Below are 256078 nucleotides of genomic sequence, written 5' to 3' on the forward strand. Positions count from 1 at the left end.
ATATAAGGGGTTGAACTACGAAACTTACATCCTCCAAAAAGTGGAGGGGTCGGAAATCCCCCTCATATGAGGTTAGGAATCTGTAAAGCCCTTGTGAAATTATCCAAAAGGACTCCTCAGTCTTTTTGAAAAACGTTGAATTTTCCATATAACGAATATTCATATCAATTAGATTATTCATATATTTCAAAAACAAACTCGGTAGTCGTGTGTAACAACTTCATTATAGAAACTGTTCGTGTTGTACCCGTGTTAACGTTACAGTGCTAATGGTATATTAGGTTAATTCAAACAGAACTTTTTATGATGGTATCTCATTATGTTAATTAGACTCACGCAAGACTTTGATTGATATCGCCAAGATGTGTGCGATTTCATAAATATGGGGAATTATCAGCCGTTCCTGTCTTTTAGAGATGATAATGATGAAGGTCTACAGATACCTACTCTCGATGGCAAAAACGACTAGAATACACTTGCAGGATTGAGAAATATAATTCGAAACATGCACCAATGTGTAATAGGTGAATGCGTCTCAGAAACAGCTATTTCTCTGACCAATACCGCGACTGACAGTGGACTGTATTCGATAGACACAAATCCACTTACAGAAAATATTCTTTCAAAGCTTTTCTTTCAGTCAGCAGCAAAATCTCACTGGAATCAGTCACAGACCGGTTTTGAAGAATCACCACTCGTCAGTACAATACAGATTCACCAAAGACATCCGTGTGTCTAGAACTCATTTGATTTCATCGTAGCCAGATGATACGTTCGTCTGAGAATCTGGTTCAACTGGTGCAATTCTAAATATTCATGAATGCTTGAAGAAGGAAAACTGTCACACTTCACAGAATACTATTGTGAATAGAATATGCGAGTTAACGACAGTTCTTCGAGACATTAAAATAGGGGATGTCATTGACCATGCAATGAAATCAAAACAGAGGAAATAAAATTTGCAAACGTTGATGGTGCTACAAAAGATGTGATTCGGCGAACAATGTATGGTATATACCAAAAAAATTAAGTACCAACCTTGGAAATGATTTGGTATAAATTACTCGACTATCCCGATTACAATTACAAATATTTAGAAACTCTACGAGGTGTCCTATTGTCTTGTGATTTCAAATATAAACAATGTAACAATCAGATGGTCGTAATGGAATCGACACGCATTGTTCAACCCCAACAAGAATATGTGAGGCGAATGAAAAGCTATCGAGAATCCAGCAGACATATAATCTACCTCGACGAAACTTGGTTTGACACCCATGATGTTGTCAAATATGGCTGGGTAGACGAAACCAAGTATTGTGCTTTGAACACACCTTCTTCAAGGGGAAAAAGTGTTATAATTTTGCATGCCGGGAATGAAAGTGGTTTCATACTTAACGCTTTGCTTCTGTCGGCCAAAAATATGAGAGATTCGTCTGCTGATTACCACGAAGATATGACCGCGGCTTTATTCGAAACCTGGTTCAGTGAGCAACTTCACCCAAATATTCCTCTAAACTAGGTTATTGTTATAGATAACGCTTCGTATCATTCACGGTTATTGACTACAATACCAAACAACACAAAAAAAGCAGATATTGTTAATTTCATGCGAAATCATGACATGGAAATACCCGAAAAGATTCCAACGAAAAAGGTATTACTGGCGACCATGAAACAACGTAATTTCAAAAAAGAATATATTATTGATTCGATGTGTGAAACACGTGATCACATTCTCTTGCGATAGCCTCCATACTATTGTGTGTTCAATCCAATTGAAATGGTTTGGCCCACAATGAACGAAAGCTTGCGGAAATGTAATCAGTCACCGACTTTGAATGCTTGACAATATAAGGCGAGTGGTGAATGAAGTAGGTAATAGTGATGTGTGGAAGTAGTGTGTGGCCCACATTATGAAAAAAGGAACAAATATTGCAAAGTACCATAAATCTGTTCGTTATTCAACCCGATAATGATTCCACCTCATTCGAATATAGCGAAGAAAAATTTTGATTTTTCTAGCAATTTTGTTGGCCTCTATTATTTTGTAAATATATGTTTGTCGAGAATTCGGTATGAGTATTTGTGTTTTCATTGTATTTTAAGAGTTTTCGACTCGGAAATCATCTACCTTAAATTTCAAAGTTTTTCATAATTACCCATGGTGATAAAATTCAGTTTAGATAACTTTTTCATGGGGTGATCAATTGCTATGATTGTAAGAACAAGTAACTGAAAAACTACCACTGAAAAATAATATGCCGACGCCTATGTCGCGGCGGGAATTCCTTCTCTGTTCTGTTCCAATTGGTATTGGAAATACTATAACAGTTTTTCACACTGACAAAGACAAAGTTGCTGATAATCAATGGAGCATGTTTCAATAAATGGGTTATTTCTCATTGAAAACTTTTCAACAGTAAAAATTTATTTTAGTTACCTATTTATGTTATGTTGTGTAGTTACAAGGCTGTCCTGGGTGAGTTGCAAAAATGCAAACAGTGTATACTTCTGACATTCATGCGTACAAAATTCAAAAATATGAAAAACATTTCTGCCACATGTTATCATTTCTCTAGTTCTTTTTCAATGTACTGAAAGCTCGTGTATGTTTATCATTCAGCCAAGAAAATGAACACATCATCAATTATACCTAAAAAACTAACCCGTATGACAGTACCTGATTAGAGTTGATTAGAGTTTTGCGTTTAGTGGCAAAACGATTGATGTTTCTGTTATGTAATTTGTCAGGGAGAGAGCCCGAGACATTCATTCTTTGGAGCAGATGCCGCGATTCGTTCCGGACATTAACAGAGTAAAAGGAATAGAGCTAAATAACGAATGAACGACGTTTTTACGAATAATAGGAGCGGGATATTAAAACTGAATAGTGGACTAGTACTCATAGGTATTAAAATAATTGAAATGCCACATGACTTTGTTTCCTTGTGAGATTGATTCTCATTTGTCGCATTGAGACAAAAATCGCAGTTTATTTAAATGTTATAAAAATGAGAAGCGTTTACTGTCATGTGTCAGCTTCAAATTAAACATCTATTTACACAAACAAGTCTTCATTGATGAAAGAATGATCTGAATATTGGTATTCACATTGACAATAAGCTCAAATTTATTGAACATATCAAACAACTTGAAAGTAAAATTTGTTCTGGATGTTATGCAGTGAGAGTAACTTCAATAAATTTGAGAATCAAGACTGCCAGAACGGTGTATTACTGTTTTGGGGAGTGGGCAATTCATCAGCACTTCTGTCTGTATTAGTACTGCAGAAACGGGCTATCAGGTATATGTGTGAGATTGAACCTCGTGATTCGTGCAGACACAAATTCGTTGAGCAAAAGATTTTAACAGTGATTGCTTTGTTCAATTTGGAATCGGTTTGGTTCATTTACAAAAATATCTCCCTGTTTGAGACTTCATGTCGTTCTTATAGCACCTGTTCCACCGCGTTGAAATCCTCAATTCCTTCAACAAATTTGGTCTATGGTAGTTTATCTTCAGTTACTGGATCAGTTGAATTTTGTATGGATGCAGACCTGAGTCACGATGTAAAATTTGCCAAGTTGTGGTTTACGAAGGGCCTAGTTCTTGTGAGCGACGCAAAATACACTGCCTTGCAATTCTCCATTCAAAAAACAAGGTGCCTGGAGCAGTAGCCATATCTTTTCGTTTTCATTAGTTTGTGACTCGTATTGAATGCACAAATTGTTAATCAACAAACATGCAGGTTTATTCTTTCGTCGACCCAACTGTAGACGTATCCATGAGAACGTTTAATTTTTCACGAGCCACCATTGTTTTTTATCGTAACAAAACAAGTTAAAAGCTTAAGGTGGTTCAACTTTTGACTACCATATAATTGCTAGTGACTGTTGGGCTGTACTATTATTTAATTGCCTTGTCACGAGGCTTTTATAATCCATAGACAGATACCCAATGTGGGAAAATATTTTAACTCGTTCGGTGGTAACGTTTATCGAACGAAATCGTTCCGTGGCCGATGAAAATTATTTGTGAAAAGTTTTTGGCACATCATTTTTACTTCGGTCAATTTTTCAATGTGTATGTAAAACCAGAACACACTCAATAACAAAAAATATATATCTAAACAGAAGAGACAAAGTGAATATTACCTAAGTTCAGTCATACAAAATATGTATCAGAACTGAGAAAGACCGACTGTGTCTCACACGAAGCTCTCTTGCAAACACTTGAATACTATGGAATGCGAGGTATTGCATTTCCAATATACGAATCATATCTTACAAACAGAAATCAGGTGGTTTACTGAATTACACAAATAATTAGATTTTGATCTGACGCAAACTCGCGGCCATTATTATAATGTCCAAAAAAAATCGCCATTTTGAAATACTCAAGCGCGTCAGATTAAGATATATATGGTTCCTCTTCATGTTTTAGACGTGCTGTCTCATAATCTGACGTTTATCTAGATCAGGGGCCTCCAAACTACGGCTCGCGGTCCAAATCCGGCCTGCCAGTGTCATCAATCTGGCCCGCGACAGCCAATGATAACCTGATTGTTGTTACTATTGCTGTGATAAGTTGAAGAAGAAAACACAGAATGATAATTACTCGGCTTTATTTACTTGCAAGGTAAAACTTAACGACAGAAATGATGACAAAGAATACTTAACTTAAGTATCTAAGTTTAAGAATTTTAATAACTAACAGATAATTGAAATTAATCACAGTAAAACAAAAACACTAATGAGATTTATGTAATTGTGATTTTCCACCGACAATACTTTGTAGTTGTGGATCAATTTTACTTGTACCAATTATCAAAAGAGATTTAAGATGCTCATCGGTTAATTGAGATCTGTAAACATTATTTGTGTACTTCATCTTGGAAAACGTTTTCTCACACAAGTGAGTAGTACCAAAAACAGAAAACAACCCACGAGCAAATTTATGCAAATTATCAAATTGTTTCAGTGGAAGACTCATAAAATTCCAACAGAGATGAATTTTGATATTTGTTCTTAAGCATATCACTGCACCGTAAATCAATAATTTACATTTAGACTTCCGAAGCCAGGGTTTCAATGCCAGAATCAAAAGGATTTTGAAAAAGCTCAATTTCATTCGCAATGACATCAAAATCTGAAAAACGAGTATCAAAATTTATCTTCAAAGCACTCAAAATTTCGATTGCAAAATTGACGGGAAATTCAGTCTCTGTAGTGTGGCTGAATATTTCACATGTTTCAAAATGTGTGAAACATTTTTTACGTAATTGCGATTGAAATAGTATTTTTTTCTGCCTGAAGGATTTGATATTGGTGTATAAATCAGGGAGAAGCTGATTTTCCTCCTTGCAATCTCAAATTCAGTTCGTTCATATGATTTGTCAAATCGACATAGAAGGCTAACTTTCACATCCCTTCATTATTTTCTAAATCGCAAAAAGGGCGCTGCTTCTCATTTAAAAAAATTCGATCTCTGCTCGAAGTTCAAAAAAGCGCTTAAGGACTTTTCCGCAACTAAGCCAGCGTACGGCAGTATGATATGGTAAATGATTTTCTCCAATCTGTTGAATAAACTCGCGGAATTGTCGGTGATTCAGCCCAGTGGATCTGATGAAGTTAACAAGTGATATGACTGGTTTTAGAACTTCAGACATATCCAATCATTTTCCGCACAAGGACTGTTGATGAATGATACAATGTAAGACTAATGGTTTTGAACCACCATCATTTTCTACAGCCTTTGACACAAGTGCAACCACTTCTTTATTTTTACCATACATATGTTTGCCTCCATCAGTTGTTATAGATTTCAAATTTCTCAATCGAAGGTTCTTTTTATTGATGGCAATTTCAACTCCCTTAAAAATATCTACCCCAGTTGTCGTGCCGTGAATACTATCATTATCAAAAAGTTCTTCATACACTTTATAGCTTTTATCTACTCCGCGAATGAAAATCAACACCTGAGCAGTATCTGACACATCCGTTGACTCATCCAATTGTAGAGAAAACCACTCATGATGTCCATTTTTGTCAGACAGTTGAGATGATTTACTTTCTGCGATGTCTTGCACCCTCCGAGCCACGATGTTTGCTGACAGACTGACACTTTTAAATAAATCTACCTTTTCGGGGCATATTTCTTCGGCTACTGCAATCAAGCATTCTTTTAACATTTCTCCATCGGTGGATGGTTTGCCACGTTTTCCGATCTCAAGAGCCACACCAAAGCTGGCGCGAGTTGCAGACTCTTGTTCAGTATTCACTTTGGTAAACAAAAATTGCTGTGATTTGAGTCCGCGTTTCAAAGCTTCAAATTGTTCCTTTCGTAAACTTCCTGTATACTTGGAATAACTTTCAAGATGTTTCGATTCATAGTGTCGTTTAAAGTTATAGTCTTTGAGAATATCTATGGTTTTATTACAAATTAAACATAGCGCCTTATTATTAGACTCAATCACAAAATACTGAAAGTTCCATTTTTCTTGGAACGTTTTGCATTCACTATCTATTTTTCGCTTCTTTTCCATACCATCAAATCACACATAAAGACAATAAGTCAAACAAAGTATTTGTAACAAACGTAACTGCAGTTCCGTCTTATTTCATTTTCAAACGAATACAATGAACTGCAGTTTATTCTATTTGTTTCAAAATGTCCTCATAGGACGAAACTTCAGTAACGATAGCTACAAATATAAGTGGTATAAAACATAGGAAGTTTTATTAATTTATTTATGCAACGGCAAAGCCAATTTACAAAAACATATTTAACAAAAGATGAGAACTAAGTACAAAGAATTTTTGAATGCTCCATTTAGCAAATTATGAAATACAAATTATCCATGAATCCTTTTGTCAGTGACTATGTTAATAAAAGACGAAACAATTCTGGTACTTACAAGGAAAAAGATTTAACAAATCTGGTACCTACTTACAAAGAAAATGGTAAGGTAAAGAAAAGCTTTGAAATCGCTATAGCCTTTTCAATTGATTTTAAAAGACCTGAAATGATACTTTGAACAGATCTAAGTCTTACGAAAATAATATAAAATCTTCTTTGTTCTCATTGGAAATCAGTAGAAATTCCCAACACAAAACCCAGCATTTTGAGACTTTTTGCCACAATTTCTGACACTAGAAGAATAAAATTAATTTCGCTATCAAATTTAACTCCCAGATCGCGAATAAATGTTTCTCTTTCAAGAGTTATATTATTCAATGAATATTCAAAGAATCTTGGACTGCTAATTTTAGTGAACGTAATGATTTGACACTTATCGATGTTTACCTCTAACAAATCATTTCTACACCACATGGAAAAGGTTTCGAGATCTAATTGAGCATCTTTCCGGCAAGTAATTGCTCGATAAAGTTTGAGATAATCCGCAAACATAAGGAATTTTGAATATTTGAAAACAAACTCTATCTCCGATACAAACAAGTTGAACAGCAGTGGACCCATATGGGATATTTCTCAATTTTCATGAGGATTTTCTACCACGTAGTAAGAACTACATCCATCAATTTATACTCATATAGGTAAATTTTATCAAACTTCTAGTTCCTCATCATGTATAGTTTTAGATAATTTTTATATGTACCAATTTTATGATACTCTTATTATGTTTGTGTTATTATCAACCGTATTCAACTCTGTAAATTTTCATGCGACTTGCTATAAATGTTTTCAATAAAACCTCAAATGGAGTATATATCAATAGTTTTTCCCAATTTTGTAGAACTGTCTATAAGGCAGTCAAATCGATCAACTCTAATTACATTTGATAAATTCTGGAGTCCAAGTGACCAAGTTTGTAAATAACAATTTGGAAACCATTTAGTATGTCAACTTCAACACTTGGTGAGAGAAAAAAATCCAATAATTGCAAGTAATAACTACGTACCATTCAACCAGCATTAGAATCATCAGAGATTGTTAGTGTTTTGATGAAGCTCCTTTCATCACCGTGTGTGAATGCACATTATAATGAGCTTAAATCTTCCGCTAAGTCTACCATTAAATCGCTACCGGATACCACTGAATTCTTCCCAACAAATATAAGAGATATAAATATCTCATCAGGATTAAGGTTTTGTTATTGAAGCTGTCTTCGATGCGTTGAAAAAATATTATATCTTCTACAGTTACCAAGTAGAAAATAGTACTGGGGCATAGTGTAATGATTGGTGATTAACGATGACCATCATTGATTACAATTGGAATGGATGTGGGGTCAAAGATCATTCTATGACCTTCACAGAGGTCATAGAAGAATCAAACGAACACCAAACGAATAAATTAGTTAGAGTCGTGTTCCCAAACTTTTTGAAAATCATATTCTTCTATACCTACAGTAGCAGTACAGACTTATCCTATGAATGTTTTCATTATCTCAATGGGAAAGTCATCCACACTTGCTTTCGGATGCGTATGTCCTTAAGTTATTCATTCATTTGGGTCATGGTGAATGAGAATAAGTTATAATTCAAAAACTATGTTTAATAATAAATAATTCATTGAACAAACAATTTTCTGAATATGTTCTTGTTTGTTCCTGATATTTTCTTGCCGGTTCTTTTAGACTTTTCTAGATGGTTGCCCAAAAAGTTCCTGAATTTTAGGCAACGATGGGTTTTTCATACACTTGATCAATGAATGATGCCATAAAAATTTATTTTACTCAACGTGTTTAGTGAGTCTTTCGTTATCAACATGGCACCACCTCTATTATCCGTTCTATAGATGACATTTCCAAAGAAACTGATGAAAAAAAAAATACGATCTTTTATTTGATGCACAGTATGGTTTTCGTGATCAAAAATCGACTCAAGATGCAATACATGTCTTGACAAGTACGATATATGAATGCTTGGATAAAGGTATCCCATCATTAGGTGTCTTTCTCGACTTGTCCAAAGCTTTCGATACCGTCGACCACAACATCCTCTTGAATACTCTTCATGAAATTGGCATCAGAGGTACAACATTCAATCTTTTCAGAAGCTATCTGACGAATAGAAAACAAAAAGTAAAACTCAATGATATATCTAGTACCGAAGAAATAATAACATGTGGAGTACCTCAGGGGACAGTTCTGGGACCCGTGCTATTTACAATTTATATGAATAACCTCTCCATGCAAGAAAAAGATGGTCAAATAATAAGCTTTGCAGACGACACCGTGATAATTTACAAAGCTGAAAACTGGTATGACCTAAAAGTAAAAGCAGAAAACGACTTGAACAACTTGAAAGATTGGTTCGATAGTAGGCTTTTATCAATTAACTTCAATAAAACCCATTACCTGCCTTTTAGTAGCCAAGAAACTTCTCTTCCCAACTATAACTTGATGATCCAAGATAATCTGATGTTAAAACCTGTGAACAAAATAAAATACTTAGGTATATTTTCAGATCCCCACCTGAAATGGAAGGAACATATTATATATCTAACAAAAAAACTAAGATGTATATTATACAGATTCAAATAACTCATCACCTACCTTAATTACAAACAAAAACAAATTGTTTACAAAAGTCTCGTTGAAACTCACCTTAACTATGGCATTATAGCATGGGGAGGGGTATCACGAACGTGATACCGTGCAGTCTACGATAGCTTTGCTATCGTAGACTGTAGGTTTTATGTAACAAATCAACAAACTCATTAACATTGTGGGTTCAAACCCGGATGGAAATAGTGACACTGAATATGTATAAGCTCCGAATTTCCAAAAATCCCTTGAAAACAAAATCGATCAAATACGTCAATTTTCACTCTCGAATCCGTTTATCACTTCTTCAATTCAAATGAACCATCAGCGCCCTTACTATTTTATGATAAATGAATTTATATAAATTGAACAGAGACAGGAATGTTTTTTCATGAGAAGGACCATAATAGCCGAACAATAGTTCGAGTCCGACTGACTGGCTACTGACTAAGTAGCAGGTTGAAACCATTTGCTGACATGACCAGCAGTTTTATAATGACACCTCTGCAGTCGTATCATAACCCATCAAAACCCTTCTTAGCTTCCCCGTACAACGGCCGTCATTCTATTTAATTTTCGTATTCTCAATTCAACGACCACTGCCTGCCATATAAGAACGGTGTTTTTTGTTACTAGGAGTGTAAACAACTAATCACTTGCTATGTACTGATTGGGAATTAATTCGTCAGATAGCGATGTGGTCGTTAGCGTTCATTTGTGATGCCGGGTCCAGGCCAAGCAGTCAAAAAGTAAACACGATTTTGAGACAAAAACAGGACAAAATTGCAACAAAATATTAGGTATTCAGACAAGACAAAATTGAGACAAACTGTCCACACCACAACGACAAATGTGCAACCAAATTTAGTTGATGGGAATTCGTTGTTTAAACATGTGGCGTTTCCACCAGGAGGAAAATTCAAAAAATGAAGATTTATTGCTAGCCGCCAGTTGTTATATCCTTCTTTCCTCTTCATCCAATGTTGGAATAATGAAACGCAAACGTTTTTGGATGAGACCAAGCTTAAAAAAGCGAGGAAGTTATTCCATTAATGAATTGTTAGTTCAGTTACGTGAGGATGATATTGGAACAAGTGGTGAGATTCGTTCAAGCTTCAAGGATTTTCTAAGAATGTCCACCGAGGATTTCGAGAATCTGATATGCCTTCTTGGTCCTGCAGTTGCCAAAAGACATACTAAATACAGAAATGCTATAAGTTTAACAGAAAGTTTAGCAATAACTTTAAGATCTCTATCAACAGCGATTTCTACCACAGCGTCATGTATCTTTCAAAAGTATCAAAGCAGACCATATCTTTTGTCAGCGCGCATCGTCCACACTGAGCCGACAACTTGTCGTAAAATATGCAGACAAAACAGGTTCCCTTTGATCTTTACCGACTGGCGACGGGACTTGCAACAGTCTCAGAATTTGGAAACAAAACCCAAATAAGACAAAAATGTTGCAGAAATGTTCTTGTCTTGTCGTTGTTTTGTCTGCTTGGTCTGGACCCGGCATGAGAAGTATTCCTGGAATGCTTTCTTACTTTTGTTTTTCAGGTTGGCGAATGATGATGATCCACAATCATCCTAACCTAACCTAACACAACCAGTCTGTACACCATTCTGAAAAAACTGTTTACTAACTGTAGCAAACCGATATCAAGAATGTTAACTCAAGAGTTAACAAGCAGATAATGTTCAAAATTCTATGTGAGAATAGGTATGTGTATTTATACACATACATATACCTATTTTCCATACGAATGCGCCATCTATGGGATCGAAACATAAGCGGGGTTCCCCAACGCGGTCAGTTGCAGAGTCAGCTTCATAAATTTTGACTTTCAGAATTACGCAACTCAAATTAGTTTTTTGTCAAAACAGCTTCGAATTTCGAGTATATTTTGATGAACCCGAAAACTTAATGAAATGCTATGATTCTATATTTCATTATATTCGTTTATAATAATCAAGTATTTTAAAATTGCCGTTTCAGGTTCAGTAAACAGATAAATGATTTGTGCCTTATAAGGATGAAGGCTTCTGGCTTTGGCGAACTCCATCATAAACATCTAAGTATCATCTCAAGAAAATCCTCATACTTGATATTAATATGCCCGGAGTAGTTCAAATCTCGACTCTTGAACTCATCCGTAAACTTCTGTATCTGGATGCAGGTAACTATATACTGATCCAGCGACATCTTTTTCGCTTTCGGGTTACTTCTTGTTATCAGAAACTTGATGAACTCCGGACTGAAATGGATATCCATATTTTTCAAAGCATAATCAAGCTCGGTTTCGTCTAAAAACCCAGACTTATCCCTGTCATAAGAATTGAAAGCGTTGACCCAGAGTTTTATATGGTAGTACAACGTTTCGAACTCTTTGATGTCCAATCCACCATTTCGGTCAAGGTCAAAGAGTCTCACCACGAATTTACAGGCAGAGTCTGAGAAGTGTCTTCCTTGAAAAGTTTCGAACGCCTGTTGAAGCTCCTTGGACGATATTTTTCCCTCGTTCTTGGTGTCCATTGCTCTGAACCATTTTTCAACTGCCGGATGCACTGTTTGTGTGGGTCGGAGGAATTGAGAAACTACAAAGGATGGATTATCGGGCATGTAGCCGTATAACTTTTTTCTCGTACCTAGAAATAAAAAAAAATCAGAACATATTTGTTCAATATTTTGTATAGAACGCCGTTTTACTTTAAATTGTCACAAATATTCATTCCTCAATTCAATCAACTAACAATTTATTTGTTTGAACTTAATTGATTCATGCATTTGTTCGACACATTAAAGACGATTGTTCACAAAATTTGTTCTATTTCAAATGACACTTGATTTAAAATGATACATGAATTAATTTGTTTGCGAACAGTTATAGAGTAAGATCCCAGAGCGATCAGACATAACTTATTTTCACACAGATGAAACCTTAGAGTCTCAGTAGCGTCTCGTGTGTTTTGAATACCTGCGTGTTTATGAAACTTGCTGAGTGACACCTGGGCAGGTACCAGATGAGAAAGGTAACTGAAAATAAGAGCTAGTTAACTTAAATTTGTATAACTGATTTTTATACATATTTTGTAAAATATTATTTCGAAATACAAGTGTCAGACACTTGTCATGGACCAGAACTTTTGTCAGACGCTTTAAAGCTCCACTAAAATTAAATGAACTTTACTTACTTTTACATGTCTGATTTTTAAATATGTTATTAATGTGACTATAATAAAGTTATAATCAATCAGTCAGACAAATTAGAATGACCAAACATCCCTCAAACACAAAAATTAGTTAACCATAATTTTGGTTGATCACTGGTTTTCGGAAATCTATTCAATTCAACTATACAGTGTCATCCCATATAGAAAACGCACCATATAGGAAACTTATTTATTAAGAGTTTTTCGACAAAAAGTTATTCTTGATAAAAGTTTGTGCATCCCCTAAAACTAAACATGCACCAACAAAATACAGTAAAACACACTTAATATATGAGGAACCTTCAAATGATTTTATGACAAGAGACTTTACTCGCGTATTTTGAAAAATTTCAAGAAATATTATTCAAAAAAGTTATTCAGCATTGAAAAATACATTTAAATTTGGAGTCATGGCCATCCAAGTTAAGTTTTGTTTTTTTCCTAATTTTTTTTTACGGGGACTACGAAAAAAAATTGCTAAAACGATAAATACACAGCATCCTGTATACGACAGTTTATTCTGAAAGCCTGTTATATTACAAATTATACAACTACGGTGTTAACCACGGTCAATTATTTTGAAAAGTAAAATAATTTTCAGTTTTTGGTGCGAAGTTATTTTTATTTTTGTTAACACCGAAGATTACTCAAAATTATAATAATTGACCATGGAAAACACCATAGATGTGTAATTTGTGATACTACAGGCTTTTGAAATAAACCGTCGTATACAGAATGCTGTAAATTTATCGTTTTAGCAATTTTTTTCGTAGTCCCATTAAAAAAATGGGTGAAAAAATAAAACTACACTCAGATAACCATTCCTCCAAATCTGGATGTATTTTTTTGATGCTGAACAACTTTTTTGAATAACCCTTCACGATATTTTTCAAAATAAGAGTACTTTACTCTTGTCTCAAAATCAAATATCTGAAGGCTCCTCGTATATTAAGTGTTTTTACTGTATTTTGTTGGTGTATGTTTAGTTTTAGGGGAAGCACGAACTTTTATCAACTTTTTGTTGAAAAATCATCAATAAATAAGTCCCATATGGTGCATATTTGAAATAACAAAGTAAATCCAATATTTTTATTATTAGCTTCACTTGAAGTTCAACTTTAGTATTGATTACTATTTTTATTGATTTCAAATCTACCTAATCAAAAAATAAAAGTTTTATTTTTACAAACGAAGTTCAAAAGGCAAATTATTTGAATTGAAGGGGTTATATTTCAAGTTTTCTCAGTTTGTATTGCAAACATTCGTTATGGAATGATATCTCAATTTCCATAACGAATGTTTGGAATACAAACTGAGTAGAGAAAAGTATCTTTTGTATAATTCAGTGTTCATGTAAAAGTATTTGTTTCTGAATAATTTTTTTTCTTGCGTGTAATTCAATATTTATATAAAAGTAGCTGTTACAGGAGGGCTTTCTTCCAGTATGTGTCTGAAAGTTACTTCTTTGCATGATCTACACATCCATGTATAGAGTTACTTATTTTCAAATTGATGACTTCTTTCCTTTCTTTGGAAGATTCCCTCATCATTTTTTTTGTATCAAGATGGAGTAGTAGAAAGCCAAAAACTTTCTTTCCCGGAAATTATTTCTCAAAACACCGAAAAAAAAAATAATTTTTTTCCAAAATACAATTTTAAGCTCATATTTAAGGATAGTTCAAGATACATAAGATAATTTCGATAGTGTGTCATTTTTCTTCAAATTGAAATAAGCCCATCAAAATTTGGTCACATATGATGCACAGCCTAATACAATTTCATTAATATATGTGATGACTGTCTATCATCATTTACGAAATGATTCCTCGATGGTCACAGGAGCTTTAGAGCAAATCGCTCGGTGTGAAATGAGAGGCTTGCGTAGCTATCTCCGATGGCATCCTTCCATATCTGAAAAGAGAGGTTGCAACTGAAGCATACCAGAAGTTGTCTCAAACGCAATACATGGACAGTCAGTTACAAGTGACTTTCGAGACCATGGAGTTCCAAAAGCAGAAAGTTATTGGTTCACACCTCCAGATCCAGGAGTGGTTGTGAGCAGTTGCAAACCCAAAGACATTTATTTTAATCTGTATAGAGTCCTAGGTGTCTGTACTTCTAACACATTGATTTATGTGACAAGAACCGAAAAAAACCAATCCCACACATGAAATAATAAAATAACTCTCAGATAGAGCAGCGTCTCTGGAAGTAACGTGTGGCGTCAAATTGGTATCGAATGGCCAGAAAAATCAACTGATTGACTTTGCTCTAGATTTCTTGCCCCTCTGAAAATTGTAGCCTTTGTATTACAAGAGGCAAATATTCCATACCTACACTTGGAAATCGGGTAGGGTTGAATACTTAATGCCTTATTAAGCGTTTCTTCAGTATACATAATTCTGATTAACGATTCTGGTTGGAAACCATCATCAATTTCCACACCAAGAAGAATACCTCGCACATCATATTTGAAGCTTTATACCCTTCGGAAACTATTTGTATGTATTCTGAAGTATTTACCAGATGAATCAGCAGCAGCAAATATATCTCAACCCACTTTATAATTTTCCATCAAGTCCATGTCTAATAAATAGCTACCGGGTTTTCATCAATGCTTGCTGAAGAGGACTTCCAACTACTAACCACAAACTGCATGAAAGCTGTTTGAAATTCACCAACAGCACACAAGAAACCTTTCACACCCTTTCTTCATTGTCGGTCTATCTACACTCTCTAACATCGAAATTACGGAGTAATTTCAATTTTGTGTACAAGGTAAAGTTGATTATATAAACACTTACTTTTATCTTCTTCAGAAGTATTGTTTTCAGTCATTTCTTCAAGTTCGTTGATGAATGTTTTCAGTGAATGATTTCACGAAGAATTTTGAGTGACAACACTATGAATAATGACAGATACATATAATTTGTCATTTAGATAAAGTACGCATTAAGGTGGATTTCACAACAGTCGTAAGTCGCAAATTCTCTCGTCTCGTTGGGAAAAACTAGCTGAAAACCAAAACATCCAAATTCTCACGAGTCACAATTTGATACTTATACTTTTTAAAACTTCTTTCACGATTCATTCGTGGTAATGAGTTATTGGTGAACAAACTCACTAGGTTTATTCTGATTAACTGCCTTGTGTTACTCAATTGAGTATCAGGTCTTCTTATCTGTTCTGATTAACCAATTTTTTGTCAAATCATAGTAGGTCAGTAGTATAGCTGCGAGAGTTATGGCTTATTCCTTATGGAAAAACACGTGCAAATTTGTGTAGGTCTATTCTGGACATTTTTGGACCTCAGGCCCAGTTCACACGGAAGGGGCGAAGGTTCGCGCCTCGTCTCTGCCAGACGTCCATTCTGTGTGAATTGGGCTTTAGACTTTCAGAGCCCACTCCTCCACTTTTGCCGTTATCCAATATCTTTTCTGTCGCTTGAATCGATTTTCAATTATAGGAGCGGGCACATTTGCAGATCGTTTCGGGCTATTTGATTTCTCGTCAGTGCAAGGTAGTAGCCATCATCAACCCAGAATTGAAGTATGCCCACTGAATATAAGTGAAGATTTCTTTCCTTATACGAAAATTGGACGAATTTTGGATATGCGGTTGGTTAGTACCTTCTTTACCAGATGGAGCGATGACAAATTTGTTGTTTGTCGTTCGTACTAACTTGGTTGGAGGAATCATATTCTGGAGGGAACTCGATTTTCAATTGTTCATGTTGATGATGGCCACTACATTGCACTGACGAGAGGCCAAATAGGCCGAAACCGGTCTGCAAGTGTGCCCGTTCCTATAATTGAAAATCGATTCCAGTAGTTGTGTCGCCAACAGCATATGCCAGGGTCTCCAAACTACGGCCCGCGACAGCCAATGATTTACTGTTATCAATCTAGCCCGCGACAGCCAATGATTACCTAATTGTTGTTACGATTGCTGTGATAAGTTGAAAAAGAAAACACAGAATGATAATTACTCGGTTTTATTTACTTGCCAGGTAAAACTTAACGACAGAAATGATAACAAAGTAAACTTAACTTAGGTATCTAAGTTTAAGCATATTAATAACTAATAATTGAAATGAATCACAGTAAAACAAAAACACTAATGGGATTTATGTAATTGTGATTTTCCACCGACAATACTTTGTAGTTGTGGATCAATTTACTTGTACCAATTATCAAAAGAGATTTAAGATGCTAATTGGTTAATTGAGATCTGTAAACATTTTTTGTGTACTTCATCTTGGAAAACGTTTTCTCACACAAGTAAGTAGTACCAAAAACAGAAAACAACCCACGAGCAAAATTATGCAAATTATCAAATTGTTCCAGTGGAAGACTCTTATAAAATTCCAACAAAGATGAATTTTGATATTTGTTCTTAAGCATCTATAAGCGACTGGTTCTCAGCAGTCAGCTATCATACACCAAATGCAAACAATGTTTTTCCGTTCAACATTGACTTGCACTATTCTGACGACTATTATGAAACTGTCACAACAAATGATTATCGTTATTTTGAAACTTGGGGACTGGAACTTTCGACATACAATGATGGAGAACAATAAATGGTTAATTGACCACCGTGTGAACAGTTACCTAGGATTGTGGAAATTATTATATAGGACTACAAAATGGATTCGGCAGCTAATCATATCAATGATTATTCTTTGTGAAAGGTCTCTAGTTTTCACAGGCAAAACAAACTGTTGTTTTCAATGTAGATCAGGTTCTCAAGAGCAGCAGCGAATATATATTCATCGTTTAAGAATAAAATTCTTGTTACAAACAAAATGTCATAAATAAATATTAATATAAACTATACTTACATATATATGCATGACAAGGAGGAAAACGAATAAAAATGTTTTTCACACACAGTACAATCGTAATTTCCACATCGTCAAAATATTCTTGTAGGTCGTAATAGGCTTCATCACTTAATAGTTTTGTAAATTTTTTTCTGAATATGATGAAAGGGGTCTCTTTGATTTCATTGGGAAGTTTATTGTATACCCCGATTCCATTATATATCAACGAGTTTTGAACCAAACATGTTTTTGGGAATTGGTAGATTCAGTTCATTTGACCGCCTTGTGTGGTATGTGGCTGTAGCTGTCGATTCATAGTTCTTTCTATTTTCATGTATAGTTTCTAATATAAATATTGAAATAACCGTAAGGATTCTGTGTTCTCGACAAAGGGTTTACAAGAATCCCGCCATTTCGCTTTACATTAGTACTTGATAGCCTTTTTCTGCAAGACAAAAACAAGACAAGTTGTTTACTGCAAACACCACAAAAGGGTCGTCCATTTTATGCATTTGGAAACTTGCGTTTCTAACAAACCATGCCACACAGTCCCCTACGGCTCTGAGGAATGATTGGACAAAACACAAACATTACAGGCAAATCTGATATGTACCGCTCTTGGTGGAATCAAATTTGCCAAGTCACTTGAACACCTCCCGTAAAAGCATCTATAAAAGAGAGACAAACTTACAACCTTTCATCGATGTTCCAGACTATCAAGGTTGCAAGTGATGTTCATGTCTCCAATTAGGCGGATGGAATCCAGCAGCTTCGGGGCATGTTTAGGAGGAAAGCTCCATACATGAGAAGATCTGCTATGAATTTTATAAAGCTTCAAAAGTTGCTAAGGTCTACAGTTTTCTGATTCGGAACAGTATTCCAAGCTTTTGAGAAGCAGCCTTCACAATTATAGCGACATGATTGTGCCAAGACATACTGGTGTCCATTTTTTAACCCCAAAACAAACTCATTGAAACAAAAAGCGAATTTGTCTGTCCTGACATTAATATATCCGGTTCGACGACATTTATCTTTTTGGAGAAATCCGTTGCCCGGGTTTCCTGGCATTGAATTGAGCTTGGTTATTCTCACCCCAATTCGAAATCACCCCATTAAAATATGCAACCTACTGCTGCCAGTGAAGATGTGCATCCGCAGCTGATATCCTGAAATCCAAATGGAGTGACGAGACTAGTGAGCTATCGTCATCAAAGCAATACAGTGTGTAACAACGAGAACTTAACAGAGCCGTTTTTGAATATAAAAAGTAAGATTTTCAAGAAAAGCTCGGACTCGTCGATATCTAATTAAAGGGGGACACCTTTCAGACTAATCAGATTTTTTGTAGTACGCACCCCCTCGTAGGGTGCGTCCGACGACCCTTATTTAGATAGGGAAAGTAGGTCGAGTGGCACCTTGTTTTAAAGGTTTTCGAATACCTTTACAACTCTGTTAAAAGAAAATTTTTGTAACGATTAGTTTTCGAGATATTGAAGGTATTTTTATTGAGTGAGTTCAACTCTTTTTAAATAAATCAAATTGTTTTTAAGGTACAATTTACGTTCAGAACTTTCATAAAAAAAAATTAAATTTTTGATTTTAAAAAAGGGATTTTATTTAACAAAAAACTGATAAGAAGAATTGCTCGAAAAATTTTTTTCAGGCATACAAGTTACCGAGTGGTCTGTCTAATGTATTATTAACATGGCAATTTTAACTTCAAATTATCTCGAAAACTAATCGTTACAAAAATTTTCTTTTAACTGAGTTGTAAAGGTATTCGAAAAACCTTTAAAACAAGGTGCCACTCGATCTACTTTCCCTATCTGAATAAGGGTCGTCGGACGCACCCCTCCGAGGGGCGTACTACAAAAAATCTGTATCGCTCTTGACGTCATTTAACAATTTCTGAGCCATGCCCATGCGACGGTTTGTTCAAAATTCAGCAATTTTAGAACGAACTTTGCTGCCACACACAACTTCTCTTATAGCATTTCACCTAATTTTTTGAACAGACCAAATTTCAATAAGAAAGGTTACTGACAAATATAATTTATAGGTAGATTTTTGATTTGAGCTCATTTTATTCATGTTTAAAGGTTTTTGCACTTTGGGAAATGAATCGTTTAAGTGTAGTTTGTGAAAAAATGAATAGAGAGTTATTGATATATTCATTGTTCAAAACAACAGAGGACTAATCGCAAATTCGAAGGACGAAACAAATGGATGAAAAACAAAATGAAAACCCAAGAGATACGTTCAAATCCCAGATAAAATATCTGAGTGTAACAGAAGCGTTGAGAGAACAGCAGGTGTGGTAAAGCAGAGTTAATACAAAACCACAACATCATACGCGAAGTTTACTTTTATAATCTGATTTGGAAGGATTATTTGAATATTTATATACATAAAATGTGAATAGAGTGCCGCCTGGTGCATTAGCAACTTTTTGAACTGACTTCGTAATGGAAGTGTGCATAAAACTCGTACCTAACATTTGGAAAATCTGTTTAGCGCCATGTTTCTGAAATCTGTATTGATCAGTGCATCACAAAAAGGGAGATAAAAGTCATTTTATTATGAAAATGAAAAATAGTTTGGAAAACTAAAAAACACGCTTTGAAACCAACACAAACTGAAGAACAAAAAATAATTCTGAACTAATTTAAGATTGTGTTCAACATCGATAATATAATCCAGTCATTTAAGCTCAAATTAGGTAAGAATCTCGGAATTCGAGATACCCAGCTGTAAGTCTGTAAATACTTGTATATTGACACCCTAAAAGTTGTCTCAAAACCTACATATGGTAGGGTGTAAGCAACTATTAAATTTCAAGGTCAAAGGTCACAAAAATCGTTTTTTTTGCGCTTTTTTGGGAATATCTCATTTCCTATGGGTTTTTTGCTATTTGTATTCATCTTCAATATTGTAGAATACAAAATTCTCTACAAATTTTTTTTGAAAAAATTTTTTATACGGTGAATCGTTTTCGACATAGAGGGCGGAGAGCACGCGGTCACAGCATCACTTCAGGTCAACCGGTGCCTCCGGTCGAAAACACGCCATATATAGTTGATGAACTATAGATAAATCAATGATTATAAATATTTGTCAATTTTTATTAACTATTATATTATATTTTATCATTTTCTTCATGCATTAAATCTATATCTATTCAATAAATACTGATAACCGTTTACTAAAATTAAAAAATAATTAAGAGAAAAACTTAAATCATAATATAATTACATTCCCATTTACACTAATGACATTTTAAATAGAAAATAATTTAGTGCCTCTTTAAAATCTGTAAATTTTAAATTCTTCCACTACGTCGAAAATTATACCTGGGAATTATACGGGCCCCTATTATACACTAAAAATCCTCATTCTAAAAAACATATTTTATTTCTGCACGCATTAAGTGGCTGTGACACAACTTCTGCTCTTTTTAAAAAGGTAAAAAAATCATTTTTAAAAGTTTTTGAGAAACTGACAAATTTGGATGAACTAGCTACGTCAAGTCTACAAAACTTAAAAAACCTGTGCAGCTTTCAAATATTCCACCAACAAGTGCAACTGCTCATCAACATTTCAACCGTGTATATTATCAAGTTAAAACCTGGTTAGGACATGATTTGGAACCTCAGGTATGGGGTTGGGCAATGCGAAACGATTCTCTGGAGCCTATCATGACAATTTTACCACCTGCTCCAGAAGATTTGCTAAATACAATTTTCTGCAACTGCAAGAGTGGTTGTGGTTCGCGATGCGGATGCAGGAAAGCGGGCTTGCAATGCTCTTTAGCTTGTGGCCAATATAATGGGCAAGCTTGTCTCAATGCTCTACCATATCAGAGCGACATTAACGAAGATGGAACCTTTGACCCCGAAATCATGGAAGAACTTGAGACAAATGTCGTTGAAGACGATAATGAAGACCAGTTTGAAATTTACTAGCAGCCAGAAGACGACGATGAAGAGGAAGAAGATGATTAAAATTATAAGTTGTAGTTTTTGTACCCTTTATTCCATTTCTTTACTTTCAATAAAAATAAATGTATTCAATGATATTTTTTAATAAAAAGATTAATTCATAATTTATTTGTTTTTTTTTTCATCATGTAAGAAGTTATAAATATTAATTAGGTTAAAAATCAAATATAATTCCTATATTTTCATTAACAATTCTGCAATTACATGGGCAGGTAAGTGTTGTTAAATAAATTAATACTGAATGAAAAGTGGATAAGTTAGGAAAAAAATGATAAAATATAATATAATAGTTAATAAAAATTGACAAATATTATAAACATCGATTTATCGATAGTTTCATCAACTATATATGGCGCGTTTTCGACCGGAGGCACCGGTTGACCTGAAGTGATGCTGTGACTGCGTGCTCTCCGCCCTCTATCTCGAAAACGGTTCTCCGTATAAAAAATTTTTTTAAACATAATTTGTAGAGAATTTTGTATTCTACAATATTGATAATAAATATAAATAGCAAAAAACCCATAGGAAATGAGATATTTCAAAAAAACGCAAAAAAACTATTTTGGTGACCTTTGACCTTGAAATTTAATAGTTGCTTACACCTACCATATGTAGGTTTTGAGACAACTTTTAGGGTGTCAATATACAAGTATTTACAGACTTACAGCTGGGTATCTCGAATTCCGAGGTGAACTTACTTAATGACTGGACTAATAAGTCCAATGGCTTGTGTAACTAATGACTTTCAAAAGTCTGGAATCAGAATAAATCTATTTTACAACACAGGTATCATCTGAATACCTGTTTCCCTATTATAAGTACTTCATAAACACAAAATTCACGGTTTTTATAATGGTGAGCAAATACAGTATTTACAATCAAACAAATGGTCGTGTAGAAACTTATACACTTTTTCCAATCGGAGACTGCAGATTCGAATACTTCTACTTGAACAAATACAGTTGGTTACACGTATGTTTGCGCTTATCGAACGCAAACACTGAAGATGGTGAAGGCAGTAATTAAAGTATATGTAGGTTACTTTATTGGGTATGGGAAACTTACGACGAGAGGTATTTCAGGAGGTATTGTATTCAGTGGAAGTGTTGAATTAGAAATATCAAGTTTCTTGAACATTCGCTTTGTTGTGATTATGATTCATTATCCGAATATTGCTGATTGAAAAAAAATGAGCAATTCAAATATGAACATACTATCTATACTGATATAAATGTGAAAGTTTGTGAGCATGTATGTTTGTTTGCTGCTCTTTCACGCTCAGACGAATGAACGAATCATATAAAGTTCTTTGTTTGAAAATATCTTTCAACTGTGCAAGACCCCAGTCTTGTAAAATCTGTTTCATTATGGTAGATACAAAATATTCGGAAAGAAATTGTACTGCCTACAGACACATAAAACACTTCCTCCTCAAAATCGCAACACACCAACATCACTTTCCAACACATACTGGCGCATACGCGATGCTTACAATGGAATTCCCCGCTCCCCTCTCACTTAAGAGGGTCATAGAAAGACCAGAGCACCACAGTTTTTTTCAAACTGAAATTAATGAAATACTTCTTTGAAAGAAACCCTGTTCATTCTATACAAAATTCCTGTTATTTTGATTTCTTTTTTTAAAGAAGTGTGATGCTCTTGTGGAACATGGCGCTGTTGGCATGAAGTAATAGTTTCTCCAATGGAGATAAAAAACTCAAATTAACCTATGATCTTCTTCAAAAGAAATACTTTTTACTGGGTACAACCTTTCATCGATGTTCCAGACTATCAAGGTTGCAAGTGATGTTCGTGTCTCCAATTAGGCGGATGGAATCCAGCAGCTTCGGGTCATGTTTAGGAGGAAAGCTCCATACATGAGAACCAAAACTCCAAAGAAGATCTGCTCTGAATTTTATAAAGCTTCAAAAGTTGCTAAGGTCTACAGTTTTCTGATTCGAAACAGTATCCCAAGCATTTAAGGAGCAGCCTTCACAATTCTAGCGACATGATTGTGCCAAGACATACTGGTGGTATGTTTGTTTGCTGCTCTTTCACGCCCAGACGAATGAAGGAATCATATAAAGTTCTTTGTTTGATTCTGGTAATCAATAAATTTTGATCTTGAACAAAACTTGTGTGTCTGTAATGTATTTTTGGATTGAAGTAAAGCCTGTGACTCTAACACTGTGACTCATTTCATCCTACTCCAAAATATCTTTCACCATGGTGACTCTCGAGCTCATGAATTATATTTGAGTGGCAGAATGAAACATTTTTTATCAAGATGAATGATGAGTTATTTCGAATATTGCAGATCTTGAAAAAGAGATGTACCACGAAAATGTGTACTGAATCCGTTACTTTTTCTCATATATGTGAATTGTTCAGGTTGGGTCCAAAGTGAGTGGGTCTATTCGACCCTCCACCGCAACCCATAAGGGTTTATCGTGGCCCACACCTATTCACACTCGGCCAAATAAACCCAGCTTCTTAACGAAGTCGATTAGTTTGTTTGGTGAGTGGTCTTTCAGGGAGTACGGCTCTGCCGAACTCTAAAAACCTGATTCGGTCCCCAGCGGGGCTGGCACTAAGTATGTGCTCTGCTGTTTCATCAATTTCCAAACACAGGCGACACACATTGTCTTCCGACAGTCCAAGTCTCTGCATATGATGATTCAAATGACAGTGACCTGTAAGAAGGCCTGTTAGACATCGTAGTTCATCCGTACTATAGTTCAACAACTGTTCAGTATAAACGCCTTGGAGTGAGCCAACCAAGTGTTCAATTTTTGTTTGGCAAAACCTGAAGCGATGCCAATGACAGGTTCTGGTCCGATGAAGCTGCTTGCAGCACCCTTCTTTGCAAGGGAGTCAGCAGCTTCATTACCTTCCAGGCTAGTATGGCTAGGAATCCAGACCAGAGACAATCTGTTAAGTCTTCCTATTGAGGATAGTCGTTTTCGGCAATTTGGTATAGTCTATCCATTCCCAATTGGAACGGCAATAAAAATAAGAGTACAGTCATAAACATTTCTTGCCTGTGGCCCTTAGTCGCCCAGATAGTTAGTGAACGTGCTATCAAATGTAGTTGCGGAATAAAGGCTCAGCTAGCTGGACTGGCTGAGTACTAATTTTTTGTCGTTTCACAATATTTCTTTATCAGTGCCGTGTGTTCGTGGGGTTAGGTGAGGTAGTGAGTGGTTTTGCAAACCGATTTTTGAATACTTTTTCTAGAGATCAATTACCCTAACACCAAACTGATATTTTTGCACTCGACGCGCGTTTCGCTAACAAGGTTAGCATCTTCAGGAGAAACAAATTGATACTGAATCTAAAGACAAGGGTTAGCTGTTTATATACCTAAAGTTTTTTGGTCCGATGTGAACTTTGTTTGTTGAATGATGATTATCCTAATTGATTTTTCGGTAATTAACTAGTGGAACCACTACCTGCAAATTAATTTGTCAACAATAGATCAAAAAGCGGACAAATTAATTTTTAGCAAACGTTGATGGTGCTACAAAAGATGTGATTCGGCGAACAATGTATGGTATATACCAAAAAAATGAAGTACCAACCTTGGAAATGATTTGGTATAAATTACTCGATTATTCCGATTACAATTACAAATCTTTAGAAACTCTACGAGGTGTCTTATTGTCTTGTGGTTTCAAATATAAAAAATTGAACAATCGGATGGTCATAATGGAATCGATTTTTTCTTTCGTGAAATTTAATGTTTATATGAATGTTTTATATTCAGGAAGACTTTCTTTCAGTTTGTGTCTGAAAGTTACGTCTTTGCATGATCTACACATCCATGTATAGAGTTACTTATTTTCAAATTAATTACTTCCCTCCTTTCTTTGGAAGATTCCCTCATTTTTTTGTATCGAGATAGAGTAGTAGAAAGCCAAAAACTTTCTTTTCCCACAAATTAACCACTCCTAAAAATATAACTCCTTCAATTCAACATAATGGTCTATTTGATCGAAGGCTTTTTGAAAGTCTGAATAAACAACATTGATGAAGAGAGCATTTCAATGATATGCGATAATAAAATACGAAAATGATAGGTAAAAATCAAAATAAAGGAATTAACATAAAAATTCAAGCAGATAGATGTTCTGAATGCCTGCCCGATAAAAGAGTTATGAAAAGTAGATTTTGTAATAAAAAATTTATGATACAAAATAAAAATAAATAAAGGAATCCAATGTTTTTAACGAAATAGTTGTAGAAAAAACGGTACATTTGTAAATTGTCTTGAATTTGGAAAGTCTATAATGTCAAACTCTCCAACATTTACTGGTATTTCATTCAAAATAAATGTGTCGAAAAAAAATCTGTTGAAAACTGTTTTTCCGTTTACAAGCTGTCGCCCCTATACGAACGATAACTCTCAAAAGTCAAAGAAAAGAACTAACGAGGTCTTACCTTCTAACGCGTGATTCCTAACACGGGTTGGACGATAGGAAGTGAAAATCGATCGTCCGGGCTTGCGGTTTGAACCACCGGTTCACACAGCGGCCGATTGAGAGAGTGAAGCAAACCACCCACGTCAACCCATTAGGCCACCGTCCCACCATGTAACTGTCATTCAGAAATATTTACAACTAACACTCGATTGAATCTATTCACTCTCAATTTATTTTTATTACGTTATAATTCGGTTCGTAATTCCAATGAAATATATTCGATATCGCTGAGGACCCCCATACCAATTAACCTAGACGCTTTGTTATGATGTGACTGCTCAAATTTCATTGGATATAATAATTTACCCGCACGTTGTGAAAACAAACAAAGCCAGTCAGCGGGCTGAGCTCGCATTTTGTTCAATCACGATGCTCATTTGCTTCAATCATAACTGCGCCGGAAATTGTCTTTCCAATGTTATGATGTCTGTCATACTCGTTCATTTACAGTCGGGAGTTTTTATTGTATTCGTGTGCCTATCATACTGATTCGTCCACTACAGCGTCCAGGCTAATTTAATCAGGGTTAAAAATAGAAGGTTCACATCCTCATTTCAACAGTATATTTCATGAATTTACTTGCGTACCTTTTGGCTCTTGACAAAAAAATTACATACATTTTCAGGAAAGAAAGGTTTGGCTTTCTCCTTCTCCATCTTTACACAAAAAAGTGGGAATTTTCCAAAGAAACGAAGAAAGCAATCAATTTCAGAATGAACTCTGTACAAAGATGTGTAGATCATGGAAAGGAGTAATTTTCTGACAGAAATTGGAAGAAAGAGACCTTTCGCAACCCGCCCCAGCTCCGCAAGCAGGGGAAATTTGAAGGCATGGAGCGAACAGCGATGGAAATTACTGGAGTTTCTTTCCAACACCAAATCGTTATTTTTAACACTTCGACACGTGTTTCAATCACCAAGTGATCATCTTCAAAGAGGGAAATTAAACTGGAAACTAACGCGAAGCTAACGCTATTTTTGCTATATAGATATCTCATACAGGTAAATCATCCAGGTGTACCACCCATACAGGTATACCAACCTAAATTAATTTTACAATTTTGCCTTGTCTATTATTTTACAATATATGTTCAACTGTTATAGCTGTATATAAAACAATTTTCAGCTATATAAAAATTAAATTCACAATATTGCCTATCTAAATTTATTTTACTTATTTCTACACTCTCATAGGCATCTAGTTGCCTGTTGTTGTTAACTTGTCTAACTAATCTTAATGAACTGAAGTCTATGGAATGGTTTTGTTGCAAAATATGATGGACGACTGCTGGTTTTTCAGGTCTTCCATATTTTAAGTGTGCTATGTATTCCTTATATCTTACTTTAATAGATCTTTTTGTCTGTCCATAATATTTTGCATTGCAGTCCTTACATTCAATTTCGTAAATTCCAGACGTTTCCGAATTCACAATATTGCCTTTTGGACTTCCCAAAAGGCTCTGTAGTGTATGACTTATTTTAAAAACCACCTTCATACCTAGTTCCTTGAAAATATTTCCAAAGTTTTTCGTATATTGGTGGTATGGAACTGAGATGTATTTATCTTGGTTTTTATCCTTTCTGAAAGTCGAGGAATCTCAAACACTGATATGTAAAATATTTATACAATACACCACTCATTCACCTCAAACTTTTGATAGAAGCTTGATGTAATAAACTTCGTCTAGCTGAGGTGATTGAATGAGAAAATGGAGGGGTCGTCGCCGATTTCTCGACTGAATGGACTACTGAATGGAAGGCAGCTGCAAATCTCTGCGGATGACGTCATTCCGTATGAACCACGGAGCAGTCACTATCATCCGTATTAGCTTATTTTGCAATCTATCCAAAATAGGGAAATTCGTCGGAGTCTCTTATCCCACGTAGTGATAGGCTTGAACATCGTGTTAAGACGCTTCCACACAAAGAGTTCCACATCTCCTCTTCCTATACGGGAGCGTTTATCACTCCTACCTACCCCTCATTCACACTGGAAGCCCTTTTCAGTTCCTGGATCCTTGAACTCAGTCGTAGAATGGATGGCATGCGAGCTATTGCCAAATATCTTTTCTCTTCAAAATTCGGCAACAGGAACGCCAACGATCAAGAATGTTTTGGATACAAAAAAACGGGAATGTTGCGAAATCTACGTTGAGCACTTTACAGACTTCGACCCAACTTTTTATGACTTAATTTCGGTCCTTATACATGTCGAGACTTTTATCCCAATCCACATCGTAATCTGCCATGATGACTCGTCTGAAGCGTCAACTAGAGGGAGCCGTTTTCACTCCTCGTGTGGAAGCCCCCACTCATCCTTTTTCATTTTCAGAAGGAGACGTGGCTCCTCTTTTAGAGGTGATGGAGATGGGAGTGGTTTCCGCTCTCCATCCGAAAGCTCCATTAGACTCGTTACATTTCAGTGCTAAGAGCCTTCCTTTCTTTCGGCAGCGGGGGATATGAAGCTCCCCGTGTGAAATAACGCTTATAGATCGCGAATTTGTTTTCGATGCTAAGTCTGGATTTTCTGTTAATCAGACGGTACAGACTTTTGACTCGTCTCTCGATCTTTGCCTTCACGCTTTCGAAGTGGTGGGTCCAAGTTTATTAGAAGACCGAAATACTTCACCCGCGCTTCCCAGTCGATCTTTCTTTCAAAGACCTACACTTTCATGGCCGGAGGAGATATCGTTCTTTCCATGGTCATTGAGTCTTGTTCGGGTCTGTTAAATCATCTTCGACAGCCATCTTCGGTTCATTCAGGTTGGAGCTTGTAGCTGATTTTTGTCAGAAGGACAAATGGGTTTATGACTAAGAGGTGGTGGCGGTAGAAAAGTCCTCAGACATCAGTACCACCCCTCACGGTGTACCCCTACCTGGCTGGGGTGGAATGGATGAAAAATGTGTTCATCCGTTAACGGGGGACATGAGGGCCTAATTCAACAGAGTGTCGGGGCCTTCTATATCGGGAGGGGTCGTCTAGAGTATAATCAATAGCTTCCCTAACTAACGGATTTTCGTGAGTTTCTGCAGTAGATCACCAACACCGATTCTGTGTCACATGACCAGTTTGCTCGGTTGGTTACAGTTAGATTAGGTTAGGTTAGGTTAGGTTAGGTTTTTTTTCCTTAGCCGCCTCCTGTGCTAGTCCCTGGTACCGTCGTTAGACATTGCTTCAGGGATAGCTGGCATATGGCTCGGAAGGGAAACCTTAATAGCGCCGTGCGAAGTTCCTCCCTCGCACGACAGTCCGGGGACTCCAGGCTGGTGTGTGCAAGTCCTGTATACCCCGGTAAAACCCCTCCTTCTTCTTTGGCCCTCAATGAAGTATATTAGTTTTTTTCCCTTCTATGCTCTATTTGGTCTTTCTTCCTTTTCTTTGTTCTCGATTATGTGACGGATAGTTTGAGATGCATGTTTTCACCCTTTTTCGCTTGATACTAAATTTGTCATCATGTTACTGGCAATGAAAGGTCTTCCTGTTTTCATTTGAAATATGTCCCGTGAACTTTGCCATCTTGAGCATACAAAAAGTGTATGCTCTGCATCATCTTGAAGGCCGCAATAGGTGCATCGGTCTGATTCTACCCTTCCCCAGTCATAAAAATACTTCCTGAAACACCCATGTCCAGATAGGGCTTGGGTTAAGTAGTACTCTACATCCCCGTACGGACTATCAATCCATACCTGTATATTTCAGGAATCAAAGAGTGGGTCCATCTTCCATATCTGCCATTGTTCCAGATGGTCTGCCATCTGTCAATGAGAAGGGTTTTTGTGGTTTGTTCGTCTACTCCATTATATTTGTCCAGTCGTTCATAAATAAGAAGATTTATTGGGGGAACGCCAGATATCACCCCAGCCCCTTCTGCGGAAATTGTTCTACAGGCGGAACATATTCTGATCGACATTTTGCGTTGGACACTCTGCAATTTTAAGACCAGTTTTAGGTTTTCCGCCACTGTGTACCACGCTGGTGTGCCATAAAGTAATTGCGAGAGAGCCACACTCATTATTAGTTTTCTTTTCGACGCTATAGGTCCTTGCACATTTGGCATAATCCTCGTTAGGGCGGCTACGGTCTTTTTTACTTTCTGGCATGCTTTTTTTACATGCTCAGCGAACGTTAGTTTCGTGTCCAACCAGACCCCACTGCTTTTTTTGGAAGCACTTTGATGTCTTGCACATCGAATTGTTTAGGCTTTATTTTCTCTTCTAGTCGTGAGAAGTGCTGCTTCAGTTTTTTCTGGTGCCAGTTTGAGCCTATTAAGGTGGAGCCAATTTATTATGCGCTGAATCGCAGTATTGGCTGAATTCATCAGTATTTGCTCGTTCTGAGCAGCTACTACCACGGCTATGTCGTCGGCAAAACCAATCAGTGTGACATCTTTTAGCATTTCAAGTCTTAGCAAACCATCGTACATGACATTCCACAAGGTTGGACCAAGGACGGATCCTTGAGGCACTCCGCTGTTGATCCATCTCACTTTGGACTCATTTTCAGCCTCTATTATTATTTCTCTATTGGAGAGGTAGGATGCGATGATATTGATCAAGCTCTCGTCTATATTTCTCCTCAAGTCATTTATAATTAAGGTTAGCTAAGGTTAGGTTAGGATAGGTTAGGTGACAACGCAGTTTTGGTTAGGTTAGGTTAGATTAGCCGATAGCGTAACCAACCGAACAAACTGGTCATGTGACAAATTGCTACGCTCTCTTTGGCTGGTGTCACAGAATCGGTGTTGGTGATCTACTTTCTGCACAATCAACAACTCGCCGATTCCTCGACTGAATGGCCTGCTTGATGGAAGGCAGCTGCAAATTTCTGCGGATGGCTTCATTCCGCACGAACCACGGAGCATTCACAATCATCCGTATTAGACTTGAACATGGTTTTATAGATCGTAATTTTGTTTTTTAGGCTCAATTTGGTTCGTCTATTGATCAGAAGGTACAGACTTTTGATCCGACCCTCGATCTTTGCCTTCATGGTTGTGATACGTGCGGGTTCCAGGTGAGCCTGCGGTCTATTAGAAGCTGTTAGATCATGATTGCTCTCACCCATTTTATAGCATTTTGAGAAACTCTCAACTGACAGTTCACGCATCAGAACCGACAGTTGACGCATCAAGTCGACGTTTTCTGTCAGTTAGTTTTGATAGGTCACTTTTGAAGGTGCGACTTACGTGCAACTCTTCCAAAAATTACAATTTTCTGTCGAATGTTTTTTTTTCGACAAGATTCTGTTCATCGAGCAGGAACAACACTGGGTCTTTCGCCCTCGTCTGGTTATCGTATTAAAATATGTATGCCAGCCGCACGTAATCAGCTCATCATAATTTGGAGTAAACAGTGGTAAATAGTGGCTGACTTAATGAAGAGAGAATGTAGAAGCGGATGAGTTTACGTGGTGTGATTGCAGTTCATTTGCGATGCTAAACGCGAAAGGGTTGCAAACTCCATTGATTGCACGCCCAATTACCCCCCCGATATCATGTTTACATAAGTAATCAGCGGGTACGACACAGTTGACACAGCACCGCGTTCACGGTGGTGGAATTAAATGATCCGGGGACCAGTGGCGTACGCTGAGGAGCGAATATGATTCCACTGTCACATATTCATCTTTGGAAAGTCCTCTATAATCTCGATATAATTTTTCTAGGTCTGAGTTGCAAGATCCTTCTTTGGAACTGCTGTCCAAGGGCACCAAAAATTGTAATCCTGGGCTCATTCGATTTGGAATAATCTTTGGCATCTTTTTGAAAAATTTCAAGGGAGACTCAAAAAAATTGCAAAAGTTATAAAAACTCAGTAAAAAAATTGGTTTTGATTTTTTGCAGATGTGTCTGAAAATGTCAAAGATATCTGAAATTTAGAAAAAGATCCAATATTAATAATTTTAATTCAGAGGCGATAATAGCGCTAAAATAGCGCTAAAATAGCGCTAGAAAATTCAATTGAAGCAATACAATTTTTTTATTCAAATTTATTCGTATTCTTATTATTTGGAGTTACATAACAATGATTTTTTCATAATTTTTCGCTACATTTGTTTTCAAAATTGTTCTAAACAAATGTATTGTTTATAAGACATTTGAAATTGTTTGGGGGAATTTTCATCAGTGATGAATATGATTTTCAGAAACAAAATCGTATTCTTAAGAAAAACTTTGATTGCTTGTGATGCATTTGTTGCTTTACAATTTTTTGCTACTAAATATGAATAGTAAGGAACGATTTGTTTAGTTTTTGAAAATTATAATTTGTATTTCTCTTTGATATTCTTAAAAACAACTTTTTTAATTTATATTCTCTTTATTTACAATTTGTTTCAAACAATTTGATTTTTACGATATATTTTTTCAATACTACTAAAACCATAAAAACAAAAATTAATTTGTTCGAAACAAATTGTTTATTAAATAAATAAAGAGAATATAAATTAAAAAAAGTGATTTTTCAGAATATCAAAGAGAAATAGAAATTATGATTAAAAAAAATTCTCCCTAATATTTAGTAGCGACAAAGTCGTTGTTTCTAAAAATCATAATATTCATCACTGATGAAAATTTCCCCAAAAATATTCAAATATCCTATTAACAATATATCTATTTATAACAATTTTTCAAACAAATATTGTTGAAAATTATGAAAAATTATTTTTATGTAACTTTAAATGATAATAAGAATACAAATGAATTCGAATATAAAAAAAATCATTGCCATAAATGAATTTTTCACTTTTTAACGTCTTTGATTATTAATAACAAAGTGGAAAATCAAAAAGTTATTCCAACGGGAATCTTTTTTGTAGAATTTCAAGAAAAACTCATGTGATTGTAAAGAAAATGTAAATTTAAAACTTGTAAAAAAATTATTTAATTAACTAAAGTGTAATGAAATAATCATGGGAATTTTTTTTCCATGGATTTCAGGTAATAAAGTGTCTAGAAGGCATATAAATGTTTTTCCCAATAATGATATTTAATGGGTTGAAATAATTTTTATTTTTCAAAGGTCCGTATTGGTCAGCGCGTGCGGGACCCGCATCGCCCGCTTTTAGCGCTATTTTCGCCTCTGAATTAAAGTTATAAATATTGGTGATAGAGTTCTGTAAGTGGAACTTTTTTGAAACAATTTTTCTTCATTAGGGATCCTTCTTAAGTTTCGGAAAACTTTAATATTTTCCGAGATATTTGTTAAAAACCAAATCCCCCTTTTTTTACAAAATTATTTATAACTTTTGCAATTATTTCGAGGCCCCCTTGAAATGTTTCAAGAAGTTGCTAGATAGAGGTCATTCCGCATCGAATGAGCCTTGGATCATAATTTTCGGAGCCCTTGGGCAGAAGTTCCAAAAAAGGATGTTGTGACCCAGACTACTTATGGATTATTCAATTGGTTCCTATTTTCTCCACGAACCGTAACGAACACGCATTCTGCATGGCAACAGCACTGTTATGACCAACAACAATGGTTTTAGGCTGAACCACGACTGCAATGCTGCAATACATGAAATAAATTTAATTGAAGTTGATTCCATGCAACGAAATAATAAAAAAATATCGTGACAATATTGTATCTTATGCCCGCTTTTGTTGCTTCTTCAACCTCATTATAACCAACTGAGTGCAACGAATGTAAAATAACGATTCTGATCTCATATCGAACTAAAACATCGTCCATGAAATGAAACATTTCATTCAATGCAAACAACTCTAAAGGCTTCCTAAACCAGAATTTGTTTTAGCTTGTTTAGTTCACGATGTTCCTGTGCAATCTTGACTTGAGTAGGAAACGATTCAGCAGACGTTTTGCATAGGACGCTTCATGAATATTAAGACAGGCCCGTTTTGTCTGCCAGCAAGCATGGGCGTACATTTGTCTGAGTCGTCAGGTTTACGAAACTGAAACATTGCATCCATCACCATTGGATTGAAACATTTAATGAACAATCTATACTTATAGGATACTCACGTATATCTGAAATAACAACGTTTAAATTCCCAATGAAATGCGTTCAACAGCAAAAAACTAGTAAAATTTCATTTCGTAAGTTGCTCAGCTGATAGTAAAATTTCAGACGATTCGAAACAAACTCAAAAACTGTCAGTCTTTGTTTTCTTTTCAGAATAAATCTTTTTTTTATAAGACCTGCGTATATTCAATATGCCTAGAGCATTATCGAAAGTCTTAACAAAAAGTAGTGTCTTTAATAGACTACTTTGAAAGAGAACGTGAGAATGGAGGTCCTTTACAAAACATAAAATTATATTGGGATAGAAATGTTGGGTTTGACAGGGAAGATTTTCAGCCTCTCATAATAAATTTCGATTCCGATGATGATTACGACGATGGTGATGACGAGTTGTGATTAAAAAATATTTACAATTGAAGAAATCTAAATAAAATATTTTATTTTTCATTACTACAGTAGAATTTCAACTGAGTAAGTTAATAATAGGTAAGGGTAATAGCAATAAAACAAATCAACAGTACAAAAATATTTGAAAGTTTGAAATAGTGTACATGTTGGCAACGACGTAACTTGTCACTTAACACTTATTCATGTTTGTGTCTCCGTACTGGTGAGTCCTAGGAAGTTGAAATTGGGTATATAGGTGCTTTCTAGGCCTTAGATCCGCACTGAGGAAGGATTTTTGAATATTCCAACTGGGGCACCCCACGTGTGGGTGAAAGGGAAGCATATTCACATATTTCCTTAAATATAATGTCATGGTAGCGGTAGAAATTTTAATAAAATATTTGTTGCTCAAAAACGCCCTATAAGCCTGATTTTTATATGGATTATCATGATAGTTGCAAACCTACTCTTGTAACGGAAAATATACAATGATTTGCAGGAAAAATTAAAGAACAGGTCAACAATTATACAGGAGGCCGCATTTTGAAATATTCGTTCTAGAGACAAATATTGAAGCAATAAATCAGGAAAAGAAATTTTTTATTAATTCTTGAATCAAAATCTGATGACTGGACAAAGAGAAGAAAGAAATGTTCTATAGTAAATGTTCAAAAACGTTTCCACCAACTTCCATACAAGGGTACAAACGAGCTTCCATTGCTGCTCTCACATGGTTGAGAATCTCGAGAGTTATTTCTATTTAATGCCTTATGATATTCTCTCTCAAATCTTCTGAGGTTGTTGAATCTATCTCATACACTTTTGACTTCAAATGACCCCCATAGAGATAAATCTACAGAAGTGAGATCCGGAAACCTTGGTGGCCATTCTGTAAGACATCTTCTGCCAATCCAGCGACCAGGAAAATGATCATCCAAAAATTGTCGCACGGGAGCTGCATGATGAGGAAGTGCACAATCCTCCTCCACAATATCCAAATATTAAGCACTAATCAAATTATCATCGATAATTCCAAGATTTCCAACTCATTAAAAATGTGTTGGAAATCTTGAAAAACAAACAGCAGACTCTGGGGTTATTTTTTGATTAAAGCAAAGCTTTTGACCTCGTTGACCATGACATACTGCTACATAAATTGCAGTTTTATGGTATACGTGGCCCTGCATTGAATTGGGTTAGATCTTACCTGACTGGCCGTAGTCAGCTGGTCAGGATGAATGGAATTTACTCTGTAAGTAATTGTATAGTAAGAGGGGTACCTCAAGGCTCTGTTTTAGGGCCTCTTTTATTTTTGGTTTAATGATTTTCCGAAATTTTGTTCGAAAGCTTCCATGCTATAATTTTTGCGGATGACACTAACATCTTGGTATCTGCGGAAACTATGTCCGAAGAAAATGATCAAATGAAGTAACTGATCAAATTGAGGAGTGGTGTTCTACAAATGGCCCGCTGCTAAATTCTGCCAAATCTCAAATGCTCAACTTTGTTACTAAAAATATAACTATTGATAAAAGCTATTTGGTAAGATTAAATAATGAAACTTTACATCAAGTTAATTGTACTAAATTCTTGGGTGTTGATATTGATAATAAACTTACCTGTAGGTTCCATGTTGATGTTCCATGTGTCTAACTGAAGCTCAGTAAACATATATGTTTACTTCGTAGGTTGAAACAAACAGTCTTTTTTGATGTTCTCATGCTTTTATACCACAGTTTAATTCAGTCACTGATTTCCTATGGTCTTGAACAGTGGGGCTTATCAGCTAAAGCTGATGAAGTGTTTGTTATTCAGAAAAAGGTAATCAGAATTCTGGCTGGGTCATCTTCAAGTGCAAACTGCAGGCCATTATTCATTCGTTATAGTGTATTAACAATGCCTAGTTTGTATATCTACCAAACTCTGATATATATAAGAAACAATATTTCAATTATTCCTAGAAATGAGCAAATCCATGAACATTTCACCAGAAATAACCCTCAACTTTATCAGCCTTGTAGTAGATTGACAGTGTGGAAGAATACTGTGGGATTAAACTATATAATAAGCTTAGTGATGACATCAAGTCCTCAAACGTCAATGTTTTTAAAAGGCAGCTCAAGGTTTTTCTATTGCAGAAAGCATACTACTCTGTGGATGAGTTTCTTTGAAACATAATTTGATTGTAGCTTAGTAATTTTATTTTTATTTAAGTTATGCTTTGTATTTGATTTTTTATAATAGTTTGACTTGTTGTATCAGACAGTATTTCATGATGATGTTTGCCTAATATGATTGTAAATGAAAACTGATTCAATAAATGTTTGATTGATTGATTGATGTGGTCACCAAAAATTCCTGCCCAAACATTCAGTTTTTGAGGTCGTTGTGTATGAACTTGACAGTATAAACGAGGATTCGTATCACTTGCTCAAAGATCTGACAAGACATGGAGAATACCCACAACAAGAAGTGGGGAAAGTTGATGAGGAAACAATGCCCAAATGCAGAACGAAATCAGGACAACTTTGAAGCTGCCAACGTCATCAACATTAGATCTCGCCCGCTCACGGACAAAGAGGAATCCTTATTGGTAAAAGGTCTAAACTTCGCCATTGCACCAACATCTGTGCCCACTTTGGAAATAATAACTGCAGTGGAATCCACCAGTTTCCTTATAGCTCAGATCGAGACAGAAGAATTCTGATGGAAAATCAGAGAACAGCTAGATCGAGAACCAGTTCCAACTTCTAGCACCAGCAATGAAGAACAAAGAGCCCTGAACAGGCTACGTAGAGACATCAAGATCTTACCTGCATACAATGGAAACGCTACTGTTGTGATGGATACTGATCTCTACGAACAGCAGATCGAAGAAGTGCTTCAGAAAGGAAAATGAACGAAGATCGTAAGGGACCCTATTGAATCAATCGAAAGGAGGTTGTACCAGACTTCGAAAAAACACCAAGTCTATTTTTCGGAAAAAGAGAGATCACTGCACCACAGTAAGCCCCTCACTTGTATGGAATACCCAAAATCCACAAAAATTATGTTCCGCTCAGACCGATCATCAGCTCCAGAGAGTCCGCCACTCAAAACTTTTCCAGATTTTTACCACCAATAATCAAACCACTGCAAGGTTGAACTACTAAGGAAAATCGAAATCAAAGAGCAGGATCAACTGATCAGTTTCGACGTGGAAAGCCTCTACATCAACGCTCCTGTCGGAGAAGCACTTCAAATCATACAAAAGAAGCTATCCGAAGATGGGGACCTAAAAGATAGAACAAATTATGCCAATTTTGAACAAAAACAAAACGCGTTTTCTTTCTTAGGTCCGGGACTTTTCAGCCCAGGTCAAGTCCGTCTATTACAAAGGCAAAATTTCAACAGCGGCTTGAACTAATAATTGAATTTCTCTTATCAAACGTCTCGTCATCAAAAACGACTCGGGGGATAGATTAAAAACCAGCAAAAGGAATGATCGAACAAAATGCTAATTAAAGACAATATGCACCGGACATAAATATGTATGGAGCCGCATAGCGCAGATCAATCCATCATTGAGGTGAGTTAGCGTCAAAAGTCACGAAGGAGGCGGTGAAATGACTAGCGATCAGTCCATGAGATGTTTTCATTATGGGCTCCATGACTTGTCAAATAGTACCTGGCCAGGCCCGGACTGGCTGTTGCGCGAACGCCTACGGACCCATGGGCCAGTGGAGGCCCAAAACAGGAGAAAAATTTGTGATTCTGTGGTGAAAAATGATTCCGTATATCTTCGCTTGAGGGAATTTTTACTCATCAAGAAGCAGCGTAAAATTAAAACACGAAATAACTTTTGATCCATTGTTTTGAAAATAACCAAAATAGTGTCAGACTCAGCACAATAACTCACAAACTCATGAGTAGAATATCATGAAATTTCAACAGCTTTCTTTTGAAGGTTAATACTGACTGAAAAAGCTGTTAATGCAGGCAGTATAATAGTTTGGCAGACCTGAACTTGAATATGGGCCTGTAGTCTAGCATTCTTCTCATGTTGTTCACATTAATAGATCAGAAAGTATGAAGTATACCCGGACTTTAATACAGTTAGATCAGTAGCGCTAAGAAATGAATTCAAAAACCCAGACTTGAAAATGAAAGATGGACAGATATTGTTGTTACAAAATAAATAACAATGAATTATAATTGACCCAATCTCAAATCTTCACTCAAAGGGATAATTTCCACAAGAACCTATCAACAAATACCTGTTCACCCATCAATACAATGAACAAAACAACTCCCTGTTATTCTCAAATATCAACTTTCTTCTTCCTCCCAAACAAGTTTATTATGGTCTAAAAATATACTTTTCAAGCTTAGAATAGTTCTGTATCTGTACAGTAGGGAGGATGAGTGTAGGCCTACAGCACTTAGGCCCCATGTGACCCATTGTACATCCTCCCGAAGAGTTGTCCTCCTAGGTCATCGTCCATCCTGTCCTTTCCAGGAAGATGGACAGGTCTCTGGGAGACATCTCCTTTATATCGGCAGATATAGACTAAGACTCGCCGAACAGACACTCTCTTATTGACGATAACTCCGGACACACGCATAGGACATGTCTGACAGTTTCATCTTCCTGTTCATAGGTACATCCTGCATAGAGGTGTGTCCACTAACCCCATATTGTGGAAGTGTTTTCTTAGTTGACAGCGGCTAGTCAGAAATCCTACTGTTAGGCGTAGATTTTTCCTGGTTATCGCCAGATATTTCTCCGGCGCCAGCTTCCCAGGGTCACCCTTGGTGATCCTGGCAAAATTGCATCCTTTGATTCCATTCCATCTCTTTAGGGATTGAGCATGAGTGTGACGTTTGGCTAGTTCCGCAATTTCGGAAGTCACTATGCCGTAGGTTCCACTGGGTCCTAAAAGTTCTTAGTCTAGCCGCTTCCTTGGCTAAAGAGTCGGCAATGCGATTACCTTTTCTCCTGTTGTATCCTTTAACCCACCCCAGGATAATGTTATTATCTACCGAGGCTTTTGCTGAATCTTGGTGGCACTCTAGTACTAGCCCTGAGGTTACACATTGTCTGGGCTTGTCTGCTATCAGTGCACATTGTTTTTGCCAGAAATTTCTGTCCTGGTTATTTCTTTTGTGGCGATTGAGATACCAGTCAGTTCTGTTTGAACCACGTTGGTATTTTTTCCCATTCCCCACTTAATTCTCAGGACTAGTGATCTGGAGTAAATTCCTGCGCCTTCTTTGGTTTTTGAGCCGTCTGTATATATGCGTATTGCATTTGTAGCATCTGACTCAGTGTTCTGTTTCATTTGTAGTTTGTAGGGTTTATTGAACACAAACCTGGGTTCAAATCATGAAATTCTACTAAACAAATTATATTCGTACGGCATTAGAGGAAAGGTACATGATCTCTTAAAGAGTTATTTGACTGATCGACAGCAACAGGTATGCGTAAATGGAGTCATCAGTGAGGTGAGAACTGTCACGTGTGGAGTTCCACAAGGAACTGTGTTAGGACCAATATTATTCACTTTGTATATGAACAGTTTATTGTCTATGAATATAAGGGGAACAATTCTCAGCTTTGCTGATGACACAACGATAGTATATGCAGCGCGTTGCTGGGAAGATGTGAAAGTCACGACCGAAACCGATTTTCAATTAATCAAAAAATGGTTTCAGTTCAATAAATTGACGCTTAATATAGATAAAACCCGTTATCTTCCATTCACATCCTACATTAACAATTTACCTCAACTGGGAAATCTGTATGTTGATAAAAGTACAACAATACCAGAAGCAGAATCTGTCAAGTATCTCGGAATCATAATAGATAGGCACTTACGCTGGGACAAACATACTAATTATATTACAAAAAATATTAGAGGTCTTATTGGTAGATTCAGATGCTTAACACAGTTTTTGGATGTACATCACTTGAAAACCGTATATTACTCATTAATCCAATCCCAATTGACATATAGAATAATGGGCTGGGGTGGAGTACTTGATTGTCATCTGGAAAAGGTGAATGTATTGCAAAAATGGATTCTGAGAATTATTCACAAAAAAAAAGTAACCTTTCCCTCTAACGAACTCTTTCTTTTGAGTGGAACACTAGATATAAGACAATTATACTGCCAAAACGTTATTATCAACATACACAAATCTAAAATTGAACTGAAAGCCATCGATCATAGTTATCCTACTCGAAAAAGAAATACAACTGTGCAAATTCCCAAATGTGAAAAAAATATTGGACAACGATGTACAAACTTCTTAGGTCATAAATTGTACAATCATTTTCCTCCAGAACTTAAACTGATCAATAACATTAACTCATTCAAACATAAATTGAAAATTTGGATGCAAACCACCGGAAGACTGTTTTTTAGTGATATAGTCAACAACAAAATTTGATAAAAACATAACTTTTGTAAATTATATTTTATTCCATACTCTAATCTGAATATGATGAAATTTATGATTACGACAAAATGCCTCGATTGTGATAAAATTTTCTCGAATATGACAATCTCACTTTTAGTGTATTCAATACTCAAATTGAATAGTGAAGTTTCCGCTTTTGATAAAATACCCCGATTCTGACGCAAATTTCTCGAATATGACCCCTCATTATTATCGTAAAAGTGTTATCGTTATTTCGCTTTTACTGTATATATTTTAATTATAAGTGTTGTCAATATATTCAACTATTTTACCGTTTACGTATATTTCTATATCATGCTTACTGAATATCAACTTACTTTTTCTCACTCACGCACAAGCAACCCCTTGCTTCTGTGAGCATATATGTTTATTATTCTATATTTATTAATTGTATTAATTTTTCTATTTGAAATAAACATTATTATTATTATTATTATTATTATTATTAATTGCATCACTGGTTGCCTGCAGCAGAGGTTGTGGAGTAAGCGCTTCTCACCATAAACTCAGCCTCAATTGACCCATTCCTACTTTGACTAGCTAGGTACAATGTTACTGTTTTCACGTATAGATATTAAAACTCTCATTTATGATTTACTCTTAGACTAAATTAGCAATTTTCATGGATAAAAATATTATTTTCATGTAATGAGATTTTTACCTGGTTGAAAATAAATCAATATATAAGTAAATAGGATTTCCAAACACATAACTCACAAAAAATTTAAAACAGAACTTCGTGGGATGTCTATCGGCCACCCTTCCGGTACAAATCCAAGACATCAGTCCGGGCCTGTACTCAGTCTTCATAAATCATTGTTTCTCCTGCTTGCCTTCAAACCTTGGATTGAAACAACTCACTTATTTAATATCATCTCATCTACGGAGAGATCTTTCACATATCATGGTGGTTATTTATTTAGCCTAATAGGAAACGCTCGCAATGATATTATAAAATTGATCGGACGGTTCGTCCGATGCGACGGGTTGAAGCACGATTTATCCGTCAAATTTGATCGATCCGTTCAAGATAGATATTTTGAAAATTCAATTGTTGATATGAACCAATTAGAATAGTATTACGATATGGTCATGGTTCAAACTGGTAGGCCATGATATTGTGAAAAAAAATGTTATTATCTGCTATCATACGGAACCACTTTCTCTCAAAATGAATTTTTACTCATACAAAATAGCGTCAAATCGATATTATTTGTATGTTCCGTGAATAAATCACTCATTCAACGGTAAATAACGAAATATTTTCTCCATTTCGAAGGTTCAGAAGTATATGTTTTTCTTTTAAGACTACTGGTGTAGTTGAATATTTTAATACCATACCCACACTACTGGCCAGCAATGTTGAAGAATCATCAGAAGAACCCACACTTAGATACTTCAATCCTTATACTTTTTCATTTAAACCAACAACAGAACCAGAAATAAATGATATCATCAAAAACCTAAAATCCTCTCAATCTACTGGTAATGATGAAATAAGTCCTAATCTTTTAAAAAAGTGTTCGTCATTTATTGCAGGCCCACTAACTTTTGCCATCAACTGCTCGTTGGAAGAAGGTATTTACCCAGATAGCTTAAAAATTGGAAAAATAAAACCTATACATAAAAATGGAAATAAAACTCAAGTTGAAAATTACAGGCCCATTACTGTCCCCAGTGCTTTTGCAAAGGTTTATGAAAAATGGGTGTCAAATTCAGTCGTTTCATTCTTTGATCTCAAAAGCTATTCAATGAAAATCAATTTGGTTTTAGAAAGGGACGTTCAACAACACAAGCTATAATAAAACTACTAAAAGAGCTATCTAATAGTCTAGATATGGGTAATCGAACTCTGGGTATTTTCTTAGATCTAAGTAAGGCATTTGATCTTGTAGACCACAGAATTCTACTAGACAAATTGGAAAAGTATGGTTTTAGGGGAAACTCACGTAGATGGTTTGAAAGTTATCTCCAAGATCGAACACAATACGTTGAAATAGATCAGTATCAATCTAAACGTTTAAAGTATACTATTGGAGTACCACAAGGCTCTATTTTGGGACCTCTACTTTATATAATTTATGTCAATGACTTTGAAGGAAATTTTGTAATGTATGCGGATGACACAACACTACTGGTTAGTGGTAAGAATGTTACATCCACAGTAGACTTGGCTCACAGGGAAATTTTAAAAGCCCAAGACTGGTTTTCTAGCAATAAATTAATCTGCAATGATAAAAAATCATCCTTCCTAAGATTTAGTTATGCCCCAAATGGTCATGATCACAGTTTACTGTTAAAATCACAGCACGGTTTAATGAAACAGGTGAATTCAATAAAATTTCTAGGACTTACTCTCACTGAAGATTGTAAATGGAATCAACATATTAATGAAATATGTAAAAAAATAACGCCTATGTGTTACTGTATCTATCAACTCAGTAAAATTATAGATAAGTCGGTGGTACTCATGTACTATCATGCCCAATTACACTCAACAATCTCATATAGTATAGTAGCTTGGGGCCTATCACGTGAGGCACAAAGGGTATTTATTTTACAGAAGAGAGCTGTCAGAAACATTCAGAGTGTAAATAGACGTACTAGCTGCAGAGATCTATTCAAAGTTTTAAGAATATTAACTCTCCCATGCATTTATATGTACCAGCTGTTAATTTTTGTAAAATCGGATCAGCGACCTTTTACCTTCTTAAACAAAAATAATTACGACACAAGAAATTCAACATTGTTAGAAATACCAAATCATAGACTGGCTAGATCAGAATCAAGTCCAATTTTCATGGGTGTCAGGCTATTTAACAAATTGCCAAATCATGTTAGAAAAATGTCACTAAGAAAATTTAAAACGTTCCTAAAAAACTTTCTGATTGATAAAGCCTACTACTCCATTGAAGAGTTTATAAATGACTTATCAATATAACTGAAGAATTGAGATTGTCATCTAGGGTTGTTAATATATTATAATTTTACCTAGTTATAAGTTTTAATATATAATTTTACATAACTGTTCATATCCTATATGTACATAATTTTTTCTTTTTTATAAGTTTATTTATATCATATTACACTGACTTGTTCTATATCATTGAGTTATGATTCAGAAGAACCAATAAAATATTATTATTATTATTATTATTAATATGAAGCTATAAAAGCATTTTTTTTATTGAACAATAATATGGATTTTTCAATTAGTAGAATGACAAATGACATGGCTTCGTTTTGGAGCTTTTCAATGATGTGTGTCAGATCTTTGCTAGGTACGTTCTCTCTTCCTTTCTGCTGAAGTTCTCTTGGTGTTTGTGTATGTCTATGGCTTCTAAATACATTCTTGTTGAATGAATATTCGACGTTGCTAGCCTCTCGGAGACATGAATAATGCCATTGGCTTCTGTGTCCTAGACCGTATGTCTTACTTCAGGCTTCTTCCCTCTATCTAACGTCACCACTGCCAAGGGAACCCATACTCCTTCGAACCCCCCACCCCCCGTACCACCGGCGCATGGTGTCGGCCATAAGAAGAGATGAATCAGCGAGGTAGAAGACCCAATTCATTTATTTCCCAATATTTACAAGACTATCCTTACATCATAAACAACAAAAATTTACAATTCTACGTAACATACTCTCCCTCTACATTTAATATTCCCAGCCCATGTATACCAATTGATGTATACAAGAACCCAGTTCCGTTTCTTGCAATGACTGGGGAGACCATAACCCCTCCCCATAGTTAACGTGCACTTTCTACGCCTGTAAGTCAGCAGGTCACCAACTATCCTTCCTTTCCTTCCCTCACCACGTTGTTCGCCCAATCATCCACGAATCGTATTCATTCATACTTTTTCCCAGTCGCACCTCTCTCCCATTTCCTTTGCCATTCTCTCCTGATAATCTCTTTTATTTTTCTCTTCTATTACACTATGTGCTTTTCTCACGTTCCATGTGACCTTTGCTCTGTCCATGCCCTTGGTAGCATCCTCGTAAGCCTTCGCGTTTCCTAAGTTACTACCCTCAGAGCCCCTCTAAATCATTGCTGATTCCTCCATCCTCCATCCCCTCCAGCAACGCCCCTTGCATCCACGGGAATATCCTATCTACCCCTTTCACTCTGTCCTCAGTTTTCCTTGTCTCATTCACTCTCCATTCTTGATATCTGTTACAGGGCATGTTACAGTGTCATAACTGTAATGACGCCATTCCAGTGATGACACTGAGCGCAGCAGTTGGCGTCATCCTGTATGCCCCCACACGAGGCCAACAGGAAGGGCCTCTGTGCTGAACTCAGCTGCCTCTTCACGCTACTATCATGCACCCTAATCCCTCACACCTGCACTCCATACAAAACCGCAGGTTTGACCACCCTTTCATATATCACTCTTACACATTTTCTCTTCAGTCCAATGTTCCTCTCGGTCCACCTCCTCATTTTTCCTGCCAGCTCACTCAGTTTTTTCCTCACTTCCTTGTGGTGGTCTATGAACAGAAGTCCTGAGTTTACCACCATTTCGAGGTACCTAACGCACGTTCTCATTTCAATACATCTCTCATCCATACCTAGCACCAGGAGTCTTTCATTCTTCCTAGTTGGTATGTACATGCACTCCGTCTTCCTTTTGTTGTAACTCAGCCACATCTTTTCCCCCCATGCTTTAAATACCAACCAACTTCCATCTATCCTCTATGCTATCTACAGAGTTACCCTCTTCCTATCTGTTGAAGGCTTGGTGTTTATGTATTTCTATGGCTTCTGAATGAATATTCGTCGTTGCTAGCCTCTCAGAGTCGAATCATTTTTCAACAAGAAAGTATTTAGAAGCCATAGAAATACACAAATACCAAGGAAACTTCAACAGACAGAAAGAGAGAATATATCTACCAAAGATTTGGCACACAGCATTGAAAAGCGCCAAAACGAAGCCAAGTCAACCAACCAGCTATTACAGAAAGTGCGCAAAAAATCAGTACTATAAGTGTCACGGCAGAAAAGAGAGCTTCAGTTTCAGTTGACACGTCAAGAAGAGTACTTCGACCACTAAAGATGACTGCCGCATTTGTAGTCGAAAAGTTTGGAGATTATAACCAAAGAATACCACTGCAAAACCCGGAAAGCAACCAAAAAGTTGACGCTAGCCGTGATAGCCTACATTTCTATAAAATTTAGAGCCTTCTCAATTGTCTCAACAGCCAATTTACGACTGTGATGTCACAGGCAGTTCTTTGTTAATTTTTGGTCCCTAAATGCGAAAATGATGGTATACATTTCCTAACACGTAAAATTTTTGAGTTATGATTTTTTTCACAAAAATTTAATGAACACGACATTCCAAATTTGCTTTTCCCGTAAATTGAGGAAATTGTTTAATCTGGCAACACAGTGGCTCTGCCCAGTATTCGAATCTGCTTCCGCTGTATATGAGACTTGTAACGCCGCTTCTCGAACTTCCGATACTCGAAGTTTCCAGACAATACCAGAAATACGGAACCGCTATAAAAGCAGCAGGTTGCCAATCGGATTCAAATGGTGTGATAGAAAAATTAGGATTCGCATATAACCCGGACGAATGGCGTTTATTTACAGATTCGTCTAAAACAAGTTTGAAAGCCGTTCTGCTCCATAATGGTAACAAAAGACCCTCTATTCCTCTTACACATGCAGTTGCCATGAAGGAAACACACGAAAGTATGTCATTTATTCTAAATGCAATAAGTTATAATACGTATAAGTGGCAAATATGTGGTGACCTAAAAGTTATAGGACTATTACTAGGTGTTCAGGGCGGATTTACGAAATTTTGCTTGTTTTCTTTGCCTTTGGAACAGTAGGGCAACACAAAGCCATTATCAAGTAAAAGAATGGCCTCCGAGAGATAAATATATTCCAGGTCAAGCTAACGTGATGAATATACCTCTTGTTGATCCCAAAAACGTTTTGTTGCAATTAGACAAAGAAGGTGATGCGTTTAAATATCTCAAACACGTTTTTCCAGAATTAAGTGATGCAAAGCTCAAGGAAGGTATATTTGTTGTACCACAAATTAGAAAACTACTAAGTGATCAACAGTTTGATCTAAAATTAGGTAATAGCTGCGTGTAGTTCTTTGAAAAGAATTGTTTTTAGGGAATAACAAAGTAGAAAATTACGAAACACTTGTAGAAGAACTACTTGAAACTTGAGAATAGGAGGTAGTACGCCTCTCAAAATCCATTTCTTGCACTCCTATTTGAATTTTTTCCCAGAAAATTTGGATGCTGTCAGTGACGAACAAAGGAAAAGGTTCCACCAAGACATACTGACAATAGAGCAACCTTATCAAGACAGAGAGGATGCATCAATGATGGGGGATGAGTGAAAACGATAAAACATATAAATGAAAGTCAACATTTGCAAAAAGGTTATGCACAAAAGACTTTATTTGAATATTTTTTCATGTGTATTGTAAATAAAGTCTGTTATCCTCCAAATATATTGTATTTTTCTTGTTTTGATTCTATATTTCCCTACAATATTTGAAAATTTTGTATAAAAAATAAAAATAACTATAACTCAAAATCTTTACGTGTTGGAAAATGTTTGATGTTGAAGCTGCAGTCAGGATGCTTTGAACTCTCATGTATAGCCATTATAATATCAGTCGCAATTTTTCTTTCTTATATGTTGGCTAGTGTAATCAATAAAATTGGATTCTTCTGCTTGTTTTTTGTTAACCAATGATCGTAGCATAATAATATAATAAGTACGGCCTATAAGTTTCCTTGAAATCTAATTTATAAATCAAGCACAACAGACTCTCTTTTGGCCAACGAAAATTTTGTTTATACATGTGGAGCAGTCTCTTACAGCAATATTGTAAGATATGTAAGAATAAATCACAGAATAGTGCATATTCAAAAACTGATCAGTATTGAAGGTAATCTAATAATGCGTTGCCCTCAGATCTGACGTCAAAACCTCAAGAGAAGCTGGTAACTAGTGAAAGGCCGAGTTGAATCGAATTCATTCACACTTATACTCAATTCAAGGGTATAATTAAACCAGATCCTTTGTTATTATATCTACCATCTGCGAATGTGATTATCTCTTACAAGAATAACGACAGTAGCCTACTTCAACTCTGCGATAATCATGTAATATTCGTTAAAATCAACACTTGAAGAAGATACGCGTTTCATAGAAACCAGTTTCCGCCACTGAGGATGCTGGACCATGCAACTCTTTCTCTCAGCTTGATTTTATTTTTTCAGGTGATCATTCCACAAACACGAGTAACAGTAGGTGAGTATGAATTTATGATGGATAATATTACGAGAAAGTGGACAGCTGCTAGGCATCGTTTTCCGATTATGTTTGATTAAGAGGTAAATCTGATATCAACTCAGTTTCATAGGGGTACAGTGTTGCAGCAGGTGGGGAACTAGTAGAGGATGACGACTGATATACAGTGTGAAAAACTTAACTTGAGTAAAATATAGAAATACTAGTTGTTGTCCACGGCTTCGCCAGCGAAGAATTTGGTTTGTCACATTGAGTTTCGTGACAAACCATTTTAAACAAATAGTCTTAATGTTTTTATCAACCCCAAAACTTCAGGTTTCCAATTTAAAATCTGACGAAATTCAATACATTCTTTGTATTTTTCCCTTTGAGGTGGATATTCCTGATTCTTTATCTTGATGCTTCTTTATGCTATACAAAGAACCTACCTGCATATTTCAAGATTCTAGGTAAAGTAGCTTCGACTGTACGTTAACATAAGGGTATCAGTCAATCAATAGGTACCCACTTAGATAATATTGAATAGCAGAAGCAAATAAAACTGAAAGGGTTAGAATTGGAAACCTTGGTAATCCTACTAGTCCTACTCCTGCTAATATTATATATTCATTAAGTTTGTGAGGATGGATGAATGCAATGTATGTATTCACATTTTATACTTTCTCACGCCTAAACAGCTCAACGGATTCAAAGGTAAGTTGGTGTATAGATAGACAAGGTTTTTGATGTGTCGGTCGGAGACAAGACAAAATAATGTTGACGGGATTAATGTTGCTAGTATCCGCGAAAGAACCTACGAAATTTCCATGACATCGTCATTGTTTGTCTAGTGAACCTATGCCAAGCCATGGTCAAGAGCCTTCGAAATATCTACTGTAGCAGCTCAAAATTCTTTGCGTTTCTCGATTCCATTGTTCCGAAGACGTAAAACATATGAAAGAAATTCGTGTCTCAATCTCCGCTCCAGAAAAACATCGATGATCGATCGAGTTACTGAAGCATTTCAAATACTCGAGAATATGTCTCAGAAACTCAAGAATCCACCATGTGAGTTGCTCTATCCCACAAAAATATCTTATGAAATTATGTAAATAAAGATGTACTTATTATTTCAAAACAACATCGAAACTAGAACCTAGAAATGACATATTGCCATTGTAGTATAATAATAGAAGTAATGAAAAAAAGCACTGCTCTTCTTTCCAACCATGTTCAACAAGTATCAAGTTGGACCAGATGGAAAACATCATTAGACATTCACTGTTACGTCGCTTCCCGTCCATGACTTAATTAGCAGATAAATCCATAACCTGCGTTTAGGTTTATTATCGTTTCACACGGTCCCATCGATGACTGTGGCTGTTTGACGGGAAAGTGTCCAGTCCAGTTAGCTTTCGAGTGGCCTAATAGAACTAACTCATTATCGGACTTGACGGTTACGAATGTCCCCTGTAAAAACATTCAATAAAGGGTATATAATAATATAGACGGGTTAGGGGAATTGTGATGGTTCACTTAGCGCTTTAAGTGATTCTAAATGCGCTTTTATCGTCCGCTGAAGGAAATCAGAAATATAGGAAAAACACTCAACAAATTGTAACAATATCACGATATCATTAACAAAAATTATATTTTAGGAGTAATGGAAAACCAGCTGTTGATTTGTTCCAGTTACAAAAAATGACTTGAAAGTTTTCAAAATCGCGACACGTGTCTCGCTATATCAGAGGTTTTCAAACTTATTTTGTCTACCGCACACTTCGAGAATAAATTATTTGCTAGCGCCCCCCAATTGGAATTAAGAATCACAATTGCAGTCATTATTTTAATAATTAAATTATGTGTGTTATGTGAAAATAATACTTTCTAATGAGGATAAAACACCATTTTGTAATATTAGGAAAACTTTTATTCATGTCATTAAAACAAACATTTCAATTTGAATTCTGAAACTAATCTAATGTGATTATTTTTAACAATTTTCCTAATATCAGGCTCGAATTTACTCAGAAACAGCCGTAAGTCACCGCGTTCGGTAATCTGCAACCGATTTCTCTTTTTGGTTAGCAACGTTGCCACAATACCAAATCCACTTTCACACAAATTCGATGATGGGAATGCTATCAAAAATCGTTGAACGATGGACCACAATCCAGGGTACAATTGCGGGATTGGCTTTTGTAGCCAAAACTCTTAGTATCCATATTTGAATTTTATTTTTATTTCCTCGCTCGTTTTCAAATCTATGAGTTCTTCCAGCTAGGTTGATCCTGCTGTGTTGAAACTCACATCTGCCGATATTATTTTTGTATAAGAGCAATTTGGCTACAAAAGCAGCAATGCCATTTTTTCTTTTAATCAAATTCAAGTCGTCACCTTGAAGTGGGAGATTTACATCATTAAATAATGTATACAGGTCTGTCAAAAACGCAATATCATTCTTTGAAGTGATGAGGTTGTCGTGCAATTCTTTGTCTTTGTTTTCCAAGAACTCTATTACAGAGTCAAATAGATTGTAATATCGAGTCAGACAGTTACCTCTCAATAATCAACGCATTTCTGTGTGAAATAGCAATCGGTTGAAATCTTCATCATTAGCAACACAAAGCTGATTATATAATCTGTCATTTAGAGAGCTGTTACGGATTTTATTGACTGATTTGATTGAGAGAGGCATTCACTCAAATTTTTCGCAACCAAATATTGCCTATGAATGACGTAATGTACAGCGAGCACATCTGGAATGTGCTATGAAGCCTTTGTGACGTCCTGAGCGCCATCCATATATTGCTGAAGTTTGGAGTCCGTCGTCGTCTTGCTTAGAAGCCGTTGAAAAAAGTTTTGACACAGTTGGTTGAGCTGAGTGTTTTTATTACCAGTTATTGAAAGTAGGTCAAACTCTTGTCTTTTTTATCTGAATGCATTTTATTCAAATGATTTTGTAGTCTTGAGGGTTTCATCACTTCATTCGAAAATGTTTTTGACAAGGAAGGCACAAAGGCGAAGATGGATTTGTGGGATTTTCAATGAATATATATTTTATATATTCCGCGCTTTACTGCCGTTTCTTATTCTTTTTCGCTCCCGACATAATTTTGTCGTCAAAAATGCCGAAGTAAGGAATCGAGTATTAAAAACTTACTAATGGCACCACTCACAGTATTCACCACCGCACTTTACTTAGCTACTCTCTAACTTAATCCACTTGTTTCCGTAATATCGTCGAATGACATTACTGTCTGGATGGCGCGCGCGCTTTTATATGAGGCAGCGGGCGGACCTAGTACTTTCGGGAATGGAGACTAGAAACTTACCGCCATCTATTATACAGTTTGACAACTATCGGACAGGAAATAGTTAATGTCTAGTCCCCTAGATGGCGAATATGATATCGTGTCGCGGCTTTGTTACGTTAAGGTAAAAATCTCACATTGAAATGTGTTTTTTGAATACTTCATAATAGATTTCCATCAAGTTTAGCTCAGTTTTATCATATTCAAGGAAAATTTTGTGACACAAAAATAACACGTCGAATTTCGCAACGCCCTTGTAGTTCGATAAATCGAAATGGGGAATCAGTAGGCCTGAAATGAAGCAATATCGGCAAGTCACATCCTGTAATCAGTGCACAGGAAGCCGGAGACTATCATGGAATAGACATTTCACCCATAAGCGGAGAACTTGCCCCGAGCTGCACCACACAATATTAAATTCCTAATTAACAACTAGTCCGATATAATTGATACATGTTCATTGACTCCGTTTTGATGCCTAATGATCCCGGGTAATGTGGGAAATGACGTGATGGCAACGGAATTTCTCAGATACCGAACGCTTTTGTGTTGAAAACAAATTTTCACATATAGTCAACATAAATGTTGATGTTATATATGATATACATGATATACATACATGATGTACATAAATGTTGCTGTTATACATGATATACATGTTGATGATATACACTACCTTGCACTGACGAGTGGCCAAACAGCCCGAAACCGGTCTGCAAGTGTGTTCCAATAATTGAAAATCTATTGCGGCAGTTGTATCGCCAACAGCATATGCAGGAATAACTTCTGTGGAGAATCCTGCACTGACACCTGTCGGATATAATCCAACGCCCTGCGTGGTGTTAGCCAGGGGAGTAGTTGTTTTCTGAGAGGTGTCAGTCCATTAACCTACTGTGTAGGGAGTTGAGACTGGCCTGAACGAATTGTTCTTAGATGATTTGAAAACAAATTCTTCTACAAACAGTGCATTTCTTTAATGCCCCCCCCCCACTTTCATTTTTTGAAAGGGACAACTCAAAAAATTGAAATTTGGGATGATGAATTTGATGCAATACTTTATTTTGAAGTGAAATTGACAGATGAATCTATCAAGATGGCGACTGAAGACAAACACATTAATATTGTTATTTCTAGAATTATTCCTTTTTATCTGTCATATGACAATTCCAACAACCCGATAAGGATTTGTTTGATAAGTTATTTTTTGTTTATAAAAACGTCAAAAATGTCAGTACGACAGTAAACATCATTATTCACTTAGAATATTATAGTTTTCGGTTTTACTAGTAGAGAGATACCACGTCAACAATCTCTAAAATGGTCAATTCTCGGTCATAAGCAGTCAGCAGTAAATAAACATGTGAAAAAACCACTATAGGCGGGGCCTGTGTGTGGATGAAATGGGGTTTTTATATATATATATATATATATATATATATATATATATATATATATATATATATATATATATAAAATCTAGAAAGGTTAATGCAGTCAAGCTGCTGGAAAATAATTCCATGAAAATCAAAAAATAAATAGATAAGTACTCTTTGATCATTCCCATATTGATTTCAATTTAAGAGCCACCGGTATACAGCTGTTTCAGCCTACATTTCAAGTACTTTCTTGGTTTTTTCTCATTTTGTCTTCAATCGAGGACCGCCTGCCCGGTACTGACGATGCCCAATAGGCTGAAACAGCTGTATACCGGTGGCTCTTAAATTGAAATCAATATGGGAATGATCAAAGAGTACTTATCTATTTATTTATATATATATATATATATATATATATATATATTATATATATATATATAATATAATATATATATATATATATATATATATATATATATAAAATCTAAAAAGATTAATGCAGTCAAGCTGCTGGAAAATAATTCCATGAAAATCATAAAATAAATAGATAAGTACTTTTTGATCATTCCCATATTGATTCAAGAGCCACCGGTAGACAGCTGTTTCAGCCTATTGGGCATCGTCAGTACCGGGCAGGCAGTCCTCGATTGGAGACAAAATGAGAAAAACCAAGAAAGTACTTGATAAAAATAGCTGCGTAAACGGCTATGTTTCGCTTGCGTTTACGCAGCTGATATATATATATATATATATATATATATATATATATATATATATATATATATATATATATATATATATATATAATATATATAGTTATTTGGGATAGCAGCGAAGCGCAAGTGTACTCTTATAACATTATATTTCCAATATTTCGACAATGGTTATTGTCATCATCAGGGAGCTAAGATGATAGATTTTGAATTAATACAGAACTTAAGTTAATAGATGAATACTTACAATGTTAGTGAGATTGGTCGCAATTGAGTTGAGTTAAAATTAAAATATGAACGTTGTAATCATGATAAAAACAAGTAACAACTGTACAATTACAAGACATATGAATTAAGTGAAAGCTACAATATATATACGTTAAATGAGGAGTAATCATAATTTTTTTTTATTCGAGAATGAACGTGGTGATCTTAGGTTGGAAACACATCACTTGTCAATTTATTAAAATTTTCAAGAAGAAGTAGACTTGGCATTTGCCGCTGGTGCAATTAATCAAAGAGTTACAGTTGCTTTCAGAAGAAAGAGTTTTGTTATATAATTTTTGTTGATAAGTAGATAAATGAATTCAAGTAATGTCAAATGAGTTGTCTTTGAAGGAATTCCAATTTTTGTCAATAAAAAGTAAATAGGAATATATTTCACTTAAATGTTGTAAGTCTGTTTTTTTATTTAGACAATTTCGTGAATGCGAAATGTGAGTCATTTCAAGGAATAATCTTTTAGAAACATCCCTCTCTTTAGTCAAAATTTTTACTGAGTTAAAATCCATTACATGTCCATTATTATAAACATGTTCACTAAGGGCACACCTTTCTGGATGAAGTCTACAATCACTTTTGTGTGCAGATATTCTGTCTCTTAATAATCTGGCAGTCTGACCAATGTATTCAGCACTGCAACTTATTCAAGGGATACTATAAACCACTTGAGATTGAATTTTTTTTGGAATTTTATCTTTTAAGCCAATCTCAAATGGTTTATAGTATCCCTTGTATAAGTTGCAGTGCTGAATACATTGGTCAGACTGCCAGATTATTAAAAGACAGAATATCTGCACACAAAAGTGATTGTAGACTTCATCCAGAAAGGTGTGCCCTTATTTTCATGATTTTTTCCAGTATTTTAGCAATAGCGTTTATTAATGAGATTGGTCTGTAGTTTATGACATCCTCCCTATTACCTGTTTTGAAAATTGGTTTGATCACTGACTTTTTGAAGATGCTTGCTTCTGTTACTTTATATTCATTCAAGGCTCAGTTGGAAATATTTATTACATCACGTACTCTATGAATTTTCGGAATTTTTTTAATTTTTATGTTTTACATCATCGAATTGTTTTGTTGGTTCGAGCTTTTATGTGTTCTGTATACATTGTGTTATATCATGTTACATTGTGATATGTTAAATATTTTATTACCTAACCACTCGAATAATCGTTTTTGTGCCCTAGTATAATTGTAATATGGAACTAACTATTCTGAATACTCCTGATTTGTTCTGTGTTATGGGACAATATTCTTAGGAACACATTTCTATTTCTAGCTTTTTAGCTTCTTATATTTGTATATTATTTGAACGTATTTTATTGTTAGAAGAATTTTTATACTATTTTAATATTTTTTATATACCATTTTTACCTTTGTGGATTCGTATTTATATTAGGATTTCCTATTTTCAAATAAATAAATGAAAAAAATACAAAATTAAAAACCAATCAACTGAATCTGAAGAAATGAAACTTTAAACATTCAAGCCAGTCTCAGATATACCGACACGGTAGGTTGAATGGACTGACGCCTATCAGAAAATAACTACTCCCCTGGCTAATACCACGAAGAGCGTTGGATTATATCCGACAGGCGTCAGTGCAGGAATGTTCACAGAAAATTTCCTGCATATGCAATTGGCAATACAACTTAAAGAGTCGACTTTCAATTCTGGAACGGGCACACTTGCAGACCGGTTTTGGGCTCATTAGCCACTCATCAGTGCAAGATAGTGGCCATCATCGACCTAAAGTCAACTTAGGAAGAGGAATTAAATACTCTGAAAGAATTCCGATTTCCAATTATGGAATATCATTGACTTTATGTCGATGATGGCCGCTATCTTGCACTGATGCGTGGCTAATGAGCCCGAAACCGATCTGCAAGTGTGCTTGTTCCAAAATTGATAGTCGACTCTTTCAGTTGTATTGCCAATTGCATATGCAGAACATTTTCTGTGGAGATTCCTGCACTGACGCCTGTCGGATATAATCCAACGCCTTTCGTGATTATAGCCAGGGAAGTAGTTGTTTTCTGGTAGGCGTCAGTCCATTCAACCTACTGTGTAAGTATATCTGAGACTGGCTTGAACGTTTACGTTTAAAGTTCATTTCTTTAGATTTGTTTACTGCCAGTCCTCAAGCATAGCCCACAGCCTAATAAGAAAACAATTAACTGAAGATGACCATGTTCGAAGAACAAAATTCTGCGAAATTATGACGGAAACCATTGAAAACCACAATATTTGTTTTAGTGACGAATGTACATTTTTATCAAACGGGAATGTTCACAGACAAAATGGCCGTTATTGGAGTGACAACAACCCTCACGTTTTCCGGGAAACACATACCCAATATTCAGAAAAAATTAACGTTTGGGCAGGAATATTGGGAAACCATATTGTAGGACTTCTATTGATTGATCAAAATTCAACAGGGGAACTGTATTTGAATATGCTGAAAACTACTGTTGACCCTCTCATCACTGAAATCGTCGAAGCGAATCCTAATGAATTCGATATGGATATTGTAAGAAACTATTTGGATTGGCTGTCGAGATCTTACAGAATAGCCAGCTCGCTCGCCAGATTTGACACCTTTGAACTTTTTTATGTGGCTATTTGAAGCAGAAGTTGTACGAAACTGAACCTGCTTCAAATTCTGGGGTATTCCATCGCCCCCTTATACAGACGGAAGAGAAGAATATGTTGAATATTACAGTTTTACTTTCAAATTCTGTTTGCCTCTATAGTAGGCTGAGAATTTTTCAATACATCCCCGTATAGAACACTTTTGTTTATCCACATCATCCAGTGCGGTCACGTTCATTGAATCAAAGGATTACTCTGGCCGAGTGAGACATCAGCATCGGAGCCGTCTTGACACGTAACGATGTAACATTTATTGTAACATTCGCCTCGACGTGTAGCTGTCCGATGACTGGCGAAAAGCGAACGCAAATCGATTATTCAGGATATCGGATCGTGTATCAGAACCGTGAGATGGTTTATATTATAGGGCTGTCTAAACACCGCTGGATTTTAGAAAATCAATTAGAGAGTTACTCGACAAAATACGTCTACCGCTTGTTATGAATAAATTAGTTGGGGTATACCTGCTTCGTATCATGGCTCTTAGGAGAATATTTTGGGAGTTATGGGAATGAATGTGGTTCCTGTTGTGGATCCTGGTACCAAATTTCTCGAACCAACCTCGAAAAGTGCATTCATTTTAACACTATCATTGACAAATGCTTGTTTGATTTTTCGAGCTTTTTCGACAGCGCTTTGGTTCGATTTGAATTCATGATGAAAAAGTGGCCAACGTGGACGTGGAAAGCCTCTACACCAACGTTGCTGCAGAAGAAGCACTTCAAATCATACAAAATGAAAAAAACCAAGAAAGTACTTGATAAAATAGCTGCGTGAACGCAAGCGAAACATAAGTGTCTTCATGTCGCGTCTTCGAATACTTAAAAAATAATAAAAATGAAAACAAAAGTGGACTGTATGAATTGTGGCATAAAGCGAACTCACCGAATTCCTAGCACAAATCCCTGCTTCTGAAAGGGCCCTTTCTTGAAGTGTTCTTTCTTCAGCTTCACTGGATTGTACAACAAAACGGGAAGTTAAAATGAGTTACCAAACAGTCGAAGATGACACAGAGTCTAGAGCAAACACGGTGAAATAAGTAATTAGCAAAAATAATAGCGATTCACGTAGCGTACTTAGCATGAGATCGTAGGTAGGTCTCTATTCATATGGTTTAGATAGATAAGCATACTTCAATTGAGTTTTGAGCATGCGCCCTTAGAAGTCGCTCCAACAATAATAATAGTAATAAAAAACAGAAAATTAGAAATAAAGACGCAACATTTCAATTGAGGACCGCCTGCCCGGTACTGACGATGCCCAATAGGCTGAAACAGCTGTCTACCGGTGGCTCTTAAATTGAAATCAATATGGGTATGATCAAAAAGTACTTATCTATCCATTTTTTGATTTTCATGGAATTATTTTCCAGCAGCTTGACTACATTAACCATTCTAATCCCAAATTTCTGCTACCGCAGTTGTCGGTTGATTGGTCAAACCACCAACACTGACATAAAAACTTGGCAAGTTGACTTGGGTGTCACACCAATAGATGGTTCCACTTATGTTTCGCTTGCGTTTACGCAGCTATTTTTATCAAGTACTTTTTTGGTTTTTTCTCATTTTGTCTTCAATCGAGGACCGCCTGCCCGGTACTGACGATGCCCAATAGGCTGAAACAGCTGTCTACCGGTGGCTCTTAAATTGAAATCAATATGGGAATGATCAAAAAGTACTTATCTTTCTATTTTTATATATATATATATTGTTATGATAAGTTTTTTATAAGATTATTCTGTTTTCAAAGTTAAAGATTTTCATATTTTAATTAGTTAAATGTTAAAAGTTTGCATTTATTTTAGTAGTTAAAAGTTAAAAGTTTGTATTTATTTTGATAGTTCGATGTTAAAAGTTTTTCATGTTATTATTAATTTGATGTTCAAAGTTCACATATTTTGTTAGTTCAGTGTTGAAAGTTTGTGAAAATCAAAGTTATTCTTAGATGTTTAATTTTATTAGAAAGCCAGATACTTTACCTTTATTCAAATTCTTATCTGTATAATTTGGAGTAATGTTCATGCCCAGATCAGGCAAAGTTGTGACTTATCAGTATTAGAGTATTTCAGATCATTTCCAAACAGCACAACTAACCAGAAACCATCAATCATCGGGATAAATACACTGAAAACAGTAAAGACATTAATACAACATAATGACATACAATAAAACAGATTTACACTACAAATTAATAACAAAAATTCAAGTAACACTGACATTAGGAATTTTATCTGAAAAATGGTAAGGACACTCAGTACATGATTTGGATGCAACTAAAGAGTAGCCAATCAGATTGATAAATTGAAAAGGAGATGTTAACTTCTGAAAAATTATGAATTTTGGATTCAAAATTAGAAAAATTCAAAACTAAATGTGATGAAATGTAATCAAAATTAATCATTATTAGTATTAGTGAAAATGGGGTAACAGAAATCATAGATATAATATGTGTGAACAGTGAAAAGTGTCAAAATTGAAGAAATTTCAAAATTATTGTCATGAAGAGTAGCAGGCAGGAAAATTTTGTCTGGTTGCCAGGAGTGAATCAATAGAGACGGGAGATAGAAGCTTTTGAATTGTCCAGACGCGAATTTTTTTTGAAGAGCTGTTTGAAATAAAAAGGGAAAAGAAAGAGAAAAGGCCGTTTTGCATGTTCTTATCAATATAAAACCATCAATAGGAGCCAGAGTATAAATAATAATAACAAGAAAGGATACTTACTGGAGATTTTAGAGTGTCTGGAAGAATTCAAAATTCCAATCAGGGGAAAGCCAATCCAGGGAAGCTGTACCAGTTTTGAGGTATTACAATATCATTTATAATTCCCAATCCATAAGAACACATTTTGGAAAATCTTGAACAATTCATAACTTCCAAATCGAATCAAAAGTTTTCCAGTCACAAGGAACTTCCAGTGTGAAAATCACAACTTCTGAACTTTTATTTATCAACGAACTTCATCATTTTATTTACAAGAACTATTATTGGATTTAATATTAGGAAAATTTGAAAAATTCACTGACATTTAGCACAGATATTTTTAGAATCGTTTCCCACGCACGAACCACAGACATCTTAAGTTTTCAAGTAACTAATTTGCCGTTACACGTAAATTTAACTGTACGGAACACAATTCTAAGAATATTTTTGTTTCAAATGTAACATTCACTGGAACATTTCTCAGCATAAGGTATTTTGGCGCAGTTTTAGGGTAATTTAAGTTTGGTTTGACAAAACATTTACAAAATTTTACATTCATTATATTTTTTTTTTTTACTTTGAGACAAAGTTTCATTTTCAAAAACACAGACATACAAAATTTTATTCATAACACCTTTCCAAGAATTCTACTTTGAGAAAGAGAGCTGCATGAGTTTCGATTAAGCTGAGCAACCTTAAAGAATAGAGGTAAGATTTAGAGGTAAGGACAGGTATCTGCCGGAGCACTAAGAATTTTGATATCACAGAAAATTTTCAAATTATTTGAACTATCAGGATAACAATCAAGAATCAAATTAATCAAATTATAAATACTCATCTAATTTTATTTTTTGATAACAATATATATATATATATATATATATATATATATATATATATATATATATATATATATATATAGAGAGAGAGAGAGAGAGAGAGAGAGAGAGAGAAGGAAATGGAGAAGGAAATCCACAACGAATTGCCATTCTTAGACGTATTTGTGAAGAGGACTGACACCAAGTGGAAAACATCTGTATATCGAAAACCCACTGACAAGAGACAGTATCTGAATCTCAACCAGGAATCCAACCACCATCAATCGACTGAGAGAGGAATCATCAAGATTCTACTAGGCCGTGCTTTCGGGCTCTGCAATACAAAGTAAGGTCTCGAAAAGGAACTAGGCATCATCAAAAATGACCTTCAACGGAATGGTTACTCCAAAGTGGTGGTGAAACAGGCTTCAGCTAGAAGGCTCAGGCTGAAATCATCCACAAGGAGGAACACTGGTTTGGAGAAAATTCAAAGAAGTAGCATATATATTGTCCATCAAAGCATTTAGCCAAGCTAGCGTATAGATACGTACCATATGGAAACCTCTAATCAAGCGGAATACGACCAACTCCCGCCAAACAGTAGTTCAAACTAGGTTTATATTGAACATAGAGAATTTCTCATTTTCTTGCAGGCACATTAAATCTTATCCGTGTAAGGAGCTCAGGAGAGTTGACTTCGTGATTCGGTATTTTGAATTCAAATATTAATACCTATATCTTGGTTTCTTTTATCGTCCAGAGGCAATATTCTGAATGCATTTCTCAATTGTGTTATTCTAACTACCCTGTAGTCAGGATAGATACGATATTTTTTGTGGTACAAAATTTGTTTTTAATTTCTTCTACTTCGAAAAGTGTAGTTTGATATTCTCCTAACAACCAAATTTCTGATCCGAATTCAAGTTTCGATCTGACTAGTGTGTAGTACAGAATCTTTATAGTTTCTATATTGGAAAAATATGATGTTTGTCTTACTATGAAGCCTAACATTCAATTATATTTTTTACATGTTTTTTAAAGGATAGTCTATCATCATATGTAATACATTGACCACGTCGAACAAAACGATAAATCTCACTTCAATATCAGGAATCCATCGAAAATTACATATCTATCTGTCAATGGACGAGCAATCCGAACGTAATCAATCTCTTCGGAATCAAAGTTCCCGGATGAAGAATGGGATTCATTTCTGAGATTGTCGGCATCCCGCGGCGGATGACAATGTCGAGGTCAGACCGTGTAATAGAGTTGTCCTAATGAGCGATGAAGACGCATCGGGGGGCATCAAAACCTGTCACTGACCACGCAAGAGATGCACGATTTTTGACAGAAACAGTCTGAGGTAATGTTGGAAGATGATCGATACCTCCGATTTTTCGGTGGAACGTAATGAGTACGGAAGAATGCCGTTGGCCAACGAGACTCAACTACAGGGTCATTCATTAGGCGCTTCCTATCTTTAAATTTAAATGAAACAAAGTATGTGTGAGATATCAACGAAATTTTTCATTCGTGAGCTCTTAGGCGTTACGGATCCATTGTGTATCCTCCCGAGGAGTTGTCCTTCTACGTCATCGTCCATCCTGTCTTTTCCAGGAAGGTGGACAAGTTACTTAGAGACATGTCCTTTATATCGGCAGGTGTAGGCAAGACTCGCCGAACACACACTCTCTTATTAACGATAACTCCGGACACTCACATAGGACATGCCTGACAGTTTCATCTTCCTGTCCACACATCCTGCATAGAGGTGTGTCTACTATACTATAACAGTTTTTAATTGAAAGTGATTCATTAGCAACGTCGCACTTGAAGTGACCAGGATAATCCTCTTACCAACCCTGCAGAGGCGTACCAAAATAATATTTTCATTTATTTAAACACAACGGTAATCACGTAAAAATTGTTACAGTAGGTGGCGCTACCTGGTGTCAATGGTAAAACTGATTACCTACATCTTCTTATTACGCCTACAGTACTTAAAAAAAAACAGAAAAATTCACAAAATAATCATTATGTCCCTTTTATATAGGAAGAGAACTACAAAGCAAAGAAATAATTGCCTGTTATGCTTATGAAGTTTCAGAATCCATTGACTCGTCCGAAGAGGAATCTCCAGTCACACTTAAATCTATTATTATTTGGTCAAAAACAGTGTCTACCATTCCGTCCAATCTCCACATTTTCTCTTCTTTCTTGATCACATGGGCTACAGCATTAGCCCAATCTTCTTTCCGTATCCGTTCCATTACGAGTTCTAATAAACGTTGGACATCAGAAATTTTATATGTCACGTTTTCACGAGCTACGTAACCCTTAATTTGAGCCCAGATTGATGAACCTTTCTCCTGAAATCACTCACTAGCAGCGCTAGTAGTTCGGGAGGGACAAACACTGTCTAATCCTCATATAAAAATATGGTAAAGTACTATTGAAAAAGAATGTTTTTAACAGAAGAAAATAATTCTGGAGCAAAACTAAATTTGCAACTGTAAAGGAGAACAATGTTGTAACATTAAAACATTGGCTTGCATCCGTAATTTAAAAGTAACTGGAAAAAAGTGAATTGATATACAGGTTAATATACAGACTCTAGTAAAATAGTAGCGGTAGATTCAAACTGTAGTAAAAGAAATTTAAAATAATTATGAATTTCAGATTTTTTTCCGAATGAAATATGAATCAAATTTAGATGGTAATGGAATAAATTCAATTAAATATAATAAATGAATATAATTCAATAAACGGTTGATAAACCGTCCACAAATGCTTGACGATAACTAGTTAGAGTAGTATCTTGCCAGATCTTAGAACACTGGGCTACAGCTTCCACTATACGGAGTGTATTTTTTAAATTTTCTTACAATATACAGACAATCTGTTTTTCTTCTAACGATATAAACTTCCATTTTCTTTGTACATTACTTGGATCTGCTACGGCATCCATCTTGCATCCATTTGCCTGTGAACGAGGTAAACAAAATTATATCCGAATTTCCCCAATTCCTCACAAATTGAGTGGACAAACTTGAAGACTGGCTGTAAATCAAATTATCTAAAAGAACAATTCGTTCAAGCTAGTCTTAAATCACCTACACTGTAGGTTGATGAACGTTTTTATCGCCAACAGCACATGCAGGAGTTGGCTCTTGATCCCTTTCGAACAGTCAAGCAGAGTTGAAAGCTCTTGGCTCCTACCAAGCAATGTCCAAATTGGTAGCAAATTGCCAAAACCGACTCTCCTCGATAGGAAGACTTAACAGATTATCTCTGGTCTGGATTCCTGGCCATACTGGCTTGAAAGGAAATGAGAAAATGAGGGTGCTGCAAGCAGCTTCATCTGACCTGAATCTGGCATCGGTATCGCTTTAGGCTTTGCCAAACAGATATTGAACACCTGGAAGATTTATGGACTTCTGGCAGAATCTTCCAGGATTGGCCTACTCCAAGACGTTTATTCACCCTTCGAAGCTTGATAAAAAACAGTTGTTGGACTACAGCACGGATGAACTACGATATCTAACAGGCCCTCATATAGGTCACTGGTCGAGTGTGAATAGGTGTAAGCCACAATAAATCCTTGCTTGTTGCGGTGGAGGGTCGAATAGACCCAGTCACTTTGGACCCAAGCTAACCTGACCTATATGCAGGAGTAACTTAAGTGAAAAATCTTGCACTGACACCTGTCCAATATAGTCCAACACCCTTCGTGGTATAGATAGATCTTTATTTAAATAGGATATCCTAATAATATACAAATCAACTAGAATGGTAGAAATAAAAAAAGGTATGTGTTACATCTAGAAATGACTTAAATGTATGACAAACATAAGTTCAAAAAATATTTTTAAAGACATTACTGCAAAAACAGCAACATTATACATTCGAAAAATTTCAATGCAACATGTAGAAAGATAAATTACATAATTATTTGAAATATATAACGAACATTAGATGAATGGAATTATACAAATTACAGCTATAGGTAACAAAAACATAATACATATCATATTTGTTCATTTAAAACAAATTTCTTCAGTTCATTTTTGAACATGTTCAGAGATGGGCTATTTTTAATGGCATTAGGTAATTTGTTGAACCGATCAAAACCCTTTAAAAACAATGAGTTCATAGTATTTTTGTTTTTTGTTCTGTTAATATATAAGTTAATATTATTTCGAGTGAAGTGGTGGTGAATATCGTGATGAAAGACAATATACTGATTAAAATAAGATGGTCCTAAATTGTTCAATATTTTGTATACGAAGATCATTGTATAGCAGTCTTTGGGAAATGGATTGCCAATTTAAAACATTGAGCATAATAGTGATAGGAGTATCTCTACGGCACTTCAAAATGATTCTCATACCACGATTCTGAAGTTCTTGGAGTTGAGACAATTTATTCTGATTGAATAGATATAGGATAGAGCAACAAAAGTCGAAGTGTGGCTGAACAATTGACTTGTAAACTGTGATACTTGACTCCGTTGAAAGATTATTGGCAATTCTAGAAAAAAAGAATAATTTCTTTGAAATTTTTTTATAAATATACTGAAAATGTACATCAAACGATAGAGTGTTATCTATCTGGAATCCCAGATATTTAGTTGAATTCATTATTTCAATTTTGTCATCATCAATGTTGAGATTAATGGTTTTAGAGTCTATTTGGCTGTATTTAAACTTGGTGGTGATTATCATCGCTTTAGTTTTCATCACATTCAGCTTGAGTTTATTAATTTTTAAATACTTGGTGACACTTGCTAGAGTATTATTCATTTTTTGTATAGCCATCGTAAGGTTCACATCGCTACATGCAAATAGAGTATCATCAGCAAAAAAGTTCATGAATTCACAGTCGACAAACAATGGCATGTCGTTTAAATATAGTATGAATAGAAGGGGTCCCTGAACACTACCCTGAAGAACTCCAACGTAATTGTCAATTTCACAAGAGAACATGTCTTTAACTCTTACCCGTTGTTTTCTGTTGGTCAAGTAATTAGATAACCAATTATACACTTTGCCCTCAATTCCATATATATTCAATTTGGCTAGTAGTAAAGACCTATCAATGGTCTCAAATGCTCTTTTGAGGTCAAGGAACACGACTACAACAAACTTATTATTATCCAGCTCAGATTTAAATTTGTTTAGAGATAGTTGCACTGATGAGTCACACGAATGCAATTTGCGAAATCCCGATTGATTGTTGATTAAAATGTCGTTTTTTTCCACATATTCTATTAGTTGGTTATATACTGCTGTTTCAAGTACCTTCTCAATCGGAGGTAAAGTGTTGATTGGCCTGGATTCTTTACATTTAATAGTATGAGGAATTTTGGGTATAGGAACAATAGTACTACTTTTCAATCTTTCTGGTATTTCGCCAGTTTGAAGAGAGGTGTTGATAAGGTGCAATATAACGTGACCGATAGTCTCAAAAACTTGTTTCAATATTTTGAAGTTGAGGATTTCATGTATACTGCACTTATTATCCAAGGAAATTATAATTTTACGTAGGTCATTTAACGAAAGCAATCTGAATTCTGAGAAAGTTTTGTATAAATTGAAGTTTTTATTGCACCATGACTCTGAATAGTCAATGCTCGCCACAATTTCATTTATGCTTTCAACAAAATAACTGTTGAAGTTATCTGATATTTAGCCAGGGGAGTAGTTGTTCTCTTTTAGAGTCAGTCCATCGTCAGCGAATTGTTCTTTTGGATAATTTGATTCACAGTCAGTCTCCGTATGCCCACTCAATGTGTGAAATATCCATGAATGAAAGGAGTTGAATAAATCAGTATTATCCAATGTGTGATGTTATAAAGAAACGAGGCCGTTCAAGATCAATCTGTCAGAATTAGAAATCCAGCGGATCCGAGTCACACCTGCCCGGATCCTAAATATAACATAAAAACCCCTTTAAATACAGCACAATGCAATCGCTAACGAGTATTGCAATAAAAGAGTAACGAAGTTCGGTTTAATTTGGATTTAATGTCTTCTCACGGAACGCAGAACAGAGAGCTGCATTTTCATATTCTCCTATGATTACTCGGAAGGGAGTAATATTTCATACGTCACTATGAAAGGCTTCAGAATTTCACACCCGCCATTAGAGACTTTCCAAATGAGCCGTGAGTTTCAGATGAATAAAACACCTGAGATGTATAAAGAACGAACAACTTTGTATTCCGACGCTTGGATTTAATGAGTCTTCGTGAATGTAAAGGTCTTAATGTCTCGTTTTCTTTTCATTCAGACTCCCGTATAATATGTAGTTTAGATATCACTAATAGTCCAGTAATTCTTTCGTCAACTGAATACAACAGAGCCCTGAAGAAATACAAGAGAAACTCATAGAGGTGGCAATGCGAAAAAATCGAACACAGTAACATTTGAACCAGCACCTGATCATCAGCCCCTGATCATCAAGACGTTAGTGGAGAGAGATCTAGACGTTACAAGTTGAGTAGGATATTAGATTAGATTTTCGAGGTCTATTTCGAGATCTATTGTTATGCTATTTGGTTATTAGAGCTCATTGTCTAGCTTGATCTCTTTGATGAGACTCCATAGCCTTGACACTGACCTTGACACTTGGTGATATTCACCAAAATGACTTAGTTTGAAGGTCTAGGAGCTCTATAATTCCGTGGTGGAAATACAACTGTGAAGAGAAGTATATTTGAGTGTAATATTGGTTGAAAAAGAATGCCTAAGTAGCACTGATGCTGGCCAAACATATTTCAGGGAACACATGGTGGCAGAAACCAGATATGATGTATTGACTAAATTCAGTGAAGGTCAAACTCATGGTGACGTATGCTTTTGTAACTAGGTGACTAAAATTGAATCAGAGAGCAATGAAGATCGACTCACAACAGCACTGGATTAACTCTTTCGAATTTTATATTACATGTACGCGCTGGGACAATATACATCCATATTTCGAGCAAAAGTGTAGTCAATCTCACAGTGCACAAAGCAAAGAGATCTAAGGTCTCAACGGACGAATCAATATCCTCACAGATAACATGGCTGTACTCAAATTATTGATGAACATAATTGTGACATTCAGATCATTCTGTGAATATCATTGACTGGAGAAACTGATGAATTGGGAACTGGAAATCCAAGAATCACAGTCAATGAAGAGTGTCGAGTGTGCTAGACACGGATCATCAACTTCATATCGAGTGGTCCAACGAAAAGTATGCACCTTGCTTTCCTCCTTTTTTTTTAACTTAACGCAAAAATGTTCGGACAGGTCAATTTTGCTTTTGAGGGGGACACATTTTAGATGTATTTTTCCACCTGTGCCTTCAACCCCCTAGCGAGGGTGAGTAACAACCCTGAAATTTTAAATGGAAAGTGGGGTCGAGTGATATATCATTTGAAAGGGTACAAAATTCTCTCTCCAATGATACCAAATTTGTTGTATTTACTTGAATAGTTATAAAAAAAGCAAGAACATTAACTCGATATTTTTGGTGTTAATGAAAATGCGGAAAAAAAACGGCATTTTATAACTTCTACATTCCCCAATTTCTCTCGTGCGTTTTTTGGTTCAAATAACAACAGCGGATAAGTGTACAAAAATAATTTAGGCAAACGTTCATTGATTCAGTTCGGTTGCTTTTGAAATTATTTCAACTTTACTGTAAAAATGGTTTATTCCATTCCTGAACGAGTTGAAATTGTTAAACTTTATCAGTCACATAATAGTTGTGCTAGACTTACTGCTCGCCTCTTTAATAACAGTCATCCCGGGAAAAATGTGAATGATTCGTACGTTGCCAAGTTAGTCCAAAAGTTTGTCGATACCGGATCTGTCTGTAATGTGGAACACCAGCCACGGAAACCGATCAGAAATGAAGCAGTGGAAGTCGCTGTTTTGGGACATGTTGAATTGGATCATAGTCTAAGTACCCGTCAGCTTGCTGCAACCTCAGGTGTCTCCCGTTCGTCCATAATACGGATGTTAAAAGCCTATAAATTTCATCCGTACAAAATTAAATTAGTACAGGAACTCAATGAAGATGATCCTGATAGAAGGCTGTAATTTTGTGAACAACTAAGCCATCTACTGATTGATGATCCGCACCTATCATTCAACACGTGCTTTTCCGATGACTGTACATTTTTTTTGAATGGAGCTGTGATTAGGCATAATTGCCGTTACTGGGATGACAGTAACCCACACTCATTCCGAGATGTCCATACCCAGTACCCTCAATGTCTGGTGTGGCATATTAGGTCATATCGTAGGGCCACTTTTTATTCCTGGGAATTTAACTGGTGAGGTCTACCTGAACATGCTTGAAGATACAATTGATCGTCTCATAACAGAAATAATTGAAAATGACCAAAATCATAATGATGATCGGCTTCATTTCCAGCAAGATGGAGCACCTCCTCACTATGTTGCTCCGGTAAGAGAGTTTTTAGATGACCGGTTTCCTGGACGGTGGATTGGAAGGAGAGGCACCATCGAATGGCCTGCCAGGTCACCTGATTTATCGCCTTTAGACTTTTTCTTTTGGGGACACTTGAAAAATGAATGTTTTGCTACGCAGCCCGAGTCCATAGAAGATCTTCGCCAACGAATTACAGCAGAGTGCAGAAGTATAACACCTGATAGGCTACAGAATGTTAGGAATAGATTTGAACAAAATTTGTATTATTGTATGGAAACAAATGGGTCACATTTTCAGCACTTGCAAGTAGGATAATACTAAGTCAATTACACATTTCAAAGTACTGGGTTGTAGTTGTTTTTCTTCATAATACCTACATGTTTGAGTGAAATACAACAAATTAGGTATCATTGGAAAGGAGAAAGGAAGGAGAAAAGCAAGGTGCATACTTTTCGTTGGGCCACTCTGTATATTGGCACTGAACAGATCAGCATCAAGAACATGAAGGTTAGGTTAGGTTAGGTCTGAAACGAGTGTGTCTATTCGACCCTCCACCGCAACCCGCAAGGGTTTATTGTGGCTCACACCTATCCACACTCAACCAAATAAACCCAGCTTCCTAACGATGCCGATTAGTTTGTATGGTGAGTGATTTTTCAGGTCAAATGGTAAGAGTACGGCTCTGCCGAACTCTACAAACCTGATTCAGTCCCCAGCGGGGCAGGCACAAAGTATGTTATCTGCTGTTTCATAATTTTCCAAATAGAGGCGACACACACTGTCTTCCGACAGTCCGAGTCTCTACATATGCTGAGGGTGCTTGCAGCACCCTCCTATGCAAGGGAGTCAGCAGCCTCATTGCCTTTCGGGCCAGTATGGCCAGGAATCCAGGGCAGAGACAATCTGTTGAGTCTGAGAAGAATCGTTTTTGACAACTTGCTACCAATTTAGATGTAAATTTCCGCTTGAAATACAGTCGCAAAGGTTCCTAGCCAGGTTAATATCTCTAGGAACCAGAGGCTACTATCCGTGACTTTTCCAGGGCAGTCGGATGTCCGACACTCAGTCCCAGAAGTGTAGACCAGCACTTCGGCCGTTACTGCATCGCCTTTGAAAATGTCTAATGCAGTAGCGGACGAAACGGCAGATAAAACCTGCAAACCAGGGCTAATAAACCTGAAGACACCGGCCGTGAAAGCCTAATCATAATATTCTGTTTTTGATCATTTCCTTCAATTTTATCGTTATTCAATTCCTTACTTTCTCCTAAAATACTGTTACAATTAAGTTTTCTAGTGTATCAGTTCTTCGTTTGATATCCAGCCGCCATCTGTTGAAATTGAATCCGAGACAAGAAGCTAATGGATATCAAGAGCGAATCAATTAAATGAAATACAAAGTCAATTTGGATTAACGACTGTTGGTTAATGGACCTACAGGTGGTAATTCTGCAACCACATGCCAAATTTCGCCAGACGGTGCGAAGAAGGCATTTTTCGCATCAATCAAACGTGTCACCTCGTAGCGTGGGTCTTTCATTATTTCGTTCCGCACGCGACTGTAGATTTTTTCTAGACAAGTGCGTAAAGAGCTACTTTCAAGGACGGGGGTTCGTATAAACTAGTCAACAGATCTGAAGTTTTTTGGGGATTTCGACTGCAGATTTTAAAAGATTGAAGAATGAGAACTCATCATTAGTGTATGGAAAAAAATTCAATATTTTTTTTCTGATTGATGTCAAACATTCTAGCACTGAAATTTGAAAAAATAAAAACATATACTGAAATCAATTTCTGTTTGTTTGTATATTTACTGCACAATCACAAAAATACGATAAATATGTGTAGTTCTATTTGCCTAAATAAGAAATTATGATGCACTGTTTGGAACCTTCGGTGTAGTAATGAATATTACTGGAGTTTTTTCCCAATACCAATTCGTTATTTTTAACATCTCGACACGTGTTTCGATCACCAAGTGATCATCTTTAAAGAGGTAGATTAAAACTAGAAACTAATGCGAGCTAATCCTATCTATGCTATATAGGTATCCCATACAGGTAAACCATACAGGTATACCAACCTAAATTAATTTTACAATTCTGCCTTATCTATTATTTTACAATTTATGTTTATTTAAAACAATTTTCAGCTATACAAAAATTAATTTCACAATATTGCCTATCCAAATTTACTTTTGCAATGTGTCCTTATGTAATAATCAGTAAACCCAGCAACATTATTTTATTTTAACAAGCTATATAGTATGCTCTTTGGTATAGGTCCGTCATCGTTATTCATAATATTATTGTGTTTACTTATTTCTACACTCTCATAGGCATCTAGTTGCCTGTTGTTGTTAACTTGTCTAAGTAATCTTGAAGAACTGAAGTCTATGGAATGTTTTTGTTGCAAAATATAATGGGCGACTGCTGATTTTTCAGGTCTTCCATATTTTAAGTGTGCTATGTGTTCCTTATATCTTACTTTAATATATCTTTTTGTCTGTCCATAATATTTCGCATCGCAGTCCTTACATTCAATTTCGTAAATTCCAGACTTTTTCGAATTCTCGACCTTGTCTTTTGGACTTCCCAAAAGGCTCTGTAGTGTATGACTTGTTTTAAAAACCACCTTCATACCTAGTTCCTTGAAAATCTTTCCAAAGTTCCTCGTATATTGGTGGTATGGAACTGAGATGTATTTATCTTGGTTTTTGTCCTTTCTGAAAGTCGAGATTTCGTTCATTCCTAACCTACACTTCTTATTCCTTATTATGTTATCTAAAATACCCCTCGAGAAACCGTTAGTGGCTGCTATTTTCTGTATTGTACGTCTTTTTTTTGTGAACCTATCATGTGTGAGAGGGAAAGTCAAAAGACGATGCACTAAAAAATTCAACCCAGCACGTTTGTGCTGTCCACAGTGATGTGAACTGTCAGGAATATACCTGTACGTGCTTGTTTCTTTTCTAAATATATCGTATTCTAACCCTCCATATTAGCTCCTTATCACCAAAACGTCAAGAAATGGCAGTTGTCCCTTATTTTCTAACTCATACGTTAATTTTATTGATGGACATCTATTATTTAAAATAGAAACAAAGTCGTCAGTATACGATTTTTTGGTATCGAATATCGCGAAAATATCATCCACATACCTTTGCCAAATCCTAGGAAAATATTTCGACTTTTCTTTGGTTTCCACTGTTTGGTATGTATTTTGGGCTGGTGGCGTCCTCTGTTCATGCTTCTCTGAGGTCAACGTTGGCCAGACGGTCTCTGTCAACGGCGAGCACTATAGGTCAATAATTACCAACTTATTGCCCTGAATTTGATGATCTGGACATCAACGACAGCTCAAGCCACATTGGATATTCTGCACCAGTGATTTGAGGGCATGGCCACGTGACAACGTGGAGGTGATGTAAACTGGCCAGAGAGATCGTACGACTTGGGGTTTCTTGAGTCGCAGGTGTATGGGAATAAGCTACAAACCACAAAGGTCCTCAAAGGCAACATAACCCATGGCGTCTTCGCCAAAAAAAGCAGATTACCACCGCTGCTTGACTTTTCACGAATAACGTCATAATAATAATAATAATAATTTTTATTAGTCTCAAGAAACACACAGTTTTTAGACACGTCAATACAATTTCAAAAAAAAAGTTTTGACAGGGTAAGATTTGTCAATATAGTTTTTAAAAAATGCTTGTAGATAAATTAGATTTACAAAAAAAAAAAAAACAAGTTAACAAGATAAAATTCCAAACTTATAAGACTTGTAAAGCCATAAGCTTTTACTAATTATAAAGGATGTTTGTTTAATATTTTCTTCAATAAGTTTTTGAATCTTCTAAATGGCAAGTTACGAAATTCGGCAGATGAAGCATTGTATAGCTTGATTCCTATATTATCTGTTCTTTTCAACCTATTAGCTGTAGGAACAAGGTTTGATTTATTTCTTGCATCATGTTGGTGTATATCCCTGTGAGCAACTTCATTCAACAAGTTTTGTTGAACAAAAAGCAGATTTTCATAGACAAGCCCTATTCTCTTCACTTGCAAACATCCTTCACTTTCTGCAAATCAATCATTCCAATGCTGAAATTTCCATATTCGGTGACTTCAATGTCAAATTTTCAAATATCAACGACGAACAACGTGGCAAAGCTGAGGCTTTTGCAATAAGCATCGGACTTCTCAGATTATAAATAAGCCAACCATGCTTCCTGATCCTGATGGAGAATATGCTAGTCTAATGTTATTGCTGACTAGTTTATCTCACGAAAATGTACCCAATATCTATGCGGAGGGCATTTTATTAATTAGTCGATTTATTAAAAAAGCAACTCATTGTGTAGAAACGGCCGGTCTGTGGTATTATTAATGTATTTAACTCATGTCTGGCACAAAAAACATATTAGTTACTGCCACGGGTTGATATTGCCCGCCTTAGTGGAAAATAATTTAAAATGTTTTATTTCCATGATTATGATCTCTCCATTACCTAGACCGATTTCATTGTGACAGATTCAATTAACGCATCATTTTCTTTTTTCTCTTTGTGTTAACTTGATGATTTTCTCCAAAAGGTATGGATTCTATGTATTGAACTCTGTACAGTAGTATGGTAAATGAAAAATTCAACTGCAAAAATTGAGGAATAAAACTCATGTGCGAAATATTTTTGGATTTTGTGATCCTTTGGATCTTTCTCAGAAATTCACATCTTGCTTGTTTGCCTTATATAAGATGGTTATTCTTGCGTCAACTTAGGCGAGAAATTGCCCTTTTGATAATACCATCAGCAAAATCTACTTCAGTATCAACACTAACAAGAAAAACAATTAGATATAAGGTAATACCTATACCTCAACAAATCTCTCCAAAAATGAGGTCATGTTACCTGAAAACCCAATGATGTGCTTTAAAACCAAATCTTCAAAAAATTGGCGAAAGAAAAAGACCAAAATAAATTCTACCTACGACAGCCTGGTGGGTTGCCTTGGTTGGTCAGCTCCACCTAGTCAATCCGATTGCTGTGCGAACCGGTGGTTCGAACCAAAAGGCCGGACGATCGATTTGCACTTCCTAGTTTGTCTATGACATTTTGTAGTACTTACAACGAGTGTTATGTGCTGCATTTCATTTCCGATTCAAAATTTCATGCCATAGATATTGTTAAGTATGCTGGGGTAGACTTCAGATTCTGAATAACTCATTTGAAATATGTCTAATGGGTTCAGATCATGTTATCTGGTGGGTCAATCTACAGCTCCTATTCATTTTATCCCATCTTCATATCCACAATATAGTTGAATTTCATTAATGCGGACTTCCATTGTCTGATATTATATAAAATGATTTGAACTCCCTGAAAGAACTGATAATGATTCCTCCGAGGGATGACACTTCATGGTACTTTCACTCATCTCCTTTTTTTTTTCCGCTTCACCGGTTTAGTGGGAGGTGACCGTTTGGGGGATTTAGACATTTTTCGCTTGATTATGGGTTTCCATATGTTACGTATCTCTACGCTAGCTTGGCTAAATACATTGTTGGACAACATGTATGCGGTTTCTTTGAATTTCCTCCTAAACCAATGTTCCTCTCTGTGTATGATCTCAGCTTGGGACAACTCGATGTTAGGTTAATGGGTTCAAACATGCTCTGCTATTCTTGATTTGCTAGTTTACCCTCGCTGTGTGTGTTTCTTGTGCTCGGAAATGCGAGCATTCAATGGCCTCTTAGTTTCACCGATATAGAATTTTCCACACTCACAGGGTATCCGGTAAATTCAATTCTTGGAATCGCAGTCCGCGTTTGGTGGCCTGGTTTTCGTGAGGTTGCTGTCGACAGGGTTTCCGGATCTGAAGTAGGTTCTGATGTTATACTTAGACCCAATGCTCTCTATCCTTTCCGATAATCCTCTGATGTAGGGAAGTGCAAGCACTGCTTGTCACGACTTCTCTTCCTTGCGAGGTTCCTGCTGTCTTTCAGCCAAAGTCTGTTCCACTATCGCTTTGGAGCAGCCAATCCGTTGACGATCATTTTTTATGATGTCTAGTTCCTTCTCGAGACCTTCCTTCGTATTACAGATACGTCTTCACCTCTTCACCAATACGTCTAAGAATGGCAATTCTTTGAAATGGAAGTAATGGAAGTAATGGAAGGTCTTACACTGTTGATGTGTTTCAGGAAGGCATCTAGTTCAGTATTCCATGGTTCCATATAATAAAGGTGTCTTCATCGTATCTCAACCAGACACGAGGTTTCTTGTGGGCCTCTTCAATGGCCAGAGTTTCAAACCACTCCATATATATGTTGGCTATGACTGGTGAAAGTGGCGATCCCATTGGCAGTCCCTCATCTTGTGTAGAGAATTCGTCCTTCAGTTGGAAATAACAGTTTCGTTTACAGCATCCTACTGATGAAGTTATAGAAATAGCAAACCAAAACTTTTTTCTCAAAAATTATCACCTCCTAAAAATATACTCCCTTTAATTTAAACAAAAATTATATTCTCGCTGCAACAAAACAACACGTAAACAAATATACCACATCGAACATATCATACAGGATGAACCAATCATGCGATTTGAATTAGCGGGGGCGAAACAAAGAAACAAATTAACTGTCCGTTAAAGGCCCACAAATGACGTGTTCCTATTTCGGATCCATTGATGGATTTAAATGAACCCACACGGTGATTAGATAATGAAAAAATTAATTTCTGTAATGGGGACTACACAGTAGCGGTTGATATTAATTGGAATGAATTGGAATTACGATATAATACATCAGATAGGGTTTCTTTGTTATCATTTAATCGAGTTTGTCGGTAATGAGTTTCAAATATCGTTTCATTCAGTGACGATCCTTTATCTGATGGAATAGTCCAAAATGGGAAAATTTGGTGAAATAATCTGAACTGTAAGCGCTGGATTTCTCCAACACCAATTATTATAGATGTTATCTGTTGATTTCAGTTTCACCAACTCTTCCAATTAAAATGTTCAGTTTGTGGTGAATGAGAAGATAAACTTCATTTGCATTATTACTTGTATTTCATTCGTGTTCGTTTGTTTGTAAATTATATACAGTGCTTCGTTTGGGAGATTACATTCTTTTCACTCTTTTAGAATTTACAGAGATCGTGAAAGTACCACGGAGTGAGGCACATTGATGATTAGTGTCATTCCCAGGGTTCAATTTTGGACCCACTACTCTTCATTCTCTATACACATGAATTCCTCAAGCACCTCCAGTTCAGCAAGCGTGACTTTCATGCAGTTGGCACATAGATTTACTTGTCTTTCCCTGAAACTGATCTAAAGGCAGCTGATGCGCATTTGAATGCTGATTTGAAGTCAATTATATCTATTTCTGATGAGTTCTGTCTTTTCATCAATCCTACTGAGCCTGTGGCAATACTCTTTGGTAGGAAAGATGCCCGAACTCGCTCTTGGCATAACCTGGTCATTATAATTGAAGGTACCTCCTTGTCTTGTGTCTAATCGATAATGAAAACAGCTTGGGAATCATACTTGATTCATCTTTGAATGTCACTTCTCAAGCCACTGCACAAATAAAACAATGTTGCATATCTCTATGCTAGCTTGACTGAAAACGTGTTGGACAACATGTGTGCAGCTTTGTAGGATTTGCCGCACTCACAGGGTATCTGGTAAATGCAATTCTTGGAATCGCAGTCCGCGTTTGGTGGCCTGGTTTTCGTGAGGCTGCTACGGATAGTGTTCCCAGATCTGAAGCACGTTCTGATGTTATACTTAGACCCAATTCTTCTTATCCTTTCCAACAATCCTCTGATGTAGGGAAGTGCAAGCACTGGTTGTGACGGCTTCTCTTCCTTTCGAGGCTCTTGCTGTCTTTCAGCCAAAGTCTGTTGTTTTTTGATGATGCCTAGTTTCTTCTCGAGACCTTTCTTCGTATTACAGAGCCTGAAAGCACGGCCCACTAGATTCTTGATGATTCCTCTTTTGGTGTATTGCTGGTGGGCTGGTGGTTGTATTCGTGATTCAGATACTGTCCCGTATGAGTGTATTTTCGGTATACAGATGTTTCCCTCTTAGTGTCAGTCCTCTTCACCAATACGTCTGAAAATGGCAATTCGTTGTGGACTTCCTTCTTCATTGTGGAGGTGATGGGAGGTTTTACGCTGCTGGTGTGCTTCAGCAAGATGCCTAGTTCTGTATTCCCGCGGTTTCATACAATGAAGGTGTCGTCAACGTATCTCAACCAGACTCGGGGCTTCTTGTGGGGTTCTTCAATGTCAGAGTTTCAAACCTCTCCATATATATATATGTTGGCTATAACTGGTGAAAGTGGCGATCTCATTGGCAGGCGCTGCGTAAAGAATTCATCCTTCAGTTGGAAATACCAGTTCCGTACAGAGCATCCTAGTAATTCTATGATTACTTCTATAGGCAAGTTTGTTCTATTCTCCAAATTCTCGTCTTCGGGTAGCTTCCTCGTATGATTTGAAGTGCTTCTTCAACATGGACGTTGGTGTAAAGGCTTCCCACGTCGAAACTGATCAATTGATTTTGCTCTGCAACCTCGATTGTCATTTCAGAGATTCCTAATGATAATAATAATAAAAATTGGTTTCATTAATAAGTACAAACATAGGTAACCAGTACATACATAGCTCTTATCAAATTGTAGAAAGAATTTTTTTCGTCCATGTTCAAAACATGAACAAAAGTTGCTCTACCATTCATTCTTATTCCTATTTATGATTTCAAGAATTATAATTTTGCATAAATACAAATGAAGGTTATGATTATCGAGTGAAAATAAATAAATAATAACGATTTATAACTGCCTGGTATATAAGATGTGATATATTGAAATGCTTACTTGACAGGTCTCAAAATATAGTGGAATTACCCAGTAAAATATCCCTCTTATCATATCATATAATATCAGACAATGGAAGTCCGAACTAATGGCATGAGAGGGACTGCGCACAAGTTAATTAAATCATATCTGCAAGGCAGAATTCAACGAGTTATTGTTGACGTCACTGTGAGTGAGCCACGGAAAATAGAGCAAGGTGTCCCTCAAGGATCTATACTCGGACCACTTTTCTTCATCATTTTTGCGAATGACTTGTTTCACTATTTTCAACAACTTTCATCAGTACACTTGGTAACATATGCGGATGATACAAATTTCCTTTTAACAGAGAAAGACTCGGCAACTCTATGAGATATTACTAGAAAGGTATACCAGCAAATTATAACATGGGCAAGTAAAAATCACCTGAAACTCAATATAACTAAAACTGTGCTGATGAAATTTACTATGGTAACAAATGAGTCCGTGATTTTCAGTATACATGGGGATGATGATTTTCATGTAGAATCCTCTGAAAAAACTAAATTATTAGGCATCACAGTTGATTACAGACTCACCTGGACACCACATATTGACTCACTTTGTGAAAAACTACGTAAAAATTGTTATGCGTTAAGATTCTTGTCTAACTACTGTAATGCTGAAATCTTGTTGAGTCTGTACTATGCCACTATTCATTGTCATTTGCGATACGGAATTTTGAACTGGGGTACGAGATCGTCCATGGAAAGGATGTTCATATTACAAAAGTCGGCAGTTCGAATAATTGTTAAACTTGGATGGAGAGAGTCATGCAGGAGCTCTTTCAAAAACCTGAAACTTCTTACGGTTGTTGGGATATATGTTTATGAATTATGTATTTTTGTTTATAATAACAAATCAAGTTTTTTATCGAACAAGCAAATTCATGATTATCCAAGTTGATTATCCAACTTGCAAAATTTTCAACAAATTAGACGTAAATATAAAGGCATCCCCTAAAATATAAATATTTTTAAATCAAGATTGGATTTTTTTTCAATTGAGAAAAATTGCTACTCCTTGGAGGAATTTCATCGATGATTTATCCCTCTCCATGTTATTTGTGTTTTTTGTTCATTTGGCAAATCATTTGTGAATACCTATAATTTTTTTCTTTTTTTCAAGCTGACGTTTTCCTTGTTATTGTATATTGGAAGATATGTTTTTTCATATTTTTTTTCATTGTACCTTTCAACAAGTGAAATATTTGATAAAAATAAATAAATAAATGAAATTTACCATGAAATATTGCCAGACACTTTAAAACAAAGGTATCGAACTTACTCAACTTCGCTGGTATAGAGCTGCAAGGACATTATTTGGAAAAATAAATAATCACAACACAACAAAAAAATATTTTTTGAATGTTTCCTACACTAAATTAGTCAATTTCTACTAATTTTGGGGTAATAAAAACGAAAATAACAATGAAAAATTTTATTAGCTCTGGTTTTTGAGATACACAGTACTTAATCTTAAAGAGTAGTTATACTATACGTGAAAAGTGAAAGTACATAAAACAATATTGTTATGTTTCTTTTAGAATATTTTAAGTACAAAATTAATAAAAAAAACATTATTCTTAGTGTTTTGACAAATAAAAGAAGTTTGTACCACCAAATTTCAATTAAGTCCATCCGATTCATTGTAAGATCGCTGTCGTTTAGCTTGTCTTTTATAAAACACTTCTGGAGCATCCCTACACACAGACCAGCAGTAGTCTGCAAGCATTGCTTCATTCCAACGGCCCTGATATCTCTGTTCCATTAAGGCAATGTCTTGATGGAATCTTTCTCCATGTTCGTCACTCACAGCTCCACAGTTTTGTGGGAAGAAATTAAGATGAGAGTGAAGAAAATGAATTTTTAAGGACATGTTGCATCCAAGTTGGTGGTAAGCTTGAAGAAGCTCTTTAACCAATGCTGTGAAGTTATCATCTCTTTTGTTACCTAAAAACCCATGTACAACCCCCTTAAAGGCTTCCCAGGCTCTTTTTCATTTCCTGTTAAAATCATGTCAAAAGCAGGATCATTTACGATTTCACGGATTTGAGGCCCAATAAAGATGCCTTCCTTGACTTTAGCATCACTCAACCTGGGAAACTTTGCTCTCAAGTACTTAAAAGCTTGTCCTTCCTGGTCCATGGCCTTCACAAAGTTTTTCATTAGTCCCAACTTAATATGTAATGGGGGAAGGAGAACATCCTTAGGATCTACAAGAGGCTCGTAAACTACATTTTTCTCATTAGGGTTTAGGTCTCGTGTAGGCCAGTTCATTTTTTTATAGTGAGATTTTCTATCCCGACTGTCCCACAGACACAAAAAACAACAGTACTTGGTGAACCCTAATTGCATTCCTAGGAGTATAGCAATTACTTTCAGATCACCACAGATGTGCCACTTGTGTTGTTCATATATGATTGATTGGAGAAGTGTTTTCATATTTATATACGTTTCCTTCATGTGAACTGCATGACCTATAGGAATAGAGGGTAGCTGATTTCCATTATGCAGAAGTACAGCTTTGAAGCTTAGTTTTGAAGAGTCTATAAACAGTCTCCATCAAACCATTAACATCAGAACAAACTACGAGGTTTTCTTTTTTCTCAAAAAAAGGAAGCAAATCTTTTTGACGCTGTCTGTACTGAGATATTTTCACATCATGTTTTAGAAGATTCCACTGTTGTAGTCTTGACCCTAACAGCTCAGCCTTTTCCTTAGACAAGCGAAGATTTCTTATAAGGTCACTCAACTCTGCTTGACTAATTCTGTGCGGATCACTAGACCTATCGCTTACCTCAAAATCAGGGTCATAGGATGTAGAAGGATGGGTTGCTCCTTCTAAACAGTCTTCATCACCTTCCTCTAAAATTTCATAGTTTGGGGGTGGAGAAGGGACTGGCAAATTGTCTGAGTGTGGTACAGGCCGAAGAGCAGATGGGAGATTAGGGTATTCAACCGTTCCTCTTTTCTTCATAGATAAACCTTGCTCAATGGGAGGAGTTAAGCAGAAATAACAGTCGTCTGTATGATTGGTAGGCTCACGCCAAACCATAGGTACTGCAAAAGCCATTGCCCGGTTTTTATTTTTCAGCCACTCTCGCAATATGACGGAACAAGAATTACAACATATATGAGGAGCCCATGATTTATCTTGGTCCCCAACTTTCACACCAAAATAATGTTCATAGGCTGTCTTAACGGTAGGTGTCATTTTACGTTTCTGAGCCTTAAATGTTATTTCACCACATATATAGCAAAAGCTATCGACAGAATTCACACACTTTCGAGGCATTTCAGATCAGCACTTAAATTAATTTAAAAATCAACTTCACACGATAATTTCAATAGCAACCACGTGCGTACAATGTGTACCAACTGTTGGTGATGAAATATTTCATTTGTTGAAAACTCAATATACATATATATAATATAATGATACTATATCTTGAAAACAAGAGCTAATATATAATTTTTATGGTCACTTCCGGTTTATAACGTGGAAATACATTAAAATCATCTAATTTCAACCCCGAAACAAAAACTTTGTTGTGTTGTGTAATTTTTTTTCGAAATTTTTGTGTTTTCTTTGTTTGGTCGGATACCCCTGGACCACCCTCGTACAAACAAAGATAATCCTAAGTGGTAGATAAAAATACGAACACCCAAAATCACCAAATTTTCCCAGTACGCCAGTGAGCAAACCCATAAGGTCAATACAGTTCCCGGCATAAGCAAATCGGCAGAATCGCATTAAAAACCTCTATTGTGACGGATGTGATGTAAATCCACTACCGTTTATTTACCTTTCATATTGTGGTAAATTGGGTGGAATGATTCGAATTTGGGGGGTAACGTTGCTGCCGTGAGCTGCATATAAATATCGGAGAACGCTTATAATAATACAGTCTGGGCGTGCCTCAGCCGGATTGGTTGCAGTGACCGGATCCCCGGATCGATATCACCCGCGCCCGGACTCTCCCGGATATCACGACTTACCACAACAAAATATAAAGCGCGGCTGCTCAGGAACTGATGAAACTCCGGATTATTCCTGGAGATTCGGAGATAGTCGCGCCACTGTTCTGAACTCGCTTCCCATTTCGATTGTCGCTGCGGATTATGTCGATGTGTTTCAGGGGAAATTTTCACTTTTGCAACTCCAATATAACTTGGATATTTTTCTCTGCTCAAATCTGTCTTTTCCCATTCCGCATGAAACAGTTTGCAGGACTAGAGAGATCATTCTTCTGATGTATATATTATTCAGGAACTAATGATGGAATACATCTAACCAATGATAAGGAAATTGCTGAATATTTTTTATCACACTACTCAAGCATTGGAGGAAAGTTGGCCGGATCCATCAGTCAGCAAGAAACCAAAATTGTAGAGAAAACAATATCCAACTCATTCTTCTTGATAACATCAGGTCTGAAACTCTTATAGAATTCGTCGATTACCTAGCTAAACCAATTACCCGTATTATAAATAGAGCCATGAACACCGGTAGTTTTCCAGAAGCCTTTGAAACTTCGATAATCAAACCAATATTTAAATCCGAAAATAAAAATGAGGTACTTACCGTACCATACAATATGGAGTCCCCCAAGGAACGGTATTGGGGCCTCTCCTATTTAATATCTACTTGAATGATTTGTTTCGGGTCAATTCAGAATGGTACCTTCTTAGTTTCGCTGATGACACAGCCGTACTATATCGCGCTGAAACTTGGAATGAATTGAAGGACAAGGTTGAGGGAGATTTTATAAAAATTGTCAGTTGGTTTAAGAGCAGGTTGCTGACAATTAACACAAAAAAAACTCACTTTGTACCTTTCTCTTATTTCAACAACAACTTGCCAAATTATACCTCGTTGGAAATCGATAATGACAATGACACAATGACTATAAATATGAAAGAACATATTAAATATCTTGGCATAATAATAGATAAAAATGTAAGATGGAGTAAGCACGCAGAATATGTTGCGAATAAAATAAGGTTTCTACTGAACAAATTTAAGTTTTTCAAAAAGATTTTTGACATAGCACAGCTACGAACATTATATTTCAGTCTAGTACAGTCCCATATCAACTATGGAATAATTGTGTGGGGAGGTATTACTGATAATCATCTCAGGGTTATAAATGTCACTACAAAATTCCTCATTAAAATTATTTTCAATAGAGATTATACCTATCCGTCTGAAATACTTTTCGCAGAATCTAAATTTTTTACATGTAGACATCTATATTTTCAAAATCTCGCTATGTATCATAGGAAATATGAAACAAAATTATTGTCTGTGGATCACTTGCACGATACCAGATTCAAGCACAAAACCTCAAGAATTCCTAAAGATTTCTCACATACTTGTGCCCTATTGACTATGCAGAAGTTCCATTCAAAATTAAGTCTATTACAAGTGATAACAGATTTAAAAAAGAACTGAAATTATGGCTAACGAATATAACAATAGGTAAGATAAATGAAATATTGGAACGAAACAAAATGAAGTAGTGATACAGAAAGAAAAATCACATGTTCTCATAAAAAATAATGTAAATATTTAAAGTATAAATGGAAATAATTTTACAATTCATGATATACACCAGCTTCATACTTATATTTGAACTTTTATTCATATGTTCTGATCCTCATCTGTCATTATTGTTCACCATATTCTGTACTGTCGCAATCTTTCTGAACAAGGACTTACCTTATAGAATAGACAGCGACTCTACAGAAATGTAGTGAACAAGGACCATATTAAGAACAGAACAGTGAATGAAATATAAGATATATGACTTTCATTTGCTATACGTATATGGTGTATGAATGATGAATGTTATGACCGATAGTTTAGTTTGTAATGTTTGTTCACTAATTCATGCTCATGATATCTTTATTTATTTTTCCCTTTCAATTGACATCACATACAAAACGTGTCAACTTAATTTATTGTTTCATTTCAATTTCTTCATTTTTTTTTGTCATACACAAGCTCTATGAGCTTCAGTGGCTTGCCATGTTTATTTCTGCATTTTTTTTTGTTTATATGTAAATGTATTCAATCTTATGAAATAAACATTATTATTATTATTATAGCATTTGCAACACAGGGACTTCGGAACTTTGATAGTTGATAACGGCCATCTTGTTCAAGCTGCATTTGTCAAATTAGTTGCCATTCAGTCAGCATGAATCACCATATTATCATGGCCGGTTATAGCATTCAACAACACGTGCAACTGATAAAATTGTTTCATAAAAATGGGTGATTTGTTCGAGCAACGTACCGCGCGCTTCGTCCATTTTACGGTCGCCATAATCGTCCTACACCCGTACGTCGACGAAACGCAAGATTTGTCACAAACATCGCACAGAGCGGTAAAATCACCTAAAACCTGGCTATAAATGAAATTTGTCAACTTCAACTGTCACAGGTAATAATGGACATTTGAATGGGTCATCCTTTGTGACCATCGTTACCTGTGTAATTTGATACATTACCTGTGTAATTTGTGTAATTTGAAACCCTTAAATATCATTAGTTGGCTTGTTTATTAATTTTTATTTGTGTTATATTGGTGAAAAAAATTGCTCTGGATATTGTTGGTCAAGGTATGTACTACATTTTAAGATACATAAGTTTTATTTGATAGGCTTCATTTTCGAATATTGACTGTAAAATCATTTGTATAAAAAAACTTGTATTTTTCGTCATTCTTCAGCAATCGTGCTGTGCAAACATGTGCAACTAATTGCAACAAAATAATACTTACGTTTTATGGCACTAAAAAAGTTTCTAGTCTTAGTCAAATTTATCCCAAAGTTGTATCATACTGTATTGTAAGTAGCATAATTTTATCCATATTGCCTAAGATTTTATCTATTTGTACATTAATATTTTATTCTTATAGAACGTGTAATATTTGTCTAAGGTTTTTTAAATCATGTGCCCTGACCAAGCGCAGTGAGCCAAGAATGACAGCCTTCTGCAGACCTAGATAGAGTCTGCGGAGTTCGAAGAGAAAATCTCGATATTTTATCCGTTTTTCCTTCTCTTTTCTGACGATATTCGTCTCGCCAGGAGCTGAAAACTCCACGACAAATATCGTTTTGGTCTGGTGGTCGAGAAGGACTACATCAGGCTTATTAGCTTGTATGAGCCTGAGCGTGGGGAACGAATAGTTCCAATATATTCGGCACTTCTCGTTCCCCACAACGGATTCAATATCCCCCGGAGCGTAGGGCAACACCGGTGTCGCGTCAATACCGTAAGAGTGTCGTAGATGGTAATATAGCACTCTCAGGGCCGCGTTATGTCGATGGATATAGGCCGAGACCGCATATGCTGGACATGCTGATAGCAAGTGCATTAGGGTCTCGGGCGCCTCGCGGTGCCAGGAACATCTATACCCATCACGCGACTGCGGTAGACTAAGGTGTTGAAGACACCATCCTGGCAAGCCATGATGAACCCCTCAGTTTCCGTCTTCAGCCCACTCGACCTGAGAAAAGCGAACGTCAGGCGCTTTCATAAGCCAATGTCTCCAATGTTATTGAAGAACACCTCATGAATTGGCTTATCCTCGTGTTTCCGCAGAAGTAAGGTGATCTCTGCGGCTTTTATCTGAGCGTTTTGCTGAACGGGTTCCAACTCGGTGACAGAGTTGTAGTCACCTCGTTCAGAGTCGAAAACTATACCGAGTTCATCAGCTGCTCGGGCAGCTGCCCTAAGGAGAAAAGCTCCAATTCCTGCTCTCTCATGGTCACGGACCATGCAGAGAAGGGGATCCGAACTCCTGACGACTTTACAGGCTGTATCCAGTACCATTCTGCCATATAGACACTCCAAACTCGAAAATCCACGGCCTCCCTGTTGTCGGGGAAGTACAACCGTGGAACGGACGATTTGGGATACAACAGTGAGATGCAACATTTTTTGGGTCTTTACGTCGAGTTGATACAGCTCCTCCCGTGTCCACTTCACTACTCCAAACGAGTAGAGTAGGTTTGGAACGGCAAACATACTTGCAAGCATATTATTATTATTATTATTATCATTTTTCAATTTTTTTTTCACCGTAGTGTGCGCTGGTCAGGCCCTATCCCCCGAAGCCCCGATACATTATTCGGGAGGGCGCGCCAGCATAATCAACCAATGACCACTTATTATTATTATTATTATTATATGATTGGCTACGTTCGAAAGTCTGCACAGTTGCACAGTTGTCATGCCATCAGGAATAGGTCAGTGTTTACTTTTTTTGATGACGTTTGGGTCGTGAAAAACTGGTATTTTGTGTAGATCTAAATGTCATATTTAATATTTCTGGAGAGGGAACTAGAGCCAAATCTGGGCTGCTTGTATGAAATAAGACATGTTCAGATTCTTGTTTTTGTTTAGGGTCACTAGGAACTTGCTAGTCTTGTTCTAACGAGGGAGTTGAACTTTCTGCCGAGCTTCTGAGGGATATTGATTTGGAACTCATATTCATTGACTCTGGCATGTTATCTTCTCCATCCGAATCACTCCACATTCAGAATCAATAGCCACATTCGCTTTTCTAACTACTCATCTGACAATGTTTTTTTTCCACAATTCATATATTGACGGGCAGTCAATATATGAATTTTCTTCTTTCTCAGTAATAATTCAACAGATAAAACTTAATAATATAAAGTGTACAAATTGTAACCTCGAATTCTTTTTCCATCATTCTATTTAAAACAAATACACTATATAATTTCAAGGTATTAGATAGTTATGTAACTCACTTACATTTTTTTGGTAATATTTCCTTTTAAAATTCATAAAACACAACACGAACGAAAACATGGACAAAAAAACTTTCAGAAAATTTATGCTTTTTGATGAACTATAGAGATAATAATTTCCCACCTAATAGTTCTGTGCTAGAACGACGCTTCCTGTATTGGCGAATAGATGGCAGCACATGCATTCTTATGTACACTTATATCTTGTGAAGATATTTTCCCCGTAAAACATTAGCTGCCTGCCTTAGATACGGTGGGAAAATATTATACCAGTAAACCTTAAAGGGTTTGAGTACATTTCCATAAATTATGATGTAACGAATTTTTCATCAAATGTGTATTTTATTGAATCGAGTGTAAAAGTGCATAATAAAACTAATTGCAATTATTGAAATTTCACACTTTTTTCACTGTGGGATTTTCTCCCAACTATTGATTCAAGACATTTACACCCCATCCTGTACACTCCGTACCGTCTTTTGTCATTTGTTCATTGTTGATGCTCGAAAACAGATATCGATTGCGATAAGTCCCTTCCTAAAAGGTCACATCAGGCATTCACAGAATATTTACTGTGTGCGTTAGACAGAGCGTGAACTGGTTGGTTAACCACAAAGAGATTTGTCGCTCTGGAGATGTTTTTAATGCTTTCTGAATTCACCAGTGCCGCTCCAAAAGCTCCCTTATTGTGTACTAGCAGCTCGGCTTTTTACCTCCGGATGCTTCATTGATTCCGATAGAGTTTATTCTAGGAAAATAGGAAGGTGTGAACAATGGAAACAGTTTTTGCACGTTCGCATAAACCAGAGGGAACATCTATGATATTGAATCAGGATAGGAAACAGTTCGAGTTATAAAGACCTCAAGAGAAAGTAACTTACATTCGTGATTGGGGCACAGTTTAGCTGTCAAAAATGGGAAAAAAGCTAGACATTGTTTGATTATGACTATTCAACAATGGCCAATCACTCGAAACTCACAAGTAAACTAAATCACTCACATAAATAACAGCTGCATTTCTTCACTATCATCGAACAATTCAGTTGGCATAATTTGTGGAATAGCTGAGCATTATTAAGAACGAACTTATCGTTAGTAAACTTTATATGTATGTTTCTCAATTTGTTCTCTGTTTTATATATGTATATAGTGGCAAACCATAGACACGTGTTTCGGGCTTTAGGCCCATCATCAGTATGGTACAGCTAAGTGTAAGGATAAGAAACACTGGTGATGGATCGAAAGCTCCGAAATAAGTTTCCATAGTTCGCCACATTTTTCAGTGCTATGTCTGAGTATGGTCTTCTGTATCTTACTTACTTCTTTGTTTGCAGTTTCTCACCTCTATTTTTATCTTTCTAGCTCAGCTCAACCAATTTTTGAAATCTTTGCAATGTTTCACTAAGATAAATAAACAAAGAGGATTCATACTCAAGTTGTTATTTTTATGATTATCAACTCAGAAAATACGAAAAACGTTTTGGTGCTCAGGCAAAACTTTACCTTCTACCCTATTCTGTAGCTATCTACCTTATTTCTATCAGATATCAATATTTTCACTCGTACGAATGGATCGAATACCACAAACTCTCCTTCAGTGAGTTACTGTCACGTTGATGACATAATATGCACGGTAAAAAATGTAAATTTAACGGATTCGTTTGAATAGACAGCTCCTGGGATATTCTAACCTTCAAATTGTTATATTTTCAGTGATAACTTATCGTTTTAAAAATAATAATATAGTCGTTGAGAGGTGAAATTATGCTATATAGGAAGTTCATAGTGATTCACAGAGTGTTGAAAGTTCAACTGTATTTTTTTTAAGGCACTAAATGTTTGTGGTGGAATATTCTTTTTTTTGGAAGAAACCGCGTAGAAAAGTGCTTGGATGTGATTAAGAAACTAGTATGCAGAAAATAAGTTCAATTCAGGATATTCATGGCTCGTTAATACTTTGGAAATTGTTCTTTCTCTGTGTTGGTTCCTTCGAGATGGTTTGACGGATTTTCCTAAGACCAACCTTGTTTCAAAGGTGAGTTTTGCTATACCTATTGTATCCTTTCTTGATCTCCACTTACTTCTTAATTTGTTTTTTTCTTATAAACTCAAATACATAGATATTCTGGGAAATAAAAGGTTTTAATTTTCCACTCGTCCATATTCATACAAAAAAATGTAGAAATCTTCAAAGGAAGGAAGAAAGCAACAAATTTCAAAATAAACTCTATATACAAAGATGTATAGATCATGTATGGAAGTAACAAACAGGAAGAAAAACCCTCTCAAAACAACTATTTCCATACAAACTGACGTACACCATCTTAAATTGAGATTCAGGACACATTTAACAATACCACAACATAAAACTTCTCTATTTCACGGATTTTTCACACCATATTGCCTACTCATATAATCGCATACCCATTGAATATGAACCTCTGCCATTAGGAAGCCTCAAACGAAATATAAAAAAATATCTTCTTACAATAAATAGATCCAACTAATCAAATTATGTCGAAATCAATCAACCTTTCTCCAAGCTCAAAGAAATTATATATTTCGTATTTCAATTTGGCTGTGTATACTGTTGCACTGTTCTTGATGGCATACTGTTTTTTTTCTTTCTTTTTTGTTCTCATGGTTGGATGGAAGAGCAATCTCAGCGATGATTTATCATACGCAGTTTCTTAATCCTGCCATTTGATTGATTGTAATTGTATGGAACCATCAATAAAAGGCATTATTCTTTTTTTACCCGTAGTTTGCGCTGGTCAAGCCCTATCACCCGAAGCCCCGATACATTCGGGAGGGCGCGCCAGCATTATCAAACAACGACCACTCCCCACACCGTGAGGTAAGTGATCATTGGGTCCAAGAATCAAGTGCCCTTAGCAAGCGCAGTGAGCCATGAATGACAGCCGTCTGCATCTGTCCGGCTAAGAGTTTTGCCTAAGTGCGGCAACCGGTATGAGATTAAGATTCGGGAGTAGAGAGGGCATTATTCGACCAAGGACTCCTGTAATCAGAACAACCATCTTGACATATATGCATAACTATATATTGTATATTAGGATTCCTAAAATAAAGTCTACTATTACTACTACTACTACAGAGTGGTCTGGATAGAGTTTGCGGACTTCGAAGAGAAAATCTCCATATGTTATCCCTTTTTCCTCCTCTTTTCGGACGACAAATATCCTTGATCTGGTGGTGTAGAAGGGCTATATCATGCTTATTAGCTTGTATGAGCCTGACGGTAGGGAACGAAGGTTTCAATATATCCCGGAGCGTAGGGCAACACTGGTGTCTCGTCAATACCGGAAGAGTGCCATAGATAGTAATATAGCACTCTAAGGGCCGTGTTATGTCGATGGATATCGGCCGAGACCGAATATGCTGGACATGCTGATAGCAAGTGCACTAGGGTCTCGGGCGCCTCGCGGCAGGTCATGCACCTTGTGCCAGGAACCTCTATACCCATCACGCGACTGCGTTAGACTAAGTAGTTGAAGACACCATCATGGCAAACCATGATGAACCCCTCAGTTTCCGACTTCAGCCCACTCGACCTGAGGAAAGCAAAAGTCAGGCGCTTTGATAAGCCAAGGTCTCCAATGTTATTGAAGAAGACCCCATGCATTGGCTCATCCTTGTATTTCTGCAGAAGTGAAGTGATCTCTGCGGCTTTTATCTGAGCTTTTTGCTGAACGGGTTCCATACCTAGGTGACAGAGTTGTGGTCACCTCGTTCAGTGTCGAAAACTAAACCGAGTTCATCAGCTGTTCGGGCAGCTGCCCCAAAGAGAAATGTTCCAATTCCTGCTCTCTTATGGTCCTGGACCATGCAGAGAATGGGATCCGAACTCCTGAAGACTTTACAGGCTGTATCCGGTACCATTCTGTCATGTAGACACTCCAAACTCAAAAGTCCACGGCCTCCCTGTTGTCGGGTGAAGTACATCCGTGGAACAGACGATTTGAGATGCAAACTCCTATAGAGATGCATTTTCGGTGAAAATTGGGGTTAGTGACCAACTGCTCCAGAGCTCTTTCAACAAAAATACGTCGTTGTGGTCGTTAACCTTCAGTTCTTGGGTCAGTTACATTTTGTACGGGTGCAGACCCAAGTCACGACGCAAAAGTCGCCAAGTTGCGGTCTGCAACAGACCGAATTCTGGTGAGCGTCGCAAAATCAACTGCATCGGATTCTCCTGCACACTCTCACAGACAGCGGTGATGTTTTCGGTATATCTTGCGTTTCGTCGACGTACGGGTGTTGGTCGATCGTTTACTGAACCAGTGGACTTGAATTTATCTACCACATTGCAAGAGTCCTCTCACTTCATTTGAATAAAAGAGTTATCACTGAACATCTCAATTTTCATTTATCTATAGTGAATAATTTATCTCAAATGCGCACCCCTCAATCAGTGATTTTTGACATTTTTGCGATGTGACATCGAGAAAGCGTGAAACGTGAATTTCAAATTCTATCATAGTTTATTATACCCACTCAAGACTTCTGCCACTCTGATAGAAACCACACCAGCCATTCTTTCATTAGGAGTGTCCCTGTTTGCAAGTGCTGACAATATAATCTTGCGTCGGCCAACGGAGGTATCAGTTTCATTGGGCGCCAATCCGACGAAGCTATTGGCTCACTAGATCCACATGTCACGCCCCTGTTATCATCATTCGCGTCTCGAGTTAACTTTGTTATTGTGTCAATAAGTTCTTTATTTTGTGGGCCCACGCGAACCCACATTATCTGGGCTTGCCTTGATGATGCTAAAATGGAGAAAAAGTTACTTGCGAAACCGCAACTGCAGTAGATAATACTGAAAATATACGAGGTCTGTTCAGAAATTAATGAGAATTTTTTAATTCCACTGGTTTGGAAAGTCAGATTTTTTTTCACTATGTTGGTATGCATTCTCCTGAAGGATGATAAGATTTTTAGCTTCATTCATTTCAATACCTTGTTTTTCAAAACAAATGAATCAGAAATTATTATTAAATTTTTCGTAAATAATGAAAGAGTAACAAAGGCCTATGGTGAGTCTGTCAATCAAGAGTTTATGAATGGAATAAGTGTTTCCAAGATGGTTGTTGTTTTAAGATGACGAACGCCCTGGTACCCTAGTACCAAGGTACAAACGATGAAAACATGGAAGAATTCATCATGAATTGTTGACACGAGGTCAAACGGCCAATAATGAATAGTATCTACAAGTTCCACGCCGGTTTTAAAAGTCACTTCATGACTTTTGCATCAGGAAATTGCACCTGCTCACGGCCCATTGCTTTTTCATAAATTTTTGGAATTCTGTATCTGTAAAGATACAGTCATCGTCCATCATTTCCTTTCCAGGAAGGTAGACAGGTCATCACTAGGAGACATCTCCTTTATATTGGCAGGGGCAGGCCAAGACTCGCCGAACACACGCCCTCTTTGGCAACCTTGATATGTCTCACGGTGGCCTCCGCGAAGGTTTTGTAAGGTACAACGACATTACTGTCGTTGCGCGGCTTCTTCAACCTTCTTGGGGTTCCCTCCGTGGAAGTGCACAAACGAGGGAGATTTTCTGCAGGGGCAGCCAATTCCTTACCTTTATTCAAGGCAGAGATCTCGGCACCCGCCGCAGGAAGTGTCCTTACTGTTGAAGGTGGAATGTGGGAGGAGGAAGGTGCATTTATAGTTGTTGTCACTCCTGCCTCTGTCGCTCTCTTTCTCCTTCTGGCCTAAGCGCCGCAAATGCGCCTACGTCTTGGCCTTTGTCCAGCCTCATTCTAAGTGGTAGATTGGGGTGACATTTCTGTTCATTCCCAGCCACCGCCTTAGATTGGGGTGAGCACTTCTGTCCAGCCTCGGGATTGGTTTTTGTTTTTGTTGTTTCTGATTTTGTGTTTGTTTCATTCATTTGTGTTCCCACGAGTAGCAAGGGAAGAGTTGGTCACCTCTGGCAGAGCCCCGCATTACCAGAGGTAGGCTGATTACAACGAGGTTTCGCTCAATTCCCCAAGGGGATCTTTCGTAACCGCATATCACCCTGCGGCTATTCAGCTGTCGGCACAATTCCTTACACCTCAGCTTGGGTAGGCTGGTCCACAGTGGCATGTTTTGCAAAGGCTTTTGGGTAGTTTTAGTTCCCCTCACCCTACTATTTTCTGCCACTAACCAGGAGTTCGGCGACCCCGTTCGTAAGTCCACATTGGCTTCCCAGACAGGGCCTTCAGTCCCCTGGCCGTTCCCCTATCCGCTACCTGGGGACGCGCCCGATAGGTAGCCCAACCCAGGGGAAATGTTTGGACAAAAACAATACTGTAACGATGCCCCAGCCTCCATATTCACCAGACATGGCTCCCTGTAACTTTTCCTATTTCTAAAAATAAAGGAGACTTTGAAGAGTTTTTCATTCGGTTCGTTATTTTTTCAAAATCTTCGTAATAGATGTCGAAGGAGTTTGATGCAACAATTTGCTTTTGTGAAAAATAATCTGGTTTTTGTGGTAACTTGACGGGGTGAACTAAAATAGAAGGCCATGACTTTGAGTTCATGATAACATTCTGTTGTATGAAATGAGAAAGTTTCATTCTGTAACGAATTCAATATTCTTTGGCCTTCTCCATTGAAGCCATCTTAAGTGCATCTAATATGGTTCGATATTCAAATTTTTACTATGCAATTATTAAAAAAACTCGTTTGTTGCAAACTTAATCGAGGACAATACAGGGTGTTGCTTAACTACGGTATGAAACTTCAGTAATTCGTAAGCTCGTTTTAAGAAAAAAAGTTCTTATGTACATATGTTTTTTATTTTTCTTCAGATTGTTCAACTGAAAATACAACTTTCTGTCGCTTGTGTTTTCTTCATATCTAGCTTCGCTTTCGATAAAAAAAATTGAAGCCACTTTGCATATCATGAACACCTGCTTTGGAGATCTTCTGACAGTGAGAGTGTTGTCATATCAGTGAAAGTCAGAGTTGTCAATTTGCAGTGATTCCATCATGAATAATTTTAATAACGCTGAAATGGCTGACTTGCACTATTTATGGATTAGCAAATGGAAATGCGGAAGAAGCACGGATAATTTACCAGGGCTGATATCCTAGCAGAATAATTTCAAGTGCTCAATCTTTTAGAACGGTACTGAGAGTTTTAGTGAAAATGCGGATGATAGAAGACCAGAAACTATAATAACGCCTGAACTAGGAGAAGCTATACGTGATGCGATAGAAGAAGATCCTTTAAATGGTACTAAAAAGAGTGCACTGCAGCTGAAAGTCAGCCCAAAAACCGTATGGACAGTTCTGAAAGGAAACCTTTCACACCCATATCACATAACAGCGGGTCCAAGCTCTACTGCTTAGAGATTTGTTACCAAGCTCTACCGCTTAGAGATTTTCACCCAAGATTAATGTTTTGCAAGTGGTTGAAAATGCAGGTGGTAGAAGACCAGAAACTACAATAACGCCTAAACTAGAAGAAGCTATACGTGATGCGATAGAAGAAGATCCTTCAAATGGTACCAGAAAGATTGCACTGCAGCTGAAAGTCAGCCCAAAAACCGTATGAATAGTTCTGAAAAGAAACCTTCTATTCCCATATTAACATACAGCGGGTCCAAGCTCTACTGTCTCGCAATTTTCACTCAAGATTAATGTTTTGCAGGTTGTTGATTCATACAATGGCACAACATGATAAAATTGTTTACACGATGACCATTTTTGGCCCGACGAAATTTGCCACGTTATTAGAGAAAGTCATTTTCAGCTATAATTTTCGTTGAACGTTTGAGTAGGAATGATTGGTTACTACCTAATTGGACCATTTTTTCTACCAACAATTTTAACAGGTGAATCCTACACGGACATTTTGCGAGATCATTTTCCCATTTTGATAGAAGTGCCAGTACTTTATGCACGACGGGGCTCCGGTTATTTTAGTGTTCTTGCTCGTCAGTATCTTGACATCACCTACCCCAATCGCTGGATTAGACGTGCAGGACCTCCAAATTGGCCAGCTCGTAGACCTGATAAGAAACCTCTAGATTTCTATTTATGGAGTCATCTGGAGGCTCTTGTTTATAAAACTCCTGTACTAGATGTGAATAACTTGAGAAATCGAATAATTGACTATTGCAATATCATTAGGAATACTTTAGGTATTTTTGAACGTGTCAGACAATCGATTGCAGTCGTGTATTTTATGAGAAGGTGGACATTTTAATCATTCACTTCAAGGTTGAGATTGTACATTATTTACTTTTGGTTTTTATTTTATGTTGTCCATGGATAGTTTCCAGAAGTGATTATTTTTTCCAGAAAACGGAGCTTGATATGAAAAAAAATCGACAAAAAAGTTGTAATTTCAGTTGCTCAATCTAAAAAAATTTAAAATTACAAAAAAGTCAGTGGCGTTCTTTTTTTCTCAATATTGTTGGCTGTGTTGCCCACTGACACGCCACTGGATCTTATAATTTCAATCTAGTTAGGGCTAAATAAACGCCTTATTACTTCAAATAATTGTAGCAAATTTCAACCAAATCGGTGATCGGTGTAAGGATATTTATGATATTTTATAAATAGCGTTTTTTTCAAACTTCAACGCCCTGTATCTCAGAAACGAACCAACTCCGGACATATGTTCATTGGAACTCTCTGAAGTTTCGTACCGTATTCAGAAAACATTCTGTATGACACTTGACGTGGAATTTTCAAATCAATGTTTCGGTCTTTCACCATACCCGATGAACACCCTGTAAAACTCACCCAAAATCTCGGAACCACTTCCCAACAGTAAAATCTCGAAGAGCATTTGAATCTGCCAGCTGATACTGGTGTTAAATAAAGGCCAGCCTTATCACCTAGCCAGTTTATCGACATATCGAAGGCTTAGGTAAACACTGTTTGTGTGCGAGTAATGTACTGTGTCTAATCCTCCTAATACCATTGCCAAGAGGGATAAGGGCCACATTTCACACCTCGAAACTCGCTGAATGAGTCCGAAAATAATGCTGTCGGCAACAAAGGAAACCGGAAGAGATTTTGTTCTGGTAATAGTATTGTGAACGCTGCAAATTATTCTGTTATTTTTTATTTACGGTGTGTATGGCATATTTCCACAATATAAAACATATGTTTCGACACCTAACTGTTGAGAAGACCATTATGTTGTTTATTTTGTATTGCAAAAATATAGAAATAGTAAAAGTGACCAAAAATAGTTGTAGTGACCATAAACGAACCTCAATAATTCACATAACAAGTCCGGAAAATACATGTTTTTTAAAGGAGTAGACACTCTCGCTGCCGCTTTACATTGTTTATTGGGATAATTGCAAACGAAAACCATACAAAATTCCAAAAATCAAAATGTCAACTAAGATTTTCATGTTTACAATGACAACAATTATGTGATCTTTCTAGCCTAGTCTGGGATATACGAGTACGTAAAATGTGTCCGGGAAGTGGGTGCTTTGAAAAGTTGATGATCGTCAACAATGGATATCTCCAAAATGATATTCAAATATACAAAACAGCAATTATGATGAACTTGAAATGCCACCACATTGAATCCGAACATTTATAACAACAAATGGGCTATGCTTTTCGTAGAAGCTCATTAAGTCTAATTGATCTCAACAATAATACAGTTAATTGGACAAACTTCAATTTGAGAATACAATGAGACTGGCAATCATTCAATCAACCACATTCCCAAAACATATCTTTGTCTAGCAATTTTCGTTTTGATTATAAATTATGTTTGTTTCATTTTCACAAAAGTCTGCATGAAATCCGCAATGGCTGTTAGTTGCATTAAATACTCTTGCGGATATTCCAAAATACAATAATACCCTAAAAATTAGTCAAAATGTAATTTATTCAAGAAACATTTTCTTGTGAGACTTTCACTAAACTGTTTCATAAAGACGCAACACTTGTTATCATCCCTAAACACATTTCAGCCTGTTTCACTCGAAGTTTCATTTACAATTCCATCATTCTTTATAATGCTCTACCTTGTGAATTTAAGCATTACTCTCTGTATAATTTTAAGAAAAAAATCAATATATATATATATATATATATATATATATATATATATATATATATATATATATATTTGTATATATGTCTGTATGTATATATGTGTATATATGTATATATGTGTTTATGGTTATGTGTATGTTTGTTGGATTTGCTTATTATTTGATGGTTAGTTGTTAATATTATTTGCTATTTCATAGGTTTTTTTTAATTTCATAAATACCTAGGTTGAGTTGAAAAACAGCATAAGCTGAACTTCGCCTTTCATCGATTGTTTCACTGTGTTTAATTTGTAATTATTCGATGAATAAAGCCGATTATTATTATTATTATTGTTTCGCTATTCAATAGCTTATCCAGGCGTGTTTTCACTAACAATAATCTCACAATAAAGTATCGGCCGATTCCATCTGATACAGCTACTCCGATTTCATCGAAAATTCGATGTCCAAACGTGTTTCTAAACTCAAAAAACTGGCGAAAGACTACGTGGTCGAACATATGAGTTCTTCTTCAAGATCTTTTGAAATAACAAAATTCGCACAAAAGAATGAAACACAATATTGGGATGTATATTAAAATTTCAACTGACAGAGCATATTCTGACCAGAGATGATGTACAGGGTCAGTTCAATCTTGGGAACAGGGAAAAGTCTCAGGGCGCCAGATCTGCTGAATACGGTGGCTGAGGCGTGATTATGGTGTTGTTTTTGGCCAAAAAAATTACGAACAAGGGGATGCAGGCCTTTGCTATCCTGTGATCTTCTATTGGAACGAGTGGACTTTGGTTTCGATGTCATAACCATATAAATACCTATGTTTCGTCACCAATTTTGAGCTTTACAGAAAATCTGGATCGCCAGTGGCATTTAATCACCGTATGTCACTATCAACATTTCAAGTATTTTTTTTACACGAAATTTGATGCAAATGTTTTGATCCAATTTTTTTTTTGATAACAGAAAGTCACCGGACACAAAACACTTCTAACTTTTATGAAACTGAAATGCTAAACTTCTGAAAATGTGAAAATATGTTTGAGAAGAGTGTACCAACATAAAAAAATTAAAAAATCGCTAATCCAATACACGTAGCTTGCGAAGTTTGAATATTTTCCAGACAGACCTCATACATATCCAGTTCAGAATCCAACAAAACGAAAATGAAACTAATAAACGGTTTTGATAATATTGAATGAAAATGAGTCATCCACAAAAATATAAGGTTTTCAATTGTTTTCTCATTAGAAATTTTGGCTTTCCGGAACTATACGTTCATTCTGAATTTGAAATTTCTGATCCTAGGAAACAACTGAATGGCGACACGTACAAGGATTTCGTTGTCCCCCGGTTTTTCCTTTGAATGACACTTTGAGGATTATACCTGTGTTCTTTCTCAAACCCCCAAAGAAGTTCCTGAAATTTGAACTCGATTGTATAGGGCCGGTTCAGTGTCTTTTGATATTTATGAGTTATCCCAAAATTGTTACTTATGGTGTTCCGCAAGGAACGGTTCTAGGACCAATCCTGTTTACAATATATTTGAATGAACTATTGGTAAAATTTTGAGCTTTGCTAACGATACGGCTGTCTTGTATACCGACTCTTCATGGAACCAATTGAAAATGTCTGCAGAAAAAGATTTCATTGAGATCGAAAAATGGTTCAGTCACAATAAACTTACGATCAATTTCGAAAAAACCAAATATTTGCCTTTCACATCATACTGCAGTACATTACCCAATATGGGACTCCTAAATATAGGAAACAATAATCACATACCTGAAGGCGAGTCAATAAAATATCTAGGTATACATTTAGATAGATATTTCCGATGGCACCTACATGTGAAAGAAATAATCAGAAAGTTAAGAGGTACACTTTCTAAATTCAATAACTTGAAAAACTTTCTTGACATTCAACATTTGAAAACGTTGTGCTTCGCACTTGTCCAATCCCAACTATCCTATGGTATAATAGGTCGGGGAGGAGTGATTGATTGTTATCTTAGGAATCTAAATGTCATACAAAAATGGTTACTGAAGATTATATTCAATAGGAAAAAAACTCATCCAACTGCTGCCTCATTTAAAGAAGCGAATGTATATGATATTCGACAACTTTTTCGTATGAGCATACTCAGTAATGTAAAAAAAGGAAACATCAAAATAAAACCAATAATCCACTTCTACAACACTAAGAAAAAGGAAAACTCTGCACCACGATGTGATAAAACCATAGGACAAAGAAATGTAACATATCTCGGACCACGCTTATACCAAATATTACCAGAAAAAATCAAAAATATCAACAGTTCTCACATCTTTAAGATAGGAGTAAAGAAATTCATTCTGAATACCGAAAGAGCTTTCTTTTCTGATTTTGTTAATCAAACTTTTTCAAACAGCAATTTAACTTAAGCATTTGTTGAGCAGACGAAAATAACTGTGTATTCTGTCTGAAACTACTGTCTCTTTAATAAGGTTATTGATTAATTCATCATTCATTATCTTTCAATGTTAGATTAAGTATTTATACAGTTAATTACAATGTATCCTTATCACGAACAAGCTATAGATTTCTATGGCTTCTGTGATTATCTTGTTTATTTTCGATAGCACTCTATGTAATGTATATCAGTATATGCGATAATAAACATATTATTATTATATTATTGAATCAAAATTTTATATACTCAGTATACTGGATTTTGAAAATTTCACTTGATGTGAAATATTTCCAGTTCAGGTAGGTAGGTAGCTCTGAAGTGAGTGGGACTATTCGACCCTCCACCGCAACCCGTAAGGGTTTATTGTGGCTCACACATATTCACACTCGGCCAAATAAACCCAGCTTCTTAACGAAGCCGATTAGTTTGTATGGTGAGTGGTCTTTCAGGTCAAATGGTAAGAGTACGGCTCTGCCGAACTCTAAAAACTTGATTCGGTGCCCAGCGGGGCAGGCACAAAGTATATGCTCTGCTGTTTCATCATTTTCTAGACAGAGGCGTCACACACTGTCTTCTGACAGTCCAAGTCTCTGCATATTATGATTCAAATGACCTGTAAGAAGACCTGTTAGACATCGTAGTTCATTCCTACTGTAGTCCAACAACTGTTTGGAATCAAGCTTCGAAGGGTGAATAAACGCCTTGGAGTGAACCAATCCTGGAAGATTCTGCCAGAATCCCATAAATCTTCTTGCCATCCAGGTGTTCAATGTTTGTTTGGCAAAGCCCAAAGCGATGCCAATGACAGGTTCTGGTCCAATGAAGCCGCTTGTGGCACCCTCCTTTGCAAGAGAGTCAGCAGCCCAGTATGGCCAGGAATCCAGACCAGAGACAATTTGTTAAGTCTCCCTATCGAAGAGCGTAAATTTCCGCTTGAAATACAGTCGCATAGGTTCCCAGGCAGGTTGATATCTCTGTCCTGGGTCTGCGACTGAAAATACCTGCACCAGAACCGGAAGGTGTTTTTGATCCATCTGTGAACCAACAACTATCTGGAGGATCCAGTCATCTCTACTTTGGAATAGTACTTAATAAGCCAGTTCGTAGTTGACAGTTGGAGGCATAAAGTCAGAGGTGCACCAGCCTGTATGCAGTCCATCTAGCCTCTCTTTCCAGAAAAATGTGGAGGGGAGGTAGATCTAGAAGGATATCCATGGCCGCTGACGGTGTGGTACTGAAGGCACCACTGATAGCCAGACAAGCCTGTCTCTGTAAGCCAGAGAGCTTCGCTTGGGCTGTTTTCTGTGAAGCCTTCGGCCACCAAGCAATTGCACCATAAGTGATTATTGGTCTGACAATCATCACATAAATCCAATAGCTTTGTTTGGGACCTAAACCCTAAGTTTTACCACAAATCCTTCGACATGTCCATAGAGACAGTCTGGCTTTGTGTAAAACTTTATTCGAGTCAGCGTTCCAGGTGACACTTTTATCAAGGACAATGCCAAGATATTTCACCTCCGTTCCAAATGGAATGACCACACCATTGCGGGAAAGTGGCTTTGGATCGTCCAATTTTCTTCTCTTGGTGAAGGGGATTAACACAGTTTTGCTGTTGACAGACATCTGCTCCCTCAGGCACCAACTGTGAACAACGTCCAGGAATTACAAGCTACCCTTCTCGACGTGGACCTTGCCAGGATGACAAGGTCATCTGCATACGCTGCAGATCAACCAGTCCAGGTACTCACCTCAGGATAAATAGATATGTTTGATTGAAATCGATTAATTTTTTGACGTGTCAAAAGAATTGAAGCTATATTCACAATTGAGGAGACAGTTTGGAAGTTGCAGCTTTCATAAATGAAACGTCGACCACTGAAGAAAGCTGAGTGTAAAGATGTTGGTTGGATGGACACTTTTCAAATTGACACTGTGTCTGCTTTTTATGCCACTTCTATGTAGTTTGTATGAAGATCTCACAGAGGTTATGGTTATGCAAACACCCAATGATAATATTGTTGTTTCTGTATAAAGTGATCACTAAATAATTATTAATAATAGCCATCCATCATGACTACTTAGAATGCATGTAATCATAAGAATATTGAGTTGTCGACTATCGTTGACAGCCTGACACGTGATAATTATGCAATCATACCGTACAAGAAAATCTGAATTTTTTCAGATGAAGGTGCAAAACACTAATCATCCTGAAAGGTGTGTTTATCTTATTACGATAAATGCTTCAACCATATCACGCAATCGCTTTCGATTTGTAAGAGATTCATCACGAAATGCAAACACAGTAAGTTGCCTTAAAGTATGCATCATTACTCGGGTAAAAACAAACAACGTTTGTTTTTATATATAATTATATAATTATATATATTATATAATTATATATATAATTATATATAATTAATTATATATAATTAAGTGATATAAGTCTGGCGAACTGACCAGAAGGTCAGTTTTTCATGGTTTCTCTGCTGGAATATTTGGTTTCCAAACAAACAATAACGACTTCATAATTTGAAAAGAGTCCTCGTGATAAAATTAGGTTTGTGATGAAGTGGTACTATCTCAATACTTGTAACGTGGAAGGAAAAATTCCTTCAAGACCCTAATTGTGTAACCACACCACAAAATTGTTTGTGAAGCATCAGTCTTCAAATTTACGTATTATAAACTTAAATTTCAAAACTTCAGCGGTTTTTCCGAAATAAGTATGTGTTTATGTGTTTGAAATATAAATATTCAATTATCTCTGTCTCTCACACACTGAAGAAATTTTCAGAAATCAATTCAATCAGTCTTCAATAATCTGGTGAAGGAAGACCATCCATTTGGCGAAGTTTGTTTCAAAATTGATATATTGAGCAAATTGTCTCAAATAATTGCAAATTGAACACCTTCAACAAATCTTCATCATTATTATATCTTCAGTTTTCATATTTTAATATCTCTGTATTTCTCTCTTCAATTTTCATTCTTATACTTCAGGTCCATCACTACGTACTCCCACCTTCCCACTATCTTGGTCTCGGTTTTCCACGACTTCTCAGTTGGGTTTGTGTCCATCCCACTATTTTTTTATTCACCTTTCTTGATGACCCTCTCTATTTTAAACTTTGCAATTTGATCAGTTTCACTAATTTTTCATACCTCTCTTCTTTATCTATTTCTTTATTATATCTTCATCTTTTTTCACCTTCTGGGTGATTTCAGATCCTAGAATTGTATTTTTAGTCCTCTCAAACGTTATTTATTTTTTTATTCATCACAGTTGTGACGCGAGCTGATGACTGGCCCTATCAATATTTTGTATATCTTTATTTTTGTGCTTTCGTGAGGTTTGCTGTTTTGCTGCTTAAAGCTTCATTCCCTACAGTGATTGTTTCTTGTATTTCTTCTTTGGTCACTCTAAATTCATTGATAGTTTCAACCATTGAAGTTGTCAGTTTTCAGCGTCTCTTTGTTGTCATATTTTTCTTACCTCCACATATTTTATATATGATTTCCGTGTTTCTTTGTTTCAGTTTCTAGTTCGTTTATTACTATGTTCTGTTATTTCTCGTTCAAATTTCATGTTTGCTTTCATTTATTTCGTTGTGATTATTGACAGTTTTCATTATTTTTGAAATCAATAAATACTAAGTGGACCTATTTGATGGAACTGGCCGATAATTGACAAAATCCATGTCCACCAGGCCTGTTCAATACTAACACTCAATATTGAACACTATAGAATAACTTCGTGAACTGATCTCTTGTACACGTGTCATATGGGTTGTTCAGTCTGACCAATGTACTCTTTGTCGCAACAAAGACAAAAATTTGTATTGTAAAAACTCTGAAATTCATAAATTGAGCTGTGAGATTTAAAACAGAGAGTTTGTTGGATAGACTTAACTGACTGTCAACACACGTTTCAAGGAACACTTGGCTTTCATTCGGAGGCCAGGAAAATCCAGAGTCATTCAACAGGCTTCGGAGATTGCACATGAAATGAATGAATATCACAGGCATGCAGACTGTAGTGAAACAGTCCATCTTTTGTGAACAACTTAATATTATCAAAACTTTTTGAAGAAATCTGCTGCTAATTTGTACTCAATAAATCATTGAATGATTATCAATAATATAGTTGCGGTGCACCTTTCAAATATGAGTAATCAAAATTCAGTGCTTGATATACTTTGTCCATACAAGCAACAGAGTGCTCCAAAACATTATCCCGCATAGTGCACGTGATCGCCCAAGCAAGGCTACTTGTACAGAGTCGCACTAAGGAACGACCCATTGTTTTTTAATGATATGCGGCTGGGTCTAAGAAATTTTTTAAGTGGAGTGTAGGTACACAAATTAGCAGTTTCATCAGTCGTATCAGTACTTGATATTTCGACAATTTCAAACTTTAAATACCGTATTTGCACACACCACAGGCGTTTATACGTAACTTACCACTCCGACCCTGTAGCGATATATCTGAATGAATTCCGCCAGCCAATTGCAGTTGAATCTGATTGGCCAGCGTAAGGAGGCTTTGTGTGTTTTACCCAATAGATTCAAATGTGCGTGGTGATCACGCATCTAACATTGTTTGGGTTACTTTGTTTGTTGGATGGACAGAATTTAGACAGTTCATTTCCTGATGACACCAAACTGATTGATGAAAGGCAGTAGTTCTAGTGAAAGATGGCAGTGTTTACGTGGGATTTCGATACTTTATCGAGGAGAGAATAAACTTTGGTTTAACCATTGTATGACTGGATATAGAAAATAAAACAAATTATTCGTAATATCATTGTGTAATATGTTTTTCATATGTACATTCGACAATCAATATAAATATATAATATAATCATTTATATAATAAAACGATAACGTATTATGAATTTCATCTACAAACCAAATACGCAAACATCTATATACTCAATAAAATAATGTACGTCAACCATAGTTTCAATCATATTACAAATCGTGATATAATATTCCACCATTGGTAATACACTGAGACTACAATTGAACGAAAACTATGTGCATTTTCAAATTTGACTAAAATGCTTTTCTATTCGAATAAGCCAATCGTGTGTTCGATATAGCGGAACTATAATTTTTTGCATGCAAGTCGGAGAAATATTTTTCCACAGATCCAATATTCTTTCAAATGTGCAAAGATCACTCTCATATGAGTGGGCTTTTCAGAGGATTATACGTTAATGTGTAATTTAATTCCGTGATACTTATATCTCTAAAGTTCAAGCGGACTATTTATATGTTGAAGCTATTGACCACAGAATTTAGATAACTTGAAAGGTTACTGGTTTGAATATTCAATTAAATAACACAGTCTCGTCAAGGATGATAAGTTACATTCAGACATTCAAAGATGGATGTTGCTGGATATATTTGATGATTTCCAACATGTGTTGGGAATCGCACGTAAAGAAGGGAGACCTCGTTAATCTTCAACTCGCACAGGATTCGACTTGTGAGGATTGTCGTCCATAGGGAGGCCACAGAACTTTATTCAAATATTGTCGAAGTACCAATTGTTTCGGTGGTAACGCTTGTATTAGTGGAAAATAAAAATCATTTATTACATATTTCAGCGGTACTATAGTCAAAAAAAGGTGATTTTGACATAGAAATAAAGTAATTCTGGGGTTGTTAGGAACTTGATTTCTCAAAATCGTTTTTCATATGGAAGTTTTCAAATGTCAAATCTGAGTTTGAAAACAAATTCCATTCGATTGCACTCATAATATTCCAAAATAAATTTCGCATTACCTCCGCCAATCGAAACTATTTGTTTCTTGATCTGGTAGAAATATTAGTTCATTAACTGAGATAGAGGAAAGGATTCATTTATTGCTGATTTATGGAAAGTCATACGTGAAAATGTGTCTTAAAGAATATTTCCATTCGAAGTATCAAAATTTCAGCCTAATCAAAGTGACCTGAATACACTCAAAGTATTTTTTCTGGAAATTGAAAACTCCCAAAACGCGAAAGATGAGGAGATGTATCAATATCGCTTTGGAAAGTGATCATCTTCACTGATTTTGCCAAGCTAGTGGTATTGTTGATAGTGTAATGCTTAATATCTTTATCATATTTCAATATATATCAGCAGAATAACAACAACTTGAGGTATATTGCAGTTGTGAACTTACTTTTCCATAAATAAATTCATAAGTGCGGAATCACTAACAAAAAAAAAATTACGTATCGTTCGTTGAACCACCTTTGCCATTGTCATATTCTTGAGTTAGTTAGATAGCAACTAATGACAAACTGAAGACATCTTTCCTATTGAAATTGAACAAGATCTGTTATGAGTTAACAACAGCATTCAGAAAACGGAAAGTAGTTGTTTTATGTACCAGGAGCTGTCAGCCATAATATGTGGTCGATACATTCAATATATACAAAAGGATTCAGGCAGTAAAAGTAGTTGATGCAGTGGCTTGAATCATGATTTTATCAGAAATTAATAACACTACTTCAACTCCTCCTAATTTGAGTTCCATGATACGAACAGAGATTAAGTAAAACATTGAACAAACTATGCTGAATGCAGATGAAGTTGAAGAAGAAGCAGAAAAATCAACTTGAGTAGTTTATGGGAAGAAGTTATCTTATTGTTTGCCTGAAATCTCATTATTCACAATAGTTTTTTGGTTAGCATACTGATAATCATCGCCACTCATCCTTGTGAACGACTATGGATATACTCAGTTTCAGTAGGGATGAGGCTCTAGGGTTTCCCTATTCTTTATTAAATTTTTGTTATATTTTTTCTGCTAGAATGTTCAAATTAACATCCAAATAAATGTTTTTGAAGTATGCAGTTTACTAGGATGAAATATCAAAAGAAAAAGTTACAATTTTCAACAGAATCTGTTATTATTGTAATAACGTTTTTACTGACTAGTACACATATTTTATTTCGTTTGGCAAAAAATTGTAGTTCCCAATATAAACCAAAATATTCGACACCGTTGTCGACAATAACATTGCCACTGAACATTTACAGCAAGTTCATCAGCCCGCCCTAATTTATCTTTGTACAATTATCCATTTCGGATAAGTTTCGTTTGGAGTACATGTATTTTTCTCTGGGTTGGCTACTCTGGACAGCTGTCATCAATATTTTTTGTCATATGTACTATCCAATTTGGCATTCTATTGCTCTTTGGAAGTTGTTTCCAGAGAATTCATCTTCCATTTAGTTTTCCTGATTTCTAATTTAATTACCATGACAACTGACACTAATGACAAATACACAGATTAGCCAACTTAGAAACAATACAGGTGCTACAAATGAATTTTCAATCAGATACGGTCCATATACATGAAAGCGAATAAATATACATAACATTGCATCAAATCTACTATTCACAAAGACTCCTCGCACCCGTAAGGCGAATATCACGTCAATCTCGGGGGGGAGAACGGCCGATGCAAGACACCGGCGTTTGGGCTTGGAGGGGCAATCCGCACGATCCCCCCGTGCGTGTACATCCCGTGAAGATTAGTATGCGGGGGCGGTCGACTGGGAGCGGTAACCTGAATCCTCAAGGGGGTGCTAATCGGGTTTAATTGGTGCCCCAACCTCAGTGGCAACGGGGTTTCAATTTTCGCGTTTTCCATCCGCAAATTATCCGCTATTCTCAAGTTCATGGGCGGCGAGTGCTGCAGAGATGTCTGGGGTGGAGAGTCCATCTTCAGGGGGCTCTTTTCCGTGGAGTCCACATCGATGGGGCTCTCGGTGAGTCTCAGATTGACCGCTGCGTAGTTAGAGGTCGCACTGTCCACGTTGATGGGTGACTCGGAGTTTCTGCCCTTCCCGCGGTCGATCCTGAAGTTGGGGGAGAAGTTTGGTGGGGTGTGGGTGCCGCCGAAGCGGAATTGCGCCGGCATGGGACCCGGGGAGTGGGCCCCGAAGCGGAAGGAGGTTATCGGGTTGGGGGAGGTGCGCCCAAAATGCAGAGGACCGGGGAGCTGATCGGGGGGGAATGGGCTCCTAGAGATATGTCAGAGTCGCTGTCGGAGGGCGTGGGGCTCAAAGGTGGCTGTCGACCAGATCCTCCGTGGTGGGCGAGCTGGGCGGCCAGTTGTTGTTGCTGCATCCTGGAACAAGGATTGTAATTAGAAACATCATCAAAGCGGTTTGAGGATATGGAATATTATTTGTTCGAATACTGCAAGAACTGTTTAATGTAGATGTAAAATGTGAGAGAAGGCGAATTGCTGTTTTTCTGGCTCATTGGCATTCATCAAAGCGGATGTGCAGCCGACTCCGTGCGCATTGAATTTTTTGTTTTTCGCAACGAGATGTTGCCAGATCTTGCACTTGGCTATACCGCGTTGATGGAGATAAATAAGTCAGAAAGAACGTCTACGATTTGAATTATTCTTTTGAGTGTTATGTTTGCGAATTCACTGCTTTTTGGATTACATGAAAGAGACTCTTGTCAACATCATTCAGTATTATATGTGAGGAAAACAAGCCGATGATGATCCCCGCCGGAGTGAGAAAGTGTGAGAGAATATTCAACTTTTCCTACAAAAAAACAATGAGGAAAGTCAAAATGAATAGATAAGGTATAGTATATTCCAAAAAAAATCGATATCTAATATTTGCTGATGAGCTGGCAATTGTATCCAGGAGCGAAGTATAATTGATAATAATTGTTGGAAGATTAGAAGAAAAATTAAAAGCAATTAACTATTTACGTCAGAATGACAAAAAAACAAGCTATGTGAAAGTATTCGACAAAATAGACCATTTTGAATCATGAGAATTATTATTGTTATTCAGAGCATCCACCTAATGTCAATTGAAATAGGAATATGGTGCAATTCATCAGTGCACCACAAATCATTGTCAACCACCTTGAAACAAAATAGAAATATACCCCGTCAGCCAAAATAAAAAAGTAATACGGTCAATAGTGTAGTTTACATCTGAGACATGGGTTTTGACAAAAAATTCAACTACTGATTTATAGAAAATACGTTCGAAAAATAAATCAGATACTGTTTTCATTCCTTTAACTCTTTCCAAAAAATCCAGTATCTAGTATTCAAATCCGAGGTTCATTTACCAAAATTCAAAATGGACAATCGAGTTAGAGTTGAATGAATATAAAAAATGTGATTTAATGAAACGTAATTTGTTATCAACAGTTATGTTATTCTTATTGACCTTCTACTTCTCCATCTTTATAAAAAATGTGTGAAACGCTTCCAAAAAAGAGAAAGAAGCAAGTAAATCAAAAATGAACTTTTCACAAAAAAAAATATAAAAATAATTTGAAGAATCAAGAAATTTAAAAAGAGGTTAAAAACCAAGTTACTTCACGACATTTGGTTGTAAGTATCCCCAATCGTCTCCGAAGACGAAATCTTTATTTTTTTAATTTGCTGCTTATTTGTATTTTCTATTTTTTCATTATTTTTCACTCTGAGGTCATTTTCATCTTTTATCTTGATTTTATTGTATTTTCATTTTACGTTTTGTTGCTTACATATAATTGATATTTTCTATAATTAATATTTGTTCTTTCAATAGATTTCGACTCATTAGAATTACTATATTAGACAATGGGAGTCCGACCTAGTAAAACTCAAAAAGAGTGTTCGTATATTCAATGTTTGTATGAAAATAGTTATTTTGAAAGTTTATTTTTTCGTGTAATCCAATGTGTATATGAAAGTAGATGTTTCGAGGGAGTTTCATCTTCCAGTTTGTGTCTGAAACTAACTTCTTTGCATGATCTACACATCTTTTTGAAGTGTTTATTTTAAAATTTATTGTTTTCTCTCTTTCTTCAAAAGACTCCCACATTTTTTTGTATAAAGATAGAGAAGTAGAAGACCAAAACCTTTCTTTATCTGAATTATTCATATTATAAACAATTCTATCATCAATACTGAATATTTCACAGATATATTTTTCCGGCCTGATCCTATGTTCATACGAGTATTATTCGTTCTAAATATTCTAATAAGAGCTAATTTCACAGAAATTCTCTAGGTAATTTTATTTATTGAACAATAGGAAAATTAGTACCGGAAAGCCAACTACGCAAAAATCACTTTCATCTGTCACACTCAATACGAATTTGTGATTTCATTGTCATAACCGCTAAATCCCAAGTCATCATCTCTGACGTGACAAGCAAGCTGTCAAGAAGAAGGGATCGCTAAGCCCGGCCTACGACTTTCTTTAAAACACTGTTGTAGGGCATTATTGAGAATTCCCGTCGGTCTAAAGTAGCCGGCTTATTACCGGGGTGTTTAGGCAATATCCCGCTGAGAGGGGTGGTCTGTTTGTGCTCCCTAGCTAGCCAGCAAATTACCCCTAAATACCATTGTAAAGGTTAAGACATCAACTCCTAACGGAACATAATCTCTTGATGATAATGTAAACGTCGAAAATCTCGGACGACGTTGAGATGTGTCGGAATGCAGACTCTCTTGACTTGAATATCTAACAAAATTCCTTCTTTTCAAACTATACTCTGTTTCCTAATAGTAATAAATGCTCGAACAAGCACAGCTTGTATAGGCCGGTTACATTTCAAGTTTTTCAAGTTTTATTCGAGAATTGCATGTACAAAAAAAAAATATTACAATTTTTTTTTACAAAATGGGGTTAGATTTGCTCTCTGAGTAAAACATACCTAGGCATAAATGCCTGTGTGTGTGTTTTAACCAGGGCTTTTCTAAACAAAAACTATTAGTATTGTACATACATCTATCTTAAAATTATTTAAAATATTGGCGGGCAAAGATTTACAAGATAAAAAAATATAAATAAGGAAGGTAATTAACTCTTATGTAAAGCATAACTTCAAAACACCTGTATATTTAATGTGTGCACGTATTTTTACCAAAATTCTGAAAGATATTCGACGATTTGTAGAGGACAGGGATAGCAGCAAATGCTGCAGCAGCAGTATATTCACTTTCGTTGTGTTTTATAGAAAGTTTCCCTGTTTTTCAGGATATGGTTCTTTATTTCAGTTTTAAAATTTCTTAGTTTGTCAATTTTTTTTAAATGTACTGGTATTTCATTGTAAAATTTTGGACCGAAAAATAGAAACGTTCTCTGGCTTATAGCATTTCTAAATGTATGTATTGCTAATTCTTCATTACTAGTTTGTCTGGTTGGTTGGACAGATCTGCTTCGAAGTGATTATTTAGTTGTGTGAACTCGAATTATACATTGATGAACATACAAAAGACTGATTGGTAAGATTTTTGTCTCTTCATATAGTAATTTTGTGGAATACTGTTTCTTTTTTCTGGATATGATTTTTATGATGGAATTTTGTATGACATGTAGAGGACGTAAGTTGTTAACGAAGGCTCCTCCCCATATTATAATACTGTATCTTAGAACGGATTCTACTAGGGAAGTATAAAGCATTAGTATTTTTTTTAATTTAAACAAGAACCGCATCAACCACAGAGGGTTATTAGCGGGGTACATTACAAGTTATAATATACACACATATATAGATATATACACACATATATACGAACTTCATATTTGATTGTACACATCAATTTTTTTTATGAATTGTATGATTTTCTCCACATTGTTATTCAAAGTAAGTTTTATGTTCTCGCTGTCTCGCTGATGTTCATTAGTTTTCGTTCTTCATTGTAGTAGGGGCAGAGACAAACGATGTGTTCCACTGTCAACGGTGTATTGTAAAATTCACATAATTTGGGAGTTTGTTTCTTGAACAAATGTTCATGTGTTATTCTGGTGTGACCAATCCTCAAACGAGTAGTTGTGATTTGATCTCTTCTGGTTAAGTATGAGTAGTTCTGTTTGATCAATTCCGGATTCACTTTGAATAATTTATTTGCGGTTTGCTTAGCATTAGTAGGTTTTTGCGTGAGATGCTATCTCTTAAAGTGTAAGTGCAGTAATGCTGGGCAGGAACATGTATTTGTGTCCGTGCAAGTTGTTTTGTGAAGGTTTATAAAATAATCTGTAGTGGGTTGTGTATTAATCGTAGGTGTAAAAAGTATGAATTTAGTTTTATCAGGTTCACCTTGTTTTTGTATCTCAAACAGGGCAGAAATGAAGATTTTATGATCGTATCTGCTTTCAAATATAAAATATCAGTATCTTTCAATCATTCGATAATCTTATTTTCTGTCTTTTTCTAATCGAAATCAATGATATGTGTCTGAAAATGTAGATACCTTGTTAGAAATTAATTGACGCCAGTTTAAGAGTTAGGAGTCTATATCTCACACACAGTTTGTTTTATTTAAATTTAAAGAATGGAAGCGCTTTATAAAATACCCTATAGTTACTTGTAATGCAATGTTTGGAACCTTTGGTGTAGTAAAAGAAGGAGTAGTAAAAGCAGTAGGAAAAGAATGAACGAAATCTCGACTTCTAGAAACGATGAAAACCAAGGTTAATATATCTCAGTTCCATACGACTCTTTCTTCAAATTTTTCCATGCAGAAATTCGCCATTATTGGGCTACGTGAACTCCATTAACTTGTTCATAAAAGGTTTTTTTCCATTCTAAAGAAGAAGAAAATTAACATCGTTTTCAAACCAACTGAGAAAATATCTGAGATCAGCAAGAGACAGCAGAAATTCACTCAAATCGGCTTGAGTTTACAGGATTCCATGTAACTGTGGTAAAGTCTATATTGATCACACGAAAAGAATCATTTGTATCGTCGAAGTAACTGGTATTGTGCATACTCAAAGTGTCGGCGCCCTCAAAAGCCAAAAAAAACCAATACAAAGAGATAAAGCCGCTGCGAACTAGTCCACGTGGACCTAAGAATTGGCGGTTCGTACTGGATGTTTTTTACTAACCGAGTTTTATGATTGGCTAAAGTTAAATTTTGAAGTCATGTTACGGTGACGAATAGAATGCGAGTCGTCGTGTTGTCAATGTTCAGTTCAGGAACTGATCGCGAATTCAGTGTTGAAATTCGATATTGGTGCAGTTATAATTACTTAAAATTTTTGGTTATCTGTTTGAAATGTGGCGTCCTTGGACAAGTACTAATAGTAATAACGAGTGTGATAACAACGCAGACTTTTTCCAGTGTAGTGATTCCAATAGCGATGGTGAACAATGCGAAAAAGAGATACCAGTGAATAAGATTCGGATACATTTGAATATTGAAACACAGAGAAAAACTGTATATAAGAATCTACGTCTCAAGTTTGGTTTCGAAGGAAAGAAACTGTTACAAGCAACATCAGATTTGATCGAAATTCCTTTTCCAACTGTACGTAAAATTGTCAAAAACAAACCTTATGAACGCAAGACGCGATGTGATACTGGATCATCAAAACCTTTAGATGTTCATCTAATAAAGTCATTGAAAAAAACAATAAAACAATATACGACTGTTACAAAAGCAATGAGATTCCTACAACTGAATTCATAAGGAAGAAATTGAATACTTTCGGCCATAACGTGAACTAAATATAGACAAGAACAACGGCAAATTTTCTATTCGGACGAATCTTGGTAGGATACTCACGACACAGTTACGAAAGGGTGGACTTATGGTTCGAGAATGTGTACGCCTAACATACCTGCAAACAAAGGCTCGTGCATTGCGGGGAATGTAAAGGATGGGTTCCGTATTCTTTGAAATTATGTGGAAAAAACTTGAGGACTGCAAATGTTGACAATCATAAGAACATGGAAGCTAATATTTTTGAGGAATCGTTTGAAAACACATCGATCCCAAATTTGGATGCGAATAGTGTAATAGTTCTTGACAACGCTTCCTATCATTCGCGACAGCTCATCAGAGTACCTATAGCCTATAGTTAGTTACCATTTCTTCATTACTTGAAACTTCAACCTTGGTAAATGTTCAGTGAAGACGACCCCGTATACGGAAACGAATCTCAATCGTTGAGGTTTCCCTTAACTTCGTAGAACTCATTTTCTACCGCATCTTTCTGTAAGCGTGTCTCTATCAAAACCCATACACCCGAATTGAGTTGATTAGATATTGAAATGAACGCCTGGGGGTGTGAAACGAGACCTGGCTAATGCTAATTGAGTTTGTTTACAGAATAGACTGTTAACATCGACTGCTGCGCCATCAAAGACCGTCCGTTATACCGAAGGTATATTGCAATTATTCCGCTTCGACGAGACAATGCTCGTTCTTGATATACAGTTCTGGTTTCGGCTATATTACGCAACACATGACTTGTTTCTAATGGGCTCATTATTTTCTCCTTTTTGGCTTATATTGTCTTCGCAACTTGATACAGCAGACGTTATTGTATAATGGATCCGGCGAAATTGAGTTCGACTTCGATACTTAATCAATGTGGGATGAGACGACCATTCAAGTAAATCCTGCTGATCTATTGTTTTGCATATATTCTTAATTAGCCACTAGTAGATTCGACAAACAACTTCGAATAGCTTGTTCGCTTGACGACCTGTGGAAATTCATATTAAATATACAGTGTGACCCATTTTTAATGGAAACACCCCCATAAAATTTGAAGTTGTAAATCGATTTTAATATATTTTTTTTATGTCAAGTACTAAAAGGTCTACCTTGGGACAAAATTTGTAATGTTTATAAAAGTTTCAGGGCATACTACGATATTTTTTCTTAGTCGAAAATCGGGATTTTTTATTACCAATTTTTTTATTGAAAAAAATCACTACGCCACTGGATTCAGAGTGCCTCTAAATAGGTGTGACCAAAATTTCATGAAAAAATATTCATACCCAACAAAATTTTACAAGAAGTTAGAGACGACCCGGATTTGCCTCATGTCGGACGAACCAAATTGTGGCAAGTTTTAAAAGAATTAAATTTCCGGTGGGAGAAATCAGACCGAAAATCACTTTTGATTGACCGGGAAGAGATAATATGTTGGAGAAGAAGGTATCTAAGATCTATACGAAAATTTCGGGCTGAAGGAAGGCCAATTTACTATCAGGACGAAACGAGGGTAAACGCAGGTCATACTCTCACAAAAATTTGGACAGATAAAAATATATCAAGCTCCAGGCAAGCCTTTATGGAAGGTTGGTCTACTGGTATTTCCCCACCCTCTGGTAAAGGCAGTAGATTAATAGTTTCTCACATTGGCAGTGAAAAAGGATTTGCTAAGCATGGTTTGTTGGAATTTGAATCCAAAAGCACAAAAGACTATCACGAGGAGATGACAGCTGATGTTTTCGAAGAGTATTTTGAGCAGATGATTGAACATATACCACCAAACTCAATTATAGTATTAGATAATACACCTTATCATTCACGACTAGTTGAAAAACTTCCAACGACTGCGTGGAAGAAACAGGATATCATTGATTGGCTGCGGAATACCCTGCCTTACGAAGATGGAATGGTTAAAGCAGAACTTTTAAAAATTGCCCGGCAACACAAATCTGAGTTCAAGAAATACGTAGTTGACAAAATGGCGGAAAGACGAAACATCACAGTCCTTAGACTTCCACCCTACCACTGCGAATTAAATCCAATTGAACTCATTTGGGCACAAATGAAAAGCTATGTGGCTAGAAAAAATACGTCATATAAAAGACAAGCTGTACGTGAATTGTTATATGAGTCTTCACAACATATTACAGAACAAAATTGGCGAGATGCAGTAAGACATGCAATAGAAGAAGAACAAAAAATGTGGGATCTTGACAATATAATTGATGCGACTGTAGAGACACAACCGCTAATTATTAACCTGCAAGACGACTCGGATTCCGAAGATGATCCTATTTATTTTGAATTTGAATAGTTTTGTAAGTAATCGTAGTTTATATCATTTAAAAATAGGTATTAATTAAATAAATGTATCTTTTACAAATTGCAAGTAACTTATTATTTTTGAATAAAATAAAGAATTTTTTTTTAAATAAAAATACAGTTTACAGTACCTACAGTTTAAGAATATTAATATATTTATTTATTTAAAGTAACTAATGTTTTAATCATATACTCTACGACACTGGTCACTCATTTCCACTCAAAATACCTACATAATCGGATTAAAAGTTTTATAGCTGCATTGTATTTCTTCAGATACAAGGTGGGTTAATCGAAAACATCTTAAACTGCCAATTTTAGTTTGGTTTTTGTTATTATATCATATAAGCTGTCCTCTCTGTATTTCAGTTCTCTAATGAGGGTCAAACTTGCAGTGAGCTATCAACAAATTATGAACGGACTATAAGTGAATGAAAATTTTTTTCCAATATGAAAATGTCTTCAATTGTTTTTTAAACTTTCTGTGATTGGGAATATCTTGAATTTTTCCTGGAAGGTGGTTGAAAGCCATTATCCCGGCATATCTTGGCAATTTTTTGTATTTCGTAAGATTACATTTTCTAACATGCATTTCATGGTTTTGTTCAGTGGGGTATTCGTGTATTTCGTGAGATCCAGTGAAATATGACAAATTTGAGTGGATATAAGGCAGTAATTTATAAAGATAGATACCAAATACCATCAGAATTTTATTTTAAAAAAAATACTTCTCTACATGATTCGTTGTGTTTTAGATCGAAGATTAATCTCACAAATCTTTTTTGGATAACAAAAACTCTTACTTCTTCCACTGATTTTCCCCAAACCGTTATGTTCATACACAGAGTTGAATATACGAGAGAGTAATACAAATCTAGCAAATACCCTTTATTGAAATTATTTTTCAAAGTTGCAAATGCAAAGAACGTTTTACTGAGTTGTTTATAGAGGAATTCTATGTGTTTTTTGAAGTTAAGTTTGCTGTCTAGTTGTATTCTTAAAAAGTGTAAGAGGTGAGGTTGAGATATGCCGACATCCCCAGCAACTTCCCTATTAGTGAGTCGCCAATTCTCCATAAAAATTTCCTTCAATTTCTCAGCATTTTCATTGGTTGTTGATGTGCTGGGGCTTTCAGTGGGAGCGCCGTCATTGACATCCTTTCGACTTTCTGTGAAAAGCTTGTACCACTTGTAGACATTTTTGTGAATCAGAGTACAATCACCGTATACCACTGTCAACTCTTCAAGTGGTTTTGAACACTCAATTCTATTTTTCACACGAAAATATGTTTGAGAAGAGTATACCAACATAAAAAACCACTAATCGAGCCTGGCCAGCCTGTTAAATTTGAACATTCACCTCATATTTTGAACAGACCTCGTAATCTCTGGAGAAAGAAATTAGAAATCGGCAATTTCAGAAGTTGGGCCGTGTCAAAAAAAAATCGGACAATAAAAATTTGAATATTTCATCACGCTCGGCCAGAGAAATAGAGAAATGGCATAATCAACTATCCAGCAATACATTAAGTCATACCACCGGGCTAGCCCGTAGGTACATTTAGTATTCAAATTAAGAGATGGTATCAGATGACTGGAGTCCCGCCCTAATTGCTCTCCATCGATGCGATACCCTTTGTACAGCGGTATGGGATATGGAAACAAACGCAACACATCCATTATGGAATATGGCAGCTTTTGTTCGCGTTTTCCATCTACCCCGCCCTTTGAAATGATACTGGCCCCAGATAATAGTGCTGGTACTACTCCGTATAATAATACCTAGTGAGGTGTATCTTGGACCCATATCGCGCAATTCTAAAGAGGAGGCCGTGATGCTGATACGGAATTGAAATACATACCATCTGATTAGGGCCGATTTCGCTTGATGAAAAAGAGCTGATTACTGTCATTTCAGAATTTAGTTCCACTTTTTCTATGGGCTTTCGATAAGATTGTTATTGTGTTCTGTTGTCGTTGCAATTGGTGTAGTTTTCGAGGGGTGAAATAAATCATTGAAATTAGTTCATCAAGTCGTTCAAACAAGTCGACAAAACAAACAGAACAATTGCAAATTATTTAATGTCATACCAGATTCATTTATTTATAAATATACACGGGCAAGCCCAATTTAAATAAAAGTATTACAGTACTATACGTATATTAGTGGATGTAATGTAATGGGTTGAATGTCAATAATGAGATTTATAGTTTCAAAATAGTAAGATAACATCCCAACTAGCAATTTCGTATTTTATAATAGCTGCGGAAACGTATCGGAGAAACAAATTATAAAACTATAGTTCTCCCAGAAATGTTTTCAATGTGTTTATAAAACTGCTATAAATAGGAAATTGGCACCGTTTTATAAAACATTATAGTTATTATCAATATTTTGTAAGGCCTTTTAAAAACACTAGAAAATAGTTTCATAAACATTTTGGCAGTTACTACAAAATTTGTCTAACACTCTTAAAAAGTAGTTTTGTAAAGACTTTCCTTACTGCACTTTTGCAACATATTTAAGCGGTACTTATAAAATAATCAGAAGACAGTTTTATAAGAGTATCTTAGTAATTCCAAGTAGGCGTTATAAAATATAATACAGCCGAAAACGATAACAATGAAATAAAAAAGTGTTAAAAATGTTTTTTTGAAGACGCAAGAAGTAATTTTGTATTGGACACTAGGAAAATATAATTGATATGTCACCAGCTGAAAACTAACAAACAGAAAGGTTGAAGCATTTTGAAATTTCACTTTTGCACTCGTAAAACTGCTAAAGACATTGTTTGTGTTTCGAAGATTGATATTTTTACTGCAAATGAAATTTTATTGACAAATATATAGCCTATTATTAGCAAAATTTATGCGCGCCACTCATTTATAAATCTTTTCGGTAAAATTATTGATTATACAAAAATTCACTCTGTCGACGTATTAATTTTCTAGTCACAAACTCAACTCACTAATATAATGTTATAATATTTATGTACTTTTCAGCTGTAGATATCACTAGATGTGCGGTATTTCATATTTTGAACTCATCTAATTTCAGTAGTCCCGATTGCTATCATTTAAAATGGCGTCGTTCTATAAAACAAATTGGTATCAGTAGCAAGCATTTCAACGTATTTTAGCTACTATGTCGCCCCTATAAAACTGTTAAGAAACACTTAGTTCTGGGAGTGATGGTATTGCGGCAGAGTCGGACTACTTTTAAAGCTGTAGGTTACTACAAAAGTGCTTATATGAATAAAGGATTTCTCACATACAGTTTGGATAAATATTATCTGTCGGGATGTTTTGGCTAAAGAGTTTCTTTCATCGATTATAAAGGCTAATCGACGGGTTTTAACCACTATAATAACCTTTTCCTGTTTTTCGCAAAAAAAAATTTAAGCACTAGGTTAGGTGGGATAGTGGGATAGTTTCAAGTGTTTTTTTTAGTATTTCCAATGTACAGGACGACTCGAAGCTTCCAGAAAGTTTTTTTATGGAACACCAAGTCATTTCTTCGTCTATTTGAAGCACTTCGAACTGAATCTAAAACTATTATATACCCCCAAATAAATGTTCAAAAGGGCCGCCATTGAGTTATTATTTATTTTTATTTATATATTCGAGATACAAACAGAAAAATCCACTACAGTATCCACACAATGGAATTATTATCAAATTGAAAGTATAACATATATATATATATATATATATATATATATATATATATATATATATATATATATATATATATATATATTATATACACACACATAACTAAACTTTTGAAGAATTTTTCAAAGTTGTGATTAGGAATCGATGTCAGCTGGTTGTTCTTAAATGCTGCATTTTATTCTTGGTGGCAGCAAATATATATTAGCAAAAGTAATTTGATTTTGTAACAGTTATATTAGTTTTTTTGAATTGTAGTTAATATACCATACTATAAAATAGTTGGGAAATTATCATTGAAGTAACAATATGGTAATGGAATTAAAATAGTATCTGAAAGCATTCCAATAAAATAATTTCACTAAAGCTACAGGAAACAGTTGTAAAATAAGCTTGAAATAGTTTTATAATTATCATAAAAATCTTGCAGAAAAGTGTTACAAAACTGCTACATAACAATTTACTTTTTTAGGAAAATAAGTTTTTTAAGTTAGTTGCAAAAACGTTTCTGTGATAATTTCCTGACTATTTTATAATGGTTTTCTAATTTTATTTCAAAAACGTTTCTATGACAGATTTGTAAAACACTTTTATTGCCTACAACTGTATTGTGTTCACCAATCATCTAATATAATCAATTATCATTTTGGAAGTAATTATAAAATACTAATAAAATAAAACTGTTGCAACACCATGGAATTTTAAAACAACTTTGCTTGTTGGGATATATATCTATCAGGAAAAATGCACAACGACGATGGTATGAGAATAAAATGATCAACCCTGACACTCTTCAAGAAATTATCTAGGAATAGTTGAAAGTTGAAAAAGAAATAGTTGAAAAGTTCAAAATTATAACATCTGAGATTTCAAAATGATTGAAGTGAATTGAAACTCTTTAAAACTCCGATGAGTGAATTGAATAGAAGTCGTTTGAACTGTAAGAAATGATATTGACAAAGACAATGTCTTTGGAGATCCTTTTGAAGCACATTATCAGAGTAGTGTCTTTTGGTGTTATAACTATGAGAAGTCAGGAAATATATATATGTTTTTGAAAACATAACTCATTTATAAATAGAGATAGTACATTTCATCTATAAATGTCCCTACATGAATGTCTGAAATTAATATTCAGGATTATGCGCATAGCAGGTCGCTAGTATAAATATAAAATGCGTTCACAAATAAAATGCATATATATTCGTTTTCCACTTGATAAAAATGCAGATTCAGTAATTTTTTGGGTTATATAATTGTAATCGGGTTATATAATTGCAATTTTCCTATAGGAATCTTCAATTTTATCTGAAAGATCTTACGAATTGATTTGAACACCCATATATTTGAAGAAATTTCCATATTTCAGTATATTACTACCCAACGAAACCATGTCAAGGCATGGGGAAGTACGTGAATAACACAGTTAGTGAAGCTACCACGAAATTGAATTGTCTAAAACTGAGGCCTAGTTTACATACGAGATTCCTCCCCTCTGGCATGTTCTAACAACATTAAAACTCTATCAAGATAATCATTTCCTCGATTCACAGTTTGCTCCAATATGTATTAAAACGTGTATTTGCATATTAGGCCAGTCAACTATGAATTATCGTACTTCAAGTATGCATTTCGGTTGAAAGAGGTGTATTTCTAGGAGAGATTGATTTTTGGAAAGGAAGGATTTGGTTTCCTACTTCTAAGGAAGTAACTTTCATATGAACATTGAATTACACGAGAAAAAAAAATCAGAATAATCAGTTTTGTATGTACACGTAAGTGTACTAATAAATTGATGGATGTAGCCGTGGTAGATCGTCATGAAAAATTAGAACTAAACCTTTCAATGGTTTACACCACTTGTATTTGTATTTAACGATACTGCAATTTCGTCCTAAAGCGACATTTTCAAAGGAATACAATAAACTGAAATAATCAACAATGTACACCCCATATACACCACTGTATGTAATAATTGACTGTCCTTAATTACTTTAATACCTGAATGTTGTTTACCTGTGACAATGTGGGTACGTAAATCTGAAAACCGGCAAGTAGACCAGGTCAATTTGTTCATTTATAGGTTACATTCGCAATGCTTATGTTTATGGGTTTCCAAGGATTCCAAATAATTGAGTTTCAAACCCTTGCTTGCATAGTGTAAAATTTCCGTTTCGTTTAGATTTGGGAACTTGCAGTTGCTTTCCAAGGAATAGTTTGAGAACGTCGAATTATTTTTACCAACGACAGCATGTCGTTTCGAAAAAGTTCGGCCACATTAACCTATATAAACCCTCCGGATACTTAAGATTATAAACTACAGATTTCTCCATCTTGCCCACTTCATCTTCCTCTGGAAAATCCCGCAATTGTCTTTGTTCTCTCACCAAAATATGACAAAGTACAAATTTCTTGATTTCTGATAGTTTGATCTGGGGGTACATTAATCTGTGTGTAAATTTGAAGCTTCGTTTTTTGACTAACTTCTGGATTGTGCCTGCGTTGAATTCAATGCTTTTGTAGACAACAATTGAAAAAAATGAAACTGGGGATGTATGTTTTATAATGGTATTCGAAATTCGACGATGTAGACGTTTGTAGCAGCGCCAAATATCTGCAGATACGATTAGGGAAAAAAAGATATATGCTTTCCTTGTAGACTATATACAGTGTGTCAATTTTAAAACCTACAATGGGCTATATCTCACGAACAAAAGCTGATATCAAAAAATGCTTGAAACCGGTTCTAGGATAGTAAGGGGGAACTAAAGTGACATGAACCCCCTAGGCCCCACCCATCAAAACACAAAAAGTTTAAATGCAAACCCCTACTTGTGATACATCATTGAAAAGACTATGAAAATACAATCCAATGGTATGAATAATAATTGTACAGGGTGAAGGAATAATTGTTCATTTTTTTCATCAAACCTAATGTTTTTTCTACACAGTTTCTACAAAGTCAATGAAAACTAGGATTTTTTTTATATTCATTGTAGTTCATACACAATAAGGATACAATTACATGAAATTTCATAGCTACCGAGGGTAATGCTAAACTAAACTTTTTTTTCCATAAACTACAGTTTAATTTATGAAATTAATATGGATCTTCATTAAGTAACGGCCGAATCAATCATAAAGCTAAAATAAACATTTCGTCAACAATTATTCAATTAAAGTCATAACAGCTGAAATACTGGCAAAAATAGTTTCCTTAAAAGCAGGCGATGATGCATATCTAAAAAATAAGTCATTCGTTGAAAGTGCAACGTAACCCTGACTGTCAAAAACCTCACTGAAAAGAACTTCAAATGTGGCCTTCATTGTTATTTCATATAAACCGGATTATAAGAGTAGATGTTATCATTCTCTTATAAACTGACAAGATGACAATGCAGTCTGTGGTGAGGCCGGGGTTGAGAAAAACAAACTAGGATCGCTGGCGCCAAACTTCCGCCAGTGCTGCCAACATATGTGAAATGTCACTGCAGCACCGGAGTAGGTAAAATAAAACTGCCCCTCATTGAATTACTAAACACACAAAAATATGTTCTTTTCTATTATTTAAATAAACACACTCTTAAAGCGTTCTCAAATAAGTTTGAGAAAGTTCAAGGGTTCCCTTTCGTGCAAATATTTTAGTAGAATGTTGAAGCTTTGTAATGCTATACTTGACCTAGACACGTCAAAACATCAGTTTGTGTGAACAGATGCTTTTTCGGGAGAGCACATTTCTCTACGTTTTGTATCAAATACGACAAATGAAATTATTACTACTTCGAATCAATACAGGGTGATACAACTGACAAAGGCGATGAGTTCATATAGCTGTATTGTCTTTTTTTTGGAACAATTGTGATTGTTCTTTTAATTGACTGAATCCAAGTTTCTAAAAATGAAAAACTGTTCTGGCTTTCTCTCCACCAACAATCATTAACAACTGAGACCTAAAACTGACTAATAAATCTATACAATCAATATTTATGAAATTGAATGAATAAAATGTGAGTAGCAAATCAAATAGATAGAAAGATTCAAAAGGAAGTGTATTTAATAATAGTGATAATAATAATCGTCTTTATTATTTTCAAATGGATATGTAGGTACAAAAAAGGAACATATAATAAACTGTATTAATGAGTTTTAACATGCTTTATTGAAATTATTTTAGTGTCAGTGCTATTCTGTTCAGTTAACTAGTTTAGTGATCCAATAATGCTTCTGAAAAAGAGGTTTGTTTGGGTAACAGGATCATTTTTTTCTTTAAAAAAACAAATGTATTCTTGCCGACGTTTTCAATTCAATTGAATTCTTCTTCAGGGCTCTGTAACAATGAATTTTCATGAATATACCTTCCACAAAACTTATTTCAATTTCACAAGAAATAATGAGTTATCATTTAAATTACTCACCGAAAAGTAGTTTATTCGTGTTGATGATAATACTATTTTAAAAATCATCAGACTTATTAGATACGTATTTGAAAAATGAAAATAAAAAACACATTGCAAACAACAAATTTTCGAGACAACACCAACACAAAACGACATGAAACAAAAGAATGGCTTTATCTCTGATTTTGATAAGGTGGTGTCTGTTTTTTAATCAATGGCAGAAAGAAAAAGAATGAGAAAAGTGTAAATAATTCAGGTATTTTACGTATCAAATTAAAATATGCGGTATTAAGGCCATCGATATATCTTCCAGTGTTAACACTATCGCATTTGAGGATATGTATCATTTCGCTCAAAAGTCTTTTTGATAAGTATGGTTGAACTTCTAAAATAGTTGGATGATCAAAATCAAAAATGTGTCCATAATCTTTTTCATGTTCAACGAGAGCTGTGGGATTTTTCATATTCAGTTTCTGTGTTCTGAAACTCTTGTTTCAAGACACCGTCCGGTTTGACCAACATATCATTTGTAACAGCTTCCACAGTTCAATTTGTACACAATATTGGATTGTATTTCTCGTGGTGTTTCAGTGTTTTGTTTCGAGGAAAAATGTTTTCCAACTGTATTTTCATTTGAAAAAGTCACTTTTATTTCTTCGGTATTGAGAAGCATTCCAAGTTTAACAGATAAATTTTCTACAAAAGGAATTTTTTGATATTTGGGTTTCACCCCTGTCTTTTGGGAGGAGAATCTTCTTTCTTCAATTATTTTTCTAATAAGGGCTCTAAGAAAATTATTTTTTACTAGGTAATTCTATGTTTCGAAAAATAATTTGAAAATCTCTCAGAGAAAGTTGGTTTATGATACCAGTCTACCTTTAAAATTCGGTTTTCATCTTTGATTATTTTAGTATCTAGAAATTCTAACTCCATTTCTGGAGTAAATTTTAGTTTTGGATGAAAACTATGAAAAATGTCTGATATTTCATTCTGAATCACTGCATTACCAGAATCAGTATTCAGTAAGAATTGTTCTTTAAATTGAAACTCGGTATTCTCCTGAAACTGCAACCAACTTGCCGAAATGTTGGATTTCCTACAAATTTCCAATTATAATCATGTTGTATCTACATACGCATTGAGCCGGTAATTATAATTAGTGTGGTAATGAGACGTATCACATAATGAAAATCAAATGGAAAGTAAATCGTGTTATAACGTCAAAGGCGGAAAAAGTTTTTAGTAATTAGTTTGATTTCAATCAGAGAAAAAATGAGAAGATACGAATACGATCCTTGAAATTTGATTCTGTGGTAAAAAACATGTTTACCTCAATTTAATGCAGTAATTGATACCGTCAATTCTGACACAAAAAAAATGTTGAGATATTTTGCAATTCCAGAACCAAGGTTTTTCAACATTAAATAATGCAGGGTTCAAAAACCGAGTAGTTTACAAAGACCACGGATTTAAAATACTGGAATTTTTGACTACCGAAATTTAAATTCGAATAAGCTTGTGGAGCCTGATGTTCTTTTTTGCAAAGATGATTACCAAAACAAATCAAACACAATACAGCAATATTTTATTCAAATACTGTGAGAACTTAGGCATACGTTGCGCAGAGGCGATGATACCAATAACCAAAAGCAATCATTAATGACCCTACACCAGATAGCGCTGTTTCAGTCTGCCAAAATGGTCATGAGTGTCATGAACAAAACACTCGATCTCATCTGTCCTTGAAAAGCACAACCGTGTGTGGAAAATGTTGGTGCCGATTCATCTTACGGAGGTATCATTTATGGGATACACAAAAGACTCATCCGCGAATATCAAAGATTACCGAGGTTTTTGAAGGGATCCATCAAAAAGCCAAACTTTGATAATGGTAGATCTGCAATACCAGCCAAAGTCTGAAGACTTTGATTGTTTCATTTAGTTGTCGATCGACATGTTATTTCTTCTTTGGTTGCGCATTCTAACTAAGACCAGAAACCAGAAGGAAGTATCCAATAGAAGTAATTTTGTGATCACTAGCATCATGTGTGTCCATTTCTAATCAAAAAATGGATTCCTCAGTAATCACCACTTTCACGAATTGTAGCCAACAAATAATAAGTGGAGTAGTTCGAAAAGCTGGCTATTGAAGAGGAACACAAGAAGCCCCGAGTCTTGTAGATGACACTTTCATAGTATAGACACATCAACAATGCGAGACTTTCATAACAGTCACGATGTAGCAGAAAGTCTACAATGAAATTGCCTCTTCCGACGCGATAGTGAAAAAAACAACAGGTGGATAACAATGTGCATACCGAAAATAGAACAGTGCTTTAATTACAAGTCCAACCATCACCAATCTACCGAAATAGGCCAACAAAAGCCTTCAAAGGAAGAGAAACTTTCACAAACAGTTCTGCCTCTTAACAATATCATGGGACTGTTTTAAATGATGAGCAGAATTGGATGTAACTACAGTATCCGATTCAGATACATTATATTCAAGTTGTTATTTGTAGAACTTTTTGTGGAAGACCTTGTACTAATTACTTATAACTCAAAAGTTTCGTCATCGTTTCGCCGATTTTAGCATTTTCTCAAATTTCGTTCGTTACATGAAGATACTGACATTGATACTTCGTAACATAACCAAGAATGAAACTTGTTGAAATAAACGAATGACATTTCGTAACTTAACCAACTATGACACTAAATATTCGTGGAGAATCGAAAACTGTTCTTGAAGTTTGACCATTTTCCCGATATCATTGCTATCATAAATTGCATACGTAACATGAAAAGACTGACATTAATACTTCGTAACCTAACCGAGAATGACAATTCGTAACATAAATGAATTACATTCCATAACACAACCGAGAATGACACTGAATCTCCAAGGATAATTCAAAACCGTAATGAAATATAGCACATACATGTTACCACACCTTTTCAGTGAAACTTATTTTTGGAGAACGCTGAATTAATTGCTTTTTAGTTGTGAAAGTTTGATCATGCTCCCGATATTATTATCAGAAATTCCACACGTAACATGAAGAAATTGACATTAATACTTCGTAACCTAAGGGAGAATGACAATTCGTAACATAAACGAATTACATTTCATAACACAACCGAGAATTCTCCAAAACCATAATATATAGCACCTACATGTTACCACACCTTCTCAATTAAACTTATTTTTGGAGAACGCTGAATTAATTGCTTTTTAGTTGTGAAAGTTTGATCATGCTACCAATGTTATTATTATCAGAAATTCCATACGTAACATGAAGAAATTGACGTTAATACTTCGTAACCTAACTGAGAATGACACTTCGTAACATAAACGAATGACATTTCGTAACATAACCGAGAATGACACTAAATCTTCATGGAGAATCTGAAATGGAATACAGTATAAGGTGTTACACCTTTCCAATGATAACTATTTATAGAAAACTCCAAATCAATTGCTTATAGTTCATGAAGTTTGACCATTTTCCCGATATCATTGTTATCATAAATTGCATACGTGAAAATTGCTACACCTCATGAATGAAATATATTTTTTGAAAACCCTGAATTAATTGCCTATAGTTGTGAAAGTTTGATTATGTTCCCGATATCATTGTTATCATAAATTTCATACGTAACATGAAGAGACTGACGTTAATACTTCGTAACCTAACCGAGAATGACACTTCGTAACATAAACGAATGACATTTCGTAACATAACCAAGAATGTCACTAAAATCTTCATGGAGAATCCAAAACCGAAATGAAATACAATATTTACAATTCGTTACTCCTTGTTAGTAAAAACTATTATTTGTGGAAAACCCTGAATCAATTACTTATATTTCTGAAAGTTCAATCATTATCCCGATATCATTGTTATCATGAATTTCATACGTAACATAAAAATACTGACTTCTCAGTTACGTTACTTCGTAACGTGTTTCTCAGTTACGTTATTTCGTAACGTTAGTGAGAAACACACTCCATAACATAAACGAATGGCAATTCGTAACATTAACGAGAATGGCTATAAATCTTCATGGAGAACCTGAAACTGAAATGGAATACATTATCTGCAAGTTGTTTCACCTCAATAATGGAAACCATTTGTTGAAATTCCTGATTTGATTGCTTATACTTTCAAAGATATTTCTCAGTTACGTTACGAAGTAACGTAACTGAGAAATATACTCCACTTCATGACATTTCGTAACATAATTGCGAATGACACTGAATCTTCATGGATAATCTAAAACCGAAATGAAATACAGTATCTACAAGTTAATTCACCTTTTTAATGAAAATCATTTGTTGAAAACCCTGAATTGATTGCTTATAGTTTCAAAAGTTTGATAATTTTCGTTGTTGTCATAAATTTCATACGTAACAGAACCGAGACCTCGCCTTTCTCTCTGAAACCTCTTAATTAACCTTCACCGGGAACGAAAACCGCAACAAATTAGAGGGTGCGGTGGAAAAAACAAAAAGTTCCCGCGGAGCGCGACGTCAAGGTGGCGTGGAAATGACAAATGAGTGAGTGACCTCCTCAGCAGGAAATCGAACCCAACTAATGAAACGAACTGTATTACCGCCATAACTCGGACAAATGTGATCGTCAGTTGTTGATAGCTCTATCCGTCAAGAACAATGTGGTCAGTGACAGCCGAATAACGACTGGTCGAGAACAATATCTTATCGAGCTAGGAATAATACACGGGATTAATAAAGATCATTACGGATTCTGGCGGATTTCTCGAGAAATTGTAAAGGTGGCCGCTGCGTGCGCTAATGATTCCCGTTTCTAATTGAAGAGATTGTATCTGCGGCTGTAATTAGGGTTAGTTGGATCGGAGATGAAGAATGGCACGCCATACATTTCATTATGTCCGTGTGTTACTAATACGGATAGAAAACGACGGGTAATAGAAATCGAGGCAGGTGGAGTACTTTTATAAATGAGGTTTTTTACTTGCTCTTAATTTAGAACTTGTAAAAAACATGTCTGTCATGAACATATACTGCACTATCACAATGAGCCACCTCTATGAGGTATCTTGTATGAATGCATACATTTACAATCCTGGAGTTTCTCAAATCCCATCCCTTTGAATCTCCCGGAGAGGATGGTATATTTCCAGCTCTTCTTCAAAACGGACTGGAAATAATTTACCCATTCCCACAAAATTATATAGAGCTAGTCTGGCGTGGAACTATATACCACCCAGTTGGTTGGCAGCAAGGGTGGTATATATACCTAAAGTGGGTCGGAGAAACCCACACCCTAAATCGGTACGACCAATCAGCCTTACATCCTTCCTGTTGAAAGGACTTGAAAGAATACTGGACGGACACACTAGGAGAGTAGCATTATATGCATCTCCCCTGAATTAACCACCAGTATGCTTATCAAACCGGAAAATCATTAGATTCAGCATTAAACAACCTCGTTGAGAAAATCTCCCAATCCCTTAACAACGAGGAGATTGCGGTTGCTGTATTTCTTGATATTGAATGAGCATTTGACAATGCACTACCTAAATCTATAGGATTGTCTCTGGCTAGGAAGGGTATGGAATCGACCATAACTGACTGAATTTATGTCATGCTAGTGAACAGAAGAGCAGCTACGACTCTTCAAGACAGGGGCTGCCCTCAAGGTGGGGTACTATCTCCCTTTCTGTGATGGATAGTCTGCTTGATACCTTTGACAGAAGAAAAGTTCAACTGCAAGCTTATGCAGGTGACCTTCTCATCCTGACAAGGTCCACGTCAGAAAGGGTAGCTTGTAATATCCTCCAAAGCGCGTTGGCGCCTGAGGGAGCAGATGTCTGTCAATCCCAGCAAAACTGTGTTAATCCCCTTCACCAAGAGAAGGAATTGGACAATCTAACGCCACTTTTTCTCAGTGTTGAGGTCATTCCATTTGGAACGGAGGTGAAATATCTTGGCATTGTCCTTGATAAAAATATTCTCGAACACTCAAGCGGCGTTGGTAGCTCTTGGCTCCTACCGAGCAACGTCTAAATTGGTAGCAAACTGCCAAAAACGACTCTCCTCGATAGGAAGACTTAACAGATTGTCTCTGGTCTGGATTCCTGGCCACACTGACCTGGAAGGCAACGAAGCTGCTAACTCTCTTGCAAAAGAGGGTGTTGCAAGCAGCTTCATCGGACCAGAACCTGTCATTGACATCACTTTAGGCTTTGCCAAACAAACTTTGAGCACCTGGATGGCAAGAAGATTAATGGACTTCTGCAGAATCTTCCAGGATTGGCTCACTCCAAGGCGTTTACTCACCTTTCGAAGCTTGATACCAAACAGATGTTGGACTACAGTAGGGATGAACTACGATGTCTAACAGGCCTTCTTACAGGTCACTGTCATTTCGAATCATCATATGCAGAGACTTGGACTGTCGAAAGACAGTGTGTGTCGCCTCTGTTTGGAAAATGATGAAACAGCAGAGCATATACTTTGTGCCTGCCCCGCTGGGGACCGAATCAGGTTTTTAGAGTTCGGCAGAGCCGTACTCTTACCATCTGATTTTAAAGACCACTCACCATATAAACTAAGCGGCTTCGTTAAAAAGCTTGGTTTATTTGGCAGAGTATGAATATGTGTGAGCCACAATAAACCCTTGCGGGTTGCGGTGGGGGGTCGAATAGACCCACTCACTTTAGACCTAACCTTAACCCTAATCTACTCAAATCCCAATATGGCACGCCAAATCCACATTCAATGTCCCCATCAGAGGACCATTTTTTTGGAAGCAAGCCTGAATGGTGTAGACTGTAGAATTTTCAACTTTGCTCGATAGCCAAATTATATCAATCAACGCTAACCAGTTAGATCCTCTATTACGAAATGGGCTAGTTTTTCAGCTAGATTTCTGCTCATTTCATAGTTTCAGTGCAACAGTTTTTTGATGATATTTTTCCGGGTCGATGGATTGAAAGAAGAGCTTCTACAGAATGGCCACACAGATATTCCGATTTGATTCCACTGGAGGTATTTAATTCAACTCAACAAGAGGTTGATTTCCACGTAGAAATGTGTCTTTCTGTGACCTAAATGTGGCGTGTTTCACGATTTTTCTAAGGTCTCAGTATTAAATGACCTATTCACGGTGGTTCGTTTTAACAGGAATGCAGTGCAACAGAGAAGACCTCAATGTATAATGACTGACAACAAACAACACCATTCCATCTTCAACGATCAGGATACGTCAATAATATTTGGTATTTAAACTTGTATGACTGATAGTCCGGTCAAATTAGACCATAAAATAAGAGTAAAGCTACCTAAATTCCCACCAAGCTGAAAATGAGTAAGATTGTTTGAAATATAATAAAAAATAAAATTTGAAAGTTCTCCATCTTTCCCCTTTATGGAAAAAATTTTACTCAAGGTCAAAGGTCAAAAAAATGAGTTCTTCGCGATTTTCAGCAAAACGGTAAGTTTTATCATAAAAATACTCTGAACAAAAATTGTGGATCATGAAATTATCTACAAAAAATGTATCGATATTTTTTTCCTTCGAGCCACCGTTTTTGAGATATAACGATTCAAAAAGTTGTAAAAGTTGTAACCGTCATAATATGCACACATTCCATGCCACCTATGAGATAGTGTACTTAGCGCGTTTTTTTCACCGTGCAGAGATTGAAAAGATAATTAAAAGCAATTCAAGTTTAAAAAAAGTAGTGAAATTTATTCGTCCGATTCGTAACTTTCAAATTCTCCTTTTTGTTCTTCTTTTTCGGGCTGCATTATGTTTCTACTTTGTTTTTCAATTGTTATTCAGTAATAAGTATTTGAAAGACTTTTGGTATCAATTATGCAAAGTTTTACAAAAGTTCATTCAATTTCTTCGGACTTTTCCGTAATCACTTTTTATATTTGTCACCGTACCTGAAGTTAACCAATAATTACTAATAGAATATCGGAAATTGGTAGGATGCGCACAAATATTTATCACACGCCCTGATACATACGCGTCAAACCATACATTAATCACATGAGATATTCATTAACGATTTGGATCCACATGTAGGTTTATCTCAAATCCATTATCGCACAAATAATCTACTACAATATCCGAACTCTCTAATTAAGCTCATAATTTATGTTACATGATAAAGCATTTTCCCATCAAATTGAATTAATTCCTGTGTGACGAGCGGTTAAGAAATTGACTACACATGTTGGAAGTGGGTTATGTATTGAACTCTCAGGAAATGGATATCATTTGAAAATTTCAACAGCAGGGAAATTCATTTTGGAAATTACTGTAATTGTAGAAAAAGTCGCAAATCTGCTAATTAAGGATCCCAAAAAATTTATGGTTACCCACTATCAGGTTTGACAAACTAATCCGGTATATAGGTCGGTAGCCGTGCGTAGTTGCTTTGTTAATTCTCTCAATCGACCGATACGTGAGTCGGTGGTCCAAGCCGCAGGCCGAACGATCGATTTTATGTGAGGGAAGCTACTTTGAAGGATACAAGAAATAAATTGACGGATAAATTAATGCGTTTTGAGGAAAAAGGAAAATTCACCTTATTTTTTCAACAGCTGGCTTATATGCTTTCATTATTTCAATCTATTGTTCTCACAAGTTACTTAACGAATCAGATGTAACGGTTTCACAAAAATTTCGCTAATATATGAGAGTTGTCATTTGTAAGAACGAAAGTTTGAGGAGACTTACTTTTTCTTGAACCTCAAACTATTTTCTATGTCATTTTTGATAACACGAGTTAGAAAACTGAATATGAACGAGTTTGAAATCCTGACCCGTCTTCTATAATTCAGACTGTCGAAGTTGTTTATGATTTCTGAATCTTCCATTAGGCAGATGAGTCTATTTTGTTTTTTTTTTTGTACAATCCAACAAATCCACTATATGGAAACCAATAAATCATATTGGATTGCTTTGAGTTAAAGATAGAATAATATGCTGCCAATTTACACTCACATATGGAATAGCATTCTGGAATATTTGCTGTTCGTACGTCAGTTCACAAGACAAGCCCATCCAGCCAAATGAAGATTTCTATTGCGTACACTCTGGACTAAAAATACATAACAACTGATAGCAGACAAGCCGTATTAGCAATCAACAGACAAGAGGTGGATTAAAGAGCACGACAGGAGTAAATGTAATCGCATTGTCGACTCTTTAGCCAAGGAAGCGGCTGGACTAAGAATTTTAAGACCCATTAGCACCTACGGCCTGATGTCTTCGACAATTGCTGAAGTAGCCAAACGTCACACCCATGCTCAATCCCTAAAGAGATGGGATGAAATCAAGGGATGCAATCTTGCCAGTATCACCCTTGGCGACTCTGGGAACCTGGTGCCGAAGAAATATCTGGCGATGACCAAGAAAAATCTACGCTTAACAGTAAGATTTCTGACTGACCACTGTCAACTTAGGAAACACTTCCATAATATGGGGCTAGTGGACACACCTCTATGCAGGATGTGTGAACAGAAAGGTGAAACTGTCAAGCATGTGCTATCAAACCTATCAAATGACAAAAATCTCGAAAAAAATTGGTTTTTCGCGATTTTCAGGAAAACGGTAAGTTTTATCATAAAATAACCTCGAATAAAAATTGTAGATCATAAAATTCTCTACGAAAAATGTATTAATACTGTTTTTTCTTAGAGCCACCGTTTCTGAGATACAACGAGTCAAAAAGTTGTAAAAGTTGTAATCGTCATTACATGCACACGTTTACACGCCACCTATGAGGTTGTGTACTTAGCGCGTTTTTTTAACGTGGTTTCCCCAGTAGCCCTATTCCACATATCTGTTGTGATTCTGTTAAATTGAAAACTTGCATAATAAAATATATTAGGAAGGGTGGGACATTATAAAAGCAATTGAAATAAAAAAAAGTAAAAATTTATTCATCTGAGTCATAACCTTCAAATACTTCTTCTTGTCGTTCTTCTTCTTGGTCTTCTTCTTTTTGATCTTCTTCTTCTTGATGTTCATCCTGGGTGTAGGTAAACTATGTCAAGAGTGATGTATCGCATGTTTCCTCGTTGGTATCAAATGAATCCTCCACTATTGGTGATTCAGCATTAGAACATGACTGGCCTTGACAATGTGTACATCCTAGAGAACACAACAGTCCAACTTTTTCACAACGACATTAAGCGCTGCATCCCTTTTTACAGTTGCAAAAAATTGTGTTCAGCAGTTTTTCCGGCGCAAGTGGGAGTAAAGTCTGAATAGGTTCTAATGCATTGTCGCCCAACTTCCAACCCCAGTTTTTGGGTCTAGCTGATAACCAAGCAACACTTGAACTTGGTAATATACCCGGAAAAGATGTTGATGAGCAGCAACTGAGGTCGGAGGAAGACAAGCTGATTGCACCTGTTTCTTATTGTTAGGATTTTTTTCGAAACATGCATATCGATACTATCTAAGCAGGTGGTTTTTTTCGAAGCTTTGTACATAGAAAGAAGAAACTGAATCCCGTTGGTGATAATTTCTTGTTGAGTCGAATTACTTTTTTTGAAAACTTCAGCACATTGAACTAAATCTTGTTTTTCAAACATATTAAAGACTGTTGCTTTATCCCTCCTGTAAAATGCAGACGTCGTATCACAGCCAGTTATTGCGTGTAAAAATACTACTTGATTTTGACTCTTTGCAAAAGTAAATACACTTTTGACGAATATATTTCGGTTTGACTTTGAGCTTTTCCTGGCTTTAGAAAGAAAATAATTTTTTCAGGTGGAGTTCGAGCAGTAAGAAGTACGAGTAAGTCTACATCTTCACCAACAACAATAGTTGTATTTGTCAAATTAAATTGCTCTATAGCTGTTCCAATAATCAGTACATCGGCATCGTTATTAGCCTGTTTAACCAATATATTTTCGCCAAAAAACAATAAACCGAGATTTGTTGTGAGTATTTGCAAGAAATTTCTGTGGACTGGTAGAAACCGTTATAAGTTCATCAAATAGAATATCGGAAGATGAAGATGTTGCTAAAGTTCGACGACGTTCTGCAGATTTAATATTTCTCGTGCAATCATCATAGCCATCAAATACGACCGCAATTCTGGCACCAAAATGTCTACGTACATACTGAACGTATTTATCTAAAATAATGCTAAATGTTTCTTCACTATCCCACACAACACGATGTAATAAGCATCCACCGTCAATGATGTATGTCGTATTAGTATTTGTTAATTTCATTATTGACCTGTTATTCTGGCATTTTTATATTTATACTTGTGTATACCAAAAGAAAAATATTTTTACTTGAATTACAAGTTCAGAGATATATATATATATATATATATATATATATATATATATATATATATATATATAATATATATATATATATATATATATATATATATATATATATATATATATATACGTGGCATACTTATGCATATATTGACGATTACAACTTTTACAAGTTTTTGACTCGTCGTATCTCAGAAACAATGGCTCTAAAAAAAAGTAGTTATACATTTTTTTTGTAGAGAATTTTATGATCTACAATTTTTATCTGAGAATATTTTACGATAAAACTTACCGTTTTACTGAAAATCGTAAAAAAACAATTCTTTTTCGAGATTTTTGACCTTTGACCTCGAATAAATTTTTTTCCAGGCATCGCAATCATTCGGAATTTTAAAATCATATTTTTAACTATGTTTTGAACAATTACACGCATTTGCAGCTTGTTGTAAATTTATGTACCTTCACTCTTATTTTTTAGTCTAATTTGACCGGAGTATATGCGAGTGCCCGAAGTTATCGTCAATAAGAGAGTGTGTGTTCGGCGAATCTTGGCCTACACCTGCCGATATAAAGGAGATGTCTCCCAGAGACCTGTCCACCTTCCTGGATAGGACAGGATGGACGATGACCTAGCAGGACAACTCCTCGGTAGGATATACAATGGGTCACATATGGCCTAAGTGGGCCTACACTCACTCTCCCTTCTCTATAGATACAGATACATAGATACATAAATAGTTGCCACTAGCCCCAAACAACACCAAAATTGAAATTGACTTCTTGCTAATGAAGTTCATCATGTGCTGTATGAATTCTTGAAACCTAAACGTTTTTGAGTCTCGAAGAGTTCGTTTTCTCTTCTCCTTTTATTTTTTATTTCTTGATTTCATTGTCTGATCTTACGGAAAGAAAGTTTTTGGCTCTCTACTTCCCCATCTTGATAGAAAAATTGTATCTTCCAAAGAAAGGAAGGAAACAATCGATTTGAAAAATCAACTGAATGAGTATTCGTAATGGAATCGAATGAGATATCATTCGCAGGATTCCTACACGGAACCGTCATCCTCACTGGTAGATACCCGGATGATCTGTCGTGAGACACTTGCCTTATTGGCTCTTCAATACCAAATACTGATGACATTATAAGAAAAAACACTTGATTCGTTCATAAAATTACGACTTTTATCTGATCCTAATTTTGGAACTGTATCATATTTGAATAGAACTGACCGATACTTGATGAAAATCCATATTGAAACTAATTATTACAGTTCATTGTATGATTTTCACTATAAAGGGTGTTACAAAAACCGCGACACGTGTTTCGCTATACAAAAGCTTCCTCAGGCGTGAACAGTTTACGTTTGAGGAAGCTATTACATAGCGAAACACGTGTCGCGGTTTTTTTTAAATCCCTTTATAGTATTTATATTTGTATATTTGTCAATAATACTTTTGAACCTCTCTCTGTCACTCTCACTTTCTATGTGTCTTTCATTCTATGCAGAGGCTAACATATTCAGCTAGAAGCGTTTTCAAATTGACACACTGTATATTTTATATCTCGCGGGTATATGGAAGTTAATGGTCAACATAAATTAATTTGTTTCCGACTGACTATATGTCTTCAGCAAAACAAACAGAAAAAACTACTTATTTATCCTTTCCGACTCCAAACGGACAGCTCCAAAAAAGGGCGCTAATTGCGATTTGATATAATACCATCCTAGACTTGTCTCACCGTCATTAAATCTGTTTACGCATTAGGTAACGTCAGTAGCGGTACTGGTATTAAATTAATTATTAATAAACCCCTGAAAAACTACCGATGAGTTCCTATAAATTATAATTATAGTATGGTAATCATGCTGTCTAGATTTAGACTGGAATAAGTGAAATGCATGTTGACTGTTTTTGTTTCCGACTAATTAAAAGATCACGTAGCAAATGATCCAATTAATACGTGAACCAAGTTGCCTTTTATCACATTTCCCATATGAATAATCCGAAAAAACGTGTGATCTAAGCTGTCTCGATATAATGCCGTTGCTTTAAGAAATACTGCGTTTTTCCTCCTTGAGAACTACACACATCGGAAAAGTCTAGGGATATTTTTAAAAAAGACAATAATTTTTTTTTAGATCGCTTCAGGGAAAAAGTTGACGGGTGATTATTAAACGAATGTAACGTACAACAAAATTTATTAAATGGTCAAAAATACTGAGTGCGCATATAAGCAAAACTAAAAAAAAGGCTCTTCTTTGGCACCCCGAAAAAAATCATAATACAAGAAAAAATTGGAATCAGTACAAAGTATGGCCTCCACGCTGGTTTATTACGGCCCTACATCTATCGTGCATCGACAAAATGAGATTGTCAATGTCTTGTTGAGGTACATTTGCCCATTCAGCGATTAAAAGCTCTCTCAATTGAAACGTTGTGTGAATGTTCCCCATATGCGGAGTAATTCTTCGTTGAAGCATGTCCCACACATGCTCGATGGGATTCAGGTCCGGTGATTGTGCTGGCCATGGCAATACATCAACTTCTTTGGTGAGCCAGTCAGTCACTAGACAGCACCAGCAAACGGACGGACGATAGGTAGAAGAATGGTGTCGAGGTACTGTCGAGCTGTGAGGGAGCGATTTGGAAAAACGAGATCGGTTCTGCTGCCGATCATGATTCCGCCTCATAGCATTACTGTACCACCTCTGTATGTGTGGACTTCCTGGACGTGTCTCAAACGTTCATTATTTCCAGGTCGTCTCCACAGTCTTACTCGACGAGAATCTGGATGAAATCCAAATCTGGATTCGTCTGTAAACAAAACTGTGGCCAATCATTTTCATCCCAGTTTTGATGTTCTTGACACCGCTCTAATCTTCTACCACGATTGCCTCTCGACAAAGGTGGACATCTAAGTGGCCTTCTGTTGTGGAGATCTGCTTCATGCATTCGATTTCTGACAGTATCACGACCAATGGTTACCTGGTGCGTCTGCTGCAACACGTTAACCAACTCAGGTGCTGTGATTGTCGGTTGTCTTCTTGCGGTTAAGACCAAAAATCGGCCTTGAACTGCAGTTGTAGCGCGTCCTCGCCCTGGATGTTGTTCGGCTGGACTGCCAGTTTCACGGAAACGCCGCCACAATCGACTGATAACACTTTGGGAGACCCCCAAACGAAGAGCTACATTATTTTGTCGCATGCCACCTTGAAGAAGCCCTACAGCTCTATTCATCTCAGCCAATGGTAAGTGATGGCGTTCCATGTTAAAGCACAATATTTCCAGTTTAATTGCTGAGCAAGAACTGCATAGAATATACAAACCCGACACTTTCAGATTATTCATTTCAGCCGAAAACCTACAGTTTGTAAAAAACTTGATAAAAGGTTAGTTACCGTTTCCTAGGCTTTGTTCAACCCATAGAAATCTACAGGGTGGTCGAGTGAACGACTTCAATCGAAATTAAACGACCTCATGCATTTATTTTTATGATATTTAGTATGTTATAAAAATATCCGTAGACTTTTCCGATGTGTGTATTTCAGTATACCTTTAGGACAATGCACTCTTTTACTGATGACTAGCGAACCGCCCCGACTCCGCACGGGTGCAATACTGACGCTAAGAAACAGATAATTTTGTTTGGTGGATGCGCCTTTTTTTGTTTTATTTTTATTGTTATTATTAACTATTTTTAAATCATACGTGACATGCCGTTGTGGCTGGATAAAAGTTTGTGTTTATTTTTCAAACACCTTCGTTTGATAGGTAGGAATGTAGCTATGAACAAGTACGTACTAGTAATATTACTTATTTTGTTATTAGTTATTATTATATTTACTTAACTCTACACTCTCATCTAGTTGTTAACTTGTCTGACTAATCTTAATGAATTAAAGTCTGTGGAATGATTTCGTTGCAAAATACGATGGGCGACGTCTGATTTTACTGGTCTTCCATATTTTAGGTGTGCTAAGTGATCCTTATAACTCATTTTGATAGATCTTTGAGTCTGTCCAAAATATTTTGCATCGCAGTCCTTTTAGTTTCACGGAGAACTTTGGAAAGAGTTTCAATATTACTGCAGTATTATTCATGTTCTATCTTAAATGAAGACTCGATGTTTCTGTAGTAAATTCTGAAATTGAATTCAGAAAATTATCCCTGCGAAATACCAAATTCTATAAACGATGTGTGGTACATTTGGGAGCACAAAATAACAGACAAAACCAAAACCAGTCATCCTGTCTTGTACTACAAAAATCACGTTCTGTGAGACTAGATATCTCCTCCATCCACCATACAACAACAGCAATGAAATATATCCTTCTCCAATTACGGTCTAGATTACTATAGCAGCGTACCTCTTGAAAAATATACCACTTCAAGATTCCAATGTATAAGCCTACAAAATTCCTAAAGGCTGAATACCGACGTTCAAAAGATTACTGAAATTTAAAGTTGGTGTTCCGTGAAACTGATCCGATGACATTTCTTAAGAATTTTCTCCAGTGGCCTCGATGAAATGATTGTTGGGAATGTATTATAAAGGTAGGAGGATATCGATTTCATTTAATCACAGGACATTTGAGTTCAGAAAAATGGTTAACACTATATTGAATTTTCATCGATGTGTTAATTATGTCGGAATTTATATATTCGTCGCTTTCAAGGATAAAAATGATGATTAAAAGACAGGGTGTCCTGGTTAAACATTTGATATGTCATACGAGTATGATTTATAATATGACACATACAAAATCTATCTATACTGATATAAATATGAACGTTTGTGAGGTTGTAATTATGTATGTATGTTTGCTGCTCTTTCACGCCTAAACGAATGAACGGATTCAGATGAAACTTTACATTAATCTAGCGTATACATCAAAATAACATGTAGGCTACAATTTACAAAACTTTTGTGTGATTTTGGTCATAATATAACGATAAGTATTAAGTAAGTTGGAAAAATTCTTGCTACCTGAGAGCTATCTTGACGTACGCTGCCTATACCGATGAAGTTACATGAATAAAATCAAATTTATTCAGTTCAGATTAATATAAAATAACACATGGATCAATAAGTCCCGAGACTAACAATGAAAACAACATTTTTTTCACAAAATTTTTTTTTATTCATCAACATAATCTCCTTTTAGGGTGATACAATGGTTCCAACGCTTTTCCAATTTTTCAATACCATGTTTATAAAAAAATGTATCTTTCGCTTCAAAATAAGTTTCAGTTTCAGCGATGACCTCCTCATTTGAGCCAAATCTTTTTCCCTGGAGCATTTTTTTAAGATCAGCAAAGAGCCAGTAGTCACTGGGGGCTAAATCTGGTGAATATGGGGGGTGGGGAAGCAGATCAAAGCCCAATTCGTTTAATTTTGCCATTGTTTTCATCGACCTGTGGCAAGGTGCATTGTCTTGGTGAAAAAGGATTTTTTTTCTCTGCATGTGCGGTCGTTTTTTTGCGATTTCCTCCTTCAAACGTACCAGTAAGTCAATATAATAATCACTGTTGATCGATTTACCTTTTTCGAGGTAGTCAATGAAAATCACGCCATGCGCATCCCAAAAAACTGACGCCATCACTTTGCCAGCTGACTGCTGCGTTTTCGGACGTTTCGGACGGCTTTCGCCAGCTGTGCGCCACTCAGATGACTGCCGCTTTGACTCTGGAGTGTAGTGATGTATCCATGTTTCGTCCATGGTCACGTAACGACGCAAGAAATCTTTTTTGTTGCGAGTAAATAGCGATAAACAGCTTTCTGAATCATCGACTCGTTGCTGTTTTTGTTCCATCGAAAGCAATCGCGGCACCCACTTAGAAAAAACCTTTTTCATGCTCAATTTTTCATGAAGGATAGTAAATACACTTCCATATGATATCTGTGTCATCTCAGCAATCTCACGGAGCTTCACTTTACGATCTTTCATTACAATTTTTGTCACTTCACTCACATTTTCCAGTGTAACAGCTTCCACAGGTCTACCCGAGCGTTCTGCGTCATTTGTGTCGGTACGACCACGTTTAAACTCGGCAAACCACCGACAAATCGTTGCTTTTGATGGACAAGAGTCCGGGTAACATTTTTCAATCCATTCTTTTGCTTGCAGGGTGTTTTTACCCATTAAAAAACAATGTTTTATCAGAACACGAAACTCGGTTTTTTCCATTTTTTAAACAAACTACAAAACGACTTTACTCTAACCTCGATAACTCAGCTGTTTCTGGTCCGATCGACTTAAAATTTCGACACGTTTCAAGCAAAGGTTAGTACTCTAGAAAGACGTGGTTACTGGTTTACTAAGAGCGCCATCTCTGGGTTAGTCTCGGGACTTATTGATCCATGTAGTATATATCATTACAGATTATTTTATAGAACTATAGATTACATCTATGAAGGATCGTGGCTATCTAAGCCAAGTTTGTGTTACAGTCACGAATCCAATACATTTGCGAACTAAGATTAACGTACTAATTGGTTCTGGGAAGTCCTAGAAGGACGACCAAAATAATGAGCAGTCTTTTAGCATAATAAGAACATCAAATACGAAAGAAGATACAGAAACAACAGCTTGTGACATTGTATTAAGTAATTGCAGTATGGTGCAGTATCCAGTATTGTTTTCAATCTGTGGTAGTTGTGATTGATAAATGTTTTCAATTCTATTTTCAATTTAGTATAATTTTTGATACATTTTAGTGATGGTGGTAAAGAGTTGTAGAGTTTTGGTCCAACGTATGTAATGAATTTTTGATTGTGAGTGAGTCGGCATCGTGGAACCTTTGCAATCTAAGAAGTGTGTAAACGAACCGCACCTTCAATCTCATAAATAAATATTATTGGCTCCTTTATGCGAGTTATTGAGATGACTGAACATTTACTAAGATTGAAGTTCTTCAAACTCCAGTCTGAAATGTTATTAATATTTTTTTGCAGATATGTACAGTCTCGGACTGTACATATCTGCAAATAAATTTGTATTGATCGACTTTTGTCAGATCTGTGCAGTTTCAAACCAAGATTTAATTGTTTTAGTCAGCCGCGAACCGTCATTAACAAGCAAAACAGCGTTTCAACTACCCATGTCCATTATACCATGAATAAAGAGAACCCAAAAAATAAAAAGCCAACATTTCGGAGCAAAATACTTCGCTCTACCCGTACACACGGTATCGTATCACATACCCGTTGAAAAGAGAGCCGTAATTCGAGAAGGACTATGCTGAAAATTGAAGAAAAGCTGATCAAATCTACCGGATAAATGAGCCCCACTAGAAAGCTCAAATTACAAGGTTGAAACGAATATACGGAGCGTTTTAAAGGCACCTTGTAATTATATCGCGGTTGGAAGTACTTTTCAGGTAATTTTACGAACAAATGAGCTTCAATTGATATGCGCTTTTTTCGGAGTTGGATTAACTCATCATAAGGTTCGAGTAACATCGGTATTTTGCTGAAATTACAGAAGGAGTTGAAGAGAATGTTTGAAAGGGTGAAGTGTTGAAAGAAACAATCAATCGAAGTTGAACTCAGTCGAATATTCATTCATAAATTAAGCTTGATATTGGATTATAGTGTAGACTCTTGTGAAATTGAAACCCCTTAAAAGGACTTGGATTCATAATAAACTCGTTGCATAATTTCCCCAACACCAAACCGTTACTTTAACACCTAGACACGTGTTTCGATCACCAAGTGATCATCTTCAAGAGGAAGATTAAATGTATAATATCACGTTGGCACTGGTAAGTAATGTTAAAAATTTGAGGGTACGATATGATTCAACCCTGTCTTTCAAAAACCACATTGAAATAGTGGTCTCGCCGGGTTTACGGAATTTGGGTTTTATTTTAAGGCAAAGTACATATTTTAGAATGAGAATTATGGGGTGGAGCACCATCCATTTGGTACCATACACATTCTCTTCCTGGTCTATTATTTAGAATCATTTGAATTCCATTCCTCAGTAAATCTTCATATTTTGATGCATTCAAATTATCATCATAAAACTCGATATAAAAAATTGACTCATTCTTTATGGCACAAAATACATTGAATTGCCATCTTTCTTGAAAACCCCTTTGGCGGAAAACATGGGGATTTTTTGGCGCCCAATAATGACTGTTGTGTCTATTGAAAACTCCATTTGTTGTGAACTTGGCCTCATCTGTCCATATGATATTGTCCTCTTGAGTCTTGACAAGTAACCATTCAAAGAATTCCACTCTACGAGGTAAATCAGTCTCTTTCAAATGTTGGACAAAGTAGAACTTATAGGGATGCCATTTATGTTTATTAAGAATTCGACAAATTGTCACGTAGGGTATACCTATCTCCCTTTCAGCGTCGTGCAGAGAAGCATTTGGAAATGCATGAAAGGTATCCCAAAACTGTTATACCATTGTCATCATCATCCACTTTAGTCTTCTTACGAATGATTTTTGGACGGAAGGTTCCATTCAACATACAGTTTTTTAATAGTCGATTTATCACATTATTATTTGGCTTCGGAAGTTGTGGATATCTATCATGAAATACTCGGCATGTTCTACTTGCAATTCTATTGCACTCACCATAAATTATTAATAAATTCAAGAAATCTTCATTACTGTAACCTAATCTTGACATTATTCTATTATAATTGGTAGCTATCACAATCAGTCAAAACCACCAACGAAGGTCTGACGTTAAATAATTGGTTTATTTATTTTTCCAAAGCACACTATTAAAAAATACTAATGTGTACTGTTGTACGTTAGAGACCAATACCTCAATGTATACAATTTGTAACTTTTTCTAAGGTAGGTACATACCAATTTCGAATTGACTGATCTGAGACAGTTAAAAAACTGGATCAAAAAGAAATATTACTAAGTATGAAAAAAATGTTGAATATCCAAAATAAGTGATGAATTCAAAAAAACGAGCAAGAAAACCATGTCAGTTTCCGTTTGAAACAGTTTATCTCGAAAAAGGTTCAAAATAGAAATAGTATTATCTGAACAAAGTTAATCTAAAATTGGATGTAGAGCTCGAAAATGTTGAAATATACAGGGTGTTCCATTTGAAAAAATTGAGTTCCACTCATTTTTCCATGAGATCAAAGTATCTGCATTTTTTGAAGACCCTGTATGAGGCAAATGAAAATATGACTCGGAGTGAAGATCCTCATAGTATCACTCCACTCCATTTCAAATTTGATCGTTTTAGTGCAAGAGAATTCAAGATTATCAGCATTTACAAAAGTTCATGTTTGGTAAAAAAAATATCGAAATTAATTTAAATCTTCTAAACGGCAATACATAGGTATAGGGAAATAGTATATGAACTTGTTGATAAAGTGATAGTGAATCATAATATGATATTATATACGGGGTGTTCCATTTGAAAAATCAAAGAAGCCGCTACTTTATAGTAGAAGCGACAACGCCGCTTCGTCTGAAATATTTTAGGCGTGTAGGTCATATTGATTTATGCATACTGTGAAATTTTCAGGTTGATCCGTTAAATAGTTTGTCAGAAACGGCTAATTAACGCTCATCATGAAAAGCCCTGTATACTGGCTATGAATCCATGATAATTGTGCAATGATTTTCTCAAATAATCAAGTTACACCAGTATGAAAATAAATAAATAAATGAATCTTTATTCACAGCTAGCTGTTATGAGTGGCCAAGGCTATATTTTTTATGATTTATCTAATAATATTATCGATAATAATAAATATCGAACCAAGAGTATTACATCTAGGTTGAAGTCCATAAAAAGCCCACAACTCGTTCAAATGATGATTTTTTCCTTGAGTTTTGCAAAGGGTAATAGCAAAAACCTTTCAAATCACACATTAAAAGTATTTATTTTCTTCTTAATCCATCCTCGATTCCATCAACATGACACACGCCGTATACATAATTTAATACGCATAAACTTTTGTCCGAATCAGTCGCTCTTTCGCAAACGAAGCCTCCTCTAAATATATAACATCTCATTTAAACTTCCCTAAAGAACGGATATTTACAAAAGCAATCAACCCTCTTCCAAACAAAAATCCGAAGTGAATCCTCAGTAAGCAGCACAAAGCATTTCGAGTATCAAAGAGTGCGGGGGAATAAATTTTTAATTCGATTTCACGCCAGTTCACGAACGCAAACAACTGAACTTTCATTGTGCCATCCGATGGTACTGTTGGTTGATATTTTGTATCGTTCGCAATTGGTTTAAATTGTCAGGTCTCGTACATGTCACTTTTTTAATGAATGCTCTTTTGAGGATAAGAGGCTCGCTATCAAAATAATCAAAAGACTAATTTCGGGGATGAATTTTTCAGCGAAATATACCCGAGCTGAAGCTGGTGGATTAGAGGATTTAGACGATGCAGATGAGTGAATTTCAAAAGATTTTTCCAAATAAATGCAATTTATAATTACCTTTGAAAAGGCAGCAGTTTCGACAGCTTCCCACTAATTCTGAAGGATTGCCTTGTGGGCGACATCTAGATATTGAAATTCGACTGTCAGATATGTCAAAAAACATTGGCTTTTCGTGGCTAAATATTTGTTGTAACATCTTTTGTTTTTCGACAAAATGTTATTTCTGATGAAAGTTTGTGCATCCCCTAAAACTAAACATGCACCAACAAAATATAGTAAAACACATGTAATATACAAGGAGCCTTCAAAACGTTGTTGAGCATTGAAAAATACATTCAGATTTGAAGTCATAGCTATCTAAGTGAAGTTTTATTTTTCTACCCATTTTTTTATTGGGCACTACGAAAAAAAATTTGCTAAAACGATAAATAGACAACATCCTGTATAAAACGTTTGTTTGAAGGTGATTGACAATGTTTCATGATGAATTTCACTAGTTCGGACTTCCATTGTCTACTATATGAAATGATTTGAAATCCCTGAAACAACTGAAAAAGTTGCCGCGCTAGCCGAGCACTGATAAGGTCTCAAATCAATTATCACCGTTGGAAGAGGTCAACTTTGTTGCAGGATGCTACGGAACGATTCGAAAAAATAAGAAGAGAGACATTGGAAGATGATCATGGACCAAACTTGGCCAAGTTCGAAAGCACGTGCTTGAAAATCCGCCAAGACATGGAGAATATCCACAACAGAAAGTGGGGGAAGTTAGTTAGGAAACAATGCCCAAATACAGACCGAAAACAGGAGAACTATGAAGCCGCCAACGTCATCAACATGAGTTCCCGCCCGCTCACGGGAATAGAGGAATCCTTTAGGAAAGGCCTAAATTTCGCCATTACGCCAACATCTGTGCCCACTTTGGAGATAATTACTGCAGAGGAATCCACCAGTTTCCTTATTGACTAGACCGAGGCAGAAGAGTTCAGATGGAAAATTAGAGAACAGCTGGATCTAGAACCAGTTCCAACATCTAACATCAGCAATGAAGGACGTAGAGCTCTGAACGGCCTACGTAGAGACAACACCATCAAGATCCTACCTGCAGATAAAGGAAACGCTACTGTGGTAAAGGATACCGTTCTCTACGAACAGAAGATCGAAGAGGTTCTTCAGAAAGGACGATACACAAAGACCGTACGGGACCCTACTGCATCAATCGAAAGGAAGTTGTACCAGATTTTGAAAAATCACCAAGTCTATTTTTCGGACAAGGAAAGATCATCGCTAACACCGCACCACAATAGGCCCCCCACTTGTATGGACTGCCCAAAATCCACAAGAAAGACGTTCCACTTAGACCGATCATCAGCTCCAGAGATTCGGCTACTCAAAACTTGTCTAGATTTTTACTTCCCTTAATACAACCATCACAAGGAAAAACATCGTCTTTTGTGAAGAATTCAAGGCATTTTGTCGAACTACTAGGGTCAATTGAGGTCACACAGGAAGATCAGCTAATTAGTTTCGACGTGGAAAGCCTTTACACCAACGTTCCGGTCAAAGAAGCACTCCAAATTATACAGAGAAAGCTATCCGAAGACGGGAACCTGAAAGAGAGAACGAATCTACCTATAGAAATAATTATGAAATTACTAGGATTCTGTGTACGAAACTGTTATTTCCAACTGAAGGACGAATTCTTTACACAAGATGAGGGACTGCCAATGGGATCGCCACTTTCACCAGTCATAGCCAACATATATATGGAGTGGTTTGAAACTCTGGCCATTGAAGAAGCCCACAAGAAACCTCGAGTTTGGTTGAGATATGTTGACGACACCTTCATAATATGGAACCATGGGAATACTGAACTAGACGCCTTCCTGAAACACATCAACAGCGTGAGACCTTCCATCACTTTCACAATGGAGAAGGAAATCCACAACGAATTGCCATTCTTAGACGTTTTGGTAAAGAGGACCGACACTAAGTGGGAAACATCTGTATACCGAAAACCCACTTATACGGGACAGTATCTGAACCACGAATCCAACCACCATCAATCAACTAAAAGAGGAATCATCAAGAATCTATTAGACCGTGCTTTCGGGCTCTGTAACACGAAGGAAGGTCTCGGGAAGGAACTAGACATCATCAAAAATGATCTTCAGCGGAATGGCTACTCCAAAGCGACGGTACAAAAGACCTTGGCTAAAAGACAGCAGGAGCCTCGCAAGGAAAAGAAACCGTCACAACCAGTGCTTGCACTTTCCTACATCAGAGGATCATCGGAGAGGATAAGAAGAATTGGTTCCAAGTAAAACATCAGAACCTGTTTCAGATCCGGTAACACTATCCGTAGCAGCCTCACGAAAACCAGGCCAGTGCGGAAAATCCTATATTGGTGAAACTGAGAGGCCATTGAATATCCGCATTGCCGAGCACAAGAAACACACACAGCGAGGGGAAACCAGCAAATTAGGAATAGCAGACCATGTTTGGACCCATCAACACAACATCGAGTGGTCCCAAGCTGAGATCTTGCACAGAGAGGAACATTGGGTTTGGAGAAAATGACCAAAGCAATGTCTGATGCAACAGATTGGTTTACTGCTGAAAAACTTAATTTAAATATTAGTAAGACTGACAAGATGGTATTTCCTTTGAAAAAATATGATATACCAGAAAATCCAGACTCAGTAAAATTTCTGGGAGTACTCTTAGATCCCACTCTGAAATTTGATTGCCATGTTAACCACATAGCAGAAAAAGTAGGAAAAAACATTTAACAAAATTTTAACTTTGATGAATCTCTATATATATGAAGCAGTAGTATTTGTAACAGAAAACAAATCAGAACTTTTCATTAACTGTGAAAAGAATCACTTATACAACACCAGAACAAAGAATGATCTTACATACATACAGAGAAATGTCAAATATAGCGTTATAAACATTTACAATAAATTTCCACTCACTCTAAGAAATCTTCCAATTTCAACAATGAAATGTCGTTTGAAGAGCTATCTCGTATATATTGTTTTTTTTTTGTGTCTTAAAACTACTCGTGAGATAATATTGATTATGAATGTAAAACTTTGATTTGTTATTTAGTTGTTATTTACTACTGACATGTTCCACACTCCTTGGAGTTTATATATGTACATTATATGTAACTGGAGCAAATAAAGATATATGACTATGACTATGACTATATCATAAAATTCATCAATTTAAGAAAGAAATAAAATCACAGATGCTTACTGCTCAGTGCTAATTTTAAATGTTTTAAATTATTATTATTAGTATTATTATTATTATTAATCAGTGCCACTTACAAACTACAAAATCTTTGTCTCTCATTGTTCTAATTCGATGTCCTGTAATATAATGTTTCTTCCCACCGTTCTTGAAAGAGAAGTAAAAAACAGTTTCTCATGGAATTCAGAGGAAGTCAATGCCGACTCGCTTCCTCGACAATCTACAGGTAGAATGAAAACCACTCGACTCTTTCATTTACTACACACCACTCCAAGTTTTGACTCGACATTTTTAACAGTTATATCAAGGCCCACTCGAGTCCGAAAGAATTCAGTTATTTCCTTGCCCACTTTAAAAACAATGGGCTGCGAAATTTGCGAGTCACGTTATGAGAAGGGCACTCCGCTAGAGTATCCTTCATTATGCCAGGAGTGCTTGTAATAAGGGCGATTGGTCTCATACTTGCTGGATAAAGGGGTGAGAATGCGTGCATGCTAAAGCTACATTTGTTGACTTTGGCGTCCGGTGTGTTGGAAATAAAGTTGTATATCTCGAAGTAAACTAGAAAGCAAAATTTCATTGTAGGTTAGGGTGTTCATCAAATATTCAAATTACATTTGGAGGTACGTCTTGAAAAACAAACAAGTTTGTTTATTTCTATCAGTGACGTAGTCAGGAAGTTTATTCCACATACTCGTAGTTCTCCAGATGAAAGAGTTCGTAAGCAGTGAAGTTTGAGGTGTACTAAGTTGAACCTCAAACAGATAAGCAGCCACAGTCCGTCCCGTATTTCTGACATGTACCTTGGTGGAATCAAATGCGTCAAGCCACTTGAACACCTCCCATGAAAGAATCTATAAAAGAGAGACGACTCTCCAGCCATTATTCGATGTTCCAAACAATTAAGGTTGCAAATGATGTTGGAGTCTCCAATCAGGTGGATTGCACTTTTCTGGATAGAATCCAGCAGCTTCGAGATATACTTAAGGGCTCCATACATGAGACAACTGTGACAAAATCAAATCAGAATTCAAAGTTAAAAAAAATAGATACGAACAATTACTTATGAAAATGAAGAGAGAAAAGGCGATGAAACAACTGTACGAATCGAATAATAAACAAAAAACAATCTGGCAGCTTATAAATAAAAACATAGGTAGCGATAATCACACGATTAGCCCTGCTTGTCTTACATCAGAGCAGTTCAATGACTATTTTATAAATGTAGCCCTGGGTATGAATAATGACATGAGCACATTCACAAACTATCTTCACCAAGTTCCAAGCAATTCTGATAACTTGATGCATTTCTATCAAACTGATACTGCAGAGGTGAATGAAGTCATCAGATCCATAAAAAACTCGGCCTCGCTTGATATTTACAATCACTCAGTGGTCATGTACAAGGAAAATCTATCTGCGCTACTACGACCAATTACATGTATTGTCAACTTGATTCTGAATTCTAGTGTATTTCCATCAAAACTAAAAATTGCAAAGATAATTCCGGTCTTTAAAAGTGGTGATACCTTGCACTTCTTCCAGTAATTGCAAAAATTGTAGAAAAAATAATGGCAATAAGAATGATAAATTATTTAGAGTACACAAATATCTTGACTGATAGACAGTTTGGATTCAGGAAAGGAAGAAGCACGAATTACTCGAATTAGTCGATTTCATAACTGAAGGTTTCGAAAACAAGAATCAACACTTGGCATATTCCTCTATCTGAGCGTTCGACTGCGTCTCTACTGCCATTTTATTAGAAAAAATTAGATACTATGGATTTTTAGGCATAGCACACAATCTGCTAGCAACATATCTAAATGAGAGAAAGCAATGTGTATCATATAATGAAGAACTCAGTAGCTTACAAACGATATTGAATGGTGTTCCACATGATAGTGTGCTTGGGCCACTACTTTTCTTGATTTATAATAATGACGGTGACGGTGAAGATGTGCATTTGCAGCTGATGTTCTGGAATCCAAATGGAATGATGAGACAAGTGTGCTGTCGACAGCAAAGCAATATATTGGATTCTTGGTTTTTTCCAATAAGTCGTTGATATACAATAAAAAAGGGTTGGAAAAGATATGGATCCCTGGAGAACACCAGCGTTGATGGTAAAACTATTTGAGAGATATCCATAGCATCGAAGTTTGTTCAGCAAACCCTCGTGCTATGCACGGTCAAAAGCCTTAGAAATATCAAGCGCAACAGATTTTGACTCTCTATGTTTCTCGATTGCGTTATTCCAAATATGGGTGTCATACCATAGATGGTCGCCTCTTGATCTTCATTTCCGAAAACCATATTGACGATCGCTCAGGATGTTGAAGCTCTCCAAATATTTATGGATATATAGTGGTTTACGGCTTTCTCCATGATTTTTGATATAACAGATAGCAAAGCGAAGATTGCCAATAGACATTCAAGCACTATAGCACATGAGGTTAATTCTTACGTAATGTTAATTAATGTTGAAAAAGACAGATACAAAATAATGTTCAATTTAGTGACTAGAGAAACATAATCTTTCATCTACCTTGCACATCCCATGAATGTATTCATTAAAAAAGTACTTTCAATTATCCTTTCCGCGTCATGTGTTGGTAAAGGAATGCTGTCAATAACGCAGCGGAATTGTATTAAATTTGTTTTGGAAACATTAAGAGACAGGAGATTAATAATGTGGTGTCATATCGATAGATGTTAAATCGTTTATGTATAGCAGGAAAATTATCGGTCCCAGTATTGAACCTTCTGGTACGCCGTTTTTTATTTCGCCTTCTGATAAGGATGATGAGGTTTTCACAATCTGACTCCTTCCTCATTACAACATAAAGTCATGAAGCGATTTTGAAAAAGTGGGTTCCCCACAATTTAAACGATCGTTACATATTCAGTGCTTCATATAAATTAACAATTTGAATCATACGACATTCCACATACCTTATAACTATTGATTTTACTTGATTTTTAGATATGGACTATTTACAAATTTGAATATTATTATTATTATTATTTACGTGGACATGTGATGAATGAAAATTAGCCGAATTCACGTATCAACTAATTTTCCATTTTCTACATTAGAAAAACGATTTTTTATTGACAAGAAATTATTCAATTCAATTTGGTATTTCATTGAATTTCCAGAATTTTCCAATGTATCGATTTCCAAAAATCCTTTCTCATTCGAATGTAACACATCGTCAAAGTCGAAAGATGGTTTGCAAATGTGGAATTGGTTTTCATATTCAAGAAACTACTCCAATGTTCTTTCATCCTTTCGAAAAATATTCTCCCGTTTGGCCAATATAAAGTTTCAGACAAGAACCACAAGCTAACTTATATACTCCTGAACTATCCGAAAACTGTTTCTTATCAATTTGCTCAAATTATCATTCGTTCTGTAAGCCACGTCCAATTCTTAGAAAGACTGATATCGAGATATTTCATTCGAGCTAGTTCATTTCTATCATTGTTGAAACAATGTATTTTTTATAACGTCGACAAACGTATGAATACGATTTTTCACACTTTGAATTTATTTGTAATCTTTTTCCCATATTGTATGATACAGAACGCAACTATACCATATATTTTTTCCACAAATATATCGAATCGTCTGACTCTGCTTCCCTCAAGATGTCCTAGTTGATGTCTTAATTCGCCATAAGAACCGTTTCTTTCCTCTGGATGAGTAAATAAACAATGTCTTGATTCAATATTAGGTACAAGTCGACGACATATTACTGTTTGTTTTGCCACTACAGAAGATTGCTTCCTGCTTCCTGAGACAAATAGGTTCGAGAACAATAGGCACGTCAGGGGAACTTCTAATACCGTATTATGTGTTAGCGAATCGATAAGTGAGAGAAATGTTTCTCCAGGGAACATTACGTTCAATAAAACTATTCGAAATATAATCAATGACTGAACATTATCAATCAGATGAAATTATCTGCCTGTAAATTCTTCAGAAATATCATCCAAAATTAATTTCATTGACATGCAGAATACAGTTTTTTCAATATTTTTATATATAGATACACATAGAAACAACCCTCAGAGATCAACATATGAATTAACATTGTAAATATTTATATACCTAGTCAAAGAATCTGAGAGAGAGAGCAATAGTGGATCCGGGATATTACCTGTGACTCTTGGTTCTAAAAGTTCTATAAATACACAAAAAGAGAGTTGTGAAAGATCTACATGTGAATAAATATTGGAAAAATTTAGTCAGAGAAAACGAGAGAGAGAGAGAGAGAGCCATAGTGGACCCAAAATAATACCCTGTGGTACACCTGAAGAGACACCAAAGTAACTCACGATCAAGACTTTTTCACACTTGGTAACTAGCATATGTAAAAATCAATATTTTTTTAGATTCACATAGAAACAAACGTGGGAGATTAACATATGAATAAACATTGTAAAAATATAGTCAGAGTACAAGAGAGGGAGAGCGATAGTGGACACGGGACATTACCCTGTGGTACACCTGAAGAAGCACCAAATTAACTAAACACAAAATAAATCAAAACACCGAAGCAACCCATAATCATGACTTTGTGACTATTATCTTTATTATCCCGAAAAACATTGAACTTTTATGAATAGGGATTAACTAAGTTTACTAAAAATACAGATTTAACAAAATAATGAAATATTGAACAAAAAACACAAGTATTTAATATGAGCAGTGAGTATGTCAGTAGATATTAAGAACTTGAATATTTTTTTAATCATGAATATGTGAGTAAGAGAACACGAGTAGTATGATCAGTATGTGCAGTCACATGAAAAATTATCCAAATTCAGTATAAAAATATTTAGACAATTCTAGCTATAGAAAGAAATATATTCCTGCATATTCAACTCAATACATTAAGTACTTTTTCAATCGATTATATTTTTTATTTCTTCACGAATTGTATTATATATGTATGCATAATTCCATTACGATTAATTGATTTCTGTCCAAAATTAGATCTGAAATCCCTGATAATAATTTTGTTTGTCTATGAATATTATTGTTTTCTATAATATTAATGTTAGAATTTTTTTATTTATTTGTTATTAAATGAATGAAACAAAACCTTATTTAAACACACTATACAAATAAAAAGAAATGATTTCTACAAATTTACTGTTGGTACTGAGAGCGATATAACTCATATAACTCATATTGGCTAAATCCCAAATAGAAATAAGATAATAGTTATTATAATAATAATAATGGTTTTAATAATGGGTTTTATTCATTGACATAAATTGTTTAAAGAAGAAGTAGATACAAAAATCAATGAAAGGACCGAAGTTCAGCCGAGGCTGTTTTACAACTTAGCCTAGAGGATATCATGTATTATATAGAAATATAAAATAATTACCTAGTATACATTGGTAAGTGAGTAGTTCATAAATCTTTGTAAAACTAAGAAAAAAACAAAGGTTATAAATTTCAAAGAAAATATTGAAAATCTATTTAGCTTAAATAAGGTAAAATATATAGCATAACATACACAAAAATGAGGCAAAGAGAAAACCGTATGAGCAAGGCATAACATGAATAATCTATCCAGAAGACTTCAGGTATGTTTTCAACTTTTTCTTGGAGTTAAGTATATATGGGGTAGTGCCTAAATAAAACTACGCATGCTGACGAGTGTTTTGGAATAATAAAAGCGTCACGGTTTCGTGTCCTCGAATCATTCTGAGATTTCAAAGTTTCATATGTTTCATAAATATAATTTGGCTTTTTGTAAATTAGGAATTTGTGTGTATTAACGAGTGGGTGGAACTGCCAGATTTTAGCAACCGGTAACCAACCTGACTCCTCGAACTTGGGGGATATATGGTCGAATTTTCTCACACCATAAGAAAGACGGGTGCATTTGTTTTGTATTTTTCATAAGCGATTTACATCAACTTGTTTCGAAGCAGACACGTAGATTTCATATGTTAATCTAAACAATATAAGGGTTTCGCAAAGTTTCAACTTCATTTTGGAAGTCATAATATCTCTACTTCGATATCGTTACGTAAGATACTGTACGAGTTAGGACAAAGGGGCAAAAAGTATCAGCTGAGATTTTTTAGAATTCAATTTCAGGTTATGGGCTATAGATAGATCCAGTAACTTTTGTAGATCGCTGTTAATTTTTTTCTGTTGCCATATATATATATATATATATATATATATATATATATATATATATATATATATATATATATATATATAGACAGAACAGAATGGGGCCAAGGATAGAGCCCTGAGGTACTCCATAGTCATCAGGTAAATCACTAGAACACTTTCCATCCAGACATACTGACTGAGTCCGATTTCTGAGGTAACTTTTCAATAGGTCTATACAGTCCATTCACTAAATCCGAGAAATGACATTTTCCTACACATATTATTGTCGTCTAATGTATCGAACGCTTTACTGTAGTCCAAGAGTACCAAGGCAGTTACTTCATCATTATCAGTTGCTTTAAATAGATCTTGGGTGATGTTGACAAGAGCGATGGTGGTGCTATAGAATGCACGATATCCAGATTGAACATTTGTTGTTAAATTATTATTGTAAACAGTTAGCATATGAGACAGAAATAAATATTTTTCTGGAATTTAAGACGAATATAGTTCCTGATTTTGAATAGAATGCCTATGAGGGGGTTCCACTTTTTCTCGGATAATTCCAATATATTTCGTCCACGATAAATTTTCATCAACATACAATCCTAGGCTAGGAATTCAATAGAATTAGTATAATTGTTATGAATAATTATGGGATTGGTACAAGTGTTCAATGGTCTTTCAGAAATATGCATATTGTTTCCAACAATTTTCGAAAATCATTATTTTTATAGATACAAACAGAAACAATTGTTGAAGATTACCATATGAACAAACATTGAAAATAAACCTTGAAAGAAATGGCCGAACGATATCTTCCAATTCCACCCTTTTTCGTGGTCGCCGTTTCGCTCTGAATAAACTAGCGTGCAATCATCATCCATAGAAAATCGATCAGTGGAACGTACCCTGGACAAAATGAAAACCCGTGTGGAAAATTATAGAGGAGTGGAACAGTAATTTTCATGAATTCGGAGTGGAGGATTAAATTTTCGTCCATTTATAGGCGGTTAGGCGGATATGTTGGTTTTGACATGTCCACCTTTCAGCGTGTGACGTATTCGGGGGAGACCACAATAACTGCAAACTTTACAGACGTGTAATCGCCTCTGACGTTTATATTGGACATTTATTTCACCGCACCGCGGCATGATTACATTTTTAGATGGAAGGACTGGGCGCTTTTGTGGACGAACGCTCAAAGACCAATGGAAATTCGTTTCTATACCCATTACGTTAATGGAATGCCTAACTACTGAAATCGTAATGGATTTTTAAATATGTATAGTCGAATGGGGCATTATTCGTGTGATCCGTCACGTATGAATTGTTTGTAATCTAAAAGATTTGAATCTCTAAATTACGGCTCGAAAACATATGCTGTACTAATTTCAATTTCGAATTCCAAAAAAGTTGGAACTCGAACTCATACAGGATGTTTTCTAATTGCGATGGAAAAATATGAGGTTGTGTCCAGGAGCTGAGTTTATAAAATAAATATAGTTTAAAAAACTGAAAAACAGGCTACTTGAAAATCAAAGCCAAGAAATGAATCATTTCCTTGATCATTTATGACCATTCATCGAACAAAAAGCACAGCCCATTATGTTAATGCGTTTCAGAAACATTTCCCTTACATTCAACATCTCGAACGTACAATTCATTTCCTTTTTGATTTCTTCATATTTCCGTTACCGTTGCTCATTTTTTTCGTCATTATCCTAACGAGAATTACCAGGAAACAGGATAACTCAAAAAGCGTAATACAAATTGGAAAAAAGCTCCTGAACTCGTGTTGGCTTCAGCATTTACAAACACAATATTATCACAGAATATTGAGTCGATAAAGCTGGTATAAAGGTGGAAAGCTCAACGCCGAGTAGGTATCGGAGAGAGTCGACACTGTAGTAGTAAAAGCAACCCGTCAGATTACATTCCGGCGGTTCTAAAATGTGAATCTATATCAACACTAATAAAATAAATGTGGAAGTTTGTGAGGATGTATGTATCTATTCACGCCTGAACGGATTCAGATGAAACTGTACATAAATACAATTTATACATCAGAATAACATATAGGCTAACAATTTACAAAGGTTTTGTGTGATTTTGGTGATAATATAACGATAAGCAATAAGTAAGTCGGAAAAATTCTTGCTCTTTGAGAGCTATTTTCGCGTACGCTGCCTATAACTTTAGAGTTACATGAATATAAAGTAACGTAAGATTGTTTATCTTCAATAGTTCTGAATAAAAGATCGCGACAACGCCCTCTTGTGGGCACTGGAGAGCTTTAGGGGGGCAGTAAAGGGCACAGAGAAGATTAGGGGGCGTTGAAGCTGTTTAGGAGAGCGATGGCTAATTAAAAAATGTTTTTTTTTGCTTTCAACACATACTTTACCGCTCCTTTACGCTTAACGCGCGTGTAACGCCATCTAGGAGATTTGACACTATTTCCTGTCCGATAGTTGTCAAACTGTACAATAGATGGCGGTAAACTTCAATGCGAAGCGGGAAGTTTCTAGTCTCCGTTCTCGAAAGTACTAGGCCCGCCCGCTTCCTCATATAAAAGCGCGCACGCCATCCAGCCAGTAATGTCATTCAACGATATTACGAAAACAAGTGCATTTAGTTAGTGACTAGCTAGGTAAAGTGATGTACGTGCGGCGGTGAATACTGTGAGTGGTGTCATTAGCAAGTTTTCAATGCTCGATTCTTCACTTCGACATTTTTGAAACAGAGTTATTTGAAAATAAGTAACTCTATACATGGATGTGTAGATCATGCAAAACAGTAACTTTCAGACACAAACTGAAAAAAGTTCTCCTGAAACAGCTACTTTCATATAAACATTGAATTACACGAAAGAAAAAAAGTTTTTCGAAACAAATACTTCTATATGAACACTGAATTATACAGAAGATACTTTTCTCTACTCAGTTTGTATGCGAGTGTCTTAAGGCGAAACATCGATGTATACCAATGAGGATGACAGTGTTTTATGTAAGTGCAATTTGTTACCATTTATTTAAAGTAGAACTCATGTGAATGATATCTGATTTTTATTCCACAACGAATGTTTGAATCACTGCACTATATCATCAAAACAGTCAATAAAATTCGAAACAGCTATTTAAATGACATCGCAAAATGGGACTTTGGAAATGCGCCTTGCATAGTTTCAGTTTGAGTTTTTGTTGAGTAAGTCCAGATTTGGATACAGTTGCCTTAATATATTGAAGGACGTTTTTAGCCAAATGACTAACGTAATTTCATTTCAATTACAGAAGGCGGAACATCCCCGATAATATGAATTTGAAGAGTATTTGTAACAATTTCCACCATTCATTTCGGTCCAAAAATCATCACTGTCGACTTTTTGGAGTCCAACTTGAATTTGTTTCAATTTCATGTCGAAATAACTGATCATTTGTTTGAAAATATGCTTTCTCTTCCAATTTTCAGAGAAGTAGAAAGCCAAAAAGATCCCATCAAAATCTGTGGAGTACAATGTCGTACCTGATTTGAGAAATAAAAATGTATAAACTATGTTTCTTATAACACATAGACAGATAGAGTGGAACATAGATAGATAGATAGAAACATTTATTTCAATAGAGTTTTTTATTATCATTCACAGGAGTGGCAGAATATTTTTGTCTGAGAGGAAAATTGTAAAAATATCAGATATGTGTACATATAAATCTACAAATGAAACATTCAAAATAAATAGCTTCAAGTTTCAAACACGATTACGAACATTTTAAAATGTGCGTCATATTGCGCATGATTACTGGAAGTAGAAGTAATTTCTATAAATACACAGGGCGATTTTGAATACAATTTGGATCATAAATTTCCACAAATTTCAATGGGAGCCTCAAACTTTTTGGGTTCTCTGGTTCACGTAGAGATAAAGATCGAGAGTCGTGAATGTCGGCAGGGAGTTTATGAGCGAAGTATATTTATTCAGTTCGACTGAACTTCGATATCAGTTTATTTTGTAGCGCAGTGAAAGAGAAATCGCCAGAAACAGGGGTGAAATTTACAAATCGAACTAGATTGAATTACAGGAAAAATGGTATAAATGATGCTGGTGGCAATAGCAAAAATTCACAGCAATATGAGCTTGTTCAAACGGGTACATTATCTCTTAAAGAAAAAAAGATTATATTTTTAGACGATGTGATACTGATAACCAAAATCTGCTACAAAAATGATGAAAGTTATGGAAGAATTCAATCGAGACAAATAGATGATGATGATTAGTGACATGTGTGTACATCAGAAGACTCAATTTTGACAACGTAAACTGTCACTGGACACGAAAAAACATAAAAATATTCAAAATCCTCATAGAGAAACAATCTACAAAACAGTTCACATTGCTAACTAGGATCATTCGGTATCGATAGCATCAAAAAACTATATATCATTCGTGTAAATAATGAATTTGTTTTATCAAAATCGGTGTTCTGTTTGGGCAACGTACCGCACTTTATACGGTCGCCATAATCGTCCTACCGAGAGGACTATCCGTAATGCACTGGATGAATTTGAGTCCACTAGTTCAGTAAACGATCGACCAACACTTTTACTTCACCGAAATGCAAGACCTGCCGAAAACATCGCCTCTGCTTGTGAGAGTGTGCAGGAGAATCATAGGCAGTCGATTTCGCGTCGCTCACAAGAACTCGGACTTTCGCAGACCACAACTTGGTGAATTTTGCGTCGTGACTTGGGTCTGAACCCTTACAAAGTTCAACTGGCCCAGGAACCGAAGGTAAATGACCATAGACAACGACGTGTGTTCGATAAATGGGCGAATAAGCTTCAAACTACAGCGGTCCTCAAAGTCAACATTACACATATCATCGGTCAAATTCAGCCTGATCTATGCGCCAGAGTCATGAAAAATTGAACGATGGTTTCAATAGGTCCCCCTCAAATCACTTTTCAACAATAAAATAATATATGCGGAATCTTCTTCTCTAAAAAAACTTTGTCAATGGAAATTGTTTTCTTTGGCATTTGTTTAGTGTCGAGAAAGAAAGGATTTGACTTTCAACTTCTTCAACTTCGAAAGGGAGGAAGAAAGCAATTAATTTCAAAAAAACTTTTTCACAAAAATGTGTAATTTGTATCTGAAAGTTACTTCTTTGCATGATCATCTTTATGAAAAGTTCATTTCGGAATTAATTTCTTCCTTCTTCTCTTTGTAATTTCCCCATGTCTTTTGTATGAAAATGAAGAATCTTCCAATGTCATGAATTACCACACCATTTGACGACTGCTTCTCAACTCGGGCTAGTTTTCTGTATTTGGTTCTGGTTGCATTTCATTTTTCTCTAATTGTTTCAGCTACTCTTGCGAAGCATTTCATGCTGATCAAAAATGTTTTTCATAACTTACACTTACAATTTTGAGCTTTACTATTTTGATATGTCATCTCAGGTATATGTTATCACCAAAAGCAACTTGAAACTTGTATTCGGTTACTTTTTTCAATCATTTTCTGCCAGTCTTCTTTAGTGATATTAGATACTTCTTCTTTAATTAGCTCTATTACCTTCTTATCGAATTCGTTTGCAGGCATGTTAGGCGTACACATTCTCGAACCATCAGTCCACCCTTTTGTAAATGTGCCGTGAGTGTCATACCAAGTTTCGTACAAATAGAAAATTTGCCGTTGTTCTTATCTATATTTGGTTATTTCTTTTAAGTTTTTGTTTCGCAATTGATAATTCTGTATCACATCGTGTTCATAAGGTTTGTTTTTGACTATTTTACGTACAGTTGAGAAATGAGTTTCGGTCAAATCTGATGTTATTTGCAATAGTTTTTTTCCATGAAACCAAACTTGGGATGTAGATTCTTACATTCTTTAAAACATACTCTCTGTCTTTCAATATTCAAATTCTTTTTCGCATTGTTCATCATCGCTATTGGAATCACTACACTAGAAAAAGTCTGCGTTGTTATCACACTCGTTATTACTATTAGTACTTGTGCAAAGACGCCACATTTCAAACAGATAACAAAAATGTAGGTAATTATAACTGCACCAATATCGAATTTCAACACTCAAATCTCGATCTATTCCTGAACTGAATGTTGATAGCACGGCGGCTATAACCATCTCCGCATTCCCCGATTTCTATTCGTCACTGTAACATGACTTCAAATTTGATTTCATGACTCTTTAGCCAATCATAAAACTCGGTCAGTAAAAATTATCCAATACGAACAGCCACGTGGACTACTTCCCAGCCGCTTCATTTCTATGTATTGGTTTTGTTTGGCCTTTGAGAGTGCCGCCAACTTTAAGTGTGTACAATATCGTTCACTTCCACTATACAATATTGGAGCTGATTTTGGACCATTCTTTGTGGCACCTTCAAAAATGAGGGTTTAGTATTTCATGATTATTTAGACCAGCTCTTTTCCCCAATCCTTGTTTCATACTCCATATGGATGGAGTACAGTTTATAATGAAATTAATTGTTTCCTTCCATCCACTGAAAGTTCACTACATTTTTTGTATGAAGATGAAGAACTTTTGATGTCATGAACCACCACTTGTAGGATGCTCTTCTATTTGGCCTAGTTTTCTGAGTATTCGATTCTACTTCTATTCTAGTTTTATTCTACGTTGGCAAAGTAGCACAAAGTAAAGTTTTACTAGGAATAATAAGAACCATCCGCAGTCTTGGACCACCCTGTACTTTCGATACTAAATCGTCAGCAACGCGCTACCCCTGCAGATTCAATTCTCGTCCCTTTGATCAACTCTCGGTATCACACGCCTATAATGCTCCGAACTCCCAAGAAAGGAGCATCTGGACTTGATGTCAAAGGCGAAATAACTACAAATTTGAATAAATGGCGTTAACACGTTACATTTCCGTAGTCATTTCGGTGGCGGGTAATGAATAACGTGTTTCTTTGCGCTATAGGTCGATCAAGCATTTATTGGGCCTTTAATCTACGGAACGCCGGTTCGATACTGGTAGTGGCATTGTCGAAATTATTTTTACAAGGTGGCTCGTTAGGGACAGATGTTCATCCAGCAAAAAAACAACTGAATTAAGTACTATATTCAATCCGTGAGCCACAATAAACCCTTGCGTGCTGCGGTGGAGGTCGAATGGACCTACTCACTTTGAACCTAACCTAACTATATTTGATCAGTGTTACAGTGTCGATTTTTGGAATTTATTTCTTGTCAGAGACCCGTCAGCGGCGGAAAAATATCAACGTTTCCAGAAAGTGTGCTTTACGTTTCCTACTTTTATCAAGTTGGTTATATAGTGTCCACATTTCTTCCCCGTAGAGGTTTTTAACAAAATGGTCAAGGCTCCCGCGGTCGAGGTTTTCAGTGTTGCTATTTTTCGGGAAGAAATTTTGAAAGTCGACGACCTCCAAACCCAAAAAAAAAGTTACACTGAATGCCTCGGCCATTTTGTTACTATATCTGATCCTTGTAGTTACAGACAATCGTGTAAAAAAGCAAGACATTTCATGAAACTGTAAGAAACATTATAACCAATTTTAATAGAACTGAAGAATATACAGGGTGTAACTAAATAAGTGTAAAGCATTTAAGGAGGTGATTTCTCATCGAAAAAAAAGTAGGATCTTTCATATAAAGAAATTTCATTGGAGAATCCCTTGTTAAAATACAGCCCCTTAAAGGGGGTATATAAAATTTGTATAACAATTTTTTTCACAAGAACTAAAAAGTTACATTATTGATATTAACCTGACGTTTTGTACTACCAAAAAGACACTTAGCCAGTAATTTATTTGGTTTACCCCATGATTATAAGGGGTGAAAAACGCAACCCCTAAAATTTATTTCCAATGTAACTTTTTGTCTTATTATTTGTTTAACATTTAAAAATGTTTAACACTATCGCTAATAGCGACCTACTAGATAGATTAGTTTCGTACTTTCGCATTTATGACGATGTATCTCTGTAGTTGTTCGTAAAATAATTTTTTGCTACGAACTGGTTATTTTGGACAAAAAACCCAAGAGACATTTTTTGTTTAGAATAAAACAGGCTATCGGAAATGAATTTTTAAATGGTAAACAAATAATAAGACAAAAAGTTACATTGGAAATAAATTTTAAAGGTTGCGTTTTTCACCCCTTACAACCATGGGGTAAATCAAATAAATTACTAGCTAAGTGTCTTTTTGGCAGTACAAAACGTCAGGTTAATTTCAATATTGTAACTTTTTCAGTGCCTGTGAAAAAAATTGTTATACAAAATTTATGTACCCCCTTTAAGGGGCTGTATCTTAACAAGGGATGCTCCAATGAAATAAAGATCCTATCTTTTTTTCGATGGGGAATCACCTCCTTAAATGTTTTACACTCATTCAGTTACACCCTGTATAAAGGTTATGTGAAACTTTTTACCGAAATCGTCAGAAGTGGAGGCCCTGATCTTACAAAAGGCAAGTACGAGATACTTTACAAGATAACTTTCTCATATACCCGTATATTCAACAACCAATACTAAACTTTACACAATCACCTTATTTTCACCCTTGAGATGGTTTAACCACAAACTGTAGTGAGTAAATTATCAATAAGTGTTAAAAAACAATTCAAACCGTGAAAAATTTGGCTTTATACTCCTCCCCTGTAAGTCACAAACGGACATGTAATCGAAAGATTCAAAAAACACGTTAATTTTTATTTCTAGAGGGATTAATTCTGATATGAAAATCATACCCGAAACTTCACCCCCCGGCGGTCAGCAACTACCCCCCTATTTTTTCAATGCCTTTGGGGTCGAGTGATTCATCATTTGAAAGGTCTTTTGTCCCTCTATCACCTCTTTAATTTTTACCGAAATTGGTTCATTCGTTATTAAGAAATTGAATGTTGAACGTTTTATTTGACAAAAAAAAAACAGAAAATTCGCTGTCGTTCATTTTAATGAGGAAATCAATGATATTAGTGAAGACTCAATCAATGGATTAATTGTTCAAAATGACCTCCACCTAGCTCCATACAATAATACAGTCTACTCTCGAAAGCGTTCCGTACATTATTCGAGATGTCCGCAGTCGAGTCAGCAATCGGCATTCTCGAACAATTCTCTGTCGCAGGTCTAGATTTGTAGGCTTAGTAGAGTACACTTTCGACTTCAGGTGTCCCCATAGAAAGAAGTCCATCGGTGTAAGATCAGGTGATCTAGCTGGCCACTCCACTGGACACCCTCTGTCGATCCAAGGCATTGGAAAACGTTCGTCCGAAAACTCTCACCCGAACATCAAAATGTGAGGATGCACCATCCTGCTAGAATGTTATTTCATTTCCTACTGAATTGTCATCATTTTCTAAAAGTTGTGTAATCATAGGATCTACACAGTCTTGTAATAGATTTAAGTATTTTTTTTTATTGATTTGGCCGGTACTTGAAAAACTACTCCTCAACGATTCGATCTCCAAAAACTTTATTTGAAAAATATATCACATGTTTCGCAAAGACATTAGCTTTTTCAAGTGATTTGTCTATCACATATTCAGGGTTGCGTTTTTCCAAGTGGAAAATGTCTTTCTTCACGAATATAATTATTGTTAATGTCGACCTATCTATATGGTCCTTCGAGCCGGATCCTCTCAAAAATTTCTAATATACTTTATCTAATCTGTACGATTTTTAGAGCCCCGAACAGAACTCGTAAATTCGCACATCTGGCAAATAAATATTTTCACGGCATGACCGACCCCTATTTTGCATGTGCTCGATGAATACGTGCTGGCGGATACCGTCGGAAAAACAACAATCCCTTGTTATTTCCCCGGATTAAGAACAGAGATCAAGATTGACAGTAAATTCGTCCTAAATCCTTCGAAATCTGATTAGAGACACTACTACTATACTCGGCTAGCTGGAAAACAAACCCGGAAAATCTGCTCGAATAAATGCGAGCTTCAGTCGCTTTCGGCCCGGAATTTGGCGAAATGTTATCGTATCCTAATGGGTGGGGTATTCCACTAACAAGGACCAGACTTGGCGGTGGATTACTGTAAGCCTGTGGAAACTGTATAGAGACACCAAACTCGGAGAGCAGGAAAATTGTCGGATCGATGGGAAATTGAAAGGCAAGTTTTGCCGTGAAATATATCGAGTATTTGTTGCTCCATATCTCTGTAAATAGTTATTCCACTGTGTCGTGGAATAAACTGATCGATAGAGAATTTTGAACTCTATACATTGATCCTGTTCATGTGCAACCGAAACAGTTCAAAAAATTAACCAGGCATTAAACAATGATAATAATGAACGCATTATTTGGCGTTGATTTTCGAAATTTCGTTTAGGGATTTTACACTCGAAGACGAGCAACAAAACGGTCAACCTACAGTAATCCAGGAAGAGGATTTGAGGATCCTGGTAGAGACTGACCCATCACAAACTGTGCATGGTATGGCGAAACAACAAAGTGTCAACGAATGCAGTAACGATAGTTATAGTTCAAGTAAACGATATAGTGCAACCTGCCTTCCGACAGTTCCCCTTTAATAAAATAATTAGGGAGCTAACTAATTTTGTTATTCAATAATTAATTATGATTATATAAGAATCACAATAACCTCATATATATATATATATATATATATATATATATATATATATATATATATATATATATATATATATATATACAAATATGAAAGTTATTGAGTGTCTTGATATAGAAACAGAAGTTAATATCGGACATAGCACTCAAGAAAGTGGCAAAGCATAGACACGTGTTTCGGGCTTTTGGCCCATCATCAGTATGGTGCAGCCAAGTGTAAGGATGGGCAACACTTGGTTACCAAAAGATAGAAATACAAATGCACGGAGCCACCAACAGGAGCCAACCGCACATTTGTGGTTTCAGTTGATAGATCTTGTGTTTACAAGCTATAGCTGCCTCCGTGGTGATTTTGATAGTTTTCTATCAAAATTTTGAGGTTGCAGTCAAGGTCAATAACTCTGCTAGTTTGTCAAGCTTTCGGAAATGTTCATTTCCTTCTTCAGGACAACTGAAAAGATGATTGTAAAAATATTTGTATAAAACGTTACAGATAAAACTTACTCAACATGAGATTAATATAAAAAATTAGCAGCAAATCGAAACGAAAAATATTTTTTGAAAATTAATTTTGACATGAATCAATAAAGACACGTATTTGTTGATAACATAAAAATAATAATTTGTTTTACATCAGTTACATACTGGATGAATCAGCAAAAAATATTTTTCGTTTCGATTTGCTGCTAATTTTTTACATTAATCTCATGTTGAGTAAGTTATATCTGTAACGTTTTATACATATATTTTTACAATCATCTTTTCAGTTGTCCTGAAGAAGGAAATAAACATTTCCGAAAGCTTGACAAACTAGCAAAGAGTTTTCATAAAATATATATATATATATATATATATATATATATATATATATATATATATATATATATATATATACATATATATATATATGTATATATATAGAGAGAGAGAGAGAGAGATTTAATCGAGTGTGTATGATACATATCAAAAATGGAACAAATCGTGGATACAACACTCCAAAAAGAAGGGCAAACCGCGGACACGTGTTTCTGGCTATTGGCCTCATCAGCGCGGTGCAGCCAAGTGCAAAGATGGGCAACACTTGTTTGCCGAAAGCAGGAAACAACACATATGCACGGAGTCAACAACAGGAGCTAACCGCACATTTGTGGTTCCAGTTAGAAGACCTACAATTCCCAGGCTACATCTAACATGACCACGTAGGCAGCTATAGCTACCTGCGTGACATCTCTTTTTGGAGTGTTGTATCCACGATTTGTTCCATTTTTATATATATATATATATATAAAATGAATAGATAAGTACTCTTTGATCATTTCCATATTGATTTCAATTCAAGAGCCACCTTGATTGAAGACAAAATGAGAAAAAACCAAGAAAGTACTTGATAAAAATAGCTGCGTAAACGCAAGCGAAACATAAGTGGAACCACCAATGCTTGGAGTGTTGTATCCACGATTTGTTCCATTTTATATATATTATATATATATATATATATATATATATATATATATATATATATATATATATATATATATATAATGAATAGATAAGTACTCTTTGATCATTTCCATATTGATTTCAATTCAAGAGCCACCTTGATTGAAGACAAAATGAGAAAAAACCAAGAAAGTACTTGATAAAAATAGCTGCGTAAACGCAAGCGAAACATAAGTGGAACCACCTATTGGTGTGACACCCAAGTCAACTTGCCAAGTTTTTATGTCAGTGTTGGTGGTTTGACCCATCAACCGACAACTGCGGTAGCAGAAAATTGGGAAGCTAATCTGAAATGCCATCGGAAAACGAATCCACATGTTTCTAGAAATGATATGCAGTCAAGCAGTCAAGCTGCTGGAAAATAATTCCATGAAAATCTAAAAATGAATAGATAAGTACTCTTTGATCATTCCCATATTGATTTCAATTTAAGAGCCACCGGTAGACAGCTGTTTCAGCGTAGATTTTCATGGAATTATTTTCCAGCATGTTCTGGTGATGTCTGGTTGAAAAAACCAGACATCACCACCGAAAATACTTGCTGTAATACAGTAAATATGTTAATTTACATCATAGAATTACGGTAGAAAGCGTGAAAATACTTTGTGAAAACACATAAAATAAAAATTAACAGTGTTAATTTTTAAATTTTGAAAGCCCTTTGATAACAAGGTAAGCACTTCATAGGCAGGTCCACAAACTCGCATTACCTAGCACAGGATCTCAAATAACTTACTATGAAATTCACTTGAAATTTTATGTAATATTACATGATGTGTGCAGAATCACTTCAATTTATATTTTGCTGGTTCATGAGTGTTTGTGAGAAATAACATGAGTTCTCATGTATGTCACTTCTATTCTCATAACACATAAATGATGATTATTACCAAAGTGTTTATTCAACCTAATTTATAATGTACATCTTTGTTACAGTAACTATTGTAATTTCACATCACATTACTTAATGTGAATTACACAAAAAAATCACATTATCACATATGTAAAATGTAATTCAAATAAGGTAGTTAGTGGCAGAAAGAAATTGAAAACAAGAGATGGAATCCTATGTAGCTCCACACCGAGACCCAACAAATGCCAGAAGGTTCGTTCCCTTCTTGAAAAATCGCCAGCGTAATGCTCTCTAAAAGTATTTCAAAAACTTCGTTAGCAGTTGTTCAAATATTTTCACAGTCTTAGCGTCTGCATGCCCCACTAACGCCGAAACAAAGGAGGAAAAATCGTCCCCTCTTTAATAACTCCCAAGAACAATATCTCGATAAACATTTGTAGCGAGTTAATGTGACAGGGCGAAGTGACATGAACCGGTAACGAGGCGTAACAAAAGCGCCAACTAGATGCGACATAACTACCGTGTCCGGAGCTTTTGTTTCGAACACATCTATTCGCCAGCCTTTTGTTTTTAACGTCAGCTTGTGGCAGCGTCCACTTCGTTTGTTTGTTTGTCTGGTGGCCTGTTTGGTTTGCGCTTCACTTGTTTACCGGAGAGTCAATAGTCGATTGTTTTCCTTGATTTTCACTTTTCCGCAAACTGGATGAGTTTCTTTTCGGGTGATCCCGGAAGACTAGGATCGGAAGTGGATGAGGGAAACAGGACTGTCATATGTTAGTTGCAATGAGTTTTTCTTTACGTACTTAAGCTGGAGGTGTTGAAACAATAAAAATGATAATGATAAGTATTTATTGTGTCACAAAATTACTCACAAAAGGACCTTGTTCATTTAACCAAACATAGAAAACAGGTTGAGAAGTTTGATAAAAGCAAATAGATAGGATTGAAATTTCCTAAGTCTCATTGAATTTAGCTGCCTATTCAGGATAGACTCTTTGAAATGAGCAGGTGCAGATAAACCGCGATACTCTGAGGGCATATCATTCAGCAGGGTAATGCAGGATAATGCAGGAGTAGGAAATCTATCATTTATGTTCCTCAGTGATCTGTTGTGAATGTCGAACTATTTTAGTGGCGGGTACCGCCACACTAACCTGGACTTTCTGAGTTAATCTCCCGCACACCGAACCTGGAGGTTTCTTCTTGTACCCAAGACTGTGGATAAGCAGAAGGTAGGACCTTCGGCATCGTTCGACTCAGACCAACAATGCTCGACTTCCACCAAAGAGTGCTCATGTCACAGACCTGCCTCTGCTAACCCGCCAAATCGGATAGGCTCATTGTCCTTTGAAATGGCATGCCGAGATCCTAAGCCCGGGCTCGACACCTCAAACGTCTACCTTGGTGCCTCCAAGGCTACACTCAAACATTAGTTCCCGTTAGAGGGACTGCAAGCCCCGACAACGCCAACAGTCTCTAAGAAGCCAAGCTAATTGAGATGAAGACTCACCAGCCTCCAGCGGGCTTCACTCCCTCTAGAACTCATGTAAGGACAGTTCCCTTTCCAACGTTTGATGAACAACCGTCAGGGACAGTTTCGGGCTACCTCTACCACAATCCAATGTTGAAGGCTCCGCTCCTGTTACTCGTGTAGGTGCAGGATGGAGCGGTCCGTCAACAACTTTGAGGCATACGCCGTGTCGTCTGCACTGATAAATCACTTCCAACTCTGTCATAGTTGTTTTTCTCAATACAATTCCGAAGAAACAATGTTTTACTGAACATGAATCATAATTGCAACTCAAATGTTCTGATGACGGAAAGCAATGTCCAAAGCGAAACCATTACAATCAACTCTTCGCAACTACTTTCAATATCAAACGGTGGTGTCGAGACTAAAGATCAAGTCTATCACACAGGGCCGTCGCCATGAGGGGTGGTGGGGGCTCCCCTCCTCTGCTTTTTCGACTTGGGAAAAAGTTGGGAAATTTTGGGAAAGGGAGAGGTAATAAGAAAAGGGAAAGAACCAGGAGAAGGTTGGAATTTTCCAACATGCATAACTTGAAGAGAATTCTGAGTTGTTTGAAATCTTCAAAAAAGTTTTAATTTCTCCCAAGTAGGAGAACATTCCTGAACAGCCCACAAATTTTGAAATGACAATTTCACAAAATTCACAACTTTTCGCTGTTTTTCGTCTTGAAAAATTTCGGGCCGTGAAGATGGGAAAAATTATAGTAGAAAACAATAAAAGAAATTAGAATTAGTTAGATTTTTTCCAGTTCCCAACTCATTGAGGTCATAATTTCGTCATCCCATGTTGGATTTTCCAGCTAGAAGGGGCCTCATTTTTATCAAAGTAAATTACATATCAAAAAACCAATGTGAAAGCGAAAAATCCATCAATCATTTATCACTTAAAATCGAGGGGAAAGCCAGTATTGTGGAGGTGGTAGAAAAACTGACGCATGCGCATTTAAAGGGTCGATATCGAAGACGAGCACGATTGTTTTTCATCAGAAATAACGTTGGACTCTGGCCTGTTATGTTATTTTCCGTCCGTGTTTAGTTTGTCCATATTTTGTATTGCTTCCATCGTTTTCGAGTTGTCAATTTCTCAAACAACAGAATCTAGATACGCGGTTTTAATTTTTTCGAAAGTTGGGAAATTCTACTGGTAGGTTTAGGAAAATTTGGATTCCCTCCCTCACTTCAACGTAATTCTCCAACGTAAACTTTTTTTATGACGTCATGAAACAAATGTGTTGAGTGAAATGATGGGCTGACGTAAGCGCGCCACGTGACTGGTGGTCTGTCTCGTTAAGGGATACGACTGATCCTGGTTGTCTGTCTGTCTGAATCATTTATGTCTAAAGAAAATTCAAATATCCCGCCACGATGTTCTGAGATGTAGAGAGTGCGCTCTGATTGGTTGGCGAGCTGGGACACTACATGACAATTTGGTACACTCTGATTGGCTCACCGCCTAGTTAGCTGAGTTACAGTTTGAGGACACCACGTGACACTTTGGTGCGCTCTGGTTAACCAGGCGAGCTGAGAGACAACTTGAATGGTGTGATGACGTCACTGCCTCGCTGAAGTGAGGGTATACCTACTCACGTTACCTCAAGGGGTACTCATGCTAGGGAAATTACCTTTTCAACGTTGGATGAGTAATCGTCGAGGGGCTCTTTCCCCTACGTCTAGCTGACACCGGCCAACGCCTGTAACCCTCAGATGCGGGAGTGGGTAGATGAACCGATAACTTCAATGGGTAAACGTCGTGAGGTCTGCACCGTTTACCTGTAGTAGTCAAGTGCAGTAACCAAGATCTTGTTTACAAGTCAAACGTAGTGAACAAAGCGCATTTCATCCAGTTTCAAAAGTTGCAATTCCCGAATATGGGGGGTGATATGTGCTTGAGGGGGAAGCATTTTTGTGGTAGTGTCCAGATTCTCTTTGAAGCTGGATAGTTTCTTAAGGCTCAGTTGGGTTCTCTTTGCGACGACACCTAATTGCTTGGAGCTGCTGGTCAAAAATAACACCAAGAGACAGAAGGGATGAATTCAATGTCAATACATACAGGGAACTTCTATCTGGGGTGCCAGTCGCGGGGTTAAAGGCGCGTTCATAAAATGAAGTAAGCTTTTCATCATTTTTATGCTGAAATTTTGTAGGTGAGTTCATTATATGATGTAGGTGTGCAATAAGACAGGGATCTCAAATATTCCAACTGGGGCGCCAGCCGCGGGCTACCTATCGGACGCATCCCCAGGTAGCGGATAGGGGAACGGCCATGGGACTGGAGGCCCTGTTCGGGAAGCCAATGTGGCCTTACGGACGGGGTCGCCGGATTCCTGGTCAGTGGCAGAAATAAGTAGGGTGAGGGGAACTGAAACTCCCCAAAAGCCTCTGCAAAACATGCCACCGTGGACCAGCCTACCCAAGCTAAGGTGTGAGGAATCGTGCCGACAGCTGAATGGCCGCAGGGTGATATGCGGTTACGAACAATCCCTTTGGGGAACTGGGCGAAACCTCATTGTAATCAGCCTACCTCTGGCAGTGCGGGGCTCTGCCAGAGGTGACCAACTCTTCCCTTGCTTCTCGTGGGAACACACATGAATGAAACAAACACAAAAAAAGAAACAAAAAAACAAAAACCAATCCCGAGGCTGGACAGAAGTACTCACCTCAATCTGAGGCGGTGGCTGAGGATGAACAGAAATGCCCACCCCAATCTACCGCTTGGAATGAGGCAGATCACCAAGGCCACCATACAAAGGCCAAGGCGTAAGCGCATTTGCGGCGCCGAGGCCAAAAGGAGAAAGAGAGCGAAGGATGCAGAAGTGGCAGCAACTATAAGTGCACCCTCCTCCTCCCCCTCGCCACCTCCAACAGCAAGGGCACTTTCTGCGGCGGGCGTCAAGAGCTCTGCCTTGAATAAAGGCTGGGAATCCACTGCCCCTGCAGGAAAGCTCCCTCACTTGTGCACCTCCACGGAGGGAACCCCTAGAAGGTTGAAGAAGCCGCGCAACGACAGTAACGTCGCTGCACCTTCCAAAACCTTCGCGGAGGTCACCGTGAGACACCTCAAGGTTGCCAAAGAGAGTGTGTGTTCGGTGAGTCTTGGCCTACACCTGCCGATATGAAGGAGATGTCTCCCAGCGACCTGTCCACCTTCCTGAAAAGGACAGGATGGACAACTAGGAGGATAACTCTTTGGGAGGATGTACAATGGGTCACATGCGGCCTAAGTGCTCTGGGGTTACACTCACCCTCCCTACTCTACAGATAAAGGAACACCCGTGCGGAACCGTGGCGGTTCGAATATACTATTTTTCATCATTTTCTTTGAATAAATCCTAGATTCAACCACAGCCTGTCCATCCTCTTGTGCCACCCTGTAAGAAACAACCCTATTGTTCATCGCCATCGACAAGCTAGTTTCGTTTGATGTGTAACAAGAAGAACCATTAACTATAATTTAGCCTCCTTATACGAGAGATACGACCTGTTAGAGCCTCGGCCTTTTATTAAACAGTAGTAACGAGATACCGGATGATTAGCAAGTCGTTATCGATACCGGGTGAATATTAAGGTTGGTGGGCTGGCGGGTAATGATGCAGAAGGACCTTACCGACTGTAACAAGAACTCCGGCTCTCGAATTACACCCGTTCCACTAATTATACGGGTCTTTACACAATTTTAAGACATTTTTGTGATCCGAAAGATTGATTTCGGAATAGTATCCAGGTGGCCTTCGGTTGCAAATCTTACGCTGCAACAGATTTGATTCAGTATGAAATTTGATAGCCGGATCGGCGGGGTCTAGACTCGACGTCAGTTTGGATTATTGACTCTGAGGTGATCATTCAATACAGATCATCGGAATGGATGCACCAATTACAGCACAGTAACTACAGTGTCACCATTGAAGTGCGTACCATATGGGAAACTTTTTTTTCGAAAAGTTTCAATGAAGTTTAACTTCGGCACTTGTTTGTGCTTTGAATTTAACTTAAAATGATGCGGCCAACTGCGACCCACTGACGTTCAGTGTTTGTCAAATTCAACTTAATTTTTGAAAAAAATTGAAAACGTGCATTTCTAGATCGAATTTAACAAAGAGTCACTTGAAAAAGTTGTGTCTACGTCAATTTTATATCCATATACCAAATTTTATGCAACTAGGATAAAGTTAACGTTTTGCTTATTTTTGACAGATATCCCCTTTATTTTAAAAAACAAGGTCTGTTAATTGTCATCAATTCATGTATACATAACAAACTCATCATGGGGTTTAACTTTTCTGATAAATTTTTACTCATACGGACATTTTTAGAGAGAAATTAAAAATATACTATAAAAATTTCAACATGACTGGTGCAAAGATTCAATCACTTGGCTATTTTCTCAAACAAACGTCAGTACCTTCAATTTTGAAAAGGCAGACACAACTCAAAAACTGCAATAAGTATTATTAAAATTACTACAGTTGAAATTAAATTAAAATTTCAATATTCAGTATTAACAGATTATTTATAAACACTAACTAGGGCGGTAAGGATGCTTAATCACGTTGAATAAAATTTTTAAGTAGATCTTGACAAAGTGCATGCTATGTTAGTGTCAAGTTGTTGATTTACTTGTCAAATTTTCAACAGTTATTGTTAAGTAGGAAATAATAGAAATAGTTTTAATATGTGGTGAGAATACACCATACCGGCAAGTAGCTAACATTTTTAAAAGTCCTTATCAATCTATAAGTTTCCCCGTATTTTAGTAATTTATTTGAAAAGATTCTCTCCGACGGAAAGTTTCATAGGCAAATTGAATGTTTCCATTGACTTTTCTTCAGACGGATTAGATATGAGCAGTTATGCAGCAGACAATGTGGCTCCTTGTCGTTATAATCTAAATGCTCTTTCAAATCACAGTGGGACTACTTACAACGGACATTACACAGCATATTGCAGACACCCATATAGTGGCACGTAGCGTGAATACAACGATTCACACGTGTTCCCAATTTCGCCAAAATCACTTGTGAGCAATGAGGCATATGTCCTCTTTTATGAACAGGAGGGAACGAAGCAGCACCTTTGATGTGATTTTTTTTCTTCTTTCCTTTTTTTTATAATCTTAGTTCTTCGAATTGATTTGTATTTCATGATTGTTCCAAATTTCATCATTTATTGTAATATTCAAAATTTTTATAAAACTAATAAATTTTTGAACAAGCCTCGTACGCAGTGATGATTCTTATAATTTTTCTTTGGAATACAAAACAATAATAAAAACATTCATCCCAAGAAGTGGAATGTAAAATCAATACCTCTCACATAATAAATCGTGATACTTCTGTTAACGAAAAGCCACAATCAAACAAATTTTAACACCATTAATCGAATGATATATAACTTATCAAAATTCCCATCTAACCAAATTAGATCTCGATAGCGAAATGTTACTTAAGAAAGTCATTTACGATCGCCTTAATGGCACTTTTGCTCCCGGATATGATGAGATAGTATCGCCCTTTCCGGCCATATAACCATTGGGCCACTTTGCTACCTTTTGCATAAATATGTATGGAATTAGGTTTTTTCAGGTTCTTAACATATTTTTTTATGGATTTCTATTAACTACATGTAAAATCGGTTGTGGAATGAAGGCGATTGTGTGATGAAGAAATTAGTTCTTCTTGACTGGCTCCAGGAAGATGCTAACAACGGTCTAGCTTTGACGATGTACTCATTACAGGAGACAAAGGAAGGAAAACAAATCAGTTGTTTCAGTTCCCCATTTGGAATCATCAGAATAGTTTTTATGTTGAAACGCGGCAAAGGCTATTCCAGTAAATTAATATTGAGCTTCTGACGAATATGACGGATTCAATCAATAGGTAATCTTAAGAGCTACATTCCAGGTCTATTCTATCAGAGTTGGGTAGTATCCGGGTACTTTATATGTATTCGAAAGCTGTATTCGGATATTTTTCAAATTTTGTATTCAGTTTCCGTATCCGTGACCAAATTTGTAAGTATCCGAATACCGAATACTTTTTTCGACACCCGGATACTTTTAAATTATTCGATGAATGAGAACCAGACCAAACAGCCCCATTTTATGCAGGCGTATCTTGTCGCATTATGTCGGGCATCTTCGAAAACGGTGAAGTACAATTTTATCACTTTGCCACTTCGAAAAATGAGTTATTAGAGTGCCTCATATATCAAAAATATGCAGTAGACCCCACTTGGGGCTTGTTTTCTTCCATTTACGCGTATGGGACACCCAAACTCGAAGTTCAGCATCCTCAAAAACGGGGTGAGGCGGTAAAATCTTTTAATAACTCTGGAATAATCAAGCTGGAATTATTAAGATATGTGGAAGACGAAAGAACGAATTTACAAGTATTACATGAATACCCGAAATTAAAAAAAGTGTCACTCAAGTATAATACATGCTTACCTTCGTCAGCACCAGTTAGAAACACTTTTCTCTTTTGCAACTATGGTTGATACGCCAAAGAGAAAAAATGTAAGTGATGAACACTTTGAGGTATTGGTACTGACGAAGGCAAATTCAAACTCAAAGGTACCATTATAGATATAAATGTCACATCTAGCGAACAATGTGGTGAAAGCTAAAAATATATTTTTTCACTGAAATGTTCTTTGTTTACGAAATAAATATAAACAGTTTTGAGTTTCTTTTATTTCCTATCTTTTTTTATCACTTTTTGTTTTTGATATTCGTCCCTAGTATTTACTTGTATCTTGTATACATTGAAATACTATTTTAAATAACTCTAAAAGTATCCGTAAAAGTATCCGAAAAAATTATTCGAATATTTGTATCCAAGTACATTTTAGGTGAAAGTATCTATAATTTTTTTAAAAGTATTCAGATACATTGAGAGTATCCGTATCCGGTATTCGGATCCTTTTTTCCTGTATCTGTTCAAAATCTGATTTTTCCATTAATCAGCTGTCGCCCCCATACGAACGACAACTCTCAGAAGTTGAGAAACTTGTGCGAGCTAAGGACTAACGAGGTCTTACTTTTTAACATGTGATTCCTAACACAGTTGCAGATTCATTTCAGCTTCAACCAGATAAATTATCTCAAAAAAATATCTGGTCGAGGCGGGAATCGAACCCACGGTCTTCCAAACGTGAGTCGGGCGCACTACCACCGCGGCCAATTCCACAACATTATCCGACCCAACTCTGTGTTCTATCGATTAGAGTGGTACAATTTTAAAATCATACCGGCCTGTCGCACTGAGGCACAAATCTTAGCCGGACAGATGCAGAAAGCTTGGCTAACCGCGCCTTGCTCAGGACACATGATTCTCGGACCCAATGATCACTTACCCCACGGTGTGGGGAGTGGTCATTGGTTGATAATGCTGGCGCACCCTTCCGAATGTATCGGGGCTTCAGGAGATAGGGCCTGACCGACACTCACTACGGTGAAAAAAAAATAATAATAATAAATGCTTTTATTGAAAGGTAACTCAGTACAAGAGATACTAATCTAAACTAACGAATAGCAGAATTCACCATCTGCACATGGTGATTCGAAGCAGAAATTGCTTTCCATCCAATCGGCAACAGCTAACTCATATTATTACGAAATATTTTGCAATCAAACTTGAAGAAGAAAAAAACGGAGAAAAGCAAGAGAGACGAAAAACGAATAGATGAGAATTCAAAATTTCAAATGTGTACACCTCGAACTTCACGGTATAAGAACTCTTTCTTTTGGAGAACAAAGATAATGAATTCAAAACGATTCAAATCCGACGTGAATCGCTGGAGATTCATATAGGAGAATCACATAGAAAAACAAACATTTTGAGTGCTTCAGTTTATTACGAAATCATAATTACAGTTCATAACTAACATAATAATAATTAATATAATAACAACGATACAAATACAATACAAATTATGCATAAATAATGAGATGATTTGTGCTAGTAAATGCTAATAAAGAAGAAATCTCTTTTGTGAGCTCATTTTTTTACTGGTGGATTTTTTTAATCTTCTTTTCGTTATCGAACTAGTTTCTAGAAACATTTCTCGTTACTTATATAACAATCTGGATGTATTTTATGAAAGAAAATACCGACTTTTCAACCTCTCCAAAAATAAAATTTTGTCAATTCTTGCCTGAAGATTTTTTTAAACAGATTTTAAACCTTTTTTCCTTCTGACAAAATAGGCATTTTGAAAATCATTAGTAGGCTAAGTATCTAAAAGGCCATCTGAACAAATCTAGTTACAAGAATTAACAGAAGCAACTCACATTACTTTTTCTAACGAATATTTTGGAAGTAATTTGAGCGAGATGTTTCGTAACCTTCTGGTTTTCTTTCCATTTGAGATTATACCGGGTGTCAACGAATCTATTAGACAAGTCATAATTTCTAGACTATTAGGAGAATTGAAATGAGATTTGGTATAGTTGAATGGTATGTGGAGAGGAATGTTTTCACATATTTTTCACTTTCCGGTCACTTCCGGTTTCAGCGGAAATGGCTCCGGTTCTGAATTTTTAAATGGAACACCCTGTATATTGTAACATTTTTGGATTTCTGAGACAATTCTGGATCAGAAACTGACATTTCCATGATCGGACGTAAACTAATCTATGGACCTCAGGTGATATCAGAAAATTGCAATAGCGGAGTTTTAGTGACTAGTGTGTTGAATATGAATGAGACAAGTTTACAAAATAACATTTTCGTGTCTAACTATTATTTTTCAAATGGCGACCATTTTTTGACAAGCACTTTCCGAAAAAAGGATTTTTTGACGAATCTAACGTTACTAATTTATTTGCGATTGGATCAACAAATTTAACAAATTTAACTAATAATTTCAGCGATGCACTTAGATTTTTTGCAATATCCTAAGTTCTTGAAAATTCCACTATAGTAAATTTTCAAAGTGCATCCCTCCTTGTTCAAGACACATTTCAGCTCGTTCAATTGTTTCTCTCAACACGTTTTGTAACATTTGAGGCGATATACTTCTAAATGCCTGTTGAATCCTTTCTTCTAAGATTTCGAGAGTGGCTGGGGCTGTTGCATAGTAGACCCTTTCTTTTACATATCCCCAAATGAAGAAATCTAACACAGTCAGATCCGGTGAGTGGGCAGGCCACCGTACTGGACCGTTGGTTGCAATAACTCTATTATTAAAATGCTCTATTAAAAAATCAAGTACGTCTCTGCTATTATGGGGTGGTGCTCCATCTTGCTGGAAGTAAATTTGCCGTAAAACTTCTAAAGGCATATCATTAAGATGATCCTCGATTTCATTTTGAAGAAAACCCAAGTATCTAACCCCTGTTAACTGACCTTGAAACAATATTGGACCAATTATTCTGTTTCCAACGATACCAGCCCAGACATTGACGCCAAACCTTTCTTGAAAATTGCCCTCTCTCATTGCATGTTGATTTTGTTGGGCCCAGTACCGACAATTCTGCTTATTAAACATGCCATTATTTGTAAACCGTGATTCGTCGGAAAATAGAATGAAGTTGATAAAATTTGGGTTAACTCTATGATTTTGAAGCAACCAATCACAAAATACTACTCTTCTATTGCCGTCGTCAGCATACAAATGTTGATGTAACTGATATTTAAATAACTGATAATAAATGATATTTAACTGATATTTAAATGCTCGATATCCGTGCTTTTTCAGTATTTTTCTTGCTGATTCGTGACTTATCTGCATTTCTCTACTAATTTCTCTTAAAGAAACCGTTTTGTCAACTTCTACCATAGCAAGAACGTTAATCTCAGTCTCCTCATTTATGACAAACCTCTGTTCTGCGTCTCGATTTCCCTCTTGCCTAAAACGACTCTCAACATAGGGAAAATACTGATGAGATGGATGTTGCCGATTGGGATATCTCTGAGCATACAACTCAGCAGCTTTCCTTGAATTTCTGTGGCATTCTCCAAACAATAACAACATATCCACTTTTTCACTTTGAGTATACATTATTTCGACGAAAAATTAAACTAAAATTAACGAAAATCAAGAGAAACTTCTACTTTCTGCTCATAAAGCTTATGTCACTGTCATAACCTAGGTGAGCGTTTTGTTCTACAAAGTGGACTTGATGGAAATAACCGCAAAATATTATGCATCATTCCTATCCATGGCACCCTTGACAAAAGTAAATGAATTTGTATCGAGTATTTTCCTCAGTAATATTTAATTTATGTTCTTATTTGTAATCCAATCGCAAATAAATTAGTATCGTTAGATTTGTCAAAAAATCCTTTTTTCGGAAATTGCTTGTCAAAAAATGGTCGCCATTTGAAAAATAATAGTTAGACACGAAAATGTTATTTTGTAAACTTGTCTCATTCATATTCAACACACTAGTCACTAAAACTCCGCTATTGCAATTTTCTGATATCACCTGAGGTCCATAGATTAGTTTACGTCCGATCATGGCCACCTAGATGCAATTTTAAAAGTGACTCTGAAAAAATCAAGTAGGCTGAAAAACTTCCAGAAATGTCAGTTTCTGATCCAGAATTGTCTCAGAAATCCAAAAATGTTACAATATACAGGGTGTTCCATTTAAAAATTCAGAACCGGAGCCATTTCCGCTGAAACCGGAAGTGACCGGAAAGTGAAAAATATGTGAAAACTCTCCTCTCCACATACCATTTATCTGTACCAAATCTCGTTTTGATACACCTAATAGTCTAGAAGTTATGACTTGTCTAATAGATTCGTTGACACCCGGTATAGGTAACATCTACTCTTCCCAGGAATTGAATTTTGAGTGAACTTTAGAAGTTGAGAAAAAAATTAACTCCGCTACTTATTTTGATATATTTCCTTGAAAGGAAAATACCGGGACTGGAAAGTTGTCAATTTGACTAACTGCATTATACAAAGAAATTAATATTTTGTTCATTTCAATCCCACAAAACTGACTCAGTTGAAACCAATACATCAATTGTATATTTCCTCCAAATTCAATCCGTATACATTTTATATTCTTTCCAACTGTTACCTATAGTTTTGCTTCTAAGAGGCTATATCGATTGATTTGAATAGAGGCAATGACAAAATGAACAACTCCATCCACTCACAAAAGAGGGTCTTTTGTTTGCACAGGACTCCCTCATTTGTTTTGAAAATCGCTATGCAACCTCACAACAAAAGGTTATAAAGGACTGGCAGGTTGTCCTGTCAGTTTGAAGCTAATACTTGATGTATTTAATGTCTTAGGAAAATATTTGTCGAATTGAGTTCGAGTGATTTTCGTAAAATCGATTTTGTTTAGGAACGGAACTAACGGGGTGAAACGATGAGTGTCGATGGTGTGTCGATTCACCCAGAATTAGAAAAGAAGGATGTGGCTAAACTATCATTTGATGATAAGAAAAAATCTTTATTTGAATATCTTTACAGTAATATGGACCCTTCAATTGAGTTTTCCTCGAGAATAGGGGCGATTAAATAGATGAGCCTTTGACGTTACTTTTGTCATGATTTATAAACCACTCGATATATACCCATGCAATATTATATTTGGACAAAATACTTATACAACGAATCCTAAAGTAGAAAGTATTATATCTTCTTATATTCAGAATACTTATACTTTTCAAATATTGAATTCGGTCCCAAATTGAAAAAATCGATATGGCCATAGTTCAAGTAAACGATATAGTGCAACCTACCTTCCTATAGCTCCCCTTTAATAATATAGTTAGGGAACTAACTAATTTAGTTATTCAATAATCATATCTGATTATATAAGAATCACAATAACTATATAATATTTCATTTATATATGACTGGTATGTTGGAGTACATGTTTTTTAAAAACGAGAGTATAAACATCTTATCTGAGAACCTAAAATAACAAAACATAGACAAAACCTACATTAACCAAATGGAACACAGTCTAAATACAATACTCAATCAAAATTATTTCGAATCTGAAGGGAAAATTTATAAACTAGCGATGGGATCCCCACTATCTAGCAGGAAATATACCTGCAAACCATAGATGAGAAAATCCTAACAATAATTGAAACACATGATGAAAAAGAAGAATGGTTCAGATACGTTGACGATGTGTTGGTGTTGGTGGTTTGACCAATCAACCGACAACTGCGGTAGCAGAAATTTGGGAAGCTAACCTGAAATGCCATCGGAAAACGAATCCACATGTTTCTAGAAATGATATGAAATCTAGAAAGGTTACTGCAGTCAAGCTGTTGAAAAATAATTCCATGAAAATCAAAAAATGAATAGATTAGTACTCTTTGATCATTCCCATATTGATTTCAATTTAAGAGCCACCGGTATACAGCTGTTTCAGCCTATTGGCATCGTCAGTACCGGGCAGGCGGTCCTCGATTGAAGACAAAATGAGAAAAAACCAAGAAAGTACTTGATAAAAATAGCTGCGTAAACGCAAGCGAACACTGACATAAAAACTTGGCAAGTTGACTTGGGTATCACACCAATAATCGATCGCTTCAAAAATGATTCACCAACTTTCTTCGAAAGCTTCTGATAATTCCTCTTTCATATTCTCTGTTTTACTACCCCTGTCGTCATTTAAATCAGTAAAGAATTTATTTCCACCATTAATATGGAAGTTGTCCAATCTTCAACTGAAATTGATTTTTTAATCCTTTTCTGCCAATCTTCTTGGGTTATATTAGATACTTCTTCTTTAACTAGCTCTATTACCTTTTTATCAAATTTTGGAAAATTATTTTTTACGCTTGATGCTTTCTTTCAATTTTTCCCAAATCAATTCGATGGGATTGAAAACACAAAAATAGGGGAAGGGTCTCAGTATGGCGTGTCCGTACTTTTCAGCAATACTCTCCAGGACATACACTTTTTCAAATGTTTTTGTCTGTAAAACGTCTAGTAGTTGGTTTTTGGTATTTTTGGTATAGTAATCTTCAAAATACAAATTGTTATCCATTGAAAAACTTTGTATTTCATCTTTCCTAGAATTTTTATTCGGTACTTCGATGAGCTTTCGCGAATGATAGGAAGCGTTGTCAAGAACTATTATACTGTTTGCATCCAAATTTTGGATCAATATGCGTTTTCAAACCATTTCTTTAAAATTCTAGCTTCCATGTTCTTATGATAGTCAACATTGCAGTCCTTCTACTGTTCGCAATGCACAATGATTAGTCGCGATCCTTTGTTTGCAGGCGTACACATTCTCGAACCATCAGTCCACCCTTTCGTAACTGTGTCGTGAGTGTCATACCAAGTTTCGTCCACATAGAAAATTTGCCGTTGTTCTTGTTTATATTTAGTTATTTTTTCTAAGTATTTGTTACGCAATTCCACTATTCTTCTGCTTTCCTTAACTGCTTAACGTTTGTTTATTATTTTAAATCTAAATCTTAGTTTCTTTATTCAATTCTAAAGAGTTTTTTCACAGCAGCTCACGTTATGACCGGAAGTATTCAATTTCTTCCTTATGATTGCTTGTAATAGTTTGTTTTCCTCGAAACCAAACTTGATATGTAGATTCTTATACACACTGAAACGTCTTTGTGTTTCAATATTCAAATGCATCCGAAACTTATTCACTGGTATCTCTTTTTCGCATTGTTGACCATCGCTATTGGAATAACTATACTGTAAATAGTCTGCGTTGTTATCACACCCGTTATTACTATTTATTATTATTATTATTATGAATATTATTATAACTGCAACAATATCGAATTTCAACACTCAAATCGCTATCAGTTCCTAAACTGAACACGACGTCGATAACCAAGGCCTCATTGCCCAATTTCTATTCGTCACCGAAACATGACTTCAAATTTAATTTTATGACTCTTCAGCCAATCATAAAACTCGGTTAGTAAACACTATCCAATACGAACCGCCAAGTATACAGTCCACGTGGACTAGTTTGCTGCCGGTTCATTTCTATATATTGATTTTTTTGGCCTTTAAGAGTGCCGATAACTTTAAAAGTGCACAATATCGTTTACTTCGACTTTATTATATGTTTTGTTTGGTTGAATATCCAATATTCCACTATAAAATATATCCCTATTCAATTCCCGATAAACGTAATCAGTTTCCTTTCAAAATATCATAAATAACTGCAGTTACGTTAGTCACAAATACAAGTGGTAAAAAACAGACATTCTCATTTTTCGAAACAATGTTCACCTTTTTTACTGTCTTTTTGGAATCATAACCTTTCACAATCAATACAGAATCTGTGGTGAACTCTCCAATGATTTAGCTCTCATTTTCCAGTTTTTGGAAGTTCATAAACCAAAAAAAACAGCAACAATTTATTTTCAAAAAATAACGTTCACCCTATTTGTCAATTTCATCAGGAATAAATCCTGGCATCTCACTATTACATTTTCAATTTGCAGTGTCCTTTCAGTCGAACTAAACTCGTTTCTGTTCGGAAAGCGATCAGAACAATCCATTCTAATACAATGGCAAGTTTCGCGGAACGCGGAGCAGAGATCCTTAACTTGATCAGAGTAATCGCATATATGCCAATGGGGCTGTACAAAGCGACATACATGTACCCTCGTGAGGGCAACAACCACATTTGGGAGATACAATTTGTGATTCTACATATATCGCCCGGGGGAGAGCGTTTGCGAATCTTATGTGATATTAGGTTCAAACAAGTATGTTTCGTCGACATATTGGCATTGAAGTATACAAGGCGTTTTCAAATAACATGATATTGTTTACAGAAAAAGCTTCTGAAACGCTGACATATTACAAAATAAATTAAACACAAAGTTTCTCGGTGTATTCATTGATAATAGGCTGATAATTGAAATTTAATGAACACCTTAAACAACTGAAGAGTAAGATCTCCTCGGGGTGTTATGCAGTTAGAGTGATTTCAAATGAGTTGGGTTTCCATGTCGCAAAGACCGTTTACCATGCACTTATTGAATCTCGACTACGTTATGAAATACCTTTTTGGGGAGCATGTAACTCATCCCTTCTCTCTTCTGTATTGATATCACAGAAGAGGGCACTGAGATGTCTCTGTAAAGTAAAACCCAAAGAATCGTGCAGGAATTTGTTCACTGCCAATGAAATAAATGTTAACAGACATCGCACTTTTTATCTAAGAGACGGTTGGCCTTATTTATAAACATAAATCGAAGTTCAACTTTGCTTCTACTCCTTATGCTACTCGTAATAGCAGTTATACCTTTAGACTTTCCATCCCAACTTCGAATTTAATCAAGGATTCCATATACTATAATGGTGGTAGGTTGTTCAATCATTTACCACTAGAAATGAGATCTGCAAATTAAGGCAACATTCATTTCAAAGAGGCGGTGAAGAACCTACTAATTGATACTTATTGATACTTATTATAGTTTGGAAGAGTATTTTAGCGAATCCTTTTAACGGTATATTAGCAATTTATTATCTGTACTATCACTTTATACATGGTGGTATTTTATCTATACATTTTTAGATCCTTTTTTATATCTACATTTATGCTTTTTTAGTACATTTTCTATATAATTATTGTATTTCTTGGACTTACTCAATAAGATGCAAATCTTCGGACAATAAAGTATATTTTTATTTGATTTAATTTGAACTCTCAACTTTTGAACTGGATGGTGCTGAAATTTTAGAAAAGCAAATATTTTCATAATTACTTCCACACTTTGTGGTAGGTAATAATCTTTTTATGAATGCTGAGACTATAACGCATTCATATATAGAATGCTAAGGATACCACTTTGCAATGAAGCCCAAAACAAGGAAAGGAAAATTATATACCCAATAGCAAACGAGAACAGATACACCCAGAGAACAATAGATAAATTAGAAAATAGAATCAAACGAACAATACAGAACGAGGATCAAACTACTTCAACAGATAAAACAACACAACGATGGACTGCATTCCCATACATAGGTCAGCAAACCAAAAATTAACAAACATCTTCTAACCCTTGAACATCAACATCACTTACAAGCTGAACACAAAAATGATTCAAAACAACTATGAAAGAGAAGAAGACAAAAACCTAAATGGAGTGTACAGCATACAATGCTCGGACTGCAACAAACTCTGTATCGGCCAAACCAAGAAAAAACTGATCCAAAGGTACGACGAGCACAAAAAAGCATACACAAACCCAATAACATACAAATCAAACCTCGCAATACACGCCATACAAAACAAACATAACTTAGCGCCACCAGAAAACATGAAACTCATAAAACAAGTCAATAAAGAAAACCGTATGGACATCTGGGAAAACCCAAACATCCATAAATTCAAAAGTCATCATTCACTTATCGAGGAACAAATACATATCAAAACACAACAATACCTAATATTCAATATACTCCACAAAAAAATACACATTCTAGAAATAATGAACCTAGAGAAACACCAACACGAAGGATATTACCTGATGTAGGTAAATTTAAAGGGACATCCGGATGGAAGGAGAGGACAAATACCTGCACTGAGGCGTTCTAACTATATAAAAGAACAAACAAGAAGATAAAATGTTCAGTTTGAGTAGAGCCATGAAGATGATAGGAGATAGTCTAGGATCCCAGTGCAGAATCACTACGTCCATGGCGTAGTCAATACTTTCTGTTGATCTTGACCTCTATTAGTATTTATAAAGATCCATATGCTGAGGTTGCAACTTTCCTCTGCTCACCTTACTAAGGAAAATGCTTAATACGCATCCGTGCAACTTTGCGTATTTGGAGATTGTTTTATATTTCCATATCTTGTAATCGTATTAATTTTGATGTCTATGAACTTGGAATATTGAAAGGTGGAATTATGAATACTGAGTATTTGTTTTAGAATATTGAAGTTGGGGTTGAAACATCTTTCAATTAATATATTTGCTTGAATGAATTTGAATTATTTCATGACCATTTTCCATCCTTCCAAGTGATGAAGGGTTTCGTAGAGGGATTGACCCGGCTCTTACTCCATGAAGTATTTCAGTAGCTTGATTTTTTCAAATAAAAATATTGGCGGCCAGTTTCTGACTAGCAACCTGTCATAAATGTATTTTTCCATTCATAAATGTATATAAAAATTTGAGTTTGATTTACTACGCTATCGAAAGCGCTCGCATATAATAATTAGAAGTTATTAAAGCTTCAAATTATTTTTGTGATATTTTGCATAAAATTTTGAGTTTCCCTGTATGGTCTGGAAAAACTTTCGTGAAATTATTTTGTTTTCAGGTTGAGTAGAAGAGCGCATCTTTTCGTAACTCACCTCACCGTCAAGACCGAACTCTGCCTTTTGCCGGATTACTAATTTCATTGTTCTATTCTGTAGTATAGGGCAATACAATTTATTATTATTATATCCTTTGATAATGTCCACCGCAGTACTACACGAAACGTCAAGCATAAAAACCTACAGACCACTGCTAAAGAAAACGGCAGTTAAAAGTTCACATTCTTTGACCTAGATATTACTTCCAAAGCTGTCAGGAAGGAAGAGTTTTATCGCTGTAAATTTTTTTTTGGTGAACAAGCATTCAATTTTTCCATCATTTTATCAATTTGAAGGAAATAATTGTATTGATACCATTTTTCATTCGATCATGCTATCTCAAAATGCTACTGTATAATTTATGAAGACACTTCAATCAATGAGGGTGTTAAATACTCATAGCGAAGTTTTTGTTTAGCCAACATTCATTCGAGTTCAAACACTTCATCACCAGTATAGCGTTATGCCACTTAATTTCAAGGGCTCTACAACATCCTCTGATGGCGCATCATCGGCATTGCCCGAATTGTCACATGTACACTCACTTAGTCATTTCAACTGTATTTCAAAGTATGTTCGAGTAAACTCAGGGAAAATGATGATAATGAATAGGATGTTTCTGAATAAATTGTCTATAGGTTACTGGCAATTTGAAAATCGTAAATGAACTTCTCAATATTTTTCTTCTTGTACACAAACAGTTAAGTGCCATTTCACATATTTACACAGATTGATTGATAGTTTTGGACGTTATGTTGAACAAAAAAGAAGTATTCGTTTTTTGCGGTTATCCAAAAATACTTGCACAGTTCCAAAATGTCAAAAAAGATCTTTGAGGTACAGAACATTTCCTGAAACAATACTCACCCCCTGTAACTTCAGCACTGATATTCATAGTTCAAGTTGTGCAGTACAAATACAGGAAGAAAGAAATGTGTGATTCGGTTGTAACAACAAAAACATGTTTCAACCCACTAAATATGAATATTGAGGAATAAAGAAATACCTAGGTAGGTACTTTATGAGTGATTGAATATACATATACCGGGTGTCCCACATTTTATGTGACAGGCAATATCTGGTTTGTTGAAGGAGATACACAAAAATGTTTCATACAAAAGTTTTAGGAGTTCATGAGAGCTAGATTTTGATATAATTTTTAAATATACAGGGTGTTGGTGTAGGTGCTACAGACCAAAATTTCTTTTTTAAAATAGAACGCCCTGTATATCATTACATATTCAGATGCTACGTTAAATTCTGATATCATTTCATGTTTGGTTTTTGAAATTCGGTTACGGCGTTGTTGAGTTATTGCACTTTTCCTTAAATATAAAGTTTCAAAAAAACTTATTTACTCGTACACGAATCCAGTCTATATCTTTTATTAAATTAAACTAGACTACTACTGAATACAAACTATTATTCTCACCTCTACGACACGATATCGATATCAGTTGAATATAATATTGAAATTCTTGAGAATGTGACTAACTTGAGGGTAAATTGCTTTATATTGCACAATTTCATCAAGTAGCTTATGCTTGTTGATGCCATAGTAACAAATGTTGTTGAATTGTATCTTCTTGTCAGTTCGATTCAGTGATTCTTTGCAAAACAGAAACTGTGTTTTTTGTGCGAAAACTCCAGTATGCCTTTCGCGTTTAGTCCAAGTGATTGCATTGATATGTTATTAATTTTTGGGGAATGTCAGAAAAACTGCCATCAAGCACAACGTCTATACCAAGAACGTTTTCCAGACAGACCCATTCCGTCACGAATGACTTTTTCGAGAGTTGTAGAAAAATTGCGAACTGGGTCATTTCCTTCTACTATAAAGCATCGTCATCATACGAGATCTGTTAGAACTGAAGATTTAGAGATCAATGTGCTGGCTTATATTATTATTCATCCACATGTGAATCGACATAACAGTCACTATTGGTCTCAAGAAAATCCCCACACTGGGTCCGCGAAAGTAATTTTCAAACTACTTGGGGTATTAATGTATGGTGTGGATTGTTCAATGGCCGCAACATAGGACCTTACTTTTTCAATGAAAATCTCAATGGATTGCGATATTTACATTTTCTAGAAAATAATTTGATCCAGTTGATGGAAGATATTCCCATAGCAGAACGACAAGGAATTTGGTGGCAACAAGATGGTGCTCCTCCTCACAATTCACAGGTTGTTACTGAATATCTGGATAGAACGTACCCAAATAGATGGATTGGTAATAAGGGTCCAATTCGGTGGCCGGCTCTTTCCCCAGATTTATCACCGCTTGATTTTTTCCTATGAGGTTATTTAAAAGATATTGTTTTCACTACTCCCCCTTTGAATGTGGATGATCTGAAAATGAAAATTCGACTAGCGTGCAGTGATATTACGCCTGATATTATAAGAGCGACTTGTACGAGAGAAGTGATTCGACGTTTCGAAGCCTGTATAATATCTAATGGGCATCAATTTTTATGACTTATTTCTAGGTACCTACCATTCTTATGAAATGATTTATCAAGTTATATTATTTACATTGTTATTAATTAAAGATTTGTTTTCGAATACACCTCTTTCAATTTCGCAATTGTTTCATATTCAAAATGATTCCTGACTGAATTCCACAACTCAAAATTGAAACCATTACTTCGAACACCCAAAATTTTGACTAATTTTCATGTGATCTGATGCAGAGAGAATAATTGTATGAGATATTTTTAAAAATAATAGTCGTTCTCAAGACTTTACATTATAAGCAATAATTCAACAACGCCGTAACCGTATTTCAAAAACCAAACATGAAATGATATCAGAATTTAACGTAGCATCTGAATATGTAATGATATACAGGGCGTTCTATTTTAAAAAATGGAATTTTGGTCTGTAGCACCTACACCAAACACCCTGTATATTTAAAAATTATATCAAAATATAGCTCTCATGAACTCCTAAAACTTTTGTATGAAACATTTTTGTGTATCTCCTTCAACAAACCAGATATTGCCTGTCACATAAAATGTGGGACACCCGGTATATCCATAAATACCAGAAATAACCAATGAATCTTTCCCAATAATATTCATACAATTTTCACACCCTGTATTTTCATACTTTGGAAGACATATAAAAGTGTAGTAAAATTTGAAATAAAAAGTGCTTGGCTTTTTACTTCTCAACAATTTCAGGTATAATTTTCTTAAATATACGGCCATTCTCGAAGACATGTTGAGCCATATTATGATTTTCTAATGTGTACCATGGTCTTTGCATCGAGTTTCAATAACACGTTTGATCTGACCAACATAACAGCTGGTTCTGTCCCTGTTTTGGGAGCATGACTTCGATGGCATGCTTTCATCTTCTGGGGAAGTATCTGAGGGTCAGTGAGCTGTTGTCCGGGAGACTCTTCAACAGCTTGTTATTGAGTGGTCTCCTGGGGCTTCTTTGGCATTTGCGGCCTTGATGTAACCCTTCAGTTCTTCCCCTGAAGTTGGGCGGATGTTATCATCGTCATCCTCCCTGAGGATACGGTGAACCCGATCTTCCAGCAAGATGTACAGATAGTAGTGAGAGCTGTAGGAAGTGAATCTAGAAGTACTTTTTTTTTAAACATGTCAAATTCAGACTCTATTCTGCTCTCTAATTTTTTGCTTTCCTGCAGTACCAGTATCAATATTGAAGACACGTTATGGCCGAAATATATCATTTGATTCTTTCATAAAGCTATTGGAAATGGAATTTTCTGTGACATTTGAACAAAATTATCAGTAATATTGGAATATAAAGACGGCAGATAATTTCCTTTCAATTTTTTAAAGCACATTGCTTAGTTACTTTGAGAGATTCGAACAAAAATTAATAGTAATATTGGACTATAAAGGCAACAAATAATTTTCTCACAATTTTTGAAAGCACATTGCTCAGTTACTCTGAGAGATTTTAACAAAAATTGTCAGTACTCTTCTATAGAGACAGCCGATAATTTTCTTATAACTATTGAAAGCACATTGCTTAGTTACTCAGACATATGGAAATTATTCTCATGTGCCAACGGCAATCATTCTTATTTGGAGATCATCATGAAAAGTTAGCATCGTTATATAATTTGACCATAACAGATGGTTCGTAAGATACTTTCTTAATGTTGATGGGTCGAGGGAAGGGGGTTTTTACCGGACAAAAAACAGTTGAAATCGAGCAATTTAATATCATCGGCTATGGTGATTGATGTCGGTCACGATAGAACTCGAACACATCGAATTACCAAATGCAAACAAACGAGATTATACATATTATAATATTCACGGTAAGCGAGCAACGTCAATGATGATGATAAATTGCTGCATTACATTGTTTCATTGCTGTGGTTTCGACCACCATTACGGCAAAAAGCTCTCTTCGAATGGAAAAACTAACAAATGGAGTTAATGTGGCAGGTGAATTGAGCACCCATACGTAAATAGCTGACCGTTTCCGTGTTTGAGTGATTGATATTCATGGTTTGGAAAATACTGAATTTTTTATCGAAACGCCACATCAGTTCCGAAAGATCCTCAATTTCATATCGGAATTGGAGTAGACTAGAATATCAAATTGTAGTTTGAATCATCAGCAATATCCTTGATGATATTTATCAAAGTACAAACTTCTGAATGATTTCGCACTCTGTGTCAATAGTCCTTCACACATATCTGTCTCCCAATACCTAACGACTGTACGGACCTTCCAACAGTCGGAAATTCCCTAAATTTAGAATGATGGTGATTAGTGGCCCTGTATTGTTGGAAACATTCGGCCACTCTAACAATGCAAATCCATCAGTATTATCCTCATTATCGTCTAATCTACTTAAGGAAGGATTGTGTTTAGTATTATACTAAATATTGTCAATGGAACAATGCCTCCAGATTCTCATGTTGAAGTAAACGGGTGTGGTTTTTCCAATTGCCGGATGATTAGGTCAAGATTGTTTCCTATTTTTCAACTTGAGGACTTTTGTGAAAGTTAATTATTATCTCAAGGCACACCAGTTCACTTACGACTGCTTAAAGCGCCAAATTCAAGTGAATGGGCGTCTCTATTCTGCAATATTGTTTCAATTCGAACCGTTATTCCAAATCAAGAAAATTTATTCGAATTGATTTTTGCTATTCCACCTTTTTGAAATGAAACGTTCATTTTTCGATTGATACTGTCAGGGTGTTTCTTAAACACATGCTAATATTTAAGGAGGTAATTCTTAGACCCATTTTAAGAAAAAAACTTGCTATGGACGTATGTCCTAAACGCCTTAACTTTTGAGATACAGAGTAGCAAAGTTTTCAAAAATAATCAGTTTTTTAATAATAACTGAGATCATGCGCATTTTCTGATGTACACAAATTTGTATTTTTTCAAACAGTGGCATCCCTACGGGTTTCGCATTGAATATTTTTGGGGAAAAAGTACTACGCCAATGCTTTCTTTTCAAAATAAAATAATTTTTAAAATCCTCATTAATTTTTGAGAAAATTTGATCTTCTGGTATTTCTTTGTCCGACGCATGATTTTCACTCAAAAAAATAAAAATCGACAGAAAGCAAATTGAGAAATTAGATCAATTCTAAAATGAATGAGAATCTGAAAATTGCTTCATAACGCATTACCAATTGCCTAAGAATATCTGCAAAAAAATAAATTTTTCACGAAAACGAGTTTTATTTTATTTCGTGACAGTAAGTCTAAACGAATAGCACAAATTTGTTAATTAGTAATAATACCAAAACTGATTAAAAATTGTTGTAAGTGGCCACCTGCACTTAGTATGCATGCTTCCGCCCTTCTACGCATGGAATTACGCACCCGTTCAAATATTCCCGGCGTATTTCGTATAGTTTCACACGAGGCAACTATTCGCTCTCTTAAATCTTCTAAAGTATTAACTGGAGTTTTATACACAAGAGTTTTAAGGTGACCCCATAAAAAAAATGTAAACTGTTGAGATCGGGGGATCTTGCTGGCCATTGCTGAGGTCCTCCGCGACCTATCCAACGATTAGGATAAACTGTATTCAAATGGTTTCGGACAATTACACTGAAATGAGCAGCGGCGCCATCGTGCATGTACCATATTAGATTCCTTAACGCAAGTGGCACATCTTCCAATAACAGAGGTAAGTCTTCTTCGAGAAAGTGTAAATAAGAACGACCATCAAGGCGTCCTGGTAGATATAATGGGCCTATTAGATGATCACCTATAATTCCTGCCCATACATTATCCGAAAATTGGTGTTGGAAATGGGTTTCGGTTATTGCATGGGATTTTCTTCAGCCCACACATGATTGTTATGGAAATTTTGAATGGCATTCCGAGAAAAATTTGCTTCGTCTGTGAACAAAATTTGTGTCTCAAACTGCGGATTTAGTGCAATACTTTGAAGATACCACTGACTGAAGTTCACACGCTGTGGAAAATCTCTGGGGAGTAATGCCTGCACTCTTGAAATATAGTATGGGTATAACAAAAAATCAACCAAAATACGCCAAACAATTTGATGACAAATATCCAGAGTTCTAGCGATCTTCCTCGTACTCGTCTCAGGATGTTCCTCAATTTCTTGCAGCACCGCTTCCTCAATTTCAGGAGTTCTTACTACACGAGGTCTACCTTCCGGAATCCTTTTCTTGAAACTACCAGTTTCCCCAAGTCGATGATGAATATTTGAAAAGGTTCGGATATCTGGTAAGGCAAGATTAGGATATCTTTCCTGATAAATGCGCCTGGCTTCTGTTGCATTACCATCGGCAAGGCCATATACGTAATGCATTTGCGCCATTTCCGCATTCGTATAATTCACCATATTTACTAATATTCAGAAAAACAGCGGACTACCAAAATAACTTCAATAACACTTCAAAATCAATCAAAACGCGCTGTTTTTAACACCAACACCTTACTTTAAACCAACATCAATATTAGCTACTGACGTTTGTACATACAGAGAATTCGTTTTTTATTGCTATGGTGGGTACGCTGTTTTTTCTGCTTTTAATCTTTAAAAGAAATCACATATCGACAAACTCCATATTTCCAAGAGGTGCAGTAAATAAATTCTGCTACACGTCATTTATTCCAGGATAACTAAATTTATGTTTTCAAAAATTATCAAGCGGTGCTGCGTTATGACGTAATTTTAATTGAGAACAGTGCATCTGACAACAAACAAATACCTTTTAGATCGTCAATTATTTTGCAACAAATCTGATCTCTTAGTTTGCTTTCAGTCGATGCACGATACCGCATCAGACTTTTAAGGAATTTATCCTTAAGTAAAGCGATTTTTAATTTTATGAGCGAAAACCATGCGTCGGACAAAGAAAACCCAGCAAATCAAATGTGCTCGAAAATGTATGGAAATTTCAAAAATAATTTTTAATTCAAGATAAAGCAGTGGCGTAGTATTTTTTTCGCCAAAAATATACATTTCAAAACTCGTACGTACGCCACTGGCAGAGAAAATTAAGAAAATTGTACATCAGAAAATGCGCCTTGAGGCATGGAACATATGTACCAAATATGCCAAAGATGTCTACAAAATTATCTCAGTTATTAGATATTAAAAACCTGATTATTTTTGAAAACTTTGCCACCCTGTATCTCAAAAGTTAAGGCGTTTAGGACATACGTCCATAGGACGTTTTTTCCTTAAAATGGGTCTAAGAATTACCTCCCTAAATATTAGCATGTGTTTAAGGAACACCCTGTATTTGAACAATTGAAAATTATTCAACTGAACATTTAAAAATATTGGAGTTTGTGTCTCTCAAAGCTCAAAACATTAGGCTAATTATTCGAAATTCAAATAAATATATTTTTAGAGAATGGTTTTTGCGTCTTGATACAAAAAAATGTGGGAATCTTCAAAAAAGGGCTAAATCATTCAATTTCGAAACGAACTTTTCACAAAGATGTGAAGAAATCACATTCAAATACAAACTTGGGTATTGCACGAAAAAAATATACTTTGAAACAACTACTTTTATGTGAACTTTGTGAATGTGTTTCCATCACCAAATGAGGATTCACATCGCTAACAACAATTATATCTATTCACTTCACCATTCAACGAAAGAACTTTCGTCTGAAAAGCATGTATTGTATAATAGGTTTGGGTTATTGGTCAATTTCTCGCTGAGCACCTCTAAAAACTGAAGTCGATGATCATGATCATCTTCGTTGACTTCTTGAACTAGCCTCAAATTGATAGGATGGAATTTGTAGGCTTTCGAAATCCAAAAAACAGTAGCTGATACATCAGACGCTCTAGCTACTTGTCTGATAGATTGTCGATTATCCATTTGTACATGTCCTAAAACTGCAACTTCAACTCCGCCATTTCTGTCAGGACGGGATACTTTATGTTTTCTGTTGTGAACAGAACCTGAAGTTCGAAACTTATCCATTAACTGTTTAACGTATTGATGGCTCACTGTCTGTCTGTACCTTTCGGTACCGATTGCCATAATGAATCTCGCCCATTTACTTTTTTTTAGTTCACATGTATGAATATAACTGAAAATTAATAAAATACCTTTATTATTATTATTATCTATACGTGAGGGGAGATGTTACCGCCCTTGTTTACTCAGGTTAGTTCTTCAAGGACACTCGAGTCCAGCAACACATTTGGGGCTCAACCTAGCACCACCAATGAATGCGTTGTGTTTGGGCTCTGGTTTTCAGATAAAAAAACCCATCAAAACCAGTAAATAGATAATAACAATCATTCAAAATATTTTGAAATACTATATCGTATTCATTGAGAACTGAAATAAGTAAGAACGATTAGTATATCAGTAGCTTGTTGGTTGTAACATAGACCGATTATATTCGATAATTACGTCTTCTGAACCACTTTCACATCAACTCAAGCCAAAGCAATTAAATTGCCATTTTCTAACGAGTCATATAAATATCAGTGGAAAACTTGAAGAATAGTATAATTTACCTAATGCATTGGTGGAATAACCAAGAGACTGTTGTAGCCCGGAGTTTTTCCGAAAAAACAGGCGACCATTTGCTTGGGATTGTTTCGTGCGCGAACAACTTTTGTTGGATTTGGTTCATCTTGAAACACCCATACAGTAGACTGCTGTTTATTTTCGGGCTCATACGCGTATATCCACGATTCATCGCCTGTCACGATGTCATAGACGTGTTTCGAAGCACCGCGTTCGTATTTTTTTGGAGCATTTCCTTCGAGCAATCGACACGAGCCTTTTTTGAGCGATTGACAAATTGTGTGGGATCCAACAATTTTTTTGACAGTCAAATGTTTATGCAATATTGAATGTATGCTGGCCCCACTAATGGGACAACCTTACTGTCTCAATCTCACGATCGACACTGGTCCTTGATGGAGCTTCATCGCCAGAAATTGAATCAAGTTCATCCATGCACTGTTGCTGAGTTATTCCACGTTGAAAGTTGTGAAAAATAATCGCACGAATATGTTCACGATTTAACTCCATTTTTGGGCCGAGATGAATATTTTACGGTAGACCTATCAGTTGCCAGATTGCAACACCAGGGTTGCCAAATCCCGTAGGCAACCCTCGTAGGTCTTTCAAGCGAATGAAAAAGTTTCCTGCTATCTCACACATACTTTGTTTTATTCAAATTTGAAGATAGAAAGCGCATAATGAGAGCATTCTGCTCAAAAGAAACATTTTAGGTATGGAATTGCTGGCTTTTTCGTAGATTAGGCTTAGTGTATAAGGAATAGGTCTTGAAATTATTTCCAGAAGAAGGAAACTGCAATCAATACCTACTCAAAAAATTTAGAAACGCTAATTCATCTTTATTTTATTGTGCTAAACATGTAGAAGCATTCAATTGGTTTAAAAATCGAAATACATTATCTAGTATTCAACTGTTTCACATCCATGCATTGAAAACCTAATCTTCATTATTTTTAATAAACAAAAATTCAACAGTATGAATTCGATAAAGTATTAAACGACGCGATATTCGAAATTTTTATATCGTTTTTACATGTGAATATTATTCTGAAAAACCATCTGATGAATTTTGGCACAGAAAATGAGTGAAACATATTTTTTTTGTAAATTTCATCGGATGTCACCTAAGCACCTCCGCGATTGACACTAATTTTCCTCGTAAATAGCTTGTTTTCAAGTTTTTTTCAAGAATAAAGTCGATAATATCTACCTTGTAACCAGTGTTGACCGCAATTTGTTTTATAACATTCAGTTCTCTATGAAAATTACTTTCTGATAGTGGAATACACAGATTATTAAATATTCCACTGCTGTCAACAAAATCTACCAGGTTGATCCCACTATAAGAAATAAAACTTCTTAGGACATTGCCAGTCTTTGTTAACCCACTCATAACATTTTTTCTTTTTAAAAAAACAGGAAGACAAAATGTCTGTGTCGGACAGATCAGCAGTACGAGTATTTCACAAACTTTATATTGGCCAAATGGGATGAACTTTTTGTCAAAGAATAAAAGAGCATATAGGTGTAGTTTTCTGAATATGGAGACCAATTCTACATTCACAAACCATCTTCAGGCGGGGTCACATCACTTTAATTATGACTATGGCGTGCTACTTTCGGAAGAAAAAGGTTGGAAACCCGATTTTATGGAATGCTTGGCAATTGATAGATTGGAGGATTCTGAATGTTTACTGAATCACCCAATAGAATGGAATTCATTTCTATCAAGTATTGTTTCCGATGTAAAATTTGGTAATGATGAAGACTTAGCCATCTCCTGATGATGCTTACATGGTAAGAGAAACGAGCTTCGAGAGACAGCAATTTTGTTGTGATAAGAAAAAAGTGTTTTCAATAGATTCAATTCACGCCAGAGATTTAAAATTATAGTTATCAAGTTCTTTCGCAATGTTCAAATTGTTATAAATAACATTTTGAACATTATGTTACCTTAACGTGAAATTATCAAGTCATTAAGTAGGAAGAAAGTCATCTGAAACTGTTATATTATAAACAACCCAATCGGGTAGAATTTAGTCTGTATAAACACGCCTGAGGAAGGAATGGTATAGTGAAACACGTATCGCGATTTCATAAAATATTCAGTGGGAATCTCACTTGGATATAAATCAATAAATTGCTGAAAATGGAATTCATTCAGCATTAAATTCCTAAAAAAACTGCCGAGAGTCCCGCACCAAAACAAAATCTTTAATGTATCGGTAAAATAACCAACAGACTGTAAAAACAGTCAAAGACTGAATTGAATAACAATTCACAAGTGAAAATAATTTTTCAGTGTGTGCATTTGTGGAAAACCAAGTAATAGCCGTGTTTTTTGAAATTTATAATCCGGACAGGATGTACTATTACCCACCTTCAATTATTTTAATAAAATAAATATCGCCTGGCATTAATTTCATTAATTGGATTAAATTGCTGCCGTATTATGGAATATTAAATCTATAATTACACCGTGTTGAAAAAAACTGACTGGTTAATCAGAGACGTTCGTTTCATAAATTATACATCGATAACGTTGATGTTAATTTTACCTTCCAAATTGTTAAACTACACTTCAATAAGTTCGAAAATACTTATATCATACTTATTCACAAACAAAATTCATGTAGGTTGATAGTGAAATATCTGTATTTATTTAAGAAACTTCGGTAAATAGATTCATTAAAAAACTAATTAATACAGTTTATTCTATGATTTTGACTATAAAGGGTTTTACAAAAACCGTGACACGTGTTTCGCTATACAATAGCTTTTTCAATAATTATAATAATAATAAATAATAATGATATGTTTATTTACCAGCAATAGAAAGAGTTTCCAATACATCATATGCCATCCTAGATATGGGCAATAAACATCGAAAGAACCCAATAAAACCCTAAGGTATCGATTCCATAACTTCTGCAAGAATTCATAAATGACAGAACACCTGCATTAGCCTAATATTCAGCTTGAATCACAGAGATCATGTGACCCTTCAATCAATCAACTGAATTAGTTAAAATTGCAGAACGGAAGAGAATTGCATTTCGCCTGTTTCATTCACAAATCGATAAAAACAGTCAACCCACTTATTTGGTAAATAAACTCCTTCCCAGACATCAGTTACACTCAAGAGACATCAGATTTAACAATAATTTTGACATTCCGAATCATAACAGCACTATCTATGAACGATCCTTCACGTATCATGCTGTAACAATGTATAATTCATTCAGTGAAACTTTGAAAAATTTATCACTACCGCTATTCAAAAGTAAACTCAAAACTGAATTGCTCAGCAAACAGTGATCCAAACATAAACATTTGTATTTCATTTTACTACTGTCCTGAAATTGCCATTTATTTTTTGTAATGTTATTTTTTTTCTAACCTGGTTGAGTGGAAGAATAGCGCTTTGCTAAACTCCGCCACGTAAAATAAAGACCATTTATGACTGAAATGACTGAAACTTTGGTAAGTAACTTTCAACAGATGAACAACAAAATTCACTAGCTTATATTTACGAGTGGAGCTATGTTCATGTTGCGGTAGGAAATTTTTTCCACCTTAGTATTTCCTTCAAGACAATAAACGTCGATGTTCTCTACTGGTCTAAATCTGGCATTCCAATCTTTTCCGTTTCATTTCCATATCCATCCGACGATCCGTCGCTTAGTTACCAATACCGACGTAATTCGAATCCAGTAGCTGTCCCTATATCATCCGATCCGTCAGTCCGTGTGTTATAATTACCAGTTCGGCTTTGATGTATGGTCTATTGAACGAGACTACCGGATTCCTTTATTGGTAGTTTACACTACTCGGTTTATGCGTCTATGAAGCTATTATATCTTGATAGTTTATTATTCTTATAATTTCCATTCCGATCGAATGGCTAGTTTGATTTAGTGGTTTGCTCAGTAGTAATTACTCCGTACCGTCGGAATATTTCCATTGAGATTTATCGCTACTGCAGAGATTAGATCTGGAATCTGTCGCTCTGTAAATTCAGATGATCCATGAGGTCAATGTTTCAGAAGGAGAATGTAACTCATGTAGAAAATACAAAGAAAAAATATTTTTCATTATTTCCTTCTTCGGTTATCAGACTACCTCAAGGTACTCAACTGAAGCCCATGTCATCCTCGATTTGCTTTATTTTATATGGCGACAATGTAAAAAATGCAGCGTTCTCTAACATCAACGGTTGTATTAATATTATCGGTCATATGTATCCAAAAGATTATGAGCATCACCAGAAAAAGCCCATAAACTTACAGATTTGTTATGATATCATCTTCAGTATGACTCTCTTTCAAACCTAAATTTTCTTCATTCTGAAATTATGAATATTATCTCATTAGTTTGTTACTTCAAAATTCTAGTATCGTTTCCTACTCGTTTCTTGATCTAGAGCAAGAGATCAGTACCTGTGCCTAGTTGGAACGACTAGCTCTTGATTTGCGGAGGAAAGGACGCAGGTCGTATCTGTATTTATTATAGAAATCTCTCATTCGGGCGACATCTGCAGAAATTTCCAGAAATACGTTACCTCCTTTCAACACTTCTCACTGTATACCAACTTCAATTAGACACTGAGTGTCAATAAGTAGCTGCTTTTGTTTGAAGGTGATTGACAATGTTTCGTGATGAATTTGACTAGTTCGGACTTCCATTGTCTATTATATAAAATGATTTGAAATCCCTGAAACAAGTAATATGGAACCATTGGAAGACTGAACTAGACACCTTCCTGAAACACATCAACAGCGTGAGACCTTCCATCACTTTCACAATGGAGGAGAAAATCCACAACGAATTGCCATTCTTAGACGTTTTGGTGAAGAGGACCGACACTAAGTGGGAAACATCTGTATACCGAAAACCCACTCATACGGGACAGTATCTGAACCACGAATTCAACCACCATCAATCGACAAAAGGGGAATCATCAAGACTCTATTAAACCGTGCTTTTGGGTTCTGTAATACAAAGGAAGGTCTCGAGAAGGAACTAGACATCATCAAAAATGATCTTCAGCGAAATGGATACTCCAAAGCGATGGTAGAAAAGACTTTGGCTAAAAGACAGCAGGAGCCTCGCAAGGAAGAGAAGCCGTCACAACCAGTGCTTGCACTTCCCTACATCAGAGGATTATCGGAGAGGATAAGAAGAATTGGTTCCAAGTACAACATTAGAACCTGTTTCAGATCCGGTAACACTATCCGTAGCAGCCTCACGAAAACCAGGCCCCCAAACGCGGACTGCGATTCCAAGAATTGCATTTACCGGATACCCTGTGAGTGCGGAAAATCCTATATTGGTGAAACTAAGAGGCCATTGAATGTTCGCATTGCCGAGCACAAGAAGCACACATAGCGAGAAGAAACCAGCAAATCAGGAATAGCAGACCATGTTTGGACCCATCAATACAACATCGAGTGGTCCCAAGCTGAGATCTTGCACAGAGAGAAACATTGGTTCAGGAGAAAATTTAAGGAAGCTGCATACATGTTGTCCAATAACGTATTCAGCCAGGCCAGCGTAGATATACGAAACATATGGAAACCATCATCAAACGAAAAATGACCAACTCCCGCCAAAACGGTCATCTATGCGGAATCAGTGAAGCGGAAAATGGAAAGTACAGAAAGTGAAAGTATTTCAACGACCTATAAAATAGTCATCTCTCGGAGGAATCAGTCCAGTCATCATCCGAAGACGATTGTAGATACCAACAATCGAAACGTCGTGAACTAACGTGACTTGGAATCTCTACACTTTTTTATTTTTTATTATTTTCTTTTTTCATTCCTTTAATTTTTATTTATTCAATTATTATATTTTTACTTGTAGGTTATTTCACTATCATTTCATTTCAGGTTTATTGTTGCTTAATATAATTGTTATTTTCAACTATTCTTTTTTACTTGTTGCAGGAATTTCAAATCATTTTATATAGTAGACAATGGAAGTCCGAACTAGTGAAATTCATCACGAAACATTGTCAATCACCTTCAAACAAACTGACTTACCTAAGTTTGATTCAGGATTGAGCAGAGTAGTAATTATTCTGTACCGTGGAATTATTTTCATTGAGATTTATCGATACTGAAGAAGTATCTACAAGCGAATGTAGTTAATATTCAATTCATGATTGAATTCAGAAAAAATCCCTATATCACTTCACTGAAGCTCAATGTTATATTGAATTCACATCACTCAATACGGTAGCAATATTAGTTCATACTAAAAAATTAACCCTATCAAAATTGATATGAATTTTCTGAATATGTAGGAAACTTTCGTAGATTCAACTCTATTATACGGAATTATTGTGGTAGACGATGTAAGAATAAACATTATAGGGAAAACAGGCTCAGGCATTCTTCTCCAAATGTGGGAATCTCTCAAAGAAAGGAAGGAAGAAATTAAGTTCACAATAAACTTTGTACAAAGATGAGTAGTTCAGGCAAAGAAATAACTATCAGACACAAACCAGCAGAAAAAATACTTTCTCGAAACAAATACTTTTATAAGAACGCTGAATTATACAAAAAACAATGTTCCCTGTTCAGTTTTGTATTTCAAACATTCATTGTGGAATCGATTCAGATGTCACTCACAGGATTTTTACACAATATAATTAATGAAAGAAGTGAAATTGCACTTACACGGAACACTGTTATCCTCAAGGGTGGACATCCAATATTTTGGAATAAGATACTTATCTTATTGCCTCTTCAGCAATATACCTCTCTCAATACAAGAATTATAGTGGAAAGAAGCAGTAGAAATGTATTTTTTTTGGAATATTCAGTTGAAATATACATTTTCCAAGGCCTGAAGTAACTGTAAGTGTCAAATTTCACACGTGAACAAGGTGTTTGTGGGATATATTTGGATTAGCAAATTTGTGTCTCAGCATCCGAAAAACAAAATAGATTGTACGCCAAAAGAGCAAGAAATTGGTTAATAGAAACTTCAACATATTGTCGAAATACACCTTCAACTGACAATATGTTTTCTATGTACAAATTTTTTCCTTCATTTTATATATACTCGTATACTTTCCAGCTAGTAATGAAGTATTTGGTATATACTAGGTGTAAAAATGAAGAAGACTTTGATCATCCAAATAATAAAATATTTTGGAGCTTCCCATTAATTATATTTCTCTCCTCATTTATTCGATCGCCTATATGGCTAACTAAATATAATTTATAAACAGTTAACTAGTTTAGTGATCAAATAATTTTCTGAAGATAGGTTGGTAGGGTAGAAAGATCAATTTTTCCTTAAAAAAACAATTGTTTTATTGCCAACGTTTCGAATTTAATTAAATTCTTCTTCAGGGCTATGTAACAATGAATTTTCATGAACATATCTCCCATTATCGTTTCAATTCTACAAGAAATAATGACTTCCTAATTAAATTACTCACCGAAAAGTAGTTTCTTCGTGTTGATAATTACTCTTTTAAAACCCATCAGACATATTAGATAAATATTAAAAAAATAAAAAACATTACAACAGACAATACCAACACGAAACGACATGAAACAAACAAATGGCTTCATCTGTAATTCTGATAAGCTGGTGACTGTTTTTTTAATCAATGACAGAAAGAAAGAGAATGAAGAAAGGGTGAATTATTGAGGTATTTCACTTATGAAATTGAAATATGTAGTATTAAGGCTATCGACATCTCTTCTAGTGTTAACACTATCGTATTTGAGAATATGTATCATTTCGCTCAAAAGTCTTTTGGATAAATATGGTTGAACATCTATAAATAGTTGGATGATCAAAATCAAAAATGTGTCCATATTCTTTTTCATGTTCGAGAGGTGTATTTTTAGAAGGGATTAATTTTTTTGTATAAATGTTGTTTCAATGTTTATAAGGTAATAGTTGTTTTGAGAGGGATTTTTCTTCAAGTTTGTGTCTGAAAGTTAATCCTTTGCATGATTTTTTTGGAAGATTCCTACATTTTTTTATAAAGTAGAAAGCCGAAACCTTGCTTTCCCATGAGTATGAAGCTTTTTCAAACTTCTCAATATTTCCTGTGCTAAAATATCTTATCGTTATCAGAAAAAAGAAAGCAGTTGGGGTCCTCTAAATAGGTTCTAAACAGTTGCTCTCGGAAGAGCGACATCTAGTTTTGTACTGAGAACTTTAGAACTAAGGGAAACTGATTATTGTTACAAGGAACCATATCACAAAGAAATCATAAAAGAAAAGTCTTCGTAATGACTAATGAATCTAAAAGGTGTTTTTGGTGAGCTAGAGGTTTCATGTATCAGAAAAAATGTTCATGAACATCAAAGTCAAATCGAAATCTATAAAAGAATGGAAAATTACAAGAATTGAATAGTCAATCATTATATTAATGTGTACGACTCGTTTATACGTACCTATATCCATTCATAACACTGTCATAATATTGACATATGACATAATAATGTCATATGTCTGAATATCTATCTTTATACAGATATAGAATTCATCAACTGGTGATCAATTCTTGCTTGAATGAGAATGAAAGTAATTATATTACTAGAACTCAATTCGAATAAATCTCATAAATAATTATCATAACTCCCCTATGGCTAAACTATCAAAACAATAGTTAATACATTATGTTGGAAAAGTACATGAGAAATATGTCATACACTAAAAAAAATCGTATAAAATTTTCTTTTCTCCATTCGCATATTCCTACTTGTGTTAATCTCATCGGTGAATATATTTCAGAAAATAGATTTTCGATCACTTTTCACATGGTAAAAATGAACTGAATTTGTTTCCATGAATATCATAACCAAGAAATAAGTTTTGAAAAACAAAAATAGATCAGAAAAAAGAATCGCGAATTTTTTAGGATTATCAATAAGTACTATCACGTATGAATACGTAGGTGAGTATTGGTATTAAAAACCTAGTTGAAGAAAAATAGTGAGATCGTAGGAAATAAAAAATACTACCTAATAATCAATCTACGACAGAATGAAAATGAAACGTTTCTCTGATAAGTTGGACTTGACAGGCTGATATAAGATGCGGGACAATATTTTGCCAACTACCTATTTGAATGAATAAAGAGTTAGATGAATAATTAAACTTTGAATCAGTTCAAAAAATTTACTGATGAAGCTAGTATGACAATTTGAAAATATTTCTCAGGTCACTGGTATAAATAAGGCAAAAAGATAATTTTCCATAAAGGCCCAACTATCTATCATACATCTTTTTTAGTTTTTAGGTATACCCCATATATCTGGAGTGGTGTTATCTAAAGTTTCAGTTTTCATGGTAATAATTTCACACGATGATTTTAGTATAATAGATTTTAGTTCCCTCTGTACAATTTTTGTTGGTCGTCCTGGAGAAAATACTCAGGATAAGTAAACACTCTTTTCGATGCATTTGAAGGGTTCCACTATGATTTGTTGATTGAGAAGCTGAGTTATGTTTGTTTGGATGCATCTGCCTCCAAGCCACTCATATAGATCTCAATAAGTTAGAATTAATAATGAAAAGATAAATGGAAATTTCTATGTTATTCACCACTTTTAATTGTAACTAACGTTACTGCAGCTTCGTCCTATATGGACATTCTCAAACTAATGCAATAAACTTTTTATTTATTTCTTTTTTCATTATGATCTCCTACCACGTAGTAACGGCTACATCCATCAATTTATTATTAGAATTAATAATTGTTCATCATGTTTAATGATATTTCTTCTGGTATACCACAACACAAATGTGTAACCTATTGATTTTCAATCCTTTTAGAGATGTATCTAAATAGGTATATATTTCTATAAATGACAACAGAATATTCAATACGATTATCACTCGAATCTTCAATATTTATTGCTTATAAAACTTAATTCCCAGCAGTTAATTGTTAGCTCAGTTTCACTTAGGTGTGCGCAGGTTATTCAAATTACTGGATAACTAGGTGAATTAAATTTGTGAAATATCAATTTTTTATTAATTCTGATAACAAGAGAAACCTCTCTTTGTTTGGACTGAAAGTTTAGAAAGCTAACTATAATTTCAAATCAGACCTTCGTACCGTATTGATTTGCAATACGGTACGGTACGGTATGTTAAATTTGAAACCAGAATAAGTAGTACCTATACAGTTATCAGATTTCGCTTGGATCCCATTTTGTGAACATATTATTCAAATTAATTTTTGTACACGGAAGTAAGCGTGGCTATTTTCGAAATTGAAAATTAATAACCTATGAAATATAAAGTAAACGTAAACAACTGAAAATGACGAAAGATGTAAAAAGCATAACGACTAGGATGATAAAGACTATGTTCATAGGTTATGATCGAGATGACACAGAGTAGAGTAGGTATCAAGCTTTGTGGTGGAAACATTTCGTACAATTGTATGCTCCAAAAAGCCTCTACAAGTCCAATTATTTGAATATATAGATAGGTATGTGTTCAGTAACTGGTATTTCTTTTACGAATATTCTAAAACAGCAATATCTTTTCCACAATTTAGATATCAACACAGCTTCACTAACCTGTTTTTCGCAGCTGCAGCTCTGTCCCTCTGCCTGCGGTTCTTGAACCAGTTCCCAACCTGCGTCGGGGTCAGCCCCGTCGCTTGGGCCAGCTCCCGCTTCTTGGTCGGATTCGGGTACGGATCCTGCAGATACCATTCCCGCAACAAACTCCTAGTCCGTTCCTTGAAACAGTGCGTCTTTTGCTCACCGTCCCAGATGGTACGAGGCAGGGGAAACTTTTTCCGCACGCGATACTTATCAACCGGACCCAGAGCACGACCCCTCAGTTTCTCAGCCTCCTGGTAGTGCGCTTCCAACCACATGGCTTGCAACTTCCCGTGGGAGCCCTTGGTGAACTTGTGCGACTCCAAAATCGAGTAGAGTTCTCTGAAATTGCCACTGTGGAAGGACACGATCGCCCTGGCTCTAAGCACTGCTTCGTTCTTGTTCAGTTCGCCGATGTTCGGATGCGCCACGGGCAAAGACCACAAGAACCGAGCTAATCTTTCGATATCACCACTTTCCTCCAGGGTTTCACAAACAGCAGCCACTTGGGTCACGGTGAAGTTGAGCGTCGGCAGCGCAAACATGGGATTCGGCAGCATCGCGGTCGGGGCAATCGGGATGGGAACGCTGATCCCGGGAGATGAAGAGGTCTCCGAGTGGGCTCCTGAAACCGGGACCCGTGCTTCCGGAGCAAGACCCAGAACTCAGCCCAGAGCCATGTGAGTTGCCAGTGTTGCTACCGTTCACTGAACCTTCGCCGCCATCACTTGCACTAAAGAACTGTATCGGTGACGAAAACGTGTTACTCGAGTAACTATCAACAAAAGAAGATCGAGTTGCAGGGAGAGAGCTTTGTGTGTTGCTCTCGGGATGAGACTGAGTTTGTGTACGCGGGCGACGCCAGATGCTACTTCCGCGCCGGCTATTGGTGCTGGCAGGGCTGTTACCACGGAGACTCGCCCGGTCGAGCGCCAATGGCGGCGAGGGCTGGAGGGGGATTGGTGATGCGGTGGGCGGGACAGTGTCAGTTTGAAATGTGGCGTTTAGATGAAAGCCTTTGTAGCATACACCTAACTAAAGGTGATGTATAAAGTGGTCCTCTATTTCGTACAGCTCTGTCACCATGATAACTTTCAAGATACGCCTTTTATGTTTATTTCTGGGTCGTAAAATGATTGAAATCTTGTTTTGCTCACAGTGCGGTCGATATCTTTATTAGTTGTAACTTGTGAACTAGCTGGAAGGGGTTGAGGAAAATGGTTATGAGGAAATGTGAATATGAAAAGACGGTGGTTCTTCTTTTGAACTAAAATTACAGAGGTTGTCAATACTGATTTTTTAAAATGTGTATTTCACGTCGAAAATGAAAATTAGGTTATTGTATTGAAAAGATTGATTCAGCTCTTCACTCTTGTCATTTTCCGAAGAATTTTTGCAGAATGATTTTGATTCCATGTTATGCACGCAAACATTGGAAAGAGTTAGTTGAGGCTTTCTTCATGAAAGAACCATCATTTATTTGGGAAATAGCTGAATATATTTGTTTATCAATTTTCCTTTCAAAAAAACACTGACTGAATTCTTGTTTTGCTTCTTGGTAGTTATTAGTTTTGACTGGTCATAATGAAATCAAACAACCACAAAAAAATTATGAAATATGAACCACAACTGTTTTTTAGTTTCATGTCTCAATTTTATATTTTGTTTTCGAACATTGAAAAAAATTTGTTCAAACTTTATTGATGGAATTGAAATCATTAGTAACAAAATAAAAGGATACGATTTTTTTTGAGGAAGGATTGATGATTGATTAGAAAAAAAATGTTTTTTGGCAGTGAAAGAAGCGAGAAATACTTGAAAAAATAATGAGAAATTGATGTTAACTCTAAAAATGCACCTTCTTGTTTATTTCTGGGTGGTGAATTATTCGAAAATTCGTATTCTTAAATAAGTACAGTGCTTTCTATGAATAGGTATCAACATCATTAGTTGTGAATGGTGAAATTTCATAATAAATCAGTGAAATATCCAGCAAAGTGCCTACCAAAGAGGAAAAAATAGTTTATAGAACTCTATACTTTTTACCGACATGTTTTCATATTATGTTGTTTCCAACTAGGTATTGGAAAAAAAAGTTCAGACTATGTTAACAAAATAATTTCATCATCAACAAAAAGATAAAATGGAGGTTTTTGAATAATTAATGAAAGTAAAATTATTTGTTTTGAAGTTGAAGAAATTGAAAAACCTAAAACGAAAAATAAAGAATTGACGTTAAATTGACTACGAGGAAATATAAAAGTGGATAGTGCAATGGTGGTTTATTACGAAAAGAAATTTTGGACTAGGTAGGTACCTGCTTTAAAATGTTTATTAATACGTAAAATACGGATGCTCTTAATATTTCATTAGAGCTAACATACAGAGACATTGATGATATTTCCATATTTTGATTATATATTCTCGAACATAGAAATTCATCAGTTCAGGTTAGTTGGATTTTTTTTCCAAAAGATGAAAAAAGAAAAATTTCTTTGAAAAGTGATTGAGAGGGAAACTATTTGCTTGTCATTTGGAGAAATTAATATCCTTTCTATCAAAATATAGTCTGAATTTCTTCAAGGAAACCATATTCCATTGTATAGGTATACATTCCTTGATCAGGACATTTTTTTCAATTGTATAGGTACAGAAGAGCTGTTTTATAGTAATAATTCCTACCTGTCACATCAAAAAAGATTCGCAGGAAACACTTATGTTAACAAGTAACAGTTTTCATGTCGATATCCTCATGAAATTCAGATATAACTGAAAATCAAAATTATTATCAAAACCACTTCATCTTCTGTAACTGATTACAAATATTTGGCAAAACTTTTTCTATCGGGCAGTTTTCAATTCAAGTGTGTTTTCAATCAATTTGATAATAATTTTTTTGACCTCTTTGTTGGTACATCATAAACGTTAGACTTCAAACGTGTATGGTGACATTTCATAGTGTTTACAAAGGTTGATGAAATGATAGAAATTTTTTTCAGTGTACGTATAGATGTGTGAAAAACTATTTCTATAAAACTATTTAATACATCGCTATTATTATCCTCCTTTTTCTTTATGGCTCACAAGAAGTATAGGTATAGAGTTGACTGCTTTTTCATAAATTCGTAAACTATTGTTTGTACAAGTTTAAATTCAACTCATTATTTTTAATATACAAGAATAATTTGATGGACTTTTATCTTCAAAATCATGAAACGATATTTTTCCATCTTTCATGAGAAATATATTCGTAAATATGTGAAAAATACATCACAAAACTGATTATTTTGACACAGAAATATCATTTAATGAATTAAAAATTGAAAATTTTCCACGTTTCATTGCAAAATTGGACTTTTTATTTTTTGGCAACAATCCAGGAGAAGAACAATATAACAATTCTAGTTTCTTTCATATTTTTTTACGTTTATAGTACCTAATGATAACGTTTCAATGTGTAAAAATTCAAATAATAATAATATAGTTTATTATGCATGAAAATACATTTATACATAAAAGGAAAAGGGTTAGCCAAAGGCTATCTTCCACTTTCCCAAAAATTATACAGTAAGTACAAGAAAATAATTATAAACATACTTATTTAGTATCATAACAATGATAGAGAAGAGAAATAATAATACATCATCTGGTTGCTAATAACTCTTAATTTTCTTAACATTATTTTGGTCAATTTAACAATTTCATTGTACTACCGTACATTGAATTTTGAATCTTTTAAATTAGCACTGAGCAGTAAGCATCTGTGATTTTATTTCTCTCTCAAATTGATGAATATTATGATTTAAAAGGGGTAAAATTTCATTCAGATAGCAAGGGGCTATATAAGAAGAACATCCTTGAAATTTGGAAGAACGGTGTCTAGGTATGTTGGATCTTTCATATAAAGAAATTTCATTGGAGCATCCCTTGTTAAGATACAGCCCCTTAAAGGGGGTACATACAATTTGTATGACAATTTTTTTCACAAGAACTGAAAAAGTTACAGTATTGCTGCGAACTGGTTCATTTTGGGCAAAAAACCCAAGAGACATTTTTTGTTTAGAATGAAACAGGCTATCGGAAATACATTTTTAAATGGTAAACAAATAATAAGAGAAAAAGTTACATTGGAAATAAATTTTAGGGGTTGCGTTTTCCACCCCTTACAACCATGGGGTAAACCAAATAAATTTCTGGCTAAGTGTCTTTTTGGTAGTACAAAACGTCAGGTTAATTTCAATATTGTAACTTTTTTAGTGCTTGTGAAAAAAAGTGTTATACAAATTTTATGTACCCCCTTTAAGGGGCTGTATCTTAACAAGGGATGCACCAATGAAATTTCTTTATATGAAAGATCCTATCTTTTTTCCGATAAGGAATCACCTCCTTAAATGTTTTACACTTATTCAGTTACACTCTGTATATAGAATAACTTGTCTGTTTTAATTTGGATAATAGCTGATGGCAGCGCATTGTAAAGGCTGACTGCATTATATAGTGGTGATTCTTTAAATTTTGAGGTGTTGTGTCTAGGCACCTTTGATAAATTTCCATTACACGTTGGATATTCATGACATGATGAGGTTTTTTCGAGCAGTGACTCGTTTTTTCTGGCGTAGTTCACACATTTATATATGAATATGCAGGGAGCTGACAGAAACTTTCCTCTAATGGAAAATGGCCTACAACTCTCTAAGTAGTTCATGTCAAATATCACACTCACTAGTCGTTTCTGTAATACAAAGATCCTGGTGGAGTTTCTTGCACTTGCCCAAGACTTATATTGTAAGAAATGTGTGAATACGCCATTGCATAGTAGACACTCCATAGACTTGACCTGCTTATACATTGCTTCATCTGTTTTATTGCAAAATATGCTTTGTTTAATTTACAATTTGAGATCTACCTGACTATTAAAGGAATAAGTTTCTTGATGCTTGGATTTTGATTTGTCGAAGGACTTTCTGATTCAATCGAACTTTATAGGGGTTGTTTTTCATAATGAATCAAAGTGTGGAGTCAGCAGATTATAATAGTCCGGGACTACCGCCATTCCACAAAAAAGAATAGTATTGTTGAAAACTATTCTTCTCCATGAAAAAGTCTGTTAATTAAGTTAGACACTTTCTACTTCCGATAAGATTTCTGCTTGAACCTCATAAAGTGCATCAAACGAATCCCATCCTATTCCCGTCTCCGTAATTGGTGACCGAAGAACCACTCAAAGTACCCGCAAAGCAATTAACGGCAACAAAAATTATATTTAAGCGATCCGAAAATAAACATGTCAAAACAGACCTGATGAAGGCAGCCGAGGCGCCTCGAAGGGAGAGATGTTAGCTCTCGGTGACAGAAGACACTCGCTCGTTTGTAACACAGCGTCCACGGCCTTCTTTTCGATGGCGTGCCAGCCACCGGCGCCAAGCCCGACTATCCAAATAACGCCAATCACTCCCCTGTCTCGATCACGTCACGAAGAATCGTTTATTTGCTCTCGATATTTTCAGTCGAGGGTACTGGAAATTATCAATTCTGGAGAACGGTAAAATATTTTCTACTGAAAGCATCGTTGAAAGGCTACAGTTTGTCGACGTAAAGTGCAATTTGTATACCTGTAGTATCGAATATAGACAGTCCGGTAAGAGAACTGGGAATACGTCAACAAGTTGTTCAAAAATATTACCAAATTCGTCCCACGTCGTGGGTCCGTGAACACAGTATTGACGAGACACTGGTGTTGCCCTACGCTCCGTGGGATATTGAATCCGTTGTGGGGAACGAGAAGCGCCGAATTCATTGGAACTATTCGTTTCCCATCCTCAGGCTCATGCAAGCTAATGAGCCTGATGTAGTCCTTCTCGATCACCAGAGCAAGACGATTCTTGTCATGGAGTTTTCAGCTCTTAGCTAGAAGAATATCGTCCGAAAAGAGGAGGAAAAACGGATAAAATATTGAGATTTCCTCTTCGAACTCCGCAGACTCTATTCAGATCACTCTGTCAAGATGGTTGTTCTGATTTATTGGAGTCCTTGGTGGAATGATGTCCTCTCTACTCTCGAATCTAAAAAAAAAAACCGGCTTGCCGCACTAAGGCAGAAATCTTAGCCGCACAGATGCACAGATATTACAATATAATATAATAAAATGAAAAAACTATACCAGAAAATTAAAAATTCTCCATGAAATACTGAGATACAGTGTCAACAATATATTCTAGGTCAGTGGTCGCCAACCTCTTCAATGTGTTGAGCTACTTTGTTAATTTTGAAATAAACAGCGAGCTACCCACACGGAAGCCACGTAACGCAACGTAAATGAAATAATCCACAGTTAATTTATCATTATATGTATTTATTTTACTATTTAACTGGTAATACATAATACATAGATACTGATATAAACTAATAACAAAATAACTAATATTACTAGTACGTACTTGTTCATAGCTAATTACCTATCAAACGAAGGGTGTTTGAAAAATAAACACAAACTTTTATCCAGCCACAACGGCATGTCACGTATGATTTAAAAATAGTTAATAATAACAACAAAAAAAAGTAACGCATATCATGAACATTGAAAAATAAAAAATTGTTCAGTATGAGAATGAAGATGACACTCAGACTGTTCGAATTTTTTTTTATAATGTTTGCATGTAATTTGATGCAGCCATTCGAATACAATTATCCAAATGATTGTTTAGTCGATTGCGATATTTGTTCTCAATATTCTATTGGAAAAGATTTCAAACAAATAGGTTGAACTGATAATGTTTTACTTTCAAGGCAATAGGCATAGTGAAATTTGTCTTTATTTAGGCCTAGTTACTTTTGGACTTGATGACTTAAGATTGGGTAAATCATTTCTTCATTTCAATGACTTCAATTTCGCCAAGATGTTCTATTGCACAATTTGCAAAGTGTGATTGCAAATGTTGCAGGGTGAAACAACAAATTACGCTAATAAAGCAATTTCATTGAAATCTTTAAACGATTTTTGAAAAATTATTGGGTAGAAATTATTTCTTTATGATATTTGTTGTCATAGGGATATTTAATGGATTTTGTTGATGGGTTCTTATGGATTTTTTTTTTTTTGAAAGAATAGGAAAATGCTTGGCATCGCTGTTAAATTTTGTTCCCAAAACTCCAGCTTTTTTGATAAATTTTTATATCAGAAATCATTTCATTTGTCTTTGTCTCTCCCCTGAAGCTGCAAATTAAGTTCAATTTCTTGTAATAATGTCCACGAAAAACCAAAATCTCTAAGCCAGATTGAATTTTCTAGTTCCGGAGTCGGTTCATCGCGTTGTTTGAAAAATTGTACTATGCCAGATAGGACATCATTAAAACGTTTCAGCACCCGTCCTCTTTTTAACCATCGGACTTCAGAGTGAAGGAGTAGATCCCCGTATTGACAGTCAACTTCATCGGCCAAGGTTCTGAATAATCTTCTTTGTAACGCTTGAGCTCTAATCTTGTTCACAATTTTCACCACCAGTTTCATAACGTTGTTCAGTTTCAGGAAATTTCCACATAATGCTTGCTGATGGATAATGCAGTGGTAACAGAGAAATTGCGGAAAAGTTTCATCTTTACGACATAACGCCACCAGACCCTTATCACAACCCACCATAACTGGAGCGCCATCGGTTGTCAAGCCTACCATTTTCGATATTGGAATTTTCTCGGAAGAAATAATATTTTTTCAATGAGAAAACAACTCATGTCCAGTAGTGTGTCCTTTCAGTGGAATGAACTTCAAAAGATCTTCTTTAATCGTAAAATCACTAAAAACCATCTTGACGAACTGGGCAGTGTCAACGACATCTGTTGATTCATCCAGTTTAAGTGAAAAATAAACACAGTGATCTAAGTCAGTTCTCAACTGTAAAAAAATATCATTGCTCATTACTTCTACACGTCTCATCACTGTATTAGCGGAAAGTTGCATAGATTTTATAGCTGAAACTATCTCGTCTTTATTTGTGAAGTTGGCAAATAACGAATCAGCAGCTTCTAAAAACGCATGTTTTATCATTTTTTCCCGTCTTCATAAGGTTTCTTTTTTTGTGCAATCATCTGAGACACACGGTACGATGCTTATTTTCGTCGACTGTTCTTAAAAATATTGATTGTTGTCCAATTAACTGCTTTTTTAACTGTTTCAGTTTCTCCTTTCTGGCGGCAGAATGTAGTGGAAATGATTTTTCAAAATTAGAATGTACAGTTTTATGATGTCTCTCAATATTTCCTTTCTTAGCAACGGAGACCGAAGTATTACATAACAAACACACATTTTTATCTATAACTTCTGTAAAAAAGTATTGTTCTTCCCATTCCGAATGAAAGTGGTATGTCTTTACCTTCTTACAACTGCTTGCCATAATATTATTTTTGTTGTTCTCTACTAACCCAACCGCTGGACGTTGGTTACGCGTTCAGTTTTAAACTAAGCGCAATGTCGTCGCGCCGTGCGTTTTTATCCTGTTCAAAGCAATCCAGATCGTTCTCGAACACTAACGCGCTGGTCCGGCTGGTCGATTCTAGCCGATTCTAGCTTGATGGCGTCAGCGGCAGATCGCTCACTGCAACGTTGCCGCTGTTTATGTTTAATATTATGACGATTATATTATTTTATGGAATTTTTGGAAGCTTCTCTGATTGTTGCAGTTTGTATTTTTTAAATTAAAATCGTTGTGAGAGCTACCATAATTGCCTCCGCGAGCTACCGGTAGCTCGCGATCGACAGGCGACCACTGTTCTTGGTAATCAAAATTGATATCACACAAATTTGAAATTAAACTGAAATTATTGCAAATGCTAAAGATAGGTGACTTGAGATACAAACTGGTTCTAGCCAGTCGTCTGTAAAAAGTTTTTGTACTTCTAGTTCTAAAATGAGACACACAGAAATTTATAAAAGATAACACCTCCATAGCATCCACATTGTTGTGCAGTAATTCATACAGAAAAATCATTCCAGCAAGTTTTCTGCGTAATTCAAAACTTTCAATATTGACTGTTATGGTAAGAGATTCATATGGAATACCTCTATCAGGATAGATTCCATAAGATTTGAAGTAAATAAACTTTAGAAAACGACCTTGAACTTTTTTCAATTAATCTGTTAGGAATCACACGGTGAAAGGTAAAACCTCGTTAGTCCTTAGCTCGCACAAGTTTCTCAACTGCTGTTGAGAAACAGAATTGTAGAATGAGACCATAGAACAGAGCCATATTCTAATTTTGACCTCACGTAAGCTACATAAAGAGTCATTAGAGCAGATATGTTTGAAAAAGATCTACAATTGCGAACTAAGAAGCCATAAACTCTCAATGCTTCACTTAGTTTCGATATAATGTGGTTGGAAAAAGACAAATTTTGATCAAAATATACACCAAGATCTTTAATTAAGTTACTTCGTGACAGTGAAATGGTATCTACTCGATAATTATACTCGATGACTGACATGTTCCTACTATAAGACACTACTTTACATTGGGATGCATTGAGATATAGTTTGTTCACTTCACACCAAGTCTGTATATTTTCCAACTGTCGTTGCAATGTATTACAGTTACTCGAAAGGTAAATATATTTCCAAATCATCTGCAAAAACTAACTTATTACAATTGACATAATTACTGAGGTCATTAATAAATAATAAGAACAGAAGTGGTCCGAGATTTGACCCCTGAGGTACTTCAGATGAAGAATTGTAATAAAAAGAAGCACAGCCGTTATAAGATACAAACTGTTCGCGTTAAAGTATGTAGGATTTGATGAAAAGTACTGCTTAATTATGTGATCAAGATCATGTGATCAAGTCGTCAAATGTCAAATATCACTTCAACTTGACCACGATTATCTAAAATATCACTAACATTTTGGGTCAATACAATTAAATTTGTTATGGTGGATCTGTTTGACATGAATCCATGTTGTTGCAGAGATATGTTATTACGAACTGAGGAATGTACGCGATTGTAGATGACAATTTTCAAAAGTTTTGAAAAGGTCGATAGGATTGAGATAGGACGATAAATCCGAGTATCAGATGGGTCTCCACGCTTAAAAATGGGACAAACTCGTAATATTTCTCATAATTCAGGAAAACTATTATTTTTAACTGCAAGATTGAAAAGTGTCAGTAAGACCAAAACACCGATGCAATCTTTTACAAAAAATGACGGTATCTTATCAGGACCAGAAGTGAACTTATTTTTTAGGTAAGAAATTCGCTCACTTTAGTGGAAAACATGAGTAACCCAAGCACACCACATAATTCAGTTTTAGTTTGGCTCGATATAAAGGGTATGTTCTCCACATCGTGAGCCTTCTTTGTTGGGGATTAAAATGGACACCAATATGTCTTGGCACAATCATGTCGCTGGAATTGCAAAGGCTGCTTCTCAAAGGATTGGAACACTGTTCCGAACCAGAAAACTGTACACACCTCAGCAATTTTTGATGCCTCATAAAGCTCAGATCAGACCTTCTTTGGAGTGTTGTTCTCATGTATGAAGCTCCGCCGCTACATATACCCTGAAGCTGCTGGATTTTACCGGGAAAAGAGTCATCCGCCTGGTTGAAGACACGAACATCACTTCCAACCTTGATAGTCTGGAACATCGAAGAATGGTTGGAAATTTGTCTCTCTTTCATAGATACTTTCATGGAAGGTGTACAGAAATACTGCTCATCGTTTTGAGGTTTAACTCAGTACACCTCGAACTCCACTGTTCAAGAACTATTCCATTCGGAGAACTGCGTTTATGTGGAATAAACTCCCTGAGAACTTTTTACCAAATGGATTTGATCTCCAACGATTCAAATCAAATATGAATCGCTACTTTCGCACAGGCACCGCTCTTAGAGCGCCTTAAAAAACTGTTGCTTACGAAAGTGAGGTTACAATGAACTGAGCAAGCTCGTCAATTATTTTACTCGAATGTCAGTAATAAAACTGTTTCAAAACGATTACTATGACTATTTTTTCAAAATGACAAAATGATGATAAAGTTGAAGGCTAGGTTACCAAAACAGAGTTTTGGCAGCGTCAAAGAGCTTCTTTTCAACAGCGTTGAAACTGACAGCGATAAAAGTGATAGCATATACATGGCTCACTATCCTTATCGAATTGAACTAATTGAATCAAAGATGATTGAGAATGAATATTAAAACTTTGCATAAATGGCTCTACAGAAATTCACAAGTTTGATTTGATATTAAGATTATAACAGTGACTGTGATCCTAACCCTAACCCCGTTGAAACATTTTGTGATATTTATTAAAGAATTTGTTTTATAGCTTTCCATATTCAATTTTTGTTCTTCATTTTCATTGTGTGCCTCTACTCATGGATTTTTTTTTATTCACACCTACTGAAAGAAAAATAAAGAGGACCCTTTTGTACAGGAGAATCTATAAACAAGCTGTTCATTTCAATAAACAGTGATTGAAATAAACAAAATTCAAGTATTCTCATTTGAATGCTGTATTTCGATAAAATAACTGCTTCAACTAAACAAAATTCACGTTCATTCGAAACAGCCCTCGAAAATTCATCGAATGTAAATGAAACAACGATAGTTTTCAATTATTTTTCGCACTGTTAGGTTTTTGTGCATACAGAGAGGAATCGTTGATGCAGAAAAACACAATAGGGAAGGGTGGATGGTAATTGCTATTGTCCCATCTATATTCAAAGCAATTGACCCGAACTTTGATACACCCAGTGAATTACGAATTAGCAAATTGCTGTTTCGCAATTCTTTTCACGGAATAATCCATGAGCTGAAGTCAGCGGAATAATAAGGGACATGATGAAACTCAAAGGTGGATTTTTTCATAAACTACACCTCAAGGTTCGATCTTCACTTCATTTTCAAAAATATATCACGACACAGTAGCTTTATCGTCCGAATCAATCAGAAAAAAAGTCAAAGGTGGCGATGAAGAAGTAGATTATATGATATAATATGACAGAAAAGATATGAAATGGCATAACATGATAATAAACAATGACGAAAATTTGTATATATGATAAAAATGATGATATGCTTTATTGTCCAAAGAACATCAGGTCATATCGACCAAGATGCAAATTTTCTTCAGTCACCATACTATACAGGGTGTTTCAAATTCGATCATCACACAATAGAATCTCGAAAACTATAAGAGATACATCGATGGTCAAACTGGGGAAAAGTTGCGCATTTACCTGACTAACAATATGCCGTTGGGAAAGTTTTGAAATTTAGGATATATCAGGAGATATCCGTAAAAAACAGAAATTTCGGAAAATGGTTTTTATTTTTTTCTGGCTTTATTTTTCGAAGGATTCGAAAATGAATTGCACTTCTGAATTGCCACTTTTCCTCTGCTGCATAGTGATGTTTTCAGATTTGCTATCCGACGTTTCGTCTTCCGGCCACCATCATCAACTTTATTTTTTCTTACGGGCGCTACATTGGATTCTTTCTGTTTTGAATAGAACCAGATTAAACCTTTACAATAATGTATCTTATTTCTTATCATACTAGGCTTTTACTTTGATGTTTCTAATGTTGACTTTTAATCTGTTACACTTAATGACATTTTGTTATTGTACAAGTCATTGAATTTTTGGCGAAAAATGGCTTTCATGAATGAAGAAAAAAGAGATATGATACATATTTATTACAAATACGATAGAAACAGGGTTAGGACATCGGAAATGTATTTAAACTTGTATCCCGAAAGACGACAACCACATCGAACTATGTTCAAGGGTTATTGGATCAAAATCGCAACGAGTTTGGTTCGTTTGAATAGCCAATGAGAAAATACGGAGGCAGAATGAACCTTGCACCTTCACCAAATATTCTAGTATAAACATCCACCTTACATACACAGCTGCTATTCTTGATATACTCCTATCTCAGAAGAATAAAAAGATCCAATATGACACGAAATCCAAGATGGCAAAAAACATCAACATGGCGAAAAACAAGATGGCAGTTTGTAGAAATGTTGTAGGAACGTAAGTACCTATGCTTTCGCAGCCGGTGTCACGATTGGAGAGAACAAAATCCCTGGTCGAATTGGAGTTGTAGCACCAAACGTTTCGTCTACTATTGCGGTAGACATCTTCAGAAGACGAAGATGAAGAAAGTATTTGAGACTGAGTCTGAGAAACGACAGCCTGACTCTAGAAATGTTGTAGAGATCTATCATGACAAGTCACTCCGTAGTATTTCCTACAAAAAAATCTCTTCATTGGTAACTTGTCGCATTTATTGATTTTGCCTGTCAAAAAAAAAAGTAAGAAATTGCACAAATACTTATATGAACGTTTCGGAGACTAAAAACTGCGTCCGTCTTCAGAATTGTAAAAAATCAAATATACCTTGGTTTGATTCAGTTTATATCGGTCATTCCCAAGTATATGAGAAAAAGTTTTTCAAAGTGTTCCTATCACCAATTTACTATATTAAAACTGAAATGATATTCCAAAATTATGTTCTTCCAACAACATAGGCTAATCCATTTTGATACCAGACAAATCAATTGAAGAAACTAGCAAAATTGAAGGGAAAAACTGCAAATTTGATTTGATTTTTCTTCATTCTGAAGACGGATTCAGATTTTAGCTCTTTTGGGTTTTGGAATTGAATGAACAAAACAATTTGGTGTCGTATACGAGTATTTTAATGAGGTTGACAAATTTATGGACCAAGGACAGAACCTTGTGGCACATCGGAGTTTTTGAAAATTGTAGTTGTGATTATGATCGAAGTTCAAACCAACCCGTGCCAGTGCATATTAGGGAGACAGGTGAAATTTCCTTTCTCATAAATTGAAAATACGTCGCGCCGTTGTTATGCCATAAAATAATCGGAAAGGTATTAATCAAATTATTTTGATTAACGTTACTTGCTATTTGATGATCAATTTCGAAAATCTCATCAAGATAAATCGTAAGAATTTAACTGTCTCATTTTGCTGAATACAACTGCCCTGAAAACAAATGTTGTGTTGGAAGCATTTGTTTTGAAAATTGTAAAATCTAATGAATCTTGTTTCAGTGCCATTCAGAAATAAAAAGTTCTCATTGAACCTTTGCTAGCATCATTCAGTATACTATTACATTTGAATTCAAAGGCCTCATCTAATTTTTCAGATATTAAAAATGAAGTATCGTCGGCATAAATGGACATCGCGTCTGCGGAAATACACACAATTTCACTTAGATATAAAATAAAGAGTACAGGTCCCAATTTGTACCCTTGCGGTACCCCATGTTTGACTTCTACTTAATTAAAATTGATATGATGCTCTCCTGAATGGTTACGATAGAAAAGACTGACATATTGCTTCCTGTTTTTCAAGAAAGTTTCTATCCAATTTGAAGGTCCTTCGCATATACCGTATTTTGCTAACTTAGCTAATAAGGATGAATGTTTGACGCAGTCGAATGCCCTGCTCAGATCGTAAAACACTTCAATCCAAGAAAGCACTCAATTTATTCAAAAAGGCATATTCAAAGATTTTTGACAGGGACATAGAAACTGTAATTGTTTATTTTTGAGTTGTTTGTTCAATCAATACTTTGTGTCTTTTTATAACTTTAAGATATATCAACTTCAGTTCAGGATTAATAAAAGTCAGTTGGTGCGCATGTTTTTGAGCCGTGAGTTAGAGTTTTTTACTTACTGATCAACCCATTTATTTTTACTTTTACTGATATGATATTTTATTGGAGGAAAATTGAAATTGAAGTGATAGATAAAAGATTGGTAAAATAAGTCAAAAGTTATATTCAGATCACTTTGAATATATAGTACATTCCAGTTCTCATTGCTTCAACTATTTTTGAAATTGTTTATATTTTCCTCAGAAAAATCCCTTTTTGTGAAATGTTCTAGTGAAATTTTCATTCAGACCATTAAATCTGTCAGAAGCGGCAGGAATATCTGCTTTGAGTTGATTATACTGCAGTTTTTTAGTTAAGGCTCAGCTGACGAATTTTTTCCAGCAAAACCTAACCCGTCGCGCAAAGAGCATCTACCATTTCACACCGTTTTAAAACTTCAGTAAGGCATGTCTTATTGTAGAAGGATTACATTCTTAATCCCTCCGCATGTGATTGCGTGTCGTTTATTTACATCTGTTACGTCGCTAATTGTAACAAAACATACACTACGCAATCCTATTAGCGACAACCAGATTTGTAAAAACGAACTATGCATTCAGGGGCGTCGCGGCTTGTTTGGCACAGCAGCATTATAGGCTTATAACGGATGCGTTAAATTCGAGGGGAGTGCATTTACTATTTGGGATATTGCTTTAAAAAGTATTTAACTCGCGTTGCAGTATGTTATGGATGTTTTTAATACTTCCTGGTAAGCCCCCTCTATGTTTTTGTACTCAATCCCTAGTTGAACATGAAATCAAATTCACCCTGCGGTATTGATGCACAGAGATATATTCAACATGACAGAATACATGAGCATAAATGAATAATAATAAACAGCAATAAAGTCGAAAATGTCAAAAAATAACGAAAAGAAATATGAGAAATATAAAAACACTTTTATGTACAACTGTCATTAAAAGTGACATTTTTAATGGTTGTCAAGAGTATTTAAAGATGATGTTTACAAAGTAGCGTGTTGAAAATATTTTTACACAATTTTCTTCGACCAAATAGCAATGAACAAAACATAATTGTTCAATTTTCTAGGAAGTTTTATTACGAGTAACATATACCGGGTGTCAACGAATTTATTAGACAAGTCATAATTTCTAGACTATTAGGAGAATTGAAATGAGATTTGGTATAGTTGAATGGTATGTGGAGAGGAATGTTTTCACATATTTTTCACTTTCCGGTCACTTCCGGTTTCAGCGGAAATGGCTCCACTTCTGAATTTTTAAATGGAACACCCTGTATATTGTAACATTTTTGGATTTCTGAGACAATTCTGGATCAGAAACTGACATTTCCGGAAGTTTTTCAGCCTACTTGATTTTTTCAGAGTCACTTTTAAAATTGCATCTAGGTGGCCATGATCGGACGTAAACTAATCTATGGACCTCAAGGTGATATCAGAAAATTGCAATAGCGGAGTTTTAATGACTAGTGTGTTGAATATGAATGAGACAAGTTTACAAAATAACATTTTCGTGTCAACTATTATTTTTCAAATGTCGACCATTTTTTGACAAGCAATTTCCGAAAAAAGGATTTTTTGACGAATCTAACGTTACTAATTTATTTGCGATTGGATCAACAAATTTAACAAATTTAACTAATAATTTCAGCGATGCACTTAGATTTTTTGCAATATCCTAAGTTCTTGAAAATTCCACTGTAGTAAATTTTCAAAGTGCATCCCTCCTTGTTCAAGACACATTTCAGCTCGTTCAATTGTTTCTCTCAACACGTTTTGTAACATTTGAGGCGATATACTTCTAAATGCCTGTTGAATCCTTTCTTCTAAGATTTCGAGAGTGGCTGGGGCTGTTGCATAGTAGACCCTTTCTTTTACATATCCCCAAATGAAGAAATCTAACACAGTCAGATCCGGTAAGCGGGCAAGCCACCGTACTGGACCGTTGGTTGCAATAACTCTATTATTAAAATGCACAATTTAAAAATTCAAGTACGTCTCTGCTATTATGGGGGGTGCTCCATCTTGCTGGAAGTAAATTTGCCGTAAAACTTCTAAAGGCATATCATTAAGATGATCCTCGATTTCATTTTGAAGAAAACCCAAGTATCTAACCCCTGTTAACTGACCTTGAAACAATATTGGACCAATTATTCTGTTTCCAACGATACCAGCCCAGACATTGACGCCAAACCTTTCTTGAAAATTGCCCTCTCTCATTGCATGTTGATTTTGTTGGGCCCAGTACCGACAATTCTGCTTATTAAACATGCCATTATTTGTAAACCGTGATTCGTCGGAAAATAGAATGAAGTTGATAAAATTTGGGTTAACTCTATGATTTTGAAGCAACCAATCACAAAATACTACTCTTCTATTGCCGTCGTCAGCATACAAATGTTGATGTAACTGATATTTAAATGCTCGATATCCGTGCTTTTTCAGTATTTTTCTTGCTGATTCGTGACTTATCTGCATTTCTCTACTAATTTCTCTTAAAGAAACCGTTTTGTCAACTTCTACCATAGCAAGAAAGTTAATCTCAGTCTCCTCATTTATGACAAACCTCTGTTCTGCGTCTCGATTTCCCTCTTGCCTAAAACGACTCTCAACATAGGGAAAATACTGATGAGATGGGTGTTGCCGATTGGGATATCTCTGAGCATACAACTCAGCAGCTTTCCTTGAATTTCTGTGGCATTCTCCAAACAATAACAACATATCCACTTTTTCACTTTGAGTATACATTATTTCGACGAAAAATTAAACTAAAATTAACGAAAATCAAGAGAAACTTCTACTTTCTGCTCATAAAGCTTATGTCACTGTCATAACCTAGGTGAGCGTTTTGTTCTCCAAAGTGGACTTGATGGAAATTTCCGCAAAATATTATGCATCATTCCTATCCATGGCACCCTTGACAAAAGTAAATGAATTTGTATCGAGTATTTTCCTCAGTAATATTTAATTTATGTTCTTATTTGTAATCCAATCGCAAATAAATTAGTATCGTTAGATTTGTCAAAAAATCCTTTTTTCGGAAAGTGCTTGTCAAAAAATGGTCGCCATTTGAAAAATAATAGTTAGACACGAAAATGTTATTTTGTAAACTTGTCTCATTCATATTCAACACACTAGTCACTAAAACTCCGCTATTGCAATTTTCTGATATCACCTGAGGTCCATAGATTAGTTTACGTCCGATCATGGCCACCTAGATGCAATTTTGAAAGTGACTCTGAAAAAATCAAGTATGCTGAAAAACTTCCGGAAATGTCAGTTTCTGATCCAGAATTGTCTCAGAAATCCAAAAATGTTACAATATACAGGGTGTTCCATTTAAAAATTCAGAACCGGAGCCATTTCCGCTGAAACCGGAAGTGACCGGAAAGTGAAAAATATGTGAAAACTCTCCTCTCCACATACCATTTATCTGTACCAAATCTCGTTTTGATACACCTAATAGTCTAGAAGTTATGACTTGTCTAATAGATTCGTTGACACCCGGTATAGGTACAATTGAATTGTTACAAATGTATTATATACATTAATTACATTATTATTATTATATATGAACATTAATATAAAAATTACAATTAGAGCAACTGCTGATATTAATACCTTGCGATGTTGAAGAGGCTTGTAATATGTTTGAACTAGCTAAGTTGACAATTTCATGGACATTAACATTTAATCCTTGCAGTGCAGAGGACGATGTTGTTACGCTGGAGCTAGCTGTTGGGACTATTCTTTCGGAAATAGCCTTTTTATAAGAAATAGATTGATTGATGTAACCCTCAGCTACTGTTGTAAACTTCCATCCTCCGTGCTTCTAAATATCCGTTATATTTGCCTCTGATTCTTCTAGCTATCACAGAATACCTTCTGGAACAGTGACCTGTATATTCCTTTGGTTCCGGAAGGTTTAGTAACTCAGAAATGGTAGAGAGCATTTTTCCAAACGTGTTTATACCAACTGGGTTGGCACTGCATTTATAATTTGAGTATTTCAGAAAAAAAATTGATGATTAATAACAGAAGGTTGTACTGCAATTATTTATTGAATTAGTCAATGTTTTTTTTGGCAATGCAAAAAGAACAACCTATTTCAGTTCTTGTATTTGGAATTAGAACAATCAATGATTTATTCATTAAGTTAATGTCTTTTATTAATAAATGGCACAGCTCTTCACGGCGGCAGGCTCTATATATTCCAAAAATAGTAGCAACTTTCATCATCAAATATTTTTCATCTGGCGCCTCATTTATAAATCTCTGGACTTGTTCAAACGTAAGAGTTTTTAATTTTTTGGATCTATTACTTTCATTTTTCCTCCTTAAGAATGCTATTCTTGAAATATTTGCTAGTATTAACACCATTTTTAACGAGCGCACCCGACTTTATCATTGAAAACTTGTTCCACAAAGTTGACGAGTTCCATAATATACTAATGAAGCTAATAATCACACTAAGAAGACCCCGTTAATCCTCAGCTTCTGAGGGTTGTCATTATTAGGAGGGCGACAGCTGGTTAACGGAAAAAGAGATTTCAACTGATTCCAACAGAAGCTACATCTACTACTGATGCAGTTGTGTAATCTCAAAACTGCAGATACTGGGCCAGAGAAAATCCTCACTTGGTCATTTTTCTCCCAATATGGCCAATATTCTCAAAAAGTCAATATCTGGTGTGGGAATTTCGGAGAAAAATAAATAGACCTACTTTCTCTGAATAAAGTGGAAACTTTCTAGATTAGAAAAATTTTGGGATGAAATTGAAATACTGCTCTTTAATTTTGTAGCTAGGTGTGGCATATCAATCCACAATTCAGGTGACGCTCATGAACGTTTGAAACAAAATGTTCAAATGCTTCAGGAATGAACAGTTTTTTTTTTCAACTATGGCCATCAATGTCCCCTAATTCAACACCTCTCAATTTTTGTAAGGAATGGTGAAAATTGTAGTGCATAAAACAAGGCCGACAAATCGAGGTACACTTTATGCCAGATTTGGACACTGTATAACAATATATTTGTTTTTCAAAATTATCCCCAACATGAAAAAAAAATTAGTGCATATTATGAAACTCAATATTCCATTAAAATATTGAATATTCAAATGGACCCACACGAAATACAATCCGCGCACAACCAGCACTCGCCAGAGATTTGCCAAAAAAATTATAATGCGATGCTGGATATCGGTATTCATCGGCAAAGCCAAATGTTGCAATTCCGATATCAAGTTACCTGCTGCCATAATTTGGTAACAAAGAGGTATCGGCAAGAGAGTATATGCGCTCAGACAAGCGCGCTCGACATCAGAGTAGGCCATGGAAAACGAGACGCCTGCTAATAAGGTGGCCGATTACAGGCTAAATTTGATCTTCGATGCGAATAATATCGATTTTATACACTGTTGGTCGGCACAACTCTGGCGAGATAGGGGTGAAGTTACAATCCGTGTAATAGTCTAGTTAACGAATGGCATTTCAGATGATGTCTGTGTCAGTTGATTCGTTATTTCATACACAAATAATAAATCAAGCCAATTTATTAAGAATAATAAGGACAAAACTTCAGTGTCGAATAGATCAGGATTATATAAGTTGATTTGTGGCTCTTTCCAAAAAATTTATATTGGCCAAACGGGAAGAACTTTTTCCCAAAGAAATAAAGAGCACAGAAGTAGTTTCTTGAATGGAAAGATCAGTTCCACATTTGCAAACCATTTTAAGCAGGAGGACATGAGTTCAATCACGACTATGACGTACTACATCAGGAAGAAACAAGTTTGAAACTCAGTATTTTAGAATGTTTAGAAATAAATCACGACTATGACGTATAACATTTAGAAGAAAAAAGTTTGAAACTCAGTATTATAGAATGTTTAGAAATAAATAGATTAAGGAATTCGGGTCACTTACTAAATGACCAAATAGAAATAAATAACTCCCTGTTACTGAATATTTTTTCAAATTTGGAAACTGGTGATGAGTTTGCACACTTTATCTTGTTTTATTGCGTTAATGTTAATTGATTTATTCTCAAACTCAGGTACACATTTTTGACATTAAATTGGTTGGTAAAACTCAGGCAGGTACCTAAAATTCTGGTACTTTATATTCTAAAAACAAACCCCTCAAAACAATTGAAGGATCACTTCTTTATGAGCTTGTAATTTCAACAGTAAAATAGTATATTATGCAACGATCATGTAATGATGGTTATTAAGACACGAGCATTAACCGGGATACGAAACGAGCCGAAGGCTAGTTTTGTATGGTATATGCGAGTGTATTAATAACCATTACATGAGAGTTGCATACGCTATTTTTTCTAAACCCGATAAATAATGAAAAACTATAAATATTATATTTGTATTGAACACATTTACAGTAATTGACTCATATTTTTTTTTTAAACACAAACTTGATGGTATTATCATGGAAATATGAAAACTATAAAGATTCTAATTATATTTATATTGAATATAACAACTGTAATTAATCTGATCTTTCAAAAATATTGGAGTCGATGGTATTCCTTCTATATCGCTGTTTTCAGACATTTTGATAATATAGGTAGGTAATATGAAAACTGATTTTGACAAATAAAGCAATTAGTTACTTAGGTTAGAATCTAGAACAAACAAAGGAACAGGATTCTTGATTGAAAAAGGTTGATAATCTGTATCGTTATGAAAAATCTGTATCATAATGGATATCATTATGAAACGGATTATGGTCATATATATAAGTGTATTGTTAGAGTACGGGTGTAGAAAAAAATGTATTATATGTTATATTATTATTTTGAAAGGCAATGCTAATGGCTACCGAATCCATGCTGAATGATCGCAAAATTTTTTGTTATGTATGTATTGGGTATACTTGAGAAAAATAAAGAACTACCAAAATCAAAATGAAAACCCTTCAATTATTGAAATCAAAAGTAAACAGAAAATTGTTTTTTGTATTACAATTAATAGCTCAGTATCTTGTGTTTCCACAAGAATTCCACACGAATTCCAGCTCATCCAAAGTGGTCGGTTGGTTTTGACAGCTTCGAGTGCTGCTTCCCAATTGAAGTTTGATGGGATTCAGGTCCAGGCTGCAAGCGGGCCACACCAAAATGCTGATATTGTAGGTACTGACGATCCCTGTAGCGTGGGGAATGCCTCATCATGCATGAAAATGAAATTGTATCCTCCTGCTTCTGTTCTGTGACGTATCTGTACGTCCACCTCATCAGCGTACTTTTGAGCGGTCAGGTATTTGTTGCAGATGACTACAAGATCTGTTCGATCATTTAGTGTTATTCCACCCACACAATTATTGATCCACCTCCAAAGGGAACCCTTGTAGATAAGCAGCAGGAAATAGAACCTTCACTACATCTTTTATTTACTCTGGTCCGACAATAATTACCAAAAAGAGTGTATTCCAAAGGGGTACATCATTATATTTACCATAAAACTTTTACACGATCATTATAAAGTAGTGATCCGGGTCGAGATATTTTCATATGTCTTGCTTTAAGAGCAATGATAATTTTATATTCAATAATATTCACTCAGTTATCGTAATCCCGTTGAATCAACCGTAGGTTTGGAATGCCTACTCAACTAAAAAGAAATTTTGATACAAATTCAGAACTTTGAACTTCAAACAAATTCTTCAGCAATGTTTACCATTCACCACTGGTATGGTATGGTTTTTATAATGATAAATTTTCATTTCGGTAAATCCCAAATTAGAATCCATTCCAGCTGAGCACTACACCGTCTCGAAGAAAACAACTCGCCCTTACCGTTATTTCCGCCAAAATATAACATAAGACTTTTCTCCCTGTTGAACATATAAGGGGATGAAGCTGTTATAGGCAAATGTAGTGATGGATTCGTCCGTGCATGGAACTCGAACCCTTTCAGCCTACTCTAATCCCGAACTCCTGCCGTGCTTCAACTGTCAACACTTGACAGTCGATATAATCGCCCGAAGCCAACTTGATATCCTCCTACGCTTCGTTTATAACATTATTGTCCTGTATCTCTTCCCGTCTGGGTGAGATATTAGATTTGTATAGAGCGATTTCTTGGTGTTTTGAACATGGAATCTTTGTGTGCACAGCAAAGAATGCAGTGTTTACCGTTGAGATTAAATATACGTCTACCGCAGCGTTGAGTAGACAACATTTTATTAGTTTCTTTATATTCTAGAATATATAATGAAATTATGAGCTTTAAGTTGATGAATTTGTATATCACCTAGTTTTTAAATAATATTTTTCTAATATAGGCTCATTATAGCTTGCCATAAAAATTATTTATACAGGGTGTTCCAAACTAAGTCGGCACCATTGCCAACTCCGTTATTATTGCTGCTACGAATTCGGTTTTGAATAAAATTACTAAACGAGGCAAAAAAGCTTTACAACTTATTAGCGAACGCTAAAAATAAATCTGTCACTGCTTGGAATGTTCTGAGATCTAATAATGATGAAATAAAGCAAAAAATGAAAAAATAATACCTAATGTACAGAGTAACCTCGTCACTGAACCTGCAGAGGTATCTAACTGTTTCATTAACTACTTTAATGGCATTCCAAATATTCTTTAGTAGAAAAATAAGGTTACCAAAAGCGAAGTAACTCTTGAATACATCAACGCTCATTCCCTCTACTTCATATTTGCCACAGAGTATGATATATTAAACATTATCATTAACCTAAGCCACTCAAATTCCACCGGTGACGACGGAATAAGTACGAATATACTGAAAAAATGCATAAATTTTATAGCTGAACCTCTTACCTACTTGATCAATTGCTCCTTGGAAAACGTGCCTGAAGATTTCAAAAATTGTGCCAATTCATAAGAAGGGAAATGACACTGACATACAAAATTTCAGACCAATTTCCCTCATTAGCCCATTCTAAAAAGTATATAAAAAACATGTTTCAAGCCTAATGATAACTATTTGTGAACCAGTTTGGTTTTCGCAAGGAACTGTCCACAAGTTGAGCGATTACACAGTTTCTCAACAACGTGTACAGGAAGTTGGATGAGGGTAGAAAAACGCTTGACATTTTCATAGACTTAAGTAATGCATTTGATCTGGTAGATCACAAAATTCTCCTAACGAAGCTTGAAATGTATGGAATTAGGGGAATAACCCACAAATAGTCTGTTAAATTACTCTACTATGTAGAGGTTAGCAGAAAGAAATCTAAATCTAAAAATTGTTTCCTCGGGGTTCCTCAGGGTTCTATATTAGGTCCACTCTTATATATAATATATGTAAATGATTTTTATAGTGATCAGTTCGTTATACATGCAGATGATACATCTTTATTGATAACTTAGGAAATATTAAAGCCGCAGTTAATTAATCAAAATTCAAAAAAGAACCATAAAGTATATAGCAGGAGTTACTAGAAGGACAAGTTGCAAACACATCTTCCAAAATCTCAGAATATTGACTGTTACAAGTATATACATTTATGAGATATTGAAATATGTTAAATCGCATATAACCAGTTTTCCTTTTCCTACTCTTAATAGTAATAAAAATTATAATACTAGAAATTCCCTACAGTTGGAAGTGACAATACACAGACTAGTTGTATCTGAATCATGCCCCAGGCTTATGGCCATTAAATTGTACAATAAACTTCCAAGTTAAATAAAAAATCTGGCTCTAAAACAGTATAACTATCAAATCAAAGAGTTGCTCCTGGGTAAATCCTTTTATTCTCTCAAAGAAAATATGGATGATAACTTATGATCCTGTACATGTGTAACATTTTAGGAAAATTTTAATAACGATGCTATTATTGTACACGTTATTTGTACACGTTTTGACATACTCAATGTCATCTATAGATGATCCAATTGAATAAACAATAAAGAAATATAGTGGAAAATAGACAAAAGTGTGTGTTTGTAGTGTATCCTCAGTGAACATGAATTTCCACAAAATAAATAAGTCGTCAATCGAAGAAACGATGCTATTACATAAATAACATGTTATTTTTGGTTTTAACTATTATTATGTACATGTCCAACATTTTAGGCCGATTTTGATATGGATGTTGTTGCATAAATAGATTATTTTAGGTTTTGACTATTATGTATTATATAATACATTATCTATGTATTTTTAATTTGTTTGTATTTTGTTTGTATTTTCAATTTTGTATTTGTACACGTTTTGACATACTCAATGTCATCTATAGATGATCCAACTGAATGATTATTATTATTATTATTATTATCACACTAGTAGCATTTTCAATGGCCTTCTCGATAACGAAAACAACAAAAAAATGGCAGTCGCGTTTTCAAAATATTTCATAAAATGATATAATAACATTCTAACAACATATCTTCTTCACACCTTTCTTCCTACAGTTAAAAATGAGCGACTGTATATCATGACAATGTCATAAATCATTGTAACTGTCACCTACTGTCGATAATTTTTCGAAATGCCGTTTTCCCGTCGAGAAAAATGTGATATGTGATATGCAGCGATGAGGCTAATTTTTCAACTTATGGAATGTATATTGGAGTAGACATAATCCATTTCCAAATAAACCTGTTAAGTGGCCTCCTCGTTCACCAGACATGACACCTTCAGATTTTTATTTTTGGGGATTTCTGAAAAATGAGGTAGGTGTACAAAATAAAACATAATAATGTAGATGAACTAAAAATTTTTATTGAAACTATAAATAATAGGATTGATGGCCGAATTGTGTTGAAATCAACACGTAGTGTCAAGAGAAGGGCCCAAATATGTGTTTAATATGAAGGCGATGTTTTTGAATATTTACTCGATATTTAATGGCTCTTTATTCGCTGAAACAAAGAAATTTTTTGTACTAGTGAAAGAAACACGTATGTGTGCAGTCTTCAGAATTATTTTGCTTTCCTACTCTTATTTCATTCAATGTGTTCGAGTTGATAATATAGAACACTAATATTTCTACAAACTCCATCTTTCCACAATTCGAGATCGAAGAACCGAATCCAACATTTCAATTCCGGAAATGGACCTGAAAACCAAACAGTTATCCTGGCAGATCCTGGAAAGTCTCATGCGCCTCTGCTTGCATACTTAATATCGCTAATGGTTCACGGTTCTGATATAAGCCGACGTATCCCGCAGGATTCGCAGGAGCATTCTTTCAGCTTTGTATCACCTGGGACCCGCTACGAAATATTGTATACGGAGTGAGCCGTTAGTCAATAATGTAATGAGTTCAGCAGGTAACCTGATTGGTAATGGAAATAGAATGGATTGTAAAGCTTTGTTTCGAAATGGAACACCAGTAAGATTATTAGGGCTAGGGTTGGATATATCATCTTCTCAATTCTGGATATGAAACTCAGTAAATATTTGAAGATACACACATTTTATTCGAAAATAATACTGGAAGGAACACTTTTTACCGATTTATTCATACTGTTTAATCCAATGAGGCTAATTGAAGATTGAGGGATGTGAATCGAAAGTACATAATTTTGATATCCGAATAAAGCATGTTCTTCTGTTCACAAAAAAAATTGTTTATTCCCGTTCATTAAATTGCCCTGAAAATGTGGATCGTTTGTGAAATTCTGGGATACATTCAACAGTAGATGTTGTAGCGTTAACCCATCACATCTGATTGTGGATCTAGTGCTGTTGTACATATTTTCTCCACCTCTATGATTTTCATTACCTCGTGTCACATTTTAAACCCAAGAAGCGTAGTTTTAGGACGACCACATATGTTTGGTAATTTCATTTTTTTACAAAGGCTTTGTGTTTTCTTGTTCTTCTGTTTTTTATAAACACAACCACAGGTCGAGAAGTAATCCAAGTCCTCCATGATGTTCTTATTTCCTCTGTCTGTGAAGATAAACAGTTTTGGTATGACCTCTTGATATTTTCTTGTCGTGCTTCGATCTTCTGCAAGGCAAGGTCAATTGACTCAGTAGAAAATTTGAACCAAAGCCCTCTTGGTTCCAAAGTAGCAATTTGTTCGATTGCCCTGAAGCTGTTGAAGTATCGTTTATGTCTTATCCTATTTCAATATACCAGCAACAAAACAAAAGAATGTACCTTGATGATTTCCGGAAATTTTTATATTTTCCACCGTTTAGATGTTACTAAGTTCCACAGGTATGTTCTTGGTCGTTTGTTATACTGGTTCTAAGGACAACAGTCGATCAGAGAAAACGAGCTGGAAGTACTCAATAAATATGAATAGTTTCAGAAGATTAGGTGGACTGATAGAGTAGTTTCTTATATGTTTGCCCAAAATGCCCGCAATGACAAGTTACAACGTGTTAGGGAGCAGAAAGCTTTTCGTCATCGCCACAACTTATTGTGGTCAAAGGTCATCAAATCCACAACAAGAATGGTATTTTCATTCAATACAATGTGTTCCTTTATGTGTTCTAATACTGCCGCTGAGAATTACGAATCAGTAAATTCCTCAACTACAGCGTTCTTCAGCAATAGTTGTTGATTTGTACTGACAAGGCATAAAAGAAGTGATATTCTTCATTCCTCAAAACAATTGAAGGATTACTACTTCGTAATGATCGTGTACAAAAATAAGTTTTATTATAAATATAATAATGTGACCTTTTGTAGTGGACAACTTTGATGAGAAAAAACAGAGGTTGTTTTTGTCTTTGGATTGGTATAGATAATTCTTATATTTTTGTAACCATACCGAAACAGGAATAACAGGAATGGAGAAACGAGCATGATGTTACCAGGGATGTCACATGAATTGAAGGAGGTGTTTCTCAACATCAGAAGGGTAAAAGGTTATGTGTAAGTCAATCAGTGGTTTCAGAACTTTGGAACCACGATCAACAACTAGAGACTGTCCATAGCAGACCTAGGCAGAGGAGGACCACTTCAGCCCAAGAGGACAGATGTTTACATCTAAGTGCCTTCAGATGCAACGAGCTACAAAATGAGCAAAGTAGGACCCAAATTTGAGTCCAGAATGTGAGGTATCACGGCCGGGTACCAGGTACTAGTCCAGGTACCTCAGCTTACAGCCCGTCCCAAAAGCGAAAGAATGCATTCCACTTGGACACAGACGTTGGCAGCTAAGGCATTGGCGTAAAGTACTCTCTTCTGATGAGTCTAAATTTACTCTTTTTGGTAATGATAATCGAGCCAGAGTATACAGAAGAAATGGAAGTTTTATTTCCTGCTGTTTATCTTCAAGGGTCCCATTTGGAGGTGGATCAATAATGGTGTGGCGTGGAATAACACTCAATGATCGTACATACCTTGTAGTCATCCGCAACGGATCCCTGATCGCCCAAAGATATGTTTAATGAGTTTTTGGATGTCCAGATACGTCACACAGTAGAAGCAGGAGAGCAATTTCATTTTTATGAAGAATGGAGCCCGTCCCTACGCTACAGAGATCGTGCAAGTCCACAATATCACCACTTTGGGGTGGCCCGCTTACAGCCCGGACCTGAATCCCATCGAACAGGATCAACTGGAAAGAAACATCCGAAGCCGTCAAAACCAACCGACCACTTTGGATGAGCTGGACATCGCTGTGATCATCCGAAGAGGAAACACAAGATACTGAGCCATTATTTGTAACACAAAAACTACTTTTTGTTCACTTTTAATTTCAATAACTGAGGGTTTTCATTTTGATTCATTCTATAATTTAGTATGGATTTGGTAGTCATTTGCATTGTATTTTACTGTTAAAAAAATAACAAGCTTATATAGAAGTGATCTTTCATTTATTTTGAAGAGTTTAGTTTCTACTAATTCAATGAATAATGAATATCATCGGAATTTCCTCCTCATTATTTCTGTTCATTGTAGTATTTAGTGCACCCTTACAATGAAGGTCGGCTTAAAACTCTGACATATTTCCTCTCTGGACTTTGAGATCAGGATCAGTTCTATAGTTGTCTGTAGCCCATAAATGAATGGTCACCTTAATTTTAAACTCCTGGACCTCTTCATTTCCATTGTTGAAAAGTAATTTACTTATTGCACAACATGTAGTTTATTATTTCATGTAACAATGCCTGGGATATATTGAAGTCATACTTAGTTGCTTGGAACTGTTCTCTGCTGCCCAGTCCCTCCAAAAAACATTTTCGATTACTTCAAACTCTTCTCGGTGTGTAAACTTATAAGCAGTTAATCTTCGTAGCCAGTTGCAAATATAAGGTGTTTTTCTCATCCGCTGAGGTGCATTTGAAATCACTATCAGTACAAAACAGTTGCAAACATTACAGTTTTCGACGTGCTAAGATTACAAAGGAAAATTGAATCTAACACACTATTTAAAAAATTATTCCTACTAGTAGAAAATTTATATTCTCTTGGTTTTGACGTTTCCAATATAATTAACAAACAACAATGTATCTCATGTATCCGCAATCATAGTCCCAAGCCTCCTTTGACGTCCCTCCTTTCCAATCTGAGCATGAAATGATATTCCGAATCCAGATATTCCCCAGTCTCATTTATCGAAACAATGAAAACGTAAATAACGAGCCAACAAAGCCAACTCGAAATGAAATCAAATCTGTGCCGGAGAAAATAAGTGTAAGAGATTGACGTCGGATGAAAATTGAAAAAGGAAATTTATTTTCAGACTCGATTGTTTCGCCTGGCTGGTCCGCACGGTAACCGGACAGTATATGCAGGGCTGACTTGATTAGCGTTGCTCTCTCTCCCCTTCGGGATTTGAATACGGGGCGCGAGAGAGAGGACGTCTGGTTTGTGACGACTATCGCCGGGTATTGAAGTAAGGCAGAAACTGGATTATGCCTCCTCGAGAGTCGGAGCAGATTACGTTCAAGTAGGCCAGTTGGTTTACAGGGGGTGCAGAATTGTGACCAGCTTCAATTGGGAAAAATGTTTATTTTTCCTTCCAAAATGAAGAAATTACAGTCATTATCGTTGTTGTTGAACCCCAAAACCTATATCTATTGACCATCTGGATATGTCAAAGAGTTGCCTTGAGGTAGCTTCTGCTACTTCGAACTACAAACAACAGTACTGCGAACAGTAGCTTGGTTAGTTCTGCCAATGATCACTTATGCCTGATGGCCAAAGGCTTTACAGAAAACTACTCAATCAATATCATCAGTACCACACCGTCAGCGGCCATGGAAATCCTTCTAGATATATCTCATCTCCATATTTTTCTGTACAGAGAGGCTAGATGGACTGCTAGACGGACGGACTGTCGGTACCCGACAACATAGTGAGATGCATTGAACAACTGACACCACTTTGGCGAACTCGCTTCACCATAACATCTGGTCAAGCAAGAGTTCAAACAGGGTGGGTCACTTTCAGAAGGGGTGTATTTCAGGGTGATTCTCTCAGTCCCCTTCTCTTCTGCATCTCACTATTGCTATTATCCGTTGCGCTCAGAAATACTCGAGGGTATAACTGTGGCACCCCCGGAAACCGGAGGCACAAGGTCACCCATCTGTTTTATATGGATGATCTTAAACTTTATGCCTCTGGAGAGAAGGATCTCCATCAGTCCTTGAGGGTGTGGAAGAGTACACGCATGCTATCGGTATGAAATTCGGGATAGACAAATGTGCAATGGTTCATCTCAAAAGAGGACGATGCGGGGACTACGGAGAGGATGTACAGCTCGTAGATGGAAGCATCCTACACCATCTGGATGCCGGAGAGACGTATACTCATCTCGGGGTGGAACAACGCCACTCATAAGAGGTAACAGCAGTGAAAAACTCACTCCGCGGCAAGTAGCAGCACAAACTTCGACAGATCTGGTCATCGGAACTGTCGGGGAAGAACAAAGTAGCTGCAACAAATATGCTTGCCGTTCCAATCTTACTCTACTCGTTTGGAGAAGTGAAGTGGACTCGGGAGGAGCTGTATCAACTCGACGTAAGGACCCGAAAAATGATGCATCTCTATAGGAGTTTGCATCCCAAATCGTCCATTCCACGGTTGTACTTCCCCCGACAACAGGGAGGTCGTGGACTTTTGAGTTTGGAGTGTCTACATGACAGAATGGTACTGGATACAGCCTGTAAAGTCGTCAGGAGTTCGGATCCCCTTCTCTGCATGGTCCGTGACCATGAGAGAGCAGGAATTGGAGCATTTCTCCTTAGGGCAGCTGCTCGAGCAGCTGATGAACTCGGTATAGTTTTCGACTCTGAACGAGGTGACTACAACTCTGTCACCGAGTTGGAACCCGTTCAGCAAAAAGCTCAGATAAAAGCCGCAGAGATCACCTTACTTCTGCGGAGACACAGGGATAAGCCAATGCATGGGGTCTTCTTCAATAACATTGAAGACCTTGGCTTATCAAAGCGCCTGACGTTCGCTTTTCTCAGGTCGAGTGGGCTGAAGTCGGAAACTGAGGGGTTCATCATGGCTTTCCAGGATGGTGTCTTCAACACCTTAGTCTACCGCAGTCGCGTGATGGGTATAGAGGTTCCTGACACAAGGTGCAGGGCCTGCCGCGAGGCGCCCGAGACCCTAATGCACTTGCTATCAGCATGTCCAGCATATGCGGTCTCGGCCTATATCCATCGACATAACGCGGCCCTTAGAGTGCTATATTACCATCTACGGTACTCTTACGGTATTGACGAGACACCGGTGTTGCCCTACGCTCCCGGGGATATTGAATCCGTTGTGGGGAACGAGAAGTGCCGAATTTATTGGAACTATTCGTTCCCCACCCTCAGGCTCATACAAGCTAATAAGCCTGATGTAGTCCTTCTCGACCACCAGACCTAAACGATATTTGTCGTGGAGTTTTCAGCTCCTGGCGAGACGAATATCGTCAGAAAAGAGAAGGAAAAACGGATAAAATATCGAGATTTTCTCTTCGAACTCCGCAGACTCTATCCAGATCACTCTGTCAAGATGGTCGCTCTGATTGTTGGAGTCCTTGGTGGAATGATGTCTTCTCTACTCTCGAATCTAAAAATCAAACCGGCTTGCCGCACTAAGGCAGAAATCTTAGCCGCACAGATGCAGAAGGCTGTCATTCTTGGCTCACTGCGTTTGCTCAGGGCACATGATTCTCGGACTCAATGATCACTTACCCCACGGTGTGGGGAGTGGTCATTGGTTGATTATGCTGGCGCGCCCTCCCGAATGTATCGGGGCTTCGGGGGATAGGGCCTGACAAGCGCACACTACGGTGGAAAAAAAAATAATAATAATAATATCGTTTATTATGCATAAAAATACATTTATACATAAAAGGAAAAGGGTTAGCCAAAGGCTAACCCTTTGGGGGATATGGGGATAAATAAGAGTTTTAACTAACCTGAGTTTCATTTCTTCTGATAACTGATACTTGAATTTATATAGCGATTTGAGTGAAAGAGCTGAGAATATTAAGGATATAGGAATATATTTTGATCATCAACTAACTTTCAACTACCATATTTATCATATTATAAATTCAGCTTACCGCGCATACGGTTTTATAATAAGGAACTGAAAAAATTTTCATAATATGCTAACCTTGACCTCTCTGTATTTCAGTCTGGTGAGACCAAAACTAGAATATGGGTCCATTGTATGGAATCCCATATACCATCAATACACATCAGCAATTGATAGAGTCCAAAAGAAGTTTTTAAAATTTATTACTTTTAGAATGACCGGAACTTATCGTCCAAGAAACTGTGATTACCCTAATCTGCTATGCAGATTTGACTTTGTAGCCTTAGAAAAAAGAAGAAATCAGGCATCTGTTTTATTTCTATATAAGCTATTGAATGGCAAATTGGATTGTTCTGTACTATTATCAGAAAGTGATATCTTTGTTCCAAGAATATTTTCTAGGCCAATACTTTTTTATGCAAAAGGGCACAAACTAACTCAATGTTGAAATCACCAATCAATCTGATGTGTCGTAATGCGAACAAGCTCTCTACTAACATCGATATTTTTTGTTGCAGTATTTGTGAAATTAAAAATAAGTCTCGTGCGTACCTATAAGTCATTTATGTTTTTTATATCAAATAGTATTGATCTTATATCAAATACTATTAATTCTTCAAGTATGTTACTTTTGCTCTGTAAATGGGAAACTGTTGGGCAATAAACGCTATTATTATTATTATTATATTACAGGAGTAAACCGTGTAAATAATGTTTGTTTAACTCAAAATGAATTCATTGTATCGCTGATACTGATGGAAAAATGTGTGACATATTGTAGGAAACAGAATACCCGTAAGCGCTCAATTAAAGCAATCCTAAATAAAGGCGTCAAGCAGCACGTAAAGCAAGCGATGAGATCGGAATCAAAAGGACACGATATAATCTTGTCATTTGAAGGGATGAACAGGCCACAGCCGTGGGTTATCTGTATCTCGACCCGCATTAGGGTTAGCACAACGGGACAGTAACAAAATACCATCCACACATTTAAAGCAACCATAGCTTCGACGAGATTGGTGATACGATTGTCAGTTGTCCTTATTATCACTGGGTGTTATTTCGACAACTATTGTCACTTCGAGCGTGTTTTAATTGATGTTCAAATTGAATGGGCTCTGCTATCTGGCCTGACCATCGCGTTTTACCGGAGAATGTTTGGGAATTTCTGATGTTTGTGTTCTGTTTTTCTAGAGATGGGCGTAGACAATATGACATTTTTGTATCACTGAATATTCAAGAATCGAGTATTGTATGAGTCGAAAATGAATTCAAACAATTCTTTTATAGTTTCAGTGTTCATAGAATGATCCTGGAGACATACTGCGATCATAGACGTATTATTATGAGAAAATAAATATTTCGAAATAAAATATCGGAACATTCATCTCTCCCAACATTTTTTCACAGTAGCACCTGATAATTGCCCGCCGAAAAGCAACTACTTCCCCTACTAATACCACAACTAACATTGACAAGTATGCAAGTAACTGCACAAAGGATGATACTCTTGCTGATGCTTCTTCTTCATCCTGCAGCAAGATCACGTTGAAATCAACCCAGAAATCAACCGATTGATCATCTTGGTTCAAATCAGGTTAGAAACTATCTCTGTTACCCTTTCAAAGTGTGTTCGTCAGTGGGACGAACGTTTCAAGACTGGGAGTGGTTGGTTGCGGTTCATGACCTCAATGTCGCCCTGTGCATCCCTTACTGACGGATGTTTGATGAATGAACTGTTCACTTTTTACGGACGGTGTGGGGCCTTCACTCAACTGACCTGCGGGGCCTTCTGAATCGGGAGGGGTCGTCTGTAGCATAACCTACAGCTTTTTTAACTGGTGTGTTCTCAGGAGTTTCCGCTGACTCGAAATCTTTCTGGTTTCTCAACTGGATGGACTGCTGTATAGTCAACAGCTTCAAATCACTGCCAATGGCTTCATTCCGCACGAACCATGGAGCATCCACCAGCATTCGAAGTGAAATCTTTCCAAAATAGAAAGATTATTTGGGACGGTTTATCCCCAAGTGCCTGAAGCATACAGGCTTAAACATCGTGTTGTACAGTAAAACCTTGTTTTCAATATTGCGCTTCGAACTACGGCTGGTAAGAGTTTATACCTTGGCTATTATCATTTGGATTTTGCTCTTGGTAGTCTCGGCGTGGTATTTCCAGGTGAGACCACGGGTCTATCATAAGATCCAAGTACTTGACTCGGATATCCCTGCCTGAAATCATTACCCTCGTGTTCGAAACACTTTACGTTTCCTCAAACTTAACGCCCGAGTTTTGTATGGATTCACTTGGATCTTCCAGTCATAGTACCAGCGTTCGAGGTCGTCCATGTAGACCTCCCCCAAGTCACGACCAACGGAAGAGGCGAGAAGAGCCGTATCATCGGCGAGAAGAGAAACCTTCACGTGGTCGAAACAGGGGAGGTCGAAGGCCTTTGAAATGTCAAAGATGACAAGATGGACTATCTTCCAGTTGTTTAGCTCAGAGATGAAGTTCTCGACCAGTCTCAAGGCCTGCAGTTCGCTGAAGTGCGTTCACCTGAAGCCGAATTGTTCATCTGGCAGAACATTTCGGTCTTCAACTTCTTCTGTTAGCCTTTGCAGCACAACACGTTCAGCCAGCTCAGCCGTTGAGCTCAGCAGACTAATCGGACCGTGACTGGCTTAAACACGATGCGACAGCATATATGATATATTCGTCTAAGAGAAAGATTCGTTGACTAGTAAGAACTCCAGCTGTGTACAAAGCCCCAAAGGCTAGATAGAAGCATTCCACTCACACTATAACAGATATCATAATAAGTCTGATGACTCCCTTGGGTTGGGGTACCTATCGGAAGCGTCCCCAGGTGGTGGATAGGGGACTGGAGGCCCTGTCCGGGAAGCCAATGTGGTCTTACGGACGAGGTTGCCGGACTCCTGGTCAGTGGCATAAATAAGTAGGGTGAGGGGAACTAAAACTCCCCAAAAGCCTCTGCATTGTAATCAGCCTACCTCTGGTAATGCGAGGCCGTGCCAGAGGTGACCTACTCTTCCCTTGCTACTCGTGGGAACACATGAATGAAAAAAAAAACACAAAACAGAAACAACAAAAACCAATCCCGAGGCTGGACAGAAGTGCTCACTCCAATCTAAGGCGGTGGCTGGGGATAAACAGAAATGTCTACCCATTTCTACGGCTTGGAATGAGGCTGGACATAGCAGATCCCCTCGTGATGTAATACAAAGGCCAAGGCGTAACCGCATTTGCAGTGCCGAGGCCAAAAGGTGAAAGAGAGCGAAGTAGGAAGGAGTGGCAGCAACTATGAGTGCACCCTCCTCCTCCCCCACTCCACCTCTAACAGCAAGGGCATTTCCTGCGGCGGGGACCAAGAGCTCTGCCTTGAATAAAGGCAAGGAACCGACTGCCCCTGCAGGAAAGCTCCCTCACTTGTGCACCTCCACGGAGGGAACCCCAAGACAGTAATGTTGCTGCGGAGGTCACCGTGAGACACCTCAAGGTTGCCAAAGAGAGTGTGTGTTCGGCGAGTCTTGGCCTACACCTGCCAATGTAAAGGAGATGTCTCCTAGTAACCTGTCCACTTTCCTGGAAAGGACAGGATGGACGATGACCTAGGAGGACAACTCCTTGGGAGGATGTACAATGGGTCACATGTGGCCTAAGTGCTGTGATCTTACACTTACCCTCCCTACTCTACAGATACAGATACAGTCTGATGACTTTTTAAGCCAGTGTTTTTTCCGTTTAGATTATTCCGGCTTTGAACCACTTGATGTTTGGTTAGGTACTAGTACTAGGTACTTCTCTTGTGCTCATCAATACGAACGTCCAACGTCCTTTCATATGAGATTTGATGCATTCACATGGTGTGGTGTAAATAAATGCAGTTATTGGAATCGCAGAGGTTGGTGGCTTGGTTTTTGTAAGGCTGCTGGTGTTCCAGGATCTGAAGTAGGTTTCCTATTATCCTTCCAAAGAACCCTCTGACGTAAGGGCAATAGCACTGATTGTGAAGGCTTCTTATTTCCAGCTCTTCTGTCAACTTCTTCCTCATCAGCATAACAACAAAGCTGAAATCATCCATCCAACACTGGTTCAATATGAAGTTTCAAGAAGATGTGCACAAATTAAGTAACGAAGCATTCAGCTTCTCTAGAGCTAGTGGAGAAAAAGTATTTTCATTTGAAAATTGCATAGCATAAGGAATACGTGTGTAAAGAGAGGCAATGAAGTTCATTTTTACTTCAATTTCCGTTTTAATGTAAATACATCTTTCTCAAAAAGTTCGCCTATTTTTTCTATCTCGAATACTGGAACCAGAAAGTTAAGTTTCTCTGTGTTTGACTGTTGTTGAATATACCTTATTTCAAAAGAGTTTCAAGTACTTACTCTTTAAAAATATTATTTTTTTATTTAAACTCTGGCACTCTATTTTCCAGAGTTGGTGTTGATAAATATTTTTCTTTTATGAAATATAACCAGCAATCACCCTCTGGAACTAAATTCATCACTTATGACAAACCATGTATATGATGTGTAAAATATAGAAAAGAGATTCCAATGAAATATGAAAGAATAGTTAATTCTCACTCGTGCCATATTTTTATAGCCTCATGGTCAAATTATACCTTTCACACGTACATTCATCAACTGTGAATACTGACATTCGCAAATCTCACTACTTTTCACATAGATATGAAATGCGGTAGAACTATTCGATGGGAAAAAACCAACAAAAATTCAATTCCAGTCACAAATGACGTGAGAGGCCATAAGCTAATAAGCTGTCTCTTAAATATTCCAAAAAGCAATCCCTGATGTCTACAATACAGTGCCTCAAACCGCAAAAATACAAGAATTACGATCCAACCAATTTGCTAGCGGTTTGGACCGTAATGAGTTCTTCAAGTTTACACTGGCCGTGACTGATACTTTCTACCATGACGGAAAACAATGACTAAATAAATTAAATACAGTATGTGTGATTTCCTTTGATACTTTACTTTTCAAAAAAATACTACGTTTTATATTTTTGACGTCTATTGACTTTTTCTGACAATCGACATTTTTTTAACAAATCTCGTTCCCAGGTAACTAAAAGGAACACAAAATATACTGAAGGATACTTGACAAACATCAACTGGAAATTAACAAAAATGTAACCTGTAACATTCTCCCCACGGTAACAAGTTTCAACAATTTCAACATCCACCTCACAGATTTCGGTTACAGAACGTGTGAAGACCCCTGTAGATGTTTTCACCTCGACTACTCTTGTAACATTGTCCCTTCTTGGAAACTCTGCCGTGATTCTACCAGTGGTCAAGTATTTCTATGAAGGTAACCATCTGCAATTACGACTACATCGCCAACCACAACAGGTTCATCATCCTTGATCCATTTTGCATGCTTCGATAAAGAGAGTGGATGCTCCTCCATCCATCTCGACCAAAATATCTCTGCTTGCCTTTGAAACTTTTTCCACTGGATTTTCTGAGGGTGAACCAAATAGAAGATGATTTGGCGTTAAACACTGAGGATGGGAAGGATCAGTTAATGGTTTACTATTAACTGCATACTGAGCTTCCGCAAACTCCCAAAATTTTCTTGACCGAGCCTATTAACCTATCCCAACATCCACCCATAGGTTGACTACCAGGTGGAATGGAATGCAAGCAATTATCTAGAGCTGCTGCTATATCTTGTAGGGCATAGCTCTTCCACTTCAAGCTCAGCTTCTGAAGAACCAGAATCCTCATTCTGTTTTTGAATTCCTGGTTTTCTATTTCCCTCTCCAGCTCAGCCATCACGACCTCAGTCTTCAACGCCAAACGCTTCCTTTCAATTTCTACCCCTTTGAAGATATCTTGGATTCATTTGATTTCCTTGCCGGTTTTCTAGTAGAATCTGATCTTTTTGATGGATACCTGATTGATTTTGGATGTGGTTCATCCCTATTGCCAGTTCTAATAGATGATACCTACATTGAATCCAGAACCTTTCGGCTCTTCTATGGGAGCTGTTTGACAATTTACAGTGCCTGAGTTGCATCTCCTTGCTGATGCGGAAACATGGAGATATTTGATTCCTACTAACAGTGTCATCAATACTTTGAATATGCCAACGGACATCGAACATAATCATTGAAATTGACAAATTCAAGCATGTTCTCTTCCAAGTACTTATTAGTGGACTGCATACCAAATTTTACTTTTTTGACGTCTATTGATTATTGCTGATAATTAAAGACAGATACTGAAGGGTACATGACAAACATCAAAGATAAATTAACAAATCAACTAAATAGAATCTGTAAAAGTATGATCCGAGTATAGACGACAGCATTAACATTTGCGAAATGATATCAGGCTGCAGGTTTCAAGTTCTGCGCTCTCATCTGGATCTGAGAACCAATATTGTTTTTTATAATGGATTTGGGTCTGCAACATACTCATCACCACCCGGTGTGCCACAAGGCTCCAATTTGAGATCCCTGCTTTTCCTCATTTTCACAAATGATCTCACCTCCGAGCTTTTGTGTGGCAACTTACTTACTCCAGTCTCAATTAGACCTGATAGATAACTGGTGTCAAATAAATATATTGGCAATGAATGTTGAAAAGTACAAAGTTTGATCTTTTACTCGTAATGCCAATATTATTGAGTATTTTTATACTTTCGAGGATGAAATACTCCTTCGCGATGAAGCTGTTAAAGATCTAGGGGTGATGTTCGACAGCAGGTTGACATTTAATGGCCACTGTCGCGGCATCGGCTAGAAAAATGCTCGGCTTTGTTCTGCCAACTGTAAATCATTCACCAATATTACCGTCTTAACCATACTTTATACATATCTTATTCGCTCCAAGTTAGAGTGTACTACTTTGACTTGGTATCCTCTCTATAATTTGTCTGGTTACATTGCCTCCTAAAAACAATGGGCCAACAATACGATCACCAAAAATTACAGGTCATACATTTAATTTTTGTGGACGTTGAGTATGCACTTCATGAAAAATGTGGGGATTTGAATCAGCCCAGTAGCGACAATTATGGCGATTAACTGTGCCATTTAGAAAAAAAGAACATTCATCACTGAAGCAAATGTTGACAACAAAATGTAGATTTTCCACCACTCGTTCACTAACACTCACTACGACGCTGTAAATGGGAAAAAAACTGTCCTCCTCCCAATAAAAATCAACGTGTCTGAGCGTTTTTTAGGATTTGCAAAATTAGTACCCAAAACCTCCATGTCAAGTTTTAGATGGCCCACCCTGTATATTATCCTGTGAATGGATTCATCTGTTGGGTAGTAAATTTTGATGATGGTCCAAAATATTCAAATTGCGATTGTGTGTAAAAATAAAAAATACACCTAATTGATAACCCTGTACATTTCGACATCTGTCATTAAAAAAAACAATGGATAAGAAAAAATTCCAGTAGATGTCATCAAATGTATCTACTTAAATTTATTAAACAAAGCTTATGCAAAAGTTTTGGGTTACCGAGGTTCAAATACGTACAATATTTGGTCCATTAGTGAATATTGCGCCCCCATGAAAAGTGACAGTTGAACCCGTTTTACTAATGGACATATCACCTCTTTTTCGAAATATTTGGAAATACATATTTCATATAAAACCCCACTAAGGTATTGTATTTCATAGCGACCACAAAAGCAAATCCGTGAAACATGAAACCGAAGAACTAGTTAGTTATGAATCGGTTTTCGATGGCCATCAGATCTGCTTTCATAACCACATTGTTCGCTTCTTCATTCCCATCTGCCTGAGCGAAAATAAAGGGTTTCACTGATCGGAGATATCGTGAACAAGATGATGGTCCAAAAACGCTTTTGTTCTCAATGTATTTTTGAAGAATGTCTGGTAGGTTCGGATCGCTACTTCTGTATAGGTAAACTTTATTATTAGGCTCTGAAAAAATATTTATTGATAAGTTTTTAATGCTACCTGCTGAGTATTTATCAAAAACAGTTCGGGGTGAAACACTTATCAAAGGTGGGTTGTTGCAAAAGTGAAATTTCGTTCCGGAGATTTCAGTCTAGAACAGGGGTCTCCAAACTACGGCCCGCGGGCCAAATCCGGCCTGCCAGTGTCATCAATCCGGCCCGCGACAGCCAATGATTTACTGTCATCAATCTGGCCCACGACAGCCAACGATTACTAATTGTTGTTACTATTGCTGTGATAAGTTGAAGAAGAAAACAGAGAATGATAATTACTCGGTTTTATTTACTTGCAAGGTAAAACTTAATGACAGAAATGATAACAAAGAAAACTTAACTTAAGTATCTAAGTTTAAGCATATCAATAACTAACAAATAATTGAAATGTATCACAGTAAAACAAAAACACTAATGAGATTTATGTAATTGTGATTTTCCACCGACAATACTTTGTAGTTGTGGATCAATTTTACTTGTACCAATTATCAAAAGAGATGTAAGATGCTCATCGGTTAATTGAGATCTGTAAACATTCTTTGTGTACTTCATCTTGAAAAACGTTTTCTCACACAAGTAAGTAGTACCAAAAACAGAAAACAACCCACGAGCAAATTATCAAATTGTTCCAGTGGAAGACTCTTATAAAATTCCAACAAAGATGAATTTTAATATTTGTTCTTAAGCATATCACTGCACCGTAAATCAATAATTTCCATTTGGACTTCCGGAGCCAGGGTTTCAATGTCAGAATCAAAACGATTTTGAAAAAGCTTAATTTCATTCGCAATGACATCAAAATCTGAAAAACGAGTATCAAAATTTATCTTCAAAGCACTCAAAGTTTCGATTGCAGAATTGACGGGAAATTCAGTCTCTGTAGTGTGGCTGAATATTTCACATATTTCAAAATGTGTGAAACATTTTTTACGTAATTGCGATTGAAATAGTATTATTTTCTACCTGAAGTATTTGATATTGGTGTATAAATCAGGGAGAAGCTGATTTTCTCCTTGCAATCTCAAATTCAGTTCGTTCATATAATTTGTCAAATCGACATAGAAGGCTAACTTCCACATCCATTCATTATTTTCCAAATAGGCAAAAGGGCGCTGCTTCTCATTTTAACAAATTTCGATCTCTGCTCGAAGTTCAAAAAAGCGCTTAAGGACTTTTTCGTAATTAAGCCAGCGTACGGCAGTATGATATAGTAAATCATTTTCTCCAATCTGTTGAATAAACTCGCGGAATTGTCGGTGATTCAGCCCAGTGGATCTGATGAAGTTAACAACTGATATGACTGGTTTTAGAACTTCAGACATATCCAAACATTTTCCGCACAAGGATTGTTGATGAATGATACAATGTAGGACTAATGGTTTTGAACCACCATCTTTTTCTACCATCTTAAAAATATCTGCCCCAGTTGTCGTGCCGTGAATACTATCAATATCAAGAAGTTCTTCATACACTTCATAGCTTTTATCTACTCCGCGAATAAAAATCAAAACCTGAGAAGTATCTGACACATCCGTTGACTCATCCAATTGTAGAGAAAACCACTCATGATGTCCATTTTTGTCAGACAGTTGAGATGATATATTTTCTGCGATGTCTTGCACCCTCCGAGTCACGGTGTTTGATGACAAACTGACACTTTTAAATAAATTTACCTTTTCGGGCATATTTCTTCAGCTACTGCAATCAAGCATTCTTTTATCGTTTCTCCATCGGTGAATGGTTTGCCACGTTTTTCGATTTCAAGAGCCACACGAAAGCTGGCGCGAGTTGCAGACTCTTGTTCAGTATTCGCTTTGGTAAACAAAGACTGCTGCGATTTGGGTCCGCGTTTCAAAGCTTCAAATTTTTCCTTCCGCAAACTTCATGTATACTTGGAGTAACTTTGAAGATGTTTCGATTCATGGTGTCGTTTAATGTTATAGTCTTTGAGAACAGCTATGGTTTCATTACAAATTAAACATAGCGCCTTACTACTGGACTCAATCACAAAATACTGAAAGTTGCATTTTTCTTGGAACGTTCTGCATTCACTGTCGATTTTTCATTTCTTTTCCATACTAACAAATCACAATAAAACAACAAGTCAAATCAAAATACTTTTATTGACGGGTGTTACTTTATTTCACAATAGACAGTTTCGCTTCCTTCGCCTTTCCTACGCAGACTAACTCGCAGTTGCGCCGTTATCCTTTTTATATGCAGTTATTACTGTCATCTCGAGGTGATCGGAATACACTAGCTAGAACCAGAACTTTCTCGAACCAACGCGGTAATTCGAAATATTTAATTACGCCTAATGCCACATAGCGGGTAGCTGAAAAAGATAGTACATAGTACCACTACTCGCCACTAGATGTCGTTAAGTGTTACAATACACAATAATAATTGAAATGCAAAAAAAGCGTAAGTTTGCTTAGGTCACGCACTTTGCGACTATCCTAGTCTAGAAATATAGTTAAGGGCAGAAATTTGCCCTTGGAACAAACTGAAAAAATCATTATGGCCCGAAGGCTTCAAAGTTTGGAGACCCCTGCTCTAACCCATAAAATTTTGCATTCAGGAACACCACTATATTTCGGAAAAAAATTTTTTTTTTCGCGTAATAAACATTTACTGCTCATTCCGAAACATAAAACCGCATAATACACACGTAGTTTTTCACACAATACAGCAAAACTGTACCATAGGTCCCCATGAACTCAAGGAGTTTGAGAAATTTCAAAAAACCTTTGAAAGTCGTCCTCGGACGACTCTTCCTCGACGATGTCATTACTATCTGATGACTCTTGCAAAGATTTTTGACACATGTACAAACAGGCTTCAATTCTAACGATATGAAATTATTTAATTATTCAGCCACTTTAGTTGTATTTTATTATCATTTTTTTTCGCCTACTCCTATAATTTACTTATACAGATATATCAATATTGAAGGTTTTTGTGATTTAATTATTCAGCCATTTTACTTGTTTTTTATTTTATTTTATTTTTTTCGCCTACTCCTTGTATCTATTATACTATACTTATACAGATATATTGATAGTGAAGGTTTTTGTGATCTTATGAGTGTGTACGTCCAAGGTTGGGTTTAAAAGCAGGTTTAATAGCTGAACCCCGCTCATTCACCATTCTTGTCAAACATGCATTTGTAAACCATTGAATATGATGAATAACGAAAGGCATCTCATTATTTTGTTATTATTATTATTGATGGTGCCTCGACTTGGCTATTCATACACTCCATGACAAGTAAGATATTTCCTCATATATTCGTACCAGACGTAGAAACCAGGATCCGAACTGAATCTGTCACCGTCAATAAAGGGGTACAACTTGGATGTTCAAGGGAAACCCGTGATAATTCATAAGTTTGCTACCAACTAAAGTTACCTACCTTATCACTGTAACCCAAAAGTATACTTCTGGGCCTTGTAGTGACTATCTTCACATCCGTCTACATTGTCGAAGGGAATATATTATACAATTCTCAATTGAAAATTCTTTTATCTAGCATTCAAATTCCAGCTTCAAGAATGTAACACTAAAATCGAGGTTGTTACAATGACTCTTCTATTTCGAATTAAACGGTTCCTCAAAATTAGCGAGTTAATCACTGGAAAACCCAAATTATATAAGATACCGAACACGACGATCGTAGATAAAGAAAGTTCTAAACAAGCAAACTACAGAATCCCTCGGCTTCCATTCCTTTTTAATCGCATCAGTAAGAAGCTTTGCAACTTTTAACATAAACATGCAAAGAACTGCCTCGAACATCATATTTTAGCCCCGCTTTTGAGGAGGGTGTTCCTAGCCAGCCTAATCTGACAAGCGACAATGGGAAAAGCGGATTTGCGGGGATGATTGACACTACTTCTATGTTACCCTGTTCATTCACTGCGCTCTCAACAAAACAGTCTCAGTAATGCGTATACTAATTTCTACATTCACTCATATTATCATTGCTTGGGAGATACGTTCAGGTACACGTAAACAGATTTATGAACAGGGTTTTTGTTTTGATACGGGAGTAGAATTTTGTGTCCCTAAGTTATGAAGGGTTTATTATATTCGATAGGCTATTAAGAAGCAAGACTCATAAATCGATTATGTTAGTAATAATGAACGTCTTCATTTCCGAAGACAACGAGCGTATAATGATGGCCATTATTTAAGAGGTAAAGTTTACGGCCACGAGCCGCAGATAATACCGAGAAAATAATAGCGCGAGTAGAATACTATACTTTATGCAGGACTACTAAAAATGTTTGTCATATCATTTGATTTAACAGATTATGCCGCAGTTGTAGGCGGAACATCATCTCAAAAAATCTGCATACGGCTGCTAATAAACCTCAAAACAGCAAATAATCTATTAGAAGGCTCTATAGAGGGCTTTTTCAAAAGTTTAAATGTTTCCATCTCCCCAAGAACTCACATTATGTCTATTCCCGATCGTGCCTTGCGAAACTTTGCCATTAACCAGGCTAAACAACTTCATTCGGTTGGCAACACTGGTCTCAAAACATCTTCCCCGATCATCTCATTTCGTGATCGTTTTCTTTGCCCGATCAGAGGGTCGCACGTGCCGAGGATCACGAGATCACCCGTTCGCTCTTTGAATGAATTCTAATTGCTGCGATACATTATTGATGCAGTGTCAAGGACCGTCCACAATGGCAGCAATGAAGTCGGCCGACGTAAATGACATTATAAATATTGTAATTTCCCCCAAGGACGGGCCGTCAACTGGAAAATCGTCTGCGATTCGCTTCGCAAAAGGGCAGATCGAAGAAAATGAGAAGAAATGAAATGTGCGTATATGACCGGAATAAATTAAAATTTGAAGCTGGGTCTTGAGATAATAGTCGAAACTTGGAAATCATAAGAATAAATTCCAATTTTGAAGTTTTGCGATTTTCGTTTTTTATATTACTAGCGAACCGCCTCGGCTCCGCACGTATGCAATGATGGTACTAAATATAAATTCACCCACAGGAAATTTTAGGGCATGGAGAAAGGATGATGAAAATGTAACTCTACAGGCTGATTCACGGTGGATGGCACATTAGACGTTTCTGGTGAACCAGACAACGGATCACTTTGAAAATTTAATGGAGGGCATATTCGGACATTCTCTAGCCAACTAAAATATTTTCGACAATGCGGTGTTGCCGCTTCTATTAGAAAGCAGTAGCAACTTTGACTTTTCAAATGGAACACTCTGTATATAATATTATTTTTGGAATCTCCAACAATTGCTCGACAACTTTTCTTGATATTTCCCTATACCTATCTGTTACCGTTTTCGAAATAAAAATTAATTTCAATTTTTTTCTTCGAAAATCATGACTTCTAAAAATGCCGATATCTTTTAGTTAAGAAGTACTATGATATCGAAATTTGGTTTGGAGTTAGGTGATACTTGGACACTTCCCACACGTCAGCCTAATCTCCGTTACTTCAATACAGGGTGGTAAAAAAATAGTTTTTTCGTTTGCTTGAAAAAGTTGCTGAAATTTGATTATTTTAAATGGAACACCCTGTATATTATTGAAAATTCGGAAAGCTGCATAAATTTGCTTTCTTTCTATGTATATCATACCTATACCTAACTAGTCAAGTTTCGGACTTATGAACATTTATTTGTGAAAATGTCCCTTCAGAATGGTATTTCCATTCGGTATTTGGTAAGCAGGCCATGATTACTATTTGACAGTAGCGTTGTGACATTCTCCTAATAATATCGACATTTTCGTCACTTCAGAAGTTGCAAATACCTTCAAAACGATGGAACAAAACTATTCAAACGAGGTTCTTATGAATTTGTTTATTATTTTTGGACAGTGTGACAAAATTATCAGCAGAACATGTAGAAAGTTCAATGAAATGTATCCGAATCTACCGCCAATGAACCTCAAGAAATTTATACGGATTCAGAACAATTTCAATGCATTTGGATCAACTTTAAAAGCACCAAGAAACTTGCCTCGACCCGTAACTTTCGAAGACAACCAGATTAATGTCTTAGCATATTTTCATGCATTTCCCGAGTCATCGATAAGAAGTGCTGAAGAAGATTTGGGTATAAAATATTCATCGGTTCAAAGAATCTTGCGAAGACATAAAATGCATGATTATAAATTCACCAAAATTCAAGCAATGAAGCCTCAAGATCCTCAACAGAGAGTAGAATTTTGTGAAGTGAAAAGTTTGTTGACACGCATTCAAGAAGATCCACTTTTTAAAAAAAAAAATATTTGGACTGATGAATCGAAATTTTCGAGAGAAGGGATTTTCAATAGAAAAAATCGTCATTATTGGTCCAGTGAAAATCCTCACGTCACAAAAGAAGCCGGATTTCAAGAAAAATTTAGTTTTAATGTCTTCTGCATGTTGATGGAGAACAAATTGTGGTACGTGATATACGAGGAGTCATTAACATCCAGAAGCTACCTGAATATTTTGGAGAATACTGTAGACAGTTTCGTGGATAATCTGCCACTCGAAGATTATCGAAACTGTTGGTACCAACTAGACGGAGCTCCTGCACATTGCACAAGAGAAGTGAGCGCAGAACTGGATAGACTATTTGACGATCGGTGGATGAGGCGCTTGGGATCATGGAATTGGCCAGCGAGATCACCCGATCTTAATCCATTAGATTTTTATTTGTGGGGAATGTTTAAAGAAAAAGTTTACAAAATACCCGTGCGTTCGAGAGATGAATTGTTAGAAAGGATTGCCCAAACATTTGAAGATTTGGATCCCAATGAAATCAGATCTGCCACCACTAAAGCAGTCAACACCCGCATTTTAAAGTGCTTGGAAGTGAACGGCCAGCGAATCGAACATATTTTGAAATATTCCACATGATTGTTTTACTTTTTTATAATTATTCATACCAATATTTCCAATTTCAAGTTTCTTGGTGCTTTTTTAAAGTTGATCCAAATGCATTGAAATTGTTCTGAATTCGTATAAATTTCTTGAGGTTCATTGGCGGTAGATTCGGATACATTTCATTGAACTTTCTACATGTTCTGCTGATAATTTTGTCACACTGTCCAAAAATAATAAACAAATTCATAAGAACTTCGTTTGAATAGTTTTGTTCCATCGTTTTGAAGGTATTTGCAACTTCTGAAGTGACGAAAATGTCGATATTATTAGGAGAATGTCACAACGCTACTGTCAAATAGTAATCATGGCCTGCTTACCAAATACCGAATGGGAACACCATTCTGAAGGGACATTTTCACAAATAAATGTTCATAAGTCCGAAACTTGACTAGTTAGGTATAGGTATGGTATACATAGAAAGAAAGCAAATTTCAGCAGCTTTCCGAATTTTCAATAATATACAGGGTGTTCCATTTAAAATAATCAAATTTCAGCAACTTTTTCAAGCAAACGAAAAAACTGTATTTTTTTACCACCCTGTATTGAAGTAACGGAGATTAGGCTGACGTGTGGGAAGTGTCCAAGTATCACCTAACTCCAAACCAAATTTCGATATCATAGTACTTCTTAACTAAAAGATATCGGCATTTTTAGAAGTCATGATTTTCGAAGAAAAAAATTGAAATTAATTTTTATTTCGAAAACGGTAACAGATAGGTACAGGGAAATATCAAGAAAAGTTGTCGGGCAATTGTTGGAGATTCCAAAAATAATATTATATACAGAGTGTTCCATTTGAAAAATCAAAGTTGCTACTGCTTTCTAATAGAAGCGGCAACACCGCATTGTCGAAAATATTTTAGTTGGCTAGAGAATGTCCGAATATGCCCTCCATTAAATTTTCAAAGTGATCCGTTGTCTGGTTCACCAGAAACGTCTAATGTGCCATCCACCGTGAATCAGCCTGTATTTTGTGAACGCGTCTTTTTCTCCCGCGGCTGGCGCCCCAGTTCAAATATTTAAAAATCCTTTTTATTACATATCTACTACATAAAACGAACCTACATACAAAATTTCAGCCTCCGAAAATATAGCGGTACGAAGTGATGAAGTGATGTAAATTAATTTTCATATGTAAACGCCTCCCTTTTATCCCCAGGGGCGCACAAATTGAAATATTTGAAATTCCTCTCTTATTGCATATCTACGACATAAAACGAACCTACATACAAAGTTTCAGCCTCCGAATAAACAGCGGTACGAATAAACAGTAATGAAAAGGTCATTTTCATATGTAAACGAGCCCCTTTCATTCCCAGTGGGGATCCCCAGTTAGAATATTCAAAAATTCTTCTTTATTGCACATCTACAACATAAAACGAACCCACATACAAAATCTCAACTTCCGAAAATACAGCGGTACGAATAAACACTATGAAAATTAATTTTCATATGTAAACGCGACCCTTTTATCCCCAGTGGGGGCGACGCAGGTGGAATATTCAAAAATCCTTACTTATTTCACATCTACAACATAAAACGAACCCACATACAAAATTTCAACTTCCGAAAATACAGCGGTACGAATAAACAGCGATGAACATTAATTTTCATATGTAAACGCGACCCTTTTATCCACAGTGGGGGCGCCACAGGTGGAATGTTCAAAAAGCCTTACTTATTTCATATTTAGAACATAAAACGAACCTACATAGAAAATTTCAGCCTCCGAAAATATAGCGGTACGGATAAACAGTGATAAAATGGTAATTTTCATATGTAAGAGCACCCCTTTTATCTCCAGAAGGGGGCCTCTTCTCTTATCACATATCTACATCATAAAACGAACCTATACACAAAATGTCAGTCTCCAAAAATATAGCAGTACGAAGAAACAGTGATAAACAGCTGCTGGAATATTTAAAAATTGTCTTTTATTACATATCTACGACATAAAACGAACCCACATACAAAATTTCAGCCTGAAATTTCAGTGCTGAAAATCAATTTTCATATGTAAACGCGACCCTTCCATCACCCCAAGTATTGCTGAACCATCTCATCTCATGGTGGGACTATGATATTAGTGAAAGATTCGGTAAGAAATGAACAAGGGTTTGAAAATTGTGATAAATACAACCATTTGCTTCTTGAAAAAATTTTTGAGCTTCCTGTAGTATATTCAAAAAGTGAAATACTTATTATATTTTATGTATTTATCGATCACCTTCTTCTGACATAAACACCTTCCATTCTCAACTCGAATCACTGCTCATAGAAATTCTTACAGGGGACTTTAATATTAATTTTGACGAAGCTGAATCGATTTTAACGCAGTCGCTGATGAATCTATTAACTTCTTTTGACTTGAAAATGCATGTTGATATTCCAACTCGTATAACAACATAGTAATTCGATTATTGATTATGTATGTAGTATCTTTGACGATAATTTCCGCGGCCATGCACTGTTATTTCTTCTGGATTATCTGATCATGAAGCTATTTACTTCAGTATTAACATCGATTCTACAAAACAAGGTAAAAAGTTCAAGTATGGTATAATCTACAGCAAACTATAATAGATTCTATTTGAAATGTAGTCAAATTAATTGGGAACATACTCAGGATGTTATTGATCCTCTTCAAACATCCATTCCATTTTTATATATATGATATAGATTAGACAATGAAAGTCGGAACTAATGAAATTCATTGTAGGTATAGTTATTACTTAATTCACCAACAAGTCCGTATAACACATGGATCAATAAGTCCCGAGAGTAACAATGAAAACAACATTTTTTTTACAAATTTTTTTTTTATTCATCAACATAATCTCCTTTTAGGGTGATGCAATGGTTCCAACGCTTTTCCAATTTTTCAATACCATGTTTATACAAAAATGTATCTTTCGCTTCAAAATAAGTTTCAGTTTCAGCGATGACCTCCTCATTTGAGCCAAATCTTTTTCCCTGGAGCATTTTTTTAAGATCAGCAAAGAGCCAGTAGTCACTGGGGGCTAAATCTGGTGAGTATGGGGGGTGGGGAAGCAGATCAAAGCCCAATTCGTTTAATTTTGCCATTGTTTTCATCGACCTGTGGCAAGGTGCATTGTCTTGGTGAAAAAGGATTTTTTTTCTCTGCATGTGCGGTCGTTTTTTTGCGATTTCCTCCTTCAAACGTACCAGTAAGTCAATATAATAATCACTGTTGATCGATTTACCTTTTTCGAGGTAGTCAATGAAAATCACGCCATGCGCATCCCAAAAAACTGACGCCATCACTTTGCCAGCTGACTGCTGCGTTTTCGGACGTTTCGGACGGCTTTCGCCAGCTGTGCGCCACTCAGATGACTGCCGCTTTGACTCTGGAGTGTAGTGATGTATCCATGTTTCGTCCATGGTCACGTAACGACGCAAGAAATCTTTTTTGTTGCGAGTAAATAGCGATAAACAGCTTTCTGAATCATCGACTCGTTGCTGTTTTTGTTCCATCGAAAGCAATCGCGGCACCCACTTAGAAAAAACCTTTTTCATGCTCAATTTTTCATGAAGGATAGTAAATACACTTCCATATGATATCTGTGTCATCTCAGCAATCTAACGGAGCTTCACTTTACGATCTTTCATTACAATTTTTGTCACTTCACTCACATTTTCCGGTGTAACAGCTTCCACAGGTCTACCCGAGCGTTCTGCGTCATTTGTGTCGGTACGACCACGTTTAAACTCGGCAAACCACCGACAAATCGTTGCTTTTGATGGACAAGAGTCCGGGTAACATTTTTCAATCCATTCTTTCGCTTGCACGGTGTTTTTACCCATTAAAAAACAATGTTTTATCAGAACACGAAACTCGGTTTTTTCCATTTTTTAAACAAACTACAAAACGACTTTACTCTAACCTCGATAACTCAGCTGTTTCTGGTCCGATCGACTTAAAATTTCGACACGTTTCAAGCAAAGGTTAGTACTCTAGAAAGACGTGGTTACTGGTTTACTAAGAGCGCCATCTCTGGGTTAGTCTCGGGACTT

At 36.0% G+C, this 256078-nt stretch overlaps 2 protein-coding genes across 3 annotated transcripts; both read right to left on the minus strand.

Annotated features, from left to right (window-relative positions):
* Window positions 1-11455: 11455 nt before the first annotated feature.
* LOC111513278 (peflin) lies at window positions 11456-15657 on the minus strand. Of its 2 annotated transcripts, none has more exons than XM_074174789.1 (2): window positions 15532-15657; window positions 11456-12163 (listed from the first exon to the last, which is right to left on the minus strand). In XM_074174789.1, the coding sequence occupies exons 1-2, from the start codon at window positions 15563-15565 to the stop codon at window positions 11580-11582; spliced, it is 618 nt and encodes a 205-aa protein (XP_074030890.1). In that variant the 5' UTR covers window positions 15566-15657; the 3' UTR covers window positions 11456-11579. The 2 variants fall into 2 exon arrangements, with proteins under 2 accessions (XP_074030890.1, XP_074030892.1); XM_074174791.1 differs by having other exon boundaries at window positions 15528-15638.
* An 87789-nt stretch (window positions 15658-103446) lies between these two features.
* Six3 (optix) lies at window positions 103447-242957 on the minus strand. The gene is given in 4 exon segments (XM_074175235.1): window positions 103447-106653; window positions 106656-106783; window positions 204992-205682; window positions 242723-242957. Coding segments are annotated over 4 exon segments (1626 nt in total). The 3' UTR covers window positions 103447-106081.
* Between the last annotated feature and the right edge of the window lie 13121 nt (window positions 242958-256078).

Source organism: Leptinotarsa decemlineata, unplaced genomic scaffold (assembly GCF_025532065.1).
Source record: "Leptinotarsa decemlineata unplaced genomic scaffold, Ldec_3_MD MMD2_tig00000882_RagTag_RagTag, whole genome shotgun sequence".
In the NCBI taxonomy this organism is placed as follows: Eukaryota; Metazoa; Arthropoda; class Insecta; order Coleoptera; family Chrysomelidae; genus Leptinotarsa; species Leptinotarsa decemlineata.

What these genes read in the sequence shown, in the direction of transcription:
- LOC111513278 (XM_074174789.1), bottom strand. Translation starts at nt 15,565, where the DNA reads ATGACTGAAAACAATACTTCTGAAGAAGATAAAA. An exon ending in TACTTCTGAAGAAGATAAAA is followed by an intron (nt 12,164 to 15,531) that starts GTAAGTGTTTAT and finishes TTTTATTTCTAG; the next exon opens with GTACGAGAAAAAAGTTATAC.